The sequence below is a fragment of the Hemitrygon akajei genome, chromosome 9 (genome assembly GCF_048418815.1).
Source record: "Hemitrygon akajei chromosome 9, sHemAka1.3, whole genome shotgun sequence".
Taxonomy (NCBI): Eukaryota; Metazoa; Chordata; class Chondrichthyes; order Myliobatiformes; family Dasyatidae; genus Hemitrygon; species Hemitrygon akajei.
The window spans coordinates 139,623,827-139,912,184 of NC_133132.1; the positions used below are offsets into that span (position 1 = coordinate 139,623,827).

At 40.1% G+C, this 288,358-nt stretch overlaps 3 protein-coding genes across 10 annotated transcripts; 2 read left to right on the forward strand and 1 right to left on the reverse strand.

Annotated features, from left to right (window-relative positions):
• Positions 1-23,803: 23,803 nt before the first annotated feature.
• Positions 23,804-90,877, reverse strand: LOC140733581 (trifunctional enzyme subunit alpha, mitochondrial-like). Its single transcript, XM_073057121.1, has 20 exons — positions 90,680-90,877; positions 76,710-76,751; positions 75,425-75,495; positions 74,776-74,909; positions 73,937-74,075; positions 63,125-63,244; positions 60,763-60,865; positions 55,544-55,666; positions 48,300-48,418; positions 48,147-48,203; positions 46,616-46,725; positions 42,916-43,050; positions 42,408-42,579; positions 42,238-42,324; positions 40,578-40,718; positions 33,546-33,614; positions 31,264-31,459; positions 28,592-28,706; positions 26,072-26,217; positions 23,804-24,097 (listed from the first exon to the last, which is right to left on the reverse strand). Exons 1-20 carry the CDS (start codon positions 90,753-90,755, stop codon positions 23,952-23,954), a joined length of 2,301 nt encoding a protein of 766 aa, XP_072913222.1. The 5' UTR covers positions 90,756-90,877; the 3' UTR covers positions 23,804-23,951.
• Positions 90,706-121,781, forward strand: hadhb (hydroxyacyl-CoA dehydrogenase trifunctional multienzyme complex subunit beta). 2 transcript variants are annotated; one of them, XM_073057126.1, is made up of 16 exons: positions 90,706-90,843; positions 97,283-97,366; positions 98,242-98,283; positions 98,407-98,503; positions 100,234-100,278; positions 100,386-100,485; positions 104,540-104,627; positions 105,279-105,466; positions 106,377-106,557; positions 108,782-108,903; positions 111,285-111,364; positions 111,464-111,511; positions 111,589-111,676; positions 119,007-119,081; positions 119,819-119,983; positions 121,419-121,781. In XM_073057126.1, exons 2-16 carry the CDS (start codon positions 97,300-97,302, stop codon positions 121,455-121,457), a joined length of 1,425 nt encoding a protein of 474 aa, XP_072913227.1. In that variant the 5' UTR covers positions 90,706-90,843; positions 97,283-97,299; the 3' UTR covers positions 121,458-121,781. The 2 variants fall into 2 exon arrangements, with proteins under 2 accessions (XP_072913227.1, XP_072913226.1); XM_073057125.1 differs by lacking the exon at positions 90,706-90,843 and adding an exon at positions 90,964-91,106.
• A 23,104-nt stretch (positions 121,782-144,885) lies between these two features.
• On the forward strand, positions 144,886-209,036 carry LOC140733579 (sterile alpha motif domain-containing protein 12-like). Of its 7 annotated transcripts, none has more exons than XM_073057114.1 (5): positions 144,886-144,927; positions 148,111-148,273; positions 150,015-150,207; positions 191,639-191,779; positions 207,976-209,036. In XM_073057114.1, exons 2-5 carry the CDS (start codon positions 148,205-148,207, stop codon positions 207,978-207,980), a joined length of 408 nt encoding a protein of 135 aa, XP_072913215.1. In that variant the 5' UTR covers positions 144,886-144,927; positions 148,111-148,204; the 3' UTR covers positions 207,981-209,036. The 7 variants fall into 7 exon arrangements, with proteins under 7 accessions (XP_072913215.1, XP_072913221.1, XP_072913219.1 ...); XM_073057120.1 differs by lacking the exon at positions 144,886-144,927 and adding an exon at positions 144,949-144,967; XM_073057118.1 differs by lacking the exon at positions 144,886-144,927 and adding an exon at positions 145,027-145,065.
• The last annotated feature ends 79,322 nt before the right edge of the window (positions 209,037-288,358 follow it).

Here is a 288,358-nt window from a genome sequence, read left to right on the forward strand (position 1 = left end):
ATACTAGCAGCTGAGATGTTTTCAATGACCCTATTATAGCCTTCCATGTTCTTCATGTATGGTTGCTGGGGAAGTATTGTCATCTTTTTATCGTGTCCATACATGGCCCAGCCAGAACTGCACACATTTTTGCGCCATGTTGCTGAATTCGGCAAGATCTGCAACAGTACAGGTTTCCTCTAGCGATGGGCATTGCAGGAGATGTTGCAGAGTTTGTGGCTCAGTTCCACATTCACAAGTTGTCGGGCTGGTTGTATATCCCCATTTGCTTAGTGACACCTTTGAACGACCTACACCAGCCCTAAGTTTGTTAAGGCACTTCCAGGTTGCCCAGTTGCTCCTGGGGGAAGGCTTTCATCCGGTGGAATTTCCATTGTTAGGGGCTATTTGAGACTGGCGAGCCGGTCTTTCCACAAGGTGATGCGGGCTTCAGATGGGGTTGATTGTAATGGAGCAACACTGTTCATGAAGCTCTTCCTTGACTTTAGGTTTATGACCACGTAGAGGGTGCCTTTCATCTGATGTTTGACGGAGTTGTTCTTTCTTGCTGGTTACCAGTATTGTCATAGCTTGAGGTGATTTGGCAGATGATATTTTCCACACAGATCCTCATTTGTTGCTCTAGAAATAAAGCTGTTTTGGTTAGGCTTGACAGTATTCTACACAGAGGATTGGTCCAAATTAATCTAATGACTTGTCCATACATAAAGCATCGGCTATTTGCTTATGTTGATTTCAGGATTCAAACAGGTTATTTGCTTCAGTTAAGCCAGCAGAGCGTCTAAATTTGCACTGCTTAAAACCAGCCTGCACCTTCTGGACAACAGGTCGTACAGTGAACCCTTAACTATCACGGGATACATTCCAGAAACGGCTGTGAATTCTGGTCATTCCCTTCTGACTCATGCAGAGCTGAATGAATTTTTATTTGCTGGAATATTTAACTTGAATCCTCTCAAAATAGTGAATCAGGTAAATGTTCTCCTTTTGTTGGGACTGTCGGTAGGACATCTAAAACTTAGTAGTAGAATAACTGGCTGAGAAATGCCTTGGGGTTTTCCTTTATCCTGCCCGCCAAGGCCTTCTCGTGGCCCCTTCTGGCTCTCCTAATTTCCTTCTTAAGCTCCTTCCTGTTAGCCTTATAATCTTCTAGATCTCTAACATTACCTAGCTCTCTGAACCTTTTGTAAGCTTTTCTTTTCTTGACTATATTTACTACAGCCTTTGTACACCACGGTTGCTGTACCCTAACATAACTTTCCTGTCTCATTGGAACACACCTATGCAGAACACCTCACAAATATACCCTGATCATTTGCCACATTTCTTCTGTACCTTTCCCTGAGAACACCTGTTCCCAATTTAAACTTCAAAGTTCCCACCTGATAGTCTCATAATTCCCCTTACTCCAATTAAACGCTTTTCTAACTTGACTGTTCCTACCTCTCTCCAATGCTATTGTAAAGGAGATAGAATTATGATCACTAACTTAAAAATGCTCTCCCATTGTGAGATCTGACACCTGACCAGGTTCATTTCCCAATACCAGATCAAGTACAGCCTCTCCTCTTGTAGGATTATCTACATTTTGTGTCAAGGAACCTTCCTGAACACACCTAACAAACTCCACCCCATCTAAACCCCTTGCTCTAGGGAGATGCCAATTGATATTTGGGGAAATTAAAATCTCCCATCACGTCAACTCTGTTTCCCGATCTGCACCTCGATATCCCTGGTACTATTGGGCAGCCTATAAAAAACACCCAGTAGAGTTATTGACCACTTCCTGTTCCTAATCTCCACCCATAGAGACTCCATGGACAATCCCTCCATGACGTCCATCTTTTCTGCAGCCATGACACTATCTCTGACCAGCAGTGCTACGCCCCCACCTCATTTGCCTCCCTCCCTGTCCTTTCTGAAACATGTAAAACCCGACTTGAAGTAATCATTCCTGTCCCTGAGCCATCCAAACCTCTGTAATGGCCATCACATCATATCTCCAAGTACTGATCCACGCTCTAAGCTCATCTGCTTTGTTCACAATACTCCTTGCATTAAAGTAGACACATCTCAAATGTTAGAAAGGTACAAAAGCATCATGCATTATGTTTTCATGTACATCAGTTTGTGATCAAGTTGAGGCTCATGCTCGACACACACGGCATATTGTGTGCACTCCTTGTAATAAAGTACTTGTATTTTCAAGAGTGTTTGTGATAACAAACTGTCTCACCATTGTTGCAACTGCCATGATATTTTCTGTTATATTTGTGGCAAGTATACAGCTAAATCTCAAAGACGGAGCATGACTCTTCCCATTAAGAAAGTCTATGAGCTCTACTTTGGTGTAAAATTGGCGACCAAGACAAAGTCTGGGCTCCTCACATTTATTATGCAACATGTATTGTCAATCTTAAAGCTTGGCTCAGAGGTACATGGAAGCCAATGCTGTTCACTTTCCTGATGATACAGTGAGAGCAGAGGATCATGTGACAGACTGCGACTTCTGTCTGACCAGTGTTTCTGGTTTCTCTGCTAAAAACAAGGAATCCATTAAATACCCTAATCTCCCTTCAGTCATGACAGTACTGAAGCCACCAGATATGTGGAGTCAGACAAACATGCCACGATGCACGAGCCAGGACTGGAAAACGATACTGATGCAGATTTGAACCCTTTATGTCAAGTGAGCCTCTTCCGATAACTCAGTCCGAGTTAAGTGACCTGATCGGAGACTTGGGTTTGTCAAAGGCAAAAGCAGAATTACTGGGTTCAAGACCACAAGGTTGGAATCTGCTGTCAGTGTGCACAAAAACTTCTGTAAACGATTTCGATATTTTAGACAGATGTTTCCCAGATAACTGATACCAAGCTTAAGGAAGGCATTTAGTTGTCCACAAATCAAACAGGCCATCAATGACGGGCTATTCAAAGAACTTTTAATAGGACCAGAGAAAATCACATGGAAGGTATTCAAAGACATTGCTGAAAACTTTCTTGGCTACTACAAAGCACCAAACTCTGTGCAACTGGTTGACAACATGCTTCAAGCGTACAAAGCCATGAAGTGGAACATGTCACTGAAGATTAATTTTCTGCATTCCTTTTTAAACTTCTTCCCTACAGATCTTGGTACTGCCAGTGATGAGCATGGTGAAAGGTTTCACAGCCATGGAGAAACGGTATCAGGGCAACTGAAATCCATCAATAATGGCTGATTATTGTTGGACACTTAACTGAGAAGCCTCAGACATTTAGTACAAATGAAAGTAATCAACATAACATTTTTAGCTCAGTTCAAATATTGCAAAGCGTCAGCATTGTTATGCAATTAAATGCATTATATTCAATAGAACCATAGAACATTACAGCACAGAAACAGGCCTTTTGGCCCTTCTTAGCTGTACCGAACCACTTTTCTGCCTAGTCCCACTGACCTGCACCTGGACCATATCCCTCCATACACCTCTCATCCATGTATCTGTCCAAGTTTTTCTTAAATGTTAAAAGTGAGCCCACATTTACCACTTCATCTGGCAGCTCATTCCACACTCCCACCACTCTCTGTGTGAAGTAGCTCCACCTAATGTTCCCTTTAAACTTTTCCCCCTTCACCCTTAACCCATGTCCTCTGGTTTTTTTTCTTCCCTAGCCTCAGTGGAAAAAGCCAGCTTGCATTCACTCTATCTATACCCATCAAAAGTTTATATACCTCTATCAAATCTCCCCTCATTCTTCTATACTCCAGGGAATAAAATCCTAACCTATTGAACCTTTCTCTGTAACTCAGTTTCTCAAGTCATGGCAACATCTTTGTAAACCTTCTCTGCACTTTTTCAGCCTTATTAATATCCTTCCTGTAATTAGGTGACCAAAACTGCACACAATACCCCGAATTCAGCCTCACCAATGTCTTATGCAACCTCACCATTACATTCCAACTCTTATACTCAATACTTTGATTTATAAAGGCCAATGTACCAAAAGCTCTCTTTACTACCTTATCTACCTGTGACGCCACTTTTAGGGAATTTTGTATCTGTATTCCCAGATCCCTCTGTTCTACTGCACTCCTCAGTGCCCTACCATTTACCTTGTATGTTCTACCTTGGTTTTTCCTTCCAAAGTGCAATACCTCACACTTGTCTGTATTAAACTCCATCTGCCATTTTTCAGCCCATTTTTCCAGCTGGTCTAGATCCCTTTGCAAGCTTTGAAAACCTTCCTCACTGTCCACTACACCTCCAATCTTTGTATCATCAGCAAATGTGCTGATCCAATTTACCACATTGCCATCCAGATCATTGATATAGATGAAAAATAACGATGGACCCAGGGACTGATCCCTGTGGCACCCACTAGTCACAGGCCTCCACTCAGAGGAGCAATCCTCCACTACCACTCTCTGGCTTCTTCCATTGAGCCAAAGTCTAATCCAATTTACTACCTCGCCATGTATCTCTAGCAACTGAATCTTCCTAACTAACCTCCCATGTGGGACCTTGTCAAAGGTCTTACTGAAGTCCATGTAGACAACATCCACTGGCTTCCCTTCATCCATTTGCCTGGTAACCTCCTCAAAAAACTCTAATAGATTTGTTAAACATGACAAACATGACCTACCATGCACAAAGCAGTGTTGATTCTCCCTAATAAGTCCCTGTCTATCTAAATACTTGTAGATCCTATCTCTTAGTACTCCTTCCAATAATTTACCTACTACCGACATCAAACTTACCACCTATAATTTCCCCGATTACTTCCAGAGCCTTTTTTAAACAACGGAACAACATGAGCTATCCTCCTTTCCTCCGGCACCTCACCCATGGATACCAACATTTTAAATATATCCTGTGTCTGCCAGGGCCCCTGCAATTTCAACTCTAGTCTCCTTCAAGGTCCAAGGGAATACCCTGTCAGGTCCTGGGGATTTATCTACTCTGATTTGCCTCAAGATAGCAAGCACCTCCTCCTCTTCAATCTGTATAGGTTCCATGACCCCACTACTTGTTTGCCTTATTTTCATTGACTCCATGCCAGTTTCCTTAGTAAATACAGATGCAAAAAAACCATTTAAGATCTCCCCCATTTCTTTTGGTTCCATACAGAGCCGACCACTCTGATCTTCAAGAGGGCCAATTTTATCCCTTACTATCCTTTTGCTCTTAATATACCTGTAGAAGCTCTTTGGATTATCCTTCACCTTGACTGCCAAAGGAACCTCATGTCTTCTTTTAGCCCTCCTGATTTCTTTCTTAAGTATTTTTTTTGCACTTTTTATACTCCTCAAGTACCTTATTTGCTCCCTGTTTCCTATACATGTCATACATCTCTTTCTTCTTCTTTATCAGAGTTCCAATATCCTGAGAGAACCAAGGTTCCTTATCCTTATTCACTTTGCTTTTAATCCCGACAGGAACATACAAACTCTGCACTCTCAAAAATTTCTCCTTTGAAGGCCTCCCTCTTACCAATGACATCCTTGCCAGAGTACAACCTGTCCCACTCCACGCTTTTTAGATCCTTTCTCATTTCTTCAAATTTGGCCTTTTTCCAGTTTAGAACCTCAGCCTGAGGACCAGATCTATCTTTATCCATGATCAAGTTGAAACTAATGGTGTTGTGATCACTGGAACCAAAGTGTTCCCCTACACACACTTCCATCACCTGTCCTAACTCGTTTCCTAATAGGAGATCTAATATTGCATCCTCTCTAGTTGGTACCTCTATATATTGATATAGAAAACTTTCCTGAACACCTTTTACAAACTCTAACCCGTCCAGACCTTTAACAGTATGGGAGTCCCAATCAATATGTGGAAAATTAAAATCCCCTACTATCACAGCTTTATGTTTCCTGCAGTTGTCTGCTATTTCTCTGCAGATTTGCTCCTTCAATTCTCGCTGACTATTGGGTGGTCTATAATACAACCCCATTAATGTGGTCATACCTTTCCTGTTTCTCAGCTCCACCCATATGGTCTCAGTAGACAAGCCCTCTAATCTGTCCTGCTGAAGCACTGTTGTAATATTTTCCCTGACTAGCAATGCCACACCCCCACCCTTCATCCCTCTGCCTCTATTACGTCTGAAACATCGGAACCCTGGAACATTGAGCTGCCCCTCCTGTAGCCAAGTTTCACTAATGGCTACAATGTCATAATTCCACAAGTCAATCCACGCCCTCAGCTCGTCTGCCTTCCCCACAATACTCCTCGCATTGAAATAGACACACCTCAGAAGATTATTACCACCACACACAACCCTTCTATTTGTGACTTTGCATAAACCTTTAACATCATTTATTTTCACCCTCGTTCCACTATCTACTCTGGTACTCTGGTTCCCATCGCCCTGCAAATCTAGTCTAAACCACCCCCCCCCCCCCAATAACACTAACAAACCTCCCTGCAAGGATATTGGTCTCCCTGTACTTCAGGTGTAACCCGTCTCTCTTGTACAGGTCCCACCTGCCCCAGAAGAGGTCCCAATGATCCTGAAATCTGAAACCCTGCCCCCTACACCAGTTCCTCAGCCACGTGTTCATCCTCCAGAGCATCCTATTCTTACCCTCACTGACATGTGGCACAGGTAGCAATCCTGAAATTACCACTCTCGAGGGCCTGCATTTTAACTTCCTACCAAGCTCTCTATACTCACTCTTCAGGACCTCTTCACTCTTTCTTCCTACGTCATTGGTACTGATGTGTACCATGACATCTGGCTGCTCACCCTCCCACTTCAGAATGCTGTGCACGCGATCAGTGACGTCCCTGACCCTGGCACCTGGGAGGCAACAAACCATCCGGGAGTCTCTGTCGCGACCACAGAACCTCCTGTCTGTACCTCTAACTATTGAGTCCCCTATCACTACCACTCTCTTCTTCTTCCCCCCCTCCGACTCAGTACCAGAGATCTGGCTTCCGCAGCTTGTCCCAGGTGTCACCCTCCCCCCCCCCCCCCCCCCAACAGTATCCAAATCAGTATACTTGTCATTGAATGGAATGGCCACAGGGGAGCCCTGCTCTACCTGCCCCTTCCCCTTCCCTCACCTGACGGTAACCCAATTACCTGTGCGCTGCTCCTTTGGCGTAACTGCTTCCCTGTAGCTACTGTCTATAAACTCCTCATTGTCCTGAATGATCCGGAGGTCATCCAGCTCCAGCTCCAGTTCCCTAACGCAGTTTGTTAGGAGCTGCAGCTGGATGCACTTCTTGCAGGTATCATTGTCAGGGACACCGAAGGCCTCCCTGACTTCCCACATCCTGCAAGAGGAGCATTCCAACATCCTGCCTGGCATTCTCTCTACTCTAAAATAAAAATTAATTTTTTGTTTCTCCAAATTTCTACATGATACAAGTGGTTTGAAATTATATTTGTGTTCAGCTTCAAACAGTCTATCATAGCCTCAAAAACATTCTGAGGAAACAACGCTTTCAAAAAAAATTTGCTGTCCAGTGTAATGGCTGGGGTCACCCATCTTGTAAAGGCACTGCCAGAAAAAGGCTGTGGTAAACAAACTCCTGTAGAAAAATTTGCCAAAAACAATTATGGTCATGGATAGACCCAAATTGCTTTTGTCATATGACAGGGCACACAGTGATGATAATAATGATCCATTCAAAACATTGATTGGAACAATGATCAATTACTGAAGGTCAGCCTGGGATTGGTTGTCAGGCTGACCAATAGGAGGTGTTTGCTTCAGCTCACCTTTCCTGGGAATTTTAATGGGACATCTTAGTGGTAGAATACTTTGTTGAGGAAAGGGTGTGCTTTCCATCACCTCATTCAAAAAACAAAACTCTCTCAGTGATTACCCAAAGACTCAAATTCATTCTGTTCATTTCATCATTAGGAAAAGAACTGTTAAATTGGAAGACTCATCAGGCTATGAGGTATGTATGATGATAGAGGAATACTGTACCACTGGGCTTCAGCTGCAGCTACATGAAACCCCAGAAGTTAAATATGTGAAAATTAGGAGTTTACAATATAAATTGTTGATGACATGACAACAGCTCAGTAGAGAACATGGTACAGAATTGGAGCGAGCAGGCTCCATGATTTGCAAATATTGCCCTGTATGCTTTGGTAGAGAAGAAAGATTGTTATGCTCAAAGTTCAAAGTAAGTTTATTATCAAAGTACATATATGTCACCAAATACAACCGAGATGCACTTTGTTGCAGGCATGTAATTAAATCCAAGAAACAAATAGAATCAATGAAAGGCCACACCCGATAGGGTGGACAAGCAACCAGTGTGCAAACAGAAAAAACCTGTTCCTGCCTGAACCTGGTGGTGTGGGCCCCGAGACTCCTGTACCACCCTCCTGATGGCAGCAGCCAGAGAAGAGCATGGCCTGGGTAGTTAGGGTCCTCGATGATGGATGCTGCTTTCCTGCAACAGCGCTCCATGTAGATGTACTCAATGGTGGGGAGGGCTTTACCCATGATAGATCAGGTCATATACACTACGTTTTGTAAGGGGCTGCGGGAGACAGACAAGTGGGTCACAGTCAGGAGGGGGTACTAGAGAGTACCCCTGTGACTGTACCCCTTGATAATAAGTACTCCTGTTTAAGTACTGTTGGGGAGGGGTTTTGGCCTACCTGGGGGAAGCGGCAGTGGCCGTGCCTCTGGCACCGAGACTGGCCCTGTGGCTCAGAAGGGTAGGGAAGAGGAAGGAAGTAGTGATAGGGGGCTCTATAGTTAGGGGGTCTGCAGGCGATTCTGTGGGCCAACAAAAGAAACTTGGATGGTGGTTTGCCTCCCAGGTCCAATGGTCTGGGATGTTTTGGATCACATCCAAGATATCCTGCGGTGGGTGGGAGGACAGCCAGAGGTCATGGTACATATTGGTACCAATGACATGGGTAGGAAAAGGGAAGAAGTCATGAAAAAAGACTACAGGGAGTTAGGAAGGAAGTTGAGAAGCAGGACTTCAAAGGTAATAATCTCGGGATTACTGCTTGTGCCACGCGACAGAATAGGAATAGAATGAGGTGGAGGATAAATGTGTGGCTGAGGGATTGGAGCAGGGTGCAGGGATTCAGATTTCTGGATCATTGGGACCTCTTTTGGGGCAGGTGTGGCCTGTACAGAAAGGGTGGATTGCACTTGAATCCCAGGGGGACCAATATCCTGGCGGGGAGGTTTGCTAAGGCTACTGGGGAGAGTTTAAACTAGAATTGTTGGGGGGTGGGAACTGAACTGAAGAGACTGGGGAAGAGGAGGTTGGTTCACAAATAGAGAAAGCTTGTAGACAGTGTGAGAGGGAGGATAGGCAGGTGATAAAGAAGGGACGCGCTCAGACCGAATGTTTGAGATGGTTCGTGGATAAAGCGGGTGAACTTAGAGCATGGATCAGTATTTGGAGATATGATGTGGTGGCCATTACAGAGACTTGGATGGCTCAGGGACAGGATTGGTTGCTTCGAGTGCTGGGCTTTAGATGTTTCAGAAAGGACAGGGAGGGACGCAAAAGAGGTGGGGGCGTGGCACTGTTGATCAGAGATAGTGTCACAGCTGAGAAAAGGTGGACACCAGGGAGGGATTCTCTACGGAGTCTCTAGGTTAGGAACAGGAAGGGGTCAATAACTTTACTGTTTTTTTTAATAGGCTGCCTATTAGTAACAGGGATATCAAGGAGCAGATAGGGAAACAGATCCTGGAAAGGTGTAATAATAACAGAGTTGTCGTGATGGGAAATTTTAATTTCCCAAATATTGATTGGCATCTCCCTAGGGCAAGGCGTTTAGATGGGGTGGAGTTTGTTAGGTGTGTTCAGGAAGGTTTCTTGACACAGTATGTAGATAAGCCTTCAAGAGAGTCTGTACCTGATTTGGTATTGGGAAATGAACCTGGTCAGGTGTCAGATCTCTCAGTGGGAGAGCATTTTGGAGATAGCGATCATAATTCTATCTCCTTTACAATAGCATTGGAGAGAGATAGGAACAGACAAGTCAGAAAAACATTTAATTGGAGTAAGGGGAATTATGAGACTATCAGGCAGGATATTGGAGGCTTAAATTGGAAACGGATGTTGTCAGGGAAAAGTACGGAAGAAATGTGGCAAATATTCAGGGGGTATTTGTGTAGAGCTCTGTATAGGTACGTTCCAATGAAACAGGGAAGTTATGGTAGGGTACAGGAACCGTGGTGTACGAAGGCTGTAATAAGTCTAGTTGAAAAGAAAAGCTTACAAAAAGTTCAGAGAGGTAGGTAATGTTAGAGATCTAGATTATAAGGCTACTAGAAAGGAGTTTAAGAAGGAAATTAGGAGAGCCAGAAGGGACCATGAGAAGGCCTTGGCAGGCAAGATTAAGGAAAACCCCAAGGCATTCTACAAGTATGTGAAGAGCAAGAGGATAAGACGTGAAAGAATAGGACCTATCAAATGTGACAGTGGAAAAGTGTATGGAACCAGAGGAAATAGCAAAGGTACTTAATGAATACTTTGCTTCATTTTTCACTATGGAAAAGGATCTTGGTGATTGTAGTGATGACTTGCAGCAGACTGAAAAGCTTGAGCATGTAGATATTAAGAAAGAGGATGTGCTGGAGCTTTTGGAAAGCATCAAGTTGGATGCCGGGACTGGATGTAATGTACCCAGGCTACTGTGGGAGGTGAGGGAGGAGATTGCTGAGCCTCTGGCGATGATCTTTGCATCATCAATGGGGACGGGAGAGGTTCCAGAGGATTGGAGGGTTGTGGATGTCATTCCTTTATTCAGGAAAGGGAGTAGGGATAGCCCAGGAAATTATAGACCAGTGAGTCTTACTTCAGTGGTTACTAAGTTGATGGAGAAGATCCTGAGAGGCAGGATTTATGAGCATTTGGAGAGGTATAATATGATTAGGTTTAGTCAGCATGGCTTTGTCAAAGGTAGGCCATGCCTTACGAGCCTGATTGAATTTTTTGAGGATGTGACTAAACACATTGATGAAGGAAGAGCAGTAGATGTAGTGTATATGGATTTCAGCAAGGCATTTGATAAGGTACCCCATGCCAGGCTTATTGAGAAAGTAAGGTGGCATGGAACCCAAGGGGACATTGCTTTGTGGATCCAGAACTGGCTTGCTCACAGAAGGCAAAGAGTGGTTGTAGACGGGTCATATTCTGCATGGAGGTCGGTGACCAGTGGTGTGCCTCAGGGATCTGTACTGGGACCCTTACTCTTTGTGATTTTTGTAAATGACCTGGATGAGGAAGTGGAGGGATGGGTTAGTAAGTTTACTGATGACACAAAGGTTGGAGGTGTTGTAGATAGTGTGGAGGGCTGTCAGAGGTTACAGAGGGACATTGATAGGATGCAAAACTGGGCTGAGAAGTGGTAGAAGGAGTTCAACCCAGTTATGTGTGAAGAGGTTCACTTTGGTAGGTCAAATATGATGGCAGAATATAGTATTAATGGTAAGTCTCTTGACAGTGTGGAGGATCAGAAGGATCTTGGAGTCCAATCCATATGACACTCAAAGCAGCTGCGCAAGTTGACTCTGTAGTTAAGAAGGCGTATGGTGTATTGGCCTTCATCAGTCGTGGAATTGAATTTAGGAGCTGAGAGGTAATGTTGCAGCTATATAGGACCCTGGTCAGACCCCACTTGGAGTACTGTGCTCAGTTCTGGTTGCCTCACTATAGGAAGGATGTGGAAGCCATAGAAATGGTGAAGAGGATATTTACAAGGATGTTGCCTAGATTGGGGAGCATGTCTTATGAGAATTGGTTGAGTGAACTCGGCCTTTTCTCCTTGGAGCGATGGAGGATGAGAGGTGATCTGATAGAGGTGCATAAGATAGAGGCATTGATCGTGTGGATAGTCAGAGGCTTTTTCCCAGTGCTGAAATGGTTGCCACAAGAGGACACAGGTTTAAGGTGCTGGGGAGTAGGTAGAGAGGAGATGTCAGGGGTAAGTTTATTCACTCAGAGAGTGGTGAGTGCGTGGAATGGGCTGCTGGCAACGATGGCGGAGGCAGATACAATAGGGTCTTTTAAGACACTTTTGGATAGGTACATGGAGCTTAGAAAATAGAGGGCTATGGGTAAGCCTAGTAATTTCCAAGGTAGGGATGTGCTCGGCACAACTTTGTGGGCCGAGGGGCCTGTATTGTGCTGCAGGTTTTCTATGTTTCTGTTTTTCAACCAAGGGCATTGGTGTTTCCATGATGGAACCAGTCAATATTCTCCATATCGCACATATATAGAAGTTTATCAAAGTTTCAGATACCAAGCCGAATTATCACAAACTTCTAAGGAAGTAGAGATGCTGCTGTGCTTTCTTTGTAATGACACTTGTGTGCTGGACCCAGTTCAGATCCTCTGAAATGATAGCACTGATAAATTTAAAATTACTGACCCTTCCCACCTCTGATCCCCCCATTGAGGACTGGCTCACGGATCTCAGATTCCTCCTCCTGTAGTCAATAATCAGCTCCTTGGTCTTGCTGACACTGAGTGAGAGGTTGTTGTTGTGGTATCACTCGGGTAGATTTTTTTATCTCTCTCCTTTATGCTGATTCATCACCATCTTTGATGGAGATCCTTAACGATGGGTGCTGTATTTTTGAGGCATCGCTCCTGGAAGATGTCCTGGATGCTGATGTTCTGAACTTCCTGCAGCTTGTTTTGATCCTGTGCAGTAGCACCACTGTCCTCCAACTCCAAACAGTGATGCAGCCAATTAATACGCTCTACATGATACATCTGTAGAGATTTGCGAGTGTCTTTGGTGATACACCAAATCTCCTTAAATTCCTAACGTAATACAGCCGCTGTCACGCCTTCTTTGCAACTGCATCAATCTGCTGGGCTAGATCCTCTCTGAAATTGAAATTGTTCACTCCTTCCACTACTGATCCCTTTGACAAGTGTGTGTGCCCTCGTCTTACCCTTTCTGAAATCCACAATTAATTTTTTTGTCTTACTGACGTTGAGTGCAAGGTTGTTGCTGCAACACCACTCAACTATCTGATCTGCTCGCTCCTCTATACCTTCTCAAAGAAATCAAAGACAATATTATGGCGAAAGAGAGAGCATACAATATAGCAAAACCTAGTGGGAATTTAGAGGATTGGGCTGCTTTTAATAAACTAAAGAAGGTAACTAAAAAGCCATAAGGAGAGAAAAGATGAAACATGATATGGTGATATTGTGATATGGTGCAACTCAAACTACCTGCGTCTCAATATCACCAAGACCAAGGAGATGGTGGTGGACTTTAGGAGATCTAGGCCTCATATGGAGCCAGTGATCATTAATGGAGAATGTGTGGAGCAGGTTAAGACCTACAAGTATCTGGGAGTACAGTTAGACGAGAAGCTAGACTGGACTGCCAACACAGATGCCTTGTGCAGGAAGGCACAGAGTCGACTGTACTTCCTTAGAAGGTTGGCGTCATTCAATGTCTGTAGTGAGATGCTGAAGATGTTCTATAGGTCAGTTGTGGAGAGCGCCCTCTTCTTTGTGGTGGCGTGTTGGGGAGGAAGCATTAAGAAGAGGGACGCCTCACGTCTTAATAAGCTGGTAAGGAGGGCGGGCTCTGTCGTGGGCAAAGTACTGGAGAGTTTAACATCGGTAGCTGAGCGAAGGGCGCTGAGTAGGCTACGGTCAATTATGGAAAACTCTGAACATCCTCTACATAGCACCATCCAGAGACAGAGAAGCAGTTTCAGCGACAGGTTACTATCGATGCAATGCTCCTCAGACAGGATGAAGAGGTCAATACTCCCCAATGCCATTAGGCTTTACAATTCAACCGCCAGGACTTAAGAACTTTTTAAAAGCTATTATTAATGCTTTTTGAGATAGTGATTTAGATGCATATCATATTTTTTTTACTGAGTTAAGTATTGTATGTAATTAGTTTTGCTACAACAAGTGTATGGGACATTGGAAAAAAGTTGAATTTCCCCATGGGGATGAATAAAGTATCTATCTATCTATCTATGAAGGTAAGCTGGCCAATAATGTAAAATGGGGAAACAAATTTTTTTTTTCAGATATGTAAAAGAGAGGAGAGAATAGATAGCGGACCGCTGAAAAATAACTTTGGAGAGGTAGTAATGACGGACCAAAAAATGGTGGATGAACTTAATAAATATTCTGAGCCAGTCTTCACTGTGGAAGACTCTAGATGTCTGCCAGAAACTTGAGTGTGTCAGAGAGCAGAAGGGAGTGTAGTTGCTGTTACTAAGGAGAAGGTGCTTGGGAAGCTGAGAAGTCTGAAGGTAAGTAAGTGACCTGTACCAAATGGACTGCACCCCAGCACCCTGAAAGAGGTGGCTGAAGAGATGGATCATAGCTGAAGAGCATTAGTGATGAACTTTCAAGAATCACTAGATTCTGTAAGGGTTCCAGAGTGCTGGAAATTACTGATGTCACTCCACTCTTTAAGATGAGCGGGAAGCAGAAGAAAGGACATTTTCAGCCAGTTAGCCTGACTTCTGAGATTGAGAAAACATTGGAGTCCATTATTAAGGATAACATTTCGGGGTACTTGAAGGCACATGATAAAATAGGTCAAAGTCAGCATGGTTTACTTGAGAGGAAATCTTGCCTGACAAACCTGTTGGAATTCTTTAAGGAAACAACAAGCAGGATAGACAAAGGAGTCAGTGGCTGTTGGATACTTGAAGTGCTTACCAAGATCCCATGGTATCATAGGAGAGGTACTAGCATGGACAGAAAGATTTTTGGTAGAATCTCAGGTGGTGACTAGAGGGCGTACAGAGTGAGATATGCGAGCTAGTGGAGTGGTGCCACAGCAACAACCTGGCACTCAACATCAGTAAGACGAAAGAGCTGATAGTGGACTTCAGGAAGGGTAAGATGAAGGAACACATTACCAATCCACATCGAGGGATCAGAAGTGGAGAGGTTGAGCAGTTTCAAAATCCTGGGTGTCAAGATCTCTGAGGATCTAACCTGGTCGCAACATATCGATGTAGTTATAAAGAAGGCAAGACAGTGGCTATACTTCATTAGGAGTTTAAAGAGATTTGGTATGTCAACAAATACACTCAAGATGTACCGTGGAGAACATTCTGACCAGCTGCATTACTGGGAGTGGGGGGGGGGGGGGGAGCAGGAGCTATTGCACATGACCGAAAGAAGCTGCAGAAGGTTGAGAGGGTTGTAAATCTAGTCAGCTCCATCTTGGGCACTAGCCTACAAAGTACCTGTGACATTTTTGGGGAGCAGTGTCTCAGACAGGCAGCATCCATTATTAAGGACCTCCAGCACCCAGGGAATACTCTTTTCTCACTGTTACCATCAGGTAGGAGGTACAGAAGCCTGAAGGCACACACTCAGCGATTCAAGAACAGCTTCTTCCCCTCTGCCATCCGATTCCTAAATGGACATTGAACCCTTGGACACTACCCCATTTTTTATAATATACATTACTTCTGTTTTTTGCATGTTTTTTAATCTATTCATTTATTTTCTTTTCTTTATTATGTACTGCATTGAACTGCTACAGCTAAATTAACAAATTTCATGTCACTTGCCCGTAATAATAAACCTGATTCTGATCTTGATTCTGAAATTTGGCTGACAGGCAGGAGGCAGAGTGAGGGGAAAAAAGAGGATCTTTTCTGGTTGGCTGCAGGTGACTAGTAACATTCCGCAGAGGTTGGTATTGGGACAGCTTCTTTTCATGTTATATGTCAATGATTTGGATGACAGAATTGATGGTTTTGTGGACAGGTTTGTGGACAATACAAAGATAAGTGAAGGGGCAAGTCATGTTGAGGAAGCAGGGAGTGTTCAGGAGGACAGATGGGAAGAATGGGCAAATAAGTGCCCAGAAGAAATATAGTGTAGGAAAGTGTATGGTCATGCACTTTGGTAGAAGGATTAAAGACATAGACTATTTTCTAAATGAGGAGAAAATTCAAAAATTACAGGTGCAAAGGGACTTGGGATTCCTCATGCAGGATTCTTTAAAGGTTAACTTGCAAGTGGACTAGGTGGTAAGGAAGGCAAATGCAATGTTAACGTTCTTTTTGAGAGGACTAGAATACAAGAACAAGGATGTGATGCTGAGGCTTCAGAGGCATTGGTCAAACTGCACTTGGAGTGTTGTCAGCAATCTTGGGCCCTTTATCTAAGAAGAGATGTGCTGGCATTGGAAAGAGTCCAGAGGCTCACAAGAATTGTTCCAGGAATGAAAGGGTTAACTTGATGGCTCCAGGCCTGTACACACTAGAGTTTAGAAGAATGAGGGGGGGATCTCATTGAAATCTATTGAACATTGAAAGGTCTAGACAGGGTGGACGTGGAAAGGATGTCTCCTGTAGTGGGGAGTCTATCATATTATGGTCACTGCTTCCCAAGGATTCCTTTACGTTCAGTTCCCTAATAAGATCTGGGTTATTACACAACACCCAATCTAAGACAGCCTTTCCCTGAGTAGACCTGAGCACAAGCTGCTCTGAAAAGCCATCTTGAAGGCATTCAACAGATTCCCTCTCTTGCAATCTGACACCAACCTGATTTTCCCAATCCCCTTGCATGTTGAAGTCTCCCGTTACAATTGTGACATTACACTTACTTCATGCCTTTTCCAACTCCCTGTGCAATCTCAACCCCACATCTTGGCTAATTTTTGGAGGCCTATATATGATTCCCATAATGATTTTTTTTAACACTTGCAGTTTAACTCCCCGCACAAAGATTCGACATTCTCTGACCCTATGTCACCTCTTTCTCTGATAGTTTCATCTCTTACCATCAGAGCCACACCACCGCCTACACCTTCCTGCCTGTCCTTTCAAAACAAAGTATATCCTCTGATGTCAGGGTGTCAAAGGTTACAGGGTAAAGGTGGCAAATGGAGCTGAGAGGCATAATGAATCAGACTCGGTGGGCTGAATAGCCTAAACCTTTTCCTGTCTTACTGACACTCACTTTCTCACACATGCTCATTTGATCTCTCTAACCATGTATGTATTCACATTGGCTGCTATGCTTTAATGATTATACACTTAGCTCCAGAATAATAGAAATATAGAAACATCGAAAACCTACAGCACAATACAGGCCCTCCGGCCCACAAAGCTGTGCCGAACATGTACTTACCTTAGAAATGATCTAGGATTACCCATAGCGCTCTATTCTTCTGAGCTCCATGTACCAATTCAGGAATCTCTTAAAAGACCCTATTGTATCCACCTCCACCACCGCCGCCAGCAGCCCATTCCACGCACTCACCACTCTCTGCCTAAAAAAAACTTAGGCCTAACATCTCCTCAGTACCCACTTTCAAGCACCATAAAACTGAGCTCTCTCACGTTAGCCATTTCTGCCCCAGGAAAAAGCCTCTGACTATCCACACAATCAATGCCTCTTATCATCTTACACAACTTTATCAGGTCACCTCTCATCCTCTGTCACTTCAAGGAGAAAAGGCCAAGTTCACTCAACCTATTCTCATAGGGCATGCTCCCCAATCCAGGCAATATCCTTGTAAATCTTCTCGGCACCCTTTCTATAGTTTCCACATTCTTCCCGTAGTGAGGTGATCAGAACTGAGCACAGTACTCTAAGTGGGGTCTGACCAGGATCCTATAAAGCTGTAACATTACCTCTCAGCTCTTAAATTCAATCCCACGGTTGATGAAGGTCAATGCTCCGTATGTCTTCTTAACCACAGAATCAATCTGCGCAGCAGCTTTGAGTTTCCTGTGGACTCGGACCCCAAGATCCCTCTGATCCTCCACATTGCCAAGAGTCTTACGATTAATACTATATTCTGCTATCACATTTGATCTACTAAAATAAACCACCTCACACTTATCTGGGTTGAACTCCATCTGCCATTTCTCAGCCCAGTTTTGCATCCTATCAGTGTCCCGCTGTAACTGACAACCCTCCACACTATCCACAACACCCCCCAACCTTTGTGTCATCAGCAAATTTACTAAACCATCCCTCCATTTCCTCATCAAGGTCATTTATAAAAATCACAAAGAGTAGGGGTTCCAAAACAGATCCCTGAGGCACACCACTGGTCACTGGCCTCCATGCAGAATATGACCCGTCTACAACCACTCTTTGCCTTCTGTGGGAAGCCAGTTCTGGATCCACAAAGCAATGTCCCCATGGATCCCATGTCTCCTTACTTTCTCAATAAGCCTTGCATGGGGTACCTTATCAAATGCCTTATTGAAGTCCATATACACATCTACTGTTCTACCTTCATCAATGTATTTGTCACATCCTCAAAAAATTCAATCAGGCTCGTAAGGCATGTCCTGCCTTTGACAAAACAATGCTGACTATTCCTAATCATATTATACCTCTCCAAATGTTCATAAATCCTGCCTCTCAGGATCTTCTCCATCAACTTAGCAACCACTGAAGTAAGACTCACTGGTCTATAATTTCCTGGGCTATCTCTACTCCCTTTCCTGAATAAGGGAATGACATCCACAACCCTCCAATCCTCTGGAACCTCTCCCGTCCCCATTGATGATGCAAAGATCATCGCCAGAGGCTCAGCAATCTCCTCCCTCACCTTCCACAGTAGCCTGGGGTACATCTCGTCCGGCCCCGGTGACTTGTCCAATTTGATGCTTTCCAAAAACTCCAGCACATCCTCTTTCTTAGTGTCTATATGCTCAAGCTTTTTAGTCTGCTGTAAGTCATCCCTACAATCACCAAGGTCCTCTTCCGTAGTGAATACTGAAGCGAAGTATTCATTGAGTACCTCCGCTGTCTCCTACAGTTCCATACATACTTTTCGACTGTCACACTTGATTGGTTCTATTCTCTCACGTCTTATCCTCTTGCTCTTCACATACTTGTGAAATATGACAACACTAAAATTGCCAGAGAAGTAGAGAATAGTTTGTAAGCCTTATAAAACACTAATGTTGAAAGGAACGTATAACATATAATATAAATATGCAACAGAATATATGATATATTAATGCTTGTTGTACTCACTTCTGGAATTTGATTCTATTGACATTAATATTTCCAAACCAAATATTTTAAAGTACCACATACAGTCTGAATCACATTATGAACAGATAACTCCCTTGCCTAGTGTTGCTTCATTGACATACAATCAATCTATGTATATAAGCTATCTTATGTATCTTTTTATGTTTTATTATGATTGTGTTCTTTATCTTATTGTGATTTTATTTGGCCCACATCGTATACAGAGTAACAATTATTTCATTTTCCTTTACACTTGTATACTGGACATAACATTAAACAATCTTGAATTTTGAAAATGCATGCATCATTTGCAATGAATTAATGAATAATACATGAAACAGTGCCATCCACTGGCAACTCGTATGTAACTTGATTTCTATCCAATTTGTTTTGTCTGAAGCATCATCTTACAACAGATTTAGAGTAGAACATATATTAGAATCAGGATTAACATCACTGGCATATTTCATGAAATTTGTTGCTATGTGACAGAGGGAAGAAGCTATTCCTGAATTGCTGAGTGTGTGTCTTCAAGCTCCTGTCCCTCCCCCCCCCCCCCCCCCCCCCCCCAAATGGTAGCAATAAGAGGGCATGTCCTGGGTGATCAGGTCCTTAATGATCGGTGCCACCTTTTTGAGGCATCGTTCCTTGAAGAGATGCTGGAGAGTCCAGTTCCCATGATGGAGCTGACTGTGCTTACAACTTCCTGCAACAAATTTCAATCCTGTGCAGTGTCCCAGCCCCGTATCAGAGAGTAATGCAGCCAGTTGGAATGCTCTCCACAGTGCATCTGTTAAAACTTGCAAGTGTCTTTGGTGACATACCAAATCTCCTCAAACTCCTGATGAAATATAGCCACACTTGTGCCTTCTTTATAACTGCATTAATATGTTTGGCACAGGATAGATCTTCAGAGATATTGACACCCAGGAACTTGAAACAGCTCACCCTTTCCTCTTCTGATCCCTCAATGAGGACTGGTGTGTGTTGTCTCATCCTACCCTTTAAGTTACACACACACAAAATGCTGGTGGAACGCAGCAGGCCAGGCAGCATCTATAGGGAGAAGCGCTGTCGATGTTTTGGGCCGAGACCCTTCGTCAGGACTCAACAGGCCACTGTCTCCTATACCATCACCAACCTTATCAGCTCTAGGGATCTCCCATCCACTGCCACCAACCTCATAGTTCCCACACCCCGTACTTCCCGTTTCTACTTCCTACCCAAGATCCACAAACCTGCCTGTCCAGGTAGACCCATTGTCTCAGCTTGCTCCTGCCCCACCGAACTCATTTCTGCATACCTTGACACTGTTGTATTCCCGCTTGTTCAATCCCTCCCCACCTATGTTCGTGACACTTCTCACGCTTCGAATTTTTTAAATGATTTTTTAGTCCTGAGGGTCTTGGCCCGAAACGTTGACAGCGCTTCTCCCTATAGATGCTGCCTGGCCTGCTGCATTCCACCAGCATTTTTTGTGTGTGTTGCTTGAATTTCCAGCATCTGCAGATTTCCTCGTGTTTGCTTACCCTTTAAGTTCTTTGGTCTGATGCTGAGTGCTTGGTTGTTGTTAAAACACCACTCAAATCAGCTGATCTATCTCGCTGCTGTATACCTCCTTGTTACCATCTGAAATTTTGCCAACAATAGTTGTGTCATCAGCAAATTTATAGATGGCATTTGAGCTGTACCTAGCCACAGTCATGGGTGTAGATAGTTTACTCTTTTCCACAGATGCTGCCTGGCCTGCTGAGTTCCTCCAGCATTGTGTATGTGTTGCTGGTGTTAACTAAGTCTGTGTTCTGTAGAATTAGCATAAAAGAAACAACCATGTTGATGAAATAGATTTGACCACCTTGGGAGATGAAGTCTATAATGTAAAACGAACTATAGGCAAAGTAGGTAATTTACATTCATCAGCATAACTGAGAAGAAGACGACAGCTTTGTGAGGTAAATGCTGATTTAGGTCTAACATTCTGATTAGTTTGTAATTTAAATAAAGGTCAAACAATAAAGAAGTTGCAGAAGTAGTTTACAATTATTCTGCTCCTATCATCAGTGCAATGCAGTTCTGTAATGATATGGCTTCCACATTGAAATGTTCCAAGCAATGCTTTGTCTGTAACAGTCAGTTACAGATTAACGGTCAGTTGAATAGAAATGTGGACTTGGTAATCTTAGGGTTAAATGTGAACAGTTATTTACATTTTCAGAGTGATGGTGGGCATAAAGTGGGTACAAAATTTAATGATAGTGGAACATGTGCAACATTCCCTCTAATTTTTTTTTTACAGCTGTATGGACCAACTATTGCTCTAAGCAGGAAATTAATTACTATTATTTTTTTTACACAGCCTGAAAACTGCACATTATATAAAATTCCAACTGCACGGCAACAAAGGCTATGTGCGCAGTAGCATTTCTGTTACTCCGTAGCCCTGCACCCGTGAAACTTAGAGGGAAAAGTAAGTTTATTTACAGTGTGTATATTTATTTATATGTTGAATATGTAGTGTAAAAGAAGTAGAGGAAGTATTCATGGGTTCAATGTCCATTCAGAAGTCTGATGGCAGAGGAAGAAGCTGTTCTTGAATCACTGAGTGCGGTGCCTTCAGGCTCCTGTACATACTCCCTGATGGTAACAATGAGAACAGGGCATGTCCTGGGTGAGGTGGGAGGGGTCATTAATGATGGATGCTGGTGTCTATGATAGAGCTAACTCAGTTTACAACTTTAGGCAGCTTATTTTAATCCTACGCAGTGTCCCCCACCCCACCAGATGGTGATACAGCCATTTAGAATGCTCTCCACAGAACATCTGTAGAAATTTGCAATTGTCTTTGGAGAAATACCAATTTTCCTCAAACTCCTAATGAAATATAGCTGTTGACATGCCTTCTTTACAAATTTGTCAATACGTGGGGCCCACGATAGATCCACAGAGAAGTTGACACCCAGAAACTTTTCCAATCTGATCCCTCAGTGAGGACTGGTGGGTGTTCCCTTGACTTACCCTTTCAGAAGTCCACAATTCTTTGGTCTTGGTGACATTCAGTACAAAGTTGTTGCTGCAACACCACTCAACTAGGTGATATAACTCACTCCTGTACGCTTTCTCATCACCATCTGAAATTCTGCCAGCAGTTGTGTCGTTAGCAGATTTGTAGATGGCAATTGAACTGTTCCTAACCACACAGTCGTGGGTGTAGTGAGCAGAGCAGTGGGCTAAGCACACATCCTTGAAGTGCACCAGTGTTGATTATCAGCAAAATGGAGATGTTATATCCGATCTGCACAGACTGTGGTTTTCCAGTGAGGAAGTTAAGGATCCAATTGCAGAGGTAGGTACTAAGGCCCAGGTTTTGGAACTTTTTGAACAGTAAGAATAAGACCCTAAGATATAGGAGCAGAATTAGTCCATTTGGCCCATTGAATCTGCTTGCCATTTCATCATGGCTGATCCAATTTTCTTCTGAGAATTTACAAATGCTAATTTGATGTCAAAAGATTTCTCTGTTAATTATTCTTTCCCTCTCCCTTCACTCTTTTTCCATTCCCCACTCTGGCTTGTCTTTTCTCTTCTCCTGCCATCATCTCCCCTGGGTGCCCTCTTCCTCCCCTTTCTCCCATGATCCACTCTCCTCTCCTATCAGATTCCTTCTTCTCCAGACCTTCACCTTTCCCACACATGTGGCTTGTCCTTTCACCTTCTTACTCATCCTCCTTCTCCCCACCTTTTTATTCTGCTCTTCCCCCTTCCTTTCCAATCCTGATGAAGCGTTGCGATCCAGAACATCGACTTTTCCATAGATGCTGCCTGACCTGCTGAGTTCTTCCAACATTTTGTTGTTACAAAAGCACAAATATCTTTTCCTGAATACAATAAATTCAAAATCTTGATTTCAACATTGGAAAAAGAGCATCTTTTGCTCTCATAATATACACCTATTTAGTTTAGTAATAGCATTAATTTTCTTCTGTTTTTGATGCTGTGGGAAACTTTTATTACAACCAAATTAAAGAATTTTGACACTAGGATGTTTGAGTTATGTCTACAACATGCTTAAAAAAAAGACCAATATCAGGACTGACATCTTTTAAAGTGTTACCATCGAAGTGTTCTTTTAAATTACTCTGCAAATCTGAGCTGAGGGAACTGACACTTACTTGGACTCTCTTTGGACTTACCAGCTCACACTGCTAAAAAGCAATGGCCTTGCTGTATTAGCCTTGACAAAAGCTTACCAGCTAATTTTAACATGTCTGTATCAAAATGCCCTCATACACAGTTCCTAGACAAGATGTGAATATTGAGTAATACTATTTTCCCTTTTCTTTTTAGTGCTCGCCTTATTGTAAAACTGGAGCTATCTTCAGTTTGGAGGGTTTTTTAAAAATCTCACTGAAAGGGTCAAACCACGCTAGATCTACTTCCCCTTAGGATAAACATGTTTTTACAGTTTGTTCTGCATAATGTAACAAATACAAAATTAAGTCAAACATTCATATTTTAAATTCAAATGGTATTTAATTCATTTGCTAAAGAGGATCACTTTCTACTTAAGAGTTTTATAGTGGATTACCAACCCAAAATATTGTTTCTAAATATACTATGTCAGCTAAGTTATTAAGGGTCAAAATATTATTGTATTTTAAAGATTGCATTGGAATGGCTTTATTGCTACCTTGTAAGTAGACAAATCTGATATGAACTTACCAAGCTTCACAAAGAAACTGGACAAATTTAAGTGCAAAATTGAACAGCAATATGTATAATATGTAGAAGAGATGTGCAACCAAGTTGCAATTGAAGGCACTAATCAACAGCGACTAAAAGATCCAGTATTATGAGTTATTAGATTGCATGTCATTTAATATTAAATTGTTCAGATAAAACTAGATCATGTATACAAAATGCAACCTTTTTACAGTGTCACATTCAGCAATTATGTACATTTTTATTGGTTTAGTTTTGTCAAGTAGAAATTTCATTTTATTGATGGAACTTCTTGCTTTTGTTCTTTGCGTAGTCCAGCAGCATCTGGCAAGGTGTGAACTCAGCACCATAAACATTTTCATATTTCAACAGCTTGTCAACTAGCGTGCTTGCTCCATAGGAATCTATGAACTTGAAAGGCCCTAAAGAAAATGAAACCCCATAAAAATTAATTTAATTCTGAGTAATATCGGCACTGTTAAGATTCTTTAAGCTATTATTGTATAATAGAACAACTGATAATTCATTGTATGGTTGAATGGAAATGCTTTTACTGGTAATAATATAATTTAAAACTCTAGGTTCAGGACTTGTGGATCCCCAACCTTGTTTGCTCCAAATTGAATGTTTCACAGCAAAAGAGCAAGCAGACAGTTGGGAGAGGTGAAAGATATTCACTTTCTCTAATATTTCTCCCTCTCCTAATTATACACAGTTCCTAACTTACTGAGGCTCCAAATTGAATGGCAGAATAGACTACAATGGACAACACACACAACACTGGAGGAATTCAGCACGTCAAGCAGCATGTACGGAGGAAAATACAGTTGACATTTTTGGGCCGAGACCCCTCATCAGGACTTGAGAGGATGGAGGTAGGAGGAGGAAGACAAGCTCTCAGGTGAGGGCGAAGGTGGGTGGGAGGGGAAGATGAATGTGAGAACTTGGGAGGTGGAAGACGTATTGAGTTAGAGGAGGAACCTGATAAAAATGGAATAAAGGGAAGATGAAGAACCAGAATGAAGTGATAGGCAGGTCTTGAGGGTATGAGGGGCGTTGGGGAGGATTGCACAGAAACGTGTCAAGTTAAAAGTGGCCTGTTAAAGCTGTTAATTTTTCCTGAAACTTTAACAGCATGCATGACTATAACATGCTGAAAATTTATCACATTTGGCTTTTATAGTACTTTTCCATGCTGATGGGAATATAGACAATTCTTTGGCATGAGTTGTTAGAACTTGAAGACCCAACAGCATTTGCCTGCAGCATTGAGAAAATCTATAGAGAATTAACTTATGTATGAGACAAAATGTAAAAGCTAATTCTAAATTAAAAATCACCATAACATGTTTTGAAATACACATACATCACAAAAACAGAGTATTTGACAAATACTTGAAAACAAAATACTCTTACACAAAAGTCACAAAATTAACTAGGACAACATGATATTCAGTTATTTGGTCACATTACCAAAAGAACAAAATATTAGGGGAAGGAAGTATAACTACTTGATATCAAGGCAACATTTAATAAAAGCAACAAATCAGTGAAAACATACCACAAATTCAATAGCTGCAAGAACAATGTGGTAAGTGACATGCATCTTGCACCTTAATGGCTTTGCACTAACTACAAGGCACAACTTAAGGGTTGTATGGAGCATACAATTACCTAAATGAATAACTCTTCACTTTCTTCGCCAGGGGCTTCCAATCTGGGGTCCACAGACCCCTTGGTTAATGGGAGGGTCCACAGCAGAAAAAAGTTTGGGAATCCCTACAGCAGCCACATTTTTCTCAAAACTAAACATTCACCATAAGAACTGCACAGTTCATTATAGTGACTCAGCATTCTTTTCTCAAGAGAAATTAAGGATAGGTAATTAAATGCTGGCTTTGTCAGTAATGCCTTCACCTCCATGAACAAAAATGATTGATGTCTGGCATCCTCTTCACCTACCCATATAAAAAAGGCAAAAATCAACGTGCAAAGGAATCTCACCATTCATTTCCCTTCATGTGACAGAACACTGGAAATTTATGCCAATTTTTTTTTTCGCCTTCAAGCCTATGTATAATACTACCTTGTTATCAGCAGTTCACAACTAGGCTCCCCAAAGAGAATAAATAACAGTATACTTCTATGGTAGTTATTAACAAATTAACAGTGCAGAATAAACTCTTCCAGCCTTTTGAGCTGCACCACCCAGCAAACTCCCTCACCTAATCATGGGACAATTTACAATGACCATTTAGCCTCCTAACCAGTACGTCTTTGGAGGAAACCGGAGCATCGAGAGAAAACTAATGCATTTCATGGGGAAAACATACAAACTCCTTACAGAAGACGCCAGGGTTGAACCCCGTGCTATAATAGTTTGAGTAATTTCTCACCTCCAAGACGTGGTGGGAACCCTAGGCCAAAAACAGCACCAATGTCTCCTTCAACTGGGTTACTTAATATTCCTTCCTGAAGGCACATTACTGCCTCATTTGCAAATCTTGATACCAAACGCAATTGAATATCTTCATCTGTTGAACTTGAGAGGGAGAAAACAAAACTAGCAAATTTGTTTGCAAAATAAAGACTTTACCAGAAGGATGATCCTGCTCTTTAAGAAGGAAGGGAGGCAGAAGAAAGGAAATCATAGGTCATTTAGCCTGACTTCAAAGGTTGGGAAGATGTTGGAGTCCATTATTAAAGATAAGATTTCAGAGTACTTGGAGGCACATGATAAAGTAGGCCATTTAGCATTGTTTCCTTAAAGGGAAATCATGCCCGACAAATCTGTTGGAATTCTTTGAGGAACTAACTGGCAGGACAGCGGAAGAGTTTAGTGGATGCTGCTTATTTGGATTTTCAGAAGGACTTTGACAAGGTGCTGCACACAAGGCTGCTTAACAAGATTAGAGTCCATAGTATTACAGGAAAGATACCAGCACGGTAGAGAACTGGCTGACTGACAGGAGACAAAAACCTCCAGTGGGGATGGGGGGGAGGGCCTTTTCTGACTAGCTGTGGTAACTACGTAGTGGTGTTCTGCAGGGGTCAATGTTGGCACTGCTTCTTTTCACTTTGTATGTCAATGATTTGGATGACATATTGATAGCCTTGTGGCCAAGTTTGCAGATGATATAACAATAGATGGAGGTGCAGGTAGTGTTGAGGAAGCAGTGAGTCGGCAGATGGACTTAGGCAAATTGGGAGAATGGACAAAGAAGTGTCAGATGGAACACAGTGTAGGGAAATGTACTCAAAGTAGAGTTATTATCAAAGTACGCATACAGGATACAACTGTCCCCCACAGGCAGCCACCCAACTCGTTCAAGAAAACATTAAACACCCAAGGCACAAAAAAAAAAGAACAAACTGTGCAAATGGCAAAAAGCAAGTGAACAACACATAGGATATCATACATCAAACCAGTAGTATTCAGTTTAGTTCAGTTCAGTCCCGCGTTGCAAGCCAATGCAGGCTGTAGGGCCACTCTTCGCTGAAGCACCCCAGTCTGCATTGAATGCCACAATCAAATTGATCAAAACAGCAAAAGGGTAACCAGAATCCCAGAACAAATCCAATATGAACCTCAAGGTCCTCCAAAATGAGTATGATCATGTACTTTGATAGAAGGAATAAAGGTGTAGACTATTTTCTCCCTGGGGAGAAAATTCAAAACTCAGAGGTGCAAAGGGACTTGGAAGTCCTTGATTCCCTAAAAGTTAACTTGCAGGTTTAGTGGTGGCAAGGAAGGCAAATGCAATGTCACATTCATTTCAAGAATTTCTAGAATTTAAAAGCAAGGATTTGATGCTGAGGCTACCACACTTGCAGTAGTGTGAGCAGTTTTGGGCCTCTTATCTAGGAAAAGATGTACTGGAATTGGAGATTGTCCAGAGGAGGTTCATGAGAATGATTCCATGAATGATAGGGTATGAGGAGCATTTCATGGCTCTGGACATGTTCTCGCTGGAAATTATAAGAATAAGGGAGGGATCTCATTGAAACCTTTCGAATACTAGAAGACCTGGATAGAGTGGATGTGGGGAGAATGCTTCCCATTGTGGATGGATCTAGGACTAGAGGGCACAGCCTCAGAATACAGTGGTAACCATTTAGAACAGACACGAGAAGGAATTTCTTTATGCAGAGGGTACTGAATCTGTGGAATTCACAGCCATGAATGGCTGTGGAGGCCAAATCACTGGGTATACTTAAGGCAGAGGGTTGATAAGTTCTGATTAGGGCATGAAGGGTTATGGGGAGAAGGCAGGAGATAGAGGCTGAGAGGGAAATGGATCATATGATGAAACTGTGCAGCAGACTTAATAAGCCAAATGGCCTAATTCTGCTCCTATATCTAATGGTCTACTGGAAAGAATAAGCACTTTGTTAGTTTGCAAACTTGATCCACTGGGGAAAAAAAATATTATCCAAGGCAAAAACTTGCAGATTTAGTTCTTTTAACAAAGCACTCAACAGGGGGCATTATCAAACAAATAGTGATGGTGTGCCAGAATGTATTGAGACCAGTAGCCAAAAACTCATTCAAATGTTGATTTTAATTAGCATCTTAAGGTTAGCAGAACTGGAAGAGCTAGGCAGCTCTGAACATGGCCACTCTGGTGGGGTGAGATTTAGACAGGAACCCATATTTGCTAGTGTTATGCATTTTCCTGCAACACCTGGCTTAATAACAGTCCCAAGTATTCGAAAATAAATACCTGACTGCAAAAATTCCTTGTGACATTCAAAATCCATTAAAAATATATAAATGGAAGCAATAATATAAAAATCACTTACCTGTTCACTGGAACTGTTATCTAATTTCTTATTGACAATGGAACTGAAAAAATGTAGATAAAATTATCAACATGTGTATCTGAAGGATTTATAAAATATTTGATTTTACGTACACTTCAGGGTTTTCAGGCAGTTTTAAATGATCTAGAATTTCCTTAGCACCAGGATTCACATTTTTGGCTTTCACGCCTGCCTGGTAAAGATAACAACCTTTGCCTGTCTTACGGCCTGAAATTGAAAAAATAAAATTAAATTTGATTAGTTTGGATAAATGTGAACCTGAGAATTTTAATAAACTTTTCGGTACTTCAGCATTCAATCGTGTTGAGAAATTCCTTGATTCTTCTATTTTATTATGTTTAAAGTGAGCACCTTAATATACCAGTCATCTCCTAATGTAAGTAATAATTTCATAGGTTGTTTAGGTCACTTGATAACTTGTGTAAAAGGAGAAGTTCACAGAATGAGACTGAAGAATTATGTGGCTCTGGTAGCAGAGTTTCTCAGAGCTAGTAGAAACATTAAGAGATAAATGGTCAGTGCAACAATGAGTAAACATTTAGAAATAAATAGTGAGAAATTATGGGATGGGAAGGAAGTGGAGAAGATCCACTGTAGAACCTAAGGTTTTTAAAATAAGGGAAATAAGCTTTATAAATTCAGAAATGATTAAATTCTGAGATAAAGGTGGAAGATTAAGTAACATTATGCAATGATACTGAAGCAAAGTGCAAAAAAATGTTTCTCACACAGCTTGCAATAAAGCATCAGAGAGAACTGAGCACTGAAATCAGTGCAAGGACTACTGGAATCGAGTCAGGGTGGCAGAGGTCAGGTGTGATTTGGTTGGAAAGACTTTTTAATAAAAGATGTAAAGTTTGAAATCAGTTACAAAATCAGCTTTGAAAGGGAGAATATAACTACAGTTGTGAAGATACCTGTTGCACCCCGTGACCCTGTGATCTGTCTCAAAGGCTGATGTTAGGCTGTCTTTAAAGAGGGTGGACCCTCACAAGGTGGAAGGTCTCAATCGAGTAACTGGTAAGGCTCTGAAAACTTGTGCCAAACCAACTGGCAGGAGTATTCAAGGACATTTTCAACCTCTTTACTATGGGCCGAAGTTCCCACTTGCTTCAAAAAGGCAACAATTATACCAGTGTCTAAGAATAATAATGTAGGCTGCCTTAATGACTATCGTCCAGTAGCACTCACATCTACAGTGATGAAATGCTTTGAGATGTTGCTCATGACTAGACTGAACTCCTGCCTCAACAAGGATCTGGATCCATTGCAATTTGCCTATCACCACAAAAAGTCAACGGCAGATGCAATCTCAATGGCTCTTCACATGCCCTTAGACTACCTGAACAATAACCATAGCTCAGCATTTAACACCATCATTCCCACAATCCTGATTGAGAAGTTACAAAACCTGGGCCTCTGTACCTCCGTCTGCAATTGGAACCTTGACTTCCTAACCAGAAGACCACAATCTGTGCGGATTGGTGATAATATCTCCTCACTGAAGATCAACACCAGTGCACCTCAGGGCGCTTACCCACGGCACTTCTCCCTATATACCCATGACTGTGTGGCTATGCCTAGCTCAAATACCATCTATAAATTTGCTGATGATACAACTATTATTGGTAGAATCTCAGATGGAGATGACAGGGTGTACAGGAGTGAGATGTGCCAACCAGTGGAGTGGTGTCACTGCAACAACCTGACACTCGACGTCAGTAAGACGAAAGAGCTGATTGTGGACTTCAGAAAGGGTAAGACGAAGGAACACATACCAATCCTCATAGAGGGATCAGAAGTGGAGAGAGTGAGCAGTTCCAAGTTCCTGGGTGTCGAGATCTCTGAGGATCTAACGTGGTCCCAACATATCGATGTAGTTATAAAGAAGGCAAGACAGCAACTATAATTTGGAGTTTGAAGAGATTTGGTACATCAACAAATACACTCAAAATCTTATATAGATGTACTGTGGAGAGCATCCTGACAGGCTGCATCACTGTCTGGTATGGGGTGCTTGCAGCACAGGACCGGAAGAAGCTGCAGAGGGTTATAAATTTAATAAGCTCCATCTTGGGTGCTAGCCTACAAAATACCCAGGACATCTTCAAAGAGTGGTTCACAGAAAGGCAGTGTCCATTATCAAGGACCTCCTGCACCCACAGCATTTCTCACCCTTTTCTCACTGTTACCATCAGCAGGGAGGTACAGAAGCCTGAAGGCACACACTCAGTGATTCAGGAACAGCTGCTTCCCCTCTGCCATCCGATTCCTAAATGGACATTGAACCCATGAACATTACCTCACTTTTTAAATATATATTATTTGTTTTTTGCACAATTTTTAATCTATTCAATAAAGGTATACTGTAATTGATTTACTATTATTTTACTTTGTTTTTTCCCACTTCTATATTATGTATTGCATTGAACTGCTGCTGCTAAGTTAACAAATATCATGACACATCCTGATGATAATAAACCTGATTCTGATTCTGAAAATCCAGTGTAGAAACTGGAAAAGAAGCCAGCTGAGAGATTATGAAGGAAATAAATTGATTTCTGGCACAAAACAGAATCTCGGCTCAAGAACTTAACTGTATATTGCGACAAGAATTAAATAATTAACAGAAATGGTGATGCTATGGTCACAGAACTATTAATAGACACCAAACGTTCAGGCATTTTAATTAATTGAGGATTATAAAAAATGCATTTCCATATTTTGCCTTTAACTAAGTCAAATTACAGCTGATGTTACTTACCTAAAAATCCCTTTTCAACCATCCTTTTCAGTACTTCAACATTTCCACCTGCTAATCGAGAGCCAAAGGCTTTCCCCAAATCTTCTGCAACATGAGCTGCTACATCAACACCAACTTCATCAATCAGCGTGGCAGTGCCTACAGGAAATCCGAAGGCAGTTGTAACCAAATCCAATTTTTTTGGATCACCAGTTTCCTAGAAATTTAAATTGTTGGTATATTAGACACACAAAAAGAATGTTATTTCAATATATACAATATTTTTGCTGCATTCTATAAAATTTATTGCTAAAATTAGTAGACTGAAGAAAGGCCCATCTAGTTCAATTCAATGCCTGGCATCAACAGTTAAAGAAACAGTACTGAAGAAAAATTGCCATTATCACTGGTGAAAGTATGCATAAATTCTCATTATCCAGAGGATTTCATAATTTTTCAATATTTGCTGACCGGGTCAACAATGCTACAATGCAAAATAAAATCAGTTTGTAATGTTAATGTCATCAGCAGCTACAGTTCATTATATCTAACCACATGTAACCACCATCAGGTACAAGTTCTATTATTTGATACATTGATTTGAATTTAACTGTCGATGGCAGGCACTGAATGATTCAATTTTGGCCAAGTCACAGAATTGTATGGTGTTTTAATACTGCTCTGATGATGAACATTTAACGTACTATACATTCATATTAAGAATTATGACTTTGGATAAAAGCTGGTAATCAGAAAATAGATTTTAATGCTAGGTAAGTTTGGTATAGATACTTAAAGCAAGGGGCACTGTTCCAACAGAATATTTATAGAGGATATGCATAAAATTTCCCATTTATTTGTTATAAATGCTTTACTATTAGCTGAACAACCACTGATTAACTTTGAAAAAATTTCCAGTGTATCAGCTCAATGAATGCAAATAGTTTATCTCAATTTCCATCCCCTTCTTGCTGGAAGCAGATCAGTGCTAGAGTATAGGTCATATATAATCCTGAAATAAATTCCGCCAGAAAAAGCAGGATCTCCCAGTGGCCACCCAATTTAATTCCACTTCGTATTCTCATTCGGATATGTCTATTCATGGCCTCCTCTACTGTCGCGATGAGGCCACACTCAGGTTGGAGGAACAACACCTTATATTCCATCTGGGTAGTCTCCAACCTGAAGGCATGAACATCGATTTCTCAAACTTCCAGTAATGTCTACTCCACCCCCCTCACCATTCCCCATCTCCTTTTCCCTCTCTCACCTTGCCTGCCCATTTCCGGTACTCGCCCCCTCTTTTCTTTCTTCCAGGGCCTTCTGTCCTCTCGTATCAGATTCCCCCTTCTCCAGCCCTGTATCTCTTTCACCAATCAACTTCCCAGCTCTTTACTTTAACCCCCCCACCCCTCCTGGTTTCACCCATCACCTTGTGTTTCTCACTCTCCCCCACCCCCATTTATCTCTACTCATCATTTTTTTCTCCAGTTCTGTTGAAGGGTCTTGAACTGAAACGTCGACTGTACTCTTTTCCATAGGTGCTGCCTGGCCTGCTGAGTTCCTCCAGCATTTTGTGTGTGTTGATGAAATAAGTGTGCCACATTTTGACACACAGCAACTTACAGTATAACCAGGTCTATGCTGTCCATCTATTTTCTCACCGCATTTCCATTAACTCTCAACAGACTGAGTTACACATGAAGGATGAATTACTGAGGCTGAAAAACCAACTAAGTCACATATCTTTGGGAGGAAACTGCAGATGCTGGTGGAAAGCTACAGGATCACAGGGAGAACATGCGAACTCCACACAGACAGCATGGGAGGTCAGGACTGAACACAAGTTGTTGGAACTGTGAAAAAGCAGTTCTGCTAGCCATGCCATTATACACACTAGATTGTTTGGGTGTTTGTTGATTATTAACCACAGAATGCAGACTAATCATTAGACTTTGGTCATAGGCAAAATCATTGGAAACTGATCAAGAGCAAGGGATTAAACAAACTGAGAAAAAGTGGTTTGCATGGATTTAAAACTGCAATCAGAATAAAAGTCTTCATAAACGGGAGGGGGCAAGAAATGCAAAGTTTTCTTTGAAAATTACAACAGAACCAATTCAAACATTTAAGAAAATGTTCCATTTATATTCAATAATTTGGAAACTTCTCCATAATGTATGAATGTTTATACCATATTGTACATATGTTTATGCAATAATAAACCAACTTACATTAAAATACTAGTAAACCCATTATGAAGACCAACAGTTTTAAATGAAGCTAACATAATCTAAACAAACCTGTAAGATTCTAAGTGCTTCTGCCAATGTAGGTGCAAGACATCTTGTTGTATAAAAACCAGGGCCGTCCTAAAGAAAATAAAGTCAATTTTCAATTATAGAAGAATACACTTTTTAAGCAATTGGCCCTCCCAATAGAATTGTATCCTTAAAAGTCTTTTCTTTGATAATTAACCTCTGTTAAAATAGAACTGCAATTTGTCTGATCAATTTTTAAACCTCCAAGTCTATACACATGTCCCTACCCTAGAAATTACTAGACTTACCCATAGCTCTCTATTTTTCTAAGCTCCATGTACCTATCCAAAAGTCTCTTAAAAGACCCTATCATATCCGCCTCCACCACCGTTCCTGGCAGCCCATTCCACTCACTCACCACTCTGAGTAAAAAAACTTACCCAACATCTCCTCTGTACCTACTCCCCAGCACCTTAAACCTGTGTCCTCTTGTGGCAACCATTTCAGCCCTGGGAAAAAGCCTCTGACTATCCACGCGATCAATGCCTCTCATCTTATGCACCTCTATCAGGTCACCTCTCATCCTTCTTCACTCCAAGGAGAAAAGGCCAAGTTCACTCAACCTATTCTCATAAGGCATGCTCCCCAATCCAGGCAACACCCTTGCATATCTTCTCTGCACCCTTTCTATGGTTTCCACATCCTTCCTGTAGTGAGGTGACCAGAACTGAGCACAGTACCCCAAGTGGGGTCTGACCAGGGTCCTATATAGCTGCAAAAGGCTCCTGTTGACAAATGATCCAAACAATACACAACCTAAATGAGAACAACAACTGATCAGTAATGGTTACTCTTCCAGCAATTTTACATTTCACAAAAAAATTCTAAATTGGCATCCATTGCTCCAGTAACTGCATTTCTAAATAGAGCTTGGTAAGTACCCTGTAGAATAGCTCGGCTGACGGGAAGTGCCAAAGCTACCGGCCCGGAGTGCGGACAGATGGGCGCCACCCCTAAACCTGTTTAGCACACTGAATGTTCATGGGGAAGCCGGTGCTAAAATATTCTCAGACGACTTAATTCAGGCTCAGGGTTTCGTAAGTAGCAGAGCAGCTACCTCGCTGCGATCTGCTGAAGCAAACTTTAGTCGGCCGATAGATCCTGGGGGGGGGGGGGGGGGCATGAACCCTGTTGCACTCCTCGGTCGGTCACTCTCTCCAGACTGCGACTGCCGCGGCCCTGGGACGGGGACCTCCGGCCTTGACCTTGTCCTCTCACCCCATCCCTGACCAGCCGCACTTGGCCAAGACGTCTGGCGGCGGGCGGGCGGGAGGCTGGAGTTCGGGCCCGGAGGCTGTCTAATTAGGCAATGAAGCCCTCAAAACTGCTTCAGTACCTTGAGTCCAAGCATCCCGCACTGAAAGACAAACCAGTTGAGTTTTTCCAGCGGAAAAAACGTGAGCAGCGCAGGACAGAAGCTAAGTGCTGAGAGCTGCGAAAAACTAAATTGCGGTATAGACTGGACATAAGGAACCTGCTTCGAGTATCACTGTATTCCCGTTATGTTTAATTATCCCCCCACCCCCAGTCGGCTGGTCTGCAAGAATATTGTCAATATTAAACCGGAGAAAAAAAAAGGGTGAGTACCCCTGGTGTTTATACATTATTTCTACTTCCGGGTTGCGGGGTTTTACTTCTGGTCTTTTCTGTGCATGCGTGTAACTAATCGATCTGGAGTCGATCTTGCCTTTCACTAAGGCTGTGGTAGGGGATCTTGGGCTTAAAGGTTGGTGACCACTACTGTAGAAGGTAATAGTGTCTTGCTTTTTGATTTGATCAGATCAACATGCATAGAGACTGTTGCACCAAGATCATGCATTCTACCTAGCATGACATTCTATATTGGCTTGGGAAAAAATAATATTTTTAAAATTTCACACTTGACAATTAATATAAAACCAACATAATTGTATTTGGCTGATAATTATTCACATTTCCTTCCCCTTTAGTACATGCTGATTTCAAAATTGTTTAATCTGACTGTTTACTCTAACCCTTACCCTATAAGATACCACAACATTCAGGTCCAAAGGGCCCCTTTTCCTTGCTGGACCATTATCAACACTGGCTGCAGAAAAGTGAACTGAAAAACAACGAAAACCTGAATGACTGATAGCAGGTTTTGTTAAGATTCATTTGAGCAACCATTTATGTCTTTATTATCCATTGAGTCCAAACAATTCAGTGTTTCTTTTTTGTACAAAGTAGAAGAGAATCAGTTTCAAATGCATAAAAGTCACTTCTGCCACTGGTCTGAAGTCATTGGCCAATTATGTTATCTTCCAAATCTTTCTGTCTTGGTTGCTCTTTAATAAAAGTTGGCAGGTAAACATTAGTTGACCACAACCATTTGTTTCTCAACTCAATATATTAATGGTTTAAATTTTCCTATAAATCAGTTAAAATACATTTCTCCTTCCTATCAGTATTTGCAATTAATTTTATAATTACTTTAAAATAAGAACTATTCAACACTATAACAAGTTGCAAAACACTAAGTTTTTATCCAAACCTTCGTGTAAAGTTACAAATTTCATTATACAAATTCTCAAAAGGTATGCCCAAGTCATTTTAAATTTGACTGACAAACAAAACATCTACAAAATGAGCATCAGGACAAATACAACATTGAAATATTTCACACAGAAAATACTGATGTGGAAAATTGGCATTATCTTTACAGATTTAGTTGGGATCTAAAATTGCCAAGTTATTTAAATCCTCCGATAAGGATTATTGCAATGGAAATTGAGATGGTGCCATTTAAAAATTTTTACTGACCAACAGTCAATTCATAAAACATTTTCATAGTATAGTTAAGGGGACAATTTTAGATAAAAGTTAAATTTCCATACACCACAGTGGCCAACAGCATGGGGAATAAAATTTCTTGCATTATCTAACAAATTTGGCCACACCTCTGTAGCCTCATAAACCTATCATAAATGGGCAATGTCCTGTACAAGCACCTTTAACAATTATGACTGAATGACTGGTAAATTAGAAACAGTGCATAATCATATAAAAGTTATATGAAATTCATCTGAAGTGTTAACTCAGTTTCATTCTTCATAGAACTGCCTGATCTGTTGGGTATTTAAAGCATGTTCTGTTCTGAAAAAACGTGTGCAACATTTCAACTTGTTAAAATATCAGGAAAATAGCTGTGCATTTAAGAAAAATGCTCATTGTGGCTCACTTCTCTTTCAAAAGATTTTGGAGTTCAAGTTCCACTCCTGAGCATAACTTCCAGACTGGCACAGCAGTGCAGTACTGAAGGACTGCAGCACTTGCCTTCTTTGGATACACTAGAGCATATATGTCAAACTCAAGGCCCGCGGGCCAAATCTGGCCCGCGGTGGAATTATCTTTGGCCCGCGAGATAAAATCTAATTACTATTAAAGCTGGCCCCAGTAATCGAAGCGCCTATGGCGTATGATATGGCTAATGCTGAGTTTATTCAGGTTTCAGGTTTTCAGGGTTTTTAGTGTTTATTCGGCAGTCTTCTTCATAAGAAACGGAATTTGTAAAGTGAAACACTTTGTAGTTATAGCAGAGACTGAGACACATCAGAGCAGGCTGAAAAAATGGAGGCAACGAAAGCTGCGTTCGCACGCGTCCGACTGATCCGGCCCGCATGAAGCTGCATTTTGCTCAATCCGGCCCGTGACCTAAAATGAGTTTGACACCCCAGCACTAGAGACTGCAGATATTGTGATGGAGCAAAAGATACTGCAGGAGGAACTTAATGAGTCATTTGTCTGTGGGAGAAGGGTCAAAAGGGAGGAAGGAGGAAAGGTTGACATTTCAGATTGAGACCTTGCATCATGGCTAAGAGTGGAGACGGAAGGTAACCAATCTGTACAGTACGAAAGGCAAGACAAGGGCCAGTAGACCATCGCCAGACCAAAGACTGGTGAAAGATTAAAGGCAGATGAAGCCGAGTGGGAGAGGGAGAATGGTAAAACTGGAAGACAGAGGCAGGTGGATGACAGGTGGAAGCCAGGAGGGGGTAAATGTGGAGACATCAGATCCCAGGATGGTAACCTTTATGTTCCTGCTTATCGTCCTCCATCAGCTGTACCATTAGGGGAGAGATGGAACCAAGTGGGGGTGGGATCTGGTGGGCTGAATCTGCTGAGTTGGATAAGACTACAGGGATTGTGACAACACTAGTGGGCTACCCCCAGTACAACCTCAGACTGTGATGGTCATTGATGTAAATGACATGTTTCGCTGTATGTTTCAACGTTCCTCTGCACATGTAACAGACAAAGCTAATCTTATGTTTAAAAAATACGGGAAAATAGGACTAGCTTGGACAGGCAGTTCCGTCAGCAGGGTTAAGTTGGGCTGAAATGCCTGTTTCTATGCTATACAACTCAATGGCATCAACCAGGAGCTCAAAATGGCCATTGCAGAGCACAGGTGACACATTTGTCATGTCAAGTGAATGGAATAAATCCCACTATTTTGTGAAGCATGGATTACTCTGGTATCCTAATCAATATCTAGTCCTCAGTCAACAAGGACAAATCATCTGCTCATTTAGACAGTTTCTTGTGGGCACATACTGAGGACAATTCTCACCATTTCCTGCATTTAAGTAATTCACTGGTTGGAAATCACTTTCTGATGATTTCTGAGTATTGAAATTCATGCCTTTTATTTTACTTTTTAAAGTAAAAACAACAAACAGTAGTGCAATCCAAGTAACAGTTAACAACAGTTAAATGCATTTGAGAATCATTAGCCTAAATAGGGCCAAAAAGCGACAAAACGGACTTTTAACATAGTAAACCAGTGGGTTGTTGTTACGTCTCTCACTCGCTGTGAAAATGGGGGACACCTCCCTCTCCCTTGCCAGAAAGAGAAAGAACCTGTGGTTTGTCGAATGTCGGATGAAATGCAAAGCCTTTGGGGTAACTTTGGTCTGTGCCTTTGCTATTGCTTAGCACACGCTTGGGCTCGGTGACGGTACCGATGTGCTTTTTGTAACTGCCGGGTAGACGGGGGGGATAATTGCTTGCTGCCACTTACGCATGGGAAGGATGAACTGGGGGGGACTTTGGGGTTCTCATGTTTAACTGCCATTCACTCTTTTGGGGCACTTCTCTGTTTTTGGGGTGTTTGTGAAGAAAAAACATTTCAGGATGTATATTGTATACATTTCTCTGACATTAAATTTGACCTTTAAGACCCAAAATGAGAATTATTTTCCTATATGGAATAATTCTCCACATACAATGCCTATAAAAAGTATTTACATCCCCCCTGGAAGTTTTTATGTTTTATTATTTTACAACATTGAATCGCAGTGGATTTAATTTGGCTTTTTTTGACTGATCATCAGAAAAAAACTCTTTCGTGTCAAAGTGAAAACTGATCTCTACAAAGTGATCCAAATTAATTACAAATATAGAACACAAAATAACTGATTGCATAAATATACGCCCCCTTCAGGTCAGTATTTAGTAAATGCAGCTTTGGCAGCAATTACAGTCTTGAGTCTGTGTGGATGGGTCTCTATCAGCTTTGCACATCTCGGCACTGAAATTTACCCCATTCTTTTTTACAAAACTGCTCGAGCTCTGTCAGATTGCATGGGGATCGTGAGTGAACAGCCTTTTTCAAGTCCAGCCACAAATTCAATTGGATTTGTTGTTTTTAAGCTATTCTTGTGTAGCTTTGGCTTTATGCTTGAGGTCATTGTCTTGCTGGAAAACAAATCTTTTCCCAAGTTGCAGTTCTCTTGCAGACTGCATCAGGTTTTCTTCCAGGATTTCCCTGTATTTTGCTGGAGTCATTGCACCCTCAAGCCTTCCAGGGCCTGCTGCAGTGGAACATCCCCACAGCATGACGCAGCCACCACCATGCTTTACAGTAGGGCTTGTGTTTTTGATGATGAATGGTGTTTGGCTTACACCAAACACACTGACAAGTCTGATGGCCAAAAAGTTCAATTTTAATTTCATCAGACCATAGAATCTTCTTCCAGCTGACTTCAGTCTCCCACATGCTTTCTGACAAACTCTAGCCAAGAATTTGTATCAGTTTTTTTTCCCAACAGTGGCTTTCTCTTTGCTACTCTCCCATAAAGCTATGTCTGGTGAAGCACCCAGGCAACAGTTGTATGTGTAGTCTCTCCCATCTCAGCCACTGAAGCTTGAAATGCCTCCAGAGTTGTCATAGGTCTCTTGGTGGCCTCCCTCACTAGTCCCCTCAGAATTTGAAGCAAATTTACAGCTGGGCCATATTCTTTCCATTTCTTGATGATTGACTTAACTGTACTCCAATGGATATTCTGTGACTTGGAAATTTTCTTGTATCCATATCCTGACTTGTACTTTTCAATGAGTCAGTGGTGGAGGCAGATAAACTAGTGAAGTTTAAGAGACTACTAGACAGGTATATGGAGGAATTTAAGGTGAGGGGTTATATGGGAGGCAGGGTTTGAGGGTCAGCACAACCTTGTGGGCCGAAGGGCCTGTAATGTGCTGTACTGTTCTATAACCTTTTTCGCATTGTTTTTGTCAGGATACTGATACACCAGCAGTTGGACCTTCCAGATATAGGTGTATTTTTACTGCAATAATTTGAAACACCTTGACTGTACATGGTGATCTCTATTTAATAAACTAATTAAATTACTTTTAAAACCAATTGGCTGCACCAGTGATGATTTGGGTGTGTCATATTAAAGGGTAGAGGGGTGTGAATACTTAAGCAATTAATTATTTTGTGTTTTATATTTGTAATTAATTTAGATCACTTTGTAGAGATCTGTTTTCATTTTAACACAAGAGCTTTTTCTTCCCCCATTGATAAGTGTAAAAAAAACAAATTAAATGAACTGTGATTCAATGTTGTAAAACAATAAAACATGAAAACTTCCAAGGGGGTTGAACACTTTTAATAGGCACTGTATCTGAACATAAGCTTGTCACATAGTTTAAGACTTGAGCAGCCAATGATACCAAATGTTTAAATGGCAGGTGAAACATAATAATTACCTTAACTACAATAATCACTTTTCCTTGTTTGAGGCCAACTGTTACAGCTGCTGCAGTTGTGTCCTTAGAGGTTTTATCAGTAGTGATGATTTCCAGTAACTGCATCTTATCCACAGGTGAGAAATAGTGCATTCCAATTACCTGGGCATGAGAATGTATATACTCATAAACTCTTAAAAATTAACAGCAAAGGCTAGAACTTATACTGTAAGTTGACATTTATCCAGTGTTATTGTAATGTAGTGATAACACTCAGAAAACCAAGTAGGTTATAATTCTCTCATTACTGGCCAATTAACATCATATTAAGTCTTATAATGGTTGGATAAAGAAAGAAAGATCTGAACTATACTGCTACTGCAAAGTAATATACTTTTATTAATAAATCACAATTAATACCTCTTTGATGAAGCAACCTCGGAGAAAAAGAATTCCAGTGTATGTGTTTACTTGGCCTTCAAAAACAGATTTTGAGAAAATGATGACAGAGCTTTTCTTGTAAGGCATGTTTGGTGTTTTAATGTACATGTGGAAAAGTGAATTTTTGACTAAATATTGATAAGTCAATTGAATACATTTTTGTTGCTTATGGAAATAACTACATTTATCAAGGCACATTTCCTACAAAACAGATGTCAGCAGAGAACAACTCAAATTCATTTTGGAAAGACTGGATCAAAAAATAGATGGTCTTAGATAAAACACATTCTCAAAGTAAAAGGCATGTAAATTATATTGATGTGGTAATAAAGAAGTAGATAATGGAGATGCCTTGGATGTACTCTACAAGAAGCTTTTAGCTAAATTTGTATTTTAATACACAAATATCTAGTAATTATTCTGAACAAAAGTCAGTTCAAGGTTATGGGTTCATAGAATGCTAAAAGAAGCAACTTAGATTGATAAGACTGAGGGAAGAATTCCCATCTTATGACAATTGGAATAAATAAAAGGGGCTATGATAACTTAAATCACTTATATTAGTGTGTGAGCATTGGGCTCCACACTGTCAACAAAATAAGGATTTGATGGAAAGATGAAAAATAGTTCAACAGTCAGGCAACAGAATGCGAGGAGAATCCTGGAAAAAATTTTTATCTTTTATAAAGTAGAACAATACAGAGATAATGGAGAGATATAATTGGTATTTAAAATGATGGTAAACAGAAACAGACTATAACAGCTGGGCCAAGCTGCTAAAGGTATAAAATAAAAGCCATTCACAATTCCTTCACATTGAGCTTGAGGAGTTCACTTCCAGGCTGCAGATGAAATATGCTAACATTCTAGAAATGACTGGATAAGACTATGACGGAAAAGGAATCAGAGATTAAGGAACTGGATGATTAGAAGTATTTGCTCAGACTGGCTGAATGTTTCCAAAGGAAAACATTCAATGTGAAAATAACAAAGGCATTCATTATAATTTTAACTATTGATAAGGAGCAAATGACTAACATACAACATTTCATTAACCCTGAACTGAATTTTATATTTTATAAAGTTCTTACTCAACAAGCTTCCATTTCAGTTAAGTTCATGTTACAACTTTATTTTCGTTGACAATTTAGCTTAAATAAAACTACTTGGCAAATTCATTTTTAAATATATTCATCTTTACTAACAATTGGAGAGAAAACACTGCCAAATCATATCCTACCTTTTCTGGTCTCTTACTGACAGCAGCGATTTCAGAAATCGGAAGAGCAGATGTGTTACTAGCAAAAACGCAATGAGGGGATACAACCTGCCAGAAGAAATGCAGCACAATGTATTTTACTAAGCAATATGCAGGATTTGACTTAATATGCATTTTTTTGGGAAACTTACAGCTTCGACTTCCTTCAGGACATGGTGTTTGATTTTCACATCTTCAAATACTGCTTCAATCACCATGTCTACTTTTTCAAATCCTTCATAGTCTAGCTGACTAATCAGATTTGACTGGATTCTATCACGTTCAAATGTTGTTAAAGCCTTCTTCTTTACTTTATCATTCAGTCTGTTAAGATTCCATAGAAATCACAATCATTATAAACATATAAGCTTCAGTGTTTTAAGACATTAAACTTTGGGAATAGCCACAAATCACCCATTAACACACTATTGTTACTCAAAGCAACTGTAAAATATTCTATGATCCCACATAATCCAACTAATCAATTCTTACAAAAAAAAGAACAAAATTGCAAGAGAAACATCCAACAAATACCATTCCAACATAATAAATAAATGTAAACAGGTCAAAATACAAGATCTTTTAGTACCGTGTTAATTACATACAAAAGACATCCAGCAAAATTGTCATTGAAAAGAAAGCAGTTTAACTGCTACATACCCTCTGTAGATCTGTTGTTGACCCCTTTCAAGACCTTCTAATGTAGTATCCTTTAAGATCGTTGAAATGCCTTTATCAATTGTGACTTGTGCAATACCAGCACCCATTAGACCAGCACCTAAAATTGCAATATTCCTGGAAAAATAAAAATTGCAGTACATTAAATCACAAACTGAGATTGTGTAACAAATTTACTATATTTCTCTAACTTGCCTGAGGGATTTGGAATACAGAGTGGTGGAGCACTAGAATGCATTTGAACCCACCTGAGGCCAAAAGAGCACATTAAATTCATACCTTGCAAAGGAAATGATCATATCTTTCAACAAAAATAATGACTATGTGTTACTAATTAAAAATAGATCTACTTAGTTACAAATTTCTGGGCTTCAAAAGGTGCCATTGAAGGTTTTCATCACCTTTGATTCTTTATAACACACCTTGAAGAGTCATCATCTCAAAATGTAAACTTTTTTTTCTTTCTCCCAGATGCTGTCTGACCTGGATATTCCAAAATTTTCTGTTGTTAATTTCAATACACTTTAGTAAATAAGTAGCCACACTCTTTTCCCTCAAATAAATTTGAAACTGCACTGTAGTTCTCTATTTTTACACAATCCTGCTTTAAGTCAAGCCATTTAATTCAATCATGCCTCTTGGCATTTAGTGGTCCAGGTGCACTAAATGTTATTTGGTGGAGCGTGGACTGCTGAAAGAAGCTGCTTGACAGAAGATTCCCGGCTGCATGGCGAGGAACATACTAGAATGCAACTAGAGGTTTGGTGATCATTAACAAACTCATTCAATCTGCCGACCTTTCAGCCTGAAAATATGAACAGCAAATTGAATCTTACCCAATGGTATCAATGTTCTAACCATCAAAATCAGAAATGAAACAGTATTGATTGTGCATTTTAAGCCACCTATCATAAGAACATAAAAGAGGAGCAGAATTAGATCATTTGGCCCATCAAGTCTGTTTCACCATTCCATCATGCCCAATTTATTATCCCTCTCAGCCTAATTCTCCTGCTTTCTCCCCATAACCTTTGACACCATTTATAATCAAGAACCTATCAATCTCTTCTTTAAATATATCAAATGACTTGGCCTCCACAGCTGCCTGTAGCAATAAATTTCACAGATTCGCCATCCCCTGGCTAAAGAAATTCCTCCTCATCTATTCTAAATTGACACACTCTATTCTGAGGCAGTACCCATTGGTTCCAGAGTCCATCACCACAGGAACCACCTTCTCCACATCCCACTATCTAGGTCTTTCCATATTTAATAGATTTCAATGAGATCTCCCCTCCAGAATTCCAGTGAGTACAGGCCTAGATCTATCAAATACTCCTCATACATTAACCCTTTCATTTCTGGGATAATTCTTGTGAACCTTCTCTGGACACTCTCCGATGCTAGCACATCTTTTCTTAGACAAGGGGCCCCAGAATTCCGTACAATATTCCAAGTGTGGAATGACAACTGTGGTATGGCCTTATAAAGCCTCAGCATTAGATACTTGCTTTTATATTCTAGCTGTCTCAAATTAAATGCTAACATTGCATTTACCTTACTTACCACTGATGGAACCTGCAAGTTAACCATTAGGGAATCCTGCACGAGGACTCCTAAGTCCCTTTGTACCTTTGATTTCTGAATTTTCTCCCCATTTAAAAATATTCTATGCCTTTATTCATTCTACCAACATGCATAACCATACATTTCCCTATACTATATTCTATCTGCCACTTCTTTGTCCATTTTCCCAATCTGTCAAAGTCCTTCTGCAGACTCAGTGTTTCTTCAACACTACCTGCCTCTTCACCTACCTATGTATCATCCGCAAACTTGGCCACAAAGTCATCAATTCTGTCATCCAAATCATTGACATATAATGTGAAAACAAGTGATACCAACACTGAGCACTGCAGAACACCACTGGTCACCACAGCCAAGCAGAAAAGGCCTTCTTTATTCCCACTCTCTACCTCATGCCAGACTCTTTTCTCTTCAAAGTTTTTTCAATTCTCCCCTAGTAAAGGTAGAGCCCTTGTGTATCTAAAATCCGTCCACCTTTTCAATTGGAAGACAGAAATACAAGATTGAGGCTACAATCATAATGGTTATGATTTTGCTAGATAGGCAGCAAGAGCCGAAGAGGCCAGCAGGTCTTCTTCAACTCCTTCTCAGTCATATAGTACTCTGAAAATGCAGCATTAAAAAAAATTGCCTGTTTTAATACACACCAATGGTGAGAACACGAGTCTCTGTCTTCCTAAATTGCATTACACTGATAAGGTACAGTGGATTTAATTTCGTGATTAAAATGAAGTGTAGATCAGAGAGTGTTTTCACTAACTACATATATGCAGTAATCTAGTGGCTAGTGGCTACTGTCTCAGCTTTCTGCTCTCCAGGATCCACACTACAACAATATTTTGCTGATAAAAGCAGTATTGAAACAGACCTATTGAATCAACTCTTCTTATGAACTTGTAACTATAAATCTGTAAGTTCCTGATATTATATTTATTACAATATTGTTATAATATTGCTATTATTATATTTACTTTTGATTGGTATTTACAGAATTTGTGACAACAGTATGAAGACTTTCCAACACTTGGCTGGAGAAAATTGCCATTTATCCAGTAATGGATTCTGAACAAGCAGTCTCAAGCAATGAAATTCAGCATACTAAAGAAAAAGTAGTTAAATACTGGATTCTAGCATCTATGGATAGATCAGAGGAAACCAGAGACAAAGTTATAACATCAGAACTAAAATTATTGAAGCTTCTTTGGTTAAAGCTTTGGTTAGAGGCTGCTGCTGAGGAAAGAAAAGACATCTTTATCACAATTTCATTGTACGTCCATGACTCTGATACAAAATGCTTTAAGGGCAGAACTCTAATAAGAGGAATTCAAATAAGGAGTGGAAACAAAGGTTACTTCAGCCACTAGATGCTCAGAAACCTAGTCAAGAGAAGGAAGATAATTTACAAGGTCAAGATTTGGCTTTTAAAAAGGTTAATATGAAACTTGTAGAGAAGCAACCAGACTCAGTGCTGGTTAATAAAACAGAAGTTAAACCAACAGATGACGTCATTTACTACTGCTATACAAAGCTTTACTGTTTGGCAATAATCCAATGATACCAATAAGTTCAAGTTTAGTGTCATTCAAATATACAGATGTATACTGCCAAATGAGACAAAGTTCCTCCGGACCAAGATGCTCAGCGCGGTACAAATAACTTGTGCACTCACACGCGTGCACACACACACATACACACTCTGCATAAAGTATTAGCACAAATAAATTAATAATAAATGCATCTTCAAATTAAAAAGTAAACGGTGTTACACTACTGGCACTTCATACATGAGACCTGATTAGTGACAGAAAGTTAAGTATTCTTATGGCCTGGAGGAGCGAAGCTGTTTCCCATTCTAATAATTCCTGTCTTAATGGTATGGCATCTCCTGCCTGATGGTAGGGGTCAGAGAGCTTGTTGAACAATTCAAATGACTACATTTGCTCCAACATCAATCAAATACGAAAAAGTTTTTTTTTCATTTCATATTTGATCAATCTTGTTTTGCAGAAACTGCACACACAAGGGACACTTCTGAATTTGTCTGGACATATTAGAAAGTCAAATGGAAAACCATCTTATAGAGAAATACACTTACTCGCATTCTTTCTGTGGCTTTCCAAACTTGTTCTTCTTACACTCTACTTGACCATGATAAAGTCCAATCAGAGCTCTTGATTCATTTGTCATTGCCAATTCTCCAAATTTCTAGTTAGGAAAATTAGAAATAATTCTTGGAGTACAAAAGATTAGTGTTTCTTGACTGTCAAGAATGTTTCTCGAAGATTTTTAAAGATATCATGTGAAGAAAGTGCATGGAAGAATCAAAGGTAAATGTGAATAGTTAAAGCTTCTGTGATGTCAATAAGAGTCAAAAAAATACAAGAAGAAACCAGCTATAAGGCTTAGTCTACATAATACATTTGCTGTGTTACTAAATTAACATTACCTATTACATTAAGTCAAAATTGAAATGCAGTTATCAAGATGGTGCCAGTGACCTTCACGACTAACAGCGATATCCTGCAGACTGTACACAAAACTACTACTTCTTCTCCTCCTCCTCCTTTGAATATACTCCTACTAACCTATGTGAGATTGGAGCCAGTGATTTACATTTTGATAATGTGTTGTTTGGGCTGACTGAGTGATCTGGCAGTTTTGTTGCCTCCAAGAGAATTTGGTGTAGTTGAGAGCAAGATTGAGAATGGAGAGTTTGGCCTAATGGTGGAGCATAATGGCTTCAATTTTCCAACAACTCGCTGATTAAAACGTTGAGCAAGACTAAAATCAATGAGGGCAAGAGTGAAGGGCGAGTGCCCATCTGCCTGTGTTTGACCGGTCTCTTCCCTCACTGCTGCTGGAGGACGATACAGGAGTCCTGAGCAAGGTTTAATTGGTGTGGTTTGTGGATTAGAATCCTTTTTTTTTTTTTTAAAAGGGAACTCTGCAGTTCATGTTAGATGTGTTTTTGGATTTTGTGTCCTCCTAAAAAAGCAAATAAATTGCTATATTGCAACATTTGATTGGTGTGGACTGGCTCTGCAGCCTGCAATCAATGAATGGCAGTGCTAAATTGAACTGAACATTCCAACACTGTTTTAAGTTCTCTGTGATTTGATGTTTAATATTATCTTGTTTTTTGAGATTTGCACGTTTTGTACTTCTGTTGCGTCTTGGGTACTTGATATTTTGAGTTGTTTCCATGGTGTTTGTTTCATGGCCGTCTGCAGGAAGATGCATCTCAGGGTTGTAATGTATACACAATTGATTTTAAATGTACTTTCAATTTTTCAAACATGGTGAATAGAAAAATTTGAAGCTGAGGCAATAATACAACATTTCTCAGAAAAATGGCCAATATGTGCCAAGAGCAATGTGTAACATAAGAGGAAATGAGCCAAGAAGTAATTTTTGGAGAAATCTTTGTAAAGCATTATAAACTGAAGGCAGATTTTTACCGTGAACAAGAATAATTAGTTTTAGGTAATTCAGCACTCATTTTTTTACTCTTTTCAAAATTAGCCCATGATTAAATGTAAAGCAGCATCTTTCCAAAGGATGTTCAAAGACACAGCAGAATTTGGTCTACGTACAAGATCGATAAGAGACATAAATATCTCTCTTACCTGTGATTCAATCAGGTAACCAGCATCAGATCCCTGCTCTGATCCTGTCTTCACCACCTTCATTGAAGCAAATATTTTGAATCAGAAAAATTGAATTACACATGATCTTAAATTAGGTTCACTGATCTAAAAGAAGAGCGTTCCAATAATTACCTCAATGATCTTCAATGGGGCAGGATAAAGGCCCTTGGTCTGTGCCATCACCTTTTTCTCTACCATTTTGTAAATCTGTTGCCTGATGAAAGGGAACTTCATAGCCCAAGACTGAACCCCTGCAATGACAATTAAATATTTGTGTATTTCATGGTATTCAGGAACCTGCATTTGCTCAACCACTTTGACATGGATAACATCATACAGCACCTCAAATGAAAGAAATGGAACCTCTAGCTAAAAAAATGAATTTTAAGTAGGATATTAAAAGACAGCAAAAGAGAATGCAAAATAATGGCGCAGTTGGACTTTGAAGATGAAAACCATGTGTGACACGTGAGAAGACATGTAGGTGCCAAATGTAGAGATACAGAATGGAAAAAAAAACAATAAGATAGGATTGAAAGAACCTGCAGAGGTTAGTCAGGTTCAAGGACTTACCATAATCTTTAAGGCATGCCTACAGCGTGACAAGACTACCCACAAAACTCCTTGATAGCTACAGCTCAAGAAACACTTGGGAACCTCCACATCATCCAGAAAAAAATAGCTGTTTAATCAACACCCATCTTCTCAAATAGTAATTTCCTTGATAAACAGTATTCTGTGGATGTAATGTCCCCCATTTACAATCACCATTACCTCTTCAGCAATCCCCCCCAAACCTACAAGTCTACTATCTAGAACAGGTCAGCTGTTTCCCTCCAAATTTCACACTTGGAAATACCTTACTGTTATTTTATCATGTAATGGGGGACATTTATTTTTTTTTCCATTCTGGACCTCTACATTTAGCGCCTACATTTCTTCTCACGTGTCACACATGGTTTTCATCATCAAAGTCCAACTGCTGAAGTAAAGTTTACCTTCATAAAGTGGAATACAGCAACTCAAAATAACAGCTTGTCACCACTTTCTCAAGAATAATATAAATAGTCAATAAATACCTGTCTTTCTTGGGACTATAACTTTCTATGATAACTGCAAAACCCTATTATTTTTCATTTTAGTGCCAATGGCATGCAAATGTTATAACAGTAAGTGCAATGGCTGAGATTGTCTGGTGCCTAAAATGAAATAGAGAAAATATGGGGAGGATTTAAGGTGGGAAGGGTCACTAAAATACATTCAAGAGCCTTTATGAAGAAAACAGTAAAGAAAAAATTGGGACAGCTGAAACTGACAGAAAGGACTAACATCTGAAAAATAGTAACAGCATTTTGAAATAGAGCAGCAGTTCTCAACCTGAGGTCCAAGGACCCTCAGTTAGTAGAACTTCAGAATTTACACTTTACATTGATGGTATAGCAGTGGAAACGAGCACTTACAAACTTTTGGGAGTGCACACAACCTTTCATGGTTCCAGAACACATCCTACATAGTCATGAAAGCTCACCAATGCCCCTTTCCACTGCCTATCACTCGATGAGGACTGGTGTGTTTCCTTGATTTTCCCTTGCTGAAGACCATAATCAGTTTCTTGAAGTTACTGATGTTAAGTGCAAGGTTGTTGTTGTGACATCATTCAACCTGCAGATCTATCTTACTCCTGTATGCCTTCTCGTCACCATCTGAAATTCTGTCAATAATGGTATCTTCTGCAAATTTATAGATCATATTTGAGCTGTGTCTAGCTACACAGTTGTGGGTGCAGGGAGTGGAGCAGCTGGCTATGCACACATCTTTTAAGGTTCACCAGTGTTGACTATCAGCAAGATGGAGGTGTTATTTTCCAATTTGCACTGAATGTGGTCTCCCAGTGAGAAAGTCAAGAGGGAGGAACAAAACCCAGGTTTTGGAGCTTGTTGATTAGGACGGAGGGTATGATTGTGTTGAACACTGAGCTGTAGTCAATAAACAGCAACCTGACATAGGTATTGCTATTGTTCAGGTGATCCAAAGCCAAGTGGAGAGCCAGTGAGATTGTATCTGCTATAGGCCTATTGTGGTAATAGGCTGGAGTTGATTCTGGCGATGTTCAAAACACTTCATCACAGTAGATCAGAATGCTATTGGGCAATACACATTGAGACAGCTCACCCTGCTTTTCTGAGGCACTAGTATAACTGTGAAGCAGGTGGGATCTTCTGACTGTAGCGGTGAGAGATTGAAGATGTCCTTGAACACTCCTGTCCGTTGGTTGAACACAGGTTTTCAGTGTCCTACCAGGCACAACATCAGGGCCTGATGTCTTGACGGCCTAGCTACTCACTACTGGACCAGATTTCACGGAAATGTGCCTCCTCACAATTAAAATTTAATGAAAACTGCAATACAGAAATGCTTGCAATGTTTCTGAATTTGGGAAAAAAACTTCATGCACAGGCAATGGATAGAAGTCATAACTATGAAATCATAAATGAAGATTACAAACATTACTATAGAAGAATACAAAATTAAACATAACATTTGTTGTGGCAGAAAAATATTTATAGAAATCTGATAAACTGCATGGAAAGACAGTTTGGAGAAGGAAGTAGGAGGATCAGAACGGGAGTGCGGCAGGAGCCATCTTGAATTTTTCTTGTTCTCCAAATTGGAGTTAAGAGAGGCGGGACTGCGCAGGCGTGTGACGGTGGGCAGTGAAGCGGGGAAGATTTAAAAAGGGCAGTAATCCTGAATCGGTTTTCGTTTGGAGAAGGAAGTCATTGGATCAGAACGGGAGTGCGGCGGGAGCCATCTTGAATTTTTCTTATTTTCATCAGAGTTAAGAGAGGCGGGACTGCGCGGGAGTGTGACGGCGGGCAGTGAAATGGGGAAGATTTAAAAAGGACACAGCCTTATACAGCGGGCAGCGTTGTTTGCAGGCAGTGGAGTGAGCCGGGAGCAGAGTGAAGGCTTAAGGGCTTGGGCTCAATGGGCTTAGGCAGAAGCGGGCAAGGCAAGGTAGGTTTAAGTTTCAGTTTTTCCTGTTATTTGAAGAAAGGGGAAGTATGAGTGTGAGGGCAGCTTGTTGTTCTCGGTGTCGGATGTGGGAGGTCCTGGAGTCTCCTAGCCTCCCGGAAGTCCACATCTGTGCCAGGTGCGCCGAGCTGCAGCTCTTAAGGGACCGTGTTAGGGAACTGGAGTTGAGGCTCGATGACCTTCGTCTGGTCAGGGAGAGTGAGGAGTTGATAGAGAGAAGTTACAGGCAGGTGGTCACACCAGGGCCACAGGAGGCAGACAGGTGGGTCACGGTTAGGAGGGGGAAGGGGAAGAGTCAGGTACTAGAGAGTACCCCAATGGCTGTACCCCTTGACAATAAGTACTCCTGTTTGAGTACTCTTTGGGGGGGGGAGGGGGAACAGCCTACCTGGGGGAAGCAACAGTAGCCATGCCTCTGGCACAGAGTCCGGTCCTGTAGCTCAGATGGGTAGGGAAAGGAAGAGGAAGGCAGTAGTAACAGGGGACTCGATAGTTAGGGGTCAGATAGGCGATTCTGTGGACGGGATCAGGAGACCCAGATGGTAGTTTGCCTCCCTGGTGCCAGGGTTCAGAATGTTTCTGAACGCGTCCAAGATATCCTGAAGTGGGAGGGTGAGGAGCCAGAGGTCGTGGTACATATAGGTACCAACAACATAGGTAGGAAAAGGGAAGAGGTCCTGAAAGGAGAATATAGAGAGTTAGGAAGGCAGTTGAGAAGAAGGACCACAAAGGTAGTAATCTCAGGATTACTGCCTGTGCCACACGACAGTGAGAGTAGAAATGGAATGAGGTGGAGGATAAATGCGTGGCTGAGGGATTGGAGCAGGGGGCAGGGATTCAAGTTTCTGGATCATTGGGACCTCTTTTGGGGCAGGTGTGACCTGTACAAAAAGGACGGGTTACACTTGAATCCTAGGGGGACCAATTTCCTGGCGGGGAGATTTGCTAAGGCTACTGGGGAGACTTTAAACTAGAATGGTTGGGGGGTGGGAATCAATTTGAAGAGACTAGGGGAGAGGAGGTTAGTTCCCAAATAGAGAAAGCTAGTAGACAGTGTGTGAGGGAGGATAGGCAGGTGATAGAGAAGGGGAGCGTTCAGACCGAAGATGTAGGGGAGAAGGAAGAAAAAGATAATAAAGTTGATTGCATCGTTAGGGATAAACAGAGAGGGAGAGCTGCACAGTTTCTTAAATGCATCTATTTTAATGCTTGGAGCATTGTAAGAAAGGTGGATGAGCTTCGAGCATGGATTGATACCTGGAATTATGATGTTGTAGCTATTAGTGAAACATGGTTGCAGGAAGGGTGTGATTGGCAACTAAATATTCCTGGATTTCGTTGCTTCAGGTATGATAGAATCGGAGGGGCAAGTGGAGGAGGTGTTGCATTGTTTGTCCGAGAAAATATTACAGCGGTGCTCTGGCAGGATAGATTAGAGGGCTCATCCAGGGAGACTATTTGGGTGGAATTGAGGAATGGGAAAGGTGTAGTTACACTTATAGGGGTGTATTATAGACCACTTAATGGGGAGCGAGAATTGGAGGAGCAAATTTGTAAGGAGATAGCAGATATTTGTAGTAAGCACAAGGTTGTGATTGTGGGAGATTTTAATTTTCCACACATAGACTGGGAAGCCCATACTGTAAAAGGACTGGATGGTTTGGAGTTTGTAAAATGTGTGCAGGATAGTTTTTTGCAGCAATACACAGAGGTACCAACTGGAGAAGGGGCAGTGCTGGATCTCCTGTTAGGGAATGAGATAGGTCAGGTGACGGAGGTATGTGTTGGGGAGCACTTCGGGTCCAGTGATCACAATGCCATTAGATTCAATATAATTATGGAGAAGGATAGGACTGGACCCAGGGTTGAGATTTTTGATTGGAGAAAGGCTAACTTTGAGGAGATGCGAAAGGATTTAGAAGGAGTGGATTGGGCCAATTTGTTTTATGGGAAGGATGTAATAGAGAAATGGAGGTCATTTAAAGGTGAAATTTTGAGGGTACAGAATCTTTATGTTCCTGTTAGGTTGAAAGGAAAGGTTAAAAGTTTGAGAGCGCCATGGTTTTCAAGGGATATTGGAAACTTGGTTCGGAAAAAGAGGGAGATCTACAACAAATATAGGCAACATGGAGTAAATGAGGTGCTCGAGGAATATAAAGAATGTAAAAAGAATCTTAAGGAAGAAATTAGAAAAACTAAAAGATACAAGGTTGCTTTGGCAAGTAAGGTGAAAATAAATCCAAAGGGTTTCTACAGTTATATTAATAGCAAAAGGATAGTGAGGGATAAAATTGGTCCCTTAGAGAATCAGAGTGGACAGCTATGTGTGGAGCCAAAAGAGATGGGGGAGATTTTGAACAATTTCTTTTCTTCGGTATTCACTAAGGAGAAGGATATTGAATTGTGTAAGGTAAGGGAAACAAGTAGGGAAGTTATGGAAACTATGACAATTAAAGAGGAGGAAGTACTGGTGCTTTTAAGGAATATAAAAGTGGATAAATCTCCGGGTCCTGACAGGATATTCCCTAGGACCTTGAGGGAAGTTGGTGTAGAAATAACAGGGGCTCTGTCAGAAATATTTCAAATGTCATTAGAAATGGGGATGGTGCCGGAGGATTGGCGTATTGCTCATGTGGTTCCATTGTTTAAAAAGGGTTCTAAGAGTAAACCTAGCAATTATAGGCCTGTCAGTTTGACGTCACTGGTGGGTAAATTAATGGAAAGTATTCTTAGAGATGGTAAATATAATTATCTGGATAGACAGGGTCTGATTAGGAATAGTCAGCATGGATTTGTGCGTGGAAGGTCATGTTTGACAAATCTTATTGAATTTTTTGAAGAGGTTATGAGGAAAGTTGACGAGGGTAAAGCAGTGGATATTGTCTACATGGACTTCAGTAAGGCCTTTGACAAGGTTCCACACGGAAGGTTAGTTAGGAAGGTTCAATTGTTAGGTATTAATATTGAAGAAGTAAAATGGATTCAACAGTGGATAGATGGGAGATGCCAGAGAGTAGTGGTGGATAACTGTTTGTCAGGTTGGAGGCCGGTGATTAGTGGTGTGCCTCAGGGATCTGTATTGGGTCCAACGTTGTTTGTCATATACATTAATGATCTGGATGATGGGGTGGTAAATTGGATTAGTAAGTATGCAGATGATACTTAGGTAGGTGGCGTTGTGGATAATGAAGTAGGTTTTCAAAGCTTGCAGAAATTTAGACCAGTTACAAGAGTGGGCTGAACGATGGCAGATGGAGTTTAATGCTGATAAGTGTGAGGTGCTACATTTTGGTAGGAATAATCCAAATAAGACATACATCGTAAATGGTAGGGCATTGAGGAATGCAGTAGAACAGAATGATCTAGGAATAATGATGCATAGTTCCTTGAAGGTGGAATCTCATGTGGATAGGGTGGTGAAGAAAGCTTTTGGTATGTTGGCCTTTATAAATCAGAGCATCGAGTATAGGAGTTGGGATGTAATGTTAAAATTGTACAAGGCATTGGTAAGGCTGAATTTGGAGTACTGTGGACAGTTCTGGTCACCGAATTATAGGAAAGATATCAACAAAATAGAGAGAGTACAGAGAAGATTTGCTAGAATGTTATCTGGGTTTCAGCACCTAAGTTACAGAGAAAGGTTGAACAAGTTAGGTCTTTATGCTTTGGAGCGTAGAAGGTTGAGGGGGGTCTTGATAGAGGTATTTAAGATAATGAGGGGGATAGATCGAGTTGACGTGGATAGGCTTTTTCCATTGAGAGTAGGGGAGATTCAAACAAGAGGACATGAGTTGAGAGTTAGGGGGCAAAAGTTTAAGGGTAACACGAGGGGGAATTTCTTTACTCAGAGAATGGTAGCTGTGTGGAATGAGCTTCCAGTAGAAGTAGTAGAGGCAGGTTCGGTATTGTCATTTAAAGTAAAATTGGATAGGTTTATGGACAGGAAAAGAATGGAGGGTTATGGGTTGAGTGCGGGCCAGTGGGACTAGGTGAGTGTAAGCGTTGGCACGGACTAGAAGGGCCGAGATGGCCTGTTTCCGTGCTGTAATTGTTATATGGTTATACAGACAAATCATAGAATGCAGTTTACAACTTTAAAAAACACACAGAAAATGCTGGTGGAACACAGCAGGCCAGGCAGCATCTATAGGAAGAAGGACAAAGGGTCTTGGCCCGAAACGTCGACAGTGCTTCTTCCGAAAGATGCTGCCTGGCCTGCTGCGTTCCACCAGCATTTTGTGTGTGCTGCTTGAATTTCCAGCATCTGCAGATTTCCTTGTGTTTACAACTTTAAAGTTCTATTATTGTAGTAAATTATATATTTTGCTTTGTATACTTACTGTCAAACAGCTTCTTATCCTTCTTAAGAGAAATCTCTTTATTTGCTATTCCTCTGGCACAAGTAATTGCCACTTCTTCCAAGTATTCCACTGTCCTCTCTTCAGGAGTTTTCAACCCAGGACCTATCAAGTTCAAAAGTTAATGTAATTTTAATTATAAAGCATTTCAGCACAGGCACATCATTTATCTACTTCTATGAGAGCAACAATGTCCAGAATGAATGAGAGCAAATTATGAAGATACTATACAAATTTATACAAATGGCTTTTGCTCTTATCCCCTCATCCTTGCCCTGCACCGCCCAGCACTCATCATCTCTTCCGCCAGTGTGCCCTCTGTGATTTAATAGGCAGAAGTTAACTGCACAGCCATTAACAATAGCTATTCACTCAATTGAGAATTTAATTGCTGTTTATTGATCACATTAAGGATTGTTTATTATAGTTATAATGCTTCAGCTGAGTACATGTAACCTCCAAACAAAAACCAAAAATTCATAAACAGATTCTACCAACAATGTCCCCTTTACAGATCAATGATCTCTCACTTCACAACTAGACTTGGCACTGAATCCTGGGGTAGAATGAAAGTAAAGACAGACTTGATGAGAGACTGGGAAAATGTAATGTTTGAGAGATCAGGCTGTCCTTGTACATTACTCACCAAGAGCAATATTCAAGTCCAACAAATAGTAAGGAAGGCAAGTAGTATGCTGGTCCTCATTGCTAAGAGGATTTGAGTACATAGGACACAGAAGAGTACAGCACAGAAATAGGCCACTCGGCCCACAATGTTTTGCCAAACAAGATAAAAAGCATCCATGTGCCTATCCAATCATCTCTTAAAAGCCTCTAATGTATTTGCCTCTACCACCACACCAGGCAGCACATTCCAGGCACTGAGTAAAAGAAAAAGTACTCCTCACATCCCCCTTAAACCTACCCCTTCTCACCTTCAATGCATGCCCTTTGGTATTAGACATTTCAACCTTGAGAAAGAGATACTCTCTGTCCACTCTATTTATGCCTCTCATAATCTTGTAAACCTCTTTCAGATCTTCCATCAGCCTCTGACATGTCAGAGAAAACAACCCAAGTTTATCCAGCCTCACGTGATAGCACATGCCCTCTAAACAGGCAGCATCTTGGTTAAACTATTCTGCACCCTCAACATCCTTCCTATAGTAGGGGCAACTAGAACTCTATGCAATACTTCAGATGTGGCCTAACCGAGTTTTATAAAGTTGCAACATAACCTCCTGACATTTGACTCAATGCCTCGACTAATAAAAACATTCCATAAGCCTTCTTAGCCACCCTAGCGACCTGTGTAGCCACTTACAAGGAGCTCTGAACTTGGATCCCAAGATATCTCTGCTTAGCAACACTGTTAATGTCCTTGCCCATAACAATGTACTGTCTCCTTGTATTTGTCCTACCGAGGTGCAACATCTTACATTATCTGGGTTAAACTCAATCTGCCATTTCTCAGCCCACATTGCAGAATGGATCTATATCATGCTGGTTTTTCTCCTTTGCCAGTCTTCTACTCCACCAATCTTGGTGTCATCCACAAATTTACTAACCCATCCATCTACATTTTCATCCAAATCACTTATATACATTATGAATAACAGAGGTCCCAACACAGATCCCTGTGGAACACCACTAGTTACAGACCAACACATACAAACAAGCTGGATGAACTCAGCAGGTCAGGCAGCATCCGTTGAAATGAGCAGTCAATGTTTTGGGCTGAGACCCTTCGTCAGGACTGAAGAAGGAGGGGGCAGGTGCCCCATAAAGAAGGTGGGGGGAGGGTGGAAAACCAATCAGAGGAAAGATCAAGGGGTGGGGGAGGGGAAGCAGGGTGGGGATAGGCAGGAGAGGTGAAGAAGGAATGTAAGGGGAAAGCACTATGGGTAGTAGAAGAAGGCAGAATCGTGAGAGAGGTGATAGGCAGCTAGAAGAGGAGACAGAGTGAAAGTGGGATGGGGGATGGGAGAGGGAGGGAAATACTGGAAGTTGGAGAATTCAATGTTCATACCAAGGGGCTGGAGACTACCCAGACGGTATATGAGGTGTTGCTCCTCCAACCTGAGTTTGGCCTCATCATGGCAGTAGAGGAGGCCATGTATGGACATATCCGAATGGGAATGTGAAGCAGAGTTGAAGTGGATGGCAACCGGGAGATCCTGTCTGTTGTTGCAGACAGAGTGGAGGTGCTGGACGAAGCGATCCCCCAATCTGTGTCAGCTCTTGCCGATGTAGAGGAGGCTGCACCGGGAGCACCGGATGCAATAGATTACCCCAACAGACTCACAAGTGAAGTGTTGCCTCACCTGGAAGGACTGTTTGGGGCCCTGAATGGGGGTAAGAGAGGAAGTGTAAGGACAGGTGTAGCACTTGTGTTTACAGGGATAAGTACCAGGTGGGAGATCTGTGGGGAGGGATGTGTGGACCAGGCAGTCACAGAGGGAACGATCCCTGCAAAAAGCAGAGAGGGGTAGAGAGGGAAAGATGTCCTTAGTGGTGGGGTCCTGTTGGTAAAACGCCTTACTAAAAACCATGTAGATAACATCCACTGCCCTAGTCTCATTAATCTCCCTCATCACCTTGTCAAAAAACTCAAACAAGTTGGTAAGGCATGACATGCCATACATAAAGCCATGCTAGCTCTCCCTAATTAGGCCATGGGCTTCCAATTGCTCATACATCTTATCCCTAAGAATTTTCTCCAGCAATTTCCCTATAACTGACATGAGACTCTGGTCTATAGTTCTTAAGATTTTCCCTTAGTCCCTTCTTAAATTGGGGTACAATATTGGCCACTTGTTAGTCCTCTTGGACCTCACCAATGGCTACAACAGCTAGGATGCGTTTGTGCAATTATACAAGGCCTTGGACAAGAACCCACCTAGAGCTTTGTGTGAAGATTTGGTCTCCCTATCTAATAAGGTTCTTCTTAACATGGATGGAGCTTATAAAGTATTTGAAATTGATTCTATAAAGGCAGAATGTAACAAGGAGAAATTGGGTAGATTAGGCCTAAGGGCACTATGGTAGCACAGTGATCAGTGCAACACTATTACAGCTTGAGGTGTTCCAGAATTCGGAGTTCAATTCCAGCGCCAACTGTAAGGAGTTTGTATGTTGTCTCCAGTGCCCCAGTTTCCTCCCACAGTTCAAAAACGTACCAGTTAGTAGATTAATTGGTCATTGTAAATTGTCCTGTGGTTAGGCTAGTGTTAAAATAAGTGGGTTGCTTGGTGGATATATTCTCTTTAGAAAAGAATGAAAGTGGAATCTCATGAATATGTATAAAGATCTAACAGGATGAGGTACATTGAGGATGTAGAACCAGGGGTCAAAGCTTCTGGTATGGACTTTAAAACTCAGATGAGAAGAAGCTTCTTCATCCACCGGATGGTGAACCTGTGGAATTTTCTGCCACCAAATGCAGCCAAGGCCAACTCATTTAAAATAGTCAAGGAAGCAGATACATTTCTTGATGTCATAGGGATTAAGACATGTAGAGAAAGCTAGAACTGGGTATTTTAGTGGATTGTGAGTCTCAACTGTGCTGAATTGTGGATGTCTCATGATCCAAATTTTGCTCTAATGCTATGTCTCTATATTTATGGGAGCCATGCGATCTTATTTGACATCTAAATAGATGCTTTGTTGGTAAAGTGGTTTGTATTCTTGATTTAGTTTAATTTTAAAGCTTTTAATTTTTATCAGATAAATGCTTTAAATTAAATTTTCCAACTTTTAATTTCAAATCATTTCTAATTGATTTTAATCACTTAAATCTATTCAATTATATAACCATGTAACAATTACAGCATGGAAACAGGCCATCTCGGCCCTTCTAGTCCGTGCTGAACGCTTACTCTCACCTAGTCCCACCTACCTGCACTCAGCCCATAACCCTCTATTCCTTTCCTGTTCAGATACTTACCCAACTTTTTTTAAATGACAAAATCGAACCTGCCTCTACCACTTCTACTGGAAGCTCGTTCCACACAGCTACCACTCTCTGAGTAAAGAAGTTCCCCCCTCATGTTACCCCTAAACTTTTAAGTTACCCCTAAGCCCCTTAACTCTCAACTCATGTCCTCTTGTTTGAATCTCCCCTACTCTCAATGGAAAAAGCCTATCCACATCAACTCTATCTATCCCCCTCATTATTTTAAATACCTCTATCAAGACCCCCCTCAACCTTCTACGCTCCAAAGCATAAAGACCTAACTTGTTCAACCTTTCTCTGTAACTTAGGTGCTGAAACCCAGGTAACATTCTAGTAAATCTCCTCTGTACGCTCTCTATTTTGTTGGCATCTTTCCTATAATTCAGTGACCAGAACTGTACACAATACTCCAAATTTGGCCTTACCAATGCCTTGTACAATTTTAACATTACATCCCAACTCCTATACTCGATGCTCTGATTTATAAAGGCCAGCATACCAAAAGCTTTCTTCACCACCCTATCCACATGAGATTCCACCTTCAAGGAACTATGCACCATTATTCCTAGATCACTCTGTTCTACTGCATTCCTCAATGCCCTACCATTTACCATGTATGTCCTATTTTGATTATTCATACCAAAATGTAGCACCTCACGCTTATCAGCATTAAACTCCATCTGCCATCTTTCAGCCCACTCTTCTAACTGGCCTAAATCTCTCTGCAAGCTTTGAAAACCTACTTCATTATCCACAATGCCTCTTATCTTAGTATCATCTGCAATCTTACTAATCCAATTTACCACCCCATCATCCAGATCATTAATGTATATGACAAACATTGGACCCAGTACAGATCCCTGAGGCACACCACTAGTCACTGGCCTCCAACCTGACAAACAGTTATCCACCACTACTCTCTGGCATCTCCCATCCAGCCAATGTGGAATCCATTTTACTACTTCAATTGTTTCCAAATGACCAACTACTCTGATTAAACAAATGCACAAGCTGTAAAAAAGTGCTTCAAATTGTCGACTGTTCTACCTCATGCAACAACTTAAGTAACATGGCCTGTAGATTCATTATAGCATCACGGAATGCATGTGAAGTGCAGGCGGATCAAGCATGATCCAGCCCAATTATGGCAGGTTCAGACTTTCAGTCCATTTGAAGGGGGGAAAAGAGACTTCAACTTTTTTTCACCCATTGTTAAATCTAGGATTTCTCAGAAGTGTAAACTTACCCAGGGGAGAAATTAAATGGTCCACCAAACCCATCTTCTTGGCTTTATCAGCTCGAATGTTTTTCCCAGTCAACATGATGTCAAGAGCATTAGGAAGCCCAATCTGATAATAATTTAAGGCAAGAAATTAGAATATTGAATTATATTCAATGTACAGCAGAGAAACAGGCCATCTAGCCAAAATGGTTAATACCAGTTTATGTTCCAGATAAGCTATTATCTCCAATTCTATCATTTTATATCCTTCAATTCTCTTGTCCAGTGTTTATTGTATATCATACTAGCATAATAAATCTGTATATTATTTGTCTGTCCAAATAACTCAGTAAGGATGATCATAACTTTCTTCTTTGAAAGCTGTTTTCAACTCATGCTTTTTTTCCTTAAAATTTTATCGACTACGTTTTTGAGCCAGAAACTGTGCCATCAATTTGTTAGGTCAAATTGATGTATCATCAGCTTAGGGTCTTGGACTTGCACCTTAGCCCCAGAGGATCGCTGTTTCGTTCGGCTGTATCCATATATGGTTGAATGATAATCAAACTTGATGTGATTTTTAAATTATTTTGACTATGTTTCCTACCTTGCACATTTAGTTATACTATATACATGTAGACACTTTGTTTGGATTTTTTTTTAAACACTGGAACAATAGTTACCCCTCATTCTCTTATCTCATTTCTAACACATTTAAAAGTCACAAACCAGAGAAAATCCGCAGTTCCTGGAAATCAAAGTAATACACACAAAATGCTGGAGGAACTCAGCAGGCTAGGCAACATCTATGGAAAGAGTAAACATTCAATGTTTCAAATGAAACCCTTCATCAGGACTAGAAAAAGAGAGAAGTCAGGGGAAGGTGGGGGAGGGGAGGAAGAGTACAAGGTAGTAGGCGATAGATGCAACCAGGAAAGGGGGTGGGGTGAAGTAAAGAACTGGGTAGTTGACTGGGGGGAAATCTGACAGGAGAGAACAGAAGGCCATGGCAAAAAGGGGATGAGCACCAGAGAGTGGTGACGGGCAGGTAAGGAGATCAGGTGAAAGAGGGAGAAACAGGAATGCAGAATGGTGAAGGTGGAGGAATTACTGGAAGTTTAAGAAATTGATGTTCATTCCAATAGGTTGGAGGCTACCCAGATGGATCATAACCTGAGTGTGTCCTCATCACAGCAGTAGAGGAGGCCATGGACTGACATGTTGGAATGGGAAGCAGAATTGAAATGGGTGGCCATCGGGAGATCCCACTTTTATTGGCAGACAGGGAGTAGGTGTTCGGCAAAGCAGTCTCACCGATATACAGGAGGCCATAGCAGGAGGACCCGACATTGCAGATGACCCCCAACAGACTGACAGGTGAAGTGTCGCCTCACCTGGAAGGACTGCTTGGGCCCCTGAATGATAGTGAGGAAGGAGGTGCAGAGGTAGGTGTGGCACTTGGTCTGCTTGCAATGATAAGTTCCAGGAGGGAGATCAGTGGGGAGGGATGAATGGACAAGAAAGATGTGAAGGGAGCGATCCCTGCGGAAAGTGGGGGGAGGGGGGGAGGTAAAGATGTGCTTGGTGGTGGGATCCTTTTGGAGATGGCAGAAGTAACAGAGAATTATGTGCTGGATGCGGAGGCTGGTAGGGTGGTAGGTCAGGACAAGAGGAACCCTATCCCCGGTGGGGTGGAGGTGGTTGGGGTGAGGGCAGACGTGCGTGAAACGGAAGAGATGTGGTTGGGGCAGCATTGAAGGTGGAGGAAGGAAAGCCCCTTTCTCTGAAGGAGGAGGACATCTCATTAGTTCTGAAATGAAAAGCATCATCTTGAGAGCAGATGTGGCAGAGACAGAAGAATTGAGAGAAAGGGATGGCATTTTTACAAGTGACAGGGTGGGAAGAAGTATAGTCCAGGTAGCTGTGAGAATCAGCGGGTTGATAAAAGATATCAGTAGATACAAACTGTCTCATCAGTATCTATCAGTGGAGAGAGACAGAGAGATGGAGAAAGGGGAAGGAGGTGTCGGAAATGAACCAGGTAAACTTGAGGGCAGGGTGTAAGTTGGAGGCAAATTTAAAAGACTATTCTTTTTATGCAAAGTAAAACACTTCAAGAGGTCTTAAAATCTCAAAAATCAACATGCTTTGTGTGAATATTTTTGGAATAAAACAACCATATCTTCTCTTTCAGTTACATCTAAAAGACATATTCTAAGCTACAATGAAACCTAAAATGGTGCATAATACTCATCAAGTCCATTTTTCCCACTACTTAAGCTACATTAGGTTATTTGATTATGAATTTGACAAACAAGAAAAGCATCACTGAACTCAGTTATTTTGGTTGATACTGCAAACGTATTTGCATAGTAGACTTACTTACCATCTTTGGCAATCGCTGAGTACCACCAGCTCCTGGCAGTAAACCAAGCATGACTTCTGGAGTGCCTAGGACTGTCTTACTGTCCTTTGTTGCTATCCTGTAATGGCAGGCAATTGCGACCTATAAGCACATTCAATAATTTAGTTCCGGACTTCCGGTAAGATGGCGATTGTTTAGTCGCTCCGAACTTTTGCTCCGTTATACTTCCTATCTTTGCATTATATGTCTCCCTTCTTAAACCTTAGTTAGGTATTTTATTAGTTCTCTTTTACCTGCCTGCGAACACATCTATCTTATAATGGCTACCAAAAGTACTAAAACCGGGAAAAAGGAAACTTCTACGGCTTTGTCGGTTGAGATTCTTGCTGTTTTGGAACAACATCGACAAGATACTTTAATGGATTTTAGAACTGAATTTAGAACTTCTTTCAACCAGCTGGATTCTAAATTGGATCAGATTAATGCTAGAGTGGATGAACATGCTGAACATTTATCTCGCATTGACTTAACTTCTGAAGATTTAAAACGCCGTGTTCAACATCTTGAAACTTTCTGCTCCAACCTAGAGGAGAAGAATAGTAAACTTTCTTCCAAAATGGTGGATCTTGAAAATCGGAGCAGACGTTGCAATCTACGAATTCTTGGTTTGCCAGAGGCCACCGAAAAGGGCTCTCCCGTTGAATTTTTTTCTGATTTTCTCTGTGAGATTTTCGGGAAAGAATTTCTTCCGACTCCACCTGAGCTTGAAAGGGCTCACAGGATTTATGTTCCTCGTGCAACTCTGGGTTCCCGTCCACGGCCAGTTATTTTATGCTTTCATCGATACCAGGTGAAAAACAGTTTGATTATGGAGGCACGCTGCACAGGTGCTTTTGCTTTTCAAAATACGGTAATTCGTTTTGTGGAGGATTATGCCCCCCAGGTTCTGAAGATGCATGTTGAGGTTAAAGGTGTAATGAATGTGCTTTTTGATCGCGGATTCAGACCCTCTCTCCGAAATCCAGCCGATCTTCGAATTATGCTTACTACTGGAGATTATAAGTGGTTTAAATCAGTGAAGGAGGCTGAGGCGTTTGTTGGAAGTCTTCCAGCCACCTCGTCTTCTTCGGAACCGGCCTGACCTTCTAAAATGGTTGATAAGTACTTCTCGAAGTAAAGCTATTTTTTCCGAACTCAGACTTTACTTGAATAATTCAGACATTAACTATTGAAACTCTAAGGGCTGTAGTCAATCTATCCCTGGACTTGGTGCGGGACTTTTAGATTTTACTTGTGTAATCTATTTTATTTTTGTATAACTTTATCTATAGAGAACTACAATTGATTTTAACTTGTTTTGGAGGTTTGGAGTTTTTATTGAAGGCCTCCCTGTTGGTTGATTTATAGTTTAAGTTTTGCTTTTTTTTTCTGTAAACGGTTGATAAGTACTCTCTTTAAATTTATAATTTCCCCCTTTTCCCCCTCCCTTTGTTTTTTTCTTTCGCGGGTAGGTTAGTTTTAGTTTTCTTCTGATTTTTTTTGTATTAAGTTTTATATTTCTGTTGAAGTTGTTCCTATTTGTAATTGTTTTCTAGTACATAAATTAGTTATTATTTGCTATATTATTTATACGGAACTTTTGTTAACGATACGGAACTGGAAGTCATTTTTGGGTTAATTTTTTTTGTAGAGCTAGCTGCTTTTTTAAGTAGCCGTCTAGTTTTGGGTTGCGAGGATGGGGTGGGTTCTCCAGTTCCAACACTACTGACTGTTTCTGTTGTATTCAGGACATGTCTCTGATTTGATTCTACGGATCTATGTTTACATTTTTGCTCCCAGACTGTTACTGTACTGCTTGATTTTTTATATGCCTGCTACCTTCTATGCACTAACAATTGATAATGGTTAATACACTTAAATTTGTGAGCTGGTATGTAAAGGGATTGAATCATCCTGTTAAAAGAAGGAAGGTCTTCTCGCATCTTAAACAACTCAAAGCTGACATTGCTTTCCTTCAAGAAACTCATATTCGTAGTTTTGATAATTCTCGGCTTTTGTCAAAGTGGGCGGGTCAGCATTTTCATTCATCCTTTGCCGCCAAAGCTAGGGGGGTTTCCATCCTTATTAATTCAAATATTCCTTTTGAACTCCATAATAAGATATCTGATACAAATGGCCGTTTTATTATTGTTTCTGGTAAATTATATAATACTAAAGTTGTACTAGCAAACCTGTATGCTCCCAATTTTGATGATGTTAATTTTTTTGAACGTTTTTTCTCCTCACTACCAGATTTAAACTCATACTCTCTTATACTGGGTGGTGATTTTAATTGTTGGTTAGATCCTAATTTGGATCGATCGTCCTCTGTTACTAGATTACCTACTAAATCTGCCTTAGCTATTCACTCTTTTCTCTCTAATTATGGTATCTCTGATATATGGCGTTTCCTTCATCCTACTGAGAGAGATTATTCTTTTTTTTCCACATGTTCACCATACCTTTACTAGAATTGACTACTTTTTACTTGATAATCAACTTATTCCATTTGTCTATTCTTGTGATTATCAGAGTATACTGATTTCTGACCATGCCCCAATTACTTTGTCTTTAAATTTTCCTGGTCTCCCTCAGAGGAATAAACACTGGCGTTTTGACTCAACTTTATTATCGGATGATGATTTTCTAAAATTTATTAAGGATCAGATAACCTTTTATTTTAACACCAATACGTCATCTGAAATGTCATCCCAGATTGTCTGGGATGCCATGAAAGCATATTTGAGGGGTCAAATAATCTCCTACACAGCAAATTTTAATAGAAAGTCCTGTGCAGATCGCTTAGACCTCATTAATCAGATTAAAGAATTAGATCAACTGTATGCTCAAACTAAGAATCCTGAATTATACAAGAAGCATGTAGAACTTCAAACTAAATTTAATCTTCTGTCTACTCAACCTGTTGAATGCCAACTTCTTGAAAGTAAGAGTCACTTCTATATTCATGGTGACAAATCTGGTAAATTTCTAGTCAATCAGCTGAGGCGTTCCAAAGCTAAACAACATATTACAAAGATCCGGAAGGAGAATGGAGACTTTACATCGGATCACTTAGAAATTAATGACGTATTTAAAAATTTTTATTCTCGACTTTATTCCTCTGAATCTCTGAATGAGAATATCTCTGTTGATCATTTTTTAAATAATCTGAATATTCCTTCGCTTTCATCTGATTTTAAAGCCAAACTTAATGCGCCTATATCATCAGAAGAAATATCTTTTGCAATTTCTGCAATGTCTTCAGGGAAATCTCCTTGACTTGATAGGTTCTCCGTAGAATTTTATAAATCATTCTCTTCACTTCTTTCTCCTCAGTTATTCTCAGTATTATCTGACTCGTTTAATTACGGTAAATTGCCACCCTCTTTTAATGAGGCATCTATTATTCTTTTATTTAAAAAGGGTAAAGACCCAACAGAGTGTTCCTCGTATAGGCCGATTTCTTTGCTTAATGTTGATGTTAAAGTTTTGGCTTATAGATTAGAAACTGTTATTCCCTCTATTATTTCTGATGATCAAACTGGTTTTATTATAAACCATCTTCCTTTTTTTAATATTCGGCGTTTATTTAACATTTTATATTCACCTTCAACTGGGATTCCTGAATGTGTTATTTCCCTCGATGCGGTGAAAGCATTTGATCGTATAGAGTGGAACTACCTTTTTGCAGTTTTAGAAAAATTTGACTTCGGTCAAAGTTTTATCTCTTGGATCAAATTGCTGTATCTGTGTCCTACTGCCTCTGTTTTGACTAATTTTCAGAAATCCCAGTTATTTAACCTCAAACGTGGCACCCGTCAGGGATGCCCTTTAAGTCCCTTTCTCTTTGATTTGGCTATAGAACCTTTGGCGATAGCATTTCGAAACTGTCCTGAATTGACCGGGATTTGGGGGGGGGGGGGGGGGGGGAGTTGAGCATAAAGTTTCTCTTTATGCTGATGACTTATTACTTTTTCTTTCAAATCCATCTACATCCTTACCTCCAATGTTTTCACTTCTTGATCAGTTTAGCCAGTTTTCTGGCTATAAACTTAAGTTACGTAAGAGTGAACTTTTCCGAATTAATAAAGAAGCACAAGAATTAACATTTCGTGATCTTCCTTTTAAAGTAGTTCATAATCAATTTACTTATCTTGGGATTACAGTCACAAGGAAGTTTAAAGATCTTTTTCGTGAAAATTTTATTGAAGGCCTCCCTGTTGGTTGATTTATAGTTTAAGTTTTGCTTTTTTTTTCTGTAAACGGTTGATAAGTACTCTCTTTAAATTTATAATTTCCCCCTTTTCCCCCTCCCTTTGTTTTTTTCTTTCGCGGGTAGGTTAGTTTTAGTTTTCTTCTGATTTTTTTTGTATTAAGTTTTATATTTCTGTTGAAGTTGTTCCTATTTGTAATTGTTTTCTAGTACATAAATTAGTTATTATTTGCTATATTATTTATACGGAACTTTTGTTAACGATACGGAACTGGAAGTCATTTTTGGGTTAATTTTTTTTGTAGAGCTAGCTGCTTTTTTAAGTAGCCGTCTAGTTTTGGGTTGCGAGGATGGGGTGGGTTCTCCAGTTCCAACACTACTGACTGTTTCTGTTGTATTCAGGACATGTCTCTGATTTGATTCTACGGATCTATGTTTACATTTTTGCTCCCAGACTGTTACTGTACTGCTTGATTTTTTATATGCCTGCTACCTTCTATGCACTAACAATTGATAATGGTTAATACACTTAAATTTGTGAGCTGGTATGTAAAGGGATTGAATCATCCTGTTAAAAGAAGGAAGGTCTTCTCGCATCTTAAACAACTCAAAGCTGACATTGCTTTCCTTCAAGAAACTCATATTCGTAGTTTTGATAATTCTCGGCTTTTGTCAAAGTGGGCGGGTCAGCATTTTCATTCATCCTTTGCCGCCAAAGCTAGGGGGGTTTCCATCCTTATTAATTCAAATATTCCTTTTGAACTCCATAATAAGATATCTGATACAAATGGCCGTTTTATTATTGTTTCTGGTAAATTATATAATACTAAAGTTGTACTAGCAAACCTGTATGCTCCCAATTTTGATGATGTTAATTTTTTTGAACGTTTTTTCTCCTCACTACCAGATTTAAACTCATACTCTCTTATACTGGGTGGTGATTTTAATTGTTGGTTAGATCCTAATTTGGATCGATCGTCCTCTGTTACTAGATTACCTACTAAATCTGCCTTAGCTATTCACTCTTTTCTCTCTAATTATGGTATCTCTGATATATGGCGTTTCCTTCATCCTACTGAGAGAGATTATTCTTTTTTTTCCACATGTTCACCATACCTTTACTAGAATTGACTACTTTTTACTTGATAATCAACTTATTCCATTTGTCTATTCTTGTGATTATCAGAGTATACTGATTTCTGACCATGCCCCAATTACTTTGTCTTTAAATTTTCCTGGTCTCCCTCAGAGGAATAAACACTGGCGTTTTGACTCAACTTTATTATCGGATGATGATTTTCTAAAATTTATTAAGGATCAGATAACCTTTTATTTTAACACCAATACGTCATCTGAAATGTCATCCCAGATTGTCTGGGATGCCATGAAAGCATATTTGAGGGGTCAAATAATCTCCTACACAGCAAATTTTAATAGAAAGTCCTGTGCAGATCGCTTAGACCTCATTAATCAGATTAAAGAATTAGATCAACTGTATGCTCAAACTAAGAATCCTGAATTATACAAGAAGCATGTAGAACTTCAAACTAAATTTAATCTTCTGTCTACTCAACCTGTTGAATGCCAACTTCTTGAAAGTAAGAGTCACTTCTATATTCATGGTGACAAATCTGGTAAATTTCTAGTCAATCAGCTGAGGCGTTCCAAAGCTAAACAACATATTACAAAGATCCGGAAGGAGAATGGAGACTTTACATCGGATCACTTAGAAATTAATGACGTATTTAAAAATTTTTATTCTCGACTTTATTCCTCTGAATCTCTGAATGAGAATATCTCTGTTGATCATTTTTTAAATAATCTGAATATTCCTTCGCTTTCATCTGATTTTAAAGCCAAACTTAATGCGCCTATATCATCAGAAGAAATATCTTTTGCAATTTCTGCAATGTCTTCAGGGAAATCTCCTTGACTTGATAGGTTCTCCGTAGAATTTTATAAATCATTCTCTTCACTTCTTTCTCCTCAGTTATTCTCAGTATTATCTGACTCGTTTAATTACGGTAAATTGCCACCCTCTTTTAATGAGGCATCTATTATTCTTTTATTTAAAAAGGGTAAAGACCCAACAGAGTGTTCCTCGTATAGGCCGATTTCTTTGCTTAATGTTGATGTTAAAGTTTTGGCTTATAGATTAGAAACTGTTATTCCCTCTATTATTTCTGATGATCAAACTGGTTTTATTATAAACCATCTTCCTTTTTTTAATATTCGGCGTTTATTTAACATTTTATATTCACCTTCAACTGGGATTCCTGAATGTGTTATTTCCCTCGATGCGGTGAAAGCATTTGATCGTATAGAGTGGAACTACCTTTTTGCAGTTTTAGAAAAATTTGACTTCGGTCAAAGTTTTATCTCTTGGATCAAATTGCTGTATCTGTGTCCTACTGCCTCTGTTTTGACTAATTTTCAGAAATCCCAGTTATTTAACCTCAAACGTGGCACCCGTCAGGGATGCCCTTTAAGTCCCTTTCTCTTTGATTTGGCTATAGAACCTTTGGCGATAGCATTTCGAAACTGTCCTGAATTGACCGGGATTTGGGGGGGGGGGGGGGGGGGAGTTGAGCATAAAGTTTCTCTTTATGCTGATGACTTATTACTTTTTCTTTCAAATCCATCTACATCCTTACCTCCAATGTTTTCACTTCTTGATCAGTTTAGCCAGTTTTCTGGCTATAAACTTAAGTTACGTAAGAGTGAACTTTTCCGAATTAATAAAGAAGCACAAGAATTAACATTTCGTGATCTTCCTTTTAAAGTAGTTCATAATCAATTTACTTATCTTGGGATTACAGTCACAAGGAAGTTTAAAGATCTTTTTCGTGAAAATTTTGCCAATCTTTTATATACTACAAAACAGAGTCTGTTACAATGGTCACCTCTATCTATGTCTTTGGTAGGTTGTATTAATGTTGTTAAAATGTATGTTCTCCCTAAATTTCTATATTTATTTCAATCAATTCCAATTTTTATTCCTAAATCTTTTTTTGATTCCTTAGACTCTATTATTTTGTCATATCTGTGGAAGAATAAGCATTCTAGAATTAATAAAGTTTATCTCCAAAAATCTAAAAAAGAGGGTGGCATGACTTTACCTAACTTTCGTTTATATTATTGGGCAGCCAATATACGTTGTGCTACCTTCTGGTCTTTTTTCCATGGCCAACCCGAGTGCCCTAATTGGGTGGCAATGGAGTTGAGTTCCACTAAAGATTTATCCATTTCTGCACTTCTTGGCTCTGTACTCCCTGGTAGTTTGTCCAGATTAATTGTTAATCCTCTTGTTAGACACACTTTGCGTAAATGGGCTCAGTTTAGGAAATTTTATGGTTTCTATGGTTTTTCCTTTTCTAGCCCTATCTTACATAATCACCTTTTTTTACCTACTATGTATGATTCAACATTCCATGATTGGTATAGGAAGGGCATTAGACATTTTGAAGATCTTTTTATTGATAATCGCTTCGCATCTCTTCAACAGCTCTCTGCTGAGTTCAATCTGCCTAATGCTCATTTTTTTAGATATCTCCAAATTAGACACTTTATTAATCCTTTAATTCCTAACTTCCCTGAAATGCCTGAGAAAAATGTTATGGATTTCTTTCTTTCTATTAATCCACTGGGTAAAGGTTTAATATCATTTATTCGTGATAAATTAGCATTCTTACGGCGTGCCCCTGCGGATAAAATTAGAATGGCTTGGGAGCATGATTTAAATATCTCCTTATCTGATGAGACTTGGGACTCGATTCTCAAATCGGTTAATTCAACCTCTCTTTGTGCTCACCATTGCCTTTTACAGTTTAAGATTGTTCACAGAGCCCATATGTCTAAATCTAAACTATCTCGATTTTACCCTAATATTAGTCCTCTTTGTGATAAATGCAAAAGGGGCGAGGCCTCTCTTATTCATATGTACTGGTTCTGTCCTAGCTTGGAGAAATTTTGGAAAGATGTCTTCATAATGTTATCTTATATTCTGAATCACCACCTAGAACCTAACCCTTTAATTGCTTTGTTTGGTTTTTTGGGTGAGACAGATTTACGTTTGAGTTCGACTAAGTGTCGAATATTATCTTTTGCTTCTCTCCTGGCTAGACGTTTAATCCTCCTTAGATGGAGAGATGTTGCCCCACCCACGCATGCTCAATGGCTTAATGATATTATGCCCTGCTTAGACCTTGAAAAAATTCATTATTCAGTTCTTAATTCGGATATAAAGTTCCATAAGGTCTGGGGACCTTTTATTGAGTACTTTCATAACCTTCCTCTTAACTAAGGTTTTTTTTTCGGTCCCTTGCTTTCAGCTCCTTTTTATTGGTAGTAGGCGTTAATATCTTCTGTTTTTAAGTGTATTTACAGTTTTGGGGGTTTGAATGTCCTGATTTATATTCTCTATATTGTGTTGTGGTTGGTCTGGAGTTTTTTTTTGTTGCGGGGCTTGGGGAGGATACTAATTTTACATGTCTTCAATTTGGGTGCTTTCTCAATTATCTTTTTTTGTATTATATTATTATTGTATGTTTATTTTTGCGCTGTATTAATGTTCTTCATTTTGATTTGGGGTTTTTTTTCTATCTATAGCGATGTAGAAAATGCATAAAAAAACTAATAAAAAAAATAATTTAGTTCCAGTGATAGGTGTATTTTAAAAAAATTGACTTTTTTTTGATTAAGATGCAATAAGCTATTTGCGTAGAGAGTGCTACGTCACCATTTAAGCACAAAACCAAAAGCAATCACAATTTCTTCAGCAATATATCACAGATTTATACATATATCATACAAATCACATCAACTCAAATGATGTTCATCATATTCCATTTCTAACTCCACAATGACAGCTGCATTCCTGGGCGAGGAACGATCTTCGTCTAGGAGACATATGAAATTCTGTGGTGAAAGCAGAACCCACAGGGCTGATCAACCTTCTACTGGATCAGAACAGAAGACTCTTATGAGCTGCTGTCAATGGCCTGTGCCCCAGCAGGGCAGTGAGCTTAAGAAGAAGAAGAAATTCCATTTCAGATTGGAAAAATCACATGAAATTAAATCAAAACCATCACTGCATAAAAATTATACTTTTAAATATTTTGGTGATGATTTCAGTTAATCATGGATTTCTTTAGTTCCAAAACTGAAAATGAAATAGTGATGTATAGAACAAGATCTTGACTTATACCAAAATTTATAAGGGGAAGTGCAAAACACAAGTTACTGAGTTGGCTTATCAAAAGACAAAGATAATCATGAATGAAAAAAATAACAATTCAGTCAAGATAAAGAATAACAAAACTCCTGACAAAGTATATTGCTAGCTCTAAAACTAGCTGTATACATTCCTGAAACAAGCTCTTCAACACATGTTCATGCCAGCCTTTTATTCCATCTAAACCATTCTGCCCACATTAGGACTACTGTATCTTTCAATGTTTTGCCCATCTGTGCTTGTCTAAATGCCTTCTATATGTAGTAATCATATCTGATTCTACCACTAGCTCTGGCAGCAACTTTGAGAGATCAATTACTCTCTGAAAAATACTTAAACTTTAGATCCCTTTTAAAACTTCTTCCTCTCACCTTAAACTACCTTGTTTTTGGTACTATGGGGAAAAGATTTTGACTACCTCCCCTATCTATGCCTCTCATAATCCTACATACTTCTTTCTTCTGAGGGTCACCCCTCAGATCATTCACTTCTGGAAAACTGCCTATCAATCTCTCCCCAAGAAGGTTATGGGCCAAATGCAGACAAATGGGACTTGGTTACATTGAGCATCTTGGTCAGCATTGACCAATTGGGCTGAAGGGCCTGGTTCCTTGCTGTATAACTCCATAACTCTATGATGCATAGTCCTTAAACATCTTAGTGAAAATTTACTCTTCACTCTCTCCAGCAAGAATCACATTTTCCTATAATAAGACTATAATCATTGAGTGTGATCAAAACAACATCAATTCAGTACTTAAATGCTTCAATAATTATATCTTACTTTAAGTATATTGTGGGGAAAGGGAAGTGTATATAAGTTTTGATTAAAACAATTAGGAAAGTCCACTTTTCAAAAGCAAGAAAATAATAATAGCAAAATATGAAGAAACACTGAACCAATGCAAAATTTTTTGAAGGAATTCAGAACATTGAGGTAAATGCCTCTTAGATGGGAGATGCAATTCATTCAAGACAGATTTATATGGAACAACATCATAATGCATAAATAAGCATATGTAGATTTACTCTGGAGCTACAAAGCATCTACTGGACTAACTCAGGTAGCATCTGTGAGAGGAAAGGAATCAGTGATGTTTCGGGTTGAAACATTGCATTAAGACTGAGAGTGGAGAGGCAATCAGTGTGAAGAAGAGAAGGGGAGTCTGCAATGATTGGTGGACTGAGGAAGGCTGCAACATGACAGACAGGTTCTGATAGATGGGGGAGGAGAAAAGGGTTTGACTGATGTTGGGAGACAGTGGTGGCCATTAGCTTCAAGCCCTTTCTCCTTGTTTCTCTGCAACTAGTTAGATTGCACATAACAAAGAAGGAACAAAGTCCATACCTCAAGACCGCCACCCAGACAGGAACCATTGATAGCAGCAACAATTGGTTTAGTGGACCCTTCGATCTTCTCAAACATTTTCTGTCCTTCTTGAGATAAACGAACCACCTCTTCAGCAGTTTTACACTCCTCTATCATACTGCAAAGAGAACAAGTTTTGTGCGACTACATTTAATACAAATATAACCCACTTACAGAGCAACATTTTTCACATGCATAGGATTTAACAAAATTGCAGTCAATGCCAACTTCTTGCTAAGAGCCTAATTTATATTGGACCAATAAATAATCTTTTGGAGACTTCAATAGAATCTGCTTTTAAAAATCTACTTTTGGAGACTGCAATAGAATCAAAGGCTTCAACATAACCCAAAAAAACATTTATATATTTTTAAAATGTTGATCGTATTAGAAATTATAGTTTCTTGACTACTTAATTCAGACCATACAGAGTAAATTCTTAAACTGTACATTTCGCAAAGTTTTCTTTTCCCTTTAAGAAAGCAATAAAGATAATCTGTCAAGAAAGCAACTTTCCCACAATCTTCAAAATTAAAACTGGTAGGAAAACAAATGCTATGAGTAACAGCTTTAAAAAAGCTAAGTTTTAAAAAAAAGAGGAAAAGAAGCAATATGGACAGGAAATAAACCAAAAAAAGGGGAAAACTGTATATCATATTGCAAAAAATAACATGAGAATTTTACATCACACAAGGAGGGCCTACAGACTTCTTGACTGTCAGATCTTTGGAACAACTGGTCTCACACCACTGCTCTTCTAGTCCTGCAAATAATTCCTTGTGTAATGTTTGGAAATAAATTTTAAAAATGCAACATACTTGATGTCAGCGCCAGCGATAAAACTACCCGGTTTTGATGAGATAAGTACAATGCTTCTGACTGAATCATTTGCCCAGACTTCATTCATCACATCAGTAAATTCTGACTGTAGCTTTTGGGATAGAGTGTTAACCTAAACAGAATGAAAAGGAAACAAATTTCAAATCACTCAAGTCACATATAAACGCAAGAGATTCTGCAGATCTGGAAATCCAGAGTAACACATACAAAATGCTGGAAGAATTCAGCACATCAGGCTGCATGTACAGAAAATAAACAGTCCACATTTCGGGCCAAGTCCCAATGAAGGGTCTCATTATTTCACTGGATATCTCAAGACTTAATTTCCAATATGCACTTGACATTCAAAGGCATAGAATCAGATACTGCAATAAACACCAATTCTTATAATAATCTTAATTATTTCCACGTTGTACAATTTTATACTGAGCTGAGAGATTTTAGTGCTGGACCCTTTGCATATGATAGGCCTTTGTTAATGCTTTCGAAAATATTCTAGAACATTAAAAACTTTTACATATCACTTTCTGAGAGCACTGGATCTGAATAAATTCAAGAGAGTTGATGAACTGGTAATTTAACTCACTTAGCAGTCAATCATTATTAAATGCTCAATTTAATTCTTACCTTGGAATTTGGTGTGTTAAACCGTACAACTGCAACATCACTTTTGACTTCATAGTTGACATGGGTCCTCTCTATAAGAAAGGCAATAGGAACTTCATTTTTCTTTTTTAAAAAACAATTCCTGGAGTTCTCCTAAGTTTTCAAAACTGCCTCTTGCTTGTAATGCCATCTCTCAATTGTATGTGTTGTCAGTGAATAAAGCTGCTGCCTCAACTCCAAAAATTTCCAACATTTTTCTGTTCTTTTATCATAGCTTTAAAAAAAGTTTCCAAATACTTTAATTCTAGGCAATGCAATTGAACTCTGCATCAACATTCCAAAGTAAATCTTTTAACTGAGTTAATAGAAATTCATCCTGGTATACAAGGAAATCAAATATTATTTCCAATTACTATCATAATAAACTGCTTGTTAAGCATCAAAACTACACCTTGAAAAAAAAGTCACAAAAATAAACAAATACATAACGTACTAAGGTTGTAAAACTATTACAATGGTGATTACATAATATAGTTTGTGGTCCATTAAAATATAGAAACAAGAGTTTAACTCATCATCCATTTTCCATTTATTTCATATTATCTGTAATATTCATAAAAAAGATTTTATAGGCAAAGATTGCTTTTTCTAAAAAATAATGATATTTTTGTCCATGAAAGCTAAAGTTGTCTTCGGGCATGGGTTTAGTTAACTTGAAATGAAACTAAATATGAACTGATTATTTGTCGGCCTTTTATAAATCTTTGCCTAATAGCTTCAATTCTTGTTTGTGTAAAAGTTATCAGTTACTAACAAATATCCACAATACAATGTCATAAGTAAAGCTTTCAATTTTTAGCTTCTCGCAATGCAACCCAAAATACATACCATCTGTAGAAATGCTAATTTGATTTTATGAGATGTTTAACACAAAGATTAAGTAAAAAATAAATTCTAAAAGTCCATCTCCAAATAGTAATTGTATTCCATCAATGCTTTCTTTTCCAACTCACTAATGTTGAAGGAAAATTCTGAAAATCACAATTTTCAGTATTTAATTCAAAATTATTAAAACAGATCAAAAATATCCAACTTTTGCAGATTTTAGCATAGTGATTTTTTGTTCCCCCATTGTTATTTTATATTGAGAAACAGGCCAGAGGGTTTGAATGTAGTATGTAAACTGGAATATCTGTTTATAGCATTTGATATTTGAACCAAAAGCATCACAGTGCCCAGTGAATGTTTTTGATATGAAGTGGTTTATGACCGACTTATTTTTGATGCTATTATTAAAAGCACTTACCCATCATAATTGATGAAACTGTGAAACAGCGATGGAAGTTATCTAAAATAGAAAAATGAAAATAGTTCAATTTAATAATTAACACAAGTCAACTCAGAGGAATTTAGAATCTTTTGAACTAACATATTCCAAACTAAGTTGTGCTGACTCTCTACATCAATAAATCACATGAATAACTAAAATTCAATATAAGAAAAGCAGAAATTTCCTCAAAGTGCATTCCTGGAGTACCAATGCCATTGGCTTTAATTGTATGGACTCACCACTTAAATGGTTGAAATTAAATTATTTACACCCTGTACCATAATCTTCCTCTTTTAACATTCTATGCTCTAGGTAATGAATGCAACCATTCCATAAGGCATCTTAACTGCCTAATCTACCTATGCTGCACCTTCTAGGATCCTTGGAAATGTACCAAAGTCTCTCTGCTCTTCAGTCCTACTTAGTGTCCTACCAATCACTATACAAATCTTAACTTTTTAGTCAGCTGAGGTTTTCCGGTGACATCATCGTCGAGAATGGCAGCTTAAGTCACCAGCTCCTCCAGAAAAATGCGTATTAAGCCCCGTTAACCCATCAAATATAATATTTTTTGAAAAATATTTGAACTGAAAAGAGGGGCAAGAATGGGGAAAAGGAATGGAAATAAAAAAAGCGACACTGTGGAGTCTGCGGCCGAGAGGAGTGCAGCGAGCGGCTCTCCTACCCAACTGCGTGCTGGCGAGGCGGACGCTGGGCCTTGTTCAGGCAAAGCGGCGAATGTGATCGAAATACTGAATGAAATAACGGAGTTCCAGAAAGATATAAAACAGCAGTTTCGTGATATTAAGTCAGAGCTTGCCAGCGTCAATCAAAAAATAGCAGTGGCAGAGACTCGAATTGAGGTGGAAGATCGCGTTCAAAACGTGGAACAGATACTGAGCAAGACAATAAAAATAATACATCACCAAGAAGGTAAACTGCTTGACCTGGAGGAAAGATCACGGTGGAAAAATATCAGAATCTACAACGTTCCCGAAGGAGCGGAGGGCTCGTCTAGATAGATAGATAGATAGATAGATAGATACTTTATTCATCCCCATGGGGAAATTCAACTTTTTTCCAATGTCCCATACACTTGTTGTAGCAAAACTAATTACATACAATACTTAACTCAGTAAAAAAAAATGATATACATCTAAATCACTATCTCAAAAAGCATTAATAATAGCTTTTAAAAAGTTCTTAAGTCCACAACTGACCTATAGAACATCTTCAGCATCTCACTACAGACATTGAATGACGCCAACCTTCTTAGGAAGTACAGTCGACTCTGTGCCTTCCTGCACAAGGCATCTGAGTTGGCAGTCCAGTCTAGCTTCTCGTCTAACTGTACCCCCAGATACTTGTCTATGACGGAGTTTGTCGGAAAGTTACTGCGGGACACGCTGGATCTTCCCTTGGCTATGGAGCTGGAAGTCGAAAGAGCCCATCGTGTGCTCGTCCTGAAACTTACCCGGGATAGAAAGCCACGCTCAATAATAATTAAATTCCTTCGGTATAGCACCAAGGCGGAGATTCTTCAAAGGGCCTGGGGTAAGAAGGGAGTGTTTTTCGATGGTAATTAACATATTTTGACCAAGATCCCCCCCCCCCCTCACCCCGCGGTCCTGCAGAAATGCAAAGAATACTCTGAAGTAAAGCGAGTACTAAAGCAAAAAAAATTAGATTTCAAACTCCGTACCCTGCTAAACTTCGAGTGTTTTATGACAACGGGACGTGGTTGTACCAGACACTGGAAGAGGCAACTACAGACATGAAGGCCAGAGGGTTGCCCGTCAGCATGACCAAAACGAGGGAAAGCCTGGCTGAGGAATTATCCCGCTCTGCTTGGGAAATAGTGCGAGAATCGAGAAGGCAGGAGGTGGGAGGAGGCCAAGAGAAATATATCAGGAAGAGACCGGGAGTTTCCCCAAAGACAATTTTCACCCCCTTCAGAAGGTTTGGCTAACTTTAAAAATGTTGAGAAGCTAAACGGAAGCAAAAGTACACGGTGGTATACCTATCTCGAGAAATACTTATTATAATGTGGATTTTATATTACTTAGTAGTCGTTCTTTATTCGCTCACTTACTCCTTTTCCCCCCACCAAAATGAGAATATATGTGTGCATATATGTGTATGTATGTAATGTGTGTGTGTATATATGTATGTATATATATATTTGTGTGTGTGTGTGTGCATGTATATATATAGGAGTAGTACACAGGGAAATCTTTTGTGTAATGGATTTGTTCACTGACTTTTATGAATACTGCAATGGGGGCCCTCAACTCACAAATAGGAGGGGTTATCCCCCACAGCTAGATATTTCCTCTAGCTCAACACAGGGTCATCTACTAGAGACCTCAGCCTTGGAATCACACGTTTGCTACCATTTTTGTTATTATTTGCGTTTCTTGGTTCTTATTTGTTCAGGGAGTAGATTGATTAAGTTTTATTCTAATTTCAATAATACATTGACAGATAAATACAGATGGCTAAGGACAAGATAAAATTCATTTCTTTTAATGTCAATGGGCTATTAAATCCAAACAAACGCAAGAGAATTTTATCCAAAATGAAAAAAAAGAACGCCCATGTAGTATATTTACAGGAAACTCATTTAAATGATAATGAGCATAAAAAACTAAAGAGGATGGGCTTCACTAATCTGTTTTTCTCCTCATATAAATCAGGACATAGGAGAGGAGTTGCTATTCTTATCTCAAGTAAGCTAAATTTTGAAAAAGTATTCAAAATGGGAGATAAAGAGGGCAGATATATTCTGGTAAGGGGGAATATAGACAGAAATTCAGTTACTCTATTGAATATATATTCACCCCCGGGAAGTGATATTAGTTTCTTTCAGAAAATTACTGATATTATGGTAATGGAAACAGAAGGTCTCCTGATATGTGGGGGAGACTTAAATTTACAATTGCAAACAAACTTAGACTCTTCCAATAGAAAAACCTATGAAACAAAATCTTTACATAAGAAAATTAATACGCTTTTTGAGGATGTTGGTTTAATTGATATATGGAGGGACCTTTTCCCTGACAGAAGGGATTACACTCATTACTCTGCTCCCCATTCTGTATATACAAGAATAGACTATTTCATAACATTTGGAAAAGACAAGGACAAAATAAACACCTGTGGAATTGGGGCAATAGATGTAAGTGACCATGCACCTATAGATTTATCTGTTGATTTTGACCTACAACCAAAGAATACTATTTGGAAACTAAATTCAAGTCTACTCAATGATCCATTCTTTAAGGAATAAATTAAAAAATAAATTGGTCTCTACTTAGAATTTAATGATAATGGAGAGGTTTCACCTCCCATTTTATGGGATACTCTGAAGGCGGTCTTAAGAGGGAAAATTATAGCGATATCTTCATATAAGAAAAAAGTAAGGAATAAAACATTAGAGGAATTACAAAATAGGCTGAAGGAACTAGAAAAAAAACACAAATTGAATTTGGCACAGGATACATTAGGGGAAATTAAAAGAATTAGGAATGAAATAAATAGTTTGGCTATGCAAGAAATCAGGAAAAACTTAATGTTTCTGAAACAGAGACATTATGAAAGTGGATCGAAATCTATGAAAATACTGGCGTGGAAACTGAAACAAAAAATAGCAGAAAATACAATTCATAGAATTAGGGACCCAAGAACGAAAATGATAAAAAAAAATAAGCTAAGTGAAATTCAAGAAGCTTTTGAAGTGTTTTACAAAACTCTATATTCCTAAGTTCCAGGGGGAAGCATAACCCAAAATGACACCTTCTTGAATTCTCTAGAGTTACCCACTTTAAGCAAAGAACAAAATAGAAGGATGACTGCTGACATAACTGAAGTTGAATTAAAAGCTGCAATTAGTAGGCTTAAATTAAGCAAGTCACCAGGATCAGATGGGTATATGGCAGTGGTACAAAGAATTTAAAAATGAGTTAATTCCTGTTTTACTCCCCACACTGAACTGGGCTCTAAAAAAGGCACAAGTGCCACCCACTTGGAAGGAAGTGATAATCTCAGCTATACCAAAGGAAGGCAAGGATAAAATGGAATGCGGCTTGATAAGATATTTTATTACACCCTCTCAGAAATCCCTTATGATAGTAAACTCCCTGTTTGCTGGAGAAATTGTGGAAATCAAAATGCAAATCATTATCATATTTTTTGGGACTGCCCTGTTATCAAAAACTATTGGAAGGGAATACACAATGCCCTACAAGACATCTTTAAACAAGAAATACCCTTAGAGAGTGAGACCATATATTTCGGATATATACCTCAAGAATGGTTGAAAAGAGATAAATATTTAATGAATATACTGTTGCTGGCTGGTAAAAAGACTCTTACTAGGAAATGGTTATCACAGGAGAGCCCAACTTTAAATACATGGATGGAAATTACAATGGACATTTACAAAATGGAGAAGATAACAGCATCTGTTAATCATAAGCTGGAACAATTTGATACATACTGGGAAAAATGGTTTAACTACATAATGCCTCATAGGCCTAATTTTATTCTCACAAATCAATGAATCTGTTGTAAAAAAAAAATCACTCCCTACTTGTACATAGTTTTTTCCTTGTGCTTGTTTTTTTCTTTCCACTCTTTTCTATAAGTGTATACCTCAGATAAATACTTTGTGGAGATTTGTGATATATATGATTATATGATATATATGTACAATGACTGAAATATATCTTATGGAAATGTTTGTTTGATGATGAACTTCAATAAAAAAAATTACAAAAAACTTTTTAGTCAGCTCACATTTTTCAAAATTAACTTCCACCCTCCATTGTTTTGCCATTTTTACCAACTTATGGATGGTATTATCTGCAAACTTATAAATAGAGTTTGGAACAGAATCTGACCATGTAGTTATGAGTGTACAGGGAATAGAGTACAGAGCTGAGGACACACCTTGTGGAGCACCAGTTTTTAAGTAGCCACTGCTGCCTATCCTTACTGACATTGGTCTGTTGGTCCAGAAGTCAATGATACAATTGCAGAGGAAGATATTGACTACCCAGTCCAGCTCTAGGTGATGAATTTGCTTGGATTTAGTGTTGAAGTTGCAGTTGTAGTTCTAACCTAGAGTGTGACGGAGGTGTCCTTTCAGTCCAGATGCTCCAGAGATGAGTGTAGATCTAGCGAATGGCATCCACTGAGATCCTCTTTCGGCAGTGGGTTCAGTTTGTCAGACTTTGTCTGGAAGTCTGGAGTTAAGGCACACCCTGACCAGCCTCTCAAATCACTTCATTTTGGTAGATGTCAAGAGACACTGGACGGTAGTTATTAAAGCATGTTATCATGTTTTATAGTGGTGTTAAAACAGGTAAGAACTACAGATTGAAGCAGGAAGAAGTGAAAAATGTCTGTAAATACCCCTGCTGGCTGATTTGCACAGGATCTAAGGACTTGGCCAGATGCTTTCAAGGATGCACTTTGCAAAAGACTGACCTTACGTCTGCTAGTGATTATGGGTTCAAGTGCAAAGTGCACTGGACACTGTTGGGGTGGACGATTTCATACATTCTTTTCTGTTCAAACTGTGCATAGATGTTGCATATTTTGCAACACACACACACACAAACAAAGTGCTGGAGGAACTCCGCAGGTTAGGCAGCATCTACAGAGGAGAACAAAAAGTCAATGTTTTGAGCAGAAACCTCATCATCTAATGCATCTTTTAATGTTTTATCTTTTATTTTTCCCCCCTCCTGCCTGAAAATCTCTTCTGGCAATAGAGCTTACAAATATATTGTCAGTTTCTCGAATCTGGTGTTGAGTGTGCTAACAACGTTGCCTGTCCAGTTCAATGGAACCAGGGCCACAATGCTAGAGATGTTTGCAGTGAATTTGAAGGACTTTGCAGAGACAGTGATGGTGCCATCTTTTTGCAATGCCTAGAGCTGCTGTTTGTAGGTTATTCAGATCTCTGGAACAACTATTGCCAAGTACACCGCAGATCTGAGATCCCTGTCAACCTGCATCATACAGCCCTCTGAAAACAAAGGTTCAGCACACAACCCTAAAAATGCAGAACAATCCATTTCATATACCAGTTCTCAGCAAAAACACTTCTCATCACTTCTCATCAATGGTAAATTCACTGTTGTCATTAATGTGCCAGCACAACGTTTGGATGACTGGGAAAAAGAAGATTTGAAAATGAAGACTTTAGATCTGGAACAAAACTCACAAATTCCTTTATTCCTTTAATTGATATAGCATTCCAACAATGCTGATTTACAAAAGACACCAATTAAAAAGTTATTGACAAGAAACATGGCTTGGAATTCTAACGTGACTTCCAAAAGAATACGGAGTCATAGAAAAATACAGCACAGAAACAGGCCCTTCGGTCCAACCTGTCCATGCTGAACCATTTACACTGTCTACTTCCATCGACCTGCACTGGGAACAAGGCCCTCCGTACCCCTACCATCCAAGTACGTATCCAAACTTCTTTTAAACATTGAAATCGAGCTTGCATGCACCACTTGTGCTGGCAGCTCCTTCCACACTCTCACGACCCTCTGCGTGAAGAAGTTTCCTTTCATATTCCCGTTAAACTTTTCATCTTTCACCCTTAACCCATGATCTCTGGCTGTTGTCACACCCAACCTCAGTGGATAAAAAGCCAGCTCGCATTTACCCTATCAATACCCCTCATAATTTTGTATACATATCAAACCTCCTCCTAATCTACTTTCTTAGGAATACAGTCCTAACCTATCAGTCTTCCCAAATAACTCAGGTCCTCCAGACCCGGCAAAATCCTTATAAATTTTCTCTGTACTCTTTCAACTTTATTTATATCTTTCCTGTAGGTAGGTGACCAAAACTGCACACAATACTCCAAATTAGGCCTCATGAACGACTTCTACAACTTCAACATAACATCCTATCTTCTGTACTCAATACTTTGATCTATGAAGGCCAATATGCCAAAAGCTTTTTTTTAAAATCTACCTGTGCAATCATTTTCAGTGAATTACAGACCTCTATTCTCAGATCCCTTTGTTCTACCACACTCCTCAGTGTCCTACCATTTACCCCAGTTGGATCCACCAAAGTGCAAAACCTCGCACTTGTCTGTATTAAATTCCATCTGCCATTTTTCACCCCATTTTTCCAGCTGGTTCAGATCCCGCTGCAAGCCACGATAACCTTCCTCACTGTCCACTAAACCCCCAATCTTGATGTTATCCACAAATTTGCTGATTCAGTTAGCCAGATTATCATCCAGATTGTTGATATATTTGGCAAACAACAAGGGAACCAGCACCAATCCCTGCGGCATTCCAGTAGTCACAGGTCTCCAGTCAGAGAGGCTACCATCTCCTACCACTTTCTAGCTTCTTCCACAAAGCTAATGTCCAGTACATTGGATTACACATTTCACCTTGATGCGGTGTGACTGAAACTCCTTGACCAACCTCCCATGCGGGATCTTGTCAAATACTTTACTCAAGTCCACATAGACAACAGCCACTGCCTTGCCTTCATCAACTTTCCTGGTAACTTCCTCAAAAAAAAACTATAAAATTGGTTAGACGTGACCTACCATGCACAAAGCTATGCTGACTATTCTTAATCAGTCCATGTCTATCCAAATACTTATTTATCCAGACCCTCAGAATACCTTCCAATAACTTTCCCACTGCTGATGTCAGGCTCACTGGCCTAAAATTTTCTGCTTTTTTGAAGAGCCTTTATTAAACAGCAGAGCAACATTGCTATCCCCCAACCCTCTGGTACCTGACCTGTTGGTTAGGATGATTTAAGTATCTTTGCTAGGGGCCCTGCAATTTCTGTACTTGCTTCCCACAGGGTCTGAGGGAACACCTTGTCAGGCCCTGGGAATTTATCTATCCTAATTTGCCTTAGTACAGCAAACACCCTCTTCTCCCCTGTAATCTGTCAACTTCAAGGGTCCATGAAGTTGAAGCTGCTTTGCCTCATTTCTATAGACTCCGTGCCCATCTACTCAGTAAATGCAGATGCAAAAAAATTATTTTGAGATCTCCTCCATTTCTTTTGGCTCCACACATGGATTACCATTCTGATCTTCCAAGGATCAATTTTGCAATCCTTTTGTTCTTAACACATCTATAAGATTCTCCTTCACCTTGTCTGCTAGGGTAACCTCACACCTTCTTTTAGACCCCTGATTTCTTTTTGTAAGTATTTTCTTGCATTTCTTATAGTCCATAAGCACCCCATTTGTTCCTTCCTACCTATAAATGCTATGCAACTCCTTTTTTTCCCCCTTAACCTGGGCCTCAATATTCCTTGAAAACCAAGGTTCCCTGCACCTGTTATCTTTACCTTTTATTCTGACAGGCACATACAAGGGTTGTATTCTCAAAATTTCACTTTTGAAGGTCTCCCATTTACAAAGTACACTTTTGCCAGAAAACAGCCTGTCCCAATCCATATTTGCCAGATCTTTTCTGATATTATTAAAATTGGCCTTTCTCCAATTTAGAATCTCAACCTGCGGACCAGACCTACTTTTTGCATACTTATCTTGGATTAGTGGTATTGTGGTCACTAGATGAAAAACGTTCACCAACACAACCTTCTGTCACCTGCCCTGTCTCATTCCCCTATAGTAGATTAAGTACCGCAAATCTCTCATTGAGACTTCTATATACTGATTAAAGAAGCTTTCTGGAACATATTTGACAAGCTCTATCCCATCTAGATCTTTGACAGTATGGGAGTCCCAGTCAATATATGGAAAGTTAAAAATCACCTACTGTAACAACCTTATGTTTTTTGCCACAGTCAATGATCTCTCTGCAAATTTGTTCCTCTAAATCCCTTGGACTGTTGAGAGGTCTATAATATAGCCCCAATTAACATGGTCACACATGGTTTCACCCAGTCTGTCCTGACTGAGCATTGCCTTGACATTTTCCTTGGCTATTGACCTGCCAGTTCTGCCCCTCCTGCAACCAAGTCTCACAAATGGCTACAATATCATAATTCCAGGCGTTGATCCATACCCTGAGATCAGCTGCCTTTCCTATGATGCTTCTTGCATTGAAATGCATGCAGTTCAGGACATTAATCGCACCATGCTCAACTTCATCATTCCTGACTTAGTATGAGGTCTTCTTAACAACTTGTCTCTACAGCCTCTCTAATAACTCTTCTGGCACTCGCGTTCCCATCCTCTTATACCTCTGTTCTAAGCCCCATTATGCAGCGCTAGCTTCCCGCTAGGATAGTAGTCCCCTTCCAGTTCAGGTGCAGACTGTCCCTTCTTTACAGGTTCCACCTTTCCTGGAAGAGAGCCCAATGATCCAAAAATCTTTAGCCCTCCCTCCTACACTAAGTCCTTAGCCATGTGTTAAATTGTATAATCTTCCTACTTCTGGCCTCACTAGCATGCAGCACGGGTAGCAATCTTGAGATCACAACCATGGAAGTCCTCCCCTTTAACTTAGCACCTTACTCCCCAATCTCACTTTGCAGAACCTCGTCACTCTTCCTATCTACGTCATTGGTATCTACGTCATTGGTACCTACGTGGACCACAACCTCTGGCTGTTGACTCTCCTACTTAGGAATACTGAGGACTTGATCTGAGATGTCTCAGAACTGAGTAGATATACTATGACTCAGTTTCTAATGATTGACCTTTTCCCCCATTTAATGATTTTACTGAACAATTATACCACATTCAGTTAGCAAAACAAATTTCATCAAGTGAAAGAATATATTGTGCAAGAACATTATCTCAACCCAATACTAAGCAAAATAAAATGCTAAACCACTCTTCGTCCTTTTTCCTGAAGGCTGTGTATCAAGGGAGATGAACAACTGAATTCAGTGATATAAAATGGTATAATTACAGAGGTAAGTTTTCAATGAAAAGTCATTTCTAATGACATATGTTGTGGCCCATTAGGATGTAAAAAAATGTTTATTTAATTTTTTCACATAACTATCATGATCAGCTTTTTTGCAGAAATGAATGACATTTTAATTTTAGAATACAACTCTAAATATTTTTTAATTTGATATTAATCTTTTGCCATCAAATAAACACACCAAAGAACCATAGTGCAAATAATACACGTGGGCAACTGGAATTACTGAACTTGTCTGCCCCTTGAATTATGCAAATATGCTAGATGTAGCATGCTATTTAATCATTGAACTTTGGCACAGATTGTTCATTTACTTCCCATACATGGTTTAAAAAAAGGGCTGGGATAACCTTTGTCCCACTTCAAACACGTATGCTTGTTTGCAGATTAGGCCACCAACTGTTCCGTTGGTCTGACACTCCCACAAATATTTGTACCATTCAGTATGATTGCAACACTTTGTAATTATGACAAAAAATAGCAAGGATGGCAATTTAATGCTCAAGATGAGCAGAGCAAAAGTAACAAAGCACAAAGTTAAACTCCATTTAAATAATAATTTTGTTGAAAACTGTCAGATCCCAAACAGAGAGGAAACTGAAATATGAGTTAACACCAAGCTGAACTCTTAAAATGAAGACAATACTTTTTTTTTGTGGACACTAAGTATGTAGTTATCATCATCATTATGCGTTGTGTTGTATGATGTGGATGATTATGGTCTACAGGCTAGCGGAGGGAAGGAGCGCCTTACACTTCCTTTGGTAGAGACGCATCTCCACCCTGCCAGCCAAATGTATGGTACAATGCACAAATATAGCACTGTACATCAAAATATTGTAGCCTGCAAAAACAGATGAAAGCAGTATTTTCAGACTAATCTGCTTTTCATTTCCTTAGGGTTTAGTTCCACATTCACATATATCTTTGCATTATTTTCCAGATTTGAAATTCACTAAGATGCCTAGCTTAATAGGACACATTATTTAAAATTTGAAACATCATAAGAGGAAAATGTAATGATAAACATGATACAAGCTGGACACATCTCAAATTTGGAGCTACGTAATTAAAACATTCACAAGTTGCTTGAATGTGGTGGTTTGGAAAACAAAATAAAAACCCTTATTTCTTTGAAGTCTGGACCTGCAAGAACTAATCCACTTACAGGGAATCTAACTGCGTATTTAAATTTATAAAAGTTTCTAACAGTGAAAAAGCAACACACAAAATAATGGAGGAAGTCAGCAGGTCAGGCAACAGTGAAAGAGCGGTGTTTAATAGACAAGCACCTCAGTGGTTTTGGATAATTAATATTCTATAGTTTGCAAGTGGCTCTGCTTTGATGGTTTCAATTGAAAATGAAATATATTTTTAATTAACTAAAGAAAAAGACCTCCAGTATACTAAGTTAGAACCATTCTTTCACCTTAATAAAAAGGGACTGATGGCAAAAGAAAAGTGGTACACATCTGGAGGATAGGAAGATCCTGACATACCAAAACATTGCGGTGAATAATTCTACAAATTCTTATCTCATCCATTTCTCTCACATCTGAGAAGTGAGCGTATCAGAGGTAAAGTGACCACCTTCAAGATAGGAGAAAAAACCTGATTGTGATAGATACAAAGGGTTCTCCCAGGGAATTGATCATGATAATCTCTTCAACTACACCCATCTCCTACCCCACCATCACATGGCTGAAGAGCTCTTCCCTAAGATACAATGAAAATTCTTCCCACAATACCAAATTCATACAAGGAGATATTGTAGTTAAGAAAATAAGAATTGGTCAAAAATGTAGAATTTAACTATTATAACAAGTAGAATGGCTGCAAGGTTTGAGGAGGTAATTCCAAAACTTAAAACTGTAGGTGGCTCAGGTCACAGCCAACAATCTGAGAAGCTTAAGAGACCAGAAATGGAGAATTGCTGGGTTTTTGAAAGGATAATAGGACTGGAGGAGATCACTGTGACATTTGAGATCTTTTGTTCTTTGAACCTGATATGCTGCATTTTATGGAGTGGACACAAACCAACTCCATTTGTTTCTGATGACATTTAAGATTGTATTTATATACTGACTATTTAAGTGATATAAACTATTTTTTTTCCAGTGCTATTGCAAATGCAAATTCAATTCAAAGCAACTCAGCAGGCCAGGAAAGTGTAAACAGTTGACGTTTCGGGTGAGACCCTTCATCATCAATTCAAACTGTTTTAGTTGCTGACCAAGGGAAATTTTAGGTGGCTTCACTAAGTAAACTATTTACATATTTCAGAACTTTGCTCCCTCAGGGAGCATTATGATCAAAATTTATCAGAACTTATGTAAATAAAACAATGAATCAGATCATGAACATAAAATGTGATTGGAGCACTTCATAAAAACCTGATCATCTACTGAAAAGTAGATGTCAATTTGACAGTTTTTAGTATGGACATTGTATGGCATCTTGGGATATTTATAACATCATTATTATATATATATTTGTTAACTTTATACCTAAGATTTTTAGTCAGAGTATGCTCTTCTGCCTACTAAATTTTCATTGACCTTCATGCACACATTAACTCCAAACTCTTCCAAACGGAACCCTCAAATTAATATTTGCAAAAAATCATAATTTAAATTATAACAAATTAAATTATGACTCATACAAATGTGATGTTGGTGTCAGGTAAAAGGCTTAACCACAACAGACTTTAATAAAATAGAGGTGACCCAGCACTAGGAGGCGGACATAATCTTAGAAAATGGTCCATATTGCAATTTTCGATATCACAAATATATACATGAAACGAGAAACACAGTTGGGGAAAAATGTTATTTACTTTATTTTGCCACATAAATTCTGTGAGAGTGAGTTTTATTCTCAAATTTTTGGGTGATGATTTTTAAATTTCTTTTACACAAATTTATATATTCCCAAATTCTCCTACTAAAATCACTAAATTTCCAATAAATGAAAGAGTTGATTTTCATGAGTGCTCAACTAAGATCCTTAATTAAAACAGAAGTTTATATTCAACACAAAGTAAATGTTAAAAAAGTCATAAATACTGTAAATTGCCACAGTGTCCATAGTACAAGGGTCAAATTGACATTTACTTTCAGCAACTATGTCAATAAATGCCTGCTGCACAAATAGTACAGGGACAACCTTATAAAAATTAACAGAGAGTTATCAATGACTCTTTAAATTCATTTATTTCTAGCGCTGTTGGTCAAAATTGTCTCTCAAGAAAAAAAAGACAGAAAATGCTGGAAACACTCAGCACGTCTGGCAGCACCTGTGGAAAGATGATACTTGACCTGAAACATCTTTTACAGATGGTGGTCCAGCTGCAGTTTCTAGTATTTTGCTTTTATCTAAGGATTTCCAACAACTATAGTTCTCTTTTTTCATTTACTGACAAGAGGGCTGATTGACATCATCCTACACAATTTATAGGAAATAAAGTATTTAATTTCACATTCCATTCAAATGTTTTATTTTATTTGTTCTTTCAAAGATTAGGGTGGCAGCTGAAGTGTTTTTATTGGAAGTCAACACTACCAATTGGGCGAAACCATTTAGAATGCAATTATGTAAAAATAAAACAAACATTTGAGTTTTATTTTGCCAAGTCCAATAACATGCAAATATTCTTTTATATTATGAGCTATGTAGATCGCACAGCACAACGTACGTATCGAACACAAATCAGACAGAGAGGGAATAAAAAGTCGAAGTGTCAGATCTCTATAAACTTGTCTCCGGGAGAAAGTAACAAGTAATGTTGGAAGAATTTTTCTTTTGACTTATAAGGTCGAAAAGCTGGCCTGATGACCAGATATTGAGAGAGAGAAATTCCGTAACATAAAAGTTATCAAAATGTCGTGGCATTTATGTGCAATAGACGCACTGCATCAACACAACCTACCGCTAAATTTAGGCAACTATTCTCATAGAGTCCGCTGTAGCGAAGGACATAAAAACTTGAATTCCTTCCATAAATGAAATAAGATCTTAAACCGTGTGTACCTGAAAAGCGTAGCCGCCTCCCGGCTAAAAGCCGGAGCCGTAGCGGCAACGCCACTGCCCGTACCACCGCCGCCATCTTCTGCTGACCCGGCTCCGCCCTACGCGACGGCCTAAGGGAAATCTCGGGCTCGCCTGAGCAAAAGTACCCACAGCGGGTCTAATAGGTTAGAATCGCATTTAATCCCAAATATTTCACCCTCTATTTCCTCTACCGCTTTAAAATGTTTTTGTGCGGGGGAGGGCAAAACACAATAATGGGCGGGCTCTGAGGTTAGGCTGGGAGGGGACCTCCGCTGGTTGTTAGGGTGAGAGAACGGCGGCTCGGGTCCGGGAAGCGAGAGAGCCGAGTACGGGATCCGGAGAATCGAGGGATCGGATCGGGAGGAGCACGGCAACGAGAGGCCGGGGCCGAGTCGGAGAGGCAGAGGTGAGGGGCCGGGAGCTGATAACCAGATCGCTGGTAAAACCTTGCTCAGTGGGCGAGACCATTTGTGAAGCGGAGCCTGTGGGGAGTCTCGGGCTTGGCTGGCGAGGGTAGCGTCGGCTAAGGTGCTGGTCCAAAATTAAAATCAAATGTTGGAGAGTCTGACATTAAAAGAGAAAATACTGAAAGTGCTTGGCAGGTCGGAGTTTTTTTTGTGGCGAGGTCATTGCTGGAAATATGAAACGGATGACGATGCTGTTGCTTGGTTTAGTTGAGACTTTACTACGGGTAATTTTTGTATTTGGCTTCACAGTTATGAGGCTGGAGGGGAGAAGGGTGGTGTGTGTCCGGTGGCGGGGGAGGGAACAAGTTACGGGATGGATTTCGCTTGGGGCATGACTGCCCACCCCAGAGTGTCCAGGGCTCGGCCCTGTCCCTCGCCAATGATTTCAGCGGAATTGGATACGCTGTCATATCAGGGTCCGGTTTTCTCTGTCTTCCCGGCCGTGACAGAGTTAATACTCAATGTTGACTATTCTGTAAACTCTTCTCGCAGCTCTTTGCAATGTAGTAATTTTGTTTTCACTTGCGCCGATTTTAAAGTAAACTATTGATAAAGTGTAAAAGGTGTAAATCTCCATGTAAATTGTCCCATTATTACTTACAATAATGTCATTGTGGATTTCGCCCTTACAATCCTGACCTCATTGCCCATGCAACTAACACGTCTTTGTAGTTTTTATTATTTGCCTTGTTTGAATTTTAAGTGTGGGATGACAGACAGACATACTTTATTGATCCCGAGGGAAATTGGGTTTCGTTACAGCCGCACCAACCAAGAGTAGTGTAGAAATATAGCAATATAAAACCATAAATAATTAAATAATAACAAGTTAATCATGCCAAGTAGAAATAAGTCCAGGACCAGCCTATTGGCTCAGGGTGTCTGCCACTCCGAAGGAGGAGTTGTAAAGTTTGATGGCCACAGGCAGGAATGGTCAGCTTGTTATTTCTAACTATACAATTTAGATTGATATAGTTCATTCTTACACACTGTTCCACAAGAGTAAGCTAAACTTTATAATGCCATAAATTCTGAAAAAGTTGAAATTAAGTTTGAGCACCCCATATCCAAAATTGGAAATATTGGAATGTTGGAAATGTTTTGAATTTTGGAATTTTGCATTTATAATGAGACACCTCAGGGATGTGACCCAAGTCTAAGCACAAAATCAATTTATATATACAGCTTATACATATACCCCAAAGGTAGTTTTATATAATATTTTAGCTAATTTTATGCATGGAGCAATAATGTATACATTGAGCCATAAGAAAGATGTTATCACCAATAAGAGAAAATCTGCAGATGCTGGAAATCCAAGCAAGACACACAAAATGCTGGATGAACTCAGCAGGAAAAGTGTATAGAACATAGTATAGTACAGCACATTACAGTATAGTCAATGTTTTGGGGGAGACCCTTCGTCAGGACTGGAGAAAAAAAGATGAGGATCAGAGTTAGAAAGTGGGGGAGGAGAGGAAGAATCATAAGGAGATAGGTGAGACCTGGAGCAGGAGGGGTGAAATTAAAGAGCTGGGAAGTTGATTGGTGAAAGAGGTAAAGGGCTAGAGAAGGGGTAATCTGACAGGAGAGGACAGAAGGCCATAGAAGAAAGAAAAGGGGCAGGTAAAGAGATAAGGTGAGAGATGGAAAAGGGAATGGGGAATGGTGAAGGGGGGAGCATTGCTGGGAGTTTGAGAAATTGATGTTCATTCCATCAGGTTGGAGGCTACCCAAACTGCCAACCTGAATGTGGCCTCATGTAAAGGAGCCAAGGACTGACGGAATGGGAAGTGGAATTAAAATGGGTGGCCACAGGCAGATCCTTCTTTTTCTGGTGGACAGAGCATAGCTGCTCGGCAAAGCGATCTCTCAATCTATGTCGGGTCTCACCAATAAACAGGAGGCCACACTAAGAGCACTTGGATACAGTAGATGACCTAACAGACTCACAGGTGAAGTGTCGCCTCACCTTGAAGGACTGTTTGGGACTCTGAATGGTAGGTGTTATCACTACCTTGGCCACCCAGGCTGTTAGTGGCTGTTAGGCATTGCCATCATTCTTGGCATGCCGTGTTTACAGTAGCATGCAAAAGTTTGGGCACGCCAAGAGATTTGAGCGCTCAGTTAACTTTTACCAAGGTCGCAAGACCTTAATTAGCTTGATAGGGCTATGGCTTGTTCGCGGTCATCCTTAGGAAAGGCCAGGTGATGCAAATTTCAAAGCTTTATAAATATCCTGACTCCTCAAACCTTGTTCCAACAATTAGCAACCATGGGCTCCTCTAAGCAGCTGCCTAGCACTCTGAAAATTAAAATACATGATGCCCACAAAACAGGAGAAGACTATAAGAAGATAGCAAAGCATTTTCAGGTAGCCGTTTCCTCAGTTTGTAATGTAATTAAGAAATGGCAGTTAACTGGAACGGTAGAGGTCAAGTTGAGGTCTGGAAGACCGAGAAAACTTTCCAAGAGAACTGCTCATAAGATTGCTAGAAAGGTAAATCAAAACCCCCGTTTGACTGCAAAAGACCTTCAGAAAGATTTAGCAGACTCTAGAGTGGTGGTGCACTGTTCTACCGTGTAGCGACACTTGCGCAAATACGACCTTCATGGAAGAGTCATCAGAAGAAAACCTTTCCTGCGTCCTCACCACAAAATTCAGCGTCAGAAGTTTGCAAAGGAACATCTAAACAAACCTGATGCATTTTGGAAACCATTCCTGTGGACTGATGAAGTTAAAATAGAACTTTTTGGCCGCAATGAGTAAAGGTATGTTTAGAGAAAAAGGGGTGTAGAATTTCATGAAAAGAACACCTCTCCAACTGTTAAGCACAGGAATGGATCGATCACGCTTTGGGCTTGTGTTGCAGCCAGTGGCAGGGGGAGCATTTCACTGGTAGAGGGAAGAATGAATTCAGTTAAATACCAGCAAATTCTGGAAGCAAACATCACACCATCTGTAAAAAAGCTGAAGATGAAAAGATGATGGCTTCTACAACAGGATAATGATCCTAAACACATCTTAAAATCCACAATGGACTACCTCAAGAGGCGCAAGCTGAAGGTTTTGCCATGGCCCTCACTTAAACAGTCCTCCGACCTAAACATCATCGAAATCTGTGGATAGACCTCAAAAAGCAGTGCATGCAAGACGGCCCAAGAATCTCACAGAACTAGAAGCCTCTTGCAAGGAAGAATGGGTGAAAATCCCCCAAACAAGAATTGAAAGACGTAGCTGGCTACAGAAAGCATTTACAAGCTGTGATACTTGCCAGAGGGGATGTTAATAAGTACTGACCATGCAGGGTGCTTTAACTTTTGCTTCGGGCCCTTTTCCTTTTTTGTTATTTTGAAACTGTAAAAGATGGAAATAAAAATGTAATCTTGCTTAAAATATTAAAGAAATGTGTCATCTTTAACTTTATGCCTTTTGGAAATCAGGTAATCTTTTACTCGCTAAGCTATTCACAGTAACAGAAATTTTGACCGGGGGTACCTAAACTTCTGCATGCTACTGTGTGTGTTACCAGTAAGCAGTCATCATCTAACACTTGTTCATCACACATATATACAAATGCAGATATTTCACATTAGATTTTCATCAGTAACAATCTTAGCAAACTCAATGAATTTCTCTGTTGCTTCATGACCACCAGATGCTTTATCACAAATGTTTAAAAAGTTAATGCCATGCCTTTTCTTAAATTTCTGCAACCAGACTGCTGAATATTCACAATTACCTTCAATTTTCAGTTCGTCATGATAGATGTTTGCTTTTGTCTGATAGTATACTGTGAAGTGGCACATGTTCACTCCATGCTGATGAATCCATTCTTTCAATACATCGAGATCTTCATTTTTTGCTTTATGCAGTGTTTTTCTATTTTTCATTAGCTTCTGTTCATTACATATGTGAGGTCACTTCTCAGAACTTTCTCATGCACAGAGGCCTGCTCTTTGTGTGGGAACCTTCCCAGTTCCTTGTTGAATTTTCCAATTGTGACATTATGACAGCATTCAAAATAACATTTGGATTTTGGAAGTTTTTGGATAAGGGGTGCTCAACTTGCATACTTTTCGCTCTGGTTACTGCAATGTATATGCAACATTGCATAATTGTAATCTATAATAATTGAAAAAAGGGTCAAAGGTTCATTTTATTATCAAAGTACACAGCTCTGAAATTGTTTTTCACCAGATAGCTCCAAAACCAAGAATGGCAGCATGATCATCAACCCCCAAATCTCTCTCCTCTACACAGAAAAAAAAATGAGAAATCAGGCAAAAACACAGAATATTAAAAAAAACTATAAGGCTTTGTCTTTATTAATAGTAACAAAGATGTGACCTTGCTACTCCTGTGGTGCTTGATAATAATCTCTGAGACCACTTTGTTCTGTTTTGCCTTCTACCCAGTTAAGAACATAAATGTATGGAATTGATTTAAATTTATTAAACAAGTTTCATGTTGTGGTCAGGTATCATACTGAATATGATTTCAAGATTTTGATTTGTATGTACCGATACTAACGAATGGAGATACACATTTTGAAGGAAAATACCCTTTTGATGCTGCCATACCAATTGTCTGTATACAATTTAGCTTTTCCTTGAAATTTTCATTAGGTTTATTTATTTGATGATTTAGCATGTTTTAAAGAAATTGGCGCAAATGAATTAAAAAATGCCAGTTTAAATTTTGAGCAAGATTTTAGAAGATGTTCAGCAAAATTTTTACTCAACTGTTGGCAGAATCTCAGATGGTGACTAGCAGGCGTACAGGAGTGAGATGGCTGGTTGAGCGATGTCACAACTACAACCTTGCACTCTATGTCAGTGAGACCAAGGAATTGATTGTGGACTTCAGGAAAGGAAATTTGAGGGAATGCACACTAGTCCTCTTTAAGGAGTCAGTAATGGAAAGGGTGAGCATTTTCAAGTTCCTGGCTATCAATTCCCTGAAGATCCATCCTGTGCCCAACGTATTGATGTAATTAGGAAGACTCGTCATTGAGCTTTGATATGTCACCAAAGACTCAAGCAAATTTCTACATATGTACTGTGGCTTGCGTTCTAACTGGCTGCATCACCATCTGGTATCGAGGAGCCATTGCACAGGATTGGGAAAAGACTGTAGAGGGTTCCAAACTCAGTCAGCTTCATCATGGGCACTAACTAGCCTCCCCAGCATTGAGGACATCTTCAAAAGGTGATCCCTGAAAAAGGTGGCATCCATCATTAAGGACCCTCATCACCCAGAACATGCTTTCTTCTTATTACTACCATCAGAAAGGAGGTCCTGGAGCCTGAAGACAGCTTTTATCTCTCTACCATTAGATTTCTTAATGGACAATGAATCAACCCATGAACACCTCATTATTTTTACTCTCTTTACTACTGCACTACTTAATTTTTTGTATTTCTTTCTTACTGTAATTTATATTTTTATATATTGCACTATACTGCTAACACAAATCAATAAATTTCAAGGCATTCAGTATGTCAGTGGTATTAAACTGGATTCTTATTCTTAAGTATTAATTTTGGTAATCAAAGAAAAAATATGCAAGGATGTTCAGAAGAATAATACCAGTTTTGAAAAAAATGTTGAAGGCATATCAGTTATTTTCATATATAACTACAAACAGGAAAAATGCAGTTAATAGTTCTAATTATAGAAATGTTAAGTTAGTTTTTCTTTCCCTATTTTATAACATATTTCCAACAACAGTAGCATTTTAAGTAACACACACAAAATGCTGGTGGAATGCAGCAGGCCAGGCAGGATCTATAGGAAGAAGTACAGTTGACGTTTCGGGTCGCGACCCTTCGTCAGGACAGTCCTGACAAAGGGTCTCAGCCCGAAACATTGACTGTACTTCTTCCTATGGATGCTGCCTGGCCTGCTGTGTTCCACCAGCATTTTGTGTGTGTTACTTGAATTTCCAGCATTTGCAGATTTCCTTGTGTTTGCATTTTTAAAAAGAGTAGCATTTTGCTTTTGTATACAGAAATTTGCTTGAAAATATAGCTACAGATTTGGCAGTGGGGAATTAATGTTCTGTGGCATACTGATGAGCAGTTCTTATAACATTGAACTTTATTTCTACAGAAATTAATTTATAAGTCATGGCTTCCATGTTGATGCACACATTTAGAATTGTACCCACCAATGTGAAATGGGCTGCAAAATTAAGTAAGTATGTGTGTAATATCAGTTTGAAATATTTATTATCATCCAATGGACATTTGTTGCTTTCTTTCCGCTCAGTTTTTGGTGGGACTCTGATTATACAGTTACTTTTCAGGCAAACAGTTGGGCATCTCCACATTAATTAGTGAAAAGTTCCCTATGCAACAACATGGCACACTTTTGTTTTCTGAATTTAATTATGAAAGAAAATTACATGAATAAATAACAGCTTCATTTCATACAAAACACAATGAAGCTTAATCAATATACACTGTACGATATCACAATTTTAATAATTTTGATAGAGGATGAGCCATTGATTTTAATTTACTTTCGAATCGACTCTGACAGGACATGATCCTAAAGAAGGAGAATGCAGGTCTATTGTACCTTATTCCATTGAGTAATTATCTATATTGTAGGGATAGGAGTACAGCAGGGTCCTTGCCCTTCGTGGATGAGTATAAAGAGAACAAGTGTTTCTGACAAAGGCAATAGTGGATTTCCATTAGTTCATATTTATTGCATTTAGGAAGAAATTTGAGATTTAATCCTATTGAATATCAAGTATTTGGTTTCTTTTTTTTAGAAAAGTGTCTTTCTGTATAGGGTTACAGAAAATCACATCAGAATCAGACTGGGCAATATTATCACTTCTCGGGGATTAAAATTAATTTATTTCAAGAATGTAAAGGCCTGCAGAAGGCAAAAGTATTGGTGTGTTCTCATTAAATCAATTTAATAGTTTTAAGTGCTTGTGAAGTCAATTGCCTGATAATTTAAAAGTGCTAAAAAATTTTAATGTAATTGATCTTTTTATATACCTATGTTGAGCCAAGTGGGATCTGATAATTGCTCTGTCATCTTTCTTTTACCAGATTTGCGTTTATTGAGCTCTGTTTCTTCTACTCAATCCCAAGGTACAGTGTCTTTCTATTTGCTTTCTAATATTTGACATAGATCTAGTACTAATTGACCTCAATGCTTAAATTCAACTCATTAAGAGAGATTTCAAGATATAAGTTTATTATTATTTCCAACAGTGAAATCAAGCACCAAGAAAACTCTAGCAAAACCAGGGTTGAGAAATGTTGTTCTGGTTGAAGGTGTCCGAATTCCATTCCTGTTGTCTGGTACCACGTAGGTATTAAACTTGGTGTCTGAATCTGCACACTGCGTTTACGGATACACGTATTTGTTGAAGCAAGAAATTTTCTTTTGTGGAATTTCCATTATTTTTCCATTTTCCTCTTTGCTGCTTCTCTCCTAGAAATGGTGATTTAATCCGACATAGCCCACCAACAACTTATACTCCTTGTTTGTAAATATTTTGTAATTGTTCAATGTATGTTTAACCAGGGCAACCTGAGTAATATATTTTGATTCTGCCGATAGGATAGAGGTTGGAAAGTATTTATAAAAGGAAAATAATTTAGAAATTTTCGTTACTTGTATGTGATGGATATATGACAGTGTTTGAAAGACTAATAAATTGCTTATCGTACAGATGTTCATTGCATTACACATTGCACATAATTGCAACATATGCTTTTCATAATATGTTGAACTAGCAAATACTGCAGTGACAGGCATTTTTAACCTGTGAGTTATCATGTTGTTTTCCTAATAGTTCACCAATTTTTATTGCTTGAATACAGTTTTGACTTCAAGTCAAGTCACTTTTTATTGTCATTGCGACCATAACTGCTGGTACAGTACACAGTAAAAATGAGACTATGTTTTTTCAGAACCAGGGTGTTACATGATGCAGTACAAAAACTACACTGAACTACATAAAAAAAAACACAGAAAAAAAAACTACACTAGACTACAGTCCTACCCAGGACTGCATAAAGTGCACAAAACAGTGCAGGCATTACAATAAGTAATAAACAAGACAATAGAGCAGTAAGGTGTCAGTCCAGGCTCTGGGTATTGAGGAGTCTGATAGCTTGGGGGAAGAAACTGTTACATAGTCTGGTCGTGAGAGCCCGAATGCTTCGGTGCCTTTTCCCAGATGGCAGGAGGGAGAAGAGTTTGTATGAGGGGTGCATGGCGTCCTTCATAATGCTGTTTGCGGATGCAGCGTGTAGTGTAAATGTTTGTAATGGCGGGAAGAGAGACCCCGATGATCTTCTCAGCTGACCTCACTATCCGCTGCAGGGTCTTGCGATCCGAGATGGTGCAATTTCCGAACCAGACACTGATGCAGCTGCTCAGGATACTCTCAATACAACCCCTGTAGAATGTGATGAGGATGGGGGGTGGGAGATGGACTTTCTACTTCGCAGAAAGTAGAGACACTGCTGGGCTTTCTTTGCTATGGAGCTGGTGTTTAGGGACCAGGTGAGATTCTCCGCCAGGTGAACACCAAGAAATTTGGTGCTCTTAATGATCTCTACTGAGGAGCCGTCAATGTTCAGCAGGGAGTGGTCGCTCCATGCCCTCCTGAAGTCAACAACCATCTCTTTTGTTCACATTCAGAGACAGGTTGTTGGCTCTGCACCAGTCTGTTAGCCGCTGCACCTCCTCTCTGTCACATCCTCGCAGATGTGACTTGAAAGATGTCAAGTCATATCTGCTATTGGCTTCTACATGGAACATTCTTAGTTTAACAGAAGTAGCATAAGTCTTAATGTTCTGTTAATGGTAAATATAATTGCTTTGTCAGATTACATTCATTAGGTATGTTACAGAAATCTATATTTTTTATTTGCTTAGTATCTCTTGTGATTCACTAGAAATTTGAATTAAAATGTTTTTTAAATTTTGTATGTTTCAGTACAATGCTAACTCTTGTTACCACAAGGAAAGTTTTATATGATTGTACGTATAAAACCAGTTATATGTTGATACATCATGTCTTATAGGTATGCAGAATTGATGCCTCATGATTTAGCCAGGACAGCACTAAAGTAAGTGAGAAGACTAAGCTTTGAAATTATTGTTTGTACTTCATTGTATTGCACTTCAGATTATTAAGAGTTTCTTTTGGAAACTAAAAGCGTTTTTATTTATATAGGGGACTACTTACAAGAACCAATGTCCCAAAACCAGATGTTGACTATATTGTATTTGGTACTGTTATTCAGGAGGTCAAAACAAGTAATGTTGCTCGAGAGGTATGTGGGAATTCTATATTTGAAGATTTTTAAAAAATATTTTGCTCCTGATATAACTCATCTTATTGTTTTGCCTTGGACGTCTTTAAAACCTTTAAAGATTTTGCATAATGAGTATTTCTTTGGTTTATTGTCCACAGTTACTTCTGTAAATCAGACATGTACCGATGCAATCCAGAATTTAGATTGCTGCATCAAAGCAATTCTAATGGATTGCTGTATTATCAGAAGTGTTGTCTTTTAAATGAGTTAACAAATCCTGTTTGGCAATATAACTGATCCCATTTTGACTTCTTAATGGTGCCGTGGTCAACATTATGTTAGAACATTGTGAACATTGTATTGTTGGGTAGAAAATTCCTCTAACTGGAACCAGAAATGAAAAGAGAATGGTGAGGTTTTATTTCAATACAGTATAGTCTATGAATTGGAGAGAAATTTGGAAATAGAAGTTTTCCATTGCACCAGAATTTGGTGGTGTTGTGAAAAGAAATCTTGGTGAATTGCTGTGCTGCAATTTGTAGATGATAAAGGGTTCAGTTGTTAAAATTGAATCTGAATAAAACTCAGGAAACCAACTTCTTATAGTTACAACAGTTTATTGTGCACCCTCCTGCAGGAGTTTGAGACCCAATTGTCAAAGGGAAGACACTTAAGTACTGCCACCATCCAACAAGTGGGCCCACTCTCTCCAGTTACAGCAATATATTTATACATAGTAAGCCCCATACATTACTGTTGCAAGATGACATTTGAACTGGTACCCCCACCAAGTCTGTTGGTGCGAAACTTAGTTACAGATAAGAGAGTCTGCTAGATCAAGGCTTAATTACAGATGGATGTGCTGTCCTGTCCTTATCAGTTATTCCCTTTGCTAGATCCTGACTTAATTACAGATGGATGTTCATTCCTATCCTTATCGGTGAGTCCTCCTTCCCCTACTCAAACGAGGGCACAATGTACAATGTTATCAAACTCTCAATGTCTCTCTGTAAACCAAGGGAGAACTAGTATAAGCTGGTTTTAGCTGACTGCTGAAGACAGAGTTTACTTCAGTTCAAAAATTCTTATTCAGTCCCAATTATTCTTTTAGCCAGAGGTTACATAGGTTCAAAATGATTTTTTTATATCATCAATTCCTCACAGTTATGACATCCTCAAAAAGACATGGTATTTTTGGTGTGGTAGCTGAGTTGCCACTCCAGCAATTTGCTTTATTTTGAATGGTGTTCAGCTTGTTGAATGTAATTGCGCCACATTCATCTAGAAGAGTGATATTTCATCACAACTCAATATGACTTTTTAAAGCTTTGGGAAGTAAAGAGAGTGAGATGTTGGGGGTTGCCTAGCCTCTATCTCATTTCAGCAAAGACTTCTGCTGATGAAGTAACTGAAGCTGGTTGGATCCATGGGGCACTCTTGATCTTCAGTCTGAGGAACAAGAAATACAGTTGGTCTTCCTTATCCGTGAGGGATTGGTTCCGGGACCCCTCGTGGATACCAAAATTCGCGGATGCTCAAGTCCCTTATTCAACCTGTCTAAATGTGGTGGACCTGAGGACCTAGCAGAACCCAAGCCCTTATTTAACCTGTCTCAGTGCGGTGAACATTAGAGCCCAGTGGCAGAGATCTGAATCCGCAGTGTTTCTGTTCACGAAAATAATCACAATAATGATTGAAAATAAAGTGGAAATAATAAAGCGATCGGAAAGAGGTGAAACGCCATCGGTCATTGGAAAATCATTAGGCTACTTCGGTCAACGGTCGGAACAATTTTAAAGGATAAAGTGAGAAAGGCCCTGCCCCAATGAAAGCTACAATTATTACTAAGCAACGCAATGGTTTAATTATTGGGTTTTGGGTTTTTGATCCTCCACATCAACCCGGCATGGTGGAGAGTGCCCTCGATAGCGATCTGTCACTAGATCGAACTCGGGAACTTCCCAAGCCCGGCACTGAAGCATACGTCCTGAAGTGCTTTATATGCATAGAAAGGTTAAAATATATACTATATATATGAATGCAAACGTTTGACTAACTGACGCTAAATAATACCGGATGTACCTGTTCCGACTTACTTAGTAAGAGAACTTACAATTTTTTTCAATCCCGATCCATGATAACCCACGCACATCCTCCCATATACTTTAAATAATCTCTAGATTACTTATACCTAATACAAAGTAAATGCTTTGTAAAATAGTTGTTATACTGCATTGTTTAGGGAACAATGACAAGAAAAAAAGTCTGTACATGCTCGAACAACAAGTGCTGGAAGAGCACTTGCGGGTTTTCGCGATTCGCGGTTGGTTGAATTCGCCGATAAGGAGGGCCGACTATATATGACTTTTAGATTAATGGGCTGTGCACTTTGATATTCATTTACTCATGTGAGAATATTTTATTTATTCTATCAATTGATGGAACTTTCCACTCAAAGTACAATTTGGAAAATGGCCATCTGTAAAATGGAAGTATTTTGTACTTGAATGGCAAAAAGTTTTCTCTTTTTGTTTTGAAGGGTGTATTATACTAAAGTAATTTATTTCAAAATCTGAAAGTCTCATGGAGTATGATATGAATGTTGTATGCACAAACTTTTAGAAGTGCATCCTTTATAGATTTATTACAAAGTGTTATATTGGTGGCTACTTTTTGAAATGGTTAATGTTGTGTCTTTATCTTCCTGCATCTTCCTGTTCGTGTAGTTGTTTTCACACAGCATAAAGAAATGGTGGGGAAAAATTACATGGAATAAAAGGGTACAAAACGCTAAGTGAGCAAAAACGATAAGGACAGATAACTAACCAATAGTGTTCAGGACAGCAGAATTAGAAATGTTTTCCCCAAAATTGCATTCATACTGCTATTAGATAGAAGAAACATTAAATTGAGTAGGTTAAAGAAATAAATCTTCATTTGTAAACAAAAGAGACATGTTAGAATCTAGAGCAAAAAATAAACTGCTGGAGGAACTCTTTATACACAATATGCTGCTGCAGGCCAAAAACACAGCAGTTCCACCAGCATTTGTGTGTGTTGCTCTAGTTTCCAGCATCAGCAGATTTTCTCTTGTTTGTGGGAGGAACTCTTCATTTGGCTTTGATTAGGTTAGGACATAAAATATCAATAGTAGAACCTGTCACCATTGGGACTCTGGCAGCATTTTATAATATCAAACTGATTGCTTGCCTCAATTTCCACATTTCCATTGCGATTTCCAAAATTCTACATTCCAAAAATCAGTATTTCTCAGTCTTAGTCATTATATTCCTAATGACTAAGACTGAGAATTTATTATTTTGGAATTTATGTGCATTTATTATTTTGTTATGGTAGTTAAGTCACATGAGTGGAGACATGGTAGAAGCGAAGAGTTTCGTTGTGTGTTCATGCTTTGTCTTTATTTCAGTCTAGAGTCAGTTAATGTTAGATACAGCAGGGAATGATTTTTTTTGTTGACCACTTAATTTTGCTTAAACACCACTTCACTTAAAATCACTTAATTACATTGAAGGAAGTTTAAGTATGTTTATTACACTAAGAGTGCTTATTTTGCTATACTGCTAGTTTTAGTTTCATTAGTTTTGTTATTTCAAAATTGTTTTGCTAGTTGCTTAATAAAGGATCAAATGAATTTCTTTGACTTTGTAACTTTATTTTTGGATGGGAATGGAAAGCATGTCATACAGGATTAAGTCCGCCCCCATGCACCTCCCCCCCCCCCCCCCCCAACTTTGCAACAATTGGTGGAGACATTTGGTAATTGCACACCTTAATGGCCAAATTTAGCATGATTTTCCAGGTGAAGTACAGTATGTCTTGAAGATCAATTTGTTATGTATTTTTGAATACAGTGTCTAACATTCCAGATTTTATGAATCAAATGTATCATATGTTTTACTTCATACGAAGAATTCCTCAAACAATTGGAAGTTGTTAGGGATTTTTCTTTCATTAAGTGAATAAATGTACGGTGTGTATTTTATATTATGCAAAAATGCTGCTGTTTTACTTGGTGGCTTGATATTCTCGGCTGCTATGATTTTAACAGGCTGCACTTGGAGCAGGATTTTCAGAGAGAACTCCAGCCCACACTGTAACAATGGCTTGTATTTCTTCGAATCAGGCAATGACTACAGGTAGGTCAAAATTATTGCATCCCCCTATAGACTTGTATCTGCCACAGTATTTGGATTCAAACTGTTGCTTGAGTTAATTGCTATTCATAAACTGAACTAATTTGGAATATTCCTTATAAATTAGTGCATTCTTTTTTGAATAGTCTGGTTAGACTAGCTCAGGACCAAATTTCTAAATTTTTATCTTTGGAATTGAATTTATGTATAAAAGTCTTGGCTAGATTCAAAAACTGAACGTTGTATCTTCTCCAAATTTTATACATTGTGGGGACCATATTTGAGTTATTTTCAAAACCTTTGATTTGTTGTAAAAGTACAGATGGTGGCCAATAATATATTATATGATAACGTTTTTTCCCCTTTTTCTTGCTTTTATGAACAGCTCTGACTCTGGTAGCGGGTTTAGATTTTTTTCTGTATAACAAAATTATTATATTTCAATATTACAATTTAATTTTTATGAATACAGGGTTTTGTGATTGTAACTGTTTTTAATACAATGTATTTGGTACTGTTTTTCTTTTGACTTGTATATCTTGTAGTCTGTATTCTTTTATGCAGAAACTAATAAAAATATTGAAAGAGGAATTGAATTTATTTTTGTTTCTTTTTTTGAGGATGTTTATTTATGATGCATCTCTTGTATTACAGCTTTTGCTCTAATTGCTTCCGGTCAGTGTGATACAATAATAGCAGGTGGTGTAGAATTCATGTCTGACGTTCCCATCCGTCACAGCAGGAAAATGAGGAAGGCCTTACTTTCGTTTCCCAGAGCTAAGACACTAGGACAGAAATTGGCTCTCCTTGGAAAAATCCGCCCAGACTTTTTTGCTCCTGAGGTATTGCACTAATGTATTCTTACAGTATATGGGCAAGAATATAATTATTTTTAGAGCATGGTAGCAAGTCCTTCCAGTCCAATCGGCCTGCACTACCATTACACAGATGTGACCAATAACCTACTAACCCACACATCTGAAACATAAGAGGAAACCAGCACATGTGGAGGAAACCCATGTGATCACTGGGAGAGCAGGCAAACACTGGGACACTGGCACTGTAGTAGTGCTACACTAACTACCAAATGCCACAATCACAAGTTTTGTGTTGCTGCAATTGTTAATAAATGTCACAAAATGATTCTTGCTTTTCCAGCCCTTGAAAATATTTAAAATATTGTCACACCTCTATAATGGCAGATTTACGCTAATAAGGTACACAGGTACTCAAAACCACTGTTTACTGAAATAGAAAAATATCAATATTTTATATATATATTTTTCATTTGCTCCATAAGTATTTGGCAGAGGTATCCTGTGTTTTTATCAGCTTTTTAAAAAGTTGGGATTTGAATTTTTTTTGAGCTATAACTAGGTTGAATATGTGTCTTACAGTTCACAGCTTTAAGTTTTGGCTAAACTTACTTGCTGAACTTCAAGAACACACACTGGTGTGCACTCACAAACATTTGCACAGAAGTCCAAAACTTACCAAGAGCCATTGAGAACATAAATAGTTTTGAATTAAGCATTTGTTGGTAAAAATCCAACTGAATATTCTGTGATTGAAAATGGTTGATGCAAAATATGCTCAGAATTACTTAAAACTCCTGTACAGATTATCAGTTGGTGTCAGGCTGTTTGAAAGGAGTATCCTAATTATAAAGCAAGCAAACATAATGGTGTAAACAATGGAAATTATGAAGTTTAGTCCAAAATATAATTTTAGTAATTTATGTGATTTCTCTAGCTTCCAGCGGTAGCTGAATTCTCCACCAACGAGACGATGGGGCATTCTGCAGACAGACTTGCAGCAGCATTCGGTGTATCCCGAAGAGAACAAGATGAATTTGCTTTGCGTTCACATTCTTTGGCCAAGAAAGCAGAAACTGAGAAGCTTCTTAAAGATGTCATTCCATTCAAAGTGCCAGGTAGTTATCTTGTAGAAAACTTATGAAGAGCTATTTAATTGAAAAATGGTGCACTGGCAAAATTCTGCTAATTGAAAATACTTACTCTTGCATTTGTTCTGTAAGCATTGCTTTAAAGAGCCTGAAGTTTTGAGGGGAAATCTGTATACAGTTTTTAAGAACCTCTCTTAGTCCTGTTTCATTTTGCAAGTAGTATCATTACTAAAATTAGAGCTGTTTAAGAATGGTCTATCACCGCTTTCGACATCTAGAGATGAGGGAGGCTATCATAGTCATGTTATTTTACACTATGGGATCAGATTTTTTTTCTAATCCTTTTATCCATTCATGGCAAGCACTTCTTTCCTGCCATTTCTGGAGCAAACATTTTGCAGCTTTGTTACTGCTATGGGGAGGGGGTGAGTCATTAAATTAGCTTGTCATAATGAGAATTTCATAGGTTCCTAAGGGTGTTTTAGCCGGGGGAGTGGTTGATACTGGGGATAAGCTCCTGCTACCTATTAAATCTTTCAATGGCATGTGTCTCAAATAGCCTCTGACAACCAAGTCCAGCTGCTGTCCTCGTGTAGCATAGCTACTAAGTCCAGCAGAATCATTTCTGCTGACAGGAGAAGGGGCAAAAGCTGGTTACTGGCACCTTAAAACCAGTTGTTTCAGGTAGATAGTGCTTGTCAGCTGTGGTTGCATCTCATCTACAGGAAAGAAAACTGATCTCAAACCTTCGATGCCTTGCACTTATGGGGAGTGCTTCAGGAATAAACCCCAAGGTAAAATCTAGAGCTGGGGTCCCTAAGGCAGTCTTGTGTTGAGTTCAACACTGATTGCAACTCCTGTGACACTACTGGTGCCAAATGAAAGAGGTCTCTAACTTCCCTTTGGATTTTTCAGCTGTGAGGAGAGTGGTAGCTTGCAAGACGGGCAACAGTTTACTTTCCATATTCTACTAACCCTGGCTTTTACTAACCAGTTATAGACAACTGGAACACAGCATCTAAGGTCATCCTTGACCATGGAGGATCTCCTAGTGAATACAGGAAGAAAATAAGCAAAATAGGTGCCTGAAAGCAAATTCAAATAGCAATATTAATCAAAGATAAATGTTAAAAGTTTAGAATTAATGATGCTGTGTCTGAATGCTCACACCAGTCATGACATGGTACTTGAAATAATAGCACAAATAGAAGTAAACAGGTACAATCCAATTGCCATTATTGAAAAATACTAAACATTGTCTGTCCACATATAATCTTCCAACCACTCATGCTTTTCAATGTTGATGACTTTTATCAAGCATGCTCATTTTTTCTCCTATCTTAAGAAATACATTCTGTTTAGATTTAATATCGTGGTGTGATATTAAACCAAGTCACCTTCAAACTCAATGTAAAATTCTATTTTATTATGTCACTCTTCTCTAAAGGCAGTTTGCTCAATATATGGGAGGATTTGAAAACAGTAGTAAGGAAATCTTATTTCAATAGTACAGAGCCTTACTGAAACTATACCGAGAAATTTGTATGGCTTTTTCCACTGTATCGCCATTGATCCTCAATCTTGCATAATAATCTTTAAAGTTAATCTGTTCATGCTTAAATGTATCTCAATGTTCTTACAACTGTTAAGTATTTACATTTTTTTTAAATTTACAAATTTTTTGCTGACTTGTAAGTCTTAACCATTTTCTCCCTTACTCAGTGTGAATTTGAAGCCACAACTATAAAATTTTATTGAGTTTACTGGTTAAATTTTAAAGCAGCAGAGGTTGGTAATGGAATTTCACTTATTCTTATGATTGAAACTACCATGGATTTTTGATGCATTCATCAAAATAGAAGGAAAAAGGAAAACTCGAGTTATTAATTGTTCAGATAATGGGGTCACAAGTAAGAACGGTAAAATTTCAGTGTATTGTAGCTGGTCTCTGTGCTCTCACCAATCTGATTTTGTTGCTCATTTGACTGGTTGTTTCACAACTGCGGGTCAAAGGATTTTTGTTGGAGCAAATAAAGGAAATGAAATTCCAACAGACATTTTACTAAGATAAATTGATGCATTCACTTAAAGATCTAATCTAAAACAAGAAAATGCTAAAAATACTCTGCAGGTAAGGCAACATCTGTGGCGAAAGAAATATTAAGCAAATCAAATTAGTGTTTGCTGTGGGGGAAAAAAAATTGTCTGGCTAGGCAACCTGAATTTATTTATTTATTTTGTGTTAAATCAGGCCGTCACACTGTCACCAAAGATAATGGAATTAGACCATCCTCGATGGAACAGCTGGCTAAATTGAAGCCAGCCTTTATCAAACCACATGGAACCATTACTGCTGCCAATGCTTCTTTCCTGGTAAGGTTGAAGTATTATTAATTTGCAAAGATGGAAGAGGAATGCCAACACTTAAATAGTAATTTTTATTTGATTGACTCTTGCTAACTAGCGCACACACATTCATAAACAACACAAAATGCTGGAGGAATTTAGCAGGCCAGGTCGTATCTATGGAAAAGAGTACAGTCAACATTTTGGGCCAAGACCCTTCATCAAAATCAGCATCTGCAGGTTTTCTCTTGTTTGTGATTGCACATACATTCATGTAGGTTTTCATTTTAAAAAAAATCTCAGCTGTATTTTGTCTTTGATTATAGCAACTCATCACAAGGTCTTCGTAGTGTCATAGTCATAGGCAGTTATTAACACAGATTAATGCTGTGCTAGGACATATTTGGAATTATCAAACAGTGCTTGGTCAATCCAGTAGGTCTTGAAGAAGTAAAGGATAATTTTGGGAGGTTAGCATCTGAGGAAGGCATGTGCATCAGGAGGGGATGCTTCAAGATCTTTGAATGGCCTGAAAGATATTGCATATACTTGTAAGTTAAAGAAGGGCAAAGCCATTGAAAATGGAGAGAAGCATTTTAAATATGACTTCCTGTTGATCATCAGGATATGAATAATGGGTGAATAGAACTTGGTTTATGTTGAATTCAGTTCTTTTGCCTGTTCTTCTTGAATAACGTATTTGAATAGCCTGAACCTGTGTGATGGTATCTCTTATGACTCTTGAGCAAATTAGTGGGTTTATTGTTCATGATAATAAACAATAAAGGACAATATGGATCACCCTCTACTATTGCAAACTATAACAATAACTGAAAAATTAATTAATCAACTTCAATCAATCTTACTCAATCAAAGGACAAAGAAAGCTTAAATAATGAAAAGGTAATGACCATGTGTCCAAAGCCATCTATTCAATCCATCAAGTTTATCATTGTTATATTTTGGACTACATTGGTTTGGATTTAGCTGGTAAGTGTTGTGGTTCCAGATAGAACTGCTGGCATTGTCCTGTTTAATTGCCAACAAGTCCAAGTACAGATATACTGACAAACTCTTCTGTGGATTCTTCATGGAAGCCAAATTCCTGTGAACTTTGAGTAGCTGGCAAAACTGGGAGTGAATCTTAGTCAGTTGCCAAAAGTTTTTGGGCAGTTTCCCCCAATGCATCACTTGAAAGTCTGATTACTCCTTGAGGTCGCATTGCTCTCTGACAAACACAATTGCTACTGTCTCCTTTGTCACCAAAATCAAACACTTGTTTTCTTACTGATCGGGATAAGTCTGCTGTCTCTTATTCTCATACCCCATTTCAGAAAATGGCCAGCCTATCAATTTAGCCAGCTGCAAGGAAGGAAAAGGGAAGCATAACATCTTTGAGGTCTAGTCATTAAATTCATCAGGATCTCCACTTACCTGGGCTTGCCAGACTTCCTACTTTTTCTCCACCTCCCCATAAACAATGGATCTATATTGGTAAACACAAAGTACACTGCAGATGCTGGAGTCAAAGCAACACGTACAACAAGCTGGAGGAACTCAGCAGGTGGGGCAGTGTCCGTGGAAACGAGCAGTCACTGTTTCAGGCTGAGACCCTTTGTCTCTCTATATTGGTGTTGATCAGCTTTGAATTCTTTCCCTCTATATCCCAACCCCATCCAATATTCAAACCTTAGCTCTTTTCAGTTTCATGGTTAAAGACTTGATTAACAGATTTTCATAACATTTGTATCATCTCTCAACCTCTGAGAATTTGCCAATCCAAGTTTACTGATGAGGCTTCTCTATTTAATTCTAAATTTGTTATATTTATTTAGCCATTGGGAATTCAAAAGCTCAAGTTAGTCAAGAATCAGAGATGTACTTGTTTAATTATTTTGCTTGATATGGTTTTGAAAATGTATAAGAAATAAATACTGTTCCAAGATTTGGACATGTCCTTAGGGCTGATCTTACCATTAGGTTTAAATTCTGTCAAATAATAGCACCTGTAAACAATTGTTCCAGGAATAAGGAACTTCAGCTATAAGGATAGAATGAAGAAGTTGGGGTTCTTGAAGCAAAAAAATTGAGACTTGTTGAGATGTACAAGATCATGACAGATTTAGTTTGGATTAAACAAAATAATTGTTTAAACCCCAAAGGGGATATATTTAAAATTACAGCATGAGATTCAAAGTTAATGAGATCAAACTCTTTTACTGAATAGAAATGATCTCTAAACATGATGAGAAAAGAACAATTTTGTTCCTTCCATGGGGAGTTTGAATGGATACTTGAGAGATTTTCAAGACCTTGAGAAAAGAATGGAAATATGTGAATGAGCTACTTGGATTCAGCATAGACTTTTATTGTACTGTATAAGTCTTCTCTCATGGTCTTAATTTCAGACAGATGGTGCTTCTGCTGTGTTAATCATGTTTGAAGATAAAGCGCTGGCTATGGGCTACAAACCACTGGCTTATCTAAGGTGAAAATGTTATTCCTTTTCTACTTGAATGGTGGGGGAATCAATGTAGCAAGTTGCTAATTGATGAAATAATACATAGCACTATTTTGTTTCATTCAGGGACTTTGTATATGTCTCACAGGATCCAAAAGACCAGTTACTGCTTGGGTAATTATTATTATTTCCAACTACTTCATATTTTTTGGCTGTTTTCCTTCTATAATGCAATTTTCTTTTAATGCTAGGCCAACATATGCAACTCCTAAGGTTTTGGAGAAAGCTGGATTAACACTTAATGATATTGATGTCTTTGAGTTCCATGAAGCTTTTGCAGTAAGTTCATTACTTCATTAAAGGAAACTCTGAAAATGTAATGTAGAGGAGTTTTACAGTTTTAGTTATAGCTGATTGAAAAGTTTCTACCCAAAACTATTTTAATGCAAATCCAGTAGCCAGAATGCTTATCAATAATTGCAGGTATTTTTAAAAAAGTATAAATAGGTTAGGGGTGAATTGATATAGAACCATAGAACATTACAGCACAGAAACATGCTTTTTGGCTCTTCTTGGCTGTGTCAAACCATTTTACTGTCTAGTCCCACTGACCTGCACCTGGACCATATCCCTCCATACACCTCTCATCCATGTACCTGTCCAAGTTTTTCTTAAATGTTAAAAGTGAGCATGCATTTACCACTTCATCTAGCAGCTCATTCCATACTCCCACCACTCTCTGCGTGAAGAAGCCCCCCCCCATGTTCCCTTTAAACTTTTCCCCCTTCACCCTTAACCCATGTCCTCTGTTTTTCTTTCTCCCCTAGCCTCAGTGGAAAAAGCCTGCTTGCATTCATTCTATCTATACTCATCATAGTTTTATATACCTCTATCAAATCTCCCCTCATTCCTCTATGCTCCAGGGAATAAAGTCCTAACCTATTCAACCTTTCTCTGTAACTCAGTTTCTCAAGTCCCAGCAACATCCTTGTAAACCTTCTCTGTGCTCTTTCAACCTTATTAATATCCTTCATGTAATTAGGTGACCAAAACTGCACACAATGCTCCAAATTCAGCCTCACCAATGCCTTATACAACCTCACCATAACATTCCAACTGTTATACTCAATATTTTGATTTATAAAGGCCAGTGTACCAAAAGCTCTCTTTACAACCCTATCTACCTGTGACACCACTTCTAGGAAATTTTGTATCTGTATTCCCAGATCCCTCTGTTCTACTGCACTCCTCAGTGCCCTACCATTTAACTTTGTATGTTTTACCTTGGTTTGTCCTTCCAAAGTGCAATACCTCACACTTGTCTGTATTAAACTCCATCTGCCATTTTTCTGCCCATTTTTCCAGCTCGTCCAAATCCCTCTGCAAGCTTTGAAAACCTTCCTCACTGTCCACTACACCTCCAATCTTTGTATCATCAGCAAATTTGCTGATCTAATTTACCACATCATCCAGATCATTGATATAGATGACAAATAACAATGGACCCAGGGACTGATCCCTGTGGCACCCACTAGTCACAGGCCTCCACTCAGAGGAGCAATCCTCCACTATCACTCTCTGACTTCTCCCATTGAGCCAATGTCTAATCCAATTTAGTACCTCACCATGTATACCTAGCGACTAAATCTTCCTAACTAACCTCCCATGCGGGACCTTGTCAAAGGCCTTACTGAAGTCCATGTAGACAACATCCACTGCCTTTCCTTCATCCACTTTCGTTGTAACCTCCTCGAAAAACTCTAATAGATTTGTTAAACGTGACCTACCACGTACAAAGCCATGTTGACTCTCCCTAATAAATCCCTGTCTATCCAAATACTTGTAGATCCTATCTCTTTTACTCCTTCCAATAATTTACCTACTACCGATGTCAAATTTACTGGCCTATAATTTCCCGGATTACTTTTAGAGCCTTGTTTAAACAACGGAACAACATGAGCTATCCTCCATTTCATTTTTCAATCTTTTTGTTGATTTTCAAATAAAGAATATACAGATCAGAGGAGGAGCTTAGCAAACAAATAATATAAAAGACATATAAACAGCAATAAAAAAACAGAAAATATATAATGTCAAAATCAGATAGGTAAAATATTACGCTGTTATATGTACAATGGTTAAAAAAACCACAATTCCGCATAGCAATCATTAAAAAAAAGATTAGAAATTTTATTTGATAAAGGGAAAAAAAAACCCACTAACTAAGACAAAAGAAAAGAGAAAGGAAAAAGAAAGATTGGGCAGTCCAATTGAGGATAAAATTAAAAAAGGAGAGAGAGAGAGAGAGAGAGAGAGAGAGAGGAAAAAAAACACATCCTTCCAGTCATCTCCGAACCTTAACGGATAAGGATTTTCCGAAAAGAATAAAGAAAAATAAATAAATAAAAATAAATTAAATCATGTGAAAATATTGAATAAAGGGTCGCCAGACTTGTTCAAAATTAAAGGTATATCAAATGTCCGGCTTCTAATTTTCTCTAAGCTTAGACATGACATAATGGAGGAGAGCCAATAAAAAACAGTGGGTGGGTTAGATTCTTTCCAGTGTAGCAAAATGGCTCTCCTAGCCAGTGAAGTTGAAAAGGCTATCATATGTTGAGTAGAAGCAGACACTTTGCTTGCTTCCTCTGGAATAATCCCAAAAATTGCTGTAAGTGAATTAGGTTGAACATCCACATCTATAACTTTAGATAATATTCCAAACACATCCCTCCAAAAATTTTTTAAGCTTACACATGACCAAAACATATGAGTTAGAGTAGCCACTTCTGCGTTACATCTGTCACAAATAGGGCTTATATTAGGAAAAAATATGCCAATTTATCTTTGGACATATAGACCCTGTGTACTATCTTAAACTGAATTAAGATATGGCGTGCACAGATAGATGAATTATTGACTAGATAATACATTTTACTGCATTGATTGTCTGAAAGTGAGTGTTGAAGTTCTACTTCCCAGATGCATTGAACCCTATCATTAGGCGACATGCGAGCATTCATTAACTGTTTATAAATGATAGCTATTAATTGTTTTTGAAAAGGTTTAAGCTGAAAAATAGCATAAGCCAAATTTAAAGAGCAGTCCAAGGGGTAATTCAGTAAAAAATCACGTAAAAAATTCCTAACTTGTAAATATCTGAAAAAATGTGTATTAGAGATATCATATTTATCCATTAACTGTGAAAAGGACATTAAACAGTCCTGTAAAAGCAAATCTAAAATAGTTTTTATACCCTTAATTTTCCATGTTAAAAAAGCCTTGTCCAAAGTTGATGGTTTAAAAAAGAAATTAGAATAAATATTACTAGAAAGTAGAAAATCATTCAATTCAAAAAATCTACAAAACTGAAACCAAATTTTTAAAGTATGTTTAACAATAGGGTTGAGAGCTTATCTACCTATTCTGGAGAGTGAAAATGGAAGAGGAGCTCCTAATAAAGAAGCTAATGAAAACCTCATGACTGAATTTTCCTCCAACTGTAACCATGATGGGCGATGTTGGTCATCTATATCATAAGTCCAAAAAGTAATATAACAAATATTAATTGCCCAATAATAAAATCTAAAGTTTGGTAAGACCAGTCCTCCATTTTTTTTGGTTTTTGCAATAAAAGTTTATTCACTCTAGAGCTTTTGTTATTTCCAAACACAAGACAAAATCAGAGAATCTATTTTATCAAAAAATGTTTTTGAAACAAAAGAGGGAACTGCTTGAAATATATATAAAAATTTCGGTAGTATAACCATTTTTATAGCATTTATTCGACCTATCAATGACATCGACATAGGTGACCATTTAGAAAGCGCCTATTGAGTATATTCAACTAAAGGGGAGAAATTATACCTATATAGGTCTTCAAAATTTTTAGTAATTTTGATACCAAGGTGAGTGAAATGGTTTTTGGCAATATTAAAAGGTAGTTGATCATAATAATCAGAATAATTATTAATATGAAATAATTCAGTTTTATGTAAATTGTTTATATCCAGAAAAAATACCAAATTCCATAAATATAGATAACATAAAAGGAATAGATTTCCTAGGATTTGAAATGTAAACTAATAAATCATCCGTGTATAACGAAACCTTATGTAATTTATCCCCTCTCTTAATACCCTGCACAGAATTAGAATCCCTAAGAATAGCAAGTGGTTCAAAAGCCAAATTAAATAATAAAGGACTAAGGGGACAGCCCTGACAGGTACCTCTATATAATATAAAATAAGAAGACTTTTGATTATTAGTTATAACCGCAGCTGCCGGGGCATGATAAATCAATTTAATCCAGGAAATAAATTCTGGACCAAAAGTAAACCTCTTCAAAACCTGAAATAGATAAGGCCACTCCACCTTATCAAAGGCTTTCTCTGCATCCAAAGATACAATACATTCAGTTTCTTTGGCTGAGGGGGAATAAATGATATTTAACAATCTTCTAATATTAAAATGTGAGTACCTATATTTTATAAATCCTGTTTGATCATTTGAGATAACATTAGGCAAGATATTCTCAAGCCTATTTGCTAGAATCTTAGAGAGGATTTTAAAATCTACATTCAATAAAGAAATGGGTCTATAGGATACACATTCCAGTGGGTCTTTTCCTTTTTTTGGAATCAATGAAATTAGTGCCTCATAAAAAGTTTTAGGAAGATTCCCAGAGGATGTAGAATCAGTAAACGTTTGATGAAGATGTGGTATAAGCATTTCATGAAAAGTCTTGTAAAATTCTACCATATCACCATCAGGTTCCGGAGCTTTACCTAATTGCATAGAGGATATAGCCTTTGCTATCTCCTCTTGTTTAATAGGTGCATCTAATGTATCAACATCTTGAATCGAAATTTGAGGTATATTTAACCTTTGCAAAAATCTATTCATAATAGTAGTGCTATCAGAGAATTCAGATTTATAAAGATTAGAAGTCCATAAATATCTTATTAATTTCATAAGGATCTAAAGTTTCTGTTCTATCTGGTCAACTAATTTTTAAAATCTGACTTCTGACCTTCCCAGCCTTTAACTGACCCACTAAAGGCTTAGCAGATTTTTCCCCATGTATATAAAATAAACTTTTAGATTTAAAAATTTGCTGTTCAATGGGAAAGGTCAGAAGCAAATCATACTGTTTCTATATTTTTAGCCCTAAAATCCCTTTTGTACACTTTAATACTAATACTGATTCGATTGGAAGATATTTAATTGTTACTGGTTTATTATGCAAGCAAAAGGTAGCTCTGGTGTGTGTATACGCACCTAATGTAGATAATTCTGATTTTTTTAAGAAACTTTTTTCTGAGTTACGGAATCTCAATGAATAAAAGCTGATTATGGGTGGTGACTTTAATTGTTGTTTAAATCTGGCGATTGACAGGTCATCAACCAATCCGTCGCTTCCTAATAAAGCGGCAGCTTGTATTAACTCTTTTTTATTAGAATATGACCTCGTCGATATTTGGAGATATAAACACCCCAATGATAAAGATTTCTCTTTTTTCTCACACGTTCATCACAAGTATTCAAGAATTGATTACTTTTTTTTAGATACACATCTATTAAACTCCGTTGTTGAATGTGTGTATTACATCATAGCGCTCTCAGATCACGTGCCTTTGTTAACCCTTAAGCTTTCGAATAGATTTTTGAAAATGTCACAGTGGAGACTGAATCCTGTATTGTTACAGGATCCAGCTTTTGTTAATTTTATTAAGGAGCAAATTTCTTTATTTTTTGAATTTAACACAACTGAAGGAATGTCAAATTTGGTTATATGGGACAAATTGAATTATTTTCTTAGAGGAAAGATAATCTCATAATCAGCAGCTTTGAGATAGAAAACTAAAGCGTAATTGTCAGTGCTTATCAATAAAATTAAACAGATAAAGCATATTCAGTTAAACCTATTGAAGACCTATATAAAGAAAGGGTCAAACTTCAATCACAGCTATCCTCCAATCTTCCTGCACCTCACCCGTAGATACCGACATTTTAAATACAGTATATCTGCCAGGGCCCCCGCAACTTCAACACTAGTCTCCTTCAAGGTCCGAGGGAATACCCTGCCAGGTCCTGGGAATTTATCTACTCTGATTTGCCTCAAGACAGCAAGCACCTCCTCCTCTTCAATCTGTATAGGTTCCATGCCCTTACTGCTTGTTTGCCTTATTTCCATTGACTCCATGCCAGTTTCCTTAGTAAATACAAAGCAAAAAACCCATATAAGATCTCCCCCATTTCTTTTGGTTCCATGCATAGCTGACCACTCTGATCTTCAAGAGGACCAATTTTATCCCTTACTATCCTTTTGCTTTTAATATACCTGTAGAAGCTCTTTGGATTATCCTTCACCTTGACTGCCAAAGGAACCTCATGTCTTCTTTTAGCCCTCCTGATTTCTTTCTTAAGTATTTTTTGCACTTTTTATACTCCTCAAGTACCTTATTTGCTCCCTGTTTCCTGTACATGTCATACATCTCTCTCCTCTTCTAGAGTTCCAATATCCCTAGAGAACCAGGGTTCCTTATTCTTATTCACTTTGCCTTTAATCCTGACAGGAACATAAAAACTTTGCACTCTCAAAATTTCTGCTTTGAAGGCCTCCCACTTACCAATCACTTCCTTGCCAGAGAACAACCTGTCCCAATCCACACTTTTTAGATCCTTTCTCATTTCATCACATTTGGCCTTTTTCCAGTTTAGAACCTCAACCCGAGGACCAGATCTATCTTTATCCATGATCAAGTTGAAACTAATGATGTTATGATCACTGGAACCAAAGTGTTCCCCTACACACACTTCCGTCACCTGCCCTAACTCATTTCCTAATAGGAGACCTAATATTGTATCCTCTCTAGTTGGTACCTCCTTATATTGATTTAGAAAATTTTCCTGAACACATTTTACAAACTCTCACCTGTCTAGACCTTTAACAGTATGGGAGTCCCAATCAATATGTGGAAAATTAAAATAACCCTACTATCAGAACTTCATGTTTCCTGCAGTTATGTGCTATCTCTCTGTAGATTTGCTCCTCCAATTCTTGCTGACTATTGGGTGGTCTATAATACAACCCCATTAATGTGGTCATACCTTTCCTGTTTCTCAGCTCCACCCATATGGCCTCGGTAGACAAGCTTTCTAATCTGTCCTGCCTGAGCACTGCTGTAACATTTTCCCTGACTAGCAATGCCACCACCCCCCCCCCCCACACCTCTGCCTCTATAAAGAAAAACTTCTGTTTTCTTTTAGATTGATTTCTCAACTAACCTCTCGTATAGCCAGCATTAAATAAAAACGTACATAGACGGTATAAATAAGTAACAGCTTTCTTTTGTAAATACTTTGGGCTAGTAGGGTTTTACTGTAGTAGTAGATAGCAGGTCTGTCAGACACTTAAAAATTCACTTGAATGATAATGGTAACCAGTTAATATTAATTTTCTTGCAAAGTTAGTAATTTTTTTGTTTTGAGAAAACTTCAGAAAATATAAATAATGGGTTATACTTGTAATATTGCTGCAGAACTCCTCAGACAAGATATTATATCAATTGTCAGTACTCTACCAATGTAGTATCAAGACTGATTATAAATATTTGCCTAGCATTTTGTGTAATGTATAGTAATTGCCATTTTCTACTTAAAATAGGCACAGATCCTGTCTAATATGAAAGCTATGGATTCAGAGTGGTTTGCAAAAACCTACATGGGCAGAAAAACTAAGGTATGTTTAAACTGAAATTATTTTTAGTTATGCAGACTGTAATGTAGTCTTTATTATTTAATTATTCTCAGGAACAGCTGGACCCTGAACTGAATAGCCTGCTAGGCTATTTCAGAAGGTAATTTAGATTTAGCCTCATTACAGAGTTGGTTAACTTTTGGCTGGACATTTGAGATCTCCACTTCAAATAGTGTTATGGATTTTGTTTTGTATACCTGTGGGACAGACAAAATTTTGGTTTAGTATCTTACTGCCCTTCGCCACAACATTCCATCAGTCCTACACAAGAGGGGTGAAGTGTTTCCAAATCTTGATACTTAAAAACTTGAAAGCACACCCTTTGTCCATGTGACCACAGAATTATAGATAAGTAGTAAGTGGTATTCAATTTGAATGTTGGAATCATTGTGGTCTATGTTACTTCCAGAATGTTATCAAAGTTTCACATTTTATTTGCATCAATTGCTGTTAAATATCTCCCAAGTTTATAAAAATTGGGAATTCCCACCTGATGGTTTGATGCTTTGATGATAGGAAGCAGTGAAATTAAATTATTAACCAAAATCAGGTGGAAATAGTAATTTTATTCTTTAAGATTTCATAAATCTTCAGCATCATGGAAAAACATAACATTCACAGATGAAATACAATTATTGAACTATTATTAATACAATTATTGAATTATTTTTATAGCTCTGATCTCTAAAATCTTTGAAAACCTTCTGCAATCTAACTAGGTTGGTGTTCCTGAAATGGATAAGTTTAACTGTTGGGGTGGTTCATTATCCCTGGGACATCCGTTTGGTGCCACTGGTTGTCGCCTCGTTACAACGGCTGCTCACAGACTGATTGCAGGAGGTGGACAATATGCACTTGTTGCTGCTTGTGCTGCTGGAGGACAGGTATCTCTTTTATTTGTTATGATACATTAAAGAATTACTGTTTGAGACAGTGCAGATTGCAGTATGGCAGTCCATTACTGAGGAAGCAGTTTCTACAATATCATTGTTAAATTTTTCCTATCTTACAAAACTAATTTTAGTGTACGCCTTAAATCTTTCTAGCACAGTATTAAATGATGGCAACAGCTCCATGAGAACAGATTAGAATGGTAAACATGTCTCTTTTTAATGTGAATTGCAGTTGAATTATGTGCTTGAAGCAATTGTTGGGAACCCTCAGGTTAGTTGTCACCAAATGGCAGGTTATTTACATGAAATGTTAATTAATTTTCTTTATAAACGCTACTGAACATTTATGTATTTCCAGCATTCTTTATCAAATTTCAGGCATTTGCATAATTCTGTTTTTTAAAAATTCTTTAAGTTTATTTTATTCAGCCATATGTATACCGCCAAATGAAACAATGTTCCTCTGGACCAAGGTGCACAACACACTATATATAACTCATATACATGACACATAAAGTAATATTAGCACAAATAAATTAACAAATAATTAGGTGCATTAACGACACAAGCTAAAGAGTGAACAGTATAATACTACTGGTGCTTCATGCGTGGTGAGACCTAAGTGATGGAAGGGAGTTCAGTCATCTTGAGGCCTGAGGAAGGTAGCTGTTTCCCATCCTAACAGTTCTTGATGGCATGCTACAGTACCTCCTGCCTGATGGTCGAAGGTCAAAGATTGTTGGTTCAATGGGAGGAATCACTGACGATGCTAAGGGCCCTGTCTGTGTTGCACTCCTGATAAATAGAAAGGTGAAAGAAAGTCCTCGATGATCCTCTCAGTAGTACTCAATCTTTTGTAGGGATTTGTGGCCAGAAGTAACTTGCTGTAGGTGTTCTAATACCTTTTTACAAATACTAATATTTCACCACATAGTGCAAGGTAGGATGTTGGTCTCTATTAAAGTGTTTGAATTGTTTGTAATAGTCTTGAGATTGGAGCAGCTTCGATACTGTTCTCTGCCTCCAAAAATGGCTTCTTTTAAGCTACATTTTTCTTTAGAGTTGACATTTAAATAGACATCATATTTGGGAGAAGAGCTTTAAGTGTCTCTTCAAAGATTTAATTATTGCTTTTTCTTGAATGTTTTTCAACCGAGCATGAAACTTAGTTATTTCATTACTTTAAACCTGAGATGTTGTTTTACAAATAGAAGAGCAAAATAGTAAAAAATATTTGTATCCATTTTTCACTTAGCAATTTATTTGTTTTACTTAAACCTGGTAATAATATGAGTATCTAAATACACAACACTTCAGGGTTGTGATCAGTTATTTTGGAAACTAATTATTATTTTATTTTTCTTTGTCATATGTGTTCACTACAAGGATTAGTTATTCCCTGTTAACTTGCATTTTCTCTTCTCAGGGTCATGGAATGATTGTTGAAACCTATCCCCAGAAATGAAATGTGCTTTCCTAATCAGCACCAATCCAGTGTAACTGAAAGTTAAATGAAGATCAGAAATATTCTGCTCATCTGAAAACACCATCCACATTTGACAATTTAAAAAAAAATTAAACCATTGAATATGTATCTCAAATAAGGAGCTTTGGCCAGCTTTTAGTTTATGATTTTCTTAATGTACATTATAAGCCTAATTCTGCCTTCCAGCTAAGAATATAGTTTCTTAGTGATTTATAAAAAGATTAAATAGGATATGCAGAAGAATGGAGATACAGTAATATCAAATTGTGCCTTACTCATTAATAAACCATGTTTTGTGAATTATTTGATTTTCTTGAAATCACCTATGTGGGAGTATATAATTTATTTCTTTTAAATATATTAAGACCACAGCACTGATGTGACTTCTGCAAGAAAACCAATCCTTCATTACCAACAGGAGACTTTCTATTTCTGCCACTGAATGAATCAAAATTGTTGATTGTTATGTGAATGTTGAAGTATTGGTAATTTTCTGCAGTGGGAGTTGAATTTACTATGTCCTGGTAAAACTGCTCAATCTTACTAACGCGACATTATAGTCAATATGTCAAAAGCCTTTTGTTACATAGGCTTTGCACATGTTGAGGAAAGAATCTGATCCATTGCACCTCTCAGTGCTCTCCATTAACTTAAATGCACCAAAATCCTTCACCTTTATTTGGGAATTTGTGTACTTCGGTAAGAGCTAATCTAACAAGCTATTGGTAGTAATAATTTCTTTACCTTCCCTAAATATAGGTCAATATTATCATCCATCTCTAAAAATCTAAAATAGAACTTAGAAGTTTCTCGTGAACACCATTTGGAAATTGGTTAAAAGAAGTTGTATGATTTATTCAGAACTTTATTTTCCTATGTTGGGTAGTGAAAAACTTTTGTAATGGGATGGGAAAATATGAATTTTAGTTGATAAGAGATGGAGGAATGTCTGGAAACAGGTTAAAAATGATGTGGTTGCATGTGGCAGATACGTTAATGCTGTTGCTATGCAAATACTTACCATGGGTCTTGTTTGTGTGGAATTTGCATGACCTCTGACTGCCTGGTGCAACAGTTTCCTCTTGTGTCATAAAATGTGCTGGTAAGTTAATTGGGTAAAAGAGGGAATGGATTGGGATGTGAGAGAAATATATTGCATACTGCAGGAAAATAGGCAGATGGGGATTAGAAGTGATTGGATGAGTTTGCTTTAAGCTAGCAAAGATCCAATGGCTGAACAGCCTGTGTTATGAGTAAAAAAAAGTTTGAATTTTACACCTCACTTGTACCATTGTTGCATTAATAATTTAGCCAAAAATTAGAAATAATGCAAATATTGCTTCAGTGGAATAAATATTGAATAATCACCAATAGTGGCAAATATGCTAAGGTTTAACATCAAATAGTATCAATTCTATCTACATTATAATATTTAATGAAGTCACAGTAGAATAGGAATTAACTAATCACCCACACATGAATAAAATTATTGAAATTACCACAAACTGTTTGGCTTCTAACTTATGTAGATAGAAGCTAGACAGTGGAAATGTGACCTTAACAATTACTTATTCTAAACATTATTAGTGCAGTGGATTTCAATTCAAATGCATATTTGATATATAATTATTGACACAGTTCATAATAAAGCTAATGTTGGAATATATTCAATTTGACTACATGTAACAAAATGAGCTTCAGTATTAAATAAAAATCAAAAGCAATTTAAAAAACGTAATTTTATTTAAAAGCAGGTTTAACTCTGGGGAAGTTATAACTGGATATAGTTATGGTTTGCTTTTTTATTTATCTGGTATTGATTCACTGATTACATAATTTGATGCAGATCTCTCAGTTGTTCACATAAAGTTGCAAGAGTTGTTTGTAACCATGTCTACTCATTTGGGCACTTCTCAGTAGTGGAAACATTTCAATATTCACCTTGTCCTTCATCCTTATTTCAATTAGACTACCCTAACTCCAAATGATACAGTTGAAACCTGTTTCAGTTGTGTATTATGGGAGAACTCTCTAATTCAAAGCATTAGCCAAACCAACCTCTTCTGGACTGACTCCAAAGGAAATACATTTTTATTTTAAACTAGGTCAGTAGACCTTTAAATTATTCTGTTGTTCTGGTTGAACATTAATGTGTTCAAAACAAAAGAACAATTTTACATAAATAATTAATTATTTGAGCAATTAGCCCATTTTCATATGATTTGGTAAACAAGCTTCATTTGTTCTGTAACCTGGAATCTTTTCTGGTACATTGTTCAATAGGAGAAAACATTATTAGCTTAGAACAACACAGATAAAAATATATTGGATTTGTCCAACTTTGGTAATTTCCCCCCCCCCCCCACCCCTTCCTGCTTCAATTCCCCACTCTAGCCTTTCAACTCCTCTTATCTGCCCATTACCTCCCCCTTCCCTTTCTACCATGGTCTACTCTCCTCTCCTATGAGATTCCTTCTTCACCAGCACTTTTACCTTTTCCTCCTCTCAGGTTCTTACTTTATTCTTCCTACTCCACTACTTGGGTTCACCTATCACCACCTAGCTTGTCCTCTTCTAGTCCCACCCCCCCCCCCCCCACCTTCTTAATCTGGCACCTTCTCCCTTCCTTTCCAATCCCAATGAAGGACTGTTTCCATCTATTTCCATAGATGCTGCCTGATCTGCTGAGTTCCTCCAGCATTGTGTGTGTATGTTGCTCTTGAATTCCAGCATCTGCAGAATCTCTTGTGTTTATATAAGAGATTGATTTTTTTTTGGTTTCACATCTCAAAGATGGAAATTCATCTCCAAGACAGCTAACCATCTGTTCACTCTCCTTGATACCAGTTACCAGTTCAAGATCACAATTTACAATTAACTGAACCTCTTTGTAAAGTTTTCAGTTTGGATGATGTTATAAACCCATTGCGGAACTGCCCCCTGTAATATATTTACTTAAGAAGGAAAATAAGACCAATCATCCAACAATAGGTAAATTATTTGTGGCAACATACACAAAATGCTGGAGTAACTCAGTAGATAAGGCAGTATCTATGGGGAGAAAAGTAGTTTCTGGCCAAGATACTTCACCAGCACCGTAGAGAAAAAAAGATGAATAAATTTAAAAGGTGGGGGAGGGAAGAAAGAAATACAAGGTGATAGGTGAAACCAGAAGGGGGTGGGATGAAATAAAGAGCTGGGAAGTTGATTGGTGAAAGAGATACATGGCTGGAGAAGGAAGAGTTCAATAGGGGAGAACAGAAGGTCATGGAAGGAAGAAAAGGGGGGAGGAGCACCAGAGGGTGGCAATGGGCAAGCAAGGAGATAGGGTGAGAAAGGGAAAAGGGATGGGGAATGATGGGGAGGGGGCGAGGGACATTACCGGAACTTCGAGAAATCGATGTTCATGCCATCAAGTTGGAGGCTACCCAGATGGAATATAAGATGTTGTTCCTCCAACCTGAGTGTGGCCTGATTGCGACAGTAGAGGAGGGCATGGATTGACATACCAGAATGGGAAGTGGAATAAAAATGGGTGGCCACTGCGAGATCCCAATTCTTCTGGCGGATGGAGCGTAGATGCTCAGCGAAATGGTCTCCCAAACTATGTCTGGTCTCACTGATATACAGGAGGGACGAATGGACCAGGGAGTTGCGAAGGGAGTGATTCCTGTAGGAAGCAGATAATGGGGTGGAGGGAAAGATGTGCTTGGTGGTGGGATCCCATTGGAGATGGCAGAAGTTCTGGAGAATTATGTGATGGACACGTAGGCTGGTGTGGTGGTAAGTGAACACAAGAGGAAACCTATCCCTGGTAAGGTGGTGGGAGGATGGGGTAAGAGCACTTCACATACGTCTACTCATACACCTGACCCTACACCTCCTCCCTCACTAACATTCAGAACCCTAAACAATCCTTCCAGGTGAGGTGACACTTCACCTATGTCTGTCAGGGTCATCTACTGTATCTGGTGCTCCTGGTGTGGCCTACTGTATATCAGTGAGACCTGACATAGATTGGGAGACCGTTTCGCTGAGCACATACGCACCATCTGGCAGAAAAAGTGGGATCTCCCAGTGGTCACCCATTTTAATTCCACATCCCATTACCATTCTGAAATGTCAATCTATGGCCTCCTGTACTGTCGTGATGAGGCCACACTCAGCACTCAGGTTGGAGGAACAACAGCTTATATTCCATCTGGGTAGCCTCCAACCTGATGGCATGAACATCGATTTCTCAAAGTTCCAGTATTGCACCTCTACCCCCCTCACCATTCACCATTCCCCATCCCCTTTTCCCTCTCTCACTTTATCTCATTGCCCACCCATAGCCTACCTCTGGTGCTCCTCCCCCCTTTCTTCCATGGCTTCTGTTCTCTCCTCTTGGACTCCCCCTTCTGCAGCCCTGTATCTCTTCCACCAATCAACTTCCCAGCTCTTTATTTCATCCCTCCCCCTCTCAGTTTCTCTGTCCCCTCACCCACCTTTTAAATTCACTCATCTTTTTTTTCTCCAGTCCTGCCAAAGGATCTTGAACTGAAACATCTGCTGTACGTTTTCCATAGATGCTACGTAGCCTGCTGAGTTCCTGCAGCATTTTTTGTGTGTTGCTTGAATTTCCAGCATATGCAGATTTTCTCTTGTTTGTGATTAAATTAATTGTGGCTTTAGTAAGGAAGTTAACACTTTGGAGATTGCATCCAGACCCTGGAATGTGGGTACCATCATTGACTCAGTTGCACAGGAGCAGAGGAAGGTAAATGAGAGGGAAAAAGTGACAGGAATTAATCATTGGGGGGGTCAGGGGTCAGGCAAGCAGTTTTGTAGTCAGGGATGTGCCTCCAGAATGGTCCAGAATGAACCTTTACAGAACACTTAGCCTCAACCGGAGAACTATATTCAGTGCTGGACATTAAAGTTAGAATGGTTGTGAAGGCACTAGTGAGGGTCCAGGAAATATTTATAAGAATCACTCCTAAAAAGGAGTTATATAGATACAAGGAGAGAGAAGCTGGGAATGTTTCCTTGGAAAATGCTGATGCAAGATTTGATAGAAGTATATATAAAATGTTGAAGTTTCCAGACAGTGGAATGTGGAAAAATGTTGGATTTGGTGGAGGAATTGAAAACATAGAATATAGCCACAAAATAAATGGGAATAAAATTAAGAGTTGTTAAAAAAGACAACTTTATACTGAGTATGGTTGTAATTGGCTGTTTGAGATTATACTATGGCTGTGTTGCCCTTAAGGCATTTATTTAACTTTATTAAATTTCCGCTTTAAATAATTTGTTTGTCATTATTTCTAGTTAAAGTTAAAGGTTGATAACTATGATACAGTTTAATGAAGGTAAAATTCATTGTCTATGATATATCGTGGCAAGTGATGATGTTTCCCCCCGGTTTCGGCGCGTCTTGTGGGTAAGTTCTGGTTCGGAGAAACAGGAAGGTGGGGGCCTGCACGTGCAGGACCAACGCGAAACGCTCCATTTCTACCCTCAAAGAAACATCATAGAAGCAATTCCGTAAGTTCATATGACAGTTGATATGTTGAAGTAAAAATATTAATGCTGATTCTGTTACAAGAAATGACGGTTGATGAGGTTTATTTTCTTGTGCCATTGAAAGCATTGCTGGAAAAATTGTGTTGGAGTCTACCTAAAACTGTTGATGGCTTAAGCAGATTCTGCCTGTATGTTGTACTTTAATGAGACTTTAATGTAATATAGTTTTATTTTTACAAATATGATGCAAATGTGTTAAGAAGGAAACAGACACTGTATATGTTTTGTATTATTTTATCAACGGTTTTCACCATACGATGTTAATGTGGAAGAGTGAACAGTAGACAGTTAATCTTACTGCAACTTTGTCTTCATTGGCTCCAGTTTAACTTGGTATTTAGTCAGAGTTTCAACACACTGCACGAGAACACTACATTGGCTTTCAAGAAGGAGCTGGATTAACGAGTGTTGGCAAAGCAATTGCAAGGCTCTAGAACAGGGGTGGGCAAACTTTTTGACTTGTGGGCCACAAAGGGTTCTAAAATTTGACAGGGGGGCCGGACTAGGAGCAGATGGACGGAGTGTTTTGGTAATACACCTCATAAGAGAAAATAAAATATCATGGGATATGTAGAAAACATGTGCTTTAATTTCAATTGAAAATGAACAAATGCATTACAACAAAATATCTGTCTTTGAAGTCCCATGGTATTTAGCTATTTATTGAAATGACTTTTAAAACACTGAAAATTAAATGAATAAAATACAGCTTTTTTTGATAGTAAGAGCACTGAAAATTCTGTTATCCTTCAAGATATTATCATCATCACTCTCCTCCTGACTGTCTTTATTTCAAAAACGGTAGGAGATGCAGGTCTACTTGTCCTGCTCCTTCTTATTCAATTGTCCCCTGTGCCAAAACTCATCAACGACCAGCACAAGGACAGAACAGTGACAGCGCGCCAGTATGCGGAGTGCGTTATTTGATCTGGAGCACATTTTTTATTTTGAGAACGTACGTGCACCTGCGCACTACTCATGTCCATCACTTAACAGAAATGACATGTAACATGTAAGGCTTATTGAAAAAAATATTTTCAAATGCATTTTTTACATAACACAACGAAGAAACTTATTTTTAATTTCAGTGGGAACAGTGTTGTTGGTCTCCCTTTTTGGCCAGCGCATCAAAGTCTGGATTTAGTTTTGTTGTGGCGAAAACGCCAGAATTGCGGGGAAAAAAGCGTTAACAAGGTTTATTAATATAATTTCATCAAGTTCTGCGGGCCGGATTAAAAAGCTTAACGGGCCGCATATGGCCCCCGGGCCGTAGTTTGCCCATGCCTGCTCTAGAAGAAGGGCTGGTGGAGGAAACTAAAGAATTGTTCTAACAGAGAGCTGGCGTGATCATGATGTAACCACTTCATAATTACATATTTGAATTGTGAATCAGCATTCATTTAAAAGGGTACAATTTATGGTAACAGAAATGAGTGATGAAAAACATGATATCACACCTAACGACTAGCATTGGTTCTGACACCCACTATCATAATGGCACGCTCTAACTCTGGACTTCTAGATAATGATTATCCACTGCAGTTCATCTAGTGCCAAAACAAGTTTGTGCCAGATGCCATATTCCTCACCTTACACTCATCTCTGGAGCATCTACATTGTAAAGACACCTATAATAGACTATTGTTTATTGACTACAGCTCTGTTTACAACACTGTTCAACTCATCACCAAACTCTGGACCCTGAGAGTCAAAGCCTTCCTCTGGAACTGGATCCTTGACTTCCTGACCACAGTAAGGATAGGCAGCAAGACCTCCATCATGATTACTCATGGTTCACTGGTGGACCACAAGGTTGTTCTTCAGCCCTCAATGTCACAAAAACAAAGGAGCTGGTTGTGGACTACAGGAGGAATGGAGATGGGCTAACCCCTATTAACATCAATGGATCTGGGGTTGAGAGGGTAAATAGCTTTAAGTGCCTTGGCATCCATATCACTGAGGACCTCACGTAGTCTGTACAAACTGGCTGTGTGGTGAAAAAAGCACAACAGCACCTTTTTCACCTCAGACGGTTGAGGAAGTTTGTTATGGGTCCCCAAATCCTAAGAACTCTCTACAGGGGCACAATTGAGAACATACTGACTGGCTACACCACTGCCTGGTATGGGAACTGTTCCTCCTGTTATCACTAGGATTCTGCAGAGAGTGATGTGGACAGTCTAGCACATCGGTAGTTGTGAACTTCCAATGATTCAGGACATTTACAAAGACAGGTGTGAAAACAGAGCCTGAAGGACTTTGGGGAACTGAGTCACTCCAACCACAATCTATTCCAACTGCTACCACCTAGAAAACAGTACTGCAGCATAAAAGCCAGGACCAACAGGATCCGGGACAGCTTCTTCCACCAGGCCAACAGACTGATAAACTCGCGCTGATTTGAGTGTATTTCTGTTACATTGACTGTTCTATTTACTATAAGTCATTATAAATGACTATGATTGCACATTTAGACGGAGACGTAACGTAAAGATTTTTACTTCTCATGTATGTGAAGGATGTAAGAAATAAAATCAATTCAATTATCTACTCCTTATTCACTTGTGACTGCGTGACCAGATTCTGCTTTAACTCCATCCACAAGTTTGCAGATGATACTATCACAGTGGGCCATATCTCAAATAACCATGAATGAGAAGAGATAGAAAGCATAGTGATGTGGTATCATGACAACAGCCTTTCCCACAACACATTACACCAGCTTCCCCTCCATTGACATTGTCTATACATTTCACGGCCCCAGTAATGCAGCCAACAGAATCAATGACCCCACCCACCCTGGATATAGTATTTTCTCTCTACTTCCATTGGGCAAAAGATTAAAAAACCCTGTAAGAATATACCGGTACCTTAAGCTCAAGGACAGCTTCTACCCATAGTTATAAGTATCAAAGAGATCCCTTGTACTATAATTTGGACTCTTGATCTCTCAATCTATCTCATCATGATCTTGCACCTTATGATTTAACTGCACGGCATTTTCTCTGTAGCTGTTACATATTATTCTGCACTGTTATTGTTTTACATTGTTCTACCTCAATGATGTGCTCTGTATGATCAGTATGCAAGACAAGCCTTTCACTGTATCTTGGTAGACATGGCAATAATATTCCATTTCCAAAGAATTTGGAAATTACAAAGATATATTCATAGGAATGAAGTTCAAAGTAAATTCATTATCAAAGTATATGTCACCATATACAACCCTGAGATTTGTATTCTTGTGGGAATATATTGTAGATCCAGGAAACATAACAGAATCAATGAAAGTCCGTACCCAACAAGATGGGTGGACAACTTATGCATGAGACAATAAATTGTGGAAATACGAAAGAAAAATAAAGAAATAATAATTATAAATCAATAATCTTCACTTAACATCAACACAATGCAAACCAAACTGGCTGGTGGCATAGTGGCATCAGCGCTAGACTTCGGTGCGAAAGGTCCCGAGTTCAAATCTGGCCAGCTCCCTTGCACACTCTCTATCTGGGTTGAGTGTCAAGCTAGGAAAAAAAACCTGGAGAGGGATGGGCTGTGCCAGATTACAGATGCCCAAGATACTCATTGCTGTACGATGAGCAATCACCAAAAAGATCGGTGCAAAAAACTTGTCATGATGGCACCCCAATACAGCTGGAAATCTTGTTCTAGAATTTAGCTAATCACCATGATTTCAAAAGCAAATGAGCAGAAAACTGGAAGGTACTGTAGTTGTTTGTTTTTGCCTCCTAGCTTATGCCCTATAACCTTCAGGATTAAGTGAATTAATATGCCCATTTCCAGATCTTAAACCTGTACATTACACACCTTAATATCACATGACAACTTCAGAAATTGGGGCCAAAAAACTTCAGTGAAGGCAAGTGGCTGAAAGTCTATCAATAGACAACACTGGGATTTATTTATCTGGAAATTCAATAAAAATGATATCATAATATTTATTCTGTTACCACATTTGAAAAAAGATCACTAACTATTTATACCATCACAAGCAACAGTGCACTGAATGCTACTGTTAACCTACAGCATACAGCGAATGGAGATATTCTATATTATTTTTCAGATAGTCATGTAAAACAATTTTCTTTAGGTCATAGAGCCATAGAAAAGTACAGCACAGAAACAGGCCCTTCAGACCATCTAGTCTGTGCTGAACAACTTAAGCTGCCTAGTTCCATTGACCTGCACTGGATCCATTGCCCTCCATTGCCCTACCATTCATGTACTTATCTAAACTTCTCTTAAACACTGAAATTGAGCATAATGCACTCTTGCACTGGCAGATCGTTCCACAGTCTCATGATCCAACTGAGTGACCCCCCCGCGGAGGTCCCATTAAACTTTTCACCTTTCACCCTTAACACATGACCTCTTGTTGTAGTCTCATCCAACCTCAGTGGAAAAAGCCTGCTTGCATTTACCCTATCTATACCCCTCATAATTTTGTATACCTCCATCAATTCTCACCTCAATCTTCTACGTTTGAAGGAATGAAGTACTAACCTATTCAAACTTTCCCTATAATTCAGATTCTCTAGTCCTGGCAATGTCCTTATAAATTTTGTCTGTACCTTTTCAACCTTATTTACATCTTTCCTGTAGGTAGGTGACTAAAACTGCATACAGTACTCCACATTAGGCCTTACCAATGTCTTATACAACTTCAACATAGCATCTGATCTCCTGTACTCAGTACTTTGATTTATGAAGGCTTTAGCAAGAGCAAGGCATTTAACCAGTCCCTCATGGGAGGTTGGTCAAGAAGGTTCATTTGCTTTCTTTATGACCCTACAAAAGCTTTCTTTACGACCCTATCTACCTGTGACACTACTTTCAATGAATTATGGACCTGTGTTCCCAGATCCCTTTGTTCTACCACACTCCTCAGTGCCCTACTGTTCATTGTATAAGACCTACCCTGGTTGGTCCTACTGAAATGCAACACCCTGCACTTGTAAATATTAAACTCTCCTTCTGCCATTTTTTCAGCCCATTTTTCCAGGTGGTCCAGATCCCTCCGCAAGCTCTGATAGTCTTCCTCCCTCTCCACTACACCTCAATCCTAGTGTCATCCACAAATTTGCAGATCCAGTTAACCGTATCATCATCCAGATCACTGATTTAGATGACAAACAACAACAGACCTAGCACTGATCCCTGAAGCACTCCACTAGTCCCAGGCCTCCAGTGAGAGAGGCAATCATCCACTATTACTCTCTGGCTTCCCTCACAAAATCAATGTCTAATTGAATTTATGACCTCATCTTGAACACCAAGCAAATGAACCTTCTTGACCAACCTCCCATGAGGGACGTCAAATGCCTTGCTGAAGTATATGTAGACAACATCTACTTCCTTGCCTTCATCAATTTTCCTGGTAACTTCCTCAAAAAACTGTTTAGGATAGGTTAGACATGACCTGCCATGCAAGAAGCCATGCTGAATATCCCTAATCAGTCCATGTCTATTCAAATACGCATATATCCAGTCCCTTAGAATATCTTCCGATAATTTTCTCAGTACTAATGTCAGGCTCACTGGCTTTAATTTACTGGTTTATTTTGAGAGCTTTTCTTAAACAGCAGAACAACACTAGCTATCCTCCAATCCTCTGGTACCTCACATTACAATTATTGAAATGTTAATCTCCAGAAACAATGGGGATTAAAATTGGTGTATTCTGCCATTCACAAAATATAGGCAATTATAGAGGAACACACATAAAATGCTGGAAGTGTCTTGGCCTAAAATGTCTTTTTCATAGATGCTGTCTGGCCTGCTGAGTTCCTTCAGCATTTTATGTGTGTTGCTCAGATTTCCAGCATCTGCAGATTTTCTCTTGTTTGTGATTCAGTTATAGAGGATGCTGATGTTGGTGATCCATCAACTGCTCAGAAACGCAGGAACAGAACTCTTTGAAAGACATAAAAAGAATATGAATGGTACAAACGCTTTACATGAGTTTGAATTAACAAAATTTTACAGCTGGTTATAAAATTGTACACGTTATGCGTTTTATTCTTGTATTTATTTGGCTGTAGAAACCAAGTTTGTAAAAATTAATCAACTCATATTTTAACTTTAAAACCTTCTACAAGGAAATGAACGGGCGTCCCAACTTTTCCATTGTTCCATTGCACGGGCAATCCAATATCTTAATCAGGTTATGATTGTTTATCTGTCAGCCTCTGTGTTGAGCCCCATATGTTTTCACACCTTTAAAACCTTCATGCAAAGTGTGAACATCAATGTACAGTATGTGCACATCCTCCCTGGAGCCATGGTTTAGAATTTAGTCTTAATTTTGATGTTGGCTGAAATCAGATACACAGGACAAATCAGTGGTTAAACCAGCAAATTATTTGATCGGTTTGAATTGGTTCTGTTGAATAGTTTTGTAGAAGAAATCAAATGCAAAGCTATTCATTTCAGCAAAGGAAATTAAGTGAACAAGTGTTATATTCTTTGCAATCAGAAAACTTTTAAAAAGAATATCTCTCTTTAGCCTGAACATCCTACTAATTGTTAAAAGACCTAACAGTTTTCATTGATATTTGTACAACAGTACTCTCTGCACTTCCATCAAATCATAAATATGAACATTTATATTTAATACCAAAATTGCACATTTTTAACTCAGGTAATCTGATAATTCTTGGCCCCATTTACACTGTACAGTATTGTATAGTTTTGTACGTGCATTAGAAATCTCGGGCAATATTACACTACAGATTGGAAACAAGCTGCAGTACATCCCAAAGAAAGCAAGAAGATTTTCAGTAACAAGGCCTCTGTTGCACTGTCTGAAGTAATTCTTTAAAAATGAATCTAGGAAACCTTCTGGCTCTAAACATTTAAATCTACTTTGGCGGTTTAAATTATTGCCAAACGAAAAATTTTTAACACTACTGCACCATCATTTTAACAAATGCAGCAAATCGTAAACACAAAAGATGCTGCAGATGCTGGAAATCCAGAATAACACACACATTAGAGTATTCTGATGAAGGGTCTCAGACTAAAACATTACTCTTTATTCCTTTCCATAGATGCCACCTGACTTTCAATCATGATTTGCCTTTTCTGATATACTTTTACATTTCCAGATGATTAATGAATTGACTAATTTAATCAACCATACAAAATTTCTTCACAGTGAATATCCAGTTTAAGCAAAGAATATTACTGCTGAAATTAAAACCCATTTATTATTTTTGAACAGACTCTTCACGGTACCTGAGAAAAATCTGCCCCCTTTCATCTACTTTTAAACGATCTGTTAGAACAGCCTAATGGCAGTTCCTCTACTTCCTTGAAAGTTTGCAAAGATTCAGCATCATATTTAAAACTTTGATGAACTTCCATAGATGTCTGGTGGAGAGTATATTGACTAATTGTATCACAGCTTGGTATGGAAAATCTACAGAAAGTAGTGGATACAGCCCATTCCATCACAGATAAAAACCCTCCCTGCCATTGAGCACATCTACGCGGAGCACTGTCACAGGAAGGCATCCTCCAACACCCAGGCCATGCTCTCTTTTTGCTGCAGCCATCAGGAAGGTGAGACAGGAGCCTCGGGATTCACACCACCAGGCTTAGGAACAGTTATTACCCTTCAGACATCAGGCTCTTGAACTACTGGGGATAACTCCACTCATCTTTACTCACTCCATCACTGAACTGTTCCCGCAACCTATGGACTCACTTTGAAGGACTGTTCTTCTCATGTTCTTGATTTTTAGCGCTTATTTATTTATGATTGTTGTTGCAGTTTGCTGTCTTTTGCATACTGGTTGCATTGGGTACAGTCTGTCATTGATTCTATTGTGTTCCTTGGATTTTCTGTGTATGCCTGCAAGAAAATGAATCTCAGATTTTATATGATGACATATATGCACTTTAATAACAGATATGCTGTGAACTTTGAATGTCTGTAATTTCTTAGCAAAATTAAGAATGTATGGCAAGGCTATTGCTATTCCACTTAATATATCTTCTGTAAAATGATTCATTGTTCATTCTGACATGCATTTGCCAAGTTTCTTTGTAGATATGATCACATTTTAAATGCTAGTAACTTCTGTGCATGATAAAATAGACTGATTTCTTGGGCCTGATTACATTTTAATTTGAATATTATTTATATTTATTTCTATTACTAAAAATATTGACTTAAATTTAAGTTCTGCGTTCTGGTCCTATGTTAGCAATAAAGTTTTGACAGCACAAACTGATGGACAAATTTAAGGCAAAACATATCCCCAGTAATTATTTTTAGCTACCTCACAGTCAAGATTTTAATATATTTCTTAAATTAGAAATTTCCAAAGTCGTCAAGAGTCCAGTTGCCTACTGGGATTTAGATAAAACTTGAGCACCCGTTATTAATGGATATTCTCAAAGCAAATATTTATAAAGTGTTCAATGTGATACACTTCTCTGGACTTAATAATGAGTGATTCACTCGTCTGGGAACTTAAAATTTGTTTTTTTTGCCAAACCAATGTTACAGAGGACACTGGAGACAATACTTATTTATAGTCTATAGTGTGTGCTATTTTTACTACACTATTTTATATAAATAAAGGTTTCTCAGAAATAATTTTCTTATTATACTTAAAGCATTACATTTTTGCATATGATAGAGATGAACACCAGGCTATTGAAGTTCTACAATTCCACAATCTTAGGATATCCAGGCTGGCCAGAAGAGGGCACCAGTGGTACAGGTTCAATTAAACATCCAGCTATTAGAGAAGATCCAATAACATACAAAAAAAGCGCCTGGGTAGAATCCAGCCAACAATGAACTTACTCTGTATATTTCCTAAAAGAATCAGCAAGGCTTGTGTTCAAAACAAATAATCCATTTTGCTGTAAAGACTCTTGCGGAACAACATCCGAACTCAAGCCAGCTCACCACTCCTGACGAAGGGTCTCGGCCCGAAACGTCGACAGTGCTCCTCCCTATAGATGCTGCCTGGCCTGTTGTGTTCCACCAGCATTTTGTGTGTGTTGTTGTCACCACTCTACTCTTCAGTACCTCGACTAGTTAACTGGCATTGATTTTCTTTCGAATAGTGGCCTTCCCTTCTGATGATCATAATGCCAATCCTGAGCTATGAATTAAATTATCCTACAATGTCCAAATTTATAAAATATTTATAATTATTCAGAATAAAATATGGATATTTCGAGTGATTTTTGGATTTAGCATATTTACATTTAGCAAATGACTTCTCAGCCACCAATCTTCAAATCAGAAATGTAAATTGTAGACTTAATTTAAATGAACAATAGGTTCCTAAAAGTCATGAGTCACAGACCAGACAACGCTGATTAAAGTTCAGTTAGATGTCCGTGGTGTGGGTGCAGAACAGGAGATGTGAAGTTTGAGTGTAGTTTCAAAGAAAGCATCGTAAATATGGAATTGTACTTTGATGTTTAGCACATAACATATCAAGCCCCACGTTGGGCCAGCGAGACATTTCCACTGAAAACGTCTCCATATGATTCAAATTGAGTTGAATTGACTTTATTTCTTCCATACTTCACATACATGAGGAGTAAAAATCTTTACGTTACATCTCCATCCAAATGTGCAATGTGCAATTTATAGTAATTTGTAATAAACAGTATGGACAGTCAATATAGCATAGAAATACAACTGTATCAGCATGAATTAATCAGTCTGATGGCCTGGTGGAAGAAGCTGTCCTGGAGACTGTTGGTCCTGGCTTTTATGTTGCGGTACCGTTTCCCAGATGGTAATAGCTGGAACAGTTTGTGGTTGGGGTGACTCGGGCCCAATGATCCTTCGGGCTCTTTTTACGGGCTTTGTAAATGTCCTGAACCATGGGAAGTTCACATCTACAGATGCGCACCACTCTCTGTAGAGTCCTGCAATTGAGAGAAGTACAGTTCCCATAATAGGCAGTGATGCAGTCAGTTAGGATGGTCTCAATTGTGCCCCTGCAGGAGGTCCTTAGGATTTGGTGAAAGAGGCACTGTTGTGCTTTTTTCACCACACGGCCAGTATCTTCAGATCACATGAGATCCTCGGAGATGTGCATGCCAAGGAACTTAAAGCTGTTCACCCTCTCAGCCCCAGATCCATTGATGTCAATGGGGGTTAGCCTGTCTCCATTCCTCCTGTAATTCACAACCAGCTCCTTTGTTTTTGTGACATTGCAGGAGAGGTTGTTTTCTTAACACCACTGTGTCGGGGTGATGACTTCTCCTCTGTAGGCTGCCTTGTTATTATTTGAGATTAGGTCAATCAATGTAGTATTGTCAGCAAACTTAATTAGCAGATTGGAGCTATGGGTGGCGACACAGTCATGGGTATACAGAGAATAAAGGAGGGGGAATAGGACTGCTGTATCTTGTTTTGTCGAATAATGAAGCTGCTTCATTACTGTCGGTACTTTTCTCTGGTGACTTCATTCATGCAACAACATGAAGCTCAGATTTCAATACAGAGGAGCAGGCAAGCAAGATTCCAATGATATAATAAACATCATAAATGTTACAATCTCTATGTGAACCCAGAATTTGTTTTCAACTGCCTTCACAGCCATGTGCACCATTCATCAAAAGGTTATCCTGGTTCTGACATCAATGCCACAAGTTCAACTTGCTAATTCTTGTTTCATTGCTATTTTCCTCCAGTTGGTGCTTCAAGTTACTTTATGTGGTTCTGTATAAATCCAGACAGACCTAACAGGATGGCATCTTCCCAGACCAGGTCCATTAACTAACGTTAATGCTTTTCACATACTTGCACTTGCCTGAACATCAGCAGGTTTCTAAACTTTGGAGTCACCTGATGAGGCATAGCAAATCCCCAGAGGCCTCTATTGACAGAGTTGAGGTCCTGTCCGTGGGCCTTCTCTATAAGCAACGTCAGAGGCAAAGCTGGAGGCAGAACCTTCCCTTCTGTCAAACATGTAAGGAATTTCACAATTAGGGCATAAATCCACGACATTCATCAACATTTAAAACAAAATCAATATGAATAAAATGTTGATTTTTTAATAAAAGATTAATTACAAATACATAAAATCATGCATAAATGATTAAACTGAAGCAGAATATTTATCTAAAAAGTAAATAAAATATGATTCATTTATTTTTAAAGTAAACCAATACATTCATGAGTGGCACAGTGCCAGAGACCAGGATTCAATCATGATCTTGGCTACTGTCTGTGCATTTGTTTATTTTGCACATTTGTTGAGACAGCATACATTTTCTCTATATGTTCTGATTTCTTCCCAGATCCTAAGCACATACAAGTAGGTAGGTTCATTGGCCATTGTAAATTTCCCTTAGTATTCCCATGAGTGGTAAAAACTAGGTGGGGAGCTGCAGGGCTGACGTGTATGGTTGATAATTCAGGAAGAATTTAAAATGGGATTGGCATAAAATTTGTGTAAATAGGATGATTGATAGGCCCGTTGAGCCTGCTCCACCATTCAATAAGATCATGGCTGATCTGACCATGGACTCATCTCCACCCACCTGTCATTTCCCCATAATCCTTAATTCCCCTACTATGCAAAAATCAATCCAACCTTTTCTTGAATATATTTACTGAGGTAGCCTTCACTGCTTCATTGGACAGAGAATTCCACAGATTCACCATTCTCTGGGAAAAGCAGTTCCTCCTCATCTCCGTCCTAAATCTACTCTCCCGAATCCTGAGGCTATATCTCCTAGTTCTATTCTCACCTACTGGGGAAACAACTTTCCTGCCTCTATCTTATCTATCACTTTCATAATTTTATATGTTTCTATAAGATCTCCTCTCATTCTTCTGAGTTCCAACGAGTACAGTCCCAAGTGACTCAGTCTTTCTTCATAGTCTAACCCCCTCATCTCTGGAATCAACCTGGTGACAACCTCTGCACCACCTCCAAACCCTTCCTCAAATAAGGAGACCAGAACTGCACACAGTACTCCAGATGGGCCTCACCAGTACCCTCTACAGTTGCAGCATAACCTCCCTGCTCTTAAATTCAATCCCTCTAGCAATGAAGGCCAACATTCCATTTGCCTTCTTGACAGCCTGCTGCACCTGCAAACCAGCTTTTTCTGATTCATGCACAAGCACTCCCAAGTCTCTCTGCACAATCTGCTTTTCCACTCAATCAGCAAATTTAGATACAGTACACTTGGTTTCCTCTTCCAGATCGTTAATATATATTGTGAACAGTTTTAGGCCCAGCATCTAACCCTGCAGCACACAGTTCACCACTGATTGCCAACCAGAGTATCACCAATGTATCCCAACTCTCTGCTTTCTCTTGGTTAACCAATCCTCTATCCATGCTAATACATCACCCCCAACTCTATGCATCCTTATCTTATGGTAAGTTTTTTATACAGCACCTTATCGAACGCCTTCTGGAAATCCAAGTAAATAACGTCAATCTGTTCCCCTCTATCTACTGTGCTCATTATATCCTCAAAGAACTCCAGTAAGTTTGTCAAACAGGACCTGCCTTTGCCAAATCCATGCTGCGTCTGCTCGATGGATCCATTTCTTTCCAGATGCCTTGCTATTTCTTCTTTAATGATAGGTTCAAGCATTTTCCCAACTACAGATGTTAAACTAACTGGCCTATAGTTAACTGCCTTTTGGCTGTATCCTTTTTTGAACAGTGGTGTGACATTCGCCATCTTTCAATCTGACGGGACCTGTACAGAGTCCAGAGAATGTTGGTAAATTATCACCAAATAACTTCTGCCATTTCTTTCAGTACCCTGGGATGCATTCCATCAGGACCAGGGGACTTGTCTATCTTCAGACCCACAAGTTTGGTCAGCACTACCTCTTTAGTGATAGCTATTGTATCAAGGTCCTCACCTCCTATCACATCCATAACATCTCTCTTTGGTGCCCTCCACCATGAAGACCAACACAAAATAGTCATTCAAAGCCTCTGCCATTTCCTCGTAACCCAATATCAATTCCCCCTTCTCATCCTCCAAGGGACCTAAATTACTTTAGCCACCCTTTTCCACTTTATATACTTATAAAAACTTCTGCTATTTGTTTTTATATTTTGTGCTAGTTTATTTTTATAATCTAGTTTCCCTTTCTTTATTGCTCACTTAGTGGTACTTTAAAGTTTTCCCTTTCATTCAAGCTGCTCCATTCATGCGTGCCTCAGATATTTCTCTGTGGCCTTTGCCACTGTCATGTCATTATTCAGTGGCCTAAAGACAACACCCGCCAGTGATTTTTTTCCTCTTTACTGTTCCTAATCTCTTCCCAGATGGATTCAACATTGAATAGACAAGGAAGTAAATGAGAGAGTGGTCCCTGCAGAAAGCAGAATGGTTGGGGATGGGGTGAGGGGGAAGGAAGTATGAGCTTAGTGGTGGGATCCTGTTGGGCATGGCAGAAGTTGTGGACAATGATGTGTTGGATGTAGGGGCTTTGGTAGTAGAAATAAATGTGCGGACTATTTTCTAAATGGTGAGAAAATCCAAAAATCTGAGATGCAGAGGGATTTGGGAGTCCTTGTGCAGAACATCCTGAAGATTAACTTGCAGGTTGAGTCGGTGGTGAGGAAGATAAATGCTATGTTGGCATTCATTTCAAGAGTCTAGAATACAAGAGCAAGGATGTGATACTGAGGCTTTATAAGGCACTGGTGAGGCCTCACCTTGAGAATTGCGAACAGTTTTGGGCCTCTCATCTTAGAAAAGATATGCTAGCATTGGAGAGGGTCTGGAAAGGTTCGCAAGGATGATTCTGGGAATGAAAGGGTTATCATACGAGGAACGTTTGATAGCTCTGGGTCTGTACTTGCTGGAATTCAGAGGATGGGGGTGGGTGGGGGGGGGAATCTCATAGAAACCTTTCAAATGTAGAAAGGCCTAGCAGATGTGGAAAGGATGTTTCCCATGTTGGGAGAGTCTAGGACAAGAGGACACAGCCTCAGGATAGAGGGGTGTTTTCAAAACAGAGATGCGGAGAAATTTCTTTAGCCAAAGGGTGGTGAATTTGTGGAATTTATTATACCACAGGCAGCTGTGGAGACCAGGTCATTGGGCATATTTAAGGCAGAGATTGATAGGTCCTTGATTGGACACGGCATCCAAAGTTATGGGGAGATGGTGGAGGAGTGGGGCTGAGGAGGGGTAAAATGAATCAACCATGATTGAATGGCGGAGCAGACTCGATGGACCAAATGGCCTAACTCTGCTCCTATGTCTTATGGCCTTAGAATGTACGATTTTTTTGTGTTCACACTCTTCATTGAGAATTTCTCAAGTCAACTTTTCTGACAATTTTTGCAAAATTGGATTTCGGTGCGATGCTGTTGAGCCTCTCAATTCAAATTACTGGACCATTCCATTATTTAGTGTATAGTTTTGTACTGTTAGAATTATCACATGTAACTTTGAGAATAATGTTTTGATGTATTTACGGCTTGCAAAATCATGCACAGTGCTTCACTACCTGCTGAACCACCCACTTCTATTTTCAGAGGTATGCTTAGTTGTTGCTACAAGCAAGAACTCATTAAAAACTATTGAATTTCACTTTGCTAAAAATTTGAATACTGTATTTGAATTTTAGTAAGCAACAAAGAAATGGTTTACAAATTTGTGAAACAGCTTATTGTCATACTTTTCTGCATATTCATTAGTGTATTCCATTCTGGATTCTGTCCAGGATACAAGTTCGGCTTTCTGCTCAGTTGGCACTCTGGTTTTGGTAAGTTATATATTTGTACATGTCAACATCACCTTTTATTTGTGAAACTTACACAGCTTAACAAATAGGATTTTTATTCGCAGGAAATGTAATGAAGATCTGATAACACATTTAAAGATTTTCAGATGTCTTCATGGTTCTGCAGTCAATACCTGTGGTTATGCAGCAATCAATTCATGCACATTACTACACACAAAGAACATCAAAGTAAGGAGCCAATAATTGATTGGGGAATTAAAATATCCAGGCAGAACTCAGAAACAAAGAAAGAATTATTGAAAACATTTAGCAGATTATGCTGCAGCTGTAGAGGATGAAACATGATCAATGAATCAGGTCAATGAGCTTTTGAAGCTTGGTATTCAAAAAGGTGTCATGGAACCTTTAATCGCACCTGAACAGGCAGATCTGGTATTGGTTTCATGTCTCATGCAAAGGACAAGATCTATCCATTGTTACGTACCCCGTAACTGGGTCACTTACCAGCAAAGATAGAGAGGTCCGTTGAAGTCTGATGGTACTATTTTTAACGGTATTTATTGATAAAAAAGTGCACAAAATAAGGTCAATGCAAACATGCAGATAATATACGTCATCAATACTAAATCTAAAAGCGCGGGTATAACAATAATCGATAAGAAATAAGAAATAGCTCTATCGTTGTCTAGGGGATAATGTATTGTCCGATGGAAATATAAAAGTCACTCAGTTCATTCAAGCTGCAGCTTTTGGGTTGGAGAGAAAGACGGGTTTAAAACTTGCCCATTCCTTTTATGATGTCAATCCTTCGAGAGTCGTTGGGAGTTGGTTTCCCCGTTGTTAGCTAAAAACCTTTCGGCCGTGGAAAAGGGCCTACCGATTCCAGGGCAAATGGAACTGGACGCACGTGGCCTATCCCCTGGTTTCTTGCTATTACGGGATCGCTGGCGTTTCTTCTGGTGCGTCTGATTCGCACAGACCCTCTTTTTATCCTGACTCACAGGGTCTCAGATGTCAATCAGGTTGGGATGATGTAATCCCTCCACCAACCTCCCCCTCGTTTCATTGCCTAGGGCGTCGATGCATCGTACAGGATGCAATACACAAGTCCGTCTCCAAGAGACAATAGCCAGCATCAATGGGTCCGCCTCTCGGAGGCCAAGACACATTCCAACGACTTGTGGATTCTGCATGTCTTTCTCTCATTTCCTGGGTCTCCTGAATGGACTCAATAGTGATCTTGCGATTCTCACAAAGGAGGGGGCTACCCCGCACCCTTCGGCCCCGCAGAGCTGTGGTACATTCATAACACCAATGTCTTGATTTTCTTCTATTGCCTTGGATTTGGGGATTCCCCTACCCTCCTGTATTGGCTAAGAATTTTCTGGAGATAAGATTACTCTCCTGAATATTTCAGTGGGAAATATTGAAGAAACACACAAAAAGACCGAAGGAACTCAGCAGGTCTGCCGGAATCTACTGAGGGAAATGGATAGTTGACATTTCAGGTCAAGACCCCTCATCAGGACTGGGAAAAAATTAAACTGCATTCACTATAAAAACATCCCTAAATAATTATCACCAACATATCACTTGTGGAACCAGAGGAGCCAACACACTGGACCACTGTTATTTTACCATCAAGAGCACTTACCATGCCATGCCACACCCATCCTTTGGAAGTCTGATCACCTGCTGTTCTTCTACACCCAGACCACAGCATCTGTACTGAGGATAAGGAGATATGGACAAGGGAGGTGTAGGAGCACTTACAGGATTGTTTGAGTTGGTGGACTGGACAGTATTCTGGGATTCATCTTTGAGTCTGAATGAATATGCCACAGTTATTACTGACTTCAATAAACCTGCATGGATGAGTATGTGCCTACAAGAACATACTGTACATACCCGAATCAAAAGCCGTGGATGAACCAGGAGATTCATAGTCTGCTGACCTGTGGCATTAAAGTCTGGTGATCCAGGACTATACAATAAGACCAGGTACAACTTACAGAGGGCTATCCCAAGAGCAAAAGAACAATTCCCATTGAGTTTCGAAGAAGAATTGGAGACATGTCAACTCTAGCAGGGTTTGCAGGCCATTACTTCCTACAAAGTGAAACTTAACATTATGAATGGCCGTGATGCCTTAGTCCCAGATGAGCTCAACACCGGATACAGTAGATGACCCCAATACAGGAGAGGTGTCGACTCACCTGTAAGGCTCTTTTCCTTTTTTGGAGCTCACCAAGAGCACGGCCACTCAGTACCTGAAATGTACATGTAGCCTTTGTTGTTGTGCAGTTGGATTATTCATTTATATAATGGGTCGTGCAGTTTTCAGGCCATGTAAAAATTTCCTGCTCAGAGGAATGGTCGGTCTGCACAGCAGTAAAAAAATTAGAGGGAACGTTTCACATGCTCCACTATCATCAAATTCTGTACCCACCTCATGCCCACCACCACTCTGAAAACGAAAAAGACTATTCATCAGACTTGTCACTCTTTGTTCAATTACAACATCCACCTATTTCTACTTGACTGACCATTAACCCATTGGCTGTTTTACAAAGCAACACTTAGTCGGGATGTTTCAATGTGGAAGCCATATTATTACAAAACTGCGTTGCACTGATGATTGGAGCAAAATAATTGTGAACTACTTCTGCAACTCCTTTATTGTTTGACTTTTATTGCTCCACTTACAAGGATAAGTGCCAGGAGGGAGGTCGGTGGGAAGGGATGGGGGTGGGGTGGATGAATGGACAAGGGAGCAATCCCTCCAGAAAGCAGTAAGGGGGGTGGAGGGAAAGATGTGCTTGGTAGTGGGATCCCGTTGGAGGTGGCGGAAGTTACGGAGAATTATACGTTGGACCTGGAGGCTGGTGGGGTGGTAGGTGAGGACAAGGGGAACCCTATCCCGAGTGGGGTGGCGGGCGGACGGGGTGAGGGCAGATGAGCGGGAAATGGGAGAGATCTCCCATTCAAAGTTATCTGAGCAGGAAGAGCACGCAATGGAGCCGAGTGTCACGCAAGACACACTTTTAAGTGAAAACGATTGGCTCCGAATGGGCAACGTGACGCCTGAGAAGCAGACGCTACGGAGAGTTTGCGCACGCAGCTAGTGATCAAAACGGCCAGGTAGGTCCAGGTGTGTCGCGAGCGACGGCGCGAGTCCCGGGTACAGCGACAGGTTCGCGGATCGGGACCGGCGCGAGTCCCGGGTGCAGCGACAGGTTCGCGGATCGGGACCGGCGCGAGTCCCGGGTGCAGCGACAGGTTCGCGGATCGGGATCGGCGCGAGTCCCGGGTGCAGCGACAGGTTCGCGGATCGGGATCGGCGCGAGTCCCGGGTACAGCGACAGGTTCGCGGGTCGGGATCGGCGCGAGTCCCGGGTGCAGCGACAGGTTCGCGGATCGGGATCGGCGCGAGTCCCGGGTGCAGCGACAGGTTCGCGGATCGGGAGCGGCGCGAGTCCCGGGTACAGCGACAGGTTCGCGGATCGGGAGCGGCGCGAGTTCCGGGTGCAGCGACAGGTTCGCGGATCGGGATCGGCGCGAGTCCCGGGTACAGCGACAGGTTCGCGGATCGGGATCGGCGCGAGTCCCGGGTACAGCGACAGGTTCGCGGATCGGGAGCGGGAGCGGCGCGAATCCGGCTAGAGAAGCGGGTATGCTGGTTGAGGCTGGCGGGAGTTAAGTTACAACGCCTTATGTGAGGATCGTGTCTGATTTCTGGGGTATGTGGGATGGCCCGTCTCCGTCACAAATGCCGGCCAGTCGGGTATTCTGCATTGTGTTAGCACTTCTCAAAAGTTAAAAGTTGGGGCGCCACTTTTAAGTTTCGAAATTATATGAAGAATAAACTAATTCCGAGGTTCCGCGGAAGTATTCATGCTTCCTTCAGTGAAGGTGAGACCTTTACACGTTCTGGGCGATGTTTCAAGGCTATGAATGGTCAACCAGTGTTTCAACAACAACACAATTCCAGCCTGTCATATCTTGAAACAGGTGCTAGTTGACAAATAATTCATGACTTAGGAACACTTTACAAGTACCTGCGTATATTTTACTTCCTATGAATTTGAAAGTGGGCGGAGGAAATGACTTTGTATAGTAGGGCCAGATCGTAATTAAAATACGTCTTTGGGATAATACTCTTGGGAAGTCTGACCACTTCAGTTTATGATCAAGAGAAATGAATTGTGTACTTGTGTAAATCTTAAGCTACCTTTATTGGTATTGCTTTGCAAATATTCTGTGCTGAGTAAACTTTACATCTAAATTGGCACTGGCTGGTTTAGGATATTGTGGAAGGCTTTTTCCTTTTGACTTCCCAGAGAAAAAAAATGCAAATATGGAATTGGAAAGGAAGCGCTTCCATGTGTGCAGCTCCTTTTAAAACCTCTAGGTCACAGCAGTTTACAAACAAAGTAATCTTGAAGATTGCCAGCACAGTTATGTATGCACAGATCTGAACAATGCCTCAAATAAAAAAATAGATAAGTAACAAGATCAACTAGAAGGGGTGGATTGCTATCGTTAGTTGAACAATAGTTCATAGGCTAATTCTCTTGCTCCACTTTGAGATGTGTCTTGGAAAATCTTGCAGTCCCAGAGAGGCATGACGTTAATAAATTTAGCCAGTGAAGTCTCTCATACCTTCTTTGTATTAGATTGAATTGTAAAATCCCCAAATCTTCAAACGTGACTGAGTTTTAAAAGGCTAGATGTTAAAGCAACGTTGTTGGATTGTGATGCTTGTTAACAGTTATTGAGAACGTCCACAACTGTTTGAAATAATCTGGAATGGTCTTCATTTCTACTTCACTTTTGGTGGGAAGTTTCAAAGGCAAGATGGTCAACCCAATAGTGGAATAGAATGCATGGATAAGCACTGGTTAAGTAGTGTTGGTTAGTATGAAAATAGATAGCGAAGAATGCATCTGAATAACAAAGTGAGAGAAGGCACTAGCTTGTTTTCTATATACATAATCTTGGTCAATTAACAACTATGTCACAATCGTGATTAAGATTAAGGGCCCTCTGACTGCGGAGTGTTGTTGGAAAAATAGAAACAAACAGACTGGTCAAGCAGCAACTTGTGGAGGAAAGGAATGTTGTTTTCAATCAAATCCCTAAATCAGGAGTCCCGAGTTCTTCCAGCAGATTTCTTGTTGTTTTAGATGTGCCGTCCCTTGCGTTTCCAGAGAAAAAGAACCAGCTGCATTGGGTCTGTATTTGACAAGATAATGCAATGAAAAATGGTCAATGTCAGTCAAAAGAGGCCGCAGTAAGAATAAAGAGAGCTTGTTGAGTATGTTCAGATAATTTTGCATTGTGTTGAAAATTACATGCAAGGAAGCCTCTCTAGTTGTGGAAGTGCAAGTAGTGTATTTTAGTTAGAAAGAAATTCTAACAACGAGGATGCATCTAAACTGTGCTTATGAAATAAAGAATAGAGATTGAAGATTAGGCATGTTGTATTTGAAATGGCCAAAGGGAATAAATGGTCCACTATTTCTTGTTAAAACTGACAGTGTCTTAACAGTGTAAGGAGGCATAACCAATTTAATGTTATTAGAATAATGGGTGCTTGGGACACAAAATGAAGAATTACATTGTTACAGGGGGTCCCAACCTTTTTTTGTACCATGGACCAATACCATTAAGCAAGGGGTCCATAGACCTCGGGTTGGGAATCCCTGTTTTAGAAGGAAATGTGCTATTGTTTACTCTAAGGAATTTTGTTGATTTGAACTGAAATTTTCTGAAGCCTTAAAATTGCATTAACAAATGCGAGGGATATAATAAATGCTGACTTCCTCCTGAATTAACTGTCTGTGCAAATAAAAATTGTTACTTGGGATGGATGAGTGAGGAATTGAAGAAGATGCATTTGGCAAATTAATCCAAAGTGCTTTCAAATTAGGATCAATGGCAATGTTTGTTCCTAACTGTAGAGTTGGCCATTTATTGCTTTGTGTATTTAAAAAGTTCAATTAAATTGGCAGTTTTATTTTTTTTTAAAGTTTAGAATCCTAGGATCTGGTAATCTGCTTGAAAGTATGATCAGATTACTTGAATGAGCCACAAATGAATTAGGAAAGTAGAAAGGCAAAAACGTGCCAAAATGTCAAAATTCTTGTCCAATCAACTTAGGTGTGCCTTTCTGTATATGATATTTATATAACTAATACTAGCCTTTAAGTATCTTAGCTGTATTTAAAATAATGATTTTAAACATGATTGGTCTAACGACTTCAAATCTGTTCTGGAAATTGTATTGGGCCTTAACTGACTTGTGTTTACTTTTGTAAATAGGTTACAGAACGGATTATTGCTCTTCCTAGAAGAATTTGGCAGCTTTATTTAAGAACTACAGTACATATATACCACCAAGTAATGGACTGTGGAGATGTCCCAGAACAGTACATCTAAGATGTGTCAGAGAAAAACCCAGCAAATTTATGAACACCGATTACAGGTGAGTTGGCATCAGATGGAATTCAAGATCCTGTTCCAGAAAATTGTGAGTAAAGTAAACTGCTGCATGGCATGCTCCAATCACCTTGGTGATACAATATTGTTCAGCACTGTTTTCCTTTAGCTTTAGAGATCGTGATTTGATCCTGATCTTGAATGGCGTCTGTGCAGAGGCTGCTCATTCTCCCTGTGACTTTGTAGGTTCTGTCTCACATGCCAATGATGTGCTGATTGTAGGTTTAATTAGCTGCTGTTATCTGCCCCTATTGCTGGAGGTCAGGAGAATTGTTGGGGGGGGGTGAAGGGGGCTCAGAGGATTGTGGATGTGGAGGGCATTTGATTGGAATATGAGTCTAGATTTGTGTGGAAAAGTGCTTGATGCATGGAGCAGATGTGGTGGTACAAAGGGTATTTTCCATTGTTGCATTAAATAAACCACATTAAGTAAGAGAATCAATACTTAGTTTCAAGATGCAAGTAGTTTATTCAGATGTATGGGGGCAAGCAGCATAAAGGCTTTTCTATCCAGTTATTAATAGTCATAGTTTTTGTATGGAAAATACAGCTACACATCCACGTAGGGATACAACTGGCTTCTGATATATTTATAACTGATAAGTCACATTTATTGTTGCTTGGGATGTGAGACTTTTTCGATTACTTCCCAGTGAGTATGTTTATTCTTCTCTGTCCCTTCCTTTGCCTAAAGGTGAAACTTCATTTATTGCCTTTTGTTTTAAATTCTCATAACAATTCTTTGCTAATTAACCCCTTTGGTCTTTGTTCAGATGAACTGACTTTTTATCCTTCATTTTCCATTTTTGTTCATTCTAGTTAAAGGCTGATTTGTATATGAGAGTTCCCTTGTGGGTGGCGCTGTTCTCCAGCAATTACTTCTGTCTTTTTTTTTATTGTTAGTTGTTTGTATGTCGCATAAAATACTGTGCTCCAAGTGATTGCTGACATCAACCAAATACGGGACTGAAAAACATCTAAGAGAGAAGGTAGTCACAAACTTTTTCCAAAGGTGCAGGAGTCTAAAACCTAGAGGCACTGGTTTATTGTACGGGGGTGAAACTTAACCCTATCTGATGGACATTTTTTTCCACGCAAGGTGGTGGTTGTATGTAGATGTGCTGCAAGGGGAAGTGGAAGAGACGGATATGTTATGGCAGCTGAACAGGCACCTGGATAGGAAAGAAGTAAACACAAGGCTATTACTCTAGTAGGGTGTGATTATGTATGTAGGCATTGTGTATATGGATACCAGTATGCTGTTTAATTATTGCTACTGTTCTGAGAGGAGAGGTAGAATTTTTAGTATTATTTTTCTGCATTCCTTTTAATTTTCTTAGTTTTTTTTTTATGAAGACATTTTGCTTTAAGCTCCTTCCCCTGCCAAAATTATAGAAAAAAACTGTAAGGCTTTTGCCTACATCAATCTATAATTAGTCACCAGGTCAAAACAGCCATGGTTTTCTGAAAAATATATTTTGTTCTATGCTGAGTGATACCTACAATCACTTTGAAGACTTTTTAAACTTTGCCATTATGCTTTTGACACATACATTGAAAAATGTTACTTTTTGTACTGATTTATTTTCAGACAGATGTTAATGCTATACATTTGAACATTATGAATTTGTGAAGAATTTTCAATTTTCTGGATTTTATAATCAGGAATTAATTCTTGAAGACACTGTCAGATCCCAAGTTTTCTAACTTTTCTGTTGGTCCAACAGATTTTGCCTCTTAACTATTCTGGGGCTCAGCTTGAACTGGAAGAATGTAAGATTCGAGTGGTGAAAAATACAGAAATGACAAATAAGCCAGTTTCCTTGTGGACAGTGGATGATGTATGTGAATGGATTGAAAGTCGCTTTCCAGGTCACAGCTCTGGTTTTGTAGAAGTAATTTATGGGCATGCTGTCTCAGGTAAGTGTTTGAAGTAAACTACTACAACCACAGTATTAAGCTCTGGTGCCTCTTCAGTAAACTGAACCGTTCCTTGAGTTGCACATCTTATACTAGTTGTCTATCTCCCCATGTTAGTGCTCTTGCTCTCCCTGCTTGTTTCAAGTGCAAGTACTTGAATAGTCCTGGCAATATTAGGGTTTTTCTTTTCAGCTTGTATACTGCCAATACAAAATTACCACTATTTAAATTAATGCTTTGGCTCTCACATCCCTAAGTTTAAACATAACTCTGTGTTAGCATATTCTTTACAGTTGGAAGCATTTGTGACGCTACAGACCTCAAATTTGTAAGTTTTATATAATTTGGCTTCTTCATAGCTGGAATCATTTTAAGTTATCTAATAGAGATCAGTAGGTCATATGCCCATATCCATAATTTCTGATTTGTGTGTTTTATTATATGCACATAAAGTTTTACTAGTAAAAACGGATATAACAGTATTATTTTTCAGTGTTCATTCAAATACTTCCATTCAGCAGGTGACCATTGTAAGATCTTGCCTCCGCTTTGGAATTTGGCCATCTCAACCCAAACTCTGTATCCCTTTTGACTCCCAACTTTGATCTTTACTGATAAGTTTAACTAACTTAATTGTTTGAAAATCCATTTCTGTATGGCTCTTATGCCAGTGCTTTGATGTTTCAAGCATTTATCATTTTCATTTCATGATGTATTGTGCACATCCAAGACTACTTCACTGCAAAGATCATCATGCATTTCCACTATATGTTTCCTCATTTGAAACAGTGAATTTGCTTTAGCTTTACTCTGCATGATAACCCAGCATCAATCCACTGCAAGCTAGCCTTTAGCTGTTGGCTGATGTCCAAAAGAATAGATTTTTTTTCCATTTCTCAAGGCAGTGGTCAGGTTATCAAATGTAGTTCTCTTAAAGTGTCCATAAAGAAGAACACAAACTTTGCCACAGTCAATTACACCTTTTCAATTCCAAAATCAAACAAATATGTGTTAATGAGTTTGCTTCCTCTTACCATGAGCATATTCAACAGATGAATAATAACAAGCAATATCTTTAGTATTTTCTTCTGATCATCTTATCCATCTCAGGACTTTGTTGGCATCATATTGTCATAATTGAAAGAATTTGTAAATACATGTTTAAGAAATTATTTAAGTTATTGCTTCACACTAAACTGTAAGCAACAGGAATGTTTTCTGTATGCACAGCTAAGATTTTCATGTTTCTTTGTAATGTGTAAGTTGATTCTTAAAAATTATTGGTTATATATTGTGACTATTGAGGTTTATGGTTTTCTACCGGGGTAAAAGCACAAATGAGTCTTTATTGTAAAATCAATTTATGTAAATTTAAAAATATACAACAATTTATGCTGTTACTGAAAATCTGAGAATGTGAATTTTAATTACAATGTCTAAGTTAATATTTGCGTGTAGTTTTCATTTTGTATTTAAGTTTAAGTGACTGTTACTTTGTTTCTTGCCACCTGATGAAATTGTGTTTAGAGATTTTGGGATTGAACATACAATCTGTATCAGAGAGAACTTAAAATATTGAAATGTTCCAAACATTGCTCTCATCCAATGACTGCTTTTGAATTTTAATTGGTCATTTGTTCCTTAATGCAGAATCACATTTAATATCAATCATTTATTATGTGATTGTACAGGAAATTAATTATGAAATATTTAGTAATTTCCGGGATGTTGCTTTTATCATTTTACATTGAGGAAATCAGCATGGAGTAGCTTTTATAATAATTGAGAATAATGAATTATAGAAGGCACCAGTTGACAATTCTGGTAGAGAGGCATATATTTAGAATCTGGCATATTGCTTTTAAAACTGAGCAAGTGATTTTTCATTACAATGTTGGGAAATGAAAGTGGCATATTATCCCAAGAGCAAAATGATGCTTAATTCATGGTTCCAAAGAACAGTTAATTGGAATGCTGGAAGTATCTGTGCTTAGCAAGATCCACAGATAAGGAGGTTTGGTTACTTGTCAGTACTATCATCTAACGAACTGTTGTGCTAACTGGAGCTGGAGATCAGAGTCCAGGTGGGAGCAAGGGCCAAGGATTATAAAGGACAGAGGTCAAGTCAGAAGGCACTGAGGACAAAGATTCTTATCTCAAGGTGGTGAATCTGTGGGTTGAGGGTGTGTGTGAGTCCAAAGGTCAAGGCCCAGAAGTCAAAACCCTGGGGTCAATACTTGGAGATGAAAACCCAGAGATTAATGAGTCTGGAGGTCAAAGACTGCAGTTGGTGAGTCTGGAGGTTGAGGCCTGAAGATTGAAGCCTCTGGATTGGCTTGTCTGGAGGTCAGAGACCTGATATCTGAGAGACTCGGGTCAAGGAGGGAGGTTGGAGGCCCGTAGGTGGTCTATCCTAGGGTTAGGAGCCTGCTTGTGCTTGCGTTTGTGGGTGAGAGGGTGGAAAAGGTTGTTGTTGTTGCCCAAATGTGATTCTGATTTGCCCTTTTTGTATTATTTTTCCAGGCCAGTGTATTGCATAGGAAAAGTTGCTGATGAATATCTTTAGTCCTTTTGGAGAAGGTAGTCCCGTGATGCTGTTTGGCAGGGAATTTTAAGATTTAGACTAATAATAATGAAGAAATGACTATGTATTTCCAAGTACAGTGGATTACGGTTAATTGGGGCAGCCATTTATTTGAGTCAACTCTTTTTATAAAGAAATACAGAAACAATTTGAGAAAATAGCTGGGATTCCCTTTGTTTAATTGGGGCTGGAAATGGTTAGCCACAAGTGGTGTGGTTGTTAGACTACACCATGCTTAGAGCAAACAGTTGCATCAGTTGCATGTCTTTGTGTTATTTGGGCCAATGGATACTGATTTTATACATTTTTTTAAAAAAAGAAGTGATTTTTGATAATTGTTTTTTTTTTCATTTTGAACTTCAACTTTTTTTTTGAGACCCTTGCCATGAAAAGATTTGACACAGGCTGAAAAAATCACCCTACTGGACTAAATTAAAAGTCATCCACCTGACACCTTTTTTTTAAGCGGGAGGAAATAACTGGAGTGCCGAAATCTACAATTACAAGCTTGATACATCATCAAGATGTATGTGAGAAGAATGGGCATTATGTGAAGAGCAACAGGGAGTTTCCCAAAAACTGAAGCATGAAGTTAAGGGTCCACTTGTTGAAGAGGCCCTCAGTTAGAGGTTTTCCATTGTAACTGGATGAGGTGTGCATGCCAATGGACCAGTGTCTTTCTAAAAAAAAACAAGAGCTAGCTAAGAAGCTGCGCTATGAGGAATTTAACGCAACAGATAGTTGGTTGCCTGGATGGGATGTGACGCCTACGTTTCCATTGAATCCAGGAAAGCACATGGCAACAAAGGTAGAGCTGATTCTGTAAGTGAAGAAACATGGAAGTCTACAAAACTCCCGACTTCAAAAAAATTTGGCATCTACAATGCCGATGAACAGGCCTTTTTTATTGTGCCACACCAGCCGGTTCCCTTTGCTGCAAATATGCAACGCTATTCGGTTCAAAGAAAGCAGTGGATGGCATAACTTGTGATTTTCAGACATGTCAGGGACTGGTAAAAAGAAATTGTTCGTTATTAAGAAAAGCATTAAGCCTCAATGCCATCCTCAGTCATAGGACGGCAGTGTGCTTGGACGCAGTGGCTTCTAGGAGGCCAACCAAAGGTGGTGGTGTCAATTTTTTAAAAAAACTTATATTTTTTTTATGATCGCAAGATCTTGCTGGACATTAAGAACTTAAAGGACTGCAGGAGAATGAGGGGGGATTCTCGTAGAAATCTTCCTTCTACCCCAGTTGGTGGAAAAAATGGACGGAGCTGGACTTGGTGTGAGTCATGATGTTACCTGCATCAGAGAGCCATTGGAGGAGTCAGTGGGCAAAGGGAATGTGCAGTCTAACAGCAAGTGATTGTCTTCGTCACTTTTCTTGTTATTGTAAGACTCTATTGGAGATTGGTATTGTGGAATGCTGCAAGCCCAGTTCATTGATTTATTGGCGGATGGCAGGGGAGTTGCATGGCCTCAGTCATAGTGAGGACTTTTTGTTTGATTGTGACTATCTTTTACTGCTGTCTTATACTGTGTGTACCGTGTGTGTCTGTTGGTACTGTTGGCACATTGGCCCCAAAGTAACGCTGTTTTGTTTGGCTGTATTCATGTATGGTTAAATGACTATTAATCCTGAACTTGAACTTTAAGGGGATAAGAATGGATAGTTCATCAATCGAATACTATGCCAGTGTACACTCAATAGTAACAATTATGAACACTTGGAGTATTGTGTGCAGTCTTGGGCTCCTTATTTTAGAAAGGATATACTGACATTGGAGAGGGTTCAGAGAAGATTCACAAGAATGATTCCAGGAATGAAAGGGTTACCATATGATGAACGTCTGGCAGCTCTATTCCCTGGTGTTCAGCAGAATGAAAGAGGATCTCATAGAAAAATTCTGAATATTAAAAGGCCTGAACAAATTAGATATGGCAAAGTTATTTCCCATGGTAGGGGATTCTAGGACAAGAGGGCACAACTTCAGGATTGAAGGACATCCTTTTGGATTTGAGATGTGGAGAAATTGCTTTAATCAGAGGGTGGTAAGTCTGTGGAATTTGTTGCCACGAGCGGCTGTGGAGGACAAGACATTGGGTGTATTTAAGGCAAAGATAGATATGTTTTTGATTAGCCAGGGCATCAAAGGGTATGGGGTGAAAGCAGGGGAGTGGGGATGACTGGAAGAATTGGATCAGCCCATGATTGAATGGCGGAGCAGACTTGATGGGCAGAATAGCCTACTTCTGCTCCTATATCTTATGGTCTAATACAGTTTTTTTTCCCTACAGTAATATTGGTGGTGTTCTAATTTGTTCTGTTTCATTTAAATACATCATTTGTTACTCAGTTAAATTGTAGTTTTTTTTAATATATATCTTTTGAACTATTTCCATGAAACTTTGGATGATTGGTGCAGCCGTTTAATTAGGTTAAAACTTACTGGTCCTGACGTTTCCCAATTGCCCTGAACATTTGAACTCGCAGGGGTGGTGTTCCATTGTCCTAAATTCCCTGAAATCCACCATGTTCATCATCCATCAACGGACTCTTGACTTCTCTACCATAAAGAATAATTGTTGAAAATACCTAGGAACCTAGAAGCTAATTGTTACAACTGTGTGGAAGAAGACCCTCAGCAGAGTAATACATTTAAATGTTTTTACTGAGTCATGTTAGTTACAGTACACGCTGGGCAACGTGGTGAGGGAGCAATGAATCAGGCCCATTGAGACAAAAGCATGCGCCAAAAAGAGAATGCTCCTCGCATGCAGGAGGCCCAGTCGATTGGCTGCGTGTGCACTTGCCACAATTGATCCTGTATGGTACACTAATTAACTGTCAACACAAGGTATTACTGGATTGAAAAGCCCAGCAGGCCATAAGTGTGGTGGTGGTGGGGGTGGGGGGGCAACTCTACAAGCTCCTGAAAACTCATAATTAAAAGAACAGATGGTGGGAGCAAAAAGCAAAGGAAATCCAAAAATTCACCAATAACTCTGAGCTGTGTGGATTCTTTAGCGCTGTCAAAGTCTCCCACAGGCAAAGTGTCCATGGGCTCACTCTACTGAAAGAGTGGAGGTGAAGCTCTCAAGGACAGGGAGATGATCAGTGTCCACTGGAAAGAATGCTCCTTGGCTGTGACTCACTTCTTGTTAATGAGCACCCTGGATTTCATCCGACTGCAGTCCATTCCTTTCCAACTTTGTTGCCACCCTGGCCAACAAAGCCAAAAGGGCCATATTCTAGCTGAGTGGGAGCAGTGAACCGGTTCTCGGTAGCAGATGGTATCCCTGCTGAAGTTTTAAAACCTGGTGTTTTAGCCTTTGGACACAAATTCTCAACATTATTTCCCATCTTTTGGAAGAGCAGACTGTGCTGGGGAATCTCAGACATACCTTATGGCATGGTGGAACTTTATGTGCGATACAGCTTCATCTCCCAAGAGCCCTTTAAAATGAATGAATGATTCAAGTTACTTATCACATGTACAACAAAACATACAGTGAAATGTATCATTTGTATTAACAACCAACATGCTTGATGATGTCCTGGAGATGCCCACAAGTGACGCCACACATTCTGCTGTCAACGTAGCATGCCCTCAGTGCTCAGCAGAACAACAGAGCACAGTAAATTAGAGCACAACAAGCAACAAATCACTTCATTAGTTACTGAGCTGCATTCTTTCATGTGTGTACTCATTGGTTAGACTCCAAGTAATTGTTGACTGGTTGACTGAAGCCTATGAGAGGCTGGGTCTTGCATTTTACATCAGTAAAGCAAATGCACTTAATCATCTACCCCTTCTGAATTATGCTGTCCTCCAACAGTAAAGACAAGAAATTCCCAAGCAAGAAAGTTCAGGAATATTCTCAAAGCCTCCTTGTTGGGGTGGGGGGGGGGGGGAGAGGGCAGTACATCCCATCAAATTCTGGGAATTGCTGGCACATAACTGCTTAAAGTGGAGAAAGAACACTTGGACAGGTACCGAGAACATTAAACTCAAAGTCAACTTTGTCATATGCACAGGTGAAATGAAAAGCTTACTTGTAGCGCATCATAGGCACATAGAATCAGATTATATATATTCACAAGAAAAATGTAAAATAATCATACATTATTTAGTATAAGAAAATGTGATTAAACCTTTTTTTTAAAAAAACACGAAGTTCATTGTAGTCCAAGGTGGTCAAAGCCGTCATTGTGGTGATTAGGATTTTGCTGCCTGGTTCAGGAACCAAATGGCTGAAGGGAAGTAGCTGTACTTGAACCTGGTGGCGTGGGACTTCTGGTTTCTGTACCTCCTCCCTGGTGGTACTGGGCAAAGAAGTAGTAACCTGAATGGTGGGTATTGTAATGGGTGTTATAATACCTGCCATCTTGAGGCAGTGCCTCCTCTAGATACTACCAGTGGTGTGCCTGTGATGTATACGGCTGCCCACTACTGGCTGTAGCTTCCTGCATTACTGTGTATGTGAATTGCCATATCAGACCATGATGCAGTCATGTTGTTTATGCAGCACCACTGGATCAGGTGTCCTATCTCACTCCAGTAAGCTGACTCATTGCCACCTGTGATTCACCCAACAACAGTAGCATCGCAGCATATTTGAAGTAGCATTGAAGCATGCATAGGCAATATGTAGAAGACTTGTTTAAACAGCAGCAGAAGCATATACCTCACAAAATAGCTACCATCTGGCCCCTTCAGCACTTCCTTCTCTATGTTGATATGCAGATCCTATATTGACCAAATCATCGACTCAGAAACCCAGGAATAGAGTGGAAGCAATTTATTGCCAATCCTGAAGGGCTGACTCTGGAAAAATTACGTTATAGGTTCATCACTTTGTACTTGGTGCTGTTCTTGTCCTGTCCTTCAGCTGCCATTTAAAAACAAATCACTGGCGTGATTGTAATTGAATAAGGGATATACTGGTAGACTGGTGTGGTATCCTATCTGCTGCTATTGCTGATGGATGCTCAGTTTTGAGCTGGTTGATCTGCTAATCGTGATTATTATGTCAGGAAGTATGCTGGTAAATAGTTAAGGACAAACTTGTTTCACTCATTACCTACTGGAACCCCAGAACAGAGTTGTACCCTCTATGACTTGGCGTCTCTAAGCAACGTACATTGATGTCCCATGTCAGAGTGCGTTGATGTACCAACTGAGAGTATGTTAAGTGGTAGTTAGGAGGAGCTTCTTCACCCATTTTTAACTTGATGCCAAATGACATCATGAGTCCATACTGAGGCTTCCCTGGGCCTACTCTTCTTGCTACTTCTCTCCTCCTCGCCTAGGGGTCATGTTTAGCTGGTGTTTCCAGGGGCTTAATGGAACAATCTGTAAAATATCTTTCCGTTAGTATTATAAAGTCAGCATGGGCTTGTTTATGTGTGGGACAGCTCTCCTAATTTGGACTCCAGATAATAGACAATGGAGGAATTTACAACAAAGTTCAAAGTACATTTATTATCAAAGTATGTATACATTATACAACCTTGAGATTCGTCAGGTAGTCATGGGGGGAAAAAAAGAAACCTGAAAGAAGCCATATTTTTTTTAAAAAAGACGACCGTGGAACACCCAGTGTGCAGAGAGGAATAAAAACACATGCCCATAAAGAACCGATTTTAAAAAAATACTGTCAAACACCCCACGTGCAATGAGAACAAACACATGCAAACAGTAATAGCAAGCAAACGGCATTCTGAACTGAAGTCTGCAAAGAGTCCCTAGTTCAGCGCAGAGCCTAGTTGTGGAGCAGCAATCTGAACTGAACCAGCCCATCCCTCACCTCGGGGCCCCACCACCCTGACCTTTTCAGTCTGGTCCAGCACCTAAAATGACGTTCAAACATCGAGTTCCATCACCTTGATACACTCTGGCGCCAGGATCCCACCGCGTCGATTCTGCCTGTAACTTACCTTTCTGATTCGGCCCTGCGCTTAAGTCTGCATTCAGCCTCTGTCTGTTCCGAAACCTGGACCCTGCTGCGAACATCGAGCTTAGCCCCTGTCTGTTCTGATGCCTGGACTGTGCTGCCTCGATTTGGCCTGTAACCGACCTTTTCGATTCGTTCCTGTGCTTATGTCTCCATTCAAACAGCAAGTTCAGTCAGATCATATTACTAAGATTAATGGACATAGCCACCGTGATTCAGACTTCAGCGCAATGACTAAAACGTTCAAACCTCAGGTCTTCCTTGCTCTTGTCGATGGGACTACCAGCTCACCGCGCCTTGCCTTGGTTCAGCCATGTTGAATGGCCCCCAAGTCTAAATGGGAAGTTACAGACTATTATTTGTAATAATTGTTTGCTAGAAAAGGTGTGATTAGCAAAACATTTAGGCTACATCCACACTAGACCTGATAATTTTGAAAATGCCGGTTTCGCGTAAAAATAATAGGCGTCCACACGATGCGTTTTTGAAAATATCTCTATCCACGTTGAAACGGAGATTGTGGCGAATCTCCTCCTCCTGCGCATGCGCAGGACACATCTACCGAAAACAAGCGACATGTTTGGTGTCGAATCTCGCCGTAAAAGTGCGCGTTTGTGTAGTTATAGACTAGAAAAACTTAAAACGATGGACAGCTGTTGGCTCTCACGCAGGAGAACTTAAAACTAAAAAAAAAACAAATGCTGGAGCGTACGGAGGCAACCGACAGGGAGTTCACGGACAGATTGACCCGGCTGACAACGAACATTGAAAAACTGACTAACTCTGTTGCATTAATAAAGCACCTTGTTAAATGTATAAAACATGTCTGCATCAGTGTTATCTTGTATTTCCATACAATGTTACATTAGGCTGTTACACATCTATTGTCAGAGAAGTACTTGCATAAATAGGTAAACCACCTTCATACGAGCAAGGACAGAAAACAGGGCAAAGTGAGTACAGTATACTTATTTATTCAGTAAGTTATGGGTCAAAGTATTTGGTGAGTACATTTCTAACTCTTCTGGCTTCAGTCTCATTGCCGTCTGTTCTGAAATTGTTAGGTTGCGTTCAAGAAAACAATAGCGTGCTGCCGTCTGTCAGCATTTTCAAAAGTCTCTGGTTACCTCATCCACACTGATCTGCCCTAGCAGCTTTTTCAGAATACCCACCCTGGAAAGTGTTTCTGAAAAGCTCCGGTTTCGGGGGAGGAAAACGCCGCTTTAGTGTGGGCGGAGGGTAAAAACGAAGAGAAAAAGCTTCGGTTACAGATTTATCCGGCGTAGTGTGGATGTAGCCGTAGATGCTTTCCTTGTTTCGTTAGCCACCAGCCAGAAGTCGCTGAAGTTCACCAGTGCTATCTTAAACCTGAACGTTTACAACCGTGTTGGTTTAGGAGCAAATTTGATTTGTCTGAATTTGGGCCATCTGGTTTTTTTCTTTCCTGTTCTAACATAGTAGATGAAGAAATCTTGTGAAATCTTGATTGTAACTGCCATTCCGGCTTTTACTCCACTTGAATATAACATTGCACCATGTTGTGTCTTGTCTAATTGAACCGAACTTTAATTCCAGCATCTTGTGCTTTTCTTTTCCTCAGTGGTATTCTTCAGTATCAGAGACACAGAACTTTTTTTTATTTCTCTCTCTATCATGACCAGATTTGTTCTCCCAAGTTCCTACAGAGGGAAGCTTTCATCGCATCCAGAATTTGATGTTTAGATTAATGCTGTAGTTGCTTGAATCTCAGTTCTTACTGAGTTTATGCTTTACCAGTTCTAGTGTGTTGATTTTAGAAGCTTCACAGATAGAATTTCCTCCATAGCTTTGCTCCATCTGACCACTGATTTCAGGTGGTAACCTGTCATTGCCTAACTTTAACCTGCTATATGGTATCATTCCCTGCTTTGCTCTTCTAGAACTTACACATGTACTGAACATGTGTTCTTTTCCACAATCCTTCTTGCCTTGCTACATTCTCGCTCTAAAGCTTGTTAAAAATCACTTCATTTACATGTCTTAACTTCTTCCAATTTCTACTTCAACTTGGGATCCATCTTGAGACTTGTTTTTATTAAAATACATTTTCAGTTGCATAATAGTACATTTTGTAATGGAAAGATAAAAATTATTCAAAACACTGAGTCTAAAACAATGTATAAATTGGTCATAGCTAGAATTATCTCCTCCCTGACCCACTGCAATTTGCCTACTGCCACAGCAGGCTCCAACTGATGCAATCTCATTGGCTTTCCACTCAGCCCTGGGCCACTTAGACCACACCAATACCTATGTGAGGCTGCTGCTTATTGACTCTAGTTTAGTGTTCAATGCCATCATCCCCTCAGTACCAATCAACAGTCTTCAGACCCTGAGCCTCTGTACCTCCCTTTGCAACTGGATCTTTGTCTTCCCCATTGGGAGACCAGTCAGTACAGATTGGAAATAACAGCTCCTATTGTGTTGGCACTCAACACAGGAACATCTCAGGGATGTGTGCTTTGCCCTCTGCTCTATTCTCTCTACACTCGTAACTCTGTGGCTAGGCACAGCTCAAATGCCAACTGAGCTGATGACACCACTGTTATTGGCAGAATCTCAGATGGTGATAAAGAGATGGACCAGAGTGAGACTCCAGGTCAGTAAGACTAAGGAATTGATTGTGGACAGGAAGGGAAAATCGGAAGAACACAACAGTTCTTAATGAGGGGTCCGCAGTAGAAAGGGTGAACAGCTTCAAGATCTTGGGTGTCAACATCTCTGAAGATCTGTACTGGGCCTAGCGTATTGGTTATGCAGAAGACATACCAGTGGCTATATTTCATTAGGAGTTTGAGGAGATTTGGTAAAAATGTACTATTGATAGCATTCTGACTGGTTGCATCACCATCTGGTACGGAGGCTCCGATCACAGCATCAGAAAAAGCGGCAGAGGATTGTAAATTTAGCCAGCACCATCATGGGACGTCTTCAGAAAGTGATGCCTCAAGAAAATGGCTTCCATTATTAAGGCACCTCATCATCAGGACATGTCCTCTTGTCACTACTACCATCAATGAGGAGGTACAGAAACCTGAGGGTGCACACTCACTGTTTTAGGTATGGCTTCTTCCCCTCCACCATCAAATTTCTGAACAGTCCATGAGCACTATCTCAGTACTTCGCACTCTTCTTGTACTGTTTATCTTGTACTGTAATTTATAATTTTCATTGTACTGTACTACCGCAAAATGGCAAATTTCACAATGTATGTCAGTGATAATTCTGATTTTAAAAGTGACAAAGGATTAACAAAATAACAGGTCCACTACAGAGTACAGAATAATTAATACAGTAGCAGCTCCCAAGATCTTCCGCTCATTGATGACTCCAACTGACTTTGGCTGGCCTGGAGAACCTTAGCAAACCTTGGTGCTGCTTGTGATTCCGGAAGTGTGGCAAGCTTGCTCACTGCTTGCACTTACAGAAGCAAGAAAACCCGATCTTCTTTTCTAATCTGGGCATACCAATGAGATAAAATTCTAAAACAACTACTTAATGATACGTATACAAGGAGGATTTCGCATTTTCAACTGAACTAGCCCCTAGCTTGTTTCCAGAAATCGTAGCAGTCTAGATTTTAGTTTGCCAGCTGAAATTGTCTCGCTCATCTCCAAAAAACAAGATGGCATGTTACGTAGTAGCTTATATCGATATGCATCAAGGCCTCTTGTGCTCATGAGTCAAAATCTGGTGTTTGTGAGCAGGTATGTTAGTTGGAAAGCTCAATACTGTGAACAAACAATTCCATTCCATCTTTTTATTGGAAAGATGAGTATTGTGAACAGACAGGTCCATTCAAAGTAGAAACATCTGTTTTTATCCCTCTATCTACAAATATTTTACTGTCGTGTATGTATTGACGGATCCAATAAAGATATTGTATGTATAGGAATATTCTACGGACGAGTTATCATTCCACTGATTTTTGAAGATCTACAATAGTGTCTGCAACTATTTAAAAGCTAATTTTAAGAGTTAGCTTAAACAGTTACATTCACTATTGTAGTTTTACGATTAACCTGATTTTTGAAGTAGGGTCACTGTTGTAATTTAGGAAGTAGGGCAGCAATTTGTGTGTAGCCACATTCAACAAACATTACCGTAGTTTACTGGCAGATAGTTTCTTTTAATTGTGTTAATGCAAAATGTTAGCAACCTTGATATTATTCCACCATTTTTTTCCCCAGAATCTGTATCTTGTCAGGTCTTTCAATTTCAATTCAAGTTTGATAGTCATTCAACCATACATGAGTATTCATGGATACAGCCAAACGAGGCGTTACTAAGGGTTCAGGGTGCTAAAAGCATATTACCAACAGTCACACACAAGAGCACATTCATGGAATAAGAGTTCCACGTGCTTCTGTGGCTTAATGCTCAGTCCTCACACATACAAGTCAACAAAAACCCATGGAGGATATCAGAATATGCATGTGTATAGATTCAAGCATGTGCAATAATATTTATTTTTTAGTTCACATGGCTGCAAATTGGAATGTCTTCAAATTGCCAGGGATTATCTATGTAAATACCTGACTAAGAACTATTTGGAAGCTTCAGTCCTGAACAAAGGAAGACATTTTAGCCTGATCAATTTTATTGCAATATACTTTGGCATTGTATTGTACTTGTACTTTTACTTTTAAAACAGCAGGTGGCACCAGAGGTTAAACAATAGGAATTTAAGTCAGTGGAAGTTATATCATTCTGTTCAATATATTCCGACAGCAAAACTTGGAGAAATGTCACATGTTAAGTTCCTATAGGAGTCAATCATAAAATGGCACTGGGCATTAAGATAAATCTTAAATAATAGTTGATTTTTAAATTTTGTTCTAGAATCCTGAAGTGCTGTAAGAGGGTAGTAAGTCTGTAGATCTAAGATTGGTTGGGAAGAGCAAATTGATTAAATCCCAGTAATTTAAAAAGGGGAATGAATTCAAAACTGAGAAGTCAAAGTAGGTCACGTATAACTGATGCAGCAGGACATTGTCAGTGGTGAAGAGATTTTAAAACTCCCCATGGTCAGTTTTCTTAACTTTTTATGCAATTCCCAACATTTATAGACAAATTGGCTGTTGTAGCTTGAATTGTTCACGATGATACTGCCATTCCTCTGTCATAATGTTCGATGTTGTATTTGCAACAGTCTGAACTTCCACTGGATTACGTTCCATTTTACAGTTATTAGGGTGAAACTGCTCTTTACCTTGTTGATAGAAAGATGCGTCACTGAATGTGACTTGCCACGTGTGGCTGGCCTTTCTTCAATTCAGAACCGTAGCTCATGGCCCAGACATATCTTACACATTTACTTTAAAACTAATGGCATTATGATCACTAGATGCAAAGTGTTCCCCTGCACCAACTTCTGTCACCTGTCCTGCCTCACTCCCCTATAGCAGATTAAGTACCGCACACTCTCTCATTGGGACTTTTATATACTGATTAAGGAAGCTTTCTGGAACACATTTGACAAACTCTATCCCATCAGGTCCGTTTACAGTATGGGATTCACAGTCTATATGGAAAGTTAAAATCACCTACTATAACAACCTTGTGTTTATTGCAACAGTCTGCGATCTCTCTGCAAGTTTGTTCCTCTAGAATCCCTCAGACTGTTGGGTGGTCTGTAACAAAACTCCGTTAATGTTGTCATACTGTTCTTATTTCTCAGTTCCACCCATAACGCCACACTAGACAAATTCTCTAGTCTGTCCTGACTGAGCATTACTATAACCATTCCCCTGATTGGTAACACCAGGCCTCTTCCTTTTAAGATTGTGTTGCGTCTAAAACAACGGAACCCCAGAATATTGAGCTGTCTGTCCTGCCCCTCCTGCAACCAAGTCTCACTTATGGCTGCAATATCGTGATTCCAGGTGTAGATCCATGCCCCGAGCTCATCTGCCTTTGCTGCGATTCTTCTTGCATTGAAGTATACACAGCTCAGGACATTACTTGCACCGTGCTCAACCTTTCGATTCCTGACGCTGTCTGAGGCTTAAATATCTGCCTCCACTAACCCACTAACTACTTGTTCCCATCCCCCTGCGACTCTAGTTTAACCACCCCCCCACCCCCCACCCGTGTGCAGCATGAGCAAACCTTGCTAATAGGATGTTAGTCACCTTCCAGTTCAGCAGCAAACTGTCTGCACAGGTTCCACCTTCCCTGGAAGAGAGCCCAATAATTCAAAAATCATATGCCCTCCCTCCTGCACTGCCCCCTTAGCCACGTGTAAAACTGTATAACCTTCCTTTTCTGGACCCCACTAACACATGGCACAAGTAGCAATCCTGAGATCACAACCCTGGAGATCCTGTCCTTTAACTTAGAAACTAACTCCCTGAACTCCTTTTGCAGAACCTTGTCACTCGTCCTACCCCTGTCATTGGTGCCTACCTGGACCACGATCTTTGGCTTTTCACCATTCCACTTGAGAGTGCTGAGAACACGATCTGAGATGTCCTGGACCCTGGCACCTGGGAGACCACACACCATCCGAGATTCTCATTCTCAGCCACAGATCCTCCTTTCTGTCCCCAACTAATGAATCCCCTATCACCACAGCTTGCCTCTTCTCCCCCTCCTTCCCTTTTCTCCCCCTCCTTCCCTTTTGAGTCACAGAGTCAGACTCAGTGCCAGAGACCTGACCACTGTGACTTTCCTCTCATAACTGAGAAAATCTGCAGATGCTGGAAATCCAGGCAACACAAACAAAATACTGGAGGAACTCAGCAGGCCAGGCAGCAACTATGGAAAAGAGTACAGTAGACGTTTCGGGCTGAGACCATTCATCAGGACTCCTTTTAAAGGGTCTCGGCCCGAAACATCGACTGTACTCATTTCTATTGATGTGGCCTGGCTTGCTGAGTTCCTCCAGCATTTTGTGTGTGTGACTTTCCTCTGCTAGATCATTCCCCCCCCCCCCCACCCCCCGCAGCTGCATCCAGGATGATGTACTTGTTGAGGGGGATGACCACAGGGGTACTCTGCACTGGCTGTTTAACTCTTTTTCTTCTGTGTCCTGCACCTTGGGTGTAACTACCTCTCTGTGCCCTATCTATCACCCCCTCAGCCTCCCGAATGATACAGAGTTCATCCACTTCCAGCTCCAACTCCTTAACGCGGATTGTTAGAAGCTGCAACCTGACCTTCTTTCAGGTGCCGTTGTCAGGGACACGGGAGGTGTCCCTGCCTTCACACCTCCCAAGAGGATCAGTCCACTACCCTGCCAGGCATTTCTACTGTCCTAACTGAGCAGATATAAAGAAGGAAGAACAATAATCTTGGGGGTGGGGGAGACAACTCTACTTACTGCATTTTCTCCTTCTCTAACTGAAGCCTCTCTGAGCTGAAGCTTTAAAGAGATAAAGACTAAAAATGTCCACTTTAACCCCAACAATGGCAGCTCCGTTTGCTGTGCCTTACTTTAATCTGTTCTTGCCGATCAATCCCTAACACTGATTGGCTGCTGCTGAAAGCTCCAAATCGCCGCGAGTCACTGCCTTTTCTACTCAGCCAGTGAACCTGAGTGAGCTACGTCTTCACAGGCCTCCAATCTCTGATTTGCCGCTGCTCAAAGTTTGTTTCAGTTTTAGATGTCATGCCCAATCTTCACAAACCTCTAAGGAAGTGGAGGTGCTGCCTGGGCACGTGGCTCAGTCATGTCAGCGAATACCTGGTGAAGTTTCCTGAGAGATATTGAGCAATGTCAAGTGGGTTGCTAATGCATTTCACTCGGGTGAAAAGCAGTTTTGTTCAATTGCATAATTTGACTACATGTAGCCTCATGAATTGGATTTTTAGGCAACAATCTCAAAGTACTGATCAAAATTTATGGAAATCTTACAACAAAAATTCAGTTTAACACATCTTAAAAAGACTCAATGTTATAGAAAGTCGAAGCATTTACACCATAGTATTAATTTTTGTTTTTTTGTTTTAGGATTTTGACTATTTAAGGTTTTTATGTACATTGAAAGCATTGCATTTGTAATTGTGACGAAATTGTATTTTTAAAAAATTGCAAAAAGAGTGGGGGGGCAAGTCAACATGCCAAGAAATTCTTCATCTTTTGTATTTGTAGCAGCAGTAATGAATTCCAAGCAGTCAATAAGTCCTTTTAGCTCAGTTTATAGACTGAAAAAAATATTTTATGACCTTGAAATTCAAGAATTCACATATCAGCTTCTATCTTTTGCTTGACAGATTTCACGGACCTGTAAATGGGAAAAGTGTGTTGGGCTTAATGTGGGCCTTATTGTGCTTGTATACTGTCAATTCTTCTGTTGCTATGAATAATTTGCAGAATAAGAATAGCTGTGTTCTCTTGCTTGTGCCGTCCAGTTTCCAGTTCAAGTTGATTGACCCTTCTGCAGAAATTGTGCCAAGCATAGCTAATTTCCCAAATCCGTCTTTTCATTAACTCTCTTTTTCCTGGTGTAAACCAATTTATTCCTGTAGTGTTGAGGAAGCACGTAATCATCTATTGTACGTCTGTCTTTGGAGTTTAGCAGAATGATCCTATTGAAAAGTTCAAGATCCGAAGTAAGCTTGCCAGTGTAGATGTTGGAATGTTTCCTCCCGTAGGAAGAACCTTGAATGAGGGGACAAGGAAAGGAGTTGGTGATTTAAAACTGAACTTGCATCAATTTCTTCTCAGGTTGGTGGAATTCTCTGAAATCCTCTACATTGTAGTGTTGTGCATACTAGATCATTCAAAGAGGAAGTAGATACATTTTTGATGCAGTGAAATTGAGACCTGGAGTAAGTCAGTAATGATGATATTGTACAAAGGGCAGGTTTGAGGTGTTAGATGGCCTGCTCCTGCTCCCCCTCTCTGTGTTAGGAAATGTGCATTTTCCTCTGGCCTAAATTGAGGTTGTTCTGAGAATCTAGCTGTTGTTTTACATTCAGGTTCTGAGATTCTAGCTGTTGGAAAAAGTAAAAGCAGAGAAAAATAAAAATGAGGCAACTAAATTTTTTTTTAAAAGTGAAAAAGATGCAGGAAAACTATTTGAAATTGGGAAGAAAAACAAGTCACAAATAATGCAATGTAACAAAGGATTAAAAATTTCCTATCAAACTCTCAACATGAATACAAAAAGGAATGGATTTGTTCTTATACAAAGAGTATAAAAGTGGCTTGAAAATGAATTGAAGAAAATATGCTACAGAGAGCACACAGTGCAAGTATAAGAGCTGAGAGGCAGAGTATTATTCACTGTGTAACACCCTGGGCAAGGCAGTGCTGCTAACGTAATGGTCTTTCTGTAGAAGCAGTGTTTGGGTTATGGTTCGAGATGACAGGTGCTTTGGAATGTGAACCGTCCGGTGACGGGAGGGTGTTTTTGTGCTGTGTGCCTGACACCAGTGTGAGCTGGGTCTTTTGTTTGATGGAGGAGGAGAGAGAAGACGCCAAGACCTGATGAAGCCTGGGGAGATGGAAGGAGGATCAGCGAAGGGGAAACCGTGAGCTCCAACTTGCGCACATCAGACTGTTTCATTGAAATGGACCCTTTTTTTAAAAACTTTTTCTTCACTAACTCTGTAGTCAAATTAAGAATTATAAAGCTAAATCCTTTAATTGTGAGTGGTGCTCTGTCTGTTATTTTGTGGTACTGATCTGTAACAGGGTAACGCATCACGCAGCATCCGCACGTACGGGGGGGAGGGGTTTGGGGTGGACTTGCATCTCAATCTGTTTGGCAGGGCCAGAGATCGTCTTCCCTAGACTTGCGCAGCCGACAGAACCTGAGTGTTACAACTGATGATGCAAAGGTTGGAGGTATTGTGGATAGTGTGGAGGGCTGTCAGGTTACAGCGGGACATTGATAGGATGCAAAACTGGGCTGAGAAGTGGCAGATGGAGTTCAACCCAGATAAGTGTGAGGTGGTTCATTGTGGTAGGTCAAACATGATGGCAGAATATAGTATTAATGGTAATTCTCTTGGCAGAGTGGAGGATCAGAGGGATCTTGGGCTCCAAGTCCATAGGACGCTCAAAGCTGCTCTGCAGATTGACTCTGGTTAAGAAGGCATACGGTGTATTGGCCTTCTTCAACCGTGGGATTGAATTTAGGAACCGAGAGGTAATGTTGCAGCTATATAGGACCCTGGTCAGACCCCACTTGGAGTACTGTGCTCAGTTCTGTTTGCCTCACTACAGGAAGAATGTGGAAACCTTAGAAAGGGTGCAGAGGAGATTTACAAGGACATTGCCTGGATTGGGGAGCATGCCTTATGAGAATAGGTTGAGTGAACTCGGTCTTTTCTCCTAGGAGTGATGGAGGATGAGAGGTGACCTGATAGATGTGTATAAGATGATGAGAGGCATTGATTGTGTGGATAGTCAGGGACTTTTTCCCAGGGCTGAACTGGCTAGCACAAGAGGGCATAGTTTTAAGGTGCTTGGAAGTAGGTACAGAGGAGATGTCAGTGGTAAGTTTTTTTTTACGCAGAGAGTGATGGTGCGGGAAATGGGCTGCTGGCGACAGTGGTGGAGGTGGAAATGATGGGGTCTTTTACGAGACTCCTGGATAGGTACATGGAGCTTAGAAAAATAGAGGGCTATGGGTAACCCTCAGTAATTTCTTAGGTAAGGACATGTTCGGCACATCATTGTGGGCTGAAGGGCCTGTGTTGTGCTGTATGTTTTCTAACTGCATTAGTTTTTTCAAGTCATGAATTGGAATAACTAATTTTAGTTTCACATGTGGCATCAGAGATTACTGCTAACAGATACCTGTGGAAGAAATGAAATGTAATTGCCTCCCACATCAGTTTGATAGAAACTTCCAAATCATTTATGAACTGATATAATGTAACCTGTACTGCTTCATATTTCGAACTTTAAAAAAAAATTCAGTTTTCTTCTCAATAGACCTCTTTTAATTGTCTTGTTTATGATTATCGAGCCTTTGCAGTGGTAGTTTTCAATAATCTTGTGTCTAGCATTGCACCCTCTCCAGGGTTAAGATGCATTTTTGAGAGGCAGAAAGGCAGCATCTTGTTGGTGTAGGAGGGAGAGCACAAGAGTTTTGTACAATGGGGCTCTCTTCCAGAGAAGGTGGAACCTATGCGGAAGGGATGCTCTCTGTGCCCGAACTGGAGGGGGACTAATTTCCTAGCGGGAAGGTTTGCTAATGCTGCACTGTGGGATTTAAGCTAGAGTTGCAGGGGGATAGGAACAAGAGTGTTGGAACAGTTACTGGAGGCAGATGTTAGTAAGATCTCAGACAGAGTTTGGGATCAAAAGGTTGAGAATGGTGCAACAAAATTGAAAAGGGTAAATACAGGACTGAAGGTGTTGTGTCTGAATACGCACAGTATACGGAATAAGGTTGATGAATTTGCAGCACAGGTGCAGATCGGCAGGTTTGATGTTGTAGGCTTCACTGAATCATGGCTTAAAGATTAGAGCTGGGAGTTTGATGTCCAAGCATACACATTGTGTTGAAAGGATAGGCAGGAAAGCATTGATCTGTTGGAAAAAATGAATTCAGATCATTAGAGGTGACACAGGGTCGGAAGGTGTTGAATCATTGTGGACAGAGCTAAGGAGCTGCAAGGGTAAAAAGACCCTGATGGGAGTTGTGTACAGACACACAAACAGTAGTAAGGATGTTGCCTACAAATTACAATGGGAGATAGAAAATGCATGCCAAAAGGGGACTTCATAGGTCATAGGGACTTCAATATGCAGGTAGATTGGGAAAATCAGGTTGGTGCTGGATTCCAGGAGGGGGAATTTCCAGAGTGCCTACGAGATGGCTTTTTAGAGCAGCTCATGATTGAGCCCACTAGGGGATCAGCTATTCTGGATTGGGTGTTGAGCAATGAACCAGAATTGATTAGAAAACTTAAGGTAAAAGCATCCTTAGGGACAGAAGGCATGGGAAATATACATCCCAAAGAGTAAGATGTATTCTAAGGGAGAGATGACACAACTGTGGCTAATGAGAGAAGTCAAAGCCAATATAAAAGCCAAAGAGGGCATATAATAGAGCAAACATTAGTGGGAAGTTAGAGGATTGGGAAGCTTTGAAAAACCGATAGAAGGCAAATAAGAAGTAATTAAGAAGGTAAGCTATAAGGGAAAAGATTAAAATATGAGGGCAAACTAGCCAATAATATAAAACAGGATACTAAAAGTTTTTACAGTAAAAGTGAGGAGAGAGCTGATATTGGACACTGGAAAATGATGCTGGTGAGGTAGTAATGGGGGTTAAGGGAATGGTTAGTGAACTTGATGGATACTTTGGATCAGTCTTCACTGAGGAAGACACTAGCAGTGTGCTAGAGGTCCGTGAGTGTCTGGGAGCAGGAGTGAGTGCCATTGCTTTTACAAAGGAAAAAGTGCAAGGCAAACTGAAAGGTCTTAATGTGGATAAGTCACCTGGACCAGATGGACTGCATTCAGGAGTCCCGAGAGAGGTTGCTGAAGAGGTAACAGATATATTGGTCATGATCTTTCAAGAATCACTTGATTCTGGTATGGTCCCAGAGGACTGGAAGATTGCAAATGTCACTCCACTCTTAAGTCATCACCCTGACACAGTGGTGTGAAGAATACAACCTCTCCCTCAATGTTGCAAAAACAAAGGAGCTGGTTGTGGATTACAGGAGGACTGGAGACAGGCTAACCCTTATTGACATCAATGGATCTGGGGTTGAGAGGGTGAACAGTTTTAAGTTCCTTGGCATACACCGAGGACCTCACGTGGTCTGTACACACCAGCTGTGTGGTGGGAAAAAAGCACAACAGTGCCTCTTTCATCTCAGACATTTGAAGAAGTTCAGCATGAGTCCCCGAATCCTAAAGACTTGCTGCAGGGGCACAATTGGGAGCATCCTGACTGGCTGCACCACTACCTGGTAAGGGAACTGTACCTCCCTTAATTGCCGGACTCTGCAGAGAGTGGTGCAGACAGCTGGGCGCATCTGTGGATGTGAACTTCCTATTACCCAGGACATTTACAGAGAAAGGTGTGTAAAAAGGGTCCGAAGAATCATTGGTGACCCAAGTCACTTCAACCACAAACTGTTCCAACTGCTACTATGTGAGAAATGGTACTGCAGCGTAAAAACCAGGACCAACATGCTCCGGGACAGTTTCTGCTCCAATCTGACAGAGCAAAACAGCAAACTTACTTTCAAAATGACGGATCTTGAAAATCGGAGCAGACGTTATAATCTACGAATTCTCGGTTTGCCAGAGGCCATCGAAAGGGGATCTCCCTTTGAATTTTTCTTTGCTTTACTTTGTGAGATTTTCGGGAAAGAAATTCTTAGTTAGAAAGAGCCCACAGGACATTTATTCCTCGAGTTGTCCTGGGTTCTAGGCCACGTCCAGTAATTTGTTTTTATCGATATCAGGTAAAAAACCTTCTGATCATGGAGGCACGCCAGAGAGGTAATTTGGATTACCGGGGTAACACCATTCGTATTGTTGAAGACTATGCCCCTCAGGTTTTGAAGATGCACGCTGAGTTCAAAGATGTTATGAAAGAGTTCTTTAATCGTGGACTCAAACCTTCCCTCCGTAATCCCGCTGATCTCCGAATTACTCTTACTACTGGGGACTACAAATGGGTCAAGGAGGATCAGAAGTTTATTGAAGGTCTCCCAGCCATTTCGACTTCTTTGGACTCGGTTTGACTTTCTAAAATAGCCGATAAGTACCGTAGATTCCGGATTTTAAGCCGCTACTTTTTTCCCACATTTTGAACAGCTTTGAACTTTGCGGCCTTTAAAACGGAGCGGCTAATACATGATTTTTTTTCATGCCGCCGAAAACATTTTGCCTCGTAACAGTAGACCAATAAAATTGATGAGTAGTTCACAGAGGTCCAATGAAATTGTACGATAAATCAAGCGCACTTTCACAATTAAATTATTGTAAATCAGTCATTTGTACTCACCCTCATCAACATGGAAAACACTCGAAGAAAAGCATTGTGCTGCCTTTATGGCAGTTATTTAGTTTATAATATTTTCGCTTAGTAATTCATTTTCTAGTTAAAGTTAGAAGAGTTTTAACTATATTTGTTTTCTGTACTACATCGCGGGATGCTGTGACGTCACACCCGGTTTCGCCGCGTCTTGTGGGAAACCAGTTTGCGATAAACGGGAAGGAGGGGGCGAGCGACAGAGCGGCATTAGATCTGAGCGAACGCTGCTTTTAAATGCCGTTTGCGATAAAACGGGACGGCGGGGGGGGGAGCGGCGGAGCGAAAACGCTGCTTTTAAGTTAAAGGCGATCAATAACTTTTCCTGGTAGGCTGCAGTATATATATTTTTTACCAGTCGTTAGGAGATATTGGAATGTTGTTCAGTAAAGTATACGCAACGTATATTTAAAAGTAGCCGCGTTACGGGCACGGTTCGAAAAAAAGCATTTGCAATATGTATTTGTTTTTGTTACCATATGGATTTAATTAAAAGTTAAAAAATCCTCACGTGTAATATCTTTCTGTGTAAATATCTCATATTACAACGTGGGACTCCTGCGGCCGAAAATCCGGTGCGGCCGAAAATCCGGTGCGGCCTAAAATCCGGTGCGGCCTTTACAAGTAAAAAATTGATTTTATTTCTAAAATTAGAGCCAGCGGCTTTTAATCAGGTGCGCTCTGTAGTCCGGAATCTACGGTACTTTCTATTAAAAAAAGCCTTTTTGCGGACTCAGATTTTATTTGCGTAATCTAGTCCACTTTTGAATATCTTTAACTACTGAGAACCACAAATGGTTTTAGTCGGTTTTTCTTCGGACCAGGTGCGTCTTTCTAAAATGGCAGATAAGTACTTTCTTTAATAAAAGCCTTCTTGTGGACTCGGATTTTACTTGCGCAATTTGGTTCACTTTCGAATAACTTTAACTACTGAGAACCACAATGGTTTCAGTTGGTTTGGAAGGCTTAGAGTTTTATTGAAGGTCTCCCTGCCAGTTTACTGCATCAGATTTGCTTTTTTTAAATGGCTGGTAAGTACTTTTTTTTCTATATTAAAAATTTTTCTTCTCTGTTTTTTTTCCTTTGTTTTCTTTTCAAATTTACTTTTTTTTCTTTCATTTTTTCATAGTTTCTTGCGGGTAGATTATTTCTCGATTATTATTCTGTATTAAGTTTTATATATATATTTTGATGGTATTTTTTCTTTTTATCTATAATCTTGATTTGCAGTGCATAAGTTAGCTAGTTTTTGCTATATTATTTAAACGGAGCTTATGTTAATGTTACGAAACTGGAAGTCGGTTTTTGGGGTGCCTTTTTTCTTGTAGAGTGAGCTGCTTTTTTGGGTAGCCATCTAGTTTTGGGATTTGAGGGTGGGGTGGGCTCTCCAGTGCCAACACTATTTAATGCTTTTTTTGCTTTTCCTTGTTATTCAGGACTCTTTTTTTGTCTTGATTTTATTGATTTATATTTTTGCTCCAAAACTGTTATTTGAATGTTTGACTCTATTTAACCCTACTACCTTTTATGTTTTAACAATTGATGATGGTTAGCCCATTGAAATTTGTAAGATGGAATGTAAAGGGATTGAATCATCCTTTTAAAAGAAGGAAGGTCTTCTCCCATCTTAAGCAACTTAAAGCTGACATTGCCTTCCTGCAAGAAACTCATATTCGTAGTTTCGATAACTCTAGTCTTATGTCAAGGTGGGTGGGTCAGCATTTCCATTCCTCCTTCCTGGCCAAAGCCAAGGGGGTTTCTATCCTTATCAATCCAAATGTTCCTTTTGAACTCCACAGTAAGATATCTGATACAAATGGCCGTTTTATTATTGTTTCTGGCCAATTGTATAATGCTAAGGTAGCATTAGCTAATTCGTATTAGCTTCCAATTTGGATGATGTGAACTTTTTTGAACATTTTTTTTCCTCATTACCTGATCTGAATCTATATTCTCTTATACTGGGTGGTGACTTTAACTGTTGGCTAGATCCAGCTTTGGATCGATCGTCCTCTATTCCTAGATTACCTACTAAATCTGCTTTAGCTATTCATTCTTTTCTTTCTAACTATGGTATCTCCAATGTGTGGCATTTTTTTTCATCCTACTAAGAGAGATTATTCCTTTTTTTCACATGTCCATCATACTTTTACTAGAATTGATTATTTTTTAATTGATAATCAACTTATTTCATTTGTTCACTCTTGTGATTATCAGAGTATATTGATCTCGGATCATGCTCCAGTTACTTGGTCTTTAAATCTTCCTGGTCTCCCTCAAATGAATAAACATTGGCGTTTTAATCTGACTTTGTTATCGGATGATGATTTTGTAAAATTTATGAAGGATCAGATAACTTTTTTCCTAAACACCAATACGTCATCTGAAATTTCATCTCAGATTGTCTGGGATGCTATGAAAGCATATTTGAGGGGTTGAATAATTTCATATACAGCGAATCTTAAAAGAAAGTTCCATTTGGAGCGATTAGATTTGATTAATCAGATTAAAGTATTAGATCAACTATATGCTCAGACTAAAAACCCTGAATTGTACAAGAAGCGTGTAGAACTCCAAACTAAATTTGACCTTCTCTCCACTCAACCAGTTGAAGGTCAACTTCTTGAAAGTAAGAGCCACTTTTGTATTCATAGTGATAATTCTGGTAAGTTTCTAGTTAATCAATTGAGACGCTCTAAAGCAACGCAACATATTACAAAGATTCGAAAGGAGAATGGGGATATTACATCAAATCATTCTGAAATTAATGACTCATTCAAGAATTTTTATTCTCGGCTTTACACCTCCGAATCCTTGAATAATAATATTTCTGTTGACCTTTTTTTAAATAGTTTGAATATTCCTTTGCTCTCATCTGACTTTAAAGCAAAACTTAATGAGCCAATATCACTAGAAGAAGTATCTTCTGCCATTTCTGCACTGTTGTTGGGCAAATCTCCTGGACCTGATGGGTTTTCTGCAGAATTTTATAAATCATTTTCCTCACTTCTTTCATCTCAGTTATTTTCAGTTCTGTCTGATTTGTTTAAACATGGTAAATTGCCACCATCATTTAATGAGGCATGTATTATCCTCCTACCCAAAAAAGGTAAAGATCCAACAGAGTGCTCCTCTTACAGGCCGATTTCTTTGTTAAATGTTGATGTTAAAATTTTGGCCAAAGTTTTGGCCTACAGATTGGAAAATGTTATACCTTCTATTATATCTGATGACCAAACCGGTTTTATCAAAAATTATCTTCCCTTCTTAAATATACAGCGTTTTTTTTTCAGTCCCTTACTTTCAGCTTTTTTATCTTTCTTTTGTTCTTATCTTCATTTACAGTTTTGGGGCTTTGAATGCTCCAATTAATATTTCCTGCATCTTGCAGTGCTTGGTCTGGAGTTTTTTTTCTGTTGGGTGGGGGAGAATACTAACTTTTACATGACTTTATTTTGGGTGCTTTTTCATCATTATTTTGAACTATATCATTGTATGTTTATCTTGCACTGTATTAATCTTTATTTTGTAGTTGGGCTTTTGTCGTAGTAATTGTAGAAATGCATTAAAAAATCAATTTAAAAAAATAAGAAGGGAGGAAGGCAAAAGAAAGGAAATTCTAGGCCAGTTAGCCTAACGTCAGTGGTTGGGAAAGTGTTGGTGTCCATTATTAAAGGATGAGGCTTTGGGGTACTTGGAGATTATTGATAAAATAAGACAGCAAATAAAGGGAGATCTTACCTCACAAATCTGCTGGAGTTCTTTGAAGGAGTAACAAGCAGGGTGGACAAAGGAAGAGGCTGACGGTGGATGTCAGTTACTTGGATTTTCAGAAGGCATTTGATGAAGCCGCTGAACAAGATAAAATCCTGTGCTGTTACAGGAAAAATACTGGCATGGACAGAGGATTGGCTGACAGACAGGACGCCGCAAGTGGGAATTGGCTGCCAGTGACTAGTGGTGTTCCTCAGGGGTCAGTATTGGGACTGCTATTTTTCACTTAGGAGTCCTTGTGCAAGGCTTCCAGAAGGTTAACACAGGTTTAGTCTGTGGTAAAGAAGGCAAATGCAGTGCTGGTATTTATTTCAAAGGAATAGAATATAAAAGCAAGAAGATAATGCACTAGTATATAAGACACTGGTCAGGCAATACTTGGAGTACTGTCAATGGTTTTGGGCCTCATCTCAGAAAGGATGTGTTGTCATTAGAGAGAGTCCGGGGAGGTTCACAAAGATAATTTCGGGAATGAAAGGATTAATATATGAGGAGTGTTTGGCAGTTTTGTGCCTGTACTCACTAGAATCTAGAAGAATGCATGGGGATCTCATTGAAACCTACCGAATGTTCAAAGAACGAGATGGGGTGGATGTGGAGAGGATGTTTCCTATGATGGGAGTATCCAGAACTGGAGGGCACAACCTCAAAATTGAGGGGTCATCTTTTAGAACAGAGGTAAGGAGGATTTTTTTTGCCAGAGAGTAGTGAACCTGTGGAATATTTTGCCACAGACTGCAGTGGAGGCCAAGTCCGTGGGTGTATTTAAGGTGGAAGTTGATAGTTTCCTGATCGGTCAGGGCATCACAGAATGTGGTGAGAAAGCAGGTTTATGAGGTTGAATGGAATCTGGGATCAGCCATGATGGAATGGCAGAGCAGATTCATTTGTCTCAATGGTGAAATTCTGTTCCTATGTCTTATGGTAAGGTGGAATATGAAAGCAAGCTAGCCAATCATATTAAAGAGGGTCCCAAAAGTTTCTTCAGATACATACCATAAAATTGAGGTGAGAGTGGATATTGGACAGGTGGAAAATGATGCTGGAGGGGTAGTGATGGGGGACAAGGAAATGGTAGATGAACTGAAAAAGTATTTTGCATCAATCTTCCCTGTAGAAGACACTAGCAGTCTGGTGGAAGTTCCTGGTGTCAGGGGTCATGAAGTGTATGAGGTTACCATAAATAGAGAGAAGGTTCTTTGGGAATTGAATGGTCTGAAGGTAGATAAGTCACCTGGGCCAGATGCTGTACACCCTAGATATCAGAAAGGTGGTTGAAGAGATTGTGGTTGCATTAGTAATGATCTTTCATGAATCACTAAATTCTGGAATGATGCTGAAAGGCTGGAAAATTGTAAATGTCACTCCACTCTTCAAAAAGGGAGAGAAGCAGAAAGGAAACTACTGACCAGTTAGGTCTGACCTCAGTGGTTGGGAAGATGTAGGAGTTAATTATTAAGAATGAAGTCTCAGGGTACTTGGAGGCACATGAATAAATAGGCTGCAGTCAGCACGGTTTCCTCAAGGTAAATCTTATCCAACAAATCTGTTGGAATTCTTTGAAGAAATAGTAAGCAGGATAGACAAAGGAGAATCAGTTGATGTTATGTACTTGGATATTCAGAAGGCCATTGACAAGGAGCCACACATGAGGCTGCTTAACAAGCTGTGAACCTGTTATATTACAGGAAAGATTCTAGCATGGATAAAGCAGTGGCTGATTGGCATGAGGCAAAGAGTAGGAATAAAAGGAGCCTTATCTGGCTGGCTGCCGGTGACTAGGTGTCCCACAGGGGTCTGTGTTGGGACTGATTCTTTTTATGTTATATGTTAATGGAATTGATGGCTTTGTTGCAAAGTTTGCAGATGACTTGAAGGCAGGTGGAGGGGCAGGTAGTTTTGATCAAGTAGAGAGGCTACAGAAGCCTCTCTACTTCTGTAGAGAATGGGAGAATGGCCAAAGAAATGGCAGATGGAATAGAGTGTTGGGAAGTGTATGGTCATTTTCTTTGGTAGAAGAAATGAAGGGGTGACTCATTTTCTAAATGGAGAGAAAATACAAAAAATTGAGGCACAAAGGGACTTGAGAGTCCTTGTGCAGGATTCCCTAAAGGTTAATTTGCAGCTTGAGCCTGTGGTGAATGTGATGTTAGCATTCATTTCAAGAGGACTAGAACATAAAAGCAAGGATGTAATGTTGAAACTTGATAAAGCACTGGTGAGGCCTCACTTGGAATATTGTGAGCAGGTTTGGGCCCCTTATCTTAGAAAGGATGTGCTGAAACTGGAGAGGGCTCAAAAGAGATTCTCAAAAATGATTCCAGCATTGAATGGCTTGTCATATGAAGGGTGTTTGATGGCTCTAGACCTATATTCACTGGAATTCAGAAGAACTGAAACATTTTGAATGGTGAAAGGACTTGATAGATATGTGGTGATGGAGAGGATGTTTCCTGTGGTGGGAGAGTCTAAGACCAGAGGATATAGCCTCAGAATAGAGGGGTGTCCTTTTAGAATGGAGATAAGGAGGAATTTCTTTAGCCAGAGAGTGGTGAATTCTTAGTCTCCACTTGATTGTCACTGTTGTCAGGGGAACTCTGAACTCTGACTCATGAAATTGCCCTCGGTCCATCCTAGGCACCGATTGATCATGACTCCTCTGTTGAGGTGAAGTCCCAAGAACAGAGTGAAAGGTGCCTCAATTAACAGGGCGTCTATCCACAAGCATAGTGAGACACACAGAGGCAGATGAACTCTTTGGTCTTTTGGTCTCATGCCACTGGTGCCTTGCAGCTAAGGAAGTGCCTAAAGGCAACTAGCAGACATTGAATAAACCTGTGTTGTAAATACAGCCACTATTAACAAGCCTACAATGTTTAACTTGTACAGACACTTTACATGCTGCAAGCTCACAAAGAGCTAAAGTGTCACTTGGAATTGTTCAGACTTGCATCTAATATTTTTACAAAACTCAATACACCATAACACAATGCTCCAGCCAGATGATCTTATGTAATCAGCTAGGTACCTCATCTGGGCTGAATGCTTTCCATGGGTTTACCCTCCTGACTGATGCTCTCACATCAGTCGTAGGGACTTAAATCACAGGGTTATCGGGTGGGTGGGGTGCTGTGTGCTTTTGACAGTCAAAATGAGCATAAAAGGCATTGATTGAGCTTACCTGGGAGGGAAACCTTGTTGTCAACTTTGTCGCTTGGTTTCACTTTGTAAGAGGTGAGCCCTGCCACAGCTGTGGAGCATCTTTCAGTGTTTCAGTTGTGGTCTGGAATTGCCACTTCGCATGAGAGATGGCCTTCCAGAGGTCTTACCCGGACCTCTTGTGTTTTACTCATTCACCAGACCTGAACGCCGCTGATCTGGCCCTCAGCTGCTTGCGAGACTCATGGTTCATCCAGGGCTTCTGATTGGGGAAGACTCTGAGTGATTTTTTTGGGGAGGTACTCATCTACAGATGTTTTTATAAGGTAAGTGACAAACGTGGCCATTCATTAAATCCAAGGAGTCCTTGAACAAGGCCCAATCCACTGACAAGAAGCAATCCCATAGTTGCTCCTCTGCTTCCTGTGACCACCTCTTTGTTGTCCTTACCTCTTGAGTTTTGCTTTTTGTGCAGATAGGAGGAGGACAGCCTAGTAATCAGATTTCTTGAAATGTGGTCTTGGGATTGAATGGTGAGCATTCCTAATCGTGGTGTAACAGGGGTCAAGTGTGCTTGGACTCCTTGTGCTGTGGGTGACATGTTGATGATAACTGGTCAGAGATTTTTTCAAACAAGCCTGATTGAATTCCCCGGCAGTGATTTAAAAGGCGATGAGGTAGACTGTTTCTTGTTCACTCAATATATTGAGTGTTTGCTTAACATCGACCTTTGGTAGTATCTAAACTATAGTCAGGATTACGGAGGAAGACTCTCTTGGTAAGTAGAGCAGTCGGCCTAATTTTTAGTCGGGGGAACAAGAGTGTGACAGAACTCTCAATGCCATGAAGAGTTTATCATGAACTGCCACCTTTTCCCTTCTCCAAATTAGCAGTTTGGCCCATCCGGTATATTGAGAAGCCCATGGGTCTTCCGTTTGTACCTGGTGTATCTGAGGTCATCCATGTCTCTGTACAACACAGAACTCAGCAATTGCTCATTTTCCTCTGATAACAGCAACCTTAGGTCCTCAGTTTTGTTCTCCAGTGACTGTGTGCATTTTCTAACAAGATACTGGGCAGGGGAATTTTTAATACCCCAATGTTTTAGTTTGGCTTGCAGACCTCTGCTCCTCCCTCTCTCCTGGCTGAGGCAATGTCCCTCCATCTGCTTAAAAGTGTCATTCTTGAGAGCCAAGTCCTCCTGAGTCTTTCGTGACATCGCTAGTTCGCTAAGATTTTGAAAGTAGGTAACTTAAAGGGAAATTACAGGCTAAAGCTTGCAATGAGAGGAGTTCAGAAGAAACGTATTTAGAAGATTTGTAAGCTGCCCGTAAAGCATTGCCATGTTGCACCAGTGGCATCTTGAAGATGGCAACTATTTTGATGCTGAGTTTATCGGTGAGGAATAAAATAGCAGGGTGTTTCCGACAGGAACTTCTAGATTTACATGTTTTAACACATATCCTGATCCTAGAAGTTAGCCCAGCTTATCCTGCAACAGTGATGTCTACTGTTAGCCTCATCTATTTTGTTTTTAATTGGAAGAAAATCTGGAACATGTAATTGAGTCAGTTAAATATTTGATTATTTCAGATGTTGCTGAGGCAGCAATATCAAGTGCTTGCACTGGCTTGCTGAAGCTTTCAAATCTTTAAAAACTTGAGTGGTATGAACCCATGAAAGATTTAAGTATGTGCATATATACGACTGTATATTTAAAAAAAAATTCCTGTCAGTAATATTTTAAAGTTTGATCATTTGGTCAAGCACAGTGAATCCATTTTAAGAATGTGCCTATTTGATGTGAATATTGTTAATTTTTTATTTGTGGATATTGCTTGGTAAAATCTTATAACTGAGTTGAGTACAGAGGCATTGCAACTTTACGGTATAAACTTATATAAATGAATTGTATAATAAAATGGAAAAAAATCAAAATTAAAATCTGTATTTACCCACACACCAAGTGCAGTTTTCAAATCCAAATTTTTAGTAGACAAGCTGGACCCACTGCGATTCGCATACTGCCAAAACAGGTCCACAGCAGATGGCCTTGCGTTCATCTGTGGAGCATCTGGACTATGTCAGACTATTGTTTATTAGCTATAGCTCTGCTAGTGGATGTTTCCACTACATTTTGTGTTTTTCTTTTCAGATTTCCAGTTCATTTTCTTATCCTTGCGCTTTTACCTATCTATGAATGACCATTCCTGCAGGTTGTTCAGTCTACTGCCTGATTTTAGAAGTGTTGCACGTTGGGTTATGAAGCTTGGTCAATACGAAGGCCACATTTTCCTTTAGAGCAGAAGTTCTCAACTTTTTTTATGCCTTTAACCTGCTTTAGGGAATAGTTCCTTGACCTCTTCAACTTAGTTTGTCTAACTGTAAGTAAGGAGACAAGCTGAAATGTAATGAGTGATGTCTGATTTATAGAGTAGATTGAGTCCCACCTTGGATGTGGAAAAGGAGAAGGTCGTACAATCTTCTATGTCTCTGTGGGTTATTTGAAAGAACAATTCATAGAACATAAAACATAGAATAGTACAGCACATTACAGGCCCTTCAGCCCACAATGTTGTGCTGACCCTCAAACCCTGCCTCCCATATAACCCCCCACCTTAAATTCCTCCATATACCTGTCTAGTAGTCTCTTAAACTTCACTAGTGTACCTGCCTCCACCACTGACTCAGGCAGTGCATTCCACGCACCAACCACTCTCTGAGTGAAAAACCTTCCTCTAATATCCCCCTTGAACTTCCCTCCCCTTACCTTAAAGCCATGTCCTCTTGTACTGAGCAGTGGTGCCCTGGGGAAGAGGTGCTGGCTGTCCACTCTGTCTATTCCTCTTAATATCTTGTACACCTCTATCATGTCTCCTCTCATCCTCCTTCTCTCCAAAGAGTAAAGCCCTAGCTCCCTTAATCTCTGATCATAATCCATACTCTCTAAACCAGGCAGCATCCTGGTAAATCTCCTCTGTACCCTTTCCAATGCTTCCACATCCTTCCTATACTGAGGCGATCAGAACTGGACACAGTACTCCAAGTGTGGCCTAACTAGAGTTTTATAGAGCTGCATCATTACATCATGTCTCTTAAGCTCTATCCCTCGACTTATGAAAGCTAACACCCCATAAGCTTTCTTAACTACCCTATCTACCTGTGAGGCAACTTTCAGGGATCTGTGGACATGTACCCCCAGAGTACTCTGCTCCTCCACACTACCAAGTATCCTGCCATTTACTTTGTACTCTGCCTTGGAGTGTGTCCTTCCAAAGTGTACCACCTCAGACTTCTCCGGGTTGAACTCCATCTGCCACTTCTTAGCCCACTTCTGCATCCTATCAATGTCTCTCTGCAATCTTCAACAATCCTCTACACTATCTACAACACCACCAACCTTTGTGTCATCTGCAAACTTGCCAACACACCCTTCTACCCCCCACATCCAGGTCGTTAATAAAAATCACAAAATGTAGAGGTCCCAGAACAGATCCTTGTGGGACACCACTAGTCACAACCCTCCAATCTGAATGTACTACCTCCACCATGACCCTCTGCCTTCTGCAGGCAAGCCAATTCTGAATCCACCTGGCCAAACTTCCCTGGATCCCATGCCTTCTGACTTTCTGAATAAGCCTACCGTGTGGAGCCTTGTCAAATGCCTTACTAAAATCTATGTAGATCACATCTACTGCACTACCCTCATCTATATGCCTGGTCACCTCCTCAAAGAACTCTATCAGGCTTGTTAGGCACGATCTTCCCTTCACAAAGCTATGCTGACTGTCCCTGATCAGACCATGATTCTCTAAATGCCCATTGATCCTATCTCTAAGAATCTTTTCAAACAGCTTTCCCACCACAGACGTAAGGCTCACTGGTCTCTAATTACCTGGACTATCCCTACTACCTTTTTTGAACAAGGGAACAACATCCGCCTCCCTCCAATCCTCTGGTACCGTTCCCTTGGACAACAAGGACATAAAGATCCTAGCCAGAAGTTCAGCAATCTCTTCCCTTGCCTTGTGGAGCAGCCTGGCGAATATTCCTTCAGGCCCCAGGGACTTATCTGTCCTAATGTATTTTAACAACTCCAACACCTCCTCTCCCTTAACATCAACATGCTCCAGAACATCAACCTCACTCATATTGTCCTCACCGTCATCAAGTTCCCTCTCAGTGGTGAATACTGAAGAGAAATATTCATTGAGGACCTCGCTCACTTCCACAGCCTCCAGGCACATCTTCCCACTTTTATCTCTAATTGGTCCTACCTTCACTCCTGTCATCCTTTTGTTCTTCACATAATTGAAGAATGCCTTGGGGTTTTCCATTACCCTACTTGCCAAGGCCTTCTCATGCCCCCTTCTTGCTCTTCTCAGCCTCTTCTTAAGCTCCTTTCTTGTTACCCTATATACCTCAATAGACCCATCTGATCCTTGCTTCCTAAACCTCATGTATGCTGCCTTCTTCCACCTGACTAGATTTTCCACTTCACTTGTCACCCATGGTTCCTTCACCCTACCATTCTTTATCTTCTTCACCGGGACAAATTTATCCCTAACATCCTGCAAGAGATCCTTAAACATCGACCACATGTCCATAGTACATTTCCCTGTAAAAACATCATCCCAATTCACACCCACAAGTTCTAGCCTTATAGCCTCATAATTTGCCCTTCCTCAATTAAAAATTTTCCTGTCCTCTCTGATTCTATCCTTTTCCATGATAATGCTAAAGGCCAGGGAGTGGTGGTCACTGTCCCCCAGATGCTCACCCACTGACAGATCTGTGACCTGACCCAGTTCGTTACGTAATACTAGATCTAGTATGCCATCCCCCCTAGTCATCCTGTCAACATACTGTGACAGGAATCCATCCTGGACACACTTAACAAACTCTGCCCTATCTAAACCCGTGGAACTAATCAAGTGCCAATCAATATTAGGGAAGTTAAAGTCACCCATGATTTCGCTGGCTGAATTCAGTTCAGCTTGCCCTCCTGTTTATCTCTTGCAGCTGAGCTTTTACTTTTCTTTTGATGTATTTATTCCATTTCTTTAAGAAAAAGATATTGCTGATTTGGAAAGCTGTGTTAAGCATCTACATTCTTCCTGAAACATGTTGCTGAAAATCAAATACTCCATCTGGATTCCAACTGGAATCTGTGGAACTTAACATGCCTTTCTTGCCTTTTGTTCTCTTATTCACAAAGGCCTCCATTTCTAAAGTTTGCTATTTATTAATCCAGACATGTATGTTCAGCATATCCTTCACCTTCAAAGATTTGTATACTTGCACCTTCCGAATGTCCCTGACCCTAAATAATCTTTAGAATTGTATTGTTTAATCTGCATCTCTTTTCCTAACATTTTTATTGAAATAAATCATATTTCATATTTCTTTACGAAGAGAAATGCTTTGCATTTTTGACAATAATGTATTATTTCACCTATCAGACTGTGAATATAGAAAGAAACAAAGATACATGACTCTATTTTGCCACGTGTCTGTTCTTTTCACCATCTGTCCGTGTTCTCCAGGTCTGCTGCTACCCTCCTCACTGTTCAGTGCATTATTGCAAGTTTCTTGTTGTGTGAATTTTTTTTTGGCTTCTCATGAGATTTCTGTTTTCAACTGTTTCATTTTATTTTCTGCAACATTTAAGTCAAAAATCAAAGGAGATTTATTATCAAAGTATGTATAAAAAGGACGGGTTGCACTTGAATCCGAGGGGGTCCAATATCCTGGTGGGGTTGCTTGCTAATGCTGTTAGGGAGGGTTTAAACTAGATATTTTAGTGGGGTGGGAACCAAAGTGAAGAGGCAGAGGATGGGGAGGTTGGAGCACAAGTAGAGACATCTTGTAGGGAGTTTGTGAGGAAGGATAGGCAGATGTTAGAGTAAAGATGCAGTCAGCCTGATGGTTTGAGATATGTCTATTTCAATGCAAGGAGTATCATAAACAAGGTGGATGAACTTAGAGCATGGATCAATATGTGGAACTGTGACGTTGTGGCCATTATGGAGACTTGGATGTCTCAGGAGCAGGAATGGCTGCTGAGTGTCCCAGGCTTTAGATGTTTCAAAAAGAACAGAGAGGGAAGCAAAAGAGGTGAGGACATGGCATTGCTATTTAGGGATAGTGTCATGGCTGCAGAAAAGGTGGAAGTCATGGAGGGATGGTCTACTGAGTCAGTGTGGTTGGAAGTCAGAAACAGGAAAGGGGCAATAACTCTACTGGGTGATTTGTATAGACCATCCAATAGTAATGGGGATATTAAGGAGCAGATAGGGAGGCAGATTCTGGAACAGTGGAATAATATTAGGGTTGTTGTGATGGGAGATTTTAACTTCCCTAATATTGATTGGTATCTCCTTAGCGCAAGGGGTTTAGATGGGGTGGAGTTTGTTAGATATGTTCAGGAAGGTTTCCTGATACAATATGTAGATAAGCCAATGAGAGGAGAGGATGTACTTGATCTGGTATTGGGAAATGAGAGGTGTCAGACCTCTCAGTGGGAGAGTATTTTGGAGGTAGTGACAATGACTCTATCTCCTTCATCATAGTGCTGGAGAGGGATAGGAGCAGACAATTTGTGAAAACATTTAATTGGGGTAGGGGAAAATATGATGCTATTAGGCAGGAACTTGGGAGCAGATGTTCTCAGGGAAATGCACAGCAGAAATATGGCAAATGTTGAGGGGATATTTGCGTTGTGTTCTGCATAGGTATGTTCCATTGAGGCAGGGAAAGGATGGTAGAGTTAAAGAACCATGGTGTACAAAGTATGTAGAAAATCTAGTCAAGAAGAAAAGAAAAGCTTACGAAAGGTTCAAGAAACTAGGTACTGTTAGAGCTCTGGAAAATTATAAAGTTGTTAGGAAGGAGCTTAAAAATGGAATTGGGAGAAGCAGAAGGGGCCATGAGAAGGCCTGGGTGAGCAGGTTTAAGGATAACTCGAAGGCCATTCCACACGTATGTGAAGAACAAGAGGATGAGCTGTGTGAGAATAGGACCAATCAGGTGTGATAGTAGAAATGTGTGCATGGAGTCACAGAAGGTAGCAGAGGTACTTTGCTTCAGTATTCACCAGGGAAAAAGACCTTGGCAATTGTGGGGATAACTTCCAGCGGACTGAAATGCTTGAGCATATAGACATTAAGAAAGAGGATATGCTGGAGCTTTTGAAAAGCATTAAGTTAGATAAGTCACTGGGACAGGATGAGATGTACCCCAGGCTACTGGGGGAAGCGGGGGAGGAGATTGCTGAACCTCTTGCGATGATCTTTGTGTCATCAATAGGGATGCGAGAAGTATCAGAGGATTGGAGGGTTGCGAATGTTGTTCCCTTGCTCAAGAAAGTGAGTAGAGGATAACCCAGGAAATTATAGACCAGTGAGTCTTACTTCAGTGGTGGGCAAATTGTTGGAGAAGATCCTGAGAGGCAGGATTTATGAGCATTTGGAGAGCCATCATCTGATTAAGGGTAGTCAGCATGGCTTTGTCAAGGGCAGGTTGTGCCTTATGAACCTGATTGAATTCTATGAGGATGTAACAAAACATTTTGAAGGTAGAGCAGTGGATGTAGTGTATATGGATTTCTGTAAGGCAGTTTATAAAATTCCCCATGAAAGGTTCCTTCAGAAAGCAAGGAGGCGTGGGATCCTAAGGAGACCTTGCTTTGTGGATCCACAATTTGCTTGCCCTCAGAAGGTAATGGGTGGTTGTAGATGGTTCGTATACTGCATGTAGGTCGGTGACCAGTGCTGTCCCTCAGAGATCTGTTCTGGGACCCCTCCTCTCTGTGATTTTTATAAATGACCTGGATGAAGAAGTAGAAGGGTGGGTTAGTAAATTTGCTGATGACACAAAGTTTGAGGTTGTTTTGGATAGTGTGGAGAGCTGTCAGAGGTTACAGTGGGACCGGTAGATGCAGAGCTGGGCTGAGATGTGGCAGATGGATTTCAACCCAGTTAAGTGTAAAGTGGTTCATTTTTGTAGGTCCAACTTGAAGACAGAATATAATATAAATGGTAAGACTCATGGCAGTGCGGAGGATCTGAGAGATCTTGGGGCCCGTGTTGATAGGACACTCAAAGCTGCTGAGCAGTTTGACAGTGTTGTTAAGAAGGCATATGGTGTGTTGGCCTTCATCAACCGTGGGATTGAGTTCAAGAGCCATGAAGTAATGTTGTAGCTATATAAGACCATGGTCAGATACCACTTGGAGTACTATGTTCAGTTCTGGTCACCTCACTACAGGAAAGATGTGGATACTATAGAGAGAGTGCAGAGGAGATTTACAAGGATGTTGCCTGGATTGGAGGGCGTACCTTATGAGAATAGGTTGAGTGAACTCGGCCTTTTCTCCTTGAAGCGACGGAGGATGAGAGGTGACCTGATAGAGGTATAGTTGATGATGTAGTCATTGATTGTGTGGCTAGCCAGAGGGTTTTTCCTAGGGCTGAAATGGCTAACATGATGGGGCATAGTTTTAAGGTGCTTGGAAATAGGTACCGAGGGGATGTCAGGAGCAAGTTTTTCACATAGAGAGTGGTGAGTACGTGGAATGCACTGCCAGCAATGATGGTGGAAGCAGATACAATAGGGTCTTTTAAGAGCCTCTGAGAGCTTAGAAAAATAGAGGGCTATGCGCTAGAGAAATTCTAGGCAGTGTCTAGGTCGGCACAACATTATGGGCCAACAAACCTGTATTGTGCTGTAAATTTTTATGTTCTATGTTTCCATATATTACCTTGTGATTTATTTTCTTGCGGGTATATATAGGAAAATAAATATATAGAATTCATGAAAAAATACTAAGTATAAACGATGACTAAGAAACAACCAACGTGCAAAAGAAGATGAATTGAACAAAAAATATGAGAGCATGTGCTGTAGAGTCTTTGAAAGTGCATCTGTAGTTTGTGGAAGCAGTTCAGAATTTTGGTGAGTGAAGTTCAGAAGACTGGTGTAGTTGTAGTTGCAACTATTCCTGATCATTGTGGGAGCATCAGTCGCATACATGCAGGAATGTCGAGTGTTTAGTGTTCTTCATATCCCATTGAGGTGCCATAAACCTAAGTTCTACTAATACCATACTGTATATTGATAAGAACTGTGGACACCGTTACACATTTCCTTCCAGCTGAATTGAACAATGTCACAATAGTTTAAATTCCCCAGCCCTCATGGAAGACAGTCATTTCTTTAAAAAAAAACAGTAATTGTGGAATGATAGAATTGATTTCCATTCTTGCCCTTTGCAGCTGGGACACATCCCATCCATAATTTCAGCCTTGAAAGTAGCATCCATTTCATCCCATCTGATTTCTGAACTAACATTTCCTTTATTGTAAAATTTATTATGACATCCTTTCAGTGAAGAAAGATACAAAATGCTCAGCCTCAAGCCTTCGTAAGAACTCAAGTTGATTAGCTGGACTGGATTATTTTCCCTTCACTGAGAAGTAACCCTCTTCCAAATAAATATTTTTACTTTGTTCTTTTCTAAAATTAGGCTAAACTTAATTTTACTATAATCCAGTTAAATGTGACAGCATCATCACATTGCTCTTGTCAGTGAAGTTCTCCATCTTGTGAAGTGAGTGAGGAAATAAGCTTGCATCAGGAATGCTGGGCAGTAGTGTGGAGCATCAGCTGGAAACCTGATGTTGCTAAGCCTATGACAGGTGAATAATTTTGGAAGAAGTAGCCGTAAATCAAAATGGCAGACTGCAAGCCCTATAAGCATTTATTTTGGACATGTTCTCATAAGCTCTTTTTATACAGAACACTTTCTTTAGAACAGTACAGCAACTGGAACTTTGGCCCACAGTGTCTGCATTGAACACAAATTCCGAATTAAACTAAATATCTTCTGCCTACACATAATCCACATCCCTCCATTTCCTGCATACTCATCTATCTATCTAAACACCACTATTGTATCTGCTTTCATTACCTGCAGCACATTCCTGGCACATAGCACTCTGAAAGGATAAATCCCCCCCACAAATTTCCTTTAAACTGCCTTCTTCTTACCTTCAATGCATGAAGATTCTACCCTATCCATGTCTCTCATAAATTTATGAATTTCTCCCTCAACCTTGAGAATACAACCCACATTTGTGTAACCTTTCTCTGTAGCTCATACCCTCTAATACAGGCAACGCTTTGTAAATCTCTTCTGCCCCTTTTGCAAAACCTGGACATGCTTTCTGTAAAGGGGTGACCAGAAAGCTAGAAAAGGTGGACTTTGTATTGGACATCACAATAGGACTTTAGTCAAAGAAGTAAATTCCAAGAAACATTTTGGCGATTGGGAAGGAGAAAGATTTTAAGCAACAGATTCAAAAATTATGGAGACATAGACAGATGTCATTGTATAATCTGGGATGCATAAAACTTCATAACAGCCTTTAACCATGGTCCTGAAAAACGTCTGGTTTTTACTGTGTACTGTACCAGCAGTTATGGTCAAAATGACAATAAAAAGTGACTTGACTTGACTAACAGATCTCTTTAATCTTAACTCAGGTAATTTGAGAATGTATTCTTAAAGGTGCATCATGTAGTAATAATAATTGCAGTACATTTTTTATTTTCATAAGATTAAAGGTTATTGAGCAGTATCATGGGGGTGTAGAATAAATATGTGGAATGCTGTCTGTATAAGCATTTAAAGAGTTGGGTCTGAAGATGAGTAATTTAGGTAGGGTTGCTATGTAGCATATGGTGTTCACGAAGTTCATGCAATGTCACTGCAAAATGAGCTCTTAAAGGATATTTATCTATGATTAACACCCTGTCTGACCTATACTGCTGTATGAATGATAAACTATTTCAGAAGAAGGAACTACATTGAGATGAAGGCCGTGTAGAAGGTAAGCAATTTAACCTGATATGCTTTGCTGTTCTGAATCACAACTGGAGCTGACAACTGACACTTTATAGCAATTGTAGACCCTTATAAACTGTTCTCCGGGTAATATGTCTTGTTGACACTTGGCAGAATTTAACTTGTTTTTCAGCTTTCAGCCTGTAACTGAATGATCTATATAATTGGAGTTCTTTAAAGTGGAAAGGTCTGAAGTTCATTGCTTGCTTTGTTGAAATTGCATCATCATTCTCTGAAATGTGTTGGCATACAGATTGTGTAATTTTATTTTACCACAGGTGGAAAGTGAGTTTCGTCCTTTATTTGTATTATTTTTCTTGCCAGAAGTTAAGTTTCCCTTTTTTTTAAAAAAAAAGATGGCTGTAAAAGGTCAGTATACATCTCAGAATCCAGGTTGATTTGTACATTGGAACATGAAGCTAATAATTATTGGCTAATTCTTTTAGATTTCCTTTTCTTTTAAAATTGCAATTAGCATTAGAACTACTTGGGGCTATAGTGGGAGGGTGGGATGGGGGGAGGAATCTGGAAGGATTTCTGGTATTGATGTGTTTGATGTGGATGGCATGATAGCACAGCAGTCAGTGCTATTACCACACAGCTCCAATGACCCAGGTTCAATCCTGCCCTTGGGTGCTGTTTGAGAAGAGTTTGCATGATCCAACAATGACTGCATGCTCTGTTTTTCTTCCCGATTCCAAAGACTTGCCGGTAGGTTACTCAGTCACTGGAAATTGACACCAGTGTAGATAAGTAGTGGTTACCAGAAGTTATTATCATGAAGTTTTACCCATTTCAGAATATCTTCTCTCAAAGGGTTAAGGTTCTTTGGAATACAGTAAGCTGTAGAAAACGGGATCTTTGAATATATTCAAAGCTGGGATGGATAGATTTTGATCAATAATGGAATTGAGGCTTGTGGTAGAGGGTGGGAAAGTGGGTGAGGAAAATTAGATGAACCATTATCTTATTGAATGACTGAGCAGACACTAGTAGTTTACTCCTTTTCCTCTTTCTTATAGTCTTATGAGTAACGTTTATTTATACCAACAGGACGTGCTTTGTTGAGAATGACTGAAGGAAAGTTGGAACAAATGGGCATTGATGAGGAGAACCACCGCCATTCTCTGCTTCAGGAAATATTACAACTGCGCATTCAAGATGATGTAGAAAGTCTTACTAGCATCTTTGAAGGTATAAGCAAATCAGGATTTTGAGAACAACCAACTTTTCTATATTTTCTACAAAAAAAAATTCAAAACAGCAGCCAGCCCTGTAGGAGGGTCTGGACCTGAAATGTAAACCTGACCTGCCGAGTTCCTCCAGCTCCTTTGTGCGTTAAGTCAATATGGAATGGTGGGTTTCAAAAAGCTCTAGCCTTATTATGAAATCGTGAAAATTTCAAAAAGTACCTTGTATCAAAGAGTTTTGACAGATGTACCTGATACTCCTTTAAAATAATAATTTACTATTTTCATTTATCTGATTGTAATAATTTTATATGCTGTTGCTCAAATTAAGCTTTTTATTAAGCAAACCTTTAAAACTTTTATGCTCATTATGGTTCTGATTTGCAGGTCGTTATATTTCTTTTTATCACTATTTTGGAAGTTGAATTAACAGCAATCCCATGACAAATTCTGTGACAACAAGAATTGTTTCTGGTACATATAAAAGTGAAACTTTATTTAAATAGTGTCTTTTAATGTAACAAAAATGTCTAGTGTTTCACAGAAATATTATCAAAGAGAAATTAAGGCTGAACAACTTGAGCTACAAGGACAGGATTTACAAATGCTAGATCAAAGAGGTAGGTTTTAAGTAAAATCTGAAAGGAGAAAAGAGAGAGCAGATGTGTGATTCAGGGAATTCCAGCTTTTAAAACCTCGTAAATGAAGCTGTGAAATAACTAAATTTGAGGATGACAATGAAGTTTCGTCTTAAGAAGTGCAAATTTTTAAAAGTTATGTTGGAGGAGTTTCCATAGATAGAATCTCCTTCAGCTCACTACTTTCTTCTTAATCTGTGTCAGGCAACAGCGTATCTGAAAGTGCTGTGGCGGGAGACACAAGAAATCATGGAGATGTTGGAAATCTGGAGCAACACACACAGGAGGCTGGAGGAACCCAGCAGGGCAGGCAGCATCTATGGAGGAAAATAAACATTTAACATTTTGGGTTGAGTCCTTTTAACAAGGGTCTTGGATTGAAATATTGACTCTTTATTTCCCTCCATAGTTGCTCCATCATTTTATGTGTGCTGCTCAGGGAGAAAATCTTTGTTTCTCATTGATGGGCTTTGAGTCCCATGGAAAAGAATAATTTTCTTGGAATTGTTTCCTGTGAGTGAGTCGTTATTGTTTGCTTCTATTTCCATTCCTCTCATTCCTTTATACAGGTTTCCCCCGCTATCCGAAGTTAGAGCGCTCCTATGAAACCATTTGTAATCCAAAATGGCGTAAAGCGAAGAAGCAATTAGGCTAATTTATATGGGAAAATTTTTGAGCGTTCCCAGACCCAAAAAATAACCTACCAAATCAAACCAAATAACACATAAAACCTAAAATAACACAAACATGTAGTAAAAGCAGGAAGGTTATGATAAATATACAGCCTATATAAAGTAGAAATATTGTATGTACATTGTAGTTTCACTTATCAAAATTGGGAAGACAGCGAGCCAAAATCGATTTGGAGAAAAAGAAATCGGCACGTACACACATGTGCACACGACTGCCCGCACAAGGCTTCACAGTCATGGTAGACTTTCTCGGGGTAAACACACATTTTTCTCATAAAAGCAAAAATCCTCTTTGGTTAGCGAAAACAGGTACGTATGTAGATCTTTCATAACAGCGAGCTGTCGTAAAGCAAACGTTTGAAAAACGGGGGCACCTGTATGATAATTTTGTGTCGTATGAGCACAGCAAGCTTGAAGGTATCATTCCTTGATGTAATAAGTTTGTGTAATATGAGTATGGGGGTATTTTGAGGACACAATCTCTAACATTTTATGTGGGTGCAAATTTCTTTCAAACTGTTTGGAGGCACTGCCATTACCTGCCTGCAGGAGGAATGGATTACTGATTTTTTTTCCCCCCACTGGATTTGGACTGATTTGCATTTGGAAATTTGGTGTGTGTTGCAGAAGTAGGAACACCAGGTACATAAAGTTTATAATTTTAAAGAGCATTCTTTAGGATGCATGTGGTTACCCAGCAGTCTACTAAAGAGTAACAAAAATTAGATGTGATCTTCAGTTATTCCACCTATTCCTTTGTAGCTAATTGTGATTGATGGCAATTAGCAGTGATTTGTGTTGACAGATTAATCTTGTTTTTTTATTTTAAAAAAAAAATCTACTTCTGTGAGTGCAACTAATTTCAGGAATTGTAGCAGTTATTTATCTGAAGGGGGTATTGTAACCTGATACTGAATTAAGAATTAAGATTAATAACTTGTTGCGGAAACACTTGGCTCTTGATTTCCCATGATAACACAATGTACATCATGGAACTGCTGACTTGCAACAAAGAGAAATACACCTCAGGTGGAGATATTTAATCAAAGCTGACAGAAAGAGGACTTCGAATGTGCTGGCCCCTTCTGAATGCTCACATTATACATAGGAGAGCTAGTTGCATTATTTTTGTAGGTAATGGTTGTTATTGAATGAAAACAAATAGAAATCTTTAATTTGGTGAACGTATTTCATAGTTTATCGTGTACATAATCAACACAAATTGTTTAAAGAAATTATGAAATCTATTCACACTTTTAATTTTGATCTGGTCTTCATTGTTCAAAATCACAATTCTTTAACGCATAATGATTCATAATAGTTGTCCACTTTAAGACTTTAGTATTAATTTCAGCCTCAAAACTATAATGTTATCATCATTAGCTGATGCACTTAATCCAGAAATGTGATCTGTTGTAATGAAACATAAAAATGGCTTATTCAGTGTCATTGTTTTTTCTTTGAAAAATTGTAACTTAATTATTTCAAAATGGAGAAATTAAGATCATACATAGTGTGAATTGTCCCAAGTGTGAGATTCGAACCTGTATTGTTATAAACCTCAAAATCCTCTGTCCCTTTAAAAGAGATTTCTCAATGTTTTGTTTTATTTACTTGCACTCTTTACATTTATCAATTCTTCTTTTCAGTAAGCTGAAGAGTTTTATCCTAGTTCGGTTCTCCTTGATTGCTTTCACTCTTCACATCACTAAATATCCTGCATCTTGTGAGATGTAACTAGTTTTAATCATTGAAAAGTTCATTTGCAAGTAATTCCTAAACCATGTACTGTTGCTCATATAGAATTTTATTACTTTAATTTTTGCCTGGTTAAGGACAGTACACACATCTTATTGAATTTCTGACACTTTATTTGGCCTGGCATTGAAATTGATATTAATATGTCCCTATTGTCTTCTCTTGTGTCACCACACCCTTAATGATCTTGAATATTGGAGCACAGTTGAGTCATCCTGCCTTTAGAATACTTCTTTCTTGGCATGTATCTACTGTGCATCTGTCTCACTCCCAGAAACTGCAGGGTGAATTTTAGCATATTATGATCATTGCCCCTGGAGGGTGTCTTTACTTTTAATCTTTCTAATCAATTCTAGTTCATTGCACAACCCTCAATCCAGAATAGCTGATCCCCTAGTGGGCTCAAAACACGAGCAGCTCTAAAAAGCCATCTTGTAGGCATTCTAGAAATTCCCCCTCTTAGGATACAGCATCAACTTGATTTTCCCAATCTACCTACGTATTGAAATCCTCCACGACTATTGTAACATTGCCCTTTTGACATCCATTTCTGTCTCCCTTTTTCATTTGTAGACCACATCTTTGCTACTGTTCAGAGGTTCTGTATATAACACCCATCAGGGTCTTTTTACTCTTGCAGTTTCTTAGCTCTGCCCACAACAATTCTATGCCTTCTGATCCTATGTCCACCTCTTTTTAAGGATTTGATTTCATTTTTTCACCAACAGAGCCACCCCATCCCCTCTGCCTACCTGCCTATTTTTCTGATGCAATGTGTAACTGCAACATTAAGATCTCAGCTATAATCTTCTTTCAGTCATGATTCAGTGATGCCCACAACATCATACCTGCCAATCAATGACTATGCTACAAGTTAATCTACCTTATTCCGTATACTGCGTGCATTCAAATAAAACATAGAAACAAAAAAAAACTTACAGCACAATACAGGCCCTTCAGCCCATAAAATTGTACTGAACATGTCCTTACCTTAGAAATTACCTAGGGTTACCCATAGCCCTCTATTTTTCTGAGCTCCATGTACCTGTCCAGGAGTCTCTTAAAAGACCCTATCATATCCACCTCCACCACCGCTGACGGCAGCCCATTCCACGCATTCACCACTCTGCATTAATAAAAAAAAAACTTACCCCTGACATCTCCTCTGTACCGACTCCCAAGCACCTTAAAACTGTGCCCTCTCATGCTAGCCATTTGAGCCCTGGGAAAAAACCTCTGACTATCCACACGATCAATGCCTCTCATCATCTTATACACCTCTATCAAGTCACTTCTCATCCTCCGTCGCTCCAAGGAAAAAAGGCCGGGTTCACTCAACTTATTCTCATAAGGCATGCTCCCCAAACCAGGCAACATCCTTGTAAATCTCTTCTGCACCCTTTCTATGGTTTCCACATCCTTCCTGTAGTGAGGTGACCAGAACTGAGCACAGTACTCCAAGTGGGGTCTGACCAGGGTCCTATATAGCTGCAACATTACCTCTCGGCTCCTAAACTCAGTCCCATGATTAATGAAGGCCAATGCATCGTATGCTTTCTTATCCACAGAGTCAACCTGTGCAGCAGCTTTGAGTGTCCTATGGACTCAGACCCCAAGATCCCTCCGATCCTCCACACTGCCAAGAGTCTTACTATTAATACTATATTCTGCCATCATATTTGACCTACCAAAATGAACCACTTCACACTTATCTGGGTTGAACTCCATCTGCCACTTCTCAGCCCAGTTTTGCATCCTATCAATGTCCTGCTGTAACCTCTGACAGCCCTCCACACTATCCACAATACCTCCAATCTTTGTGTCATCAGCAAATTTACTAACCCATCCCTCCATTTCCTCATCCATGTCATTTATAAAAATCACAAAGAGTAAGGGTCCCAGAACAGATTCCTGAGGCACACCACTGGCGACCAACCTCCATGCAGAATATGACCCATCTACAACTACTATTTGCCTTCTGTGGGCAAACCAGTTCTGGATCCATATAGCAATGTCCCATTGGATCCCATGCCTCCTTACTTTCTCAATAACCTTGCATGGGGTACCTTATCAAATGTCTTGCTGAAATCCATATACACTACATCTACTGCTCTTCCTTCATCAGTGTGTTTAGTCACATCCTCATAAAACTCAGTCAGGCTTGTAACAGATGACCTGCCTTTCACAAAGCCATGCTGACTAGAACATAGAAAACCTGCAGCACAATGCAGGCCCTTTGGCCCACAAAGCTGTGTCGAACATGTCCCTACCTCAGAACTACCTAGGCTTTACCCATAACCCTCTATTTTTCTAAGCTCTATGCAGCGAACTATTACTAATCATATTGTGCCTCTCCAAATGTTCATAAATCCTGCTTCTCAGGATTTTCTCCATCAACTTACCAACCACTGAGGTAATACTCACTGGTCTATAATTTCCTGGGCCATCTCTACTCCCTTTCTTGAATAATGGAACGACATCCGCAACCCTCCAATCCTCCGGAACCTTTCCCGTCCCCAGTGATGATGCAAAGATCATTGCCAGAGTCTCAGCAATCTCCTCCCTCACCTCCCACAGTATCCTGGGGTGCATCTCATCCAGTCCTGGAGACCTATCCAACTTGATGCTTTCCAAAAGCTCCAGCACATCCTCTCCCTTAATATCTACATGCTTAAGCTTTTCAGTCCGCTGTAAGTCATCCCTACAATCGCCAAGATCCTTTTCTTTAGTGAATACTGAAGCAAAGTACTCATTAAGTACCTCTGCTATCTCCTCTGGTTCCATACACACTTTTCCACTGTCACACTTGATTGGTCCTATTCTCTCACATCTTATCCTCTTGCTCTTCACATACTTGTAGAATGCCTTGGTGGTTTCCTTAATCCTGTCCGCCAAGGCCTTCTCATGGCCCCTTCTGGTTCTCCTAATTTCATTCTTAAGCTCCTTCTTGCTGACCTTATAATCTTCTAGATCTCTATCATTACCTAGTTTTTTGAACCTTTCGTAAGCTCTTCTTTTCTTCTTGACTAGATTTACAACAGCCTTTGTACACCACAGTTCCTGTACCCTACCATCCTTTCCGTCTCATTGGAATGTACCTATGCAGAACTCCACACAAATATCTTATGAACATTTGCCACATTTCTGCCGTACATTACCCTGAGAACATCTGTTTCCAATTTATGCTTCCAAGTTCCTGCCTGATAGCTTCATAGTTCCCTTTACTCCCAATTAAACACTTGCCTAACTTGTCTGTTTCTATCCCTCTCCAATGCTTTAGTAAAGGAGATAGAATTGTGATCTCTATTTCCAAAATGCTCTCCCACTGAGAGACCTGACACCTGACCAGGTTCATTTCCCAATACCAGATCAAGTACAGCCTCTCCTCTTGTAGGCTTATCTACATATTGTGTCAGAAACCTTCTTGAACACACCTAACAAACTCCACCCCATCTGAACCCCTCACTCTAGGGACGTGCCAATTGATATTCGGTAAATTAAAATCTCCCACCACAACAACCCTGTTACTATTACACCTTTCCAGAATCTGTCTCCCTATCTGCTCCTCGATGTCCCTGTTACTATTGGGTGGTCTATATATATAACAAACACCCAGCAGTTATTGACCCAGTTATTCCACCCACTGAAACTCCATAGACAATCCCTCCATGTCTTCTTTCTTTTCTGCAGCAGTGTCACTATCGCTGATCAACAGTGCCACGCCCCCACCTCTTTTGCCTCCCTCCCCGTCCTTTCTGAAATATCTAAAACCTGGCACTCAAAGTAACCATTCCTGCCCCTGAGCCATCCAAGTCTCTGTAATGGCCACAGCATCATAGCTCCAAGTACTGATCCACGCTCTGAGCTCATCCGCTTTGTTCATAATACTCCATGCATTAAAATAGACACATCTCAAACCATCAGTCTGAGCGCATCCCTTCTCTATCACCTGCCTATCCTCCCTCTCGCACTGTCTCCAAGCTTTCTCTGTTTGTGAGCCAACTGCCTCTTCCTCCATCTCTTCAGTTTGGTTTCCACCACCCTGCAATCCTAGTTTCAACTCTCCCCAGTAGCCTTAGCAAACCTCTCTGCCAGGATATTGGTTCCCCTGGGATTAAAGTGCAACCCATCCTTTTTGTACAGGTCACTCCTGCCCCAGAAGAGGTCCCAATGATCCAGAAATCTGAATCCCTGCCCCCTGCTCCAATCCTTCAGCCACACATTTATCCTCCAACTCACTGTATTCCTAAACTCACTGTCATGTGGCACAGGCAGTAATTCTGAGATGACTGCCTTTGTGGTCCTGCTTCTCAACTTCCTTCCTAACTCCCTGTAGCCTGCTTTCAAGACTTCCTCCCTTTTCCTGCCTATGTCGTTGGTACCAATATGCACCATGATCTCTGGCTGTTCTCCTTCCCACTTCAGGATATCACGGATGTGATCAGAAACATCCCAGACCCTGGCACTTGGAGGCAAACTACCATCCGTGCTTCTTATAGAGTCCCCTATTGCAGCTGCCTTCCTCTTCCTTTCCCTAGCCTTCTGAGCCACAGGGCCAGACTCTGTGCCAGAGGTGCGACCACTGTTGCTTCCCCCAGGTAGGCTATCCCCCCCAACAGTATTCAAACAGGAGTACTTATTGTCAAGGGGTACAGTCACAGGGGTGCTGCCTAGCATCTTCAGTTCTGTATAACATCTTCAGTTCTGTATTCATCACCCTTTTTGATTTTATCCACATTTTACATTGCAACTCCTCCTGTTGACTTCAATTTTACCCTATCATCAGCCTCTCCTTGTTAGCGGTCTCGCTACTCATGCCTCTGTTTGTAAACCAACTACCTTATCTTTAGTCCTATCATCCAGTTCCCACCCCCGTGCTAAATTAGCTTAAACCCACCTGAACAACTCTAGCCAATCTGCCCTCGGGTATATTGGTCCCCTTTGGGTTCATGTGTAGCCTATCCCTTTTGTACATGCCTTCCTCAGAGGAGATCCCAATGATTCAGAGATCGGAACCCCTGCCCCTGCTCTAGTTCCTCCGCCACTCATTCATCTGCCAAATCATCCTATTCGCACACTCACTGGCGCATGCCACAGGCAGCAATCTGGAGATTGCAACCCTGGAGGTCCTGCTTTACAGCTTTCTATCCAGCACCTTAAAATCTCCACCAAGAGAAAGTCTGCAGAGGCTGGAAAACCCAGCAACATACATATACACACACACACACACACACACACACACACACACACACACACACACACACACACACACACACACACACACACACACACACACACACACACACACACACACACACACACACACACACACACACACAATTCTGGAGCAACTCAGCAAGCCAGGCAGCATCTATGGGGAAAAAAGTACAGTTAATGTTTCGGGCCGAGACCATTCTGCAAGACTGAGTCACTCAGTTACCTGCCTCCTATCTATCACTTCCTCAGTTGCCCATGTGAGCCGAAGGTCACTGAGCTGCAATTTCAGTTCCTTAACATGTTCTCTGAGGAGCTGCAGGTATTGTTGTCTGGGAGGCTGGAGGTCTCCCAGAATTCCCACATCTCAGACAAAGAAGAAAACACAGCCCCTGGAGTCATTCTCACTGCACTAACTGTGTCCTAAGAGAAGAGGAATGAAGAAGAAACTTGCCCAAGCTTGATCTTGCTTGAGCCAAAGCTTCCCCATTCCACCACTGACCCACTCACACAATGGCTGCTCTGCTTGCCCCTGCCTTATTTTTATTTGTCCTTTCCAATGACTCCTGCTCCCTTATTGAGCGCATTCCAACCACGAAAATCGCTGCAAATCTCTGCTTTTTAAATCTTCAGCTACATACCTAAGTGAAATTGCCACTTCTTGTGCAATTGCGTGCAGTCCAACTCTGCTTGAAGCAGCTGCTGTCTAAATTTTAAATAAGCTTCATTGAGTATCCAGTGGATTCTGGTTAATTGGCTGATCAGGGCAGCTACATATTTGGGACAAATCTTAAGCACAAACTAATGGAGCCAGGATTCACCTTGTTTTTTTGGGGACACCAATGCTGCTTAACTGGGACAGGAGAATGCTGTCAAATAGTTTCTAACTAGCATTTGCTTGGCCATTAGACACTACACCGTACTTCGAGTGAAGTTTTTAAGTGGCCTCCGTTGCATTTGTTTCTGTCCAAAAAGCACTAATTTTGTCACTGATAGTTGGAGAGAAATAAGTAGAAGGACAATTCACAACTGTTTTGCTTACTGTAGTTTCGAGCATTCAGACCTAGAGATGCCAGAAATAGCCGAGTGCGAAAATGGAACAATTTCACTATTTCATGTTTGTAACTGAAGAGTTTGAAGGTATCAACAATCATCTTGAATGTTGCAATGAAAATGAAGATTTGATGGATACGTTCTATGAAGTCAGTCCATTATCTGCACTAAGTGACTGTGCTTTTATTTATTTACAGTAATTGAGAAGAACATGACAGCTTACACTGGATGAATTTCTCCGTTGATAACTATTAAGAACTAATACTGAGTCTAATAGTTCTGTAGTAATATTAGTAGTGTTTTGATTTGTTCTGTATTTCATTTAAATGCATTGTTTGTTACTCAGTTAAACTTTAGTTTGTCTCTTTTATAACTTTTTATTTCCATGAAACTTCAGCTAATTGGGACAGCCGCTTAATTGGTTCAAAATGTACTGGTCCTGATATGTCCCAATTAACTGGAATCCACTGTATATATTTAAAAAATACTGCATCCAATTTGTGTCCCTCTCACCAACAAAGAAAATTATTCTTACAAATGTCATACTTTTACCATGTAATTAAGGGCCTTGAGAGGAAGCCTGAATGCACTAAAAATGGGTGTGTATGGGCCCACTTTTGGTGGACCCAAAATTTGGGAGGTGCACCTAGTCAGAGAATTTTATTTGGAATTAAATGTGTGCTCAAGATGGTGCCAGGCTGCAACCTCCATTGAAGTCATGGCTCAGTTTTAGTTGTTTATCGTGGGGATTACTTTTGGGTTCATGCGAATAATTTTATGGACAGAAGGGTGTTCAGGGGTCAGGTTAAGGTACAAGGAACAGGGAGTCTTAAGTCTCCACTCCACATTCAACAGTCAGTGATACGGACTTGGAATATCTGTGGTCCAGATGTTGGGCCTACAAACTGGCATGCACAAAGGCTGGACTCTGCCATGAACTGTGAGTTGTTTGTGGGTTCCACATTCTATGTCTGTGGGCTGCAGAGCCAGTGTTCATGTGGGCAGGAGGAGCGAGGTCCGATGACGCCTCTGAATTTGTGAATCAGTGAGACAGGTGTTCAGGACCTGGTGTTCGATGTGCCACCGTTGGTGAGTATGGGGTTCAAGGCCTGGTGTTCAGGCCTTGTGGGCAACCTGGAGGATCGAGGCCCGGGGATCAAATCACAAGTCTGTGGAAATCATTGTGTGCCCACTGTGGTAGCGAAAGGCCCAATGTCTGTGTGTCCGAGTCCCAGTCGGAGACCGCTGGAGGCCGAAGATGGACTGTCTTGGGGTTAGGAGACTATGTATGTGCATGGGTGGGAGGGAGGAATGGGGCTTGTTTAGTTGTTATTTTGCTGCTTATCGTGTTCTGTTTTGTTGTGGTCTGTATTGTTCTGCCAAGCAATGTGAGCATGCTCTGATGCCATCGGAATGCTCGATGACATTTGTGAGCTTTCTCCAGCACACCCTTTCTTTTAACAAAATATCTTTGTTACAAGTTCAGTGCTACAGTATATACAAACCAGTGCCTAACACAACTTCTAGACAAATGACATTTAAACGAAAATCTTTCAATCTCTGTCAGTGATGGCACTACCCACCCCCCCCCCACCGCAGTGCCCAGCGGTCCTGGAACGTGTCTATGGTTGCTGAAGACAGCGCCTGTTCCCTCTCAATGGTTACCCAGGCACGGACATACCCCCTAAACATTGCCAGGCAGTGTACAAGCTAAGGAACTTGCTACAGGGCACTGCTCTATGCAGCAACCTCCACCCGAGATCCCCAAGGTGCATGGGAAGAACTCCTTTGAAAATGGACTTCCACTGGGGACACCCCTCACCTCAGGTGGAGATACAGTCTGCCATGTTGTGTCAGGACGGTGGATAACGGCTAGGAAGTGGAGGGTGTGGAGCAGCAGCCCATACAGATAACTCCTACTTGCATCCCTGAATGGGATTGTGGGCGTCAATGAGCGACGGGTCTCGGATAAGATTGTGGGGCCTGGGCCCAGCAAGGAGTTCCAACGGTGCAGAGCTGAGCCCAACTGGAGTCATTCCACACACCTGAGCCGCACTGACATCTGCTGAGGTAGGGCAGGGGTTGGCCAGGACTCTGCCCTCAGAGGAGGGGATTCCTGGCCAGAGGCCACCATGTTCCAGACTCTCAGTAGGTCCTGATACAAGCCGGGCAGACTTCGCAAAGCAGCACGGCTGATGCCCGCTGGTGGTAGCCGCATATCTTCGTGAAGACAGCAGCCCCTTCGGAAAAAGTATGTTGCCAACACGTGCCACCTGGGAGGGTGCTCAGCATAGAGGAATCTCTGCAGGGTCCTGGGGCAGAGAGCTGCCAGTCGCGTATGGACACACACCAGCGACTGTCTGCCCTCTCCCACTGAGAGACTCAAGACCCTCGGGGAGATCCAGTGTTTCCTGTTACCCCAGAAGAAGCCCACTAGCTTCCTCTGCATTCTCGCAACAGAGGGGGCAGGTGGGGTGAAGGTGACCATGCAGTACCACAACATGGGGGCCACCAGCTGGTTTATGACCACCACCCTGCCTCGATAGGAAAGCACCCTGAGAACGCCTGATCAGCACCCTAGCCGGGCCGTGCCTTTCGTCTCCAGTTCCTGCCAGTTCGCCAGCCAGGTCTCCCCAGAAGGACTCAGGTGGACTCCCAGATAGAGCAGATGTTTGGTGCTCCACTCGAAAGCTTTCATCTCCTCTGGCAGGGAGTCTACCTGCCACTGAGCCACTAAGAGTCTGGTACATTTTGCCCAGTTGATCCTAGCAGAGGACACTGCTGAAAAAACTTCCTGGCACTCCCGGGTCACTTCTGCACATCATCGGTGTAGGCCAAGAGGACGACCTCCATGTCTGGTTCGTGCAGAACCAAACCAGTCTGCCTCCACCGGAGAAGGCACAGGAATGGTTCTACACAGATTGCATTCAACTGGTCAGACATGGGACATCCTTGACGTCATACTCTTCTAAAGGGAATGGGTGCTGTCAATGATCCATTGACCTTAACAAGGCACTCAGTGGCACTCCTTGGGTGTGTTGGTTGTTAACACAAGTAACATATTTCACTGTTTGTTTTGATGTTCACATTATAAATAAACGAATCCTGAATTTGTGAAAGTACAGATAATTAAACCCTGTGACAGGTTTATAATGAAGGGTGTAGTTCCAAAATATTCTCATGTCACTTTCAATGTATCCAAGCTGTGTTTGCAAGTCGAGTTATCTCTGCAAATTAAATAGAATTTCAAACAGATTGCTTTCTTGTGCAGTTAGAATTGGAGGAGGAGTGGGAGGGGTGGGGGTGGATTGAGGGGTGAACTTATTGTGAGTGGATTTGATTTTACAAATGAGAACTGCAAGGACCTGGGTGGATCAAACTTTGTGATTGTGTGTGAATGATACGCAAAAGAGACCAGTTATGACTGGAATACAAAGTACTAGATGCATGTTACGTTCATCCCCGGTACACCATTGTCCTCAGTACCATTGAAATGGGAATAACTTAGTGCTGCTTTTCTGGGCTAAGATGTGTTGGGAAAGAGCACAGTTAGCATCCCCCCTCAACTCACCCCCAAAACCAAAAAAAAGTTGTGAAGTTCAGGACCCGGTGTGAACATGAAGTTGCTGATTGAGTTCTGCATGTGGTGCCCAACATCAGACTCCACTCTGAGTTCGGTGACGAAAAGCACACTTGCTAAAGCTGTCTGTTTTGTTTAGAGCTGGTGCTGAAACAGGCAGTCCATTTATTTCAATAGATTGTAAGTTTTGAGAGGGAAGTATGCAGTATTAGTATTTCCAACATTCTGTTATTTTATTGGGCAATACAATGTTTAGAGCAGTCATGTGAGGTCATTAAGGACATGGTGGAACAAGATAAGATGTCAGATAAATGTAATTTAATGTGGATGTTCAGCCAAACAAGGTGTCCTGTCTGCTAATAGGGCAGCTGCCTTCACAGAATCTGCCTGACCACGGGTGCTATCTTTGTGGTGCTTGCATGATCATTTGCGTTTCCTCCAGGTGCTTTGGTTTTATGCCACACCCCAAAATTAGATTACCGTAATTAAATTGCCCTTTGTGTGCAGATGGAAGTTAGGTTTTGAGAGAGTTCATAGCACTACGGGGAAAATGAAATTAGTGGTCAACATGGGCCCAGCGGGTCAAAGAGCATATTTCTGAGCTGCATGACTCAACATAAATGGTGTTATTTTTAATTGTATTTCTTTCAGCGTTTTTATTTTTTAATGTATTCATTAAAAAAATGATTCTAACATGTTTTAAGAGTTTCTGAATGTCTTGAACATTCTGAAGCATTCAAAATCCTTGACAGCTTTTACAGCTGAAAGAGCCTGAGGTTGTACCTTATCCAGATGTCAAGTTTTCAGTGGCTGTTTTGTGGCCAAGGGAATATTGTCCCTTGGGCAGATATTCACTATTTAGCTCCTTCAATAGCTCAGCTGGTAGAGAGGAGGACTGGAGAGTGTTCTAGTAATCTTTAGGTCACTGATTTAATTCCCGCTCAAAGGATATCTCTTGGGGGCAACATGGTACTGTAGCAGTTAGCATGATGCTATTACATCTTGGGGTGTCGGAGTCAGAGTTCAATTCCTATGCTGCCTATAAGGAGTTTGTACGTCCTCCCTGTGACCGCATGGGTTATCCTTCAAGTGCTCCGGTCTCCAACCACATTTCAAACACGCAGGTTAAATGGTCATTGTAAGTTGTCCTGTGATTAGTCTAGTATTAACTAAGTGGGTTGCCGGGCAGCGTAGCTCATTGGGCTGGAAGGGCCTCTTCCACACTGTGTCTTTAAGTAAAATAAAAATAAATGAGCCTGACCATATTCGCCAGTAATCTGGCACTGTGGTATGTGCAGAAGCTGAGTATAATTTTCTCCATGTGTTAGTACTAAGCCACTGGCAGCAGGCTTTTTATCTAAATATACTGCAGCAACATTAACTATAGATTGCTCCATGCAGATTTGTTTAACTTAATTTATAACAATTTATAAAAAGAACACTTTTCAGTAATGTAATACAACTGAATTGTTTAGAAATTGGTTTAGTTTGTGCACAATTTTCTATCTGACCTCCATGGGAGTTGATGTAGATGACGACATGTATGTATGATGCTGCTGTATTTTGAGTTGTTTAATTAATGACTGTACTGTAGCAATTGAATGTTTTATCATGTATAACACATTATTGCTCTCTGCTGAACAAGTCTGTCATGCAGTACTTTTGAGTTTTGCTAAAGGTCATTGATGATAGTATCTGAGAAATGAGCTCCCCTAATCGACATAAATACACTGTCATAAGCACTTACCCGTTCAACAAGGCATTTAAGTTTCTATTGTCTGCTCTTCTTATTAAAATGAAAATGGTTGTTAAATTGGAGCTGCTTATTTTAATGTATATCCATTTTAATGAAGAAAGAATTCTATTTGTAAACCAAATTAGGGCTTTTGCTTGATTGATGCTGCTAATTCAATATTTGAAAATAATTTGCTTTAAAATACTAAACTTCAGCGAAATGCTTGGAAATGTAGGGAATTCCATCAAGAATTGTACCCCTAATTACAATGTTTTTGCATGTAATTTAACTCTGTTCATAAAGACAGAAATGTTACTGGAATATTAGTTACAATGATAATTAATTACTCCCAATGAGGAAGGCAGTTGCTGAGGGAGGTACAGAGGCCCAGGTTTTGAAGCTTGCTGATGAACACAGAGGGGATATTGTTGAATGCCAATGTGTAATTAATAAAAGAGCAGCCTGATGAATATTTGCTGTTGTCTGGATGCTAAAAGCAGAGTGGAGAACCAGCCCTTGCTCAGGCAGGAGTTAAATTCTCTTCATAACAAATATCAAAGCATTTCATCGGTAGATGTGAGTACTACCAGACAATATTCATTGAGGCACCTCACACTGCTCTTCTTGGGCACAATCACTGGCATGGTTGCTGCCATTTTGAAGTGAGTGAATACCTGAGAGCAGCAATAAAAGATTGATGATGTCCTTGAACACTCCATCCAGTTGGTTGGCACAGGATTTCAGTAGCTGGCTAGGTACACTGTTGGGGCCTGACACCTTGTGAGGGTTCACCCTCTTGAAGGATGTTCTGACATCATCCTCTGAAACAGAGATCACAGTGTTGTTAGATATTTTACAATCTGACCAGCCATCAGGACAACATTGCTATAAAAAATGCACGTTTAATGTGATATATGGTATACCCACATTGGAATCAATCCACACTTCAGATAGGTAATTTTATACAAGGATTATTAAATCCACCCTCCTAAGCTTGAAACTTGTTAGAGAAGCTGAACGTTCAGCCACGGTGGAAGTTTTTAAACTGGACTGGCTATTTCGGAGCAGGTTCGCCCTTGCATAATGATTCAATGTTTAGAGTGGGATGATCCATCCCTTGCCAGTAAGACCATGCTGTTGTAAGTGAATACTATGGGCAAAGATTGCACTGGCTTCTTTTTTTTGTCATCCCTTCCTGCTAATCAACACCTAAAGAAGAACTTCCTTGTCAAAAGAAGATACTGGGATCCTCTATCATGATTCAAGACCCATTGACTCCCTACTAAGCACTTGGGTGTGACAGACCTTTCACACCTCTTGATAAATACCAGGCCTGTGCCATTTCTTCAATGGGCAGTGAATTTCAGCACAGGAAGTGACTTGGGTCTGGAAATGCTAAGTTGTTATTTGTTCTCTGAAATCAGTCTTGTATTAAGTTATTGCTTAGCACATCAAGATGATGCACAATAGAATTTCTAACCATTATCATTTACATGAAGTTGGAAAGTAAATCTCCTATTTTCCTTTCAGACTAAGGATTTCCTGTCAGAGATTTCTTCAAGTATCCTGGTCAATATTTCTTCCCAGATCATCGGCACAAAAATGGATAAACTGAAAATCATCAGACTTTTAAAAAATTTATTACATGTATTTATGGAAAAGTTAGATTCCAGATTGATTTCTAGGCAGCAATTACTGCATTTCAGAAATAATTCATTAAATGGAAACAGAGGTAAATACTGTCCTAAGGTACAGTATTCCTTAATCACATTTCTACTTCATTTTGAGTTACATTAAAATAGAATTCATACAAAATAAAATGCTGTATTTGCTTATATTTGTAAGGAAAATATGCTGTTCTTGGGAATGTAATGGATAATGTAATATAAACATTTTGGAAGATGCTGATATGGAATGCAGGCTGAAATTTTATATACTGCTAATCTTAATCCTGGAATAATTTCTGAACTTCCTCTGCAGTGCCTTGTTGAAATCATTTTCAAGAAAGTTTGACTAAAATTGTTAGTTGGTGGTTAAAATCATGACCACTACAAGGGAATAGATGACTGACAGCAGCTCACTCTAGTCCTCCGTCCTAGATGATAGCAGGTTAATTGGCTCTGTGGCTTCCACAGACTTGTAGCTTTCACCAGACAAATTCATATGTCTTCTAGGCAACGATCCTTCCTCTTTGTTTATGGTAGAACAAAGAGATCTGAGAATACAGGTCCATAATTAATTGAAAGTAATGTCAGAGGTAGATAGGCTTGTAAATAAAGCTTTTGGCACAGTGGCCTTCATAAGTCAATATATTGAGTTACGTTGAAATTGTACAAGACACTGGTGAGGCCTAATTTGGAGTATTGTGTTTAGTTTTGTCACCTACCCACAGGAAAGATGTAAACAAGGTTGAAAGAGTGCAGAGAAAATTTACAAGGATGTTGTTGGGTCTGGAGAACCTAAATTATAAGGAAACATTGAATAGGTTAGGACTGTATCTTTAGAACATACGAGGGGTGATTGATATGTTTGTGGCCTAAGGTCGAAGGAATCAATTTTAGAAAACCTAGCACATTTATTTTTAAACATAGTCCCCTCCTACATTTACACACTTAATCCAGTGTTCGTGGAGCATACGGATCTTGGATCTCCAGAAAGTGTCCACAGCAGGGGTGATTGATAAGTCTGTGGCCTAAGGTAGCAGATGTGTTTTACAGCTCTCGTTACATGCACATGCAGGTCAACTATTTGAGTGATTATGCAGAAAATTTGAAGTTAATAACTCATTGGGGTGATTGATAAGTTCATGGCCTAAGGTAGAAGGAGATGAGTTATTAACTTCAAACTTCCTGCATAATCACTGAGGGAGTTAACCTGCATGTGCATCTAACGAGAACTGTGTAACTCATCTCCTTCTACCTTAGGCCATGAACTTATCAATCACCCATCTGTCCAAGATCCGTATGCTCCACGACTGCTGGACTAAGTGTGTAAATGTAGGAGGGGACTATGTTGAAAAATAAATGTGCTAGGTTTTCTAAAATTGACTCCTTCTACCTTAGGCCACAAACTTATCAATCACCCCTTGTAGAAGATTGAGAGGAGAGTTGACAGAGGTATACAAAATGATGAGGGGTATGGACAGGGTAAAAGCAAGTAGGCTTTTTCCACAGAGGTTGAGTGGGACTACAATCAGAGGTCATGTGTTAAGGGTGAATCGTGAGAAGTTTAAGGGGAATATGAGGGGAAACTTCTTCATTCAGAGGGTCGTGAGAGAGTGAAATGAGCTGCCCGCAGAAGTAGTGCATGCAAGCTCTATTTTAACATTTAAGAGAAGTTTGGATAAGTACATGGATAGTAGGAGTATGGAGGGCTATGGTCCTGGTGCTGATTGATAGGAGTAGGCAGTTTAAATGGCTTCAGAATGGACTGGATTGGCTGAAAGGCCTGTTTCTAAGCTGTACCGTCTCTAGGACTCCAGGGATGCAGTCTGAGGAGTTTCTGTTGGCATTTCTGTAGGAGTATTTATTGGATGGGGTTGCAAGCCACATGCCCGACTCTCCTTGTTTCACAATTGGGCTTGGGACCATCCGTGGTGGTATTGGTACATAATCTAAACAATGGACTCATTGGCAATCAGAGAGGTTATAATCATTCTCCTGGTGACTTTGCAGTTTCTTTTAGCTGATTAGTTTATTATTGTGCAATACACCGAGACAGAGTGAAAAGCTTTTATTTGCATGCCACCCAGACAGACCATTCCACACTCAAATGCGTTGAAGTAGCACAACAAGGAAGCAGAACCATCATGCAGAATATAGTGTTGGTTACAGAGAAAGTGAAGTCCAGGCAGGTAAAGTGACAAGGTAGTTTGAGAGACTGAGTTCATTTTTATTGTATAATAGGTCCGTTCAAGAGTCTTGAAGGTTGTTCAACAGATCCCATTTGTTGTCTACCCATCATTGATTCTTCCTGTGCCACCTCCCATTTATTGGGTTTAATAGAACTGAACTAATAGTGCCAAATGGAGAAATGCATTAAATCTATTTGCCTATTATTTTTCCTAGGAAATGGTGATACAACTTGGAATTGTTTTGACACCTTCCTTTCAAATAATGACTGGTGTTTATACTGCTAGCCACTGCGGTGTAAAGCTGACAGGAATTTTTTGGTGTTTATTTTGGCCAAATTAAACATGGAAATCCACAAGCATCTGTTCTTGATATCCCTTCTGTGCAGTTCATGATTTTTCAACTTCCGTTGATGTAGTCACACAAAATGTTTTTTTTACTTGAACTCCAACTTTTATTGCAGTTGTAGAGAAAAGCGATAGATACTAAATGCACAGAATGCATGTACTAAATGAGGAGAGTAGAGCAAACGAAATACTCCACACAGATGAGCGCAGAAATAATTGATATTATGTCTGGAGATGTGAAGAGGAATAGAATTATGAAATGTATTGAAAATGAAACAGTTTCTTTACACAAATGTAGCCACATGTGATGAGTATATCAGACGTACTGTTTGATACTGTAAGGATTTTGTGTTGTTGATTAAGCCATGTTTTAATCATTTTATTTTTGAACAGCTTTTTTTTAGTACTCAAAAACATTTCTGTGGGGATTGTCATTACCTCATTAAAAAAACTGAAAATTCTGTAATTATTAATTTTGTTATTTTAATGTTCCCTTTATATGAAAAGGCCCATTTTTATTTTGCTTTCTGTAATGACATAGAATTCGGAATAAATATGTTTTGCATCATGTCTGCTTCTGAGAATTCTTCAATTGAATTGTCTGCTTACATGGATTCTGGATCCCACAGGTGCAGCAGCATATCATTCCCGAATAAGGGGAACTTCGACCACGTCGCTCATAAAATCTTTTTATTTTTGAGCTTGCTTCTGATTTCATTCACTGCTGACTGCAGAATACAGGTATGAGTACTACATGCAGCATAAGTTCCATGTAGAACTCCGCTGACCGTGAATCACTGACTGCTACTCACTACCTACATCTTCACACATTTCAACATAGATTGGCAATTCCAATACTCCTTCAAAACTTCAAGGAATGTTAAACAGAATTGTCTATTTAAGTTGCATCAAAGTGGGGGTGCAGTAGCGTAGTGGTTAACTGCAAGATCGAGGTTCAGTTCCCACCGATGTCTGTAAGAAATTTGTTCGTTCTCCCCATGATCTGGTGTGTTTCCACTGGGTGCTTCTGTCTCTGTTTCCTCCACATTGTACAGAGTCAGGGTTAGTAAGTCATGGGCATGCTACACTGGAGTCATAAGTATAGTGACGCTTGTGGGCTGCCCAGCACATCCCTGACACAAATGACGCTTTTCACTCTGTTTCTAGGTACCTGTGACAAATAAAATTTATATTACTCATTAGTTCTCAATTGTTTATAAAAGTAAATAGGTCATTTATCTGTTGACTGAACTCTCCATTTTTCTATGATGAAAACGTGTGATAGCTTGGCTACATATATTTACTCTGCTTCAGAATACAGTAGGGGAGAACTTAAGCAGCTCTTATTTGAGAAAAGGTTAAAGGAAATTATACTTAATATTTTTCAAAAATAATTTGTTTTCTTGCTAGCATGTATTCTTAAAATATATTTGGGTAACTCTTCCCCCTTAGGGAAAACTTTGAAAGACAGCTGAGTTTGTGACTTCAAGCTGAAGGAAGACTTTGTTCAACTTTTCATAAGAATTTTCATTGTGAGATGAAATTAATTGTACAGTATTTAAAAGTCATCTCATCCCTTTTCATTTATCAATATCTGTAAGATACTTGTCACTGTCACATAACTTAATTCTTAGCTCTGGCCGTATGAAGAAATCAATAAAAGTAAACAAGGCACAGCATTTTACCATAGTATGTCAATAGAGTTGGTGTCTTCATTGATGTATATTGTTAAAATGAGGTCAGTTACAATGATGGAATGAAAGCTGCATTCTTTTTTTCTAGATTTGATTCTTTGGAGAATAGAGCATTTGATTCATTGTTGAATTTTAATTACATTGAGTATTGCAGAAAATGGTTCACCATCTTGAAATATACTAATTTGTAACAAACATTGAAAAGCCATTAAAAACCACCTGAAGAGAGCAAAATAGTTTCCTGGCAAGCAACAGGGATGAATTTCAAATGTGTTGCTAAGGCAAGTCTTACCCGGAAAAGGAGAAGGATGCAGATTTGGAAGCTGTTTCTTGAAGTGTGATGTCATCAGCCCAGGAAGATAGGTCATGGGGTCCTTAGTGGGTGGTGGTGAACACAGCATTGTTCGGATCATCAATCACACAGTCTGCTCAGTTCCATCAGGAATTGCTGGTCCAAGGCAAGTCAGCAAGTGTTGGCATAATTAACAACGTGAGGTACAATGTGCTACTTGGCTCCTGAGGTTCTGCTTATTGTCACAATATCTTTTCTCAGTAGGTTCAGCAGCTATATCTAAACATTGATTCTCAAAGATTTGAATTTAAAATCCTCTTCTGCTTGTTTTAGCTCCTCTACTTGTTCCTCTATTTTTGTAGCCTCCTGTGTTCCTATAAACAATTCATTTTTCCTTTCCTCCAACTACTGTGCAGTTTTACTTCTTTCACCAACTTTGCTACAAACTTGTCATCATTAACTATACTTTTAGCCACTAGGTTCTGGTCTGAATTTCTTTTTGTAAACTATTTTGCTTCTTTTCCAAAACCTCTCACTACTCTTTTGCTCACTTCATTAGCCAGTATGCTACACCTACAGGAAGCACATAGCTATGTTCATTTTAATCAATTTCTAGTTTTTTGTCTAACTGTTCTTGTAAGTTATCAACAGCAGCATACCCTAAAATTTAAAAAAAAAATTATAAATCAAACAGCATCAAAATCTTAAATGTTTTATCTTAACATTGTTACATATTCCTCAGGGAACCTACCATTCAAACTTGTGGGTATCATTTACCTTCTCCCTCAAATTATAGTAGCAATTTCAAATTATACCGATGGGTCCAAATTATTCCATGATATACAACAGAGTACAACTTAATTTTTGAGATACTCTATTCTCAATAATTACCTTGGAAGTAGCCAATGATTTTTGAAGCATCGTAATAATGTGACCCTTTTGATTCCTGTTGAAATTTGCTGCTTTAACTGTGCATAAGAACAAAATTACTCTTTAGATTTGAGATGTTTTTGTGCGTAAATGGAGAACAATCTGTAAAAATTTTGATTGCCATTTTCACCATTTTCATTACCAACTTTCCCTCCTGTGCATGTTTATAAAAGGTTTATCACAAAGTTTATCTCAAAGAACTGCAAGCTATAGATCTTGAAAGACGTGTTTGACCCACCAAGCAACTAGTTACACTAATGCAATTCCCCTCTACCTCTCCACTCACCCATACGCTACAGGCAGTTTGCTGTGGCCAATTAACTAACTGAATCACGTGTATTTGGGATTTTGACAAATCTGTTGGAATTCTTTGAGGAAATAGCAAGCAGGATAGATAAAGGGAAGTCAATGAATATTGCTTACTTGGATTTTCAGAAAGCATTTGACATTGTGCCACTAATGAAGATTCTGGAATGGTTCCAGAAGAATGGAAATTTGCAAGTTTCAAGAAGGGAGCAAAGCAGAAGAAAGGAAACTATAGGCCAGTTAATCTGACTTAAGTGTTGGGAAGATGTTGGAGTTGATACAGGATGAAGTCTCAAGGTAGTTGGAAGCACATGATAAAATAGACCTTACTCAGCATGGTTTCCTTAAGGAAAAATCTTGCCTGACAAATCTGTTGGAATTCTTTTGAAGAAGTGTCAAGCAGGATAGACAAAGGGGAGTTGGTTGAACTTGTGTACTTGGATTTTCAGAAGGCCTTTGCCAAAGTGCCAAACATGGGGCTGCTTAACAACTATGAGCCCAAGGTATTATAGGAAAGATTCTAGCATGGATAAAGCAGTGGCTGATTGGCAAAGGGTGGGAATAAAAGGAGCCTTTTCTGATAGGCTGCCAGTAACAAGTGGTGGGATCCACAGGAGTCTGTGTTAGTATTGATTAATTTTACATTATATGTCAATGATTTAAATGATGGAATTGATGGCTTTGTTGCAAAGTTTGCTGACAATTATGAAGATAGCTGGAGGGTCAGGTAATTTGAGGAAATAGCCTACAGAAGGATTGAGACAGATTAGGGGAATGGACAAATTCCCTGATGGAATACAGTGTCCTGAAGTATGGTCAGGCAATTTGGTACAAGAAATGCAAGGGTTGACTTTTCTAAATGGAGAGAAAATATGAAAAAAAAGATGCCAATGGACTTTTGAGTCCTTGTGCAGGATTCTCTAAAGGTTGATTTTCAGGTTGAGTTTGTGGTCAGGAAGCAAAATGCAATGTTAGCATTCATTTCAAGAGGACTATAATATAAAAGCAAGGATATAATGTTGAAACTTGATTAAGCACTGCACTGCTGAGGCCTCACTTGGAGTACAGTATTGTGAAAGGACGTGCTGAAACTGGGGAGAGTTCAAAGGAGGTTCATGAAAATGATTTCAGGATTGAATGGCTTATTTGAAGTGCATTTGATGGCTCTGGGCCTGTATTCACTAGAATTCAGAAGAATGAGGTGATCTCATCGAAACCATTCAAATGGTGAAAGGCCTTGAGAGAGTGGATATGGAGAGGATGTTTCCTATGGTGGGTGAGCCTAAGACTTGAGGTCACAGCCTCAGAATAGAGGAGTGTCCTTTTAGATTGGAGAGGAGGAGGAATTTCTTTAGCCAGAGAGTGGTGAATCTGTGGAATTCTTTGTCACAAGGAGCTGTGTATATTTAAGACAGAGGTTGATAGATTCTTGATTGGGCAGGGCATGACAGAATACGAGGAGAAGGCAGGAGATTGGAGCTGAGAGGAAAATTGGATCAGGCATGCTGAAATGTGGGAGCAGATTCAATGGACCAAATGGCCTAATTTTGCTCCTATCTCTTATCGTCTATAAAAGCAAAGATGTAATGCTGAGGTTGTATGTTGCATTGGGTAGACCACACTTGGAGTATTGTGAATGGATTTGGGCTGCTTATCTAAAAGCAGATATGCCAGCATTGGAGAGGGTCCAAAGGAGGTTCACAAGAACAATTTAAGCAATGACAGGGTTAACAAATGAGCATTTGATGGCTCTAGACCTATACTCACTGGAGTTTAGAAGAATCAGGGGGATCTTGTTGAAACCTATTGAACATTGAAATACCGATTTAGATTGGATGTGGAGGAGATGTTTCCTATAGTGGGGGAGTCTAGGACCAGAGGGCACAGCCTCAGAATAGAGGGACATACATATAGCACAGAAATAAGGGGGAATTTCTTTAGCCGGGAGGTAGTGAATCTGTGGAACTCATTGCCATAAGCCAGGCAGAGCTTGATAGGTTCATGATTAGTAAAGGTGTCAAAGTTTATGGGAAGAAGGCAAGAGAATTGGGTTGAGAGGGATAGTAAATCAGCCATGGTAGAGCAGAATCAATGGGCTGAATGGCCTTATTCTGCTCCCATGTTTTATGGTCTTGTGTGGGAGGAAACTATAGCACCTGGAAGAAGCCCATTTAGAGAAGCTTTGGAGGCAAGGTCATTGGAATTGTGAGATGGAACCTCTGCTAATTATGACATTGCATATTGCCGATTTAAAACTTACTCAAGGTGTACTGCAATAATGATTTTTTTCTACTTTAGTATTCTTTCAGATATCCATTGTCTTGAAGAATGCATTATTGACTAGCTCCCACTGTTACTGTTTCCAAAACAATTGTATCTAAATATGAGGTCTTTCAATTGTGGTTTTAAAACTGACATGCAGAATTCAACAGTAATGACTAACACATTAAAAAAATCTCTGCGGTTGGAAAATTTATCAAGGACTTAACACTTTATTGGGAACAGTTGGAGATACACTATATATGTTTTGTCAGTATTGCCCACGCCCATAAATAACTATATGAAAAAAGACCAAGGAACTCCCTGATGAAGAATGTGTCACACTGACACCCTGTTCTCCTCAGTCAACATAAGTAATCCATTGCAGTCTAGGGCTGATGACATTTGATATTCCTCCCTTCTTTGCTAGCTTGTCCTGCTGTGCAAGTCCCTGGGCCATTCTCCTATTCATCTCACACTTACAAGGGGAAGTCCACTTATGTACCCCTGTCTGTGGGCAGCTGAAGCTTGAAACCATCAAGTACCTCATACAGTAATGGTAGCCATTAGCTTTATTGAAAATGCCAAGCAACTGGAGAAACAAAACAACTGCCCATAACCAATTATCACTTAACCTTCAAGTAGATGGTGGTCCTGTTTAAACATTGTGAGCAGCTAAAGAATGTATATTCCCTGCAGTTCAGTAGAAAGAGAACTGATCTCATTGAAATGAGTGAGATCATTATGGAGCATGCCAGAATCGATATTGAGGTGTTTGTGCTAATGGAAGAATGTTGAACAATGGGAGCAGTTACGACATGTGGGAGGAGTCCATGAGACCATAAGACATGGGAGCAGAATGAGGCCATTCAGCCCTGCTCCACCATTCCATCATAGCTGTTCCCAGATCCCACTCGACCCCATACACCTGCCTTAGTCACTTAAATCTAAGGTGTGCAGTGTGTGATGAATTTTTGGAATTCTCTATTCAGTTGTGGAAACTGAGTCATTGGGAATATTTAAAGAGGAAATGAATACATGTTTGAAAGATCATGGAATTCAGGACTATGGGGAATTGGCACAGAAGAGGAGACGAGGTGTAGGAGCGGTTCAACCACAATCATGTTGAACAACAACACAGGCTCTGGGGGCTGAAAGAGCCATTCTTATTCTTGTTTGTGTTTCCTAGTATAAGTGGTGCCTATTGCAAGGGAGAAGCAGTTTTTCTGCAGTTGAATGCACATTCATCGGTTTGCGATTGTGAAGTTATTAGCTGAGTTTGGAACTCTACTCTAGGAGTTCTGGGACTAATTCTGGGTTTTCATACTGAGGGATATCAAAGACTCAAAGTACCGAAGGGTTTTAGCCCGAAACAACAACTGTACTTTTTTCCATAGATGCTGCCTGGCCTGCTGAATTCCTCCAGCGCTTTGTGTGTGTTGCTCGTCTAACACTTTGGTTCCGTCGGCTGCGTAAGTCTAGGGAAGATGATCTCCAGTCCCGCTGAACGTGGGAGATTGAACTGCAAGCTGCCCCCCTGTTTGTGTTGATGCTGCATGATTCGTTACCCTGTTACAAATAAGTACCCCAAAATAACAGACAGTACACCGCATTACAATTAAAAGATTGAATTTTATCATTCTTAATTTGACTAAAGAGTTAGTAAAGAAAAAGCAAAAAAAAGGGCCCATTATAAAGAAACAGTCTAATATGCACAAGTTGGAGCTCACAGTTTCCCCTTTGCTGATCCTCCTTCAATCTCCGCAGGCTTCATCAAATCCCAGTCCCACTCCGGGTCGACTCCTCTGACCACTTATCTCTGGCGTCTTCTCCTTTCTCCCCTCTCAAAACCCTAAGCCCAACCTTAGTGTCTGTCACCAGAGAAGCCTCCCCTGAATCCCTTTGTCCCAGTTGGACGGCACACATTTTTCCTGTTTCTTATCTTCAACAGTAAGCCAAACAAGCAACTAACACAGAACAGAAAAGCATAACAGAGAAACAATATGAACCATGTGAACCAGGGCATTACACTCGGATTTCCAGCATCTGCAAATTTTCTTTTGTTTGTGATGCAGTATACAACCCTGAGATTCGTCTTCCCACAGACAGCCACGGATCAAAGGTAACCGTGGAACCTGTTCAAAAAAAATCAAAACTCCCACATGTGCAGAAAGAAATTGCACAAATGGAAAAAAAAAGACTGAAGAACACAGAATATAAAACACAAAATCAAGAGTCCAAGCATATTCAGTTCAGTTTGGCTCAGTTCAGAGCAAGCTAGTGCTGTGTTGCTCAATCAAAGTCAGGGCTACGTAAAAGGAGCTACCTTTCAATCAGACGGTGATCAAGATTTTAAAGGCAGGGTTTTGTGGCAGTTTCTCTGAGTTGAGTAGCAAGTCAACACGAGGCAGTGAGTGAAAAGAGTCGCCTTTCGGCCAGGTCCGCATTCACAAGATTTAAAAAGCAAAGCTTCACCACAGTTTTCTCTGAGTTGGACAATCAACATCAAGGCTGCATAAAAGAGTTACCTTTTAATCAGGACAGCAATTGGGATTTTAAAGGCAGTGTCCTGACAGTTTCTATGAGTTGAGGAGCAACCAATCAGCAAGAAGGCTTCATTAGAAGGGGAGAATACGAGTAACACACGGGCAAGCAGAGCAGCCATTCTTTCAGCAGCCGTTCTTTTGAATGTGTCAGTCTTCAGAGTGACTTTGGCTCATCAGGGTGAGGTTAAGTACCTTGTCAGTATCTGTTTATTTGTTCATTCCTCTTCTGTTAGGGCATGGCAGTTTAATGTGAATAGCTCCAGGGGCAGTGGTTTGTACTCTGCGTGGGATGTGGGAGGTTTGGGAGACCCCCAGTTTCTCAGATTAACACATCTGCACCAGATGTGCACCGAGTTGCAGTTCCTGAGAGAATGTATTAAGTAACAGGAGCAGCAGCTTGATGATCTTCGACTCATACGGGAGAATAAGGAGGTGATAGATAGAAGCTACAGGGAGGTAGGGAGGTAGATTGCAGGAGACAGATAACTGGGTGACTGTCAGGAGAAGGAAGGGAATGCACAGCTAGTGCTGAGTACACCTGTGGCCATTCTCCTCGGTAATAAATGTACAACTTTAGATACTATTGGGGGGTTTTGGCACTGAGTCTGGTGCTGTGACTCAGAAGAGTGGAGAGGGGAAGAGGAGTGCAGTGTTGATGGGAGATCCCTTAGAGGAACAGAGTCGAGGTACTGGTGGTATGATAGAGACACCCAGATGGTATGTTGCCTCCCTGGAACCGGGATCAGGGATGTCTCAGATCTGGTCCGTGGCATTCTCAAGGGCAAGGGTGAGCAGTCAGAAGTCTTGGTACATATTGGAACCAATGACATAGGTAGAAAATGTATGGAGGTCCTGAAGAGAGATTTTAGGAAGCTATGAAGAAAGTTGAGATACAGGATCTCCCGGGTAGTAATCTCTGGGTTGCTGCCTGTGAGGGTAAGAATAGAATGATCTGGTAGATGGGTGTGGCTGAGGAACTGGTGCCAGGCACAGGGGTTCAGATTTCTTTATCATTGGGATTTCTTTTGGGGAAGGAAGGTATGATCTGTACAAAAGGGACAGGTTACACCTGAGCCCGAGGGGGTACAATATCCTTGTGGGTAGGTTGCTTAGAGTTGTTCAGGTGGGTTTAAACAGCAGGACCTGGACAATATCCAGGCTTGGGCTGACAAATGGCAAGAAACTTTTGAGCCAGGCAATGACCATCTCCAACAAGAGAGGCTCTCACCATCGTCCCTTGACGTTCAGTGGCATCACCATCACTGAATCCCCTTCTATCAACATCCTGAGGGTCTAGCCATATAAACACCATGGCTACCAGGGCAGGTCAAAAGCTAGGAATTCTGCGGCATGTAACTCACCTCCTGACCCCCCAAAGCCTGTTCACCATCTACAAGGCTCAGGTCAGGAGTGTAATGGAATACTCGCCACGCGCCTGGATGAGTGCAGCTCCATCAACACTCAAGAAGCTTCACACCATCCAGTACAAGTCAGCCCACTTGATTGGTGCCCCTTCCACAAGCATCCAATCCCCTCACCATCGATAAACAATTGCAGCTGTGTGTACTATCTACAAGATTCACTGCAACAACACACTGAAGTTCCTAAGGCAGCACCTTCCAGACCCACAACGACTACCATCTAGAAGATAAGAACAGCAGATACCTGATAACACAATCACTTGGAAATACCTCCCCAAGTCACTCACCATCCTGACTTGGAAATATATCACTGTTCCTTCATTGTTGCTGGGTCAAAATCATGGAATTCCCTCCCTAACAGAACTGTGAGTGTTCCTACACCTCAGGGACTGCAGTGGTTCAAGAAGGCAGCTCATCATCACCTCCTGAAGGGCAACGAGGGATGGGCAAAAAATGCTGGCTTAGCTGGTGACGCTCACATCCCATAAATGAATAACTTTAAAAAACTAATCCGGCAGGGGGATGGGAACTGGAGTGATAGTGCTGAAGATGAAGTCAAGAGACTCCCAGCAAGGAGAGGCTGATGATAGGGCAAAATTGCAGACAAAAGGATGATTTGCAAAGAAAAAGTAGACAAAATCAGAAAGTGTGATGAGTACAGGTCTGAAGGTGTTATATTTGAAAGTGCAGAGTATATGGAATAAGATAGATGAATTTGTAGCACAATTACAGATCGTCATGTATAATGTTGTTGGCATCACTGAATCATGGCTGAAAGAAGATTACAGCTGGGAGCTGAATGTCCAGGATACAAACTATATCAAAAGGACAGGCAACAACTGTTGAATCATTGTCGATAGAATTGCAAAGAAAAAAGGACCCTGATGGCAATTTATATAGACCTCCAAACAGTAGTAAAAATCTGGTCCACAAATTACAACAGGAGATAGAAAATGCACGCCACAAGCACAATGTTACGATGTTCATGGGGGATTTCAATAAAGCAGGTAGATTGAGAAAATCAGGTTGATGCTGGATTCCAAGAGGGAAATTTCTAGAATGCCTCCGAAGTGGAATCATTCAGAGCAACTCATTGTAAGACCCACTAGGGGATCAGCTATTCTGGATTGGGTATTATACAATGAACCAAAATTGATCAGAGCTTAATGTAAAAGAATCCTCAGGGGAAAGTGATCATAATAAGATCAAATTCACCCTGAAATTTAGGAAGAATTTTAAGTCTGCTGTATCAGTATGACAGTGGAGTAGAGGGAATTACAGAGCCATGAAAGAGGAGCTAGCCAGAATTGATTGGAAAAGAACACTGGCAGGGATGATGGCAGTGCAGCAGCGACTGGAATTTCTGGAATCAATTCGGAAGGCACAGGATATATACATCCCAAAGAGGAAGAGGTATTCTAAAGGAAAGATGACACAGTGGTGGCTAACAAGAGAGGTTAAAGCCAAGATAAAAGCCAAAGTGAGGGCATATAATAGAGCAAAAAATAATGGGAAGTCGAAGGACTGGGAAACTTTCAGATACCACAGAAGGTAACTAAAAAGTCATTAAGAAGTAAAGATGGAATATGAAAGTATGTAAGTCAATAATATTAAAGAGGATAGCAAAATTTTGTTCAGATACATAAACTGTAAAAGAGAGGTGAAAGTGGATATCAGATCTCTTGAAAATGGCAATGAAGAGGTAGTAATGAAAACGAGAAAATGGTGGAAAAACTGACTGAGTATTTTCCATCAGCCATCACTGTGGAATGCACCAGCAGTACGGTGGAAGTTCCAGATGTCAGGGGTCATGAAGTGTGTGAAGTTACCATTATTATGGAGAAGGTTCTTGGGAAACTGAAGAGACGGAAGGTGAATAAGTCAGCTGGACCAGATGGTGTATACCCCAACGTTCTGAAAGAGATGATTGAAGAGATTGTGGGGGCATTAGTAATTATCTTTCAAGAATCACAAGATTCTGAAATGGTTCCGGAAGACTAGCAAATTTCAAATGTCAATCCACTCTTCAAGAAGAGACAGAGGCAGAAGAAAAGAAATTATAGGCCAGTTAGTCTAACCTCAGTGGTTAGGAAGATGTTGGAGTCAATTGTTGAGGATGTGGTTTCGAGATACTTGGAGGCACATGATAACATAGGCCATAGTCAGCATGGTCTCCTCAAGGGAAAATCTTGCCTGACAAATCTGTTGGAATTCTTTGAAGAAATAACAAGCAGGATACACAAAGGAGAATCAGTTGATGTTGCGTGCTTGGATTTTCAGAAGGCTGTTGACAAGGTACCACACATAAGATCATAAGACATCAAAGCAGAATTAGGCCATTTAGTCCATTGAGTCTGCTCCACCATTTATTCATGGCTGATCTTAGATCCCACTCAACCCCATACACCTAGCTTCTCGCCATAACCTTTTATGCCCTGACCAATCAGAATTTTCACTTTGAATATACTCATGGTCTTGGCCTCCACAGCAGTCTGTGGCAGAGCATCCCACAGATTCACTACTCCCTGGCTAAAAAAATTCCAGAAGGCTGATTGGCAGGAGGAAAAGAGTGGCAATAAAGGGAGCCTTTTCTGGTTGGCTACTGGTGACTCGTGGTATTCCACAGGGCTCTGTGTTGGGACTGATTCTTTTTACGTTATATGTCAATGATTTGGATGATGGAATTGATAGCTTTATTACAAAGTTTGCAAACAATACGTAGATAGGTGGAGTGGGAGGTATTTTTGAGGAAGTAGAGAGGCTATAGAAGGACTTAGACAGATTAGGAGGATGGGCAAAGAAATGGCAGATGGAATACAGCACCAGGAAGTGTATAGCCATGCATTTTGTTAGAAGAAATGAAAGGGTTGACTATTTTCTAAATTGAGAGAAAATACAAAAAAACTGTGGGGCAAAATGACTTGGGAGTTCTTGTGCAGAATTCCCTAAAGGTTAATTTGCAGGTTGAGTCTGTGGTGAGGAAGGCAAATCCGATGTTAGCATTCATTTCAAGAGGACTGGAATATAAAAGCAAGGATGTAATGCGAAGACTTTATAAAGCACTGGCGAGGCCTCATGGAGTATTGAGAGCAGTTTTGGGCCCCTCATCTTAGAAACAATGTGCTGAAACTGGAGAGGGTTCAAAGGAGGTTCATAAAAATGATTCCAGGATTGAATGCTTGTCATATGAAGAGCGTTTGATGTCTCTGGGTCTGTACTCACTAGAATTCAGAAGAATGAGGGGTGACATCATTGAAACTTTTTGAGCGGTGAAAGGTGTTGATAGAGTGGATGTGGAGAGGGTGTTTCCTATGGGAGGAGAGTCTAAGACCAAAGGATACAGCCTCAGAATGAAGGGCATCCTTTTAGAATGAAGATGAGGAGGAATTTCTTTAGCTAGAGGGTGGTGAATCTGTGGAATTCTTTGCCACAGGCATTTGTGGAGGCCAAGTCTTTATGTATATTTAAGCCAGAAGTTGATAGATTCTTGATTGGTCAGGGCATGAAGGGATATGTGGAGGAAGGCAGGAGATTGGGGCTGAGAGGAAAAATGGTTCTGCCATGATGAAATAGTGGAGCACATTTGATGGGCCAAATGGCCTAATTCTGCTCCTGTACCTTATGGTGATATTGTCTTATGGTTCATTATCTGCAGGCCACTCTGATCAAGAAACGCCCAAAATAGCAACAGAAAAAGGAAGGGCTAGAAACAAGAAACACATCATAACATGAGCTTCAGAATCCAATCCACAAACCATAATCCTATAGTCCAGCTATTCTGTATACTTCCTGTGCAATTAGCAGAGCATCTGCCTATGGCCTGACAAACAGACAGCACCTATGTATTTGCCACACCCATCGCTCTCCATATTGGAACTGAATTAGACCCCAGCATCCAGCCAGGAACTAAAAATGCTACCAAGTATTTGCTCACAAGATCAGGCATTTAAAAATGGAATTACAACCAACTAGTTAATATTGAAAGACAATTGGTAGGATTGATCACTTTGGAAGATATGATCAGTGTTCTTCACTTTTAATAGATATTAACCTGAAAGAGTAATTAGTAATATAGAGGCACGAGAGAAGATTTGTGAAGAGGAGGTACCAGTTGAGCTAGTTGCCAGGCTTCCATTAGAATACAAACCTTATTGCCAGACCTGAGGAACATCTGGTTCAATGTGGCTCATGTTGTTGAATCAGCTGTTTTGTTAAAGATAAATGAGGTGCATTTCCCTGGCTATGATGGGCAGCCTGCCAGAAAGGCCAGAGTGCCAGGTAGTTTATTACCAAGGTATAGAAAATTAGTTTTCCTTGAATAGCACATGGTGTGAGTAATATATTTTGTTGACATCAGCAGACCTTTAGAGGGTGATTTATCTTTCCTTTAAAACAGAGTGAATTGCTCTGCAGCATTTACAGGTCATGACAAAAGCATGCTGGGTAGGCCTGATACTGGCTGTTGTGATGTATCTTACCTAATTTACTCCAGGTTATTTATGATACATGTGTACTGAAAGTTTTTTTTTCATTTTTAATAGAAAATCCAGCCTTGTGATAATATAAATCATATGTTGCTCCAACCTTAATTTAATTTCGTAGCTCTGATTTTTGCTGAATAACTAGAGAGTACAATGATGGATGAATCTTTAGCAGTTACGGCTTTTATTTCTCCTAAGCCTTTTTTTTCAATCTGTTGCAAAATAACATCAATGTTGAACTTCTGTATTTAAATTTTTATTTCTTTGAAGAGCAAGTTTATTTCTATTTTTTATTGGATGCTTTACCTTTGAAATCCTCTATTGGATATTCACTGGTTTATAATGTAAATTTCAAAGTTAATGTAAAGTGCACAACTGCAAAAGTGCAAAACTCAGATTTCCAAGTCTTTTCTGTATCACTTAGTTAGGTTCTTGGTATCCTGCATTCAATCGTTTCACAGCAGTCAAAGAATCTAGATGAATCTCACTTAGAACCCAAACTTGTTGCTTCAGATGTGCTTGTTTAAGAATATGCACAGGGATAGACCCCTTTTCCAAACTATTCTCCTCAAATAACTTCCTAGTAGTTTTCCAAGCAGTATTTAATTATTTATTTTCATAAACCTGAGCAAGGCTTTGTCCTTGCTGAAATGCCATGACTTATGAGAGTTCAATGCTTCAACCCTAAAATTGCCAGTCATGTGTTTCATTGCCTTGATTTGCCTGTTTAGGAACTTCCTCCAGAAGAGCAATACCTCATATACCGTCTGGGTAGTCTTCAGCCCCTTGACACGAACATTGAGTTCTCCAACTTCCGGTAATTCCCTCCCTCTCCCTTCCCCCATCCCAGTTTCACTCTGCCTCCTCCTCCAGCTGCCCATCACCTCTCTCATGGTTCTGCCTCCTTCTACTACTCATAGTGCTTTCCTCTTACATTCCTTCTTCACCTTTCCTGCCTATCCCCTCCCTGCTTCCCCTCCCCGACCCCTTGATCTTTCCTCTTACTGCTTTTTCACCTGGCACCTTCCAGCCTTCTTCCCACCCTCCCCCTCCCCCCACCTTCTTTATAGGGCCCTTGCCCCCTCCCTCTTCAGTCCTGATGTAGGGTCTCGGCCCGAAACGTTGACTGCTCGTTTCCACGGATGCTGCCCAACCTGCTGAGTTCCTCCAGCATGTTGTGCGTGTTGCTTTGACCCCAGCATCTGCAGTGTATTTTGTGTCCAAAAATCTTTATTTTTCTGACTACTAGCTTTTGCATCATGTTTGTGCAGGCAAGCCTGTTTTGGGTAATTGGTCATTGTAAATGAGTAACTAGATATTCCAAAATTTGACTATCATAACAATCTCACAGGCAGCTCCTGCAGTTCTCTGATCCTAGTCACTTTTACATTCTAATCTTCCTTTACACCAGCCTAGTTATGTTTTCTGAAGTTGTTGCCTACTGTTAGCCATTTCATGTACTTTTGAGTTTACAATGTAAAACTACGAAGTATCTCTCCTTGACCATATTTTCCCGATAATGTCCCCTACTGCTGTGTTGTATTCTATGAGTCTGATGGGAGTATCTTTTTGAATATTCTATAGTTTTGTTGAAAACTGTTTTATAAAAAAAATTGACCAAATCAGCCAGGATACCAGCAAAGTATACATTCAGAATTTACGGTTGCTTTTGTGGAGTTCACATTCAAGTTTTATTTCTGCATATCTGAAACTTGCAGTGAATAGTACAGAGCCAATGTTTCCTGTGATGTAAGGAATAAGTAAGTAGAAGTGAAAAGTTAAATCACTTCCCTTTCAAACCATTTGGGAACCAACTTGTGCAGCAAACCAACATTGTTACTACAACACTCAACAAACTTGGTGAGAAAAAGTACCAATAAAACTACATTGAATTGCCCATGCAGATAGAATGATTAGTTAATTTATCATCAACACTATTCTTGTGCTCTTTTAACCTTTGACCAATTTACTGTTACTGTAGGATTTCCTCCAATTGCCTTCTGTTATAGAAAATAAGAAAAGGCTTATAATTTTATAATAAAATTTAAAAATGAATTCTGTAGGCAGGATATTATTTTTAAAAAGGAAAACCTCTCCACTGCATTATTCATGTCATGTTGAAATACTATCCAAAAACTATTAAATGTTGGTTTGGCCAATTCCTGTCCAGCTGAATGCTGACAGAACTGAAGCCATCCAGATCCGCTGCTCCCTGCAGCCATCTGAGTTATTTGTTCTGCTCACTGAATGTTGGTTGAATGCCTAGTTGAAGCTAATGGTTCACTAACAGTAATTTATGTGACTTCAATGTGTACAGAAAACTTCAATTTTCATGTCTGGAAGATTATCTGCTCATATCCAATACAGGAACGCCTGTATATGATGCTAGTACTGATGAAAGATTTTTAAAATGCTCTTCTCACTGACCACCTTGCTTCTTTTTCACAAGTTTTTCAGTCCAGACCTCTGCCACCCCAGCCCTGTCACGCATATTGTTACTCACACATCTCGTAGCTGCACTATCTCATTGTACCCAGTAACCTGGGCTCATGCACTTTGTCTTCAAAACCCCAACTAAAACGCCCCTGGAATCTTCCTCTTCACATATCCAAACTTTAACTCAACTTTTCTGTCTTGGTTGCTCCCATCCAATAGCGGCAGTCTTTTGGTCTTCGTGTCCTATCACATCAGAGTACTCTGTAAAGTACACTGAGCGGCCACTTTATTAAGTACACCTGCTTATTAAAGCAAATATATAATCAACCAATCATGTGTCAGGAACACAATGCGTAAAAGCAAGTAGGTATGCTTGAGAGGTTCAGGCCAAACATCAGAATTGGGAAGAGTTGTGATTTCAGTGACACTGGCCGTGGAATGATTGTTGGTGCCAGACAAGGTGGTTTGAGTATCACAGAAATTTCTTGGGATTTTCACGTTCAGCAGTCTCAAGAGTCTACAGAGAATGATGCAAAAAACAAACAAAAAAACTCCAACGAGCAGCAGTTCTGCGAGCATGGAAGCCTTATTAATGAGAGAGGTCAGAGGAAAATGGCCAGACTGTTTCAAGCTGACAGGAGGGTGACAGAAACTCAAATAACCACTCATTACAACATTGGCATGCAGAAGAACATCTCTGAATGCACAATATGTCGAACCATGAAGTACATTGGCTACAGCAGCAAAAGGCCTCACCAGGTTCCACTCTTGTACCTAATAAAGTGGCCACTGAGTGTATATCCTATTTTATGTCTTCAAAAATCTTGCCAAGAGAATAGAAATATTTTGCACATATATAACATTCAGTATTAGTGGCCATAGCCTTCTTTTATTCATTTTCACCAGCAATAATTTATTGCAACTGCACCTCCATGTCTTTATTGATTGATACGAATTCATTATATTTTTATCCTGACATATAAAACTTCTACAGAATTTCATTTAATCTGGAGAACATACTTTTATTTAAGATCAGAAAAGTTTCACTTTGCCTTTCAAAGGCAGTGAAAGCTGCTTTGTTTCATTTTATTACACAACTCATTTACTTTAAACAAATTACTGTACATCCAGAGAGCAATCAAACACCGCAACTAACTTGCACGCAGAAAATGTATCAGACAGCCAATTAATTAACTAGTATATTTCTTATATTGGCTGAAAGAGCAATAATGCTAGGATTTAGTGTGGGATGCTTTGTTTATATTTGAACATGTGTATCAGATCTCGTCGCATTGGCTTCATCCAAATCATGGCATTTCTGGCGACTGCAGCAGTTTCTCAGTACTGGATTGAACTGTCAACTGCAGTAATGTGTTCCTGGAGTACTGGATGGTACCAGCGGAGGAGATCTGTACCCTTACTTGATTAGGCCTTTTTGACTCCTGATCCAACAATGTGGCCCGTCTTTATGGCCTAGCATTCCATTCAGTTCAAGGGGAAATTGCAGACGGATAAAGGGCAGCTACCATTCTCACATTGAACCCATGGAGAAGGTAATCACTCAAAGATGAGAGAAAGATCGCAGATGCTTCTATTATTAAATTATTTGTGGCTTAAAAAAATTAATATCTTAAAATTTCTTTGTAATTCTTTCAAACTGAAGGTAACATAGTACGTAGACAAAATTATAATGACTTTGTGACCTACTGTCCCATCTACTGTGGCTTTGTGCAGCCACCAAAGTCACATAAAATTTCTATCTTCCTATGAGAACCTGAAAAAGAATTGCATTTTCACAGGATGCATTAAATATTTTAAGAGCTTCTGGCAGATGTGAGTATGGAATGCTATACATCATACGGTCATGGCACTGAAAAATTAATAGATAATGTTTGTGATTCAGGAAATGTCTTCAACGAATGAAGCATTGACACCTTAACTGATTTAAATTAATTGTGAAGTAATTTAGGAAGCTATCAGATTGTCTACATGATCATAAGTTTATTTTTTTTCCTGCACAGATGATTGACAGCTTCTTATACCACTTAGTCAGATGTCAGTGAAAACTTATTTTTGTTGTGCAAGACTTTAAAATCTAAAGAATTATAAAAAGAGTTTAAAACTTAAAAACTGTACTTATTGAAGTTACTAAAACGTAGGGAATTATGTTTCATTTACAGAGAAAATGACATAAAAACAAAATTTTTTGGATTGAAATACAATTCTAAAATGCGTATGTGGAATTTGACAGAGAATTGTAATTAGCTTTGTTCCCCAATTAGCAAATAAACTGTGTAAAATTTGCATACTTGTGCTATCAGATAATGAACAGTGGGTCAAATCATACTGGCCTAGCTGGATGTGTCAAAGTTTGCCATCAATGTCTCATACTTGGCTGGTAGGAATCTGAGAGACCATAGTTAGCAAGAGACTAGGCACTGAATCAGAATCAGAATCAGGTTTATTATCACCGGCATGTGATGTGAAATTTGTTAATTTAGCAGCAGCAGTTCAATGCAATACATAATCTAGCAGAGAAAAAAAATAATAATATACAAGTAAATCAATTATATATATTGAATAGATTAAAACTATGCAAAAACAGAAATACTGTATATTTTAAAAAAAGTGAGTTAGTGTCCAAAGATTCAATGTCCATTTAGGAATTGGATGGCAGAGGGGAAGAAGCTGTTCCTGAATCGCTGAGTGTGTGTCTTCAGGCTTCTGTACCTCCTACCTGATTGTAACAGTGAGAAAAGGGTATTCCCTGGGTGCTGGAGGTCCTTAATAATGGACGCTGCCTTTCTGAGACACTGCTCCCAGAAGACATCTTGGGTACTTTGTAGGCTAGTACCCAAGATGGAGCTGACTAGATTTACAGCCTACTGCAGCTTCTTTTGGTCCTGTGCAGTCGTCCCTCCATACCAGACAGTGATGCAGCCTGTCAGAATGCTCTCCATGGTACAACTATAGAAGCTTTTGAATGTATTTGTTGACACACTAACTCTCTTCAAACTCCTAATAAAGTATAGCCACTGTCTTGCCTTCTTTATAACTACATCGATATGTTGAGATCAGGTTAGATCTTCAGAGATCTTGACACCCAGGAACTTGAAGCTGCTCACTCTTTCCACTTCTGATCCCTCAATGAGGATTGATATGCTTTCCTTCATCTTACACTTCCTGAAGTCCACAGTCAGCTCTTTCGTTTTACTGACGTTGAGTGCCAGGTTGTTGCTGCAGCACCACTCCACTAGTTGGCATACCTCACTCCTGTACGCCCTCTCGTCACCACCTGAGATTCTACCAACAATGGTTGTATCATCAGTTAATTTATAGATGGTATTTGAGCTATGCCCAGCCTGGAAGTAGTTGCCAAAGCTCTCAGCTATGTAGGGCCCATTAAAAAGAATGTGAGTAATCATGTGAGGATTTTGGAACCAGGAACCCCCCCCCCTCCCCCCCCCCCCACAATTTGACAGTCGGCTGAGACAGTCCACCGGTCTACATAAATATGGAGCTACTATTACCAGTGAGGATGGTTTAAAAAGTCCTCTTTAATAAACCTTTGCTACCCAAAACTGTAAAATCTCTACAAAATGCTGTAAAATTTACAAACCACCTTACAAACTATACTACTTCTGTAAGTCTTAAAATCCATAAACAATCAATGGATTGTTGCAGTATAGAAGATTGTCAGTTGTTGGTCAAATTTCAGCAACTCTTGATATTAATTCTATTTGCAGGACTTTTTTTTTAAACCAAATTGCTTTCATTTCTGCCTTCCCACCATCCACTTTTCACCATTGATCCCTACTATTTCACTCAGAGTAGCTACCCAAGTTGTCATTGTTCACAAACTCCATTGGCATTAATGTTGTGTTCTATAAGTAAATGGCGTAAAAGTTGGCGAAGGTTAGCAAGCCCAATAGCTGCTACTGGAATCCGTGTGGTGGCAGGTCACAGACCAAGCTGGTATATTTAACATTTCCTCCACATGCAAACACATTCTGCTCATTCCTGAGCAGGAAGTATCAAGGTATTGCCTTTGCTGAATAACTAGAAATGTGTTTCAGTTTTGATGTGGTGTGAATGACAAGTTACGTATTCTTCAGCCAGAAATGTTAGTCCTGTTTCGCTTTCCATAAATGCTGCTTCATTTGATGAGCTTTTCCAGTATTTTCTGTTTTTATTTCAGACTAATATCAGCTGCAATATTTTGTTCATACTCAATCTGGTTGAGGGCACAAACTTCTGTGTAAACTTTTATTTACAGAGGATGTTGTGTGAGTCTTGGGCTGTGTGAGGCTTATCTGCAGTTCATAGGTTATGCTCTTTGAATGTTTATTCACCTCATCTGGTGACACTATAACCATATTAATGAAGTCTAATTACTGGCATTGATCTCTGGAGTCGTCTCCTTTCACCCTGCATGCAAGTATGTCTGTGCCTTTTGGGGACCAGGCCCTTCTCTTTCTCACCAAGGACCCCTCTGCTGAATAAGACCATCGCCTTGTTAGCTGCACTCCTGATCATCTGTGCACCTTCCCTTTAAGGAAAGTAGGCTGGCTTTAATCAAAGACTTTAATGAGTGCAAGGACATCAGCTGGTGCCAGCCACTGATAAAGCCGGTGAGGTGTCCATAGTAATGTGGTGGTTGTCCGTCATGTCTGATGATGACACAAGACCTGTGGGGAGAGTTTTTAAATGGAAAAGACATTGCACTGGACCAGTTCCATTTTCTTGACCTCAGAAGTCTGGGTCCAGTGGTACGAGCAAGTGTCACAAACTGGGGTCTTCCTTGGCTGCAGTGGATGACCATGACACCTTCGCTCTCCACCTTCTGCAACACCCTCCTGGCAGTTGGATATCATTGTAGGTCTCATCTGCCCAGTCTGCTGGAGATGACTTCACACAGGGACAGGCATGTCCCTATCTCTCAAGGCTATGAGGCCTCCTGGCTACCCTCACCTGGTTTAGCCCGCCTGTCGAAGCCGTGTGCTGGAGTTTTGCCACTGTTGCATGCAGACAGCTACCAGAAACCACCGTGAGAGCTGAGTGTTTGGTGGGGACCAAAGGTGAGTGAGCTGCCCTGTAATGGACACGACAAGCCCCTTTGCCAGAGGTGATACCCCTCCCTGGTAACTCCGTACACCCTTAGTAATGTACTAAGGTTACTGTTAGCTCTGTCGAGTGCTGAAATCACATTAATAAGAAGGTAGGAAGATTTCAAATACTGCTTGCAGTTGGGTTATGATCACAATTATATTCTCAATGCACATTTTCCAATGCTATTTGAATTTAAAACTTGGTGTAATTAGTGGAATGTGATTTGCATAATTTAAAATCTCAGTGTCTGATCAGATATTATTCTCAACTCTCAATCACATTCTCAACATTATTCTTTAAAATAGTCAGTAACATTAAAAGTATGACAGAAAAATAGTTTCTGCTATTTATTTTCCCAGACTCAGGGAATGAGGAGGTAATTTTATATGGCCACCAATGAATCAAGAAATGTTTGCCTTCAGGAGATGTCCTTCACAATTATAGGGGAAACAGAAGTTTTATGTAACAACATAATCACTGTGGAATAATGCACCATGTCACCTCGTAATCTGGCTGAGGTCACAACAAGGGATTTAAAATTGCAATTTTTTATGGTGTGAAGGCTGCCTGGATCAAAAATAAAAGCATTGTCAAAACAACAGCTTAGTCTCCATATCTGCCTATGGCAATAAATTTCACAAGTTCACCACCCTCTGGCTAAAGGAATTTCTCCTCATCTCTGTTTTAAATGGATGCCCCTCCATCCTGACTTCCCCACCATGGGAAACATCCTTTCCACATCCACTTTGTTCAGGCCTTTCAACATTCGAAAGGTTTCAACGAGATCCCCCCTCATCTTTCTAAACCCCAACGAGTGCAGATCCCGAGCCATCAAGTATTCCTTATATAGTAACCCTTTCATTCCTGGAATGATCCTTGTGAACCTCCTCTGAATCATCTCCAATGCCAGCACATGTTTTCTTAGATAATGACACCAAAAATGTTCACAATACTCAAGGTGAGGCCTTACCAGTGCCTCAGCATCACATCCCTGCTCTTGTATTCTAGACCTCTTGAAATGAATGCTAACATTGCATTTGCCTTCCTCTCCAATGACTCTACCTGCAAGTTAACTGTTAGGGTGTCCTGCACAAGAACTCACAAGTCCCTTTGCATCTCAGAGTTTTGAATTTTCTCCCTGTTTAGAAAATAGTCTGCACATTTATTTCTACTACCAAAGTGCATGAACATGTATTTTTCGACAGTGTATTTCATTTGCCCAACCTTTCTAAATCCTTCTGCAGCCCACCTGTTTCCTCAACACTACCTGCCCCATCCACCAATCATCTGCAAACTTGGCAACAAAGCTATCAATTCCATCATCTATTTCATTGATATACAGCATAAAAAGAAACAGTCCCAGTGGAACACCACTAGTCACTGGCAGCCAACCATTAAGGATCCTTTTATTCCCACTCACTGCCTCCTACCAGTCAGCCAATGCTCTAACCATGTTAGTAACTTTCTTGTAATGTCATGGGCTCTTAACTTGGTAAGCACCCTTGTGTTTGGCACTTTGTCAAAGCCCTTCTGAAAGTCCAACATCCACTACAACTTCTTTATCTACCCTACGTGTAATCTCCTCAAAGAATTCCAAAAGGTTCCTCAGGCAAGATTTTCCCTTAAGGAAACCATGCTGACTTTGCCTTGTCTTGTCCTGTGTCACCAAGTATTCCATTACCTCATCCTTAACAATTGACTCCAAAATCTTTCCAATCACGGAGGTCAGGCTAACTGATCTATAATTTCCTTTCTGCTGCCTTTCTCTTTTCTTAAAGAGTGGAGTAACATTTGCAATTTTCCAGTCCTCTGGCACCATGCCAGAGTCCAATGATTTTTGAAAGATCATTTCTAATGCCACCATAATTTCTACCACTACCTCTTTCAGAACCCTAGGGTGCAGTTCCTCTGGTCTGGGTGACTTATGTACCCTTGGGTCTTCCAGCTTTTTGAGCAACTTCTCCCTTGTAATGGTAACTGCACTCCCTTCTCTCATACCCTTCAACATCCGGCACACGGCTAGTGTCTTCCACAGTGAAAACTGATGCAAAATACTCATTTAGTTCACCAGACATCTCCTTGCCCCTGTTATTATTTCTCTGGCCTCATTTTCTAGTGGTCATCTATCCACTCTCATCTCTATTTTATTTTCTATATACTTGAAAAAGCTTTTACTATGCACCTTAATATTGTTTGCTCGCTTGCTTTCATATTTCATCTTTTCCCTCCTAATGATTCTTTTAGTTACTCTCTGTAGGGTTTTAAAAGCTTTCCAATCCTCTGCCTCCCCACTAATTTTTGCTTTGTTGTATGCCCACCCGTTTGCTTTTACGTTAGCATTGCCTTCGCTTGTCAGCCATGGTTGAACTATTTTGCCATTTGAGAATTCCTTTGTTTTTGGAATACATCTATCCTGCATCTTCCTCATTTTTCCAGAAACTCATACTATTGCTGCTCTGCTATCAATTTACTTTGGAGAACTCCTCTCTCATACCAATGGAATTTCCTTTACTGCACTGAAATACTGCTACTTTGAAGTAAAGTCAGACTTTACTTTCTCGCTATCAAATTTCAAGTTGAACTCAATCATATTGTGATCACTGCCTCCAAAAGGTTCTATTACCTTAAGCTCCCTAATCACCTCCGGTTCATTACGTAACAGTATAGTTGATTCCCTAGTAGGCTCAACGACAAACTGCTCTAAAAAAGCCATCTTGTAGGTATTCAACAAACTCACTGACTTGAGATCCATTACCAACCTGATTTTCCCAGTCAAGCTGCATGTTGAAATCTCCCATGACTATTATAACATTGCCCTTTTGACATGCCTTTTCTATTTCTTGTTTTAATCTATGGTCCATATCCCAGCCACTTTTGGGAGGCTTCATCTGATGTCACATCTTTCTACTGATTTGATGCCATTCTTTACTAGTAGAGCCACCCCCCCCCCCCCCCCCACCTTTGCTTTCCTTCCAATCCGTCTGATACAATGTGTAACCTTGGACATTTGGCTCCCAACTACAACCATCCTTCAGGCATGATTCAGTGATGGCCACAACATCATACCCGACAATCTGTAATAGTGCAACAAGATCATCCACCTTATTTCTTATGCTCCGTGTATTGAGGTATAATACTTTGAGTACCGTATTTGCTACCCGTTTTGATTCTGCATTCATAATGCACTGATACTCACCCTGCTGGCTGCAATTATGTCTTATCATCTGTCTGCCCTTCCTTACCATCTGATTGCATGGCATCTTTGCTTTGTTGCCATCTGTCCTATCCTGAGTCCCTTCAATCTGCTTCCCACCCCCCTGCCAAATTAGCTTAAACCCTCCCCAACAGCTCTAACAAACCTGTCTGCTAGAATATTGGTCCCTCTTGGGTTTAGGTGCAACCCATCACTTTTGAACATGTTATACCTTCCCCAGAAGAGGTCCCAATGATCCAAGAACCTGAAGCCCTGCCCCTGTCAGTAATCTGGTCTCCATGGCATTCCTCTCGGAGGTCATCCTCCACAACAGTATCCAAAACGGTATACTTATTATTGAGAGGAATGGCCTCAGGGGTGCTCTGAGATAGCCGCCTGTCCACCTTTCCATTTCTCCTGACAGTCACCCAGCTACTCGTCTCCTGCAACTTTGGAGTGACTACTTTCCTGTAACTCCGATCGATTATCTCCTCACTCTCCTGGACAAGCTGAAGGTCATCCAGTTGCTGCTCCAGATCCCTAACATGTTCTTCAAGGAGCTGCAGTCGGATGCACTTCACACAGATGTTGTTCCCTGGGAGACTCTGGGTCTCCCTGGACACCAACATCCGGCATGAAGAACATGCAACTGCTATTGACTACACTAGGTACAGTAGAGGGGGAGAAAAGAACCTTTAACTGATGCTTACCCAGGGCCAACGCCTCTTTCAAGCCAATGCCTCCTTTGAGCCAAAGCCTGACACTCCTACTCTCACCACTGGCCTACTCCAAACTGTGGCCGCCCTGCTCGTCCCTTCTGTACTTTTAAACCAGCATCGCAGACCTGTGAGAAACCTCGTTGATGTGGCCTGCTCCTGTCACTGATTGGGCCGTTGGAAATATATCACCAGCATATGTCATGAAATTTGTTAACTTTGCAGCACTAGTACAATGCAATACATGATAACATAATATATTAAAAATTGTAAATGATACTAAGTATATATGTATAAAATATTTACATTAAATAAGTAGTGCAATACAGAAATAAAAAGTCATGAGGTTGTGTTCAAGGGTTGAAGATCCATTTAGAAATCGGATGGCAGAGGGGAAGAAGCTGTTCCTGAGTTATTGAGTGTGTGCCTTCAGGCCTCTGTACCTCCTTCCTGATGGTAACAGTGAGAAGAGAGCATGTCCTGGGTGGTGGGGGTCCTTAATGATGGACTCTACCGTTTTGAGGCACTGTTCATTGAAGATGTCCTGGAGTTTGTGGAGGATAGTATCCACGAGGGAGCTGACTGATTTAACAACTCTCTGCAGCTTACTTCGGTCCCGTTCCGTAGCACTGCCCCCCAACCCCCACACCATACCAAACAGTGAAGCAGCCAGTTAGAATGCTCATCGCGATACATCTGTAGAAAGTTCCAAGTGTTTTAGGTGACATACCAAATCTCCTCAAACTGTAAGGAAATATGGCTGCTGTCTTGCTTTCTTTATAGCTACATCAATATGTTGGGGCCAGGTTAGGTCCTCAGAGATATTGCCACCCAGGATCTTGAAACTGCTCACTCTCTCCACTTCTGATCCCTCAATGAGGATTGGTTTGTGTTCCCTTGCCTTACCCTTTCCGAAGTCCACAACCAGCCCTTTGGTCTTACTGACGATGAGTGCTGGGTTGTTGCTGTGACACCACTCCACTACCTCACTTTACACAAACAGTGTTTTGGTCAACATGACTCAGCAAACCGTAATGTGGAAACGTCGGCTATTCCTTTCCTCCCACAGATGCTGCTTTACCCACTGAGTTCCTCCAGGAGATTGTTCATTGCTCCAGATTACTTGTGAGTTCTTAGTTAACCTGACAATAAGTCCTGGGTGCTACTTCCATGCTTTCACTAAGATTACCTGTAACCACCTGTATATTACCAGGCCCAGCCCCTGTCTCAGTACATCTGCTGCTAATAGGGTCTTCCATGGTTTTAGCCTTCTTGATGCCGATTCAAAACACTCTGCAGGCTGGCTTCCCTCATTCTATTCTCAGTAAATATAGGGTAATCCAGACTCTGTTGCTTCTGTCCTTACTCACTTCACCCTGTTTGTCATTTACATGCACCTTTCCAAATCCCTCTGTTGGTCTCAACCTCACATACCTCTGTAACCTCCTACAGTCATATGACCCTTGGAGATGATATTGCACCTTCCTTTCTAGTCTCTGAGCATCTACAAATGTGGATGCTACTACTTCACTACTGGCTTATGCTGTTAAGCACTAAGCTCTGGAATTCCCACCTAAAACTTTGCCAATTTCTTTCCTTTTTTTTACATCTGTCCTAATGGCCAGAGTTATCCTGGAAAAAAAAATCAAGCATTTAAAAATGAAATTGCCAGAGCTTCTCTCCATAATGGACAAGCCAACTCAAAATTACTGCATATGTGTATCTCTACATGGAAATCTCAAACTTTCTCCTAGAAAGGAAGGTGCAATGTTATCTCCAAGGGTCATATGACTGCAGAAGGTGACAGAGATATTCAGTGAGATATTCATAGAGTTATAGAGCCAGAGAAAAGTACAGCACAGAAACAGGCTCTTCGGCCCATCTAGTCCATGCTGAAACCATTTAGGCTGCCTACTCCCATCGACCTGCGTTGGGACCGTAGCCATCCATACCCCTACCATCCATGTACCTGTCCAAACTTCGCTTAAACATTGAAATCGAGCTCACATGCACCACTTGCACTGGTAGCTCATTCCACACTCTCATGACCCTCTCAGTAAAGAAGTCTCCCCTCATGTTTGCCTTAAACTTTTCACCTTTCATTACGAAGGAAACCCAAAGGTCTTAAGGTGGATGAGTCACCTGGATCAGGTGGACTATATCCCAGGCTCCTGAGAAAGGTTGCTGGAGAGATAATGGCCGCATTGGTCATGATCTTTCAAGAATCTCTTGATTCAGGCATGATCCCGGAGGACTGTGAATTGCAAATGTCACTCCACTCTTTAAGAAGGGAGGAAGGCAAAAGAAAGGAAATTATAGGCCAGTTAGCCTAACCTCAGTGGTTGGGAAAGTATTGGAGTCTTTTATTAAGGATGAGGATTCAGGGTTTTTGGAGACTAAGTATAAAATAAGTCAAAGTCAGCATGGGTTCTGTAAAAGGAAATCTTGCCTGACAAATCTGTTAGAGTTTTCAAGGAAGTAACAAGCAGGGTGGACAAAGGAGGGGCAGTGGATGTCAGTTACTTAGATTTTCAGAAAGCATTTGATAAGTTGCCACACATGAGGCTGCTTAACAAGACAAAATCCTATGGCATTACAGAAAAGATACTGGCATGGATAGCGGAATGGCTGACAGGCAGGAGGCAGCGAGTGGGAATAAAAGGGGTCTTTTCTGGCCGTCTGCCAGTGACTAGTGATGTTCTTCAGGGGTCAGTATTGGGGTCACTGCTTTTCACATTGTTTGTCAATGATTTAGACAATGGCATCGATGGCTTTGTGGCAAAGTTTGTGGATGATACAAAGGAGGGGTAGGTAGTACTGAGGAAGCAATGCAATTGCAACAGGACTTAGACAAATTGGAAAAAAAAGGCAAAAAAGTTGCAGATGGAATACAATTTTGGGAAATGTATGATAATGCATTTTGGTAAAAGGAACAATAGTGTGGACAATTATCTAAATGGGGAGAAGGTTCAAACATCAGAGGTGCAGAGGAACTTAGGAATCCTCGTGCAAGACTTCCAGAAAGTTAATTCACAGGTTGAGTCTGTGGTAAAGAAGGCAAATGCAGTGTTGGCATTTATTTCAAGGGGAATAGTATATAGAAACATAGAAAACCTAAAGCACAACACGGGCCCTTTGGCCCACAAAGCTGTGCCGAACATGTACTTACTTTAGAAATTACCTAGGGTTACCCATAGCCCTCTATTTTTCTAAACTCCATGTATATGCTCCAGGAATATCTTAAAAGACCCTATCGTATCCACCTCCACCACCATCGCTGGCAGCCTATTCCATTCACTCACCACTGCATAAAAAAAACTTACCCCTGACATCTCCTGTGTATCTACTTCCAAGTACTTTATAGGTGGTAGTCTTTCGGACCTATAGTTTCCTGGTTTACTTTTAGAGCCTTAAGCAGCAGAACAACATTAGCTATCCTCCAATCCTCTGGTACCTCATCTAGTGCTAAGGGAGATTTAAATACCTCTGCTAGGGCCCCAGCAATTTCTGCATTTGCCTCCAACAGGTCCAAGTGAACATCTCAGACCCTGGGGATTTACCCACCCTAATTCGCCTCAAGACAGCATACATCTCCTCCTCAGTAATCTGTGTAGGGTTCATGAAGTTGATGCCACTTTTCCTCACTCCTATAGACTCTATTTATGTTTCCTGAGTAAACAGCCTGTCTGTTAACATATCTGTACAACAATTGCTTAGGATTCTCCTTCACCTTGTATGCTCAGGCAACTTAATGCCTTATTTTAGCCCCCATGATTTCCTTCAGTGTTCATCAGTGATTTCCTGGCTGTGCTACAACATTGGACTCCTGCAGTCTGTTAATGAGAGAGCTAGCTACTTGGCATTTCCTAATACACTATAGTTAATCTGAGAAGTCTGTCCATTGAACGTGTGCCAAGTCCATCAATTCCCCTCATTTCAATGGAGGAGACCAGCCGGGAGGAAAATAGGTAATTTACATGTTTTAAAGTTTAGCTGAAATGCGTTTAATAATTTTCTAATGTTTTATTTCTTTATTTTAAATTCGTTTTAATAGTCTTTCCTTTTCAATTTCGGGACCGATGCCAACTTGTCCAGGAAGAGGTTTGAGCAGCTGTCAAGAAAGTTCTTGCCATCAGGGTAGTAGGAATGGGCCAGTAGGGAGCTTGGACAAGGTGGGAAGATGTGCAGAAGCAGAAGATCTTCTGGTCCATCATCGGGCAGGCAGAACACCAGTGTATCAAGTTCATGACTGTGTACGGTGTCCTGCCTGGTCCAGAGAACATTTTTGCTTGGGCAAATGTGAGGCACCATCATGTCCTCTCTGCCCTGGCAGAGAGACCCTGGAACATACCCTGCCCAAAAGCCCTGGGAGAAGGCTGCTACTGACCAGGTACTAAAGGGAGCGGCAGAATGTATCTCCTCAGCCATTAACAACAGTAGGCTCCTCCGCCAACCCATAGCCTTTATCAAAACTGGAGACCAACCACAGCCTCAACACAGATCACCAGCGGGCTTGCCCACCCCAGCGTCTGACTGGGAATTGAAAGCTGATCTGACGTCATTGCATTATCATTATCACTGAGGCCTGACATGGGCATTCTGTCAAAAAACTCAAAGCGGATGGTCACAGTAGTAATGACAGTTCCTTGGAAGACTGGATTGAGGAGGCATCTCAACGTAAGAAAGCCAAATGCCAGGAGCAGGTAGAGCAGTGCCAGAGACAGGGGTGGAGGGCACAAAGCAAGCCTATAGAGGTGGGGTGTAGAGGTTTTGTTGGATGCTCGCTGTGTAGTACCTGCACTCTCTTTGGCATGACAGTGGCTGCAAAGAAAAGAGCTGTCAAGACCCTCACAGAGGCTGCTGAGTGAGCCTCCAAATGGCTATGGATCAAGAGGTGTGACCTGTGGATCAATTCTTCTGCTGGATTGCCTTGGAGAGAATGTCTGATGTTGAAGGACCCGAAGCATTGATGACCCCAGATTACATCACTGATGATGTCTCCCAACTCATCCGAGGTTGTATTTCAGCATCTTTTGAAACATTTTTGAATGTCAGAGACATTTGCAAACATCCCAACACCCTGACTGTTGGTTCAGCCTGGGTATGTGGATAAAACAATTGCCAATGTAATTGTTTTGGTGGGGCTTGTTTAGATCTCAACTCATGGTGCTCATTGTGGCCATAGGTCCTGCACTGTGTAGCTTTTCTGCGCCAGGATTTGTGGACCTTATTGCTGACTGAAGATCTACACCAAATAACTGGGGAAAATATTAAAGGACATAATAAATTTCTGTGGTTCATTGTGGAATTTTGCTGAATACGAAGTACTTGAGATCTTTTATTATGCTTAAAATGCTGCCTATCAATGTTTATAAATGTTATTGTACTCTTCCCTCAATGACCAGTAGCAAGTCACTGGTTTCAGGTTTGACTCTGTAAGGCAGATCAACTGTTTTTAATAATTTAAAGATTCTTTAGAAATAGCAGTAGTTATAGCTGCTATTATAATTGGATTTACCAGCTTCTTTGTATCAATTTGAAAAGCATTTTAAAATTACCACTGATGCTGTGGGTCCAATGGAAATCTATACTTCTATATCAACATTATACAGATATTGAGATTTACATTCCAATTCAAATAATTTTATTGGAATATACTTGGTCTGAGAGATGATAAAGTTCCTTACAAACTTTTTTATTTCTGGACAACTTTGTATAAATGCTCATATTTTGTTGGAGCTCAAAAACTGGAAAACTCTAACAAATAGAAGATTAGCATCCAAGGATTTCACTGTGAAGGTGAATCACTCAATTCAACAAATGTGTCACATCAGCAGTAAAATTGTACATGTACCAAGGTCACAATGAGGTTTACTGCTTACTGAGCAATGACAGTATATTTCTCTTTTATTCAGAGCTCTTTTTAAAAGCGATAAAATGCTAGGGTGATTAATAGTGCTCCAGTTCCTTTAAAATTAATATACTTAGGATTTAAAAAATCATGAAAATGAAAGTAAAATTGCGGACGTCTTCAACTCTATTTTAATAATTGAAAGTTGCACTGGGCTGAAGTTTTATTTTGCAAGGTAATGTCATTATTGTCTTCTATCTAAAAGGAATAGAAGAGTACTTTTTACAATAAAAAATGTTCATTTTAGAGAGACTAAGCATGCTTCAACTCTTTTCTGACAGGCTGTTTCATTGGTTTGCCAATGATGTGCATTCCTGACTTACTTCATTGTTGACTACATTGGAAGTAGAAACTTCAGTCTGGTTGACAAACTTGTCTGGAGTTGCTACCCACAGACACATTTTGGCCACGCATTTTCTGGGACCATTTTGGAATGTTTGATTTCTGTGGCTTTAATTTTCTTTTCTTGTCCAAGCTGATGAGTTATGACTAGTGGAAGATTTTTAGTGAAATTGGAATTGAGCTTGAGGGTTGCTGTTATTTTATCAAATGAGTTCTTTATGGCAGCCCTAGCTGTGCCATTTAAAAGCTTAATTTTTACTGTCATCTCCAAGCAAGTTTCATAATTCAAACTTTATAAAAATGCTTAAAGTTTCAATGTACAAAACTTGCCTTGGGCATAATCCTGTACACATGCAGTGTTCTCTTAATGTCTGATCCATTGGACTCAAAACATACATTGCTACTAACATCACGTGGCCTCAAACCCTATTCTTCTCCAAGGGTTGCATTTATTGAGCATTGTTAGCTTAGCAAATTGTCCCACACAGTGTCTAAGATGTAGAAAGAAGAATTAGATACCAAGCCTTTTTAATGTTAAGAGACAATTGATTGAGAATGTAGTTTAAAATATAGGAAGGAATTTTAAATATAGTGTTGGCCAAAAAGAACAACAGTCTACAAATCAGTGAACAGGAATAAGACAAGGACGGTAGAAATAGGCTTGCCATGCGGTTGAAGGAATGGAGGTGGCCATGTTGTGAGACAGTCCTTGTAATGAGTTTTCAACTGAGATCGTTTACAGATAAGAAACTATAATGTAAAATGACATGATACAGAAGGAACATATGTTGGGTTCGAGGGAGCAGCTGGCCAATGTAGACTCCTCTTCTCGGGTATTAACTTTTCTATTCTGTGACCACTCATGGAGGGTCAGGGAAGCCTAATGGAAGCCTAATGTTTGTAAATTCATGCTTGTTAGCTGAGATGATGAAGGTACTTGTCTTGTACCTAACTGATCATTATTATCGAAGGTGACAAAAGGAAGGAATGGCAAGGTTAGAATAAAGAATTTGGCTGAAGTAGTTGAAGATTGCGCGATTCAAGAGACCAAATATAGAGTTGAAAGAACAGATGGCAGAGTAAGGGTTCAGAAGGGATAAGAGCAATGTAAGACTTTAGATATATGTAAGTGTGAGGTGCTACATTTTGGTAGGACTAATCAAAATAGGACATACATGATAAATGGTAGGGCATTGAGGAATGCAGTAGAACAGAGTGATCTAGGAATAATGGTGCATAGTTCCTTGCAGGTGGAATCTCATGTGGATAGGGTGGTGAAGAAAGCTTTTGGTATGCTGGCCTTTATAAATCAGAGCATTGAGTATAGGAGTTGGGATGTAATGTTAAAATTGTACAAGGCATTGGTGAGGCCAGATTTGGAGTATTGTGTACAGTTCTGGTCACCAAATTATAGGAAAGATGTCAACAAAATAGAGAGAGTACAGAGGAGATTTACTAGAATGTTACCTGGGTTTCAGCACCTAAGATACAGGGAAAGGTTGAACAAGTTAGGTCTTTATACTTTGGAGTGTAGAAGGTTGAGGAGGTTCTTGATAGAGGTATTTAAAATTATGAGGGGGATAGATAGAGTTGACGTGGATAGGCTTTTTCCATTGAGAGTAGGGGAGATTCAAACAAAAGGACATGAGTTGAGAGTTAAGGGGCAAAAGTTTAGGGGTAACACGAGGGAGAACTTATTTACTCAGAGAGTGGTAGCTGTGTGGAATGAGCATCCAGTAGAAGTGGTAGAGGCAGGTTCAATTTTGTCATTTAAAAACAAAATTGGATAGGTATGTGGACAGGAAAGGAATGGAGGGTTATGGGCTGAGTGCAGGTAGGTGGAACTAGGTGAGGGTAAGCATTCAGCATGGACTAGAAGGGCCGAGATGGCCTGTTTCCGTGCTGTAATTGTTATATGGTTATAGATAGATTGTAAAGGCAAAGTATGACAAGGCTGTACAAAGATACCACGGGTGATATGTCATTAACCTGAAATATCAGTTCTGTGTCTCCCTTCTATGTTGATGCCTTACCTGTTGAGTATTCCCAGTGTTTTCTGATTTTATTCAGGACAGGTGTGATGAATGAATGGCCCCTGGATTGGAATGCTGATTCAAGCTAGGGCCAAGCTGTTGCTAATACAGCATGGGTATTGATCAAAACATTAAAGGCACCGCTGAAACTTTGTTGCTAGTGTGAATGAGTTGGGGAAGGGAGGCAGACAATGAATATGGCCAATATATTAATGAAAAGTTGCAAAGAACCTGTCTAATATTTTAATATATATGGCAAAAACTCTGTCAAAATGCCACTTATACATACAGCTTCCTCTGGCTGGTAGATTTTACCAGGTTACTTTAATGCGCCTTGAATCCACTTTTGGTATCTGGGTTTGTGCTTGGACCAGTGCTGTAATGAAATCTGGGTCTGAGTGATCCTAACAAAATCCAAAGTGAACACTTATTAGCCGGTTAAGTGTCACTTGATAGCACTGTCAACAACACCTCCCATCACTTTGTTAATGATTGAGAGTAGACTAGACAGCAATTAGCTGGAATGGATTTTTCTGCCTTTTTGGGGACAGGGCAATCTTGGTGATTTTCCACATTGGTGAGAAGATGTCTGTGTTGAAATTGAACGAAATAGCTTGGTTGAAGACACTGCGTTGTGAATGTTCTGATTAAAGAGAACCTTTCCCTGGCTGCTTGATGAATCCTGTCTAAGTCACCTTCCTCCTGCTCAGCAGTGCCATCATAGAGACTTCTCTGTGTTCATCAGATTACATGCTCCTACTTGTTGCCTTCATTAAAACCACATGTAAACCTTGTAAATAATTCTGGATGCTCAGCAACTTTAATACAGATATACCTTAATCGCAGATGTGCATATTACAAGTATTTCCTCTTAAATCTAATTACTCTACTGCTTCTTGGCTGGTGCACAAACTGGAGTTCTTAAAAAGCAAATTCTGGAAATACCCAGCCAGTTAAGCAGCACTATCAGAGATAGAGGTAAAAGTAACATCTTGACATTCTGTTTTTGATTCCTAATCCACAGAATTTGCAAGATTTTACTTTTGAATTTCTGTTTAACTTAATCTGGTGATTGTCCGATGCACTCTGCAGCAAGCAGCTACTATTTGTGAACCAAGTTAAGCCTCCTGAGACTGAGGCAGCCTTTCTCTTGTAGCTTTTAAGTCCCAAGATAACCTGCTTAGGATATTGCACAGGTAATGAGGGCTCTTTCACTCACAAATCCAATTTCAGGAAACATTATGTCATGAAACCATAGTATGGCTGCCCATATTAGTCATGCCTTTAGGGGAATAATTTACAGGGAATTTGATTAGCTAAGACCTTTAAGGTACTTCTAGTATTTTAGCTTCAGACCCAGCACAGAGAGCTTCTTTTAGTTCAGATCTTCTGACAATAATTGGAAAATCAATGGAGAACCCACAAATCGTCCTCATTGTTTTGTTAAAGGGTTTCTATGTGGCCTGGAGCCAGCCTGAAGAACCAGAACACAGTAAAGACAACTGTTAGAGAACTGCACACGTTCTTTTATTTGACCTAGCATTTACGATGCCTGACAATCTCTGAAGTTCCTGAAGATACACTCTCTTTGTTTTTTAAGCTGATCCTGAGTTCTGGATTCTCAGAATTAGGCTGGAGCTTGGTACTGTTCACTAATCATTTGCCTAAGTGGCTTTGACGAGAGGCAATGCATAGGAATGCTGTAAGTTGATGAATGTTGAGCAGACTCTGTTGATATTATGTGACAGGATTGTTCAGTTACCTTCTAAGCCGACAGTCAGCAATAGAGGTCATCACCCATAGCTAGGCCACATTTATCGCAAACACTTCTTCACCCACTTCACTTCCCTTTGGCTCACATTGAAACATCACATTTGGATAGCTTTGACTATTGAAACATTTGCTAATGTTCTGGTAAAATAGAAGCATTGAGAAGCGGTATGAAATTTTCTTTGGACATGTCATTTTCGGGCATAAAACAGTAGGAAAGGATAGGATTGGTGGTTGAGGATGGAGATCCTAATACTTTTCATTGGAGAGGCAGGGCGAAGCTTTGAGTGGTAATGACGTGGGGAGTTTTGATGGTTCCTCATTTGTACCTTATCTTGCTGCCTGCAGATCCTGTCCATCTTCCTGCCTTCAAAAAGCAGTGAGGAAATTCTTGTTCATTCTGAGATTCAGTGACATTCAGGTGTCAACATGTTATAAACAATTGAAAATTTGGTGATATTTTCTGATATTTTCATTGAGGGGATGCTTGTAATTGAGTGGATGAAGATATCCAGGCAAAGGCTGCATCATAAAATACCTTGCAGGGTGCAACCCAGGAGTGATCAGTGTGGAATTCTTCGGTAGAGTGTAGACGAGTAATTCCAATGGGGTCCATCTTCTTCTGTTGCACTCCCTCCTATTAGATTAGACCTATTTATTTCTAAACAGAACATCATTCTGTTAGTTAAAGTAGCCATGCACTCTAGCAGGTTCGAGTGACTGTTTACCAGACAAAATCTACTACGCTTTCTTTAAGGGTTTATTTGATTCTAATTCCTTTTTTAAACCAAAGTCCCGTAGCTGGTTATGGATTCCCAATGGCACTCCTGTTCCTGCCCAGGCCTTTCATCACTTTATGCCCACAAATGGAAAGGCCCCAGCAACAAAATCAAATAAGCTCAAAACTCTTCCTTCATTATTAAAGTTAGATTGTTTCAGGAACAGTAGAGGGAATCAGACAATTTGTATTCAAGCTCTCAGTTGCAATAAATACTCTGACTGGGTTTTCATCCATACAGAGTCTAGACTCATAAATTCAATAAATAAATTTGTTGGTTTCAGAATCACTGAGCTAATATGAATTAAATCCCATGGCACTGCACATGTTTGAGTGTGCCTAAGACTCCAGTAGCAGGCATATGAACTTCTGAATTTGCTGGCCATTGGCTAATATTTGTAGCACTAGCCTAAAGTCCCACAGTCCACTCCCAAGTAATGGGATAGAACTGAATTCTGATACAGCTAACTGCTCCACTGGAGACCACCGTGAGATAGGCGTTAAGGGGGAGAATGAAAAATGACCAGCAGCAAAGAGTCTGGAACAGCAACAAGACTTTAAATAAAATCCTGATCTCACATTCTAGGGGATAATCTCCAACGGCCCATTTAAGGGCACTTAATTTACCCAACTCAAGCCCAAAAGAAATGTTTGTGATATTTACGTTGTGCATTTCAGGTGGATATTGTGCATGCCATTAACATGTGTGTGGCACATTTATCTGCAGAACATACATATGTACCACACTGGTTTCTTCAGCATGGAAAAAAAGTAGTGTGAAATTGAATTTCAAAGGTCTTAAACTTCCAAGCTAAGTAATCAGGACAAATACATAGAATAAATTTAAAAACAGCAGATGTTAGCCTTCTCATTTATTTTAAATACCAAAGATCAAACCACTATAAACTTCAGACTTCTTTAAAAAACTTACTCTGTTGCTCGCCTGCTTTGCTGTAGAAATACACTTGATTCATTTACCGTCAATAACAAGCACTTCTGTTTTGCTAAGCAGGCAAGCCACAAGTTAATTTGTTTACTGTCTGCACTATGAAAACCGGGGGGGGAATCCTAATTTGCTGCTGCCAATTTCAAGACATAAACTGTGTTGCGTTTCTGTGTTTCTGGATGTTTTCCAGAGGATCTTGAAGGATCTTGCAGAATGCAACAGATAGATATGTTCACTGTTATTTGTTGATGAATATAATCCATAAAGTTTCAAAATAGTAAACATGCCACAGCCTTTACTTTGAAACATTTTAGCTTCAACATATTTACATTGTCAGTGTTTCAAGTTATAACACTGTTATAAATTGCAACAATAAACACAGAATAGAAGTTGTAGGGCTTAGCTATACTGTTAGAGAGTCATAGTGAAAGATCTGCTTGCTTCTATAAGTACTGAGCTCAATACTGCGCCTATTATTCGATTCAATTCATTCAATGTGTGTGTAATCACTTGAATAACAGATTTCCTGATGATGAGTTAAGAGAATGGCAAGGTTTTGAGCCTGTTGCTATAGCAAATACAACCAGTTCTGAATCTGGAAAAGAGAATGTTATATGACTGGGAAAATAAACAACTCAGCTGCTATTACGAACTATGATGAAAGCCTGAAAAATATCGCAGCAATACTGTGATTTCAAATTTGTCATTTCTGAGACAGTTAAGACTGATTCAATTAAGATGTTCACTGATATGTTGAACTATGCGCTTAGAAATGAATAATGTGAACAACTGTCAATCCTTGTTGATATCGTTGGAGCATTTCAAGCTTCTAGTGCTGACTGTGAATGTGGATTTGGCCTTATGAATTCAATCAAATGTAAATCCAGAATCAGACGAGTAATGCCACATTTGGATGATTTAATGAAGATTAAGACACAGCTTTCATCTGGATGCGAAATTAATTTGGACTGTGTTTGTTGACAATGCACTTGTAATAAGGACAGATGAGAAAAAGTTTACGAATGTGAAAGATGTTCTTCGTTGTATTGTATTTCATTACACCCTTCAATTAATAAATAAAATCAGAAGTGTGTGGTTTTCAAATTTTCATTCTAAATATTCATTGTATGCATATTCCAAAAAAAAACATTTGAAGTGCCGCAGTTTCTAGGCCGTGTAAAAATTCCCTACACAGAGTAATAGTCCATGCAGCTGTACAGAAAACTTGGAGGGAATGTTGATGAAGTCTGACCTAATATGGACTGATATGTCAAGAATATGATAATATGAATCTGTAGTATGTAAAGTTGTCTGGAAATGGAGAGGGACAAGATAAGCAAGTGTACTTAGTGTCTGTTAAAACATTACAAACTTATGTATTAACTTGATTCTATAATCAAGTTAACCTGCAATATCAGTGCAAAGTGTTTTTTTTACCCAGCTATGGCAAAGAACTCCAGGAAGATCTGTTATCTAGCCCCTATGTAACCTTACAATGTTGAAAAGATCTTCTGCTTCTTAATCTATAGCTTCTGCAAAGGAATGAAACCTAGAGCCTTGCTGTGAGTTTTGGTGTGGTGTTGCACCTTGCATACTGGAATACAAAAGCATGGAAACCAACAAGACTTTGGTTCCTACTTCACTGCATTTTGAATCGTGATATCTCTCTGACTTGCATTCTCCTCATTCCATCCCTGACAACTGATGAAACTCACCTCTGCATCGATGGTGTTGGCAGCTCTTCTCTTCCCTATTGCATTCCACTGTCTTAAGCTCAATGAAACAATGCCATGATTTCTCAGGATGCAGATGCACATGACAGATTTGATTACTGAGGATATCCCATAATGCAATTTTGTCACATCAACAGCCGTGTCATCACAAGGAAATCTTTATATTATATTTTTGTTTTATATTTTTGGTTTGTTGGTGTTTCAGTTCACACGTTATTTAGTTTAACTTATTTATTTACTGGGTTAATTCAGTCTGATCTTGGCTTTTTAGTAAAAACATATTAGCTTGCTTGAAACAACATTTAAATAGCTATTTTCTGACGTCTATATAAACTGATGTGTATTGGGAAAAGCAGCACATTTCCTTCTTTAAGAACACTACTTTCTCTAATCAAATGATCTGGTCAACTCTCAGCTCAAATTTGACTCTTTGATGGTGCAGAAATTATTTTTCTTCAACTAGTCCAATCAAATTATGAACTTAAGTCATATAATGTTGTTAACTTCACCCAACATAATCTCTAACTTGATCACCTAAAGAAAATTAGTAAAATTCCAAATATTTACAATAGTTTTACAATCCTCACATGTCCAGAAATTGATAAATCAATAGTTTCATTAATTCCACAAAGTATTTTGAGAGTCTACACAGCACTTAACAGTCAATTCCATTTCTTTTAAGATGCTTATCCAGTTAACTTTTGCTTCTTAGACTTATGAGATCAATTACATGATGCAGCATTAGAAGTTTACACAGCTAACATTTTCTGCATACTTGTGACTGCTTATGGTGAATCATATGTTTGCAATATTCAGTTCTGTACTTCAGTCTAAATCTTATACTTAAGCTGTGTAACCTCTTAATATTCAGTAACAGCAAAATGTAATACTCTGAGTTTCAATTTAGAATTTAAGAGTTATTCTTGGGTTTAAAGTTCTTGTAAACTCATTGAAGATCTTGTTCAAAGTAGATTGACCTGTACTGCATGAAATGACCTAAGTTTTAGGTGTAAGCTCTGACAACGTAGCCCCTGACAATGCATATTGAATAATTGCAATTGCTCATGGTTTTCAGACGTGCACTGACAGCAGCTGAAACTCATTGTTACTGTTATATTCTTGGGAAAGATAGGGCTGTATATTTGATATAGCCTCACTAGATATTGAATATTGTGCTTCTAATGAAACCTATCATAGAGACCGGCATTCTCCAGTAAGGATTGTGCTTCCTTTTAGTCCATTTCATTCTAGTTTATTAAAGGAATAATAAATACTGGAAGTATGCCATTCAATACAACTGTTTCAGAACAAAAAAAATTTGCAATAAATAATGCTGTTCTTACCTAATGCGTATGAAATATAGCCCTAATATCAGACTCTAACTTTTAAAAGCATGTGATTTTTGCAGAATTGTCTTGGAGGGCTTTTGCTGCTGGAATATGGGGCTAATTCCACCTCAAAGTCAAGATGTTGAATTTCACGTGTAGGATTTTTGTCCCTTTCTCTTTCATTCCCTCAACATGATATGTTTATCCTTTATTGGCATTCTTCTGTTGACAAGCCAAGTTTCAGAACAAATTATATTTTTTTATTGATTACTTGGTACTTGATGTTCAATAAGAAGCTTTTGTTGTAGAATTCTGTTTTCTTTTCAGATAGATCTATTAAGCAGTCTTGTCTATTTAAATCACAGTCAAAGAATTTAAATTGATTTCTAAAGCATGAATATTTCTTCCAAAGAAATGTACTTCGTGTGTTTCTCATTTACTAGATAAGAATTGCTAACGTCCCATAAAAATTCCAGAGACTTTGCTGATGACTGATGTTGAAATAATTAGCCTGTCATATCTTAATTTTTGTTTCAATTAAATGCAAAGGGTGGACAAAGCTTTGGATCTTCATACAATTTGTCCAATGGTTTTATTTAAAACAAGTAGAAGGAATACAAATTTAGAGTACAGGTATAACTTATTCCATCTTTAGCATGAAATTTTTAATGCAAAGGTATAGGAAATCTTTATTATATTTTATATTAGAAAACAAGTAAATTATGACTAAGTGCCCATGAACTGTAAACTGAGAAACAGGAAGACTACCAAACAATATTTATCAGACAAAGATAGCTAGGAACTTAACTGAAATTTTGATTGATATTGAGTGAGTGGGACTAGCTGATACGATCTTGATATTAATTTATTGAAATACAATGCAGAACAGGCCCTTCCAGCCCTTCAAGCTGCACCACCCAGCAATCCCCCAGTTTAAACTGAGATGATCAGAGGACAATTTACAAAGACCTTTGAACCAGTACACCTTTGGATTCTGGGAAGAAACCAGAGCACCCAGCAGAAATTCACAAGGTCATAGGGAGAATTTCCAAATTCCTTATAGGCAGCGGCGGGAATTGATCCCAGGTCGCTTTCATTGTAAAGCTCTGTGCTAATCACTTCGCGACCGTGCTGCCCATGATGGAATAATTAAATATACATATAACGTGCAAAGAAGTTCATCAAGTCTCATGCACATAATGCTAACCTTTGAAAGTCTGAACCAAAAATGAACAACCACAGGGATAGTTATGATCTGCAAGCCTGTCACTGAGATGAGCATGAAGGAAGTTCAGTCTCGAGGACAGTAATAATCAATTGATCAGAGTCTTGAATATACTCTGACTTAGCAAGCACTGCCCTCTGGGGTAGAGAATTACAAAAATTTATAACTCCAAGTGAAGAAATCTCTGCTTGCATCATTCCTAAATGACAGACTCTTTAACCTGAAAACACCAGTAGCAGTTAAAGATTCTTCAGCCGGAATAAAACAGTACAACACTCTACAAACTTAATGAATACAGCTATTCACTTCTCATCCTCCTAAACTCTAGAGCAGTGATTCCCAACAGGGGCAGTACTGCCTCCCAAGGGGGCATTAGTGGAAATGGAAGTCGTTGGGGAGTGTTCAAGATTCTGGGGGAGGGCAGGAAGCAGCACTCTAACCTGAGGCACAAGACCTGACCGACCACTCGTAGAGCAGGCACTTCCGAAAAAAAAAGGATGAGGCTCTGGAACACAGGGAAAACTCTGGCCGTGAGCACTCATCGTCAGAACATGTCTGTAACTCAGCAACCTCATTTGACCTTACCGACCAGACAGACATTATTGCAGATGTGTAAGTTAGCAATAAGGGTGCCCAACAGTTCCCCTTGACTCATGGCATGGAACAAGTTTGTGCAATTTAACAGTTGGTAAGTCAATTACACCCTCTCAACTTTCGCTGCAGATCTACGCAAAATGGGTTGCACAACCATACAGCGCTGGACGGGACCGAAATGTGAAATAGAGCAAATCAGTGAACCTCTTGAGGTGTTCAAAGCGACCTTGGCTTCATATGTGCAGTCAAGAACCATCTTTGGGGTTATCCGACCTTGCGTGATCGGTCAATTCACTAACTGGAATAGTATAAAGGTAGCTTGCTGTACACCAGCTCTATCATGACTAACATTCAAGTTCCGATCTGAATCCTTGTCAATGTAATTTTTGCTGTTGTGATCGTCTTCATCTTTGCCCTGTCATTCCTTTGCATGCCGCTACCATCGTTCCATCTGTGTCAACTGGTTACCGCCATCAATAATAGATAGGCATTCCCAGTTTGTGTCAATTTTTAATTTTAATTTAGCCCCATTAATGATGGATAAATGTATATTGAGGATAAAAGTATTCCAATTAGAAACATGATTTCTTGTGGAACAAATCAAGCATTATATATGACAGATTGCCATGCTGGTTTAGTGGCATTTATGAAAAAAGAAACTCTAAGCCTGTTTGCAATCCATTGTGTAATTCATCATCAACATCTCACAGCCAAAAATCTCTGCCAGCGACTTTTTTTCAAGCTTGACACTTGTAATATCTACTATCAACAAAATTTAAGCTCATCCATTAAATAGTAGAATATTTCGCCAGTTATGCCAAGATGTTGATGAAGAGGTTAAATGCTTGCTTCTTCACACTGAAGTACATTGGCAAAAGGCTGCTGCTTAAAACATTTCTTTTGGTCTTTTTGACACTGTGGTTGAATTTTTGCTCAAGGTTGACACAAGCTTGGGAAACATGATTGAACTCCTACGTGGAGATGTGGCATACCTAGTCGAACTGCATGACAAAATGAACATTCAAAATATGAAACATCAGGGTGAGAATTTAAATTTAATCCAGGCAAGAATGCAGTGTCTACTTTTATAGGAAAATTAGAAATATTTAAGCAAAACATTGGGAGAAGAATGTTCTTACAGGTTCCCTGCATGTAAAGTATGGATCTCTCTTTCACAGGCGGTGGAATGTGGAAGAACAGGAAGAGAGCTTGCAAGAAAAAGAATTATCGAAATTCAGAATGATGAAGAAGCAAAAATGCTTTTCAAAAATGTTGACTTTTGTGGTATGTGGCTACACTGTCATATGAAGTTTCCTGGTCTTTGGAGAAGAGCCAAACTGCTCTTCCTTGCATTTCCATCCTCCTACCTTGTTGAAAGAGGCTTCAGTATAGTGAACCACACACTCACAAAAAACAGAAACCACTTGGACATTGATATACATGGGACTTAAGGCTTTTGCTGTCACAAACGGAATCAGATATTTCAACTCTTGCTGAAAACCATCAAGCTCAGGGGTCACATTGATACCAAAGCTGCTGTACAGCACACAGGTACTGTGTAAGCTAGGTTTAAAGACAAATGAAAACTTAAAGTAGAATCCTTTTTCTCATGTTAGCATTTGGTAGACATGTTTTTACATGATGGGGGCACCAGAAAGTCTATTGTGCCTAAGAGGGGTGTTGGCAAGGATGAAGGTCAGGAAACACTGCTCCAGAGCACAAAGGCTTTTTCTATTCAATCTCTCCTCAGAGACCAACCAGCTTAACCCAGAAATTGATCATGTGAAATATCTTGTTACAGTTTCTAAGGCTTGCATACTTTTCCTAAAATAAGAAGATCAAAATTTACACAGTAGAGCATAAGACCATAACATATTAGGCCATTTGGCCCATCAAGTTGGCTTTGCCAATTCATCATGGCAGATCCATTTTTCTCTCAGCCTCAATCTTCTGCCTACTCCCCATATCCCTTCATGCCCTGACTAATCAAGAACCTCTGCCTTAAACATAAGACCACAAAATCATAAGATATAGGAGCAGAATTATGCCATTTTGGCCATCAAGTCTACTCTGCCATTTCATCATGGCTGATCCAAATTTCCCCTCAGCCCCAATCTCCTGCTTACTCCCCATGAACCCGTCATGCCCTGACCAATCAAGAATCCATCAACCTCTGCCTTAAATATACATAAAGACGTCCTCCATAGCTGCCTGTAGAAAAGAATTCCACAGATTCACCACTCTCTGGCTAAAGAAATTCCTCCTCATCTCCATTCTAAAAGGATGCCCCTCTTTTCTGAGGCTGTGTCCTCTGGCCTTAGACTCTCCCACTATTGGAAACATCCTCTCCACTCCATTCTATCAAGGTCTTTCACTATTTGATAGGTTTCAATGAGGACACCCCTCATTCTTCTGAATTCTAGTGATTACAGGCCCAGAGCCATCAAACACTCTTCATATGATAAGCTGTTCAATCCTGGAATCATTTTTGAGAATCTCCTTTGAACCCTCTCCAGTTTCGGCACATCCTTTCTAAGATAAGGGGCCCAAAACCACTCTCAATACTCCAAGTGAGGCCTCACCAGTGCTTTACAAAGCTTCAACATTACGTCCTTGCTTTTATATTCTAGTCCTCTTGAAATGAATGCTAACATTGCATATCCCTTCTTCACCACAAACTCAACCTGCAAATTAACCTTTAGGAAATCCTGCACAGGGACTCCCAAGACCTTTTGTACCGCAGATTTTTTTTTGTATTTTCTGTCCATTTAGAAAATAGTCAACCCTTTCATTTCTTCTAATAAAGTGCATGACTGTACACTTCCCAACACTGTATTCCATCTGCCATTTCTTTGCCCATTCCCCTAAGCTGTCTAAGTCCTTCTCTACTTCCTCAAAACTACCTGCCCCTCCACCTATTTTCATATCATCTCACAACTTTTCAACAAAGCCATCAATGCATCATCCAAATCATTAACATATAAGATAAAAAGAATCGGTCCCAACACCGACCCCTGTGGAGCACCACTAGTCACTGGTAGCCAACCTGAAAAGGCTCCCGTTATTCCCACTCATTCCCTCATGCCAATTTGCCACTGCTTTATCTATACTAGAATCTCTCCTGTAAAACCATGGGCTCGTAGCTTGTTAAGCAGCCTCATGTGTGGCACCTTGTCAATGGCCTTCTGAAAATCCAAATACATCACATCAACTGATTCTCCTTTGTCTATCCTGCTTGTTATCTCTTGAAAGAATTTCAACAGATTAGTCAGACAAGATTTTTCCTTAAGGAATCCATGCTGACTGTGGTTTATTTTATCATGTGCTTCCAAATAACCTGAGACCTCATCCTTAATAATCATCTCCAACACCTTCACAAATACTGAGATCAAAGTCACTGGCATGTAGTTTCCTTTCTTCTGCCTCTCTCCCTTCTTGATGTGTAAATTGACATTTTCAGTTTTCTAGTCTTCTGGAACCGTTCCAGAATCTAGTGATTCTTGAAAAACCATTATTGATACCTCCATAATCTTTTCAGCCACCTTTTTCAGAACGCTGGCTCTACACCAACTGGTCCCGGTGACTTATCTATCTTCAGACCTTTCAGTTTCCCAAGAACCTTCTCTCTAGTTATGGTAGCTTCACACACTTCATGCCCTCCCAACATCTGGAACTTCCAACATACTGCTAGTGTCTTCCACAGTGAAGACTGGTGCAAAATCTTATTCAGTTCGTTCTCCTTCATTACTACCTCTCCAGCATTGTTTTCCAGCAATCTGATATCAACACTTTCCTCTCTTTTACACTTTATGTATCTGAAGAAACTTTTGGTATCCTCTTTAAGATTATTTGCTAGTTTATTTTTGTATTCCATCTTTACCTTAATAACTTTTTAATTGCCTTCTGTTGGTTTTTAAAAGCTTCGCGATCCTGTAACTTCCCATTAATCTTTGCTCTATTATGTACTTTCTTCTTGGCTTATATGTTGGCTTTGACTTCTCTTGTTAGCCATGGTTCTGTCATCTTTCCTTTAGAATACTTCTTCCTTTTTGGGATGTATATATCCTGTGCCTTCCGAATTGATTCCAGAAATTCCAGTCACTGCTGCACTGCCATCCTCCCTGCCAGTGTTCTTTTCCAATCATTTCTGGCCAGCTCCTCTTCATGCCTCTGTAATTCCCTTTACTCTACTGTAATACTGATAATCTGACTTTAGCTTCTCCTCAAATTTCAGGGTGAATTTGATCACATTATGATCATTTACCCCTAAGCGTTATTTTACCTTAATATCTCAAATCAGCTGTGGCTCACTGCTCAACACCCAGTCCAGAATAGTTGATCATCTAGTAGGCTCAACCACGAGCTGCTCTAAAATGCCATCTCATAGGCATTCTAGAAATTCTCCCTCTTGCTCTTGGGATTCAGTATCAACCTGATTTTTCCCAATCTACCTGCATATTGAAGTCTCCCATGTGACCATTGTAACATTGCCCTTTTGCCCTTCAGGAGTTGTATATACTGTTCTTTACTGTTCCTTAGCTTTATCTACAACGATTCAACACCTTCTGACCCTTTGTTACCTCTTTATAGTGATTTGATTTCTTTTTTTAACCAAGAGAGCAATGCTGACTTCCTGCAATGTGTATCCTTGGACATTATGCTCCCAATTATAACTTTTCTGCCATGATTCAGAGATGCCTACAACATCATACTGTCCAATCTGCGATTGCGCTGTGGGTTAATCTACTTTATTCCATACATTGCGCACATTCAAATGCATTACCTTCAGTGCTGTATTCACCCTTTTCAATTTTGTCCACCATTTACATTGCAGGTCATCCTGTTGACTGCAATTTCACCCTGCCAACAGCGTCTCCTGACTACACATTGCCTCTGTTTGTAAACCAGCTTCCTAATATTCAACTCTATTATCTGCCTTTCCTACGATACTTGCATTGAAATATACGCAGCTCAGGACACTAGTTGAACCATGCTCAGCCTTCAGATTCCCAACTTTGTCTGAGGTCTTACCAGCAGCTGCCTCCTCAACCTCTCCACCAACTGTTCTGGCACTCTGGTTCCCACCCCCCTGCAACTCTTGTTTAAACCCCACCGTGCAGAATTATCAAATCTTCCCGCTAGGATATTAGTCTGCCTCCAGTTCACGTGCAAACCATCCCTTGTGTCTGCACGTTCCCTGGAAGAGAGCCCAATGATTCTAAAATCATATGTCTTCCCTCCTATACCAATTCCTTAGCCATGTAATAAACTATATAATCTTTCTATTTCTAGCCACACTAGAACATGAGCAATCCTGAGATCACAACCCCAGAGGTCCTGCCCTTTAGCTTGTCACCTAACTCCCTGAACTCCCTATACAGAACCTCATCACTCGTCCTATCCATGTCATTGGTACCTACATGTACCACAACTTCTGGCTGTTGAATTGAATTGTCTTTATTTCTTACATCCTTCACATATGTGAGGAGTAAAGATGTTTACGCTACGTCTCTGTCTGAATGCACAATGTGCAAATTTTAGTGATTTGTAATAAATAGTATGGACAGTAAGATGTACAATAGAACAGTCAATATAGATTAGAAATCCAATTGTATCAGTGCTAATTAATTAGTCTGATGGCCTGGTGGAAGAAGCTGACCTGTTGGTCCTGGCTTTAATGCTGCAGTACCGTTTCCCGAATAGTAACAGCTGGAACAGTTTGTGGTTGGGGTGACTTGGATCCCCAGTGATCCTTAGGATCCATTTTATGCCCCGTCACTGTAAGTGTCTTGAATAGTAGGAAGTTCCCATCCACAGATGCGCTGGGCTGTCCACACCACTCTCTGCAGAGCCCTGTGATTAAGGGAGGTACAGTTCCCATACCAGGCAGTGATGGGAGTCAGGATGCTCTCATTTGTGCCCCTGTAGAAAGTCCTTAGGATCTGGGGACTCATGCTGAACTTCTCCAACCATCTGAGGTGAAAAAGGCATTGTTGTGCTTTTTTCACCACATATTCAATATATACAGACCAAGTGAGGTCCTCGATGATGTGTATACCAAGGAATTTAAAGCTGTTCACCCTCTCAACCCCAGATCTATTGGTGTCAATAGGGGTTAGCCTGACTCCATTCCTCCTGTAGTCCACAACTAGCTCCTTTGTTTTTGCAATATTGAGGGAGATGTTGTTTTCTTGACACCACTGTGTCAGGGTGATGACTTCTTCTCTGTGAGCTGCCTCGTTATTATTTGAGATAAGGCCAATCAGTGTAGTACCTTCTTCAAATGTAATTAGCAGGTTGGAGCTGTAAGTGGTGACACGGTCATGTTATACAGAGGGTAAAGGCTTAGGACACATCCCTGAGTGGGATCCTGTTTGAGGGGCAGAGGTGAGGAAGCCCACTCTTACCACCTGCCGGCAATCTGACAGGAAGTCCAGGATCCAGCTGCAGAAGGCAGGGTGAAGGCCGAGGTCCCTGAGCTTCTTGTTGAACCTGGAGGGAATTATGGTGTTGAATGATGAACTGTAGTCCAAGAACAGCATTCTTACATAAGCATCCCTCATCTCCAGATGTGTAAGGATGGTGTGGAGAGTTATGGCTACTGTGTCATCTGTAGATCGGTTGTGTCGATAGGTGAATTGTAAGGGGCCCAGTGTGGGTGGTAGCATGCTGGAGGTGTAGTCCTCGACTTCAGCCCCCTACTTAAGAATACTGTGGACTCAATCTGAGCTATCCCAGACCCTAGCAAAGGCAACATACCATCCGGGAACCTCGTTCTCATCCATGGAACCTCCATCCGTTCCCCTAAATAATGAATCCCCTATCTCCACAGCATGCCTCGTCTCTCCCCTTCCCCTCTGAATCTCAGAGGCAGACTCAGTGCCAGAGACCTGACCACTGTGAGTCTCCTCCGTTAGGTCATTCCCCCCTCCAACAGTATCCAATGTGATATACATGTTGTTGAGGGGGATGGCCAGAGGGGTACACTGCACTGTCTCCTTAATCCCTTTCCCCTTCCTGACTGCAATATAGTTTCCTGTGTCCTGCATCTTGGGTGTAACTACCTCTCCATGTCCTATCTATCACCCTCTCAGCCTTCTGAATAATCTGGAGATCATCCAGTTCCAGCTCCAATTCCTTAACACAGTTTGTTAGAAGCTGCAACTGGATGCACTTCTCACAGTTGTTGTCGTCAGGGAGTCTGGAGTTTTCCCTGCCTTCCCACATCCTGCAAGTGGGGCATTTCACTATCCTCCCGTCAATCCTACTCTCCTAGCTGAGCAGATATAAAGAATAGAAGAAAAAAACTTTTCTTTCATTTGCTTTCTCTGACTGAAGCCTTGACGAGCTAAAGCCTCAAGATTACCACTCTGACTCTGTCCACCAGGACAACAGTTGCTGCAACAATGGCCACTGTGGTTGTCCATGCCTTCCTCTAATTTGTTCTTACTAATCAATCCCAGACACCAATTGATTGCTGCTCAAAGCTCTATTACATTGCCACGACCTGCCACTGCCTTTTACCCTCGGGTGGTGGCCCTGATTTCAAGTTCCCTCTTCTCCAAACTTCCGATGTCTGGATTGGCCGCTGGTGAAAGCTCTATACCGAATGACTTGAGCTCCAAAGCCACCTATAACCATATAACAATTACAGCACGGAAGCAGGCCATTTGGCCCTTCTAGTCCATGCCGAATGCTTACTCTCACCTAGTTCCACCTACCTGCACTCAGCCCATAACCCTCCATTCCTTTCCTGTCCATATACCTATCCAATTTTGTTTTTAAATGACAAAATTGAACTTGCCTCTACCACTTCTACTGGAAGCTCGTTCCACACAGCTACCACTCTCTGAGTAAAGAAGTTCCCCCTCGTGTTACCCCTAAACTTTTGCCCCTTAATTCCTTAACTCATGTCTTCTTGTTTGAATCTCCCCTACTCTCAATGGAAAAAGCCTATCCACGTCAACTCTACCTATCCCCCTCATAATTTTAAATATACCTCTATCAAGTCCCCCTCAACCTTTTACGCTTCAAAGAATAAAGACCAAACTTGTTCAACCTTTAAACTTTTCAACCTTTCACCTGTGGCAACAAATTCCACAGATTCGCATTTCTCTGGCTAAAGAAGTTCCTCCACATTTCCTTTCTAAATGGATGTCCCTCTGTTTTTTTGGCTGTGTCCTCTGGTCTTCGACTCCCCCACCACAGGAATCATCCTCTCCACATCCACTGTATTGAGGCCTTTCAACATTTGATAGGTTTCCATGAGATCTCCCCTCATTTGTCTGTATTCAAGTGAATACAGGCCCAGAGCCATCAGATGCTATTAAGATGAAAATAGAGTCATAGAGTCATAGAAAAGTAGAGCACAGAAACAGGCCCTTTGACTCATCTAATCTGTGCCAAGCCATTTAAACTGCCCATTCCCATCGATCTGCACCGGAACCAAAGCTCTCCATTGTCCTACCATCCACATAACTATCCAAAGTTCTCTCAAACATTGAAATTGAGCTTGCATGCACCACTTGTGCGGGCAGCTTGTTCCACACTCTCATAACTCTCAATGAAGAAGTACTAAAGGGTTATATCAAAATGTTTTCTGTAGTTACAGCAAAACTTGCTTATTCCCCAATTATTGGGGGCATTTAAAGAGGAAGTAGATAAGTTTTTAAAAAATTTAGGGAATGTAGGCCAAATTGTATGGTACAGAAGAAGAGATGAAACCTTTGGCAGACCAACCATGATCATGTAGAATGAGAGGGTAGACTTAAAGGATTGAGTGACCTATTTCCTTGTGTTCTTGTGCTCATTTATACCTTTTGGCTTACCAGTTGCTTTTGTACTTTGAAGTTAACTTTCCATAGTTTTATATAAGGAGAAGCAATTTCTTGTGAATTCAAACTTGTAATACTCTCCCAATTTAGGAAAATACTTCACCTCTGTGCTCTTTCTGCCAAAGTTGATAATTTTATACTTTTGAATGTTACACCCCTTCTGCCACCTTCTTGCCCAATCACACTAACATTCTGAATATTTTTCTGCCTTCTCCTCGCAGTGGGTTCCCTATGGATCAGTAATAAATTCAGATTAATTATGCTTAGATCTTTCATTTGAGTCATTGATTTGGATTGCAGATAGCTGAGAAAATGCTGTGGCAATACCTTTTTGTGCCTTTTTGAATTAATTCTGAAAATCTAAATTTCTTTCACAGTGGCACACAGCTTTCTTGTGTCCCAGATTTACAATCCAAGTCACTTCCAAATGGCACTCACAAGTAACAACGTGTAACCAGATATAGGTATTTTTAGTTCAGCGTTAATATGCGAAAACTATATCTCTCATTCCTCCTCATGGTCTACTGGCTGCTCCCTTCACTACTCCTCTGCCTCACTCATGGTCAGGCAGTGTCTATTTACTCAACTACTTGTTGTAACTCTGGTACCCCTTTCCATCTTTTCAAACCTGCGTCCTACAGACCAGTACCCCAGTGTTATACAGCAACAGGCAAGCACCCTCTAGTACTATTTCCTAGTATTATATTGTGACAGATCCATAGCCACTGGACTATATCTTTTAAAGTGACTACTGCCCACCAACACTGGTTTCATACAGTGATAGACCTTTGTTAACAGTACTGTTCCCTGGTGTCTTATAGACAGATCTGTTCTCCTTAGTACTGTGGCTGCATTATAATGGCAGAAAGTTCAGTACACCTAGGCACACAACAGTAAATTATCTTGGACCTGGACTTTGTCTCGGAGAATTGGACCAGGTCCCACATGGTCCGCTATTCCTGATGCTAGGTAGAGCTGGATAGCTAGTACTAGGACGAATCAGATCTCAGGCCAGTGCCCCAGTCCTGCGTGGTCCTTAATCCAAACTTCAATGCTGGATGGCCATCCAGTAAGTTCCAAGGCCTAGCACTGTAAGTGACCAGATTTCTGGTGCTGGGAGAATGCAAAGTTCTGACGTCAGGGACTCCCATAGATTTCCTTGGTAAGACCCTAGATTTCAGTCTTCAATATGTCTGAGAGATTCATTCCAGCCTGCACTAAAATCTTAATCTAACTTCTGTTTTGTTCCTTATGCCTATTACAACTTCTGTCTTGTTTCTATGTGAATTCTCCTTAGTTTTTCAAATTGCTTCCTCAATGTATATCATTCAAAGTCACATAAACTGATTATATGTTTTAGTTAATTTTACTTGCATCATCATTTTCCTTATTATTCATTATTCTTCACCTGTCCTAAAGATTTACTTTAACAGCATCGTAAGTATTGCTAAAAATCTAACACTATCATAATTTTCCCTCATTACTCACGGTTTCCCAGTACATATTTATCCTTGAAAGGTATCATGGTGTGGGCTGACGGATGACTGAACCCAGGTGTGGAGGGAACGACAGGCTCCCATGTAGAGACAGAAACAAGAGCTTATTCATAGGAATTCCTACAGAACATCAGTGTCTCGACCAAGCGACACCACAAGATGAATCATTCTCGAAACACAAGGTCCCCACGATAAGCGCTAATTGGGAGTCCCCTTTAAATAATCACAGTACGTATGAAACCCGAGCCAGTCAAAGTAAACTTAATAAAATTAAACAGAAAGCACAAGGGCTTAACAACTCTAGATAAGGCAGCAATTAACAAAAACATGGGCACAGGCCCACAGGGCTCATAACAAAGCGAATACGTAGGTATTTATTGCAAAATATGGACCTTCAGTTCTTTACAGAGCTGTTACTCTGATATATTATTTTTCCAAAGTTGCCTCAGATAACTTGCCCCTCAATTTACATGATTGTCTGTTTGACTCTAATATACTTGTTTCCAATTTAGCACATCACTTGAAAATTGAGACATTCGAACATCGAATCACTTTTCCTTTAAAGATCCTTTCCTATAAGTTTACTAATTAATTCTGTCTCATTAAACATACAAGATCAAAATGACCTGTATTCTAATAAGTTCCTCGAGATGATTGTGGCTGCAAGCTTGCTTCAGTCCTCAGAGACTTGGTCTGCTCTGACAATCAGTGCCATCTTTAGTGAGTTTTCGATAGCCACAAGTAATATCTTCCAAATAAGGCATTAAGTCAAGGCTATCAGTCTTGGTTGTCCTCATTAAGGTAAAATATTTGATGAGGCTATTTACTCTCATCATGACAACGTTCCTCCCTTAAACAATTCCTCCAAAAAACAGTTCAGTTTGATCTCCTTTGCCTCTGGGTACAGAAATTAGCTGATACATTTTTCTACATATAAATACTATAAGTTCACTTATAAATAATTGATTAGATGTCAAATTTTTTTGACATCCAGACAATTTGATAGTCACTATATATAAGTTTTTCCACTCTTTTTTGTTTCTGCAAATTCTTCCTGCAGATTGCAGTAGAAAATACAATCACTAAAATGAAGTAACTTTTCTCTGTAATAATTAAAGCAAATTAACTGCTCATAGTTCTTCAATAATTAATGCAAATGTGATTTTTACAATTTTCATTTTATCCATTTGATTTTAAGAATTTCCACCACCATCTCAAATTTACCAGAAGAGCTTTACCCTCATAGCTTCAGTGATCAAGTTCAATCCTACTCCCTGGTGTTGTCTGTGTGGAGTTTGCATGTACAGCACTCCTTGCGACTGTGTGGTTTTATCCAGTTGCTCCAACTTTTTGGTATGTAGAGGAGATCAGGAAAACCTGGAGGAATCTACGATGTGATTTGGTGTATTAATTGCCACAGTAAATTGCCAGTCATGAGCAGATAAATGGAATCTGGAGCAAGCTGATGGGTACATGGGGAGAATAAAATGAGATTATTGTAAAATGACTGAGGATGGGTGATTGGTGGTTGGTGCAGGCTTGGGGGTCTGATTGACCTGTTCTTGGCTCTATGATTCAATAGTTTAAAGTCTAAGCACAGTCACTATTTCTTATTTCTTGTACGGATGTTCATCATTCAAATTAAAATCCTTACTAGCTTGCCGTGTAATATTGATATATACTGTACTACGTATAAGCCCAAGGTACGTATATATTGCTAGAGTGCCTACCACTTTCTGCACTGTAGTGTAGTAATATCACATGTTGCACTGTCCTGCTGCTGCAAATAGAAAACAAATTTCATGACATATGTGGGTGATGATAAACCTGATTCTGATACGGTTCACTATTGTGGACTGTGCACATGCTGACTTCGGTTCTTTGCGGGAATGGGACGAGCTCTCGGGGTCTCAAGACTGGCTGCTATTCGATATGCCAAGGACACGGCCTAGAAGACTGGCGCGCCTTCAGGGTTCCTGGATATCGTGGCTCTGGAGGTCAGTGCCGCCGCAGGGAACTGGAGTGTTGTGGGAGACGGAAGATCATAAGCAGCGAGCTGGCTGCTGGCTGTGTGCCCAGAGACCCGAGTCCTTTGGGCATAGAGCTCGGAAAAAGCAATACAATGGATTTTCGCATCGTAAATCAGCAAGTTGTTTGTTATGTCTCCCCTCTCGCTGTGAAACGGGGACACCTCTTTCTCCCTTATTTGGGAGAGACAGAGCCTGTGGTATGTCAAATTACTGTGAACGAGTAGTCTTTGGGGTACTGCAAGTCTGTGTTTTTATTGATGCTTTGCTGCACACCTGAGTGTTCGGTGGGGGGTGCCGATGCTTTTTTGTTGGGGGGGTCGTTGCTTTGCTGCTGCTTATGCATGGGAGGGAGGGGGAACGGGGATTTAGGGGTTCTAACATTGAACTGTCATTCATTCTTTGGGGGACTTCTCTGTTTTCGTGGATGTTTGCAAAGAAAAAGTATCTCAGGATGTATATTGTAGACATTTCTCTGACATTAAATGTACCTTTGAAACCTTTGATATTGGGTAGGGGGCAGGGAGGGGTGAATTATGGTTGGGGAAAGGGGAAAGGAGAGGGGAGGAAGCACCAGAGAGACGTTCTGTAATGATGAAGTAAACAGTTGTTTATAACCAGATGACCTTGTCTGGTGTCTCAGGGTGGGGCGTGTCTCCACTCCTGGCACTCCTCATCTATCAGCGGTTCCCTCATCCCCCCCCCCCACCCCGTGGCACTCCACCCTCACCATTCCCAGCATCTTTTGTCCCTGCCCATTTACAAACTTGCTCTCTGCTCCATGTTGAAACATGCAGTACTGTGTGAAAGTCTTAGGCACTCCAGCTATATATACTGCATGTGTGCCTAAGACTTTTGCACTGTGTTGTATTACTGACCACATCAGTATCGGGATTTGATAAGGAGCGTGCATTATCAAGCAGTGCTGCAAATCTCAGCAGAAACATAATCAAAAATCATTTGTTAGATGATAAAACCAATTTTTTTGGTATTAATAAATTATTCAGAGCTTTAGAAGAAGCAGCTACTCCATAATAATCATCTAAGCAAAAGTGCAAACTGAAATTGCTGCCGGATGTAATATTCTTTAGTAATATTTGAATGGCTCGTTTCCCAGTTCTCTTCAATTTATTTTGGTTTATTAATGCAACTTGCATTTCATCTGTATGCCTCTTATTTTTGTAGTGTCTGATCTGTTACAGAGTTCATTAGATGGTAGGAAGAAAAGCATTAAGTGCATATGTTCTGTAATTTAGGAGCCGTAGTTTCATGTTTCACGGTTGCCTCATTCAAAGTTGCTATAGGAGTGCTATTAATAGCAAGCCACTCGGGACTGTCACTGCCACTGGTGCCAAACTATACTCTGTAGCTTGGAAGTAGTCGGGAGGAATTTTTCAAATTTGCACTGAAGTTGAGCAAAAATTTGTGCTCTGAGGACACATTTGCCCACTTGCTTACTCCTGATCTAATTGATGATGTAAGAAGAGCATGCATCTCCATGCTGGTATATCATGATATCTATTTGTGGAAAATGAGATAAAATAAATCTTGAGTTGTGTAAATATTCTGCATTGTGTTGTGTTGACATTGTTTCACTATAGTTCTGTTCTGCCATGTTACCTTCTCAAATTTCCCTTCAGAGAGTTCCAGTGGTCAGAGAATATTCCACAAAGTGGAAATATGTGAGTTTAACATCACAAGTTTTCCCTGAATTTCCGTTTGACTCATTGTAGAAGGGAAAAATTCAATAGTCCATTTTTAGTTAATAAAGATGTTGTCTTCTTTACGCTGCTATGTAACATTTTGAAAAGGTGTTAAACCCATAGTAGCTAATTAGTGGTTGTCCACTGTGTATGGCAATGACAGGAAACCTGTATGGAAAATATTTTAAAGTGCAAAAGCTGTAACGCCAAGGCAGTTCCACTCTTCTGACCCCAGAATTCTGCATCCAGTAATATAAGTAGTCATCTCATCTGGGGCCTTTCTCAGTTGCAATGGATGAAATCACTTCTGTGCCTTGTCATGCCCTTTGCTCTCCACAAAGCAATTGCCGAACTGACTTCCTGGCCATTGGATCTCGTTGTTGATCTCATCTGCCCGGTCTGCCAGATTTGTCTTTGCAAGCTAAGACAGGCGTGTCCCTATCTCACTGGGGTGTGAGGTCCTTCAGCTACCTTTCCCTTGGTTTTAGTCCGCCTTTTGTACTGGGGTATCGCTGCTGTTGTATGCAAACAGAGGTGAGTGTTCGGTGGGGACCAAAGGTGAGTCCTAGAGTGGACACGGCAAGCCACTTTTCCAGTGGTGCTACCCCTCCCTGGGCAGCCCATACACTCAAGTGGCTAATTGCAGGACTGCTATGGAACTGGAAGCTCCTTTGCTCACTTTGCACTTCTTTACAAAAGGCACTTGTTGCCGTCACGAAACCAAAGCCCGATAACTAAAAACTGGATTCATCATGGGATCTGATGCACAATTTTATTTTGGCAATCTTCTGACTTGTATTCCACTCATTCAGCTTTCTACTTGTCTTGTATTTTCTTCTCAGCAATAATTGCATATGTTAAGACATGAATAAAACCTACTTGTGTTAAATTCTACTAAAATTATATACCACAAAGAATGTTCTGCCAAAAGCATGGTTTACCAACAGCAGTATTATTAACATGTACAGTGTTCACACTCATTTGGAAAATAAAGGGCTGGATGATATTTCGGAAGGAGACAATCCATTCAATAGTGCTCTTTGTTTATTGCAATGTCAATGGAAATTTTCAGTGACTGGGAACATTCACTCAACAGCACCTGGGAATCTTGAACAAGGGAAGCTATTTTGTCCTCCCCTATCATTCCTCTACTGTTTCTTCCTTCAATTTATATTAACTTTCCAAGCTAGTGAATACAGTTACTTCCTTTTTGTTCCTTGAAGGTGCAATTCTATACTCAGTGGTCACCTTATTAGGCACTTAGTGTATTTAATAAAGTGGCTGCTGAGTGTAAGTTGGTGGTCTTTTCTGCTGCAGCCCATCTACATCAAGGTTCATTCAGAGGTGCTCTTCTGCACACCTCTGTTGTAACGTGTGTTTACTTGAGTCACTGTCGCTTTCCTGTCGGCTTGAACCAATCTGGCCATTCTCTTCTGGCCTCTCGTTAACAAGGCATGTTTTTCCCACAGAACAGCCGCTCACTGGATGCTTTTTGTTTGTTTCTCGCACCATCCTCCATAAACTCTAGAGTCTGTTGTGCCTGAAAATCTCAGGAGATCAGCAGTTTCTGAGGTACTCAAACCACCCCATCTGGCACCAACAATCATTCTACAGTCAAAGTCACTTAGACCACATTTCTCTCCATTCTGATGACTGATCTGATCAGCAACTAAACCTCTTGACTGTGTCTGCATTGATTTGCTGCACCTTATTGGCTGGATAGATATTTGCATTAATGAGCAGGTCTAGAGGCATATCTAATAAAAGTGGCCACTGAGTGTATGCTGTGCTGGTATTCACAGACACCAAAACCTCTCCAAACTGGGCTACTCCTGTATCATCTAGAACAATGAGTTGTTGCAGATCATTATTTTGAATGCAGTTCTTTTTCTCACCAATGTTCACTTAAAAGTAATTGCCAGGAGCAATCCCTGGATGGTGATTATAAGTATAAATCTTGTTTTATAACAGCTGGCCACTGAGGCTCTGTGTGGTTGCCCTTTGATTACTTCAGTATAGAATATGTTTAAATTTGTGTTCAACAAAATTATAAATGTTCTTTTTATTATTAGCATCCAAACGATATTTTGACATTGGTCAGCATTTTTTCAAACTAAGCTACACCTGCAAACTAAATTGTAATGATAAAGTAATAAACTATTATTTTATTTTTCATTGTAGATTTAGATATAGGTACGTTTATCAGTATTAATTGTTCTTTTCCTTTGCTCATATAATTAAAGAGTAACTAGTATTAGCCATAGTTGTCTGTTGGTTTTTTTCTTGGATATATTAGTAAAATGGGGGATATTCTGTATGCAGGTAAGAAAAGGTATTTATTTTACAAGGGTAATGTTTCTTTTTGCAATTGGCTGCTATCGAGAAAGGACTGGAGATCAGAAGCATGATTCTGAATGGAAAGCTTTGAGTTATTTTGTTGTTGTGTTTCTGGAATGTCTGGAGGCTGGAAACATGTCCCAAGGGACAACAATCCAGAGCTCTTGGAGGAGAGAGGCTTCTTGGAGGAGAGAGTTCTTTTGCTTCAAAGGATTTGTTGACTAATATGCATTTGCCGTCAAATAGCCCAGTTTTAACTCTTTCCTGTATCTTTCTCACATATAAGCGAAATACACATTGACTAAGTATCACATATTTAAAAGTTAGGAATACTGCAGAACTCTTATCGGCATAAAAAATGTTCTAATTATACATATCCAGTTCGAGAATAATGAAACCAATGTAATTGCAGTCAAAATATTAATTCCCAGCATTAATTCCCAGTTTGAATTAGAATGCAGTTGATACTTATTGGAACATACATTGGCTGAAACTTTATTAGTGTAGGAACTGAGAATTTTATTTGAAATATTCATTGAACTATTAGAAATGAAATAAATCTCAATTTTACATATAGGGGCATATTCACACATTATTGGTTCAAGAATTTTCTTGGCTGACCCATTGCCCTTTGCCTGAAATTTGCTAGAAGTCAAAAATGGAAATGGTGAACGCTCTCTATGGGATAACTAAGGCTTGGGTGTACAGGACAAGCAATGACTCATTTATCAATCAGACTGAAGGATTGTGAAATGGACAGCACCATGATTGAGGGGTTAAGTTAAAGCCGGTGTCATATCAATACAGGAAGAGAAATGGAGAAAGAACGACTGGATAGAGAGAGGGAAAAGAGGCTGAATGAAAAAGAAAATAAGTTTTACTTTCTAAAATTTCCATCAATTAAAATCTAATGAGTGAGACTGCATTCTTGTATGAGTTGAAGTTCAGTGCTGAAGAGAATATCACATTGCGTAAATTGAAATGATCTGAGATGACCTAACATGGTTACACTCCACTTCAAGCCCAGGAATTTAACACGATTCAATGCACTTTAACTAAACAGGGAGATGTATATCTGATGAACATTATGTGCGAACATTTATAATATCAAGCACCATTAGCCTTGTAACCGTTTTGTCAGCATATTTTAGGCCATTGGTAAGATCTACTGTGCATGGAGTCAATAACTTATGTAACAGGAAGATTTGATTTTTGTGCCTGGGTCAATAGGAGATAGGACTAAATAATTAATAACTTCATTGAAAAAAAGTTAAACAGTGCTTGAGTGAATTCAGATTTTCAATATAGTCACTTCAACAGAGAAAGGATTGATATTTATTCTTCATATGCCCAGCTTGGGTTTGGTGAAAGATGAGATTGGTGAATTTACAATATTTTGTGCTATGAGCTCTTGCTCCATGGGGAACAGACTGTGACTGTCAAAATTCCCATCAGCTATGACCCTTACGAGGCTGCACTGACAGCTAACATTAATTACACATCTCTAGAATTAAATCTGACTGTTTTCCAGAAGTAGATGTCATTATGTCAGACAGATGGTTTAGTCCTCTGGATCACTTAGACGCTAGCGTGTCTAGCATGAGACATTAGTCAAATTTGCAGCAGTAAAATCTCTTGACACACTGGTTCAGCTAAACAACTGAACACGGATGACAATCCTTTCTCTTAGGTTTGTACAATTCCAGTGATAATTATTAATTAGCACAAAATCACAGAAGTGATTTCTGTCCTTCGGGCTTTTGCTTTGTTTGTGGGATGTGGTTGGGGAGGGGTGGCGTAGGAGGTGGTGGTAGTGGGGAAATGTGTATTTTGTTTCATTTGACTAAGTCACCTCAGCTCATTACCCAGTGTTTCACAGCAGATGTGGCAGGTCCCACAACTCACACTGAAGCTCCACTAATGTTGGCTGGTAACAGCTGAAAAGAAAATAATTACTTCTGACAAAGCTCTGTTTTCCTTCATCTCACTTTCTCTTTAGGTTTAACAATTGCTATTCCCATCTAGGTGGTTGCTGTTCTGCTTCAGGCAAAGGTCTCATTTCTCCTTCCTTTATTGGTTTTGGCTTAGGGGGCCTCATTAGTTAATATTGAATGTGACACAAAATGAACGCAGTCAGCAAACCGTCCCACACAAAGTAGGGTCAATGCAAACTGCATTTTGAATAGTTCATTTTGACTTAATTTTAACAAATATTCTTGCAGTGCTGAATGTTTATTTGAATGCATCTATTTATGCCTTGCTGATTACTTGTTCTACGTGTTGAGCTAAACTTTTTGATGATGCAGTGCTCAGTGGAGGAATGGTTTATTGATCTTTTTTTCTACGCAATGTAATTTACATGGACGGAGAGGTTCCTCGGCGTTTAACAAGGATAAACGCCAGAAAGAGCCTTGGGGCTGCAGCAACAGGACAGGTCAGGCCGCCAGCCACAAGACTCTGTGAAGAACATTTAAAATATTTTTTTCCCAGTAACTGCTGCGATTGGTGCATGACCTTGCTCCCAACATAATTATACACTTCCAACCGCAATAATCAGATGAGCAGCCCAAGGGTACAGACTGCTGGACATTAACCGGAGCGCCGTTACGATTCACAGGCTTCTTCACAATAAGGGGTTCAAAACCTACTTTGCTGATTGTTGAATGCAAGATTTTGTATCCATGGTGAGTTGTGTCACGCAGACAGTATGCAGACCACCAAAGTGCTGCATATCGGGTCACAGCCTATTAAAGTGAAAAAAAAAGAGAATGAAAAAAAGATAAGTGAGCATTTCCAGCCAGTATTCTGCTGCACTCCCATTCATGTACACTTTCCTGTCACACTCTATAATGTGCCATACCCCATGCACTGTTGGGTACAACCGAAGTAGTCTTGCCTCATTTCATTCAGTGCTGAGTGCATTTGTATACAGGAAGTGATCACTGCCATGGAGACGGGGTCTGAGGCAGAACCTAAGTAGCAAGAATAATTACACGGAATGTTTGTCCCAATAGTTTTCACAGCAATCTGGTGTTTTAATCTGTAACTTTGTCAATGCACTGCTGCTTCTAGTTTTATTACAATTAAAACAACTTCCAATGGCTGTTTCTCATCAAGGGGAGTAATCTCATTATTCCCAAACAGAATCAGCATTAAATAACGATATGGTCTGTGCATTCTTTTGCTATGGACTGATTATGGATTCAAGGCCCAGAGCTCAATTTAATGCTTGGTCATTTAATAAGGCAGGCTTGGTGCAAATTGTCCTCTTGCATGAGGTGAACGATGAGAAAATACAATTTATCATGACTTACTTAGCTGCAAATGACGTGTTCCTTTTGTGTGACAGAAGGCAGCAGCTTAGTTTACATGCTTAAAGAGCATTTATTTAAAAGGCTTTCCCGTAAAAGGATAAAAGCGTTTCATGTTGGAAAGTTCTTGCTGTTAATGTAAATACTTCTATACTGGGTGTGCCAGCTTTTTCTGTCACGCAATATTGTGGCACAGTTCAAGTGAACAAGAAGCTAGAAGAACAGAAGACTGCACAGCCACGCTGTCTCTGGGCAATGTGTGAATGCTCTTGTGCAGGGTTGCAGACGACCTTTGGAGTATGCCAAATACCCTTTGGAGGTCCACACATTTTCACAATGTAAGATCTTCCCCAGCACTTTGGGAGATGCAGTGAGACCATCAATAACAAATGGGGTGAGAATCATTACTTAATAATGCATAGGGAACTATCTTAATGGAAAAGCATGGAGAACTATATTCAGGAGAAATGTTTACATTTTTAGAACATTTTCTGTCAAGAGATTCCTGATTTTACCTCTAAATGGGTTCCTTAGTCAAAAGATATTCCCTTCTCCCATCTATTGAATTCTTTTGTCATTTAATAGCACTCTACCAACTTTCTAAACCTAAAGGCATACCCCAAGCCAATGTGAATTAGCATTCAATTTATAACACTACGTTATCATTCTTGCCAAATCTGAATTTTTCTTTCACATGTTGATCACCAAGAGTTTCAGAAATAATTTCAGTCAAAAAAAGGACTAAATTATATCATACTATTGATGTATACAGCTTCATATGCAACATTTTATTCCAATGGTGAGCCCTTCAGTTGTTGCATGAATGAAGACACCAGAGAGAAGTACTGGTAGATATGAAGCTGCCTCTTTATTCGATATACAGCAGGCAGCAGCTGGAGAACCTTTTGGAGGAAAAAGGTCTGTTTGACCCAGCACTGCATGACACCTTATATGCTAAAGACCAAAGAAAATTTCACGACAATTCAACCAAATTCATATTTATGATGTTTCCTTTTGAACTACACGTAACAGTTTCAAATGCCTGGATCTTCCCACCATTGCACCCAAAATAAATGTTAATTACTGTTGTGTCTACACAATGGAATGCTGATTAGATTCGTGCATATGTAGTGCCTGTTTCCTGGTCTGTCTGGTCTGCATTTTACTGTTCTGAGCTGCATTTTAAATTTAATCTTCAATGCATATTCGAATCTGAAGGTTAGTGGCTGCAGTCAGTTCATGGCTGCATGTGTAACCCCCCCCCAAAAACGCTAACAGTCCCTCCTCTTGGAACTCCTGGACAAAAACTAATTTGTACCAGGAAAGGCCAGCTTTGAGGAAAACCTATTCAAGTATGGCAGCAAAAATGCCCTGCCTCAGAATTCCTGCCCCCCACAATTATTTTATGTGCATCTACACCTATCCTATCATCGCTAATAGCTGCCTACAAAATGCTAAGCAGAGAGATTGTTCCAGAAATTAGACCAACAGCCTTTAGAAATGTAGCTTCGTTTGTATGCCTGTTGGCTCTTTCCCTGATGGTCATATGTTAAAGTGATGGTACCCACCATTAAGAATATACAAATATTTATTTATCAGACAACTGTGATTGACAAACTAGAAGATTGGTAGATGCATGCACAACACAACTTCTCCAACACTACATGGATGACTTCATTGGTGCTGGCTCCTGCACCCATGCAGAGCTTGTCGACTTCATCGACTTTGTCTCCAATTTCCACCCTGCCCTCAAACTTACCTGGTCTTAGGAGTCTTTGTGCAGGATACCCTAAAGGTTAACCTCCAGGTTGAGTCGGTGGTGAAGAAGGTTAATGCAATGTAGGCATTCATTTCTAGAGGTATAGAATATAAGAGCAGGGATGTGATGTTGAGGCTCTATAAGGAACTCATGAGACCACACTTAGAGTATTGTGTGCAGTTTTGGGCTCCTAATTTTAGAAAAGATATACTGACATTGGAGAGGGCTCAGGGAAGATTCACGAGAATGATTCCAGGAATGAAAGGGTTACAGTATGAGGAACATCTGGCAGCTCTTGGGCTGTATTCTCTCAGTTCAGGAGAATGAAAGGGGATCTCATATAAACATTCCAATGTTCAAAGGCCTGAACAGATTAGATATGACAAAGCTATTTCCCATGGTCGGGGAGTCCAGGACAAGAGGGCACAATTTCACAACTGAAAGAAGTCCATTTAGAACAGAGATGCAGAGGAATTACTTTGGTCAGAGGGTGGTAAACCTGTGGAATTTGTTGCCATGAGTGGCTGTGGAGGCCAAGTCATTGGGTGCATTTAAAGCAGAGATAGATGGGTTCTCGATTAGCCAGGGCATCGAAGGGTATGAGGAGAAGGCAAGGGAGTGGGTATGACTGGAGGAATTGGATCAGCCCATGATTGAATGCGGAGCAGACTTGACGGGCCGGATGGTCTACTTCTGCTCCTATGTCTTACGGTCTTATGGTCCATTTCCGACATCTCACTCCCCTTTCTCGATCTCACTGCCTCTATCCCTGGAGACAGCTTATCTACTGATGTCTATTATACTCTCACAGCTATCTGGACTAAACCTCCTCCCACCCTGTTACTTGTAAAAATGCCATCCCCTTCTCTCAATTTCTCTGTTTCCGTCATATCTGCTTTCAGGATGAGGCTTTTCATCCCAGAACAAAGGAGATGCTCTCCTTCTTCAAAGAAAGAGGCTTCCTCCCTTCTTCCACCATCAACACCGCCCTCAATAGCATCTCTTCCATTTCACGCATGCCTGCTCCCACCTCATCAGATTCCACTTTCTCCAGCCCTGTATCTCTTTCACTAATCAACATCCCAGCTCTTTACTTCACCCTTTCCCCACTTCCTGGTGTCACCTATCCCTGTGTTTCTTCCTCCACCCACCCCACCAGCTTCTAACTCTGACAGCTCACCTGTTTATTTCTCCAGTCCTGATGAAGGTTTGCAGCCCCGAACACCGATTGCACTCTTTTCCATAGATACTGCCTGACTTGCTGAGCTCCTCCAGCATTTTGTGTGTGTGCCTAATAAAGTGGCCACTAGCTGTACTTTGACATCCTTTATTGTTGCTGAGTGAGTATCCTGCAATTTCCTGCCTAACAGCCCTGTGCTAGACAGTTTGCAGCAGTTCAACAAAGCACTCATCACTACCTCTTAAAGGGCAGTTAGGGATGGGTAGCTAATACTGGCTTTCCCAGCAATGCTTGGATCCCAGGAGGGAACAATACATAAACAATTGAGAGGCTGAAGCTTTTTACAATTGAAAGAAATTAAGACCATAGGAGCAGAATTAGGCCATACAGCCAATAGAGTCTGTTCCATTATGGTTGATTTATTATCGCTCTCAACCCCATTCTCCTGCCTTCTCTCTGTAATCTTTGACACCCTGACTAATCAAGAACATGTTAATCTCTGTTTTTAGATAAACTCAGTGACCTGACCTCTGCAACTTCCACAGATTCATCACTCTGGCTTAAGACATTCCTCCTCATTTCTGTTTTAAATGGAAGTCCCTCTGTTCTGAGGCTGTGCCCTCTGGTCATAGGTTTCAATGAGATCACCCCTCATTCTTCTAAACTCCAGCGAGCACAGGCCCAGAGCCATCAAACGCTCTTCATACATTAACCCTTGCTTTCCCACGATCATTCTCATGAACCTCCTTTGGACCCTCTCCGATACCAGCACATCTTTACTCAGGTAAGGGACCCAAAACTGCTCCCAATACTCCAAGTGTGGTCTGAGCAATGCCTTATAAAGCCCCAGCATTACATCCTTGCTCTATTCCAGTCCTCTTGAAATGAATGCTACCATTGCATTTTCCTTCCTTACCTCTGACTCAATCCGCAAGTTGACCTTTAGGGAATCCTACACAAGGGCACCCAAGTTCCTTTGCATCTCTGACTTCTGAACTTTCTCCCCATTTAGAAAACAGTCTATGCTTTTATTCCTTCTTCCAAAGTGCATGATCATACACTTCCCTACACTCCATTCCATCTGCCACTTCTTTGCCCATTCTCCCAATCTAAGTCTGATACGGATGTGCAGTGATGGCCCAAGAGCAGAGGGATAGACACTGAAGCGGATGAACAATTCATCGTCTTTTAATACGAACTGTGCAGAATTAAAGGAAAGACAATAAACGCTAGGCGATCAGGGCCATTAACTAAAGCTCTCAAACTGAAAGCTAACACCAACACTGCAGCTTGCAGCAGTAACTTAACACTGAATAAATACCGTTCATTTACAGCGTCAATATAAACAGCCGTCTTCTTTCCCGGAACAGGGACAAAGGTAATCAGGGAGCATTGACATTGCTGGCTTTTTGGTCAAGACACAATAAACTGAAATGAGAGGAAGGGAATTAAATACCATTAGAATGAAACACTAATCGGCTGGAATGTGCATAGTCACGAGCATGATTGCTGATCCTGTACGCAGCATGTCTGTGGTTGTGACTGGGCTCCCTTCCCTAGGTACTACGCTCGAGGTACCAGACACTGGAAGTCCATGATGAGAGGCTTGACTAGGATGTCTTGAATTGGAACCCATGAATATTCCTCAGGTCTATACCACTCCCAATCCATGAGATACTGGACTATGTCCCACACCCTACAAGATGCCAGGAGATGCTGCACAGAACAGACCAGGCAGCCATCCACTAAGCGGGGGGTGGGGGGGGGGGAGAGGTGTGACTGGAGAAAGGGGGGAGGAAGACACTGGCTTGAGTTCGGAAACATTGAACACTGGGTGAACCCTCATTGATGATGGTACGCACAATCTATATGAGACTTTGTTGATAGCCTTCTCCAGTATGAATGGTCCCATGTAGCATTGGGCCAACTTGTGGCTCTCAGCTGTCAAAGGAAGATCTCTAGATGCCTGCCAGACTTTCTTCCCTGGCTTGAGAGGCCTCAGCTGTCAGCAAAACTGTGTTTATGAGCCTGCAGCAAAGAAGCCCTGGCCTGACTTCAAGTTCCCTTGAAGCGTTGGACCAAATATTCAGCAGCAGTTCTCATGTCAATCTCTTGGTCAGGAAAGAGTGGTGGCTGGAATCCCTTCTGGAATTAAAGGGGGGGGGGGCATTCCAGTGGAGGATGACTGGAGCTTATTCTGGGCAATTTCTTCCCAAACCAGTTGGGAGCTCCAGGTTGTGGGGCTGGAAGAGATAAGGCAGTGCAGGTTTGTCTCCAGTTCCTGATTGACGCTCTCTGTCTGGCTATTAGATTGGGGGTGGAAACCAGATGAAAGGCTGACCGTGGCTCGCAAAAGAGAACAGACGGCTGTTCCAAAAACTCTGGTCCATAATCTCCTGGGGAAGCCGTGCAGCTTGAAAATGTGCTGAACCATGAGGATGGCCGTCTCGTGAGCTGAAGGTAGCTTGGGGAGAGCAATGGAGTGGGCAGCCTTGGAGGACCAGTCCACAACTCCCAGAATGGTAGTATTTCCATCTGACGGGGGCAAACCAGTGATGAAATCCATCGAGAAGTGGGACGGGGCAGTGACGCACAGGCAGCGAGCAGAGCAGGCCAGCATGGTTCTGACGTGGTATCTTGCTCTGATACAAGTGGTACAGGCAGAGAGAAAGTCGTGGACTTACTGGAACTTACCCCATGGATGGCTATCAAAACTCTCTCCCTATGAATTTCAGGGTCCGTTGAATTCCAAGATAGCCAAGCAGGCAGGAAGAGTGATGTCACTCCAATATCCTGGGCTGCACAGTGGCTGGTTGGGAGGTTCCCGCACCTGGGCCTGGATCTGACTGTTGGGCAGCCCTCACCTCTGCCTCTATTCCTCAGATCACTAGAACAGCAATGCACGAGTGAGGAGGGATGGGCATTGTCCTCAAACTGAAGGGAGAAAGCCTCAGCTTTGGTGTTCTTGCTGCCATGACGGTAGTTGAGGGTGAAATTAAACCGGGTGAAGAAGAGAGCCCAACAGGCTCAGTGGAAGTTGAGTCTCTTGGCATCCCAAATGTAGGTGAGTTTCTTGTGACCTGTCCATATCAGAAGGGGGTGCTGTGCCCTCCTCCAGCCTGTCTTGCCATGCTTCCAGGGCCTCTTTGACAGTCAGAGCTTCTCAGTTCCTGACTTCATAGTTACACTCAGCAGGAGTCAAGCGACAGGAAAGAAAAGCACAGGAGTGCCTCCGATTATCCACAGAAGAATCCAAAGCCGACATCTGACGCATCTACCTCAACAATGAATGGATGGAAATTGCAGCAATGGGCCAGTGGTGAAGTGTCACCATTCTGAGAACACTTATCCTGCTTCACTTGTCAATAGGAATCCTGCAGAGGTCATCTTGGTGAGTGCATTTATGCTGCATTAGAACTGATATTTCTGTTGAAGTGGTGATAAAAGTTTGAAAACTCCATTAAGTGCCTCACCTGTTTGACTGTCGATGGTTTGGGCCACTCTGTGACTGCCTGAACTCCACATTGGTCCATTGAACACTGGAAAGGGTGAGTATATTGTATATACTAAGAACAACACCTGCTCTTTATGGAACTCACACTTTTCTGGCTTGGCACAAAGGTTATTCTTAAGGAACTGTCTGAGAACATGCTGAACATGTTCCTGGCAAGATTAGAAATCGATAAATCCAAACGCACGAGAAAACACACCGATTCAACGTGTCCTGAAGCATTCATTGACCAGAGTCTGAAAAACAGCAGGACCATTCGCCAGACCAAATGGCGTCATGAGATTCTCAAAGTGGCCAGTGGAGGTGTTGAATGTTGTCTTCCACTTGCCCCCTTCTCAGATACGTCCCAGGTTGAAAGCAGATCTATCTTGGAAAAGAGAGGCAAGGAGGGGAAGAGGGTAACAGTTCTTCACTGTGATGGTGTTGAGGGGCCGGTAATCAATGCAGGGATGGAGTTTGCCATCATTCTTTCTCACAAAAAAGCCCATCTGATGATGAGGTTGACAGATGGATGAATGCTAAGGCCAATGCCTCCTTGATGTATTCTTCCATTGCCATAATTTCAGGATGAGAGAGGGAAAAGAGCCAGCCCTGGACAGGTCTAGTACCAGGTAAGAGTGTTATGGCCAGTGTGGAGGCAGAGAGGTGGTCTTACTGAAAACCTCAACATATTCAGCCAGAGTGCCAGGTAAGTCCACACCAGCAGATGACACAAGAGGGAAACTGCTGACAGGGGCTTGAGATGGACCCAAACAGGTAGACAGGCATATCAGTCCCCACTCTTAGAGCACCTTTAGGGACAATTGATCATTGGTTGTGTTAAGATAGCCAGGGAAGGCCAAGAACCAGCAGCAGTTCAGGAGAATCAACAAGATAGAAGGAGAGCTGTTCCCGATGGTTTCCCTCTATCAAAAGTTGGAGAAGTTCTGTGGAAACGTGGATCTTGCCAGGGACGAAAGGGTGACCATCCAGAGCCTTGATATCGATATCCTCTCTCAATTGCTGAGTGGAACTATCAATTTTTGAGCCAGAGATTTATCTGTGAGGCTCCTGGCTTTCCCAGAGTCAATTTCTGGCATACTTTTACTGTCTTCCAAAGTGAAGATTGACAGAAAATACTTAATAAGTTCATCCGCCATTTCTTTGTCCCCAGTGCTACCCTTCCAATGTTATTTTCCAATGGTTCTATATCTACTTTCAGCTCTCTTTCACTCTTCATATACAGTGGCTTGCAAAAGTTTGGGCACTCATGGTCAAAATTTCTGTTACTGTGAATAGTTAAGTGAGTAGAAGATGAACTGATCTCCAAAGGTCATAAAGTTAAAGATGAAACATTCTTTTCAACATTTTAAGCAAGATTAGTGTATTATTTTTGTTTTGTACAATTTTAGAGTGAAAAAAAGGTAAAGGAGCACCATGCAAAAGTTTGGGCACCTAAAGAGATTTGAGCTCTCAGATAACTTTTACCAAGGTCACCGACCTTAATTAGCTTGTTAGGGCTATGGCTTGTTTGCAGTCATCGTTAAGAAAGGCCAGGAGATGCAAATTTCAAAGCTTTATAAATACCCTGCCTCCTCAAACCTTGTCCCAACAATCAGCAGCTGCCTAGTACTCTGAAAAATAAAATAAATGATGCCCACAAAGCAGGAGAAGGCTATAAGAAGATAGCAAAGTGTTTCAGGTAGCCATTTCCTCAGTTTGTAATGTAATTAAGAAATGGCAGTTAACAGAAACGGTGGAGGTCAAGTTGAGGTCTGGAAGACCAAGAAAACTTTCCCAGAGAACTGCTTGTAGGATTGCAAGAAAGGCAAATCAGAATCCCCGTTTGACTGCAAAAGACCTTCAGGAAGATTTAGCAGACTCTGGAGTGGTGGTGCACTGTTCTACTGTGCAGCGACATCTGCACAAATATGACCTTCATGGAAGTGTCATCAGAAGAAAACCTTTTCCACGTCCTCACCAGAAAATTCAGCGTCATAAGTTTGCAAAGGATCATCTAAAGAAGCCTGATGCATTTGGAAACAAGTCCTGTGGACTGATGAAGTTAAAATAGAACTTCTTGGCCGCAACGAGCAAAGGTATGTTTGGAGAAAAAAGGGTGCAAAATTTCCTGAAAAGAACACCTCTCCAATTGTTAAGCACAGGGGTGGACTGATCATGTTTTGGGCTTGTGTTGCAGCCAGTGGCACTGGGAACATTTCACTGGTAGAGGGAAGAATGAATTCAATTAAATGCCAGCAAATTCTGGAAGCAAACATCACACTGTTTTTTTTTTAAAAGCTGAAAATGAAAAGAGGATGGCTTTAACAAAAGGATAATGATTCTAAACACCTCAAAATCCACAATGGACTACCTCAAGAGGCGCAAGCTGAAGGTTTTGCCATTGCCCTCACAGTCGCCCAACCTAAGCATCAACAAAAATCAGTGGATTGACCTCAAAAGAGCAGTGCATGCAAGATGGCTCAAGAAACTCACAGAACTAGAAGCCTTTTGCAAAGAAGAATGGGTGAAAATCCCCTAAACAAGAATTCAAAGACTCTTAGCTGGCTACAGAAAGTATTTATAAACTGTGATACTTGCCAAAGGGAGTGTTTCTAAGTACTGACCATGCAGGGTGCCCAAACTTTTGCTTCGGACCCTTTTCCTTTTTTTGTTATTTTGAAACTGTAAAAGATGGAAATAAAAAAGTAATCTTGCTTAAAATAAAGAAATGTGTCATCTTTAACTTTATGCCTTTTGGAAATCAGGTCATCTTTTACTCGCTTAGCTATTCACAGTAACAGAAATTTCGACCAGAGTGCCCAAACTTCTGCATGCTGTTGTATCTAAAATATCTTTTAGTTACCTCTTTCATGAATAGAATGAAGTAAAATGACTTCATCAGTACCAACTCATAAAGGGTAATTGCAACAGGATGTTTGATTAGTGGAGGTGGAAGCCAACTCTGGGGCACAGCACCTCTGCATCAGATGTGTCTTTTGTAAAGCTTCGTAATTGAATAGAACTCCTTTTCAATTTGAATTTACACTTTAATTTTCCCAAGTTTAAAGGAATGCCATAATGAGACTGGAAAATTGAAGTGAAGATTGGAGGTTGCCAGCTGGAAGCAGATATCATTTAAGCAGTGCCTGTTCATGATGTTGTTTTCTTCGTGTGCATTAAATCCTTGCCTGACTGGAACTGATCCTCCATTTCAAATGCACTTTCTTAAACTGGCCAGCCATCTCAAGCTCCTTTGTCTTATCAAGCTTGCCTATATAGTAGTTATACTGATATAGCATCTAACATCAAGCATTACCACACAAGAACAGGCCCTTCAGTCCATGATGCTGTGCTGAATCAATTAAATCAGTAACCAAATGGCTAACTGAATTCATTTCTTCTGCCCTACACGGTATCCATATTCTTACATTGTCCTCACATTTACCTACCTTTCTAAACCCCTCTTAAAAGTTTGAGCCTCTACAGTGCATGCCAGGCACCCACCCCACTTTTTGCAAAAATTTGCCCCCCATATCTCCTTTGAAATGACCCCCTCTCACTTTAAATGCTTGCCCTCTGGTATTAGACATTTCAACCTTGGGGAAAAAGATCCTGTCTGTCCATTCTATAAATGTGAAGAAATGGAGTGTTTCCACAAAAGTTAAAGAGTGTTGATAATCAGGAAGGAACAGGGAGAGCCAGCCTAAAGAATAATAAGAAATGTGATATTTTCTACTGAGATCAATGTTTACATGTTCCAACAAATATCCTGAACGACACTTGTATGTTTGTGCTAAAATTCTTGATCAGTTGGGCATAAGACCAAGCAAACTAAAACATAATTTAGAAACCAAACATTTAGGCGCTAAAGATAAACAGAAAACTTTTTTTTTAAACAAAAGCTTCTCGAGCTAAAAGGATGTATGAGGGTAATGAAAGATTACCTTTTTTCAAGTCTTTTGATGACACCACTTTCATGAGTCAAATTAAAGATGGTGACGAATCAGCATATAGGAACGAGTTTGAAAATCTGGCTGAGTGGTGCCATAACAACAACCTCTTACTCAAAGTCAGCAAGACCAAAGAGCTGATTACTGACTTCAAGAGGAGAGGAAACTGCATATCCATGAAACAATCCACTTTGGAGGATCAGAGGTCAACAACTTTAACTTCCTAGGTGTTACCATTTCAGAGAATTTGTCCTGGGCCCTGCACGTAAATGAAATTATGAAGAAAGCTCAGCATCCCCTTTACTTCCTTTGGAGTTTCCGAAGATTTGACATGACATCTAAAACTTGATAAACTTCTATAGATGTGTAGTGGAGAGTATATTGTTTGATTGCATCACAGCCTAGTATGGAAACACCAATGTCCTTGAATGGAAAATCCTACAAAACGTAGTGGATATGGCCCAGTTCATCACGGGTCAAGCCCACCCCCCCCCCCCCCACCCACCATTGAGCACATCTACATGGAGCATTGTTGCAGGAAAGTAGCATCCATCATCAGAGCCCCCACCACCCAGTCGTGATCTCTTTTCACTGCTGCCATCAGGAGGGAGGTACAGGAGCCTCAGGTCTCATACCATCAGGTTCAGGAACAGTTATTACCCCTGAGACATCAGGCTCTTTAATTGAAGGGAATAACTTCACTCAACTTCACTTGCCCCATCATTGAAATGTTCCCACAACCTATAGACTCACTTTCAAGGCCCCTTCATTTCATGTTCTCAATATTTATAGCTTATTTATTCATCATTATTATTTCTTTCTTTTTGTATTTGCACAGTTTGTTGTCTTTTTCACACTGGTTGAACACCGAGCTGGTGCGGACTTTCATTGATTCTGTTATGTTTATTATGGATTTATTGAGTATGCCCACAATAAAATGAAGCTCAGGGTTGTATATGGTGACAGATATGTACTTTGATAATAAATTTACTCTGAAGTTTTGAACTTTAAAGATTGCACTGCCATCCCTGTCAAACCATTGAGGCATCCCATGATGGCTTACTGCAGAGAACAAGGTGAAATTATTGTATTAGCAGGAGTGAAGCCAGTGATATGAAAGGAAACTCACTTTCCAGCTAAGCTTTGTGCTTGTATCTGACAACAATAATTGCATCAGATCTGCTGATGCAGCAGAAGAATTGAGGAAAGGCAAAGTCCCTTGATCTTGACTCAAATTAAATTGAATATTGACTTGTCACAAAGCAAAACAAATCTTGGTTTTCTTTCACCATATGAATTCACCTGTGACTGCAAAGGACATTTTGTCCCTGGATCTGGGCATCATGATAATGTAGTGGTTCGCATGGCGTTATTACAGCATTCCAGATTTTGGAGTTCAATTCCACCACCATTCTGTAGGGAGTCTCTGTACGTTGTCCCTGTGGAATAGATGGGTTTTCCCTGGGTGCTTTGGTCTCCTCCCACAGTGCAAAGATGTACCAGTTAGGTTAACTGGTCATTATAAACTGCCGATGATTAGCGTAGGGTAAAAGCAGGGTTGTGTGGGGTTGCTGGGGTGGTGTGACTCAAAGAGGTCAGAAGAGCTGTACTGCTAAATAAATTCATAAATACAGATTTAAAATTTGCAGTCGCGATCGGATGACTATATTCACTGCTAACCATGTGACAACGACCCTTGCAATGAGACCCTCCATATGAACTGGGGTACCCACACTGAAAAGGGATCCTGAGGTGGAGGACGCATAAAGAAAGAGACGCAACGTACAGTATGTGTGCAGGTAGGTTCCTTGTGAGTCCATTGTAGAATATACAGGCATGTTCCAGGAAGAGCTTAAACAAATATGTGATTGATTTCATAGAGTAATAGTCATGAGGCAAGGAAACGAGTTCTTTGGCTCAAGTCCAATTATCAAGCAGCCGTTTACTTCAGCCAGATTTCCATCAGCTGCTCACAGATTCTACTGTCATATGCCTGCACAGGAGGTCACATTAAATTGGCCAATTAACCACATGTCTTTGAATGTGAAAATAAACTGGGGAACTCAGAGGAAACACATGCAGTCATGGTGAGAGCATGTAAAGTCCACACAGACAGCACCAAAGGTCAGGATTGAGCCTGGTGGTTCTTCACCAACAATACCATTGTGCTGCTGAAATGATTTCAAGGGCTCTTGACTTCCTGGCTCTGGAACATTTCATAAAATATTTCTGTAACTCAGAGAGCAGCTGGTCAAGTGACACTTTATAGGTACTGCAGAGTATATAGTATACAATCTCTTTTGGTCAAACCTCAAGCAATCCTGAATTGACACTGTGGGAAGTTAATCACTCTCGTACTCTGGAGACTGTTTCTGTTTATCTCATGTTTATCTTCAATTATTTGTTACATCACAAACAGTAATTGCATTTCCTCTTCCCTGGCATCTTTTGATGTTGCCTATCTGGTTAAGGATTGGTTCATCTTGGTGCACACATCCATAAGGCCATAAGACATAGGAAAAGAATTAGGCCATTTGGCCCATCGAATATGTTCTGCCATTCAATCATGGCTGATCCTTCTATTTTCTCCTCCTCAACCCCTGTCCCTGGTCTTCTCCCCGTAACCTTTGATGACGTGTCAAATCACGAACCTATCAATCTCTGCCTTAAATACAACCAACAATGTGGCCTCCACAGCTGCACATGGCAACAAATTCCACAAATTCACCACCCTTTGGCTAAAGAAATTTCTCTGCATCGCTGTTTTGAAAGTGCACCCCTCTATCCTGAGGCTGTGCCCTCTTGTCCTAGACTCTCCCACCATGGGAAACATCCTTTCCACATCTATCTCTCTAGGCCATTCAACATTCCAGAGGTTTCAATGAGATTTCCCCTCATCCTTCTGAATTCCAGCAAGTACAAAGCCAGAGCCATCAAACATTCCTCATATGATAACCCTTTCATTCCTGGAATCATCCTTGTGAGCCTCCTCTAGACCATCTCCAATGCCAACACATCTTTTCTAAGATGAGGAGCCTAAAACTGTTCACAATACTCAAGGCGAGGCCTCACCAGTTCCTTATAAAGCCTCAGCATCACATCCCTGCTCTTGTATTCTGGACCTCTTGAAATGAATGCTAACATGACATTTGCCTTCCTCACCACCAACTCGACCTACAAGTTAACCTTTAGGGTGTACTGCACAAGGACTCCCAAGGTCCTTGAATTGTGTAAGGTGAGGGAAACAAGTAGGGAAGTTATGGAAACTATGATGATTAAAGAAGAGTAAGTACTGGCGCTTTTAAGGAATATAAAAGTGGATAATTCTCCAGGTCCTGACAAGATATTCCTTAGGACCTTGAGGGAAATTAGTGTAGAAATAGCAGGGGCTCTGACAGAAATATTTCAAATGTCATTACTAACGGGATGGTGCCAGAGGATTGGTGTATTGCTCATGTTGTTCCATTGTTTAAAAAAGGTTCTAAGAGTAAACCTAGCAATTATAGGCCTGTAAGTTTGATGTCGGTGGTGGGTAAATTAATGGAAAGTCTTCTTAGAGATGGTATATATAATTATCTGGATAGACAGGGTCTGATTAGGAACAGCCAACATGGATTTGTGCGTGGAAGGTCATGTTTGACAAATCTTATTGAATTTTTTGAAGAGGTTACTAGGAAAGTTGACGAGGGTAAAGCAGTGGATGTTGTCTATTTGGACTACAGTAAGGCCTTTGATGAGGTTCCACACAGAAGGTTAACTTAGAAGGTTCAATCATTAGGTATTAATATTGAAGTAGTAAAATGGATTCAACAGTGGCTGGATGGGAGATGCCAGAGAGTAGTGGTGGATAACTGTTTATCAGGTTGGAGGGTGGTGACTAGTGGTGTGCCTCCAGGGTCTGTACTAGGTCCAATGTCGTTTGTCATATACATTAATGATCTGGATGATGGGGTGGCAAATTCGATTAGGAAGTATATAGATGATATTAAGATAGGTGGCGTTGTGGATAATGAAGTAGGTTTTCAAAGCTTGCAGAGAGACTTCAGCCAGTTAGAAGAGTGGGCTGAAAGATGGTAGATGGAGTTTAATGCTGATAAGTGTGAGGTGCAACATTTTAGTAGGACTAATCAAAATAGGACATACATGGTAAATGGTAGGGCATTGAAGAATGCAGCAGAACAGAGTGATCTAGGAATAATGGTGCATAGTTCCCTGAAGGTGGAATCTCATGTGGATAGGGTGGTGAAGAAAGCTTTTGGTATGCTGGCCTTTATAAATCAGAGCATTGAGTATAGGAGTTGGGATGTAATGTTAAAAGTGCACAAGGGATTGGTGAGGCCAAATTTGGAGTATTGTGTACAGTTCTGGTCACCAAATTATAGGAAAGATGTCAACAAAATAGAGAGAGTACAGTGAAGATTTACTAGAATATTACCTGGGTTTCAGCACCCAAGTTACAGAGAAAGGTTGAACAAGTTAGGTCTTTATTCTTTGGAGCATAGAAGGTTGAGGGGGGACTTGATAGAGGTATTTAAAATTATGAGGGGGGGATAGATAGAGTTGATGTGGATAGGCTTTTTCCATTGAGAGTAGGGGAGAATCAAACAAGAGGACATGAGTTGAGAGTTAGGGGACAAAAGTTTAGGGGTAACAGGAGGGGGGAACTTCTTTACTCAGAGAGTGGTAGCTGTGTGGAATGAGCTTCCAGTAGAAGTGGTAGAGGCAGGTTAAATTTTGTCATTTAAAAAAAAGTTGAATAGGTATATGGACAGGAAAGGAATGGAGGGTCATGGGCTGAGTGCAGGTCGGTGGGACTAGGTGAGAGTAAACGGTTGGCACAGACTAGAAGGGCCAAGATGGCCTGTTTCCATGCTGTAATTGTTATGTGGTTATATGGTTCCTTTGCATCCCAGAGTTTTTGGATTTTCTCCCTGTTCAGAAAATAGTCCACACATGTATTTCTATTACCAACGTGCATGACCATGCATTTTCCAAGATTGTATTTCATTTGCCACTTTCTTGCCCACTCTTTTAATCTGTCTAAGTCCTTCTGCATCCTACCTGTTTCCTCAACACTACCTGCCCCTCCACCAATCTTTGTGCGATCTGCAAACTTGGCAACAAAGCCATCTATTCCATCATCTAGATCATTTATATACAGCATAAAAAGAAGTGGTCCCAACATTGACCCCTGCGGAATGTCCTTGCTTATTTGTACATAAAGCTTCACTAGTTCTACCTTCTTCACCTCGATAAGCTTACACTTCATCATCAAGAGTAGATACTGCTCGAATTCTTATTCTTTGGCATATTTTTGTAAAATTCTGATTAGCATTTTATACTGAACTATTTCCCTGCATCCCCTTCCTACCAATTTTTTTTTGATTTTTACATCTTGATATAACTTAAAGGGAAGATTTCCTGAATATAACAACAAATGTTCATAGCCAGTATTAGTCTAAGCTATTTACCCTCTTTTAAATACATTGATTTAACGTATTTCCGAACTTCATCTAGTCATTGGTTATGCACTCCCTGTGATTGTTACAGGTGAGTTACTTATGTTGAAGTTGTAGAATCAC

Bases quoted from the DNA above. Each gene is read 5' to 3' on its own strand.
- hadhb (XM_073057126.1), top strand. From the start codon at position 97,300: ATGGCTTCCATGTTGATGCACACATTTAGAATTGTACCCACCAATGTG. The intron at 104,628-105,278 runs GTAGGTCAAAAT...CTTGTATTACAG, and splicing joins GAATCAGGCAATGACTACAG to CTTTTGCTCTAATTGCTTCC. The intron at 111,365-111,463 runs GTGAAAATGTTA...TGTTTCATTCAG, and splicing joins AAACCACTGGCTTATCTAAG to GGACTTTGTATATGTCTCAC.
- LOC140733579 (XM_073057114.1), top strand. From the start codon at position 148,205: ATGTCCCAGAACAGTACATCTAAGATGTGTCAGAGAAAAACCCAGCAA. The intron at 148,274-150,014 runs GTGAGTTGGCAT...TTGGTCCAACAG, and splicing joins TTTATGAACACCGATTACAG to ATTTTGCCTCTTAACTATTC. The intron at 150,208-191,638 runs GTAAGTGTTTGA...TTATACCAACAG, and splicing joins TTATGGGCATGCTGTCTCAG to GACGTGCTTTGTTGAGAATG.
- LOC140733581 (XM_073057121.1), bottom strand. From the start codon at position 90,755: ATGGCGGCGGTGGTACGGGCAGTGGCGTTGCCGCTACGGCTCCGGCTT. The intron at 76,752-90,679 runs GTACACACGGTT...TTTCTATTTTAG, and splicing joins GAGGCGGCTACGCTTTTCAG to ATAACTTCCATCGCTGTTTC. The intron at 48,204-48,299 runs GTAATTATTGGA...GCTTCAATGAAG, and splicing joins CCCCATTGAAGATCATTGAG to GTGGTGAAGACAGGATCAGA.